Source organism: Simochromis diagramma, unplaced genomic scaffold (genome assembly GCF_900408965.1).
Source record: "Simochromis diagramma unplaced genomic scaffold, fSimDia1.1 OVJJ01000304.1, whole genome shotgun sequence".
NCBI classification, from domain to species: Eukaryota; Metazoa; Chordata; class Actinopteri; order Cichliformes; family Cichlidae; genus Simochromis; species Simochromis diagramma.
In genome coordinates this window covers 2,754,429-2,964,105 of record NW_024387030.1, presented here as the reverse complement: position 1 = coordinate 2,964,105, position 209,677 = coordinate 2,754,429, and the positions used below count along the sequence as shown (strand labels likewise).

Genomic DNA, 209,677 nt, shown 5'->3' with positions numbered 1-209,677 from the left:
TCGGGTAGACCCGATTTGTATGGTCCAACTTTGCACATGCGCAGTAAGGATTGGGGAGTCCTGATCCGTAACTGTCTTTTTATTTTTCGTTTTTGTCTACATTATATTGAAATGTTTCATTATTGCAAACGTTTCAAGACATACTTATTATTCTTAACATCTTAACAGATACTCTGACCCATAACTATCGTAAAATGCTTCGACCGGAAGTGGACACCTTTTGCACATGCGTGGTATGGATCGGGTTTCCGGTACGGATCAGGTGGTGACATGTTACTTAGCACTAATTAGCAGGTATCTGTGTAGCGTCTCTTGCTAAACAAGCTAGCTAGCTTTAGCTAAAAGCATAGCACTTCACCATTTCATCCAAATATGGTCACTTCTGATTTCAAAGCAAAAATAACAACAATAACAAACCAAACAAACAAAAAACAAAACAGCGCTAACATTTACAGTAAACACAGGGCTTAATAAACCACTTACACACTACTTTTATCTTTTATTTATAGTCAGAGCTTTAGGGCTACTGTTGTTGCGTGCCACTCCTCACGCAATAACCTGTGGGCTGTCACTGTTACCCCTGGCAAACCATGTCATGTTATGTCAGAGAGTCCATGGTGATATTGTAGCTGCCAAACACATTCTGCTTTTTTTTTTTTTTTTTAAAGCCCAAAACAAAACAAGGCAACAGAATAAATAGTTGGATCACACTGAAAACCATAAAGGGTTTTAAAATGTTTTACCATGCAAATAAAATTATATTTGCTTTGTGTCATTTGACCATTTGGTTACATAATGCTTTAAAATCCACAAGCAGGACTGGGGACAGTTGGTCACAACAATGGATTTGTGCATTGATTGGCAGCAATGTGTCACCATTAATCAGACCAAAGTAAAGAGATTAGAGAGTGTGGAGTGGGATGCTGCTTTACAGCAAGACAAACTCAGTTTCTTCTCTAGTTGTCATCAGGAATCATTATTTTGCCCAAATCAGTGTTCATGTAATGGCACTGCAGTGATATTTTTTTCTTGAAACCCACGCATTAAAGCATGCACACAGTGTTCCACCATAAACAGGAGAAGATAATAGCTCTACGGCTCTGCAGCCAAAGACAGAGAAACGCAAAGAGGCTTTGATGACAGTCAGGAAATGAAAGGGAATGTATCACACGAGGCAAAAATAGAACAGAGTGCTATCTTATTGATTCTCAGACTCTGTAGTCATCACAATAAATGAAGCAAGAGAAAGAAGAGAGGATAATCTAAAAGAAAGGGTGATGGAAAGCACATCCAGATGACTTTGCATCCTTCCACGTTGAAAGCTAATACGAGAGGTTGGTTGGAGAGCTAATTGAGCTGCACTTTTTGCTTCTGTCTTTCACCCTTCATCAGAGATGGAAAAACAGATACTCTGCATGTCTGTGCCTACAGTCTACGTCATATCAGCAGTCAGAATCTATCAGAGCATGCAGTTCAGTCGAAGAGAGCCGGGCCTCTGTTTTAATGAGTGACTCATCTGAGTCATGTCAGGTGAGGAGTAACAGGAAGGCGTGAGAAGGCGTCCTTCAGGTGTAAGCCGCATGCTTTCTCTTTTTTTTCCTTTTTGACCTTTTATTTAACATCCACTTAATCACTAGTGACCCATTTAGGATTAGAGTTTGCTTAGTAGACAATATAATAACAGTAGATAATATAACAACAACAACAACAACAACAACAATAATAATAATAATAATAATTTAAGAATATTAAACTTTACTTTACTTTAAACTCAGAGTACTGTGTTATGATGCATAGATCTTATAGTTTTTTTCTTTTTCATCTCATCATTGTGCTATCAGCACTGGTGATAGATAACTTTTATGTGGCATTGATGTTTTTAAATCTGACTCTGTCTCAAAAAATAACTGTTTTTATTCTGAAAAGTAGAAAATAGATGTATTTCTGTTAAAATGTGGGGAGTAAAAGCAAAAAGTTTGCAAAAAGCAAACTCTCAAAGTTCTCAAAAATTCTACTCAAGTACAGTATTGATGTATTTGTACATGGCGGTTGATAAATGCTATTGTTGAGGCTTTAAAGTGTCCAAAACCAGGCAGCCAGCCAGCAAGGAAAGAAAATGCAGACAGTGTCTTTTTATGAACTCATCAGCATCACAGTCTGTCTTTAAGTTCTGTTGGTTTTTTATTTCATTTGTTTAATTTGTTGTGTTCTTATAGTGTGTAAGGCAGTTATGATGATCCCTGGTTTTTTTCCTTGGTTTAGATGGGTTTTTTTTAGGTTTGAATTCTTTGTTAATATTTTTATATCTTGGTTTATGTTTGATGTTTGGCAAATTTTTTAATTCTTCTTTTGATGTCTTTAATCTTTTAGTTTAATGTGACTCTTAGTTCTTATAATCTTGAGTCATTTGATTCCTACTTCCTACTTTATGGTTATTTTTTTACTTTATGGTAATGAGTTTCATTTTTGCAATCCTGTGTTTTGTTTGAAGTCTTGATTTAATTTAGAGGTAATCACAGTTTTCTCAGCGTTTCCCGGTCGGTTCGTTTCTCTGGAACTGATCGGGAAGCGCTGGTCTCATCTGTTCCAGACTCTTTGTTTTTGTTGGGTCTGATGTGAGTTTTTTTGTATTTTACTTTGACATTTAGATTTTGTTTGTATTCTTTGTTAGTTTTAATTGCTGGGTGTGTCTTCCCATCACATGCTGATTTTTCTGACTCCTCACTAAACCTGCAGGGTATAAATTGTCCCCGATTTTCCTCTTTGGATTTGAACATGAAAATCCCTCAGACTTCTGTGTAAGTTAAGTTTTTCTGAAGTTTTTAAGAGCATCTAAAGTGTTTGTGTTTCCCAGATGAGCATCAGTAATAAAAAAAAAGATTCTCTCACAGAACATCCTTCTTTCATTTTTCCCTCCTGTTATCTGCAAACAAATTTTTACAGAAATGTAATTGTTCTTTAAGCGTTAATATATGATTGTAAAACATGTCACTTATTTGTGCTTTTTACTGTTCTACTATGTTATTTTCTATATATTGACTTTATTGCACATTTGCAATGATAAAAAAGATATTCTCTTCTGTTCCATGTTGAGCTTGCTTATAGTAGAGGCACCTGCTCTGAAAGCCAGGTGTGCTTCATTGACTGTAAGAAGGGAACCACATTCAAAACACTGTAACAGGTTATCCCTGATTAAGTCTGAAGTGAGCCTGTAATCCTGCTTTGTAGTACAAACCTCAGGAAAAAAAACACACACAGATGTTGTTAAATTTCAACATGTCAGCAAGTAAAATGCAACAGTCAGTTTGGTCTGGACTGACTTTTTCAGAACAGAACAAGCTGCTGGTTTTGATAAAAAGTCAGAACTGACTCATACCTTTAAAATTAGCTCTTTGGTAAGATCTCATACCTAAATACTTACTCTGGCAAACAAAAGGTTGCAACTTGGTTGTATATTTGTTGGCCAGTGAATCATAACATGTGGCATTTTAACACATTTCATCCCTGAGTCTGGCAATGTGCGCCACATGTTTATCTTTGAACGCTTTGAATCTTTTGAATCCTGGAGGCAGGTCTCCTTGGAAAACTGACGTTAGCATGACCGTGGGGGTAGATGGTCCCAGAAATACTGAGATTTAGATGCTAATGTGTCATTTGGGATGCATGAAGTCATTCTCCTCGTAGCGGCTCCCTTTTATTTTCCATCATCACTCACTCAGCTGAGTAGTGGAGTCATTTTTACCACTTAAACTGAACGTTTCCATCATTTATTCAGTTGGTTTGTTATTGAGGCAGTTTGAGGTAAGTGCCCCTGTTCATTTTTATACCAGGAGGTATAAGTGATAAGAATGTATCCGTCTTTATGCAAATAGTATTTGACTGGTATTTGGTTTTTGATTTTGTAAGTTTGTGACATCAGCTGCAGGTGGGACAGCTCACACATGAAAGGAACCAAACACAATTTACCAGGAACAAGCAAAAGCCTAGAATCTGAATCTTTTTCTGCCAGGCTTGAGGACACATACACAAGTAACAAACAAGATGTGGAACAGACAAAGACAAGCAAACACTGGAAAGACTAACAAAAAGGATTTTAGCAAAGGTTGTTGAGGGAAAATTCAAGTTAATTGCCTATTAGTCTTAGGCTAATGTTATGTGTGATAACAAACAACTCTTTAATATTAAGTGTTGCTCATATTTTGTTTACATAATTTATTGGTGCACTCTGAACAGGTATCGCAACAGTTATAGTTTAGCATTTTCTTTATGAAGTTGACTGACATTAAGACAACGGCAACAGAAGCAAAAAAATATATATAAAAAATACAACAACAAAAAAGATCCATATTCTGGTAATTCTGCAACATATGTTAAAATTAAATAAAAGCTTGCAAAACTCAGCCTGCGAAGAGTCCACAGTTTTTAAGCACTGATGACAGTCAGTTTCTAAGACAATAGTCTAGAAACATAAAGATGAAGGATCCCTTTTTATTTATATCCATTTCTGAAGAATTGATGAGATGTTCTCGTTCAATGGTGAACAATCTTTAAAAAAATTGCTGGTCTCAGGTTCGAATCAACAGGTCAATCACTTCCAACAGGCTCAGTTTTGCATTAGTCCTAGGCAGTCCTACTGTATGCCTGGTGTCACTGACATCAGGCTACATGCAGTTTTGGATTTTTATTTATTTATTTATTTTTTAACCTAACATTTTTATAGAAGTCTGGCCCTGTCTTTTAGATTCCTGCTAAGAAACACACAATTTAAAGCAACGTAACAACCTCCTTTGGGGAGGTGATCTCAATCAGCAAAACTGATTTTAATGAATAAAATCTATGGTTCTTAAAGGTTTTTAAATTAATAATCTGTGTGTGTTTACTTACTAAGTCGACATGTGTTTATTCAGTTAGCGCCATTCCTTCCCAGACACCCTTGAGATCTCGACGTGTTGACTGGACCTGTTGACATCTGCAGCCCTGTCAAACTACAAGCAGCCCGGCTCCCGTCTGACGGACAATCAGAATATCGTCCTGTAACTAAATCTGTTTCTCTTGGCTTTCTGCATCAGACTTCAGAGTTTCTTCTTATTTAAATGGTTTGACTTGTGCTTGAGTTGTCTGCCTGGACACTCAGGATTATGAAGTCCAGCGGTCGTCATGCCTTCCAAATTTATACTTAGGAGTATTTCAGCTCCACTTCAGCAGAGTCTGGATCTGTTCTCCACTCTGTTCTCCAGCTCTGAGCCTTGGACAGGTTTACTGGAAAAATACTTAATTTGTGGTGGCGTCACTTAAGATACTGTTTACTATGACATGGCGGGTTTATTATATTATATTAAATGTTGTACATTTATATTCCAAACAATAGGATTGTTAAGATAAGTCTGACCCACCACTAAACTTAGAAGCCAAACTCTACATGTCGCCAAATCCAGTTCACTAACTTTAGGGAGGTGGGGGATTGGGTTAAAAAGCTAAGGTTAAAGTTACTGACTGAGTATCATTATCTGCCATTAATCTCACTCTTCTATGATACTCTATCCTCAGTGGATTATAGATTTGACCACCTCCTCCCGTTTTGCCAAATTGAGGAGATTAATCAAAGCATTTTGCTTGCTTTTCTCCCACGGCCTGAATCACTCGCTCTCACTGGATAATGTCAACCCAGCTTTGACAGGCCAAGCCACTGAGCTACTGGGCAGCTCCACTCTGGCTTCCTCCTCCTGAAACACATACAGTATACCCTTGTTTCAGCAATAGCTGACACATTTTGCTCTAGACAGAAAGTGATGAGACATAGAGACAAGTACAAGCTATTTTAAAATTTTTAAGTCGCACAGTAAGAGAAAGAATCTGTCTCTTAATGTGTAACGAATGTTTAAGGGGATTTGTTTTTTCAATTAGGGCCCAATACCTCCATAGCAACAACTCAAAGCACTCAGTTGTTCCGTAACTCAATGTAAAATAGCATTGAGAGCTTAGGAAACTGGTTATAGTCTAATAGCATGACAGTATTTAAAGAATGCTAAATAATGCGGGTACCAGCTAAGTGTCTGCTTTCAGTTTGACACCTTATTTCCACAATGGTACTGGCTACAGGCTGATATATTTAGAAAATAAGTTCCTGGGCACTGTTTTTATTCTTTCAGTTATTTAAATTTTATTTTCGCATAAAGCATGAGAAGAACCATTCCCCACCTGCCCCCGTGTTAATTTTGTGATTAGACTGGCATCAGTGCAGTGCATCAGCATAAAATAGCATGTCTATCCTGATGATTGCTAGGGTATCTCTTACTCCTGTGCCACTGTGAAAACCTGAAAAAAAAAAAAGATGCAATACCGCATCTGACCACTTGAGGTTGGCTCCAGAAGTGAGTCAATCCCCATAGACATGTCAAAATGTCCAAATTCATCCTCTTATGTGAGATAGTTACAATTCAGCGATCCGCAGTGCCGGACTAACTAACAAACTAGTAACTTGGGGCTGAAAAATGAAGCCATTAGCGTATACTTTTTCTCTGAACTGTTTACAGCTTGGTACTAAAAAAAAGTTGTTTTTTCCCAAAAGAGCCCCACCTCTTTAAGTTATGATTAGGAATTTAACTTTATTAGGAGCATTGCTTCTTCTTCGACGTGTGGATGCTGACCAAGAAGTAACCTACAGACCTGAAAAATGGACCGAATGAGGAAGTTTACTAAACTGCATCTCGCAAACGGTTGATTCTGTTCATCTGGACGTAGTGTTTTCACCACGTTTTTAATCATCCAAGTGACTTCTTCAGTCTCAGCTGACTGCAGGTTTTCCCCAACATAAACAGTACATTTGCACAATAACTGAAATGCAGTTTTGCACAATAACTGAATCTCCTTTTAAGTCATTCTGTCGCAAGTTCCCTTAGTGACTCTCATGCTAAAATGATCAAATTTACTTTTACTTTTTTCAATCTTGTACAGAAAACCAATGTTTTATCTTTTCATCCTTCATAACAACTGGGCTCTGGAGTTTGGTTTGAGTTATGGGTGAGGTTACTTTGACTGTTGAACTTTCTAAAATAGACAGCTCTAGCTGTTTGCGCTTACATGGTGGTTGCCAAGAGGCAGAGTCAGTAAGGAAAACAAGAACAGGTAAACTTTAAAGCTTCCATCTATTATACAACCATGAATTCTAACACCCCCTATTGCATGTGGAGGAATTATCTCACATGCTGACATCACAGCAGGACTCGTTCTCACCATCAAACATATAAATTAGTGCTGATGTCCACGTTTGAGCCCAGGTCAAAGTGTATGCCCAGAATTCAAATTCAAATTCAAATTCAAATTTTATTTGTCACGTACACAGTCATACACAGTACGATATGCAGTGAAATGCTTGGACAACCGCTCGTGACCCAAAGAAAACAAAAAAAAGGAAAGGCTATGAATAAGATAGGAAATAAATATGAAAAATTAAAAAAAAAATTAAAAAGGGTAAATTTAACTAGGAAGGAATAAAATATAAATTAAGGTTAAAAATGAAATAACTGTACAACACAAATTAGAATGAAGGGTAAATTTAACTGGGAAGAATAAGATAAAATATATAAATTAAAGTTGAAAATAAAATAACTGTACAACAAAATACACAATACACAATATAGAACTATATAAGAATGTATGAAGAAATCTAAATATAAATAAATATATACACAATAACAGCAGCTGTACAAGTATTAACCGGAAATGAAGAATATAGTGACCAGTGTTGTGCAAAACCAAAGTCCAGAAAGTCCAGTGTGTGTGTAAGAACCATATGTGTGGGTCAGTACTGTGTGGTGGTGTGATTGAGAGACCGTATCGCCTGCGGGAAGAAGCTCCTCCTCAGTCTCTCTGTGTTGGTCTTCAGGGAGCGGAATCGCTTTCCTGACCTCAACAGAGAGAACAGTCTGTTGTTGGGATGGCTGAGGTCCTTCACGATCTTCCTGGCCTTGGTCCAGCACCGCCTGCTGTAGATTGAGTGCAGGTCAGGGAGCTCGGAACGGATGGTGCGCTCAGCTGACCGCACAACCCTCTGTAGAGCTCGTCTGTCCTGCATGGTGCTGTTCCCGAACCAGGTTAAGATGTTTCCCGCCAGGATGCTCTCTATGGTGCACGAGTAAAAGTTCCTGAGCACCTTGGAGGGCAGTTGGAAGTCTCTCAAGCGTCTGAGGTGGTAGAGACGCTGTCGGGCCTTTTTCACCACGGTGTTGATGTGACAGGACCATGACAGGTCCTGCGTGATGTGAACTCCGAGGTATTTGAAGCTGTCCACTCTCTCCACTGGGCACTCGTTGATGACGGGGGTCTGGTAGTTCCTCTCCTGCTTAGTGCTGAAGTCCACTATCAGCTCCTTTGTCTTACTGACGTTTAGAAGGAGGTTGTTCCTCTGGCACCAGTTCTCCAGATTCCTAATCTCCTTCAGGTAGGCCGTCTCGTTGTTATCAGAGATCAGGCCCACCACGACGGTGTCGTCAGCAAACTTGATGATGGTGGTGGAGCTGGTAGTGGCCACACAGTCATATGTGTACAAAGAGTACAGCAGGGGGCTCAGAACACACCCCTGGGGTGCTCCAGTGCTGAGAGTGGTGGAGGCTGAGACATGTCCGCCCATCCTTACTGCCTGTGGTCTGCCAGTTAGGAAGTTGGAGATCCACTGACACATAGATGAGCTGAGTCCCAGATGCTCCAGCTTGGTGGTGAGTGTGGAGGGAATTATGGTGTTAAATGCAGAGCTGTAGTCTATGAAGAGCATTTTAACATAATTCCCCCTTCTAGTGTCCAAGTGAGTGAGTGATGTGTGGAGGAGATGAGAGATGGCATCGTCTGTGGAACGATTAGGACGGTAAGCGAACTGTAGTGGGTCCAGTGTGTCTGGTAGTGAAGAAATGATGAAGTCTCTGACCAGGCGTTCAAAGCACTTCATCACTACTGAGGTGAGGGCTACAGGGCGATAGTCATTGAGAGAAGCAGGGTGGGGTTTCTTCGGGACAGGAACAATGATGGACTCTTTGAAGCATGTGGGGATCACCGACTGAGATAAAGAGATGTTGAATATCTCAGTGAACACAGGAGCTAGCTGGTATGCGCAGTCTCTTAGGATACGACCTGGGATGCCGTCTGGTCCTGCTGCTTTCCTGGTGTTCACTCTCTTGAAGGCTCTCCTTACTTCATGCTCGGAGATGACGAGCACGTTTCCGGTGCTGGCAGTATCTTCCTGTCTGCAGCCGTTAGCGCCGCTAACACTAGCATTGTTGGAGACCTTAGCTGCAGCCTCGAAGCGAGCATAGAAAGTGTTCAGCTCGTCTGCCAGAGTCACGGCCGCGTTCGTCATACCGGTTGTTGGTGCTTTATAGTCCGTTATTGTCCTTAGTCCCCGCCACAGGCTCCTAGAGTCACTCTGTTGGAGTTGTGACTCTAGTTTCCTCCCGTAGCGCTGCTTCGCCTCTTTCACCGCCCTCCGCACGTTATATGACGCGGCTTTGTACGGGTCCATGTCCCCCGTCATGAGTCCCGTGTTGTAGGCAGCGGTGCGGGATCTCAGAGCGTCGCGGATGGTTTTATCCACCCACGGCTTCTGGTTGGGAAACGTTGTGATAGTCTTTGTCTCCACGGTATCATCCGCTAGTTTCCCGATGAATCCCACAACCGCTTTTGCAATTAATGAAGGATTACAGGCTGTGAGGAGATCAAAACACAGCCAGTCATACTGTTTCTTCATATTTCAGAGGATTAAGTGCTTAGCAGCTGCTCCGGCAAGACCTTTGCTTTGTATTTGGGGAACTTTATTAGGCCTTAATTCACAGGAAAACAAGAAATTTGCAGTAAGTTTGAAGAACTTATCTTCTACAATAAATTTTAGGATTTGTGGTTATATGACATGAATGTTCTCTTCCTGCAGAGAGATATATTGGCTGTTTAGATGTTTATTGAGATCAATGACAGTGTGCAAATAATTATTCACTATTAACGAAATGAGTTGGCTTTACTTTAAAAAAAAAAAAAAAGAAGCAAACTTGCTGTCTAAATTTTGAGACAACAAAGTTACAGTTTCAGTGCTCCAGGAATACTACTTTTAATAATGTATGAATGACAACCGTGAACAAAAACACTGACTGCGATTCATTAATCGCTACAGAAGTCTTAGTCATGGTGGACTGTTAAAAGGTAAACCATTGTGCTATTCTTGGCCACACAAACATATTACACAGCCCCAAGAAGCAAAGTCTAAACACAACATAACTGATCGAAACGCTGCGAGAATAAGGATTTCATGTTAAACATTAGCAGGTCCATGACTCCTTGCGCTTGCATACAGAAGTGTTCTGTACTACCTGTTCTTCATTATTCTGCTTAGTATACTTTATACAGCCTTAATTTTGTTGTGTTCCATGACAAGAACACTGGTTTTAATAATGTAAGGACAACAACCCTGAACATGAACACCAACTCTGAGTGATTCATTGATAGTCGTATCAATTATTAAATAAGGATTTGGAGACAAACAATAAGAGTCCAGTGTCAGCATTGTGGACAGGGGTCCCAGACACCTGAGCATGCTGAAAAAGGTCACTGTACCCTCTCAACTGAACTCTGCTGACATAGTTTTATAAATATGAATAAAATTAATTTGTATGATAGGATTATAAACAGTTAAATGCCAAGATCAATAAAAAATCAAGCCCATGCTAATTAGAGCATCTGATCCAATCGTAGCAGCATGACTGAGGACAATCCTGGATTTTGGAGCGCATGGCCTAGACATGTCAGACCTTGGAAAGCTGGCTACCTCTTACGTCTCTGTTCGGAACTAATAAGAGGCAATCATCAGCTCTGTCAGTTGAAACTCACAAAACAAATTGGCAATGAGTGCACTGTGCATTTATGGTTATTATGTGTACTAGTTCATGATGTTGTTTCAGCTATGTTGCTTGAATTTGTTGTGCAGGCAGCATTTTTTAAAAACCGAAGTATCAAAGTCAGTTGAGCCTAATGCCCTCTCTCTGCCTGCCCTGTTCATCTGCTCTGTCACTGAGCCTGTAACAGTCCCATGAGTCTTTACCCTTCTACCATGGCAGACGTGTTCTTTGTGATTACTCAATACAGTGTTATTTAGTGTAACAAGTATGCATCACTATACTTCTCAGTATGACAGTATAAAGGACAGAGTGGTACTACATGGAGTAACCAATGGTGGATTGCAACTAAATACTGTTAAATACTTTACTCAAGTACTATTATAATTTACTGGTACTTCAAGTATTTCTTGTGTTAAATTCTACTTTTACTCCACTGAATATCACACTTGATATTCCTTGCTATTTATTGCAATGCGTTAGTTACTTCTTACTTTGCAGATTTGAAATGCAAAACCATCTGCTGCAACACAGCAAGAAGGTTGTGGCTTTGACTCCAGCTGCAGATCCTTTTTTGTAGTCTTTGCGAGTTCTCTCTGAGAACTCTGGCTTCTCTAAAAAGATGCGTGTTTTCGGTTAATTGGTGATTCTAATGGTTGTTTTTCTCTCTGTATTAGCCCTTCAGTTGGCTGGGTCTTGCCCTATGACAACCCCCGACCCTGAATTAGGCTAGCAGTTAAGATGAATGATAATCTAATCTATATTCTATTGTAAATCTACTCGGCAGAGCTGAAACATTAAAATGATATGCATAATGTCTACTTTTACGTTAAGGGCCTAAAGTATATTATCAGAGGCTTTTGTAGAGGAAAAGACTCCAATACACAGCCTTTTCCAGGCTCTTGCACAGCCTGTGTTAGTGTTCTTTATGAAGAGCTTCACAGGAGCATAGAAATGTTGTCGAGTTAGTATATATGGAGCAAAAAAAAAAAAGAATTATACGATGCTATTGCATTTGTATTATTTTCCTGTAATGAGCAAGCTATGATTTCATGCGGTCGTGTTCACCTCTCACACACGCACACACCCACTCGGATAGGCAGGCAGACAGGCAGGCAGAGTGCGGTGACTTTAAGACAGGAGGCGTGGTGCTGCTGTTTTGACCGACTTGTCAGTGCCTTCACTCTCCACTATCATTCAGCTGAATGAACCTCCTCGTACAGTCAGCACAGCTCAGCGGCTCTCTGTTTATCCAGCCCGCTGTGATTTCCCTCCCATATTCCCGTTGACAGCCACACGGGATTATTATTTCCGAGCAGCGACTGATTCTCCGCAACGCGTCTGCAAGGTAAGTTTACGTTTCCTCTGCCAGGCAGCCTGGGCTGAGCTGGAGGCTGGGATGGTTCTGCCTTCAGCAGCCGTAGAGGCAATCGGGGCCATCGGTTTGGATATATATTTGAACCCCTGGATGTGGGAAAGTGTCATTTTGATGCTACAGTCTCTGCTGATTAGGACAGATTAGAGTTTAATTTTAAATGTGATCAAAGAACCTTTGCTGTGGCTTTACCTGACTGCCCTTTTTTCCTGCTCAACATGCCAATTAGGATCCAGCACCTGATCTGAAGCCTGCTAGTTCGCCTGCATTAATATTAAAGGGAGAAAATGATTAATGGCTTCAGTTATAACACATCATTGGTGCCATTAGGTGTATATCAGTGCATTTATATACAGTTTTGCGCATGACAGCCACCCCCCACCGATTATCTTTGATCTGTTTGACGGTTTTCTCACAGTGATGTGATAATTTTGAGATAATAATGTCGCTTTGTGTTATAATGATGGACTGCAGTGAGTTTTGCACGATGCTCAATGCATTTGACCTCGATATTATCCACCTATGCGTTCACTGGGCCACACAGCGCTGATGTTAGTTCCTGTCTCCGCCTATAGAGGGCGCTGCGCCACCTCCACTGCTGTGTCATCACCCACACTGCAAAGAAATAGCTTCTCATAAGAAGATCGGTTCAAATCAAGTAATTAAAAAAAAAAAAGGAAAGGCATTTAGACTTGGGGCACAATTAAGGCCTCTGATTTTTTTCCACTTTATTATTATAATTAAATGAAATGGAAAATATTTTCTGCTTGTTGCACCAGATTCAGACTCTCAAACCTATTGGGGGACTCCTGTGGATCCATACTTCTTTGAGTGGATAGGAGTTCCCTTTCTCTTGGACTAAGTCTGGCTACACCAGCTGTTCAAGTTCATTAATTTATTCTCTGTTAAATGTATTTATTTTTAATTTTGTAACATTTCGCCCTGTTGATCACCCTAAACCTATTTTTTTCTATATTTCTTTCAACATTTCTTTTCTCATCCAGAGTTAAATACCATTCAAAGTATCATGTGATGGCCTCTTCACTTACTTCTTCACTGATATGATAGTGCAGAGATCAATATGCCTTTTATTTTTGGTCCATTTAATGGGATTTGTGAAGTAATGTGTTTAGTCTTGATTGCAGTTTTTTTTCTTTCTTATCTTTCATACTGTTTTACATCCAGATGTGTAAAAACTTGACAACCTCTCCGTCTCTAACCGAAATCAGGCCATTCAAATGACAGATATTAATGTTAAGGATCATGTATAAAAGGGAAGCTTTTGTGAATCTTGCATTGCTATTGGAAAAAGAAAACTGCACTTTAATAATCAGAAGATACAGGCATCCCTACTTAATGGCCACACTGCTTGTCAGAGGCATCAGGAGCTGTTTAATCCGTCTGAACATCTGGCAGTGATGCAGTGTCGGCTGCTCTTGGCCAGCGGTTGAGGCTTTACAAGCACAGCACCATGCTAAGCACAAAATGATCCCCTCCTTCTCGTCCTCCTCTGCCTCCTCTTTCTCCTCCTTACCCACATGGCTTAGCATCATTCCTTCTTCCGGATCAAGATTGTGCTGCATCAAATAAAGCCACAGTGATCCCCAACTTTTTGGCCGTGTGTGTGTGTGTGTGTGTGTGTGTGTGTGTGTGTGTGTGTGTGTGTGTAAAAAGGCCATTATTGGTGAAAGGATTGGGGTGGATTATGGCATAGAAATTACATTTTAATCATTGGTTAAGTAAGTGGCTTGGAGGATTTGTGCATGTAAAGCTGCTGAAGGATTTGTTTTAAACAATGTATAATGCACATACGTCATAGGCAGCAATAGGTTGCCCGCTGAACCAACAGACTTGTGTTAAAGGATGTCAGCGATGGATGGATTTATTCAAAAGTCCTGTTGCATATCTCTGAGCAGAGCTGAGCTTTTAATACATTATAAGCTCTTTCACAGGCATGCAAAAATTCACATATAAAGCAGGAATATTTGTCCCGTTTAACCTTAAATCAGACTAAGGAAGCAATTTTCCTGGAGTATTTTTGAGTCCACTGTTTTGACTGTAGTGCACAATCCTTGTCCAGCTACCTGTGTGTTTTTAGAGGAGGTAGGGAAGAAAAACACATGTGTAATCCAAGAGAAACAGGCCCGGTGGGCTGAGGTGCTCGGCTTCTGGCTGTGCCCCTGCTGACTGAGCAGAAGCTGGACTACTTTTGGATGTGTATGTTTGTTTCTGTGGCCAGAAGCATGAGTAGCAGCCTTGCTTAGCTTTGGGTGGTTGTGTGTGTTTTTACCTGGTATCTGAGTGGCCACAAAGCTGTGGACTGTGCCTGGTCTAAGCTAGGACTGTTTGCCAGCTGGGGAAAGACAGGACCATTGTTCCCGATGAGCAGTTGAGGGAGAAGTGTGCTCTCTTCTAACAGAGCCAGATGTTTTGGCTGGCTGTTGCTGCTCGTCCAGACTGTGAGGTGAGACTGTGGCAGTGAGGAGGGGGCAGGAGTGAGCCTGTACTTGGTCATGGGAGAGCATGTCGCTTCTCCTTTCTGCAGCCTGCTGACTGATGATGTGCTTTATCAGATGTTCAGACTCGATCCAAACTTTAAATAAATCACTGTGCAACAAGTGCTGATCATCTCATCATCTAGAAAGCAGCGACACCCCCTTGTGCACCCTTACAGTTCATCAACAAGTGTTCCAAGTCGATATATTTGTCCCTGTCTCCCCTCATAAAACTTTTCATTTTCCTTCTTTACTCGTCCCTCATCAATTACACACTGAGTGGCTGCAGTAGACCTTCTGCCAGTCTCTCTCTTTGTGTGGTGGAGAGGCAGCGTGCTGACTTACTGTATCTGTGCAGAGTTTCTGGCGCAGAGCTAAGGAGTCTGGGAGTAATTAGCTGTGAGGTTATAATCCAATACCAGACACAGTTTTGGGTCTGTTGGATGCCCACCCGCCCCCTTCCTCTCCTTCCAATCCTCAGGCACAAGTGGTTATGAGACCCCTCTTCACTCCTCATCCTCCCATTTCCTACTTTACTAGACCTTCATTTATGAGTACATGTGAAAAAAGTGGAAGTGGTTTGATTCTATGATTTGTTTTTACAGCAGGAGGTAACCAAATTTAATGCCATGAATACAGTACAGCCAAGGGTTTCTTCTTCTTCTTCTTTTTTGTTTTTTAGGTTAGAACTGTACATATGTTCAGAAACACTTTGAAATCCATGCAAGGACACATAAAATGTCCTCTTAGTAGAAAGTTGCACAGTATCTATCCTTTCTGGAATTTCACACCACTTCACTATTGGGTTATGAAGCCATCACTACCTGAGGCTCTGCCTATGGTTCCTCTTGGGTTGTCCATATTGTAATCTTGATTAATGTTGGTGGTGCAATCTAACCACATTCACTGCAGGTGTGTAGATGTTAGAAAAAGACACCACACTCTGATGTCTTCTTATTTGCAGACTAGTTGATTAGCCTAAATTGAATTTACTGGGACATGCATGCCTTTTTCCATAGTTTTTTTTTTTTTTTTTTTCCGCGAGGGACTTGATGACGGTGACACATGAGTGTGCTGATGATGTGCTGATATTGATGGCAAACTTGAACTTTGGAGTGTTTTCCTTCTTAGCCAAACCCTTTTAGGTGCAAACAGTGCACACAGGTTTATACATGTTGTGTGGTCACCTTCACCAACAAAACGAAACCCATGTTACACCCCAAAACTGTAAAACTGTAAATGGTTATGGATAGTTGATGGATCCTGACCACCCTGTGAATTTTCACTGGACAAGCAACATCTACATCATCTCCACAGAGATGTAGAGATGCAGAGTCTTTGCCATACCATACCACAGTAACTGCATTCATTTTACATTTAAATTATTACCAATATTATTTTACACATGCTTTTTGGGGGATTTTTGCCTTGTTGATAGTAGAGTAGTGAAGACAGACAGGAAAGTGGGGAGAGAGAAAGGGAAGATGCCCAGCAAAGGGCCACTGGTCAGACTCAAACCGATGCTGCTGCATTCTAGTCATGTGGCATATGGTCTTCTGCTCACCCACTGAGCTAAACCTGCTCCACTATTTTGCATTATCTGTTTAAGTAAGCACCTTCTTCAGTGCAATTCTTTACTTTTCTGTCCTAAGTTGTTTTTATATATTTTGCTCATGTAACACTGTTTTTATTTTAATCCCAGTCATTTTTATTTAACAGCTCACTGAGCTCAGCAGAAAACAAATGAGTGCATGAAAGGTGTCAGAATAAACTCAACTGGTGCATCATAACAAGATTCAGTACTTGACCAAGCATGCACATTATTACTCTGAAAGAACTTAAATAAGCATTGAAAAGTATAAGTAGATAAATGCATATGGATCTCTTGCACCATTTGAGATTCATTCTGTTTGAGAGACTCTTTAAGAGTACATGTCTCGTTGACTTCAGTCAAAAGCCTGATTTCAGCTTTTCTAGTGTAGCTCCTGGCCACAGAGGCCCAGTGTGCAGGACTTGTTGATGAGCGGTTGCAACAGGCTCTGGTCTGCTTCACCCATACAGTAGTGAGGTTGTTCTCTGCTGTTAAAAACCTAAGTTTTAAAGTAACTCCAGCATAGCAGGAATGCTCCCACTGTGCCAGAAACCATTGACATTCGACCAACATTGGTGTAACCCAACTGTAAAGGAGTGCTATGATATGATCTTAATACACGTCAGTAATTTACTTTCTCTTTCTCTTCTGTGGATCCTTCTTTTGTCCTCATTTAATTATTGTGGTTTGTATGTAAACCACTTGTATTTATAAGAGTTTACATACATACAAAAAAACCCAGCTTTGGGGGTGTCTTCACTGTCCAGTGGAATCAAACAGTGCAGGACACGTTTCTGCCTTCTGCTGTGCTTCTTCCTCCTTTTATGTCCTCCCCCTCAAGCTGCCACTAAAGTCTTAATTTCCTGTCATTCTCACTAGCAACAGTCACAAGGTAGAAATGTGGAGTTACACAATCATGTGTTTATTAAATATGGAGGAGACGCTTCGCTTTCTTGACCGTTTTTTTGCACATTGTGCCATTGCAAACTTGTTTTTGTGCACTAGTGCTGCTATAGTGTTTGTAGTGGAAACAGTAGCCTGCCGCCTTGACTACCTGATCAGACTTGCATGTTTCCACCACTGGTGTAAATTGAAGGCAATTTAAGTTTTGGTTTCACCATATGTTGTTGAACCTCTACAGAGGGGAGTTTGTCACCACAATAAAGGTGGTATTTTGGGTGATTACCTATTCCATCATATCAGGACAAAATTCAAAAGGAGCAGGTGCGCAGTGAAGATTGCCTCTTTAATGCTCTGAGGAATTATTTTGCCATGGGTGGGAGTGATTTAGCACTAGGGGTAATAGAGGTTGAGAATATCCCAATATTTCTTAACTTACTGACAGTTCCCTCCCCCAAATACCTCTCTCTCCTTGGTCTCAATCTCTGTCCACTTTACCCTGCCCCCCCCCCCCCCCCCCCACACACACACACACACACCCCTTTCTGCCATCTAACTCAATGCTGTGGTTGTTTTTGGTCCACTGTCTCCATGTAGTCACAGGCAATTAGATCCCGCCAAAATAGGCTGCAAGAAGGCGGACTGAGACTCGGGCACCCAGACCTTTTGCTCCTGCCACTTATACTTGGCTAATATTACCCTGACCTGCCGAGAAAAGGCCAAATAGGTTTTGTCAGTAGATGGAACAGAAAGAAGGGGGGGGGGTATGCACTTGGGACCTGTGCACGTGCTACCTCAGTGAACACAAAGCAGCTCTTTCACTAGGGATCTGGAGCACATATGGAATCATTTATCAAACCTCCAGTGCGTCAGCCCCACCATATTCTCTTGGCTGCAGGTCTCCCCTCACCTCTGCATCTCAGGTTCACTTTGCCTCTGAAATTATGTTGAAAAGTGGCGCCTGGAGATGTTCCTCCTTCGCTCTCCTTGGTAGTCCTTGGTAAACCATAAATACACTTTGATTTGCAGTGGCTTGCCATGTAAAGTCCTAAAAAGGTTGGCAAGCTAGTCTTGGCTTTCAAAGGCCAGAAAGAAAGCAAAAATGCTTAAAAAATGACACATGTGGAGTTTAATGTGGCGTTTGTGTTGAAATATTGCTGGACATTTTTCAGGATTATTGACTGGTGAACTCCAGTTTGAAGTTAACACTGGAAAGTTGCTGTTGGTGCTGTAGGAGAGTTGAATGAGACATTGTGGCAAGGATCTCAGGAGCAAGCACACCGTATTTGTGGAAAATTCACACAGAAATAATTCCAGAAAGAACAGAACTTTAGTTTTTTATACTGCAGTCTCATGATGACTTGGATCTGTCATCTGCACATCCATGACCCGAATCGCCACATCCCAAAATTGCTCTATTGGATTGCAATCTGTTGATTTTTTACAAGGCCACTTGAGTACAGTGAGCTCATTGTCATGTCAAAGAAACTGGTTTAAGATGATTTGAGATTTGTGACATGGCATGTAACAGTGCTGGATGCAGAAGATGAGTATATTGTAGTCATAAAGGGATGGATGTAGTTGGCAACAATACTCGCATGGTATGTGGTGTTTAAACAATGCTCAACTTGACCTAAAGGGCCCAAGGTGTGCTGAAAATGGATCTCCCACACCATAAGATTACCACCAACAGCCTGAAGTGTTAATTCCATGCAGGATAGATGGGGTCAACTTAACGATATCTGCATACCTGAATGCATGTGATTAGCTGATTAGATATTTGCAGTTGAGCCGATGTATCTAATAAAGTGGCTGCTGAGTGTATATAGATCTCTTTTAAAGTGATGCATTTGTTCATGCCAATCTTAACTGATAGTGATAATTTTATCTTTGGGTGTTTTTCATTCGGGTTAAGGTTGTATGAACTCAGTTCAAGGTCTGTGCTAACCTTGAGTTAGGTTCACACACAGGGTTTGTTGGCTACTACTTGAATGAATTAGTATCCACTCTAAATTATAAGGACAGTATTTTAACAGTAACCCAATGCCAAAGTGACATCATCTCCAAGGATTGGGCTCTAAACTGCACAGCTGGGTGTAGATAACGGAGCAGCTTGGATGTTTATTTTTTTCCCTTTCTGCATTCCAGCTTCTTATTTATAATGGCTTTGATATCCAGCTCTGGGGGCTACTTCTATAAAAGGAAGTTTGAAGACTTTTACCGACCCACTCGAAAGGAGGCTTGCATGCCACATTTTCGCAAGATGTAACCTTTAGATTTTCATTAGAAAGTAGACATGAATCACACAGGAAAAGAATGTCGTGTTTGGCTTTGGACAAAGCCAGAAACCTAAAGTTATCAGCTCCCTGAGTCGGTTTCTGCTTTTGTGTCATCCAAGAGTGTCTTCAAAGTATTTAAAGTTGTGAATGTTTGAAATTCGTGATTGTGATTGCGTCACCTCTTCATATCACAGGTCAAACTTATGGCTTTGTTGAAAATATACTCCGCAGAGTTTGATGATAGGTGACCTTTGACCTGTTACCTCATCCCAGTGCTTTGCTTGCCCTTCAAGAAATTGATTTTGTTTACAAAGGCCTAGCCGTTATGTGCTTTAGATTGAATTTTCCTGTTGCATTGGGTAGCTGAAGTTATCAATATCCAGGTCTGTAGCTTTGTTTTGACTGAACTGTAATGACAAAGTTCAACCCGTTCCTGTTTAAAATGGGAATATCCTCTGTTTGCAAACTGAGCAGATTTGATCTCAGTGGCCAAAATGATGCTAAATCTCTTGGTCTAGATTGTCAGTCTTGAGTTTTTATCTTCATGTTGTCTCAAGTTCAGACAGTGCCTAAATTAGCCTAAACTTTTCAACGATAGCAATCCAGATGTCTTCTGTGGCTTGACACCCTGTTTAATGCGTAGCAGATGTTATTTGTAGTGGTGGATTGTGCTGAAAACAGATTACCTTAATGAGGTCATTTACCAATGAACTGTGCAGAGGGGTATCCAAGGCCTCTGGGTTTCTGAAATTTACTGAAGGTTACCTACAGGTTAAACATCCTTGGAATACTGTTGAGACCTCACTTGGATCACTGAATATTCTTTACAAAGCAGTGCATTCTCTTTGAGGGGCCTCTTTACAAGAGATATGGCCTAGCATGTACTTCTATGGGTTGTGTTATTGTAACCATCAGCTCTTTCCCTCCCTCCCTCTGTCTCCTTGGTGGACAGGGGTCCTTCGCGCTGCCCTGTGCGGCTCTGTTTGTGTTTGATTGTGGGAAAATTTCTCAACTGTCCGTGAGAGTCCCCCGCTCTCTGGACCGGCTTTTCCCTTGGGGAGGTGAGGGGGGGTCCTCTGTGCTCAGAGATGCTGAGCCCCACTACTCCTCCAGGACCGTTCTTGCCTCAGCAGATCCTAGTGGTAGAAGTGGTGGCAGAAATCCTTTGCCCAGTTTTTAGATTCCCAAACTGGAGTTATTTGCATTATCGTCAGGCTCAGCAGTAGGATTTATCTTATCTGGTTGGTGGATCCTTCAAGCTCTTCAGCACAGTGATGAAGAAGCCTGGTAAAAGAACTCACAGCCAATAAATCACTTCAGATGGAGGCCTGAGATTGCGATGTGGGTCTTGATGTGACACAGAGTTTTGAGAATGGGCCAGACTGTGGCGGGTTTACTTTGGCTACCCATGCAAAATATGTTCTGGCTCCAGGGTTGGATATTGAACCTGAAATATGTAAAGTTTATAGCTTGGAGGTTGCTGGGTTTTTTATTTTATTTTATTTTTTTTTTTAAAGAGACTTTTCCTGGTTTGTGTACTGAATGTGTCATTTGGCTGGAGGAATTACCTCATTAAACAGAGTTTGTGGCTTTTTATATTTAGATTTTGAATTTCAGTTTTCATTTAATGCATTCAATTGTCGTTGGCAGTGATTTGTTTCCACTTTTGCATATGGATAGCGATGCAGTTTTATTTTCACATTTGCTTTACGGGAAATCCCAGAAACACAGGTTTTGTGTATTTAGTGTCATGGTGACATACTTGTTATGTGTTTCGTGTGTGTGTGTGTGTGTGTGTGTGTGTGTGTGTGGCACTTTATATTGACCAACAACAACAAGATATGACAGGCTGTCAGATAGCCAAGCCTCCTACCCTAATCCTCAATTCAATTTAGTCTACTGTAATTCACTTTGCTAGTGTGACAAATGAGCTTTATTGAAGTGATCTAAGGCTGGAGCATCTTAACAAGATTTAAGAAGTAGCTGAATCACATTTACCTCTCTTGTTTTCCCCCTTTGATCCATCTGAATAATTCTTATCCTATCCTCACCTGCAGCGTTTGGAAGCCATAAGCCTATAAATAGTCTGACCTGAGGAAAAAATATGGTTCAGACATGCAGTATCAGACCGAACCTCCCCTGTGATGTCACTTTGTTTAAAACTAAAGGCCATTACTAAACAGTAAAACGTTTTATAAGCTCAACGCCATCATAAATCTCGGGGAGAGTCTTGGATTACTAAATTTGGCTTCTGTATTTTCCCATGCATTTCTTTCTAATCATGTAACGACTTTATGGTGCACTTCAAAGCTCCTAAGCAGAATAGAAAGCTGTGACAGGCACTTTTACTGTGCTCTACAGCCTCTCTCCCAGGCCCTAATGCATCATCCAAGCTAACTGCCATCTTATTGTGTTTGAGCTCTGAGATAGATGAGCAGATGCAGTCGAGGATCCAAGAATGGTTCTGTCCCTTTGCTACTGAGTAACTAAACAGACAAACAGAATCCGAACAGTGGACCTGAGCCATAGATCCTTCATCCCTGGCGAGTTCTTTTCAAAAACTCTTTTTCGCCAAGTGACAAACCGCGTGGTTGGTAACAACTAAAGCATTCAGAGGAGGAATGAATGGGGTTCTGTCTCTGGAGAGGCCTGTTGAAATGGGGTCTTTTGCTTTTATCCCTCCGGAGAGCAGATTGATCTCGCGCAGGTTTGCGCTGGCACTGCACTTCAAATGGACTGTTGAAAGGCAGGAAGGCAGGACGTTTATTTGTGCTGCGTTATAAACTGTGTCCTTTTTCCAGATTTTAAGATTTTGTGGGTGTTCTCCATCGTCTGAAAACACTACCAGGCCATCGCTCGCTCCCCGCACTTGTGTTATTCTTAAATTCACCTGTAACTCTAACCCAGACTTTCCCTCTCAACCTGCTTGTTTTCCATGCGTGCTTGCCATAAGTGACAACAGCATCCTCTTCTCATCTACTCTGCTTCGTCCATACTGATGAAAAACACAGGTACTCGTGTAGACTCTGGGTCCTGTTTTATAGTTGTGCAGATGGAGAGGAAGCTTCTTAAAACAGATGTCATCCTCCTCTGATATACGCTCCATCACTCCCCCTGTGGTAAAGATCACATGTGGACATCAGGTGACCCTCTTTGTGCCGTTCACTCGGTGAGTAAGATACTCCCTTCCTCTTCATGCACCTCCTCGTCTTCCTCCTTTGCAGAGAGTGTGCTGGTTTTCTTCTCCTTCTACTTATGTAAACTAGGAGATTGTCTGCCATCAGCATTCAGGAAGTGTGGGGCTAAACAAACGACAGAAGCCAGTAGGAAAATCTCAGATGACCCAAGAATGTCTTAGCAAATCTGAAGAGGAGGTTATTTTTGGTTAGTGACTGATTCAGCCACAACATTAAAACCACTGTCAGGGGAAGTGAATAATATCAGTCATCCCATTATGATGAAATGTTCTGCTGGGAAACCTACAGTCCCAGCACTCATGTGGTTACTACTTTGCCATGTACTAACCACCTGAATGTTGTGACAGACCAAGCCAACTTGTTTGTGCACTTGTGCGATTGCATGGCTTGGAAAGATGACACTGTGATGTCCTGACATTAAACAATTAGTCATTATAACTATGTTTGAAGTTCTTTAGTCGTGTGGTTTTGTAGCTCTGGTGTTTTTGCTTTCCACACATCTGCTCCTACTGGTGGCCATTAGGGTTGAGAGACTTTTAGTATTATTTTCCTGTTCTTTTCCCCCCCACAGGTTATTTTGAATGTTTCTTGTTCTTTTGGCTTTTTTTTTTTAGTGGTTTGCCTCTTTGACAACTAATCTCTTCAGATAAATCCATTATAAAGGACAGTCACTGAAAAAAATATTCTGCTGAGCTACAGAAGAGCTAAACAGATATTAATGAAAATTTTCATCATGTATGTCTAGTGGATGTAGTGCTGTGGAGACCTGCCATTGTATATTAAGTACATTAAACAGTGGCAATGTGGAAGTCCCCATTTCCTTCTCTGACAAACTAAGTATCAACATTAAGTAACGTTAAGCATATGTTTGCTAGGTTAGCTAGCTGTATTTTTAGGTTTTTGACCAATGTAAGCACACATTACAGGCATCTTTCATTTTCTGAATTTTGGTCCATCAGCTTGCTAATGTAGGTTTGCCCGATTTTAGGGTGTTTTCTCACAGCTGTGCTGTGTCCATTTAAATTAAAAGTTAACTTTCCTACTTGGTGAAATTTGTTTGTGCACGTGTGAACATGATAATCGCACTCAGGTGTGGAACCAACCAGACAGAGACTCGCTAGTTTGTTTATGGTGAGATCTGACCTCATACTGACCAGGTGATGCTGCAAGTTTGAGCCGAATGCCTTCCTGTAGCCAGGTATGCTTTGCATTCTGGGATGCAGCAGAGTACCATAGACTAGCCCAAGCAGTTTTGGCTGATGTATTGCCCAGATAAATGCAAATGTTAGGGATATATCAATTAGGTCCTGTATTTGCTTTTGTCGCTCCAATGACAACACAAAACAGTTTTTTGTACCAGACAGTAAACACATACACTTGGACACTTTATAATGGGAGTCATGGAGCGCCACTCGGTTTTGGAGCCAGCTTCAAGTGGCCGTTAGAGGAACTGCACTGTATCATGACATTTTAATTCAGCCCTAGATATTTCAACAGCCTTCTGCCTTTATATTAGCAAGCGCTGATTATTAAATGTTTGTAAAATTTGAATGTAGTCCAACCATTGTGTCCGTAATGGTGCGCCTTTTTAAAAGCATTTTTGAAAACAAAAGAATTTATGTGAGAGAGATGCAGACCCAGGATGCTAAAAGCTCTTGCAAATGTACGCGTGTGTGTGTGCACACATGTGTTGAAGGGTCCAGGCTGTCAGCAGTGGAGTGATGGAGAGATAACCCATAAGCCAGTGCTCTGTGTGCCAAGCCATCTGACTCAGTGCAGGAGTTGGCCTGCATTAAAGCTACTGGAGGCTGATATATTTTCTCTCTGTCGCTCTCTCTTCCTGCAGAAGCTTAGATGGGCTGCCCATTTTCAAAGTCTTACAGCCTGTATTATTTCTTCAGGCAGGGATCCATCTAGCAAATGGCTTCTTAAAGTCCAGTCAGCTTCATCCTCTTCTTTACCTCCTCACTGGTCACATGGTCCAGGAGCCACAGGGATTAACTGTGCCCTGTAAAGAGGAGACTCATATTGTGATTATCAGAAGGAGAGAGGGAGCTGAAAAAGGGGAATAGGGATGCTACTGGACTGTAACCATGCCCTTGACTCTATCTTTTGGGGCTGATACTAGTAGCAGGGGGTGGATTAAAGGTATTACTCTGACAACCTGGACCATTGGAACAGACATAAATGCTGCCATATCAACCCATGCACACATCACTGCCTTCATAACCCCCAGCACCCACCCTGCTGTGCTGACAGACAAAATCCCCAAAGTGCACAACTAACTGCGAGTGACCATGACTATTTCAGCAGTACGGAGATTAGCTTTAAAGAATAAAGATGCAACATTTGTAAGTTGATTTTTAGTGGCTGTGGGAGGAAGGATATCTTAGACAAAACTTGCACTGCGTTTGTTGAAGTATTTCCAGGATAATGATTCACATTCAATTAGTGAGAATTAAATGGGATTTTCCAGTTGACCTGAGGGAGGTGGGTGGGTTTTGAACCTCCTAATTGAAAAAAAATAGGTGATGTTCCTGTAATTGTGAATAGTCTGTAGTGCAGGAAAAGTGTGCTGTCTCAACTTCATGCTCAAAGATGAAACCATCGGAATAATAAATATAATTTATGTTGATACTTTTGTTATTTTTCACCTAATTTTCTCCCTCGCTCACTTTTTCCAGTCTTTGGATGCCTGCCTCTCTTGTGCTCTGCCCTCATTTGCTGCCAGGTTTCCTTGACAACAAGCTGCAATACATAAACTGGGCTGCGTTCAGGGAACGTAGCACTGCAAAACAGAAAGTCGTTCTCGTTATCTCTCATCCCTTGCATGGTGCTCCCATGGTCCTCGGCTAGGAGCAGGAATCTCACAAGCAAATGGATTGTTTTTCAGTGTTCATCATTTTAAATCAGAGAAGAACAAAATCTTCATTCACTAATTTTTTTTTTCTTTCAGTAGGATGATGCACTTGAACATAGTTTTAGTACAGAGCATTAAACTGATGGGCTGCATACAGAGTTTAATTTTATTGCTAATTTTCAATCCTTATCCCCAGTTGGGCATTATATCCACATTTTATGGTCTTCAAACTCATAAAAAAGAACACACTCTGGATAGAAAACTTCTATAAATGCAAAACAACAAAATTACAATGAATAATGTCTGAACAACAATTTCTGCAAATGCTGAGGAGAGGGTGTAAGGTAAAAAATAAGGGAGGGAAAAACAGTAGTGTATTACATATTAATTTTTAATTTAAACAAAAGAACTAATACATCACTAACGTTACTTAATTACTCGAGTAACTTGCTACATTACATTTGCATTACTCCACAACATAATATAACACTATAAAACTTAGGATACAGTCTCACACATGAAGACATGCTCAAGATTTTTTTCTTCACACTTCACACCTGATGGCTCATCACTTCCTTTGTTACCTGTTGAAGGCCCTGGCTCTTAGCTGGGGTGAGCATACGCTCAGCTTTAACATCAATCTGGGTTCTTCAGTAGCTTTGTGTTTGCATGATGTCTTTGCACATGAGTTCTGGCTGGGCACGGTTTGCACTTTGTCGTCACTTTCTTTCCTGCAATAAAAATGACAGCAATATTTATATCTCCACTCTGCAAGAGTTGTGCAGCAGACTGCTCGAATACTCTCCTCCTTCCTGCACACGAACTGAATCAGGTGATTGTAGTGCAAGCTTGCAGGAAAAAAGGTGTGTTTGAATTTTTCTTTCTATTCACCCATATTGATGCAAGTAACAGCATAATTGCTTACTGTAATATGATTACTAAACTTTATACAGCAATGTGTTAAACTGCAAACTCTTTTGCAACTTGCAAAAGAAAGCTTTACTGTAAAGTAGAGCTTGAAAGTTTTGGACACTTAGAAATGCCCCTGTCAGATTTCTGGTAATTTATAAGAGCAAGAGTTCTTTTATGTTTCAGTAGAATTTTGTTTGTTCCAATATAATTTTCCCACTGATAAATTCATATTAGTAAAAACAACATGCTACTGAAAAATATGATTTATACTTGCTGAAAATGCTAATGGAACTGCATTAAAACCATAAAGTGACCCAAACGGCTGAGCGGTAGTGTTCGTGAATGAACACACACACACATACACCCACCCTACCTGACGTGACCTTGCTTTCCTGACATTCTTTCCAAGATCTGGGGAAGAGGAAAGGTATCTGCTGATTGGAGGTTTGGCCCATGAAACAGAATGGATGGAAGAAGCCCTGCTGTGATTCATTTGCACACACAAACTGTCTTAGAGCGCCACTGACAAAGTATTAAAACAGGCGGTGAACATAAATCTGTCTGAATTCGTTTGGCTACTGGTCAGTGCTGTGCAGTACATTTCCCAGACTTGCCTTCTCTTCCTTTTAATCTTCATTAGAAGCAAACCTTCAGACATGATGGTGCATCGGTTATTTTTACTGTAGTGCATTTCTAGCTGTGGTGTTCGACATTGCAAACACCTCTCTGGCTTGGGCTCCCTTTTTCACAATTGTCAAAACTCTTTAAGCTCCCCCGCAGAAAAGGCCTTCAAACAGGAAGCTGTTGACAGGTGAGGTCATTTGAATCCCACCCCCCCCTTTTTTTCCCCATTGATCTACTGCATCCTTCCTTTCATTACATTCACAACAATCAATGCTCATAATTATTGAAATGGCTCCTTTGGACTGTGTTTTAAAAGGTTACCGAGTTCTCTTATATCACACCCTGCATCGCAACTTGGGGTCTCAGTGCTCCACAGTGACCACCGTAATAATGCCAGTTCTCACTGCACGTCCTGCTGCCGTGGAAAGAAAAAGAAAACTCGGACTCATTGTTCTGTGAAGGAAACTCAGATGCAAGGAGAGGAAAGGCTGCAGGGGAAGAAGTACTGACCCACATTTTTGTTACAGCGTGCAATGGGATTCGAGGCCCAACCTGACCATTTAACTTTAATAGCATGTAATCGGAACAATGTGTGTTGATTGTATGCCGCCGGAGCAGATTAACCTAGATTTGTAGTGCAGGGGTCAAGGGTTTAGTTTTTTTTGTTTTTTCCCAGTAGGTTTTCATCCCATGGGTGCCTGTGAGTCAGACACCTGTATATTGTGTGAGAGCTTCTCTTTACTTATAACTTGAACCCATATATCTGCAGTGATATACACTAAGACATGAGTGAAGAAACATCTGCTTTGAATTTAAATAAATACAGTGACTTGGTGATGACTATAGTTTTTCAGTGTTGGTGGATGCTACATATGACTAAAGTGAGGATGGGCCTGACGCTCAGGGAGCTTACATCTGCTGAACACTTCTGATTGTGTTAAACATTTCTGTAACTGAATGTATTTTACGTAACAGTGAAGGAAAAATACCCAAAAGAACGTATCAAAACTGGAATAGTGCTTGCAGCATTGGTGGTGTATTGGAGAATCTGCCATCAATATCTGGGAGTGCATGTGTGTCCACTGCAAGGTCAGAGGTGCAGAGAGACCTTGGACTGCATGATTTCCTTTTGGTATCTCAGCATTAAGACCTGTCGTAGGTGACACCAGTTGCTAGGGATTGTTGGGAAAAACTGTATTTCCACACTGGTTGGTAAGTAGCTGTTGGGTGATGTTGGCAGTTGCTAGGAGAAACTGGACACAAAGAAGTATCTGGTACTGCTCAGCAAACCTTGTAATTGGGTGACCTCAGAAATCTAAAAACCATTGTTTGCATGGAAGATGATGACTTGTGTGCAAGCACTCATTAAGTACTAAAGTAAAAGTTGTGCCCTTTGAAACATGTTGGTTGTACCAGTTGTACCAGTAAGCCACTTGGAAAGTTATCAGACTTTTTTGAAGTTATTAACATTTTGAAACAAATTATAAATTGTGAAAAGCTTGAAACAATTTGAACACTTGCCAAATGCAGTGCAGAGAATTTGGACATTCAAGTTGTCCTTGATACAGCATATGGCTTCAAAAAGCTGGTAAGATAGTGTAACTTTGAGTTAGTGTAAACATTGAAACATGAACGCTCTATCCCAACCAACTTTAACATGAAAATAGCTGGTTGTAGGCTTGTAATTCCAACATGGATTAAAAGGGTTTGCGAGGTGATCCATCAAGCATGTATTTAGAATCATCCTGATCCCTTTATCTGGGATTTACACCAAATAAAAGTCCCTGGTGACGATTTGTTGTTGAACATACAGGGGAAACAATATAGTTTACAAAAAAATTAAACGCTAAAGCCATCATATATTTGTTCTGTCGAACATGGAACCTGTTAGAATAGAAGAACTGCCTCTATTGAAATGTATGAAAGGACTGCACATTCTTCAGAGTGAACGTGGCCTCCTTTTTTTTTTTTTCTTCTTCTTCTTTTTTTTTTCAAGAAAAAGGAATGAATTTAATCACTGGAAAGTCCTAATCAGCATCTATGTGTAGAGTGGGCAGATTACAGCTGATGAGCATTGTAGAGAAAGACTTGTTTGTTAGCTTGATTTCATAAGCATGGCGGGTGTTTGGGTGTGTGTTTGTGTACACTTTTAGCTGCAGAACATAAAGCACGCAGCGCTCGATGGTAAGCATGTGTTACTGAGTGACCAGATGGATTTCATGGGCACATGGGGCTGTGCGTGTGTCTTCTGCTACAGGAGCTACCCCGGGCTCAGCTGGCTTTAATCAACACAATCATTTAGCCCTCGTGCGGGCAGTCGGTGCACACTGGAGCCCCTCAGCAACACTCCCTTTCACCACTGCTCTCTCAACATCCCTCTGCACCACATGGTGTGATAGCATATATATTTACATTGTCTCTCTTGTGCACACAGCAGTAACAAGATACACATGCGCGATTCTACACTCATTCTCACTCTGTTCATTCACTCAATCCAAACACCTACACGGCTTGTAGACTATACTCAGCTCCAGGGATAATCAGAGGTTATTATAACTTTAAGAAATCACTTATAATTTCTGCATGTTGTAACCATTTAGGAAAAAATGCTGAATTATTATGAAGTTAGAGTAAAAGTGAGTGCATCCTGTAAGACAAGTAAAGCCATAATATTATTGCTATTATACTCCTAAAGCTTGCACACATACCACATTATGTGACCGCACACTATTAAGATGTATCCATAATTTAGTTATTATGCTGCTACGCCTTGTTAACTCCTGACCATAAGTTATTGATCCTGTAATTTTTTCCACCCACCAGATGATAGCCGTGACGCACCAAGATCAAATGTCGGTGTCTCAGGATAACTAATAATAATTAATATTGATGTGTAATAAACAATTTTGGATTGCTGTTTCCTATTTAATGGGCTATTTGGGATTTTTGTGGTTGAACACTGATTTGGAGGTTGAATACTGGCTGGAGTTTTGAAGCTTCAGGATGTTGCTCAATCAGGCTTAATAGTAGACTCAGTGATTCATTACTACAGAAACAAATGACTAATTCAACTGTTTATAGGTTTCAGCTTGTACCAGATTGAATTTGAATGTTTTAGGCTGTAGTGAGAGGGTATGTAGGGTGAGAAGTTTATTCTGCAGCCACAAAATGTCTTTGTCCGCTGTGACATAGATGGGAAATAGACTGGATTGAGAAATTAAGATTGGGTTCCTATCATTTTAGCCTGGGTGTAATCTCCTCTCACTTGTTTGTATATGTCTCATAGCTTCCTGCGGACAGGGCTGAGTGTTGCTTATCAGCCGAAGCACCAGGACAGTCCCGACCCAGCCCTGAATGTATGCATCTTAAGGACCCTTTGCCTCGGTATCTAAACCGCTAAAGGATGTAACCCACTGGACAACAGTGTAATCCATGTGACCGTACGCTGCAGGATAGCTTTTACGGCGCCCCCTCTCAGCTGGGGGACAGGATGTTGCAAAGGAAGAGCTGCTTGATTTAGCGGGGGAAGTAAATCAGTGTTACAACATGTCCGACCCTTCCCACCATATAAGAGGCAGCTGGACAGGGAGAGTCACTGTGTGGTTGGATGGAGCACGAGGCACGTGTGGTTCACTGACGCTATATAGTTCTCCACATAGACCTGTTGGATGCTTGTGGAGAAAAATCCTTAAAATCTGGTCCGTGCTTGCTAACTTTTATCCTCATCTGCCCATGAATGTGTTGACAGGTGTTCTGCTGCCTCTTAAATTTGCTGTTGCTTCTTGTTTTCTGAAACATTAAGATGTGATAACCACTGTTATTTGTGTTGGAATGAACAGTGGCTCAGAACAGACTGTTCTAACTTACTGTAGTGATAAACAGGAAGTGTTTGTTATTGCTCTCTTATCCCGGGAGAGCTCGGAAGATGGTTTCACTGTGGTATAGTGCAACACCCAGCTGGGGCGTCATTCCAAGCATTACATTAAGCAAGACTGAGAGAAAAAGTTTTAAAAATGTCATTTATTCTCAGCTGCGGATCTCGCCGTAAACTGTAGCTTTGTTGGAGCCGTCGTGGCGAGCCCAGACCAAAGGCTTTGAGAGTAAAATTGGTGGGCTATTTTTAGGCAACCCACTTCCTCTGGTTTGTGATTAAAATCTTTAGAGAGAGGATGCTTGCTTGGTCACTTTGGCTTCAAAGTTTTGGTCAGTTGTTGCTTTTGCTGTCACAGCATGATGCAAGTACATAATTACAGCGGTATTTGATTTATGTGTGCACCAATCATTGCAGCTCCTTGGGCACAACCTATCATTAGCTAATTAAAACATGGGAGCATGCTTTCTGTTTGTTTGAAGCGCTAACGTGATCACTGCACTGTCCCTTGCAACGTGACCTTGGCTGATCAGACAGCACTGTCTGTGACCAGTGCTGCCAGTGGGTTCAAAGAGTTTCCCAGCCTTAACTAGAGGTGAAGGGTCAAGGAAAAAGGGTATGAGGCCTTGGATGCAGACGCGCACCTGTTCACAGGGGGCCTCTGTTAGCGGAACAGATGACTCCCAGATGTTTTTATCTAGACACTATGACAGTCGTGACCATGTATGTCTGTGGGGTCAACCCCTTAAACTGCACTGTTTAGAATTGGACTTATGGTTACATTCACATAACTCTGACATTCACCGCCATACATGGGCCTGTGTTTGAAGGGTGTAAAAGCCTTGATTTATGTTGCTTTGAATGGATACTAAGAAGTGACATTAAGGCACCTGGAACAGCTCAGGTGAAGGTGAAGTTTTGGGTTCAGTGAGTGGTCAGATTTGTGCTTTTTTTTTATTTTTATTTTTTATGAATGGCAGGATAAGGAATTTTGATAAATTGTAATGTCATACAGCCACAGGAGGAGAGCCCCATGTTGCCAATATAACAGCAAGAGGAATATATAAAATTAGATTTTAAATGGAAGCATCTGGAAAAAGAGCAAAGGCCTTTCTTGTCTTCTTTTGTCATTATTTTTTACTGACAGCCTCTATTCTCACTTTTACAGTTCACACACCTGGACTCATTTTGGCAAAAAAGAGCTGTGAGAAGTGAAGCCGCCTTAAAAGCATGACCTTTTATACATCTTTGTATTTTCCATCTCATATTTCTAAAATTGAAGAGATTTGCTTGTACTGCTATAGACTCGTATAAGCTGATGTTTGGCACCAAATACTTTAAAAAAGATTTTAAAAGAAGCAGAAGAAGATGGCAAAAAAAAAAAACAACCCATAATACTATAAGCAAGTTGCTTAGATGGACTGTACATCTTTCCAGGTAAGAGAGGGGGTAGAAGTTTTTTCTGATTTCTGCTAACATATACTTGAAATATAGTCACATAAAAGCACATTGGGGTTAGCAGATGTGTTTTTTAAACTAAATCTTTCCGTAGTGAACTGTATTTCACTCATACAGTGTGTGTTACTCAGAGACTTCCAATGTTAACTTGGAAACTTTGCAAGCTTGTTATATAAAGATGTCATAAGATGTGCGACTTATTGCAATATCTGATACATGCCTTCAGCAGTCTTCAGGCTATTGATTGTAGCGTGAAACCAATCATTTGCTTTTGGGGGGGACAAAGTGTTGCTTGCACACTGACGTCAGTGTGAGAGTGGCTATCGCCAGAAATTCACAAATGGTTTGCAAATAGATGTCTCCCATGTTGTTTACCCAAACTTCAATATCTAAAGTCTTGGTCACACCTAGAAACAAGTTTTCAACACCAGATGGTAAGGGGGGGGGAAGTGCATTTGCAGAGAGGTTGGTAAGTGGTTGCTGGAAGTTGCAAAAATTATAGACTGCCAGGGGGTAACTGGCTGGTCTCAATCTGTGAGACTGGGGCTTAACGTCCTACCCATCTTAGGAATTGGATAAAGTAGAAATGGCAAAGCTAATGATCTCACTACTCAAAAAGTGCATCCATCTGGTAATCAGCATGTCCGTGGCTCCAAGAATTCTACTTCTCCTCTGGTCCAGTTAGCAGTGTCCTTTCTATCCTTGGTTAGTTTGAGCTAAATTTGAGACAACACAAATAGAATTATACAAAACAAACAAAATAATAATTAAAAATGAAAAAAGGAAAAAACATTAAATGCAAAAAGTGAATTAACCTACCAGCTTAAATTCTCATATTTCCAGAGTAAACAGCTGAAATTGTTAACCAGTCAAGAAGAAGAAACGCCATTGGCGCATTTCATTATGGTTACACTATGACATAATTTATAAGTTATTCAAAGTCCAATAGCGACGGCCTTCATGCCCAGAGATCAAGGTATTACATCACTGGTTAACATGATGAAGCTGTCATGAGTCAGTCAGTGGAAAGCTAGACCATTGTCTAAACATGACAGCATGTAGCTGGCACATATCCAAGCAGACACTAGAGCCACTGTGGAAGCAGGCAGTTGGTTGACCTTTGACCCTGCCCAGTCTGCCTTTTAAACAAAAGAGCCATTCAGATACAGACTGCTTTTGCAGAACACTGAGGGGGGAAAAAAGCACTTGGTACAAATGAGAGGTAATTGTGTTGAAAAGCGTGTTTACTCTCATTTGAAGTTGGTAAAAGCAGGTGGATTGTCAAACATTTGTGATGGAAAGCCACAAAGAGTCGAGCTAGAAGAAGAAAGCATGAATTCATGCAACAGGGATATAAATAATAAGAGCAGGAAAAAATGTCACCATAAAAACAAAGTGACTTAAGTTAGATTTATGGTTGACTGCTTTGCTGTGATTAGGTTGCTTTTGTGCAGAGGCTTTTGAAAGATGGATAGTATACCGTTCCCCTGCATCATGATTTATAGCTAACATACAATTACACCATGTATAAAAATGTGCACTCATATTTATGCTGTCAAGAGTTCAGGGTTTTGAACAGCAGAAGTATTTTCTCAGGGGCAATTTATTTCTGCGTGGGTGTGAAAGAAAGTGCAAAGTGCTGTCACAAGGAATTCCTCGCCTAAACAAAATACAGTTAAATGAGAGCTGCCTGGTCTAAAGAAGCCCTAAATAATACATTAAGGAACAACACATCGTAAAGCATGACCGTTTGCCATGTTAGCTCTGGCAGCTGCTGGCTTGGAGCACTGCACCAGCCACTTCTCTTCAGTGACAACCCTGGAAAGAGTCCTCCTGATGCCAATATCTGTAATTTCAAATGCCTCTTTACAGGCTTTTCTCTGGCTGTTATCAGGTTTGACTGCTGCTGCACGTTAGAGGGGTCTGCAGGAGAAAGTGTGGTTTATGAGCCTGGAGAAGACCACCTTGGGTGACCCACTTCTTCTCGTCCAATATTCCATTCACCTTTCGTCCAGCGTAACACCAAGTGCCAAGTTCCCTTTTTTTTTTCTTTCTGACTAAATTTAGCACTTGTTAGCCAGGCTGTGACTGTTTCTGTAATATGATGGTGAATTCTTTCTTAAAATATTACTTCATGAATGCTCCATATAGCGGGCACAGAAGGGTTTAGACCAATGTCTTATGATTTTAATTGTTAGACAGACTTTTGACAAATGATTTCAACTACTCTGTTCCTTTTTTGAATCAACCTTCACTCATTTCAATCTCTATAAATTCCTCAGTATGCAAATTTCTTCATTTCCTTTAGTTATAATTATCTTGAATGAGCTAAAATCTCATTTTTAATTCAGTTGATTTCCTTCAATACTTGAGATAATTTGTCCATTAGCTCCTGGTCATGCATTACCACTCCCTGGGGTACTCCTAGCTGGGAATCACTGATTTGGAAAGCAGCTCAGGAAGTTTCGCCCAACTGACTGACAAGTGACAGGCAGATTTTGGGGGTAGCTGTGTGTCTTTTGGCAGCACACAGCTCAGCGGAGGAGAAAGCTCCCCGCCTCTCTCTTTGCAGCTGGTTTATCAGTCATGACATTTGCCATTCACTGTGGGTAAAGCCTAACCCTGCTTGAGTTGATATGAATATCCCAGGGTGAGGTTTACTGAAGCCAAGTTAGTAGAAGCTATGATCTGGAGTCATTTGTAAATGTGGAGGTACACATGAGTGTCTAAGCTCCTCTTTTCTTTCTTCCTGTAACATGCGTGCTATTCAGGGGTAATGAAAATCAGCAAACCCTCAAAGAAAAGGAGAACAGATGGAATAGAGAGCTTGTTGGATCGTTCACCCTCTCTCTTTTTTAGAGACCATGATTTTTATCACATGCATGCCAGGCCCATTCCATTTGCGTCAATTATCAGGCTGTGATGGATGATACAAGGGTTACTGGTACACTCAGCAATACTGGAGCCTGTGCTTACCCCAAATAACCCCGGAGGAATAGGCTATCTTCCCTCATTTTGGTGATGGAGAAGTTACCCTCTAGAGAGAGAGAGAGAGCGAAAGAGAGAGACGGAATGGAGAAGTGATGCAAACTAATGTCACTTTGACACTAGTGAACATCATGGAAACAAGCTGGTTCTGGCGCTCAGCTGGGTTAATGGATGTGTCCCCAGGGCTTCTTCAGGAATGCACCCAAGCATTACCGCCAGCAATTTGGTGTCATCTGTCTTCTGTCCCTAGAGAAAGATGATAAATGTTATTGTGACTGCCCCTTTCTCCACTCTTTAGAATATCAGTGGCTCCAGTTTGAGTGTGTGAATGTCTAAACAATAGTTTCAATGGGTGGTGGTTCTGTCACAGAGAGTATAATAAACATAATAAATGAATCTAAATAAATATAAAAGTATAATACCAAAAGTATAAAAAGCAAATGTGCTGGATTTTAAATGTGCTGATTGCCAAAAATGTATCTAAGGGTTTAGTCCTGTAGGCCTAGAGACAGGATGGCGAACCCTTTGCAACCACAGGTCGCAAGGGAATAGACAAATGGTTGCTGACTATACAAAAGAACTCCTTTTGATTGCTTTGGTCTCTAGATACAACCTACATATTTCAAACTATGTTTGACTACAGCAATCTGCTAGTGACCAAAGCAATGACAAGGAGGTTTTAGTGCAGCACCATATACCTTTTTTCAACCATTTTCACACAGTAATTGCCAGCAACCACTAGGCAACTGTTTGGAGGTGTAATGGATACATTACACCTCTCCCGATTGACCTGTGGTTGCCAGGGGTTGCTGACTGGTCTCTAGGCCAGCCCTTTATCACTAAATCTAAATATGTGATTTTTTTTTTTTTCTAAATCAAACAATGAAAAAATAGATTGGGGGGGAAAAAGTATTTGGTATACTCTAATGGCCCCCAAGTAACAGTCCTTGTTTAGAATGTGGTCACTTGCTCTCATTTACAGTATATGCATGCATTTATACTGAAGTCAATATTAGAGACAAGCCAATACTTTTTCCAACTTGGTCAGCAGACAGGCAGTCCCATGAAAGATAAGATGACGGCATATGACCTCAGTCTGCATGACCCATGCCTTTAAAGTTACATCAATAGTATTGATGAGTCAGTTGTGGTCAGGAAGCTGTCGATGTCTAAAGATCACGATTGACATGTCAATGTTTTTTCAGACATATTGATCACTTTAGAATGCTCATACTCAGACTTGTCAGTGATGATGAAGCATACCATACTTTATCATATAATTATCTCTACAAGCGATGATAGTTTACTAAATGGATATCATGCTGCATACAATACAGATGTTTTGTTGATGTAATATTATTTTATTTATTGATTTATTTTTTTTGCAATTAGAAGAGTGGCCCCCTGCTGATAAATTAATGAAACTTGGATTTTTGTGGTCTTTGACTTTATTTTCTGGTGTTAATCTGGTGCTAGAAGCATTGGAAGCACAGTTGGTGATGGGAAAGGGCGGGGCGGGGGGCCATAAACTCTGATAAACTGCTGCATAGGTGTTTTATTTTGTCTGGCTGAAGATTTGGGTTTAAGGAGGGGTGGAGATGAGGAGATGATGGTTTCTGTCTTTCACAGGAAGTCTCCGGTGTCTTGAAGTTTTTGTTCGCACTCTCTTGCCACTCATGTTATCACAAGTAACATACTTGAACTCCAATTCTCTGAACCCTCTGTGGTGTGGCCCTCCAGCTGATTTCCTCCCCACCCCTCAGCTCCTCTCCAACCTTCCACACATTACATTTGGCTGAGCTTATACTGAAAACTTGACCAAGCCAAGAGATCTTTGTGTATCAAGGTTTCTGACTCACCTTTTTCTCAATGAACACTGATGACTAAATCACAGGGAAATCCTTTTCCTGTCTGTGTCAAAGGGGTAATTCCTAATGGACAACGCCATATTTGGCACATCAGTTTATGGGCGTGTGTGCTTTTATGCATGTGTTAAAGATGAGAGGACGGGGCAGGAAAGAGGTTTCCTTTGGGTACTGTGTGTGATATCCCTACATCGACTGCTCATTTAGACCTAAATGTGTTGGGTGGAGTTGGAATTGCGGGCAGGCATAGGAAGCACAGGCCGTTGAGGGTCATTTCCTTTTAGCTTGCCCTCTCCCATGGCCTCTCATAACAGACACACACAGATACTATAGTATAAGGTAAATGCATGTATGGTATATTCACTGAAAATCCATAACATTTTAGCTGACATCCACATGGATGCTGTCATATGCTGGAGCTGGAATCCAGAAGGGGAGGGGAAGGTAGATTAGTAATCCAAAGACAGAGAGACTGCGAGAGAGCGAGAGAGAGACAGAGCAGGAGAGGGAGGGGAGAGAGAGAGAGAGAGAGAGAGCGGGGACAATGTCAACAGCTCAGCTCCCAGCACAGTCAGCTGAAATCTAGAGCTCAGCTCAGAAGCTCGGAGAGGTGAAGCAGACGAAACTAAACGGCGTCTGTCAAACTCTGCAAACCCATGGAATTTGGTCATGAAGCTCCAAAAAGCAAAAACGGTTGCGTAGAAGCAGAAGATGCGGGATTGCTTTAAATTTTTCTTCTAACTTTTTTTTTCTTTTGTGGAGTGCTTTTTTTTTTCATTTGCTAGTGAGGCAACACAGAGACGGTTCATCTCTTAGTGCAACCGGTCTGAAGTGGGTAAGTAGGCGATACTTGATCTGGATACTGATACTCTTAACCCTTCCCGGTCATTGTGAGTATTAGCTATTCGGTAGCCTTGTTCACCCATGACAGGCTACAGATGCTCATGCTGCTTAGTCCAGGCAGGAAAATTGAAGATTTCTGCAGGCAATAAAATAAACATCAGGTAGGAGTTCTCATAGAGAGGAAGGAGGGGGGGGGAAGACCTGGTGGGCAACAAGGGCTGCTGTTCCCCTGTGATAAAGTTTCCACATTTTGTGCTGTTGTGATTGGAGGGAAGGGCAGTATTTTACAATCGTTTTTCACTACAGTGGCTTTATAGCTCATAAACAGGAGCAAAAGTTGGGTTGTGAAATGAATGTGGTCTTGATGTTTGGGCTCGTTCTCCAACGGTGCTGACAGGACATCTTGCTGTACCCACATGTGTGCTGTTGCACTGTGTAAGGAACAGTTTTGGCTTAATAGTGATGCTTTTGGGTTCAGTTTGACATGAGATTCTAGAAGTTTTTGGGAGTTTCATGATTTCATGGATGATCGGAGGTTCGGTGTTATTGCTGCTGCAGATGTGAATTGGAAGACATCAACATTTAGTTTCAACCAAATCACATTACAAGATGTCTAATGCACATTTCAGGGGAATTGTTCACATTTAAAAGACTGAAGGGTGATGGGATAGTATCATATGTAAAATGGATGCTATTTTGGGACCTAGATGATGAGTGATCACACATCTTCATCAATCACACAATCATCTTCCATTCCATATTCCTCCCATGCAACCCATTATAGACACTGGGGGCTGAGTATGTATGGAAGACAGTTCTTTTTAACTGACAGTCCTTTCAAAGCTTCCTTAAGGGATGCCAGTACATGGCTACATGGCCCCTCAGAGCGGTGAAAACACCCAGCTTTACTCTTTTGGCTCGTCTGTCAGCTGTAAATCCTTTGCATGCTTTGAAAGCATGGTCATGTGAGTTCATTCACCAGCCGTCCAAATTTCCAACTAAGAAATTGATTAGGGATCCCTTCTTAGTCTCTTAACATCCCTCAAGGTTAAGGTTAGGACTAGGCATAGGTGTGGGATTTGGTGAAGGTTTACCCCTTTTTAAAAAAAAAAAAAAAAAAATTTCATAGAAAACTCAAAATGAAAACCTTGCAAGAAACAACTTGTCCCAGAACATGTAAGATGTCATTTGAAACCGGCTATTTGGCATGTGGCTAAAACAAACTTGACCCTAACCTTAGATGGATTGTTGGTGACATGATGGACGTAAAGAGGGTTAGGGTTTACTGAGGCATAAGTTTTATTTATGGAAAATCTTCCAACTAGATAATATAGCATTTTAGAGTGATGTTTTCTTTTCTGGAGACTTTTATACAGCTAATGCAGCAGTAAAAGCAATATGAAAAAACACGAGACACATGTTATTTCTGTAACACTCATGTAATTCATCCCTTTTGGTGTTTTGCATTTTAAGGCCACTGAACCAGAGGCAAAACTCATTTATATAGTCAAAGGGCCGTGTGTGTTTTTCTTTGATGTCTTTTTGCAGTGTGGACAAGATAGTATTTATTTCCACCACATTAAAAGCTTACTCTGCAGTCTGCTGGAAGACCTCCTACATCCATGTGCGCTGGGGGGCAAACAGAGCGACAGTACTAAAAGATTCAGCGTGCCGGGAGAGCATTAACGAAAGTGTACATATACACCCTCTGCTGCCGTCAGCGCTCTCGGGGCTTTTCATATTTTATCGACCATTACGGATGCATGAACTGCTCTCTCAGGCTTAGAGGGAGTGTGAGGGGGAGTTATTAAGCAAGGGTTGGCCTTTTATCGCTTCAGCCCTGCTGCTGACTGGCAGCTCAATGGCCTGCTCATTAGGATAGGGACAGAGAGAAAAAAGAGATGAGCTCTGTAAAGTTGCTTGGACGTCAACTATCTGATCTTTTGGCCAGGATCATCTTCATGTTGCGTTCACATTAGAGTAGTTACAGTGTCTGGGAGGCAGAACCCTGGAAGATTTTAGGAAAAATGCTGCTGGTTCTCTCTCCCCTTCACTGGAAGTCCCCACACAGTGTGTGTCAAATGCTGCTATTGTATTTGTGCCAGTGACACACTTTCTGGGGCTTATGATGTGTAAGCATATCTCCTCTTTACAGTGCTTCAGTTCAGTACAGTATTACCGCAGGCTATTTTAAAAAGTGCTCGTCACTTTGGAGAGCTGTTCCTGTCTTCTTTGCTATAACTGTCTCGGCGGAGCATTCCAGACATTACCCAGAAGCCCTATGTCCTTTATGCTGCAGCTGTTGACCTCTCACCCAGGCAAGATTAGTAGCCATTCACATTGTAGTGCAAAGCATGAGAAGTCAGATCATGGCAAGGTGACAAAGGCACATCTACTTAATCGGAGAGCGCAGTTGTGAGCTGTATGAAAACAAACTGGTTCAAGAGAACAATCTCTCTCAGTTTTACTGATGGAGATCGCTCATCCTCTCAAGAAGACAAGACTGCAGGGTGTTTGAGGAGCACAGTCTCTGAGAATTTCTACATCTTTTCCCTCTTGAGAGTCATGGTAACTAGCTCTAAGATTTTACTAGTGCCAACTTTGTTCCCACTTATAATAACACGTCTTTAGCTAGACTGGGAGCTCGTGACTCTGGAACGTTCCTCCCAGATGAAATCAGAAAGCGATTTGACACGGCAGGATGGCGTTTTGGAGTTTGAAGGGAAGGGATGCCAAGTATTGGATTTCATTCTGAGCCCTGTTAATATGTGGGAATGTCGAGTCCTTTGGAATGTGGCGTGGCTGACTTTCTTCTCATTCCCAGTATTAATAGCATAGATATCCCAGTGATCCGGTCTATTTGACGAGCAGAGATGTGCCCATTGGCTTTTTGTAGAAATGGGTCAACAGCATGGCTGTATTTTCTATTGCTGGCCTCTGTGCTTGATAGAACCTTCACCCGGAGCCAACATTAACATCTGCATTGTTTGAGTCCCACAAAACAACTGGCAGACTGACTTTTCCTTGTGCAACGTGGATGTCTTGCAGAATACAGTTACTAATCAGGGTTGAGCGACTGGATAAATGTATCTATGAATGTGTCAGTGCATTGCTGTTTTTATTTTTTTCCTTGATATTTTTCCATTAATTTTGATCATTTTTTGGTTTTGTCTTCCTGAGGGTGGGAAAAAGCAAACTGTAAAAATGTCTTTGAAAAGGATGCACTCTTCCAGTATATACGTTTGTGGTGCTAAACTAAAGTGTTGCAATTCTAGTACAGAACACCCAACAGTAAAAAAAGACATGACTTTTGGGTTACCTGATGTACCTGATGTAGTTTTGCATCTTTGTTGACATGGTTGATCATTTTGTAAGTGCTGTCCTTTTGGTATTAAACACTGAGCGGAAAAAGTCTTTTACTCTACCAAATCTCCAAAACGTGCAGACAGGCTTTCAAAGTCGTGTTAATCCCTTGTTAACGTGGCCCAAGATGTCTGTTGCTGGATGGCTTCTTATTTCAGCTTTTGTTTTTCTTTTTTCTTTTTCATGTAACCCGTGTCTGTGGTTCGTGGCTTCTGTGAAGGGGTTTACCATGTTTCTAATAATTTGCTTCAAACTGGAACTGTACATGGTTGGGTACTTAAAGGGCGCCCTGCACTGCTCTATGGAGCTGCTAGATTTGTTTTGGTTAAAGCAACAATTTAAAAGCACACTTGTAACAACCCCCTGGCAATTTATGTGGCCTGCACTGTTATAAATGTTCCTTGCATCAGGAAATTGCATTTTTTTTAATGAATCAGACTAAATGAAATGGCTATTAATGACATCCCTGGAGGATTGGAAAAATCTCCTACCCCCTCCCCTTTTTCCAGTGGTTGAGTTGAGGCATTTCCGCTTAATGGGTGAGATGGGTTACTGTGCCTCATGGCCTTGTTAAAACCAACTATGCTTATATGTTTGTTTTCAATGAGGCTAGAAGCTAATAGGACCTCTGAGAGAAAGAGATTAAAATTTACAATGTGATGGACTGATTGATCGGTAAAATGGCACAATGAGGACACCATGGGAAAGTCTGACGATTCTATTGTCTAGAATAACCAATTAACAGCATCCGAGTCCTCAGTTGACATATAGATGTAAAACGTAGGCTGCTCTAAGATGGTCTGTCAAGTTCATATACATAACCAGTAAAGACTCTATAACCATGGGCCAAATCCATATAATTACCCCATCCTTGCATTGGCTGTCTGACAGAGCTGTTTGTAAACAAAATAAAATGAAAAATGCCTCTGTCTAAATTTGATTGCTTTTGCCTTGGAGACAGTCTGGAAATATTTAAGCAACACTATTAACCACAAACCATTAAAGTAATTAATAATAATTGTGGTTGTGGGCAGTTTAAGTGGAGGTACTTTGTTTTCTTGGGGGGGGGGGGTTACTGTATGGAAGCTACTTAAAAATGCCTGCTTTGTGTTATTCTGTGTTGTTCCATCTTTGTTAGTTTGTTGCGTCCATTGTGAGAAATGTGAGGGCGGCCATGAAATTCTTTGTACTTGTGGGTCATGTGTTTCAGAAGTGTTAATTCGCTACGAATTTTCCCAGTGAGTCAGTCTTGAGCCACACTACAGTCATGTGAGAAACGAAGTCTTTTGAGGCAGTGGGCCAAAAATGACCAAAGTGGAGATGTTTGGTCATAATGCAAACATCACAACACAGCACATCATACTAGCTGTCAAGCACAGTGGTGGAAGGTTGACAGTTTGGGCTTGTTGTGCAGACACAGGACATGTTCATCTTGCATTCATTGACTTGATCATGCATTCTACTGAATACCAAAGTATTCTAGAGTCAAATTTGAGGCAATCTGTTTGACAGCTAAAGCTTTGTTGAAATTGGGTCATGCAAAAAGACAATGATCCCAAACACAAATACAGCAGAAAAGAAATAATAAAGCAGAGTAATTGATAAATAAATGAATCAAGGTCTTGCAGTAGATTCCAGAAATTCCAGATCTGTCCAGTTCAAATGCTGTGGCAGGACCTTAAGAGAGCTATGCATAAACAAATGTGTGCAAACCTCAGTGATTGCTGCTTAAGGTGGGTCTACATGCCACTGAATCATGGGGTTGTAGTTCACTTTTTACATAACTGCATAGAATCCTTTCTTTTTCACACGACTGTATGTCCTGGCTGAAGACATAACATCTTTGAATCAGTCATCAGCTGTCTTGCAGCTTCCCTTATCTGATCGCAGGACAGAAAGGAAGTGACTAAAGGGAGGACTTAGCAAAGAAATCAAGAAGGTTGTGAAGGAATTAGTTAAATTAGTAGGGGGTGAAGGGAAGGGTGGGTTTCCTATCTTCCGATTCTGAAGTCCTTTCCTGAAAGATGCACGTAGGCATACCAGCACAGACAACCCTAATCTGTAATGACCTTAAACTCTTGATGGCCATGTGTAGATCAAGGCTTGACTGTAACATTGTAGAGTCCATGAATCTGGCTTCAGTATTGTGTGAGTGAAAATATAGGAAGACTGTGTTGTCATCAAAAGTCACTCTTTATTTCCCTGTGCCCTCTGATAGTCAGATTGGACTTCACTTTTATACAAAGCCAGAATTTTTTTTTTTTAAAAAGGAAAAAGGTGGTCAAAAGGTGACCAAAATCATGGACTTCCTGCTAAGTTCTGAAAATATCCAACTGTGAATTAAATCAGCTGGTGGGTGTACTCTGTTGTTGGTTTCAGAATAAACTAGTCATTCTGTTGCTTCTAGCTTTCTCTCTGAGTGAATATTTTCTGTAGCCAAAAATACAGCACAATCTCCATCTTTAAATTCCATGGTGGTATGTCTTTGGTTATCTCTGTCAGGTGACTTCTTCAGGAGCCCAAAACATGCTAATTATGGACAACCGTCCTAATAGAAAAGGCCATTAATACTGGACAGGGAGAGCATGGTGTCATAGCTAAAAATAACTGTCCCCTTGAAGATCAGATGCACATTCACTTGCAGTGTTCTGACGGAGACTGCGCTAACCTACCCCATTGGGCCCCAGCAGAATTGTTCCAACCAAATCTGACCCATTGTCCAGGTCCACATGAGAAAGCCACTCGGTGTACAGACTCTCATGAAAGCGCTGTTGGCCTTCCAACATGAAATCCCTCGCAGAATGTGTGCTTTCAGAACAAGCACAGGAATGCAGCGCATGCAAATGTGCCGTGAAATAATGGCAGCTCCTCCGCTGTCAGCTCTGGTCATTTGTCAACTGAGGCTCTGCTAACCATGGAGCTCTAAACTGGATTTAGATGGGTGATGTCATGCTTTGGGAATGCATGTCACAATGTGTGTGGTGTACTGTGTATTTCTAATTTACAGTTTACGTTATTTAGATCACCAGTGGATCCTGTCTGTTATTCAAGCCAGTTGTTTCAGATTAATCATTATTTATTTCTATAATCTGACCACCCATGGTGCTAAACTGCCTGTAATTGAGGAAGTGATGCATTAATAAGATGACTTTAATCTCTGTTGGCAGAAAGAACAAACTTACATTTACGTGTTTGCATGTATGTCTCTTGTAATGGGGGTGGGGGGGTTCTTGCTTATATGTCACTGTTAAGTAAATGATTACAGCATAACCACTCACTCTAACAGAATAAGATGTATGTGGTGTACATGCCCTCCCCGGGGCAGGAGCATGGGCCATGGGTGGGCCACATCCTTGAGAAAGTGAATTTTCAGTGTCCCAGGTGATTTGGTTTGCAGCCAGTGGTTTTAGTGTGGGGAGAAAGGAATCAAAGGCTCGGCCCATTAGTCATAGGACAAACAGGCAGACGGTAAAAGGGCATGCTGCAGAGGGCATGTCTGGGGCAACAACAGCCAAGGCTTAATTGTCTTCAGCGGCTGGGGTGAATCGCTACTTCCTGTTAAATTAATCAACATGAATAGTTCGCATCCATATACAAGGACAGATGCAAGTTTTATGTATGAAAATATGACTACCAACAAATATGGAGACATGCAGCCAGGACAAGATTTCTGTTGCATTATCACACTTTGTGTTTGCATGTCCAGTTGACTTTTGTCAAACATTTGCTCTTCATTGTCATGAAATCCAGTGTAAGGATTTCTTAATTTCTGCTTATCTAGCCAAGTCTTTTCTTTTTTTTTTTTAGAAAGATGGAATTTTAGGATTTTCTATGTTCAGCCGTCCCATTTGGTGATTGTTCTTGGAGCTAACCTCAAGTGGTTTCTTTCTTTACTATGATCAGTAATCAAGATGAGGTTGATTGAGCCATGTTTACTACCTCCCAGTAGATGATGCATGTCATTTCCAACACCAATTGGGAAACTCTATAATTAAAATTGTAATTAGAGTGCCACTGGAATTGAATTGAATCGTGGCAGTTCCTAAGCATTTATTGGTGTCACTACATCAAGTAGGACATAAAGTGAAAAAACCCCCAACCTAATCCCACCTTTGCCATCTCTGTCCCTGCAGCTTGCTTCAACAATGCCACTTTTTCAGTCAATGGTTCATCTTGTTCCTGTCTGTGCCAGCGTGGCACTGCTCTCCCATCCCTGGTACTGGCTTACATAAGCCCGCCTCCTGCATGGCCCAGCACCCCAAAGGAATGGTCCTCATTTGTGGGACCCAGAAACAATATGTGTGCAGCATAAATGTGCACCACACGCTTCCCTCTGATCTTTTATTCATTGCCTCTGTAAAACATAGTCAATGGCCTATCCTGCTTGTTATTTGTCTCGACTAGTTTTATTGTCGCTTTTTTTCTCCTCCACCAAAACGCATTTGACTTCCATTCTTTCTCTCTAAGTATCTGAACTAGAATTCATGCATCCAATGCATCCATCAATGTGTTCACAAGCAAATGACAAAGATACTTGCAGATGCAGATGTAAAGGTGGATAGAGAAAAAAAAAAGAATGACAGGGGAATGAAAGAGTTGCAGGAACTCACTGTAGCATCTTTAAGGAGCGTGTATTGTGCAGAGTAAAAATGACCTCTCGGAGTAAGTGGATAATTCAGCTTGGAAGAGGAATGGGTGAAAAACAGATCTTGATTTCGATCTCATTTTGCATTTGGTTCGAACAGCTTTGTGTTGTTTGGCAGATGTTGTGGAGAGGGTTGAAATTATGCAGGCACAGATGTTTGATCTCTGCACAGATAGCCAGTGCTTCTCTTCTTCGGTCTTCTGCACACACACAAAATCCTGCAGCAGCAGCAGCAGCATGTCTCTCCTCACTGCATTCCCCTCCTCCTCGTCCTCCTCTTCCACTGACCTACTTCCTAACACTGTGGATGAAGGATGAGGTAGCAGGCTCAATGAGAAGTGGCAGCAATAGTATCTCCGTTCTTCCTCCCTTCTTCCTGTCTTTCCTTCCCTTGTCTCCTTCCCAGCTCTCTCTTTCTGCTCAGACCCTTCAGAGATAAGGGAGCAGGTTTCTCACTCTCCTTGACATCTCTTGGTTTAAAGTGTCTGCTTACATTTGAATCTTATATTTGATTTTATTACATGAGTGTCTGGCTATATAAATGGCATGCAGCAGAATATGTCTGTTTTCATGACTTTTACAGACATGGCTGTGTGCGTACAGAAATTCTCTATCTTGACAAGCAGTGACAAATCTCTGCGCAACTATTCCCATTTCGACACAGATGTTTTGAGTCCGTAGAGGTCCACAAACCATTTGCTCTTCAGTGAAAGCTTCCTTTTCCATACATGCATCTGTTTCCCAGAGATGAGCAAAGGCGTGTTAGGAAGTCTCCGTGTGATTTAGGGTCGGCATTTTGGGTACAGCTTCACCTGTTTCCAAGAGAAGAATATGGACTCTCATAATCTTCTTAATAGTAAAAGTTTATCATTATAGTATTTCAAGTTTTTGGTTATTCTAAGTTTATTTTTATCCATTCTTTCCGCTCAGGTTTCAATTGTTCAGTTGTAATTGCAGGGACAGCGATGTGGCTTTAAGCGACATGCCCATAAGTCCAGGGCATCCATGTTGGTACTTCACTGATAGGTGTTTATGTGGATGTATAGGAGCTGGTATAAAAATAGGGAGCACAGCAAAAGAAAATAAATGTTAGATGATAATGTTTCTTTTTAGCCAACCATGCATTTAAATAGATAATTCACTCCAAAAAGTTCATATTTTTCTGTTTCACATATTCCTTTCTTCCCAGTTGTGCTACATATTGGCTGCCTTCTCCTACCAAGCTACTCAAACCAAAACCAACAAACAGACTGAGAGCAAGAGAGAAGCAGCCTCATTCTTACCAGCTCCTCTAAAACTGTGTTGTTTGCGTTTCCTTTCAGCTATACATTAATAAGCTAAGCAATAAGCTAAACATTTCCCGACTGTTGCCCAGAAAGAAAGCAAAGTGTACATATTGAGATATGCTCCCAGGCAGAAGTAACAGCTTGTCAAGGATGGAAAGCATTTAAATGGAAGGAACAGAACAGCAGAAAATGGGGATTAAAGATGGATGGAGTAGATGGTGAGCAGTGGCAAGGACAAATGACAGATGTTACTGTCAGAGGGGGGTTGATGAAAGGACTCCGTTCACCCTGAAAGAGAGGAATAATAGGAGATGACAGGGAGTGAAGAAATGAAAAGCTGGGGGATGAAGAGGGGCTCTCAGGTCACATATGGCAGTGGACACGTTCAATTTGGATTGTTTGTGTGGTGACTCCTTCATACAAAGCATAGTAAAGGTTACACAAATAGTCATGGGTATAGTCTTGGTTCTTTGTATTTGCCATACAGTATATACAGTATTTTTTTCTGTGTATATAATGTTTGGATTCCTTGGCCCACTTTCCCGGGGCACAGGCTGGAAGCAGGCCAGCAGACCTGGTGCTGAGTGAAGACTGGCTGCACGTGGGGCTCAGTGGGAGAGTGAAGATGGAAATGCACACAGAGACACTGGACAGTGCATTTTGCTGAATGGCTTTAAAACCCCTGTAGAGCGGCCTCTTTTCCATTAGGCTCGGCCAGCTGTCGGCAGCAGCTATAACTAACTCCATACAATAAAGCTTTGGCACGGTGCTTATATCTTATACTAATAAAATGATAACAAGCTGTCACTGTTACAGTCTGAGGTAAACCAATCTCCTTGATTTATCTCCCTGATGGGGCCTTTATTCAAATTTTGCCACCTTGCCTTTTTAAAGTGCTGTTCTCTCTCATTTTTCCTCCTAACTCGCCACTATGAATTCTCATCTAAGTCCATATAAGGCGTGATCAAAAAGTGCTTGTAAAGATCATCATCTTGTGCAGCTCTGGACCATTTTCTGTACAGCTACTATTCTTCTAGCCTTTACATGTCCAGTTGTGTTTGGGCTTCTCCGATATGTCAAAATGTGATCATTCAATTTTATTTTCATTTTCAGGAAGTTGCGGGGAGGAAAATATGGCTAATAGGGCAGGTGGTGAACAAAGATTGTGTTGATGTGGGTAGAAAATAGGTTTCAGTGCACTCACAGCTGGCACCACCACATTTCAGGACATTTTCTGTGAGTGCTCCCCCTCAGACGTTGCAGTAGAACTCCACATTGACGGTTTCCCCCTTTACAGTACACAATGCTGTGATGAGCATGCTCCTGGCTCACATCATGTGTTGCCTTCAGGCTTAAAAAAACTCTGGACTCTTCAGGTTGAAACAGAAGTTGCTTTTTCCTCTCAGTGAACTTGCAGAGTGCTCAGTGTAAGTGGTTTGAACAGGGCTTCCAAGGAGCAATCTAAAAAAATGGCAGTGGAGCTGAAAGCTGTACAGACATGACACAAATTGCACAACAAATGGAAATATTTTGAGGATATTCCTGTTCCACTGTGTGGTGACTAAAACATCTCTTCTGTTTTGTACACTTTACTGGCAGAGTATTACAGGTATTGTTTGCATGTTTAGAACTGTGGCTTTCTTTGTAATTATACATATCATTCCATGATGTCCTTCAAAGTAGGTTGTTTATCCTTGAATTATGTGTTGTGTAGCGTGTTGAAGTATCCCTCGTATATAAAATATATGGAATCGGCTATTTTAAATATTTTTCCTATTGTGCATCTTAGTTATGTTCACATGGTGTGTGTAAGTGCAAGTGGAATGTCATGCATAATAACTGGAGAAAGCTTGAAAAAGTGCATTTTGGGTAAACCTTAAATTTGAAACACGGTAATTGGACTGGTTCTTATATAATGCTTTCCTACTCTACTGGAGCATGCAAAGCATTTTATACAGCGCGCCTCATTCACCCATTCTCGCCCATTTATACGAGCACTTTTTTTCTCTGTTTTTTGTCCAACATTCATTCTCTGATAAGCATAAAGCAACTTGGGGTTCAGGATCTTGCCCAAGAATACTTTGACATGCAGACTGGAGCAGCCAGGGACTGAACCAGCAACCTTTCAAATGAATGGATGGACTTTTTTTTTAATGTAGTCATATTTTACCATTCTTGAATTTGGTATACAATGTACATAATATGTATAGATTGGATATATCACATCACTAAGGGGATTTTGGCTTGGATTGTGACTCTTAGAGTGGGTGTAAAAAGGATTTGGTTGTTATATAGGATGATCCAAACTGATCTAGAATAATGAATGGGAGATATCAGAGGTGAATAGGTGCACATAGCTCATTTTTAACCTTGAGCCAAGTTCAGTCCCCGTCTGATTTGAGCGGCGGCGGACTCTGGGATTGTCACCTCGGCTATCATAACACACATGCCGCTGTAGAGTTAAATATACTGCACACACAGGCACAAGATGCCACACATGCTGGAATTCACATTTGAAGCGCTGATGCAATGACTACCAAACAGTCCAAGTACTGGAAGGTGAATTACATGGAATAATTCCGAAAATAAGCCCACTGTTGGACACACAAGCATTTCCATGTTCAACAAACCAAAGAAAACTTTAAGTTGCTTTTTATTTAAAATAGCCTCCGGCTCATTCGTAGGTCTGCTCCTTCTGCCCTGAGAAGGATGACAGGTTCAAGGAGGCGGAAAAAACAAATGAGCAAAAAAGATGAAAAGGGCAAAATGGAAATGTAGTGTTTTCTCTGTTCATTTTTTCCCCTTTAAGCGCTTGTCATGGGTCCAGGGCATTCATAAAGAATTTACCATGTGGCTAATTTTAGACCGTGTGGTGAGAACTCCTTCACTGAGCAAATCTGCATGTGAGAGAGTCATGATGTAGTAGATTGTGGCTTCTTCTGGAAACTGAGGTCATAAAGTTTCACTGCCATCTTGAACAGATGTGTGCAGAGCTCCAGATATTATTTAATGCTTGTCAGGATATGTGAGAATATCAATAGAAGCATAACACATGGGAGTAGTTGCTTAAAAAAATCTGGTCCTGCTTCTCCTTTCCAAACATCTTGGACACTTTTTGTAGTTCCCATAAATGGCTCCCAAATTGATTTCTTGGTCAAATGTTTCTGCTAGATTTGCATGCCTAAGGGTTTTGCACAACAGGCCCGAGGTCCTTTCATTCACAAATGCAGTTAACTGTTACATAAAGAAGCGCTCTGCCAACTGTGTGTGCATCTGATAGGACATAATACAGTGTAAAGAGTGTGTTATTCACGCAGTGAAGACCACCCGGATTCTTTTCGTAGCATCAAGGAAATCCTCCAGGATGTTTTACACCATTCGATCCTCGCTCATGTTGGTAGAGGGTGTCACTCACTGTTGTCTAAGGGGGGAAGGCACTGCCAGGGCACAAAGACACACATGCACACAGGCAACAAATACTGCACAGTCGCTATTGTACTCATGGACAAGAGCTTTCTTTGTTGTGGCATAAGAGCAACTAATGTCAAGACTCCTGTTGCCACACAGCGAGAATATCTCTACAGTCCTTGGGACATGTTTTTAAGGACACAGTAAAGGCAATCTGGATAAAGAATAGGCTTGGATAAACTGTAAGTTAATGTGCATTTCCAGTCATTCTAGCAGTTTCTGTACATGGAACTGTATTGTTTATTTATGTGGTGGCTGTTGCTGCTCATATCTTCCTGTATTTATGCCAAACAAACAGGGCTCTGGGAAACATAAATGGCTTAACTTCCTGTGCACTACAAATAATTTCTTTGCAAGGAAACATCGACAGGAGACACAGGGCGTGTAGACCATCATAAGGCATTAAAGATCTGGGAACATCATGAATCCTGTGCTGTATTTGACTGAGAATCAAATCAATAATTTATTGTGCGGGGAAAATGTCATGCTCACTTGTCTTAGCGTGTTATAAATCTTGGACTGTAGGAGAGCAGCTTTACATGATTCACAGCACAGAATAACGTTTTTTTTTTTTTTTTTTTTTTTTGTCTTATAAGATTTAGCATCTTGGTTCCTTCTTTGACTTAGACAAGCTGCTTTAGCTCCCTCAGCCTTCACCTGTAGTTTGAGCCAACTCTATTCTGATTGGCTGCATCTTTAAAACAGAAGGTTTGAACAACTGGTTGGTGGTGTTGTTGTGGTCACATTTGAGGACTGAGATGGAAGAAAGTGCAATCACTGTGTTGCAGATGTTGTAGGGGTACCAGAGAGTTAGGAGATTTTTGGGGTTAGGGATTAGGATTAGGGATTGATTTAAAAAATGTTTCCATTTTTCTCTGTTTCAATCCAAAAGTCGAATAGTTTGGAATAAATTATTATAGATTAAAGGCACTGCACGGGCCAGTGCACATCACTTATAACTTCCCAGATGCTGTGTTGCTCACCAGAGGTCACATGCTGTCCATCATTAAACTCTTGAAATGTGTTTGTTAAAGATCCAGGAAACTTTAAATCCACTTTAAAGTAACTGAGAGCCATTTGCTTGGTCTTCTCTCTCTCTTTTCCAGATGATGCAACCTAGATAGCAGCCTCTTCCTCCGCTCCACTCCCCCTCCCTGCCCCTTGGCCCCTTCCTCTATCTTCCTGGACCTGCACCGCCACTGCCACCTGTGTTACCACAGCCATCATGCCCCCCAGGAAGAGGACACGACAGGGCCTGGGCTTCCTGTGCTGCTTCGGCAGCAGCGAGCCCCCGGAGATCAACCTGAAGGACACCGTGCCACTGCAGCTGCTGGAGTTCAGTGCGCCCATGCCGCCTGCTGAGGAGCTGCATGCGCGTTTCTCCGAACTGGTGGTGAGTAAAGATAGATTCAACTTGATGAATGATTAAGTAAGCTGTTTTCACACTCACACAGGGCTGCCCTGAACTTTTCTAGGACTTCGTTTTGGATGTTAGTTTTTGTGATGCTGAATTGCGTTGATTTGTGAAGCAAGTAGGCATCACGTGCAGGCTCTATCAAGCCAGCATCCTTATCTAAACCAATATATAGAGTTGCAGGAGTACATCCTGATGATCAAGTGCAATCAAGGAGGGTTTTTCCTCTGGATGCTGCAATGCATTAGTCTTGCAAGCATTAAACGTCCAGGGGCTTCAGCATGGGAGGAAAATTTATGAAAGTTTTTCACCTCTAAGCAGTTTGGAACTGAAGAAGCTTTTTGGATCGGAAATGAAACATCTTTAGAAAACTTAACAAAGTCTATTGTCCTTCTTATCAAGCTCTTAAGACTACCATAACCTGGATGACTGAGAACCTACACAGACAACATTTATCCTGCTTTCAGACTGCTGTGCTTCCCATGTTTGTTTTTTGGTGGAGTGGAATTGGCTTTTAAAATCCCATGTAAAAACTGGAAAAACAGAGTGAAACACTGCTGCAGACAGTTCATGCACCAAATAGTAACAGAAACTTATATATTAGTCTCTATGAAAGAGATTTGTGTGCTATTTAGTGGTTTCTCAGTCTCATGGTTGTTGAACAGAAGCCTTGCCCTTCTCCAAACATTTTACAAACTGGATAGTTTAAAGTGAAATCACATCTGTCATAAGAATTAATCCAGGATTTGTCCAGCCCAGTTCTTTTTCTTTTCCTGCTGCTCATTATACCAAACAATACGAGATCAATGTCTCGAATTAGAAGGGGATTTCTTACAGAGGATGCCTTGATGGTTGGGTGAGGCCATGTCTCAGTCGCCACTACAAATTCAGAAGCTCATCCTCTCCAGTATGCAGCCCACTCTTGCACTACAGTCCCTATCGTTGTTGGCAGAGGTTGATGATCTGGTCTCTGTGCCAGACTAGGATAACTGTACTTGCATGTGCCCATGGTGTGGACATGGATCAGGTCACAACTGCGTCAATGGAGAAGGCTGCTGTTCGTTTCAGCTGCCCTGCAAACAGGTCATGGCTTTACAGCTTTGCTGTTTCTGTCTCTCCATTTGCTCACTTCCAGTCTCTTGGTTGGTTTTGTTCCTGTCTGTCTCCATCACTCTCCTCAGATTTCCTGCTTCTCTCTGTCTCCCAACAATGTGTTGACTGGTGTGGCCACAGGACTGCTTCTGGCACTGCTGAGTGTTTGGGAATGCTAAACTTTACTGCCTGCAGGATATATCACTCCACTGTTAAATTCAATTCAGGGGATCAATGGAACTTCCGTTTATGATAAGAAAATTATTCAAGCTTATCAAAGCAGATGTTTCCCCAGTAGTGATTTTTTTTCAAGCTAACTCACAGAATTATGCCCTGAATTTGTTCTTTAATAATGCATGAGCCATTAAAGCTTAGCTGCCTGTAGCTGCAGCATATTTATTGGCTTGATTGACGAAAATTCAAGCTTAAAAGAAATCAAGACACTGATTATCTCAATCAGGAGAGAGAAAAGCCTTTCATATTATACAGCTGTGAGGTCAACACAGTAATTTCTGAGGGATTAACAGGTTGCCCTTTGATATGTTGTACATGGCCGTACAAAAAAGTACTTTAACAAATTAGGCTTTGACATTAACGAAACCTCTTTAATGCCAGCAGAGACCAGTATTTCTGGGGTAAATTAAAAACATGCCGTCATATGGGAGCACTTAGCCAAATCATGGCAGTTTTTATGGTTGATAGGACTAAGTGACCCACAGCTTATTGTGCGGTAAATATTTCAGCTAAAAATGAAACTTCCAGATTGATGTGCTGAATGAGAAGTAGGGAGGAAAGATTCGTCCCTGAGTTTAAAACCACTTGACTAGTTCAGAAAGATGATTCAGGGTTTTCTCATCGGACCACTTTTAAAAAAAAAAACAAAAAAAAACTGTAGTTCAGATAGTTGTTAGAGGGCTACTTTTGATGGCCTGTTTGCTGAGAACTTGGGTTTGTGCCTCACTGTAGGTTTCCATAACTAGATGCAACACTTAAAAATGCTTTGTGCAACAATGCAAATTACATTTTTTATGTTAGACACTTTTAAATTGGCAACATTGGCGCATTACTTGGGGCTACAACCCCAATTTGAGGCAAGTGAAGTTATAGCATCTTTGAACAAAAGGCTGTTATATGTTAATAAAATAAAAATGTATTTAACCGACTAGCATTTCTGATACCACCTATAAAGAGCAGCAATATTTGAATGCAAGTCGACTACTGTGCAGATCTCTAATTGAGAAAAGGTGCTGGATGATGAACAGAAACTTTACATCCTAGGATTTTCCAGGAACATCTAGCCTATAAAAGTGTCCGCAGGAAATTCTTAGGTAGACAGTCAGGGAACACATTTTTATTTTTTTTTTTAAAGTTACTCTTCACATATTAGCAGTAAAGAAACTTGTGTTGTAGTTGTGCACACAGTAGCTTTAATATTTAGAATGTCTTAAAATTCAATAAAGAAAAATGATGCTCCAAAATAATGATCCCTCAGCCTGTAATAGCTGGATTCATGTCTAGTCTGACCAATGTACGACTGATTCTACCTAATAATGTTCATCTGGGTGAGCTATTGGTTCTGCACATCTGTTTTACTGATCCAGGAACCGACATGCTGACACAGATTTAACTGGGCATCCAAAAGTCTGTAGTACCAGACCTCTTGGAGTCAGCCAGCCCGGACACACTGATTGTTACTCAGGCAGAGAACTGATGTGGAGAGAGGTGGACCTATGTTGCATGGTAGGAAATAAAGAAAAATGAAGAAAAACATAACATAGTATGTTTCTGTGGCAACGGGCAATGGGGATTATTGTTAAATGAAAGCCTTTCCTGAGAAGGAGAATGAGACTCAATGGAGCCTCTGGAGTGGGAGCGACAGATCTGGGCCAAACGGAGGAGTAAACCACCTCCATGTGTCCTCACATTCATAATGGAGTCTTCTGCTGTGTCGAGAGACACGCGGTGCACACTCGGCTTACTCTGTGTGTGTGTGTGTGTGTGTGTGTGTGTGTGTGTGTGTGTGTGTGTGTGTGTGTGGTGTGGGAAGGAAAAACTTCAGCTGACTTTTGGACTGCTGTCCAGTTTTGGATGACAGTGGACTAGAATAGATATAACAGACGTATAACTGTGGTGATGAACCCTATTACCTCTTATGACATGTACAGTATTTTGGCCACTGTTGAAAGAAACAATATGAATTTGTGGCATTTCAAACCTACAGTATCCATGCCTACTTTCAGCAGCAGAATGATATAAAAATATAGCAAATTATGCACAGTTTAATACTGTACATGCTGACATCTCTAAGGAAATATAATGAGAAAATATTACTAAAGGGCAACTGTACTTATTTTTGTAATATGAGACTGTATTTTTCCTTTGAGTGCAGAGACTTGTGATAATAAAATACAGTAAATTTTTCAAGTTGTTATTAATATTTTTTCTCATGTACAATATTTAACTGTGTTTACAAAAAATATACAAGAAGCTCCTCTACAGTTTTATTTTATTTTATTTTTTTATAAACATATGAGAATAACAACTCATGGAAGTAGAGTTTAGTTTTTGTAAATCCAACAATGTGCTTGGAAACATTCCTCAGAGATTTTGGTCCATAGTGAAATGATAACATCACATAGTTGCTGCAGGATTGTCGGCTGCACATCCATGATGAAAATTTCCTCTTTCACCACATCCTATAGGTGCTCAAAGTCTTTGTCATTGTCAGTAAACCAGCTGATATGATATGACCTTTGTGACATGGTGCGTTATTCTGCTAGAAACGGCCATCAGAAGATCTCATGAGATGAGCATTGTTGTTGACCACATCCATCCCTTTATCACCTCAGTATACCCAAGTACAGTAAGAAGTGATGCTGTGATGCAGGCAAGGGTTCATCAACTCTCCCAAAGCCATGTTCAAAGTCACTTACATTACTTTTTTTCACCATTCTGATGCTCAGTTGAAACTTTAGCAAGTGATCTTGACCATGTCTATATGACTGAATTCACTGTGTTGCTCACATGTGTTTGGCTGGTTAGATATTTACATTAACCAGCAGTTGAACTGGTGAGTATGGCATGTATTGGATGATTATGTCACTTGTTTTGTGTTAAGACTTTGATGTTGTGTTTGTGGGACTGCCTGCCAAACAACAAATAATCAAGTGAGACAAGGGTTCATAAACCCTGGCAAATCTGACTGGGACGTTTCTTACAGTCTTTTTTTTAAATATTTTTTATGTACTTTATTAGAAGCCTCTGCCAACATTCCTGCTGTTTCATGATAAACGCAGGTGCTTGGTAATGTAGAAAAACAGAGAAGACATATTGTCTCCGGTTTATAGCTCACTAAGCTAATTTTTGCAGAATAAGCACATGTGGGATCCATCCTTGGTTACCTTGAGTAAACACGGACTCTCCTTTTTGAAATGTGGAACATCTCAACCCGGAGAAAGCCTGTAGGAAAAAAAACGTTTCCAAGTCTCTCATGGAGCCTCCTGTTCATGATGAAAAACTCAGCAAACTCATGCAAATGAACCTGGAAGCAATCCCCATGGATTCTGACACAATAAGTAAAGACCACATCTGAAGGGACTAATGGATCACATCAGTTAAAGTACACATTTGCAGCTGGCTGCACAGTTTCCTGATAGCAAATGCGCTGCAGTTCTGGGTTCTGTTTTTTGGATCTGGGTGCATTTTAAATTGCTTTTTTTCACCAGTGCTTCAGGACTCTCACGCATAGTTGATATGTAGGCCATGTGGATTGTCTGGCTGCGCACCAAAAACATTGGCAGCTTTATTTTTGTTTATCAGGGCAATTCTCCGCTAACAACTTTTTATCAACAAACTTGAAATTACTCTCGTATTTGGGTAATTGAAAATGAGCTCTCCCTAATCATGTTGGGCACATTTCTCAGTGGTGGCAGTTCACTAAATCAAAATGAAAGTTTGGTTTCTACAAAGAGAAACCAAGTGTGAGGTTGTTTGGGGACAGCTAGACTTGGATTTACAAGTGTCAGCTAATAACAACAAACATTTGCCGTGGAAAGGTCGGCATATGGTGACAATGTGTGGACACATATGCAGCTACAGAGCTCTACTGAACCACGCCAAAGAAAAAAAATTGAGAAAATAGAGAAAATGCCACTTCATCATCGACATAGTACTATTTATTTTTGCATACAAGTTGCAAAAAACTTGCATGCCACTCGGTGTGCTGTTATCCATGTGTTTTGAGTTGAGATGAGAGAGGATATTTATACAAATTGGTGCAACTGGATCAGGTCTACTAGTCGGACATCTGGCGAGTGCAGTTCTGGCAGGGTCAGATTAGTGTGCGTCTCTCTGCCCTCTTTTGCTTTGTGTTTGTCTCTCTGTGTGTGGGAGCCTCGTTCCTTCTTTCTCTGTCCTGAGATTTGGGACAGTTTTAATCCAAACCGCACTGATCAGTCGTCCAGCTGTCCGCTGTCAGTCAATACATCTGGATGAACCAGCCTCTATTATCATCCTCTCCATGTGACTCTCAATTGCTGATTTTAGAAACAAGTAAATTTTGCAATGGCAAATTTGTGTTTCCAGGAATAGCAGACTCGATAAAACATAAATGCTCTCTCCAGTGTGGCTTTTGAGCCCGGACACAGATCAGAAATGGATTGCGTAACAGGAGGGAATGGAAATGTTCTTGTCCCTCTGGGCCACTGGGAGTGTGTTTCCTTCCCAGTGCATGCCCTGGATGCACCCTCTTTCCTCTCCTTCCTCCCTTCCTTCTTCCTATGCATTTCTCTGTGGAGCGATCTACCCATTTCTGATGCTCTCTGTTGTGAAGCCAGTGCTCACTGTCCTGTGCCAGTCTCATTATAAAAGTGGTCAAGCCCTGTTTGTACGAGGGGAGAAGCTGTAGGCTACTAACAGCTACTGACTGACTCATCAAAGCAAGGATACTCTGACTCATCTCAATGCTGCTAAGTGGAGCGAGCCCAATATGTGATGGTTTGTAGAGATGAATGATGTGACCAAATTAATTTCTCACCACGTCTTAAGACTAAAAAAGTCAATCTTTGATCTTTTCTTTGTTGTTGTTAATAACAGTACTGGTCTTTAGGAGTAATCAAGAGGCTGCGTCTGGTATATGAGGCTGACATACACACACAGGCAAACTCACTGAATCTTGTTTGGTCAATAATGGCAGCTATAGCTTCCTGTGGGTCCCCTTGAGGCCTCATATGACTTCCTGCCATCTTGCACGTCTTTCTTCTGCCTTCCTGTCTCGCCCAGAGATTGCTGGAGGATATATACGCACTGTACGCATGTGTGTGTGTGCGTGTGTGTGTTACACCAGACTAATCCTCTGAGCCAGCACTGTAAGACTTCACATGAGGTAAAGACATTCATATCCACTCTGGAAATGCCACCTCATAGACGCACATGCATTGGAGAGGATGTCATTATTGGATTCCACATTTCCCATTTAGGTGGAACCCCACACATTTTCAGTCACAAAGACACACCCACTCCCACTCCAGTGCCAGTCATTCACACATTGTAACTCACTGACCTCTCATTCTTCCTGCACATTTTGCTTCCCTCCGGTTTCAGTGTCACGCCTATACTCCACATGTACACTGGTCTTTTTTTTTTTTTTAAAGCAGAAGAGGTCTGCTTTAATGTTTTTTTTTTTTTTTATCTCTTATTTGCTATTCATGTTAAATAGACCAAAGTTTCTAATAATGAGGTGAGCGTATGTATAGTACAAGTAATGAGCCAAAAGCTCAGACTTCAGATTGCAGGGGTGGGGAAATCCAAGCCTCAAGGGCAGGTGTCCTGCAGGTTTTAGATATCACCCTTACTAAGCCTCTGGAGAACTTTAAGACATGTTGAGGAGGTAATTTAGCCATTTAAACCAGCTGTGTTGGATCAAGGACACATCCAAAACTTGCAGGAGTTCTAACCCCCCCTTTATTCTGTATCATGGGGCTCCACCCACCTGCTCTCCAAGCATTCTGTTTGCGAGGTAAAGCAGAAGATGGTTGGCTTAAAGTGGGAGGAGCTACAATGTCTTGGATCCACTGAGGGGCTTCACCAAGAGCCAGAATTAGATAAATAGGGATAATTTTGACCTCTGAATAATGCCACGGTACTCTAGAGTTCAAGAATAAAAATATGGAGCTGGAAATGAGCGGACTGGGTCCACTTCAAAGTAGGCATTTCCTCCTCTGTTCTTTGTCCACACGGCACCATGTCGACATGTATACTCAAGCATTAAGAACGTGCCAAACCAACAGGCTTTGATGTAGCCCTAACCCCAAAACCATGTCGGCCTATTAGTTAAAGCACTGACACTATGACTACACAAGGAATATTTTTAAAAGGTCAGTTGTTAGTTAAAAAATGTCTTTCCTTACCTTTTTCGCTCCCATTCTCTGGTCTGCACCCTCTGCCTCCACTCCCACACTTAATTTCTCTTCACTTAACGTTCTCCTGCAGCGGTACGGCTTTTATAGTTTCATACACAGCTTAGACTTCAATCGCATGACTCATCCCTCTGTCCTATTTTACATTCTTCCCATATGGTGGAGATAAATAATTCAAAGTCCCTGCAGACGTGTTTGAATCATCTGACGTGTGTTATTTCATACAAATTAATTTTATGTTGCTGTAGAAGTCTCAATATGTTCAAAATGTTTAACGATATCTTCATCATTACGATTGCTGGCAGTATTGGAAAACCTTCTGCATCTATTTGCTTTAGGCTCGCTTAAGTTTGTGCATCACTCTTAATCTGTTTTTTTTTTTTTTTTTTTTTTTTTTTTTTTTTTTTTAAAGGAATAGTTGTGTTGTTGTCAGTTTAAGGTTAGGACGATTTAAATAATACCTTTTAATTAAGTTCATTTGTTCCATTACATAACTGGCATGGAAACTGAGTAGACAGGAAGTTTGGGTGTTTGCAATCCCCATAAAACACTGAAATCTACTTTACATCCATTTTACACATTACATTTTACATATTTTCTGGAGACTCTCTCCTCTCATACTGATGTCATAAAATAAAATACTGCTATATTCTAATTCATATCTGGATGTTTAAATAATGCTGCCACTGGGGAAATGAAATGATTATTAAAGCAAAGGTCATTGCCTTCATTAGCTATGATTAGTTAGCTAAAAGCTAATGCACACCTTGCCTAAAAAGACCAGGCTACTTTTATATTTACAGAGTAGATCACTGCAACACATAGGCATGGTTCAGGCGCTCTTTCCAGTCCTGAAAAGTGTGGAAGTGCCTGAAAACCTGCACTCTTGCATTTTGTCCCATGGTCACCTTTAAAGGAGGCTACACAGGGTGAGCATTCAGTGTCCCTCGATAACAGTCAGTTCTGCCCTGCTGTCGTGGTATCTGGATTCAAAGCACCATGATGATGATAGCAAAAACTGTTAGTTAGACTTCGCTAACTTATGGGTCACAGCAGCTGTGATCCAGATGTCATGTCACCTGACATCTGTGATGAAGGAACTGTTCGTTCATTGCACCTTACTCTGTCCTTTTTATGCCTTGTTTCTACATTTGTTCTCATTGTGCAGCTCTAAAAAATCCAGTTTTCTTCATTTGTATGCTGAATATGGAAATAGTTTTGCTTTGAATAACTGTCTGGGAACTTCCACTCCTTTTCATTTTATCTCAGGACATTTGAGAAGCCCAACAGTCTTTAGAAACAGGAAATTGAGTGACAGAGCTATCTGTCTGCATGCCTGCATGACACTCGGAGATTGCAACTGTAGCACTTCTTAAAAAATAAATAAATTTGTCATATTATTAGATGGGGAGCTCGGGGTGAAATATGAAAGAAGGGCTTGGGAGGCCTTAGGTATGTATTTTCCCCTCTCAGACAGCAGGTGTAACAATATTAGCTTTGCTTTTATTGAATTTCCAACTGGAGCTTGCTGGAGTGAGAAGACTGGGGTACTTCATGAAGTGGAAAGTAGTTTGGTTTTGTTTTGGAAAAATGAGAAAGGGACCGCATGCTCTTTGGGTGTTGTACTGGTCAGGAGATGCCATGTGATGTGGATGTGGTATTGGAGCACATTTTAAAGGTGATGGAGGGGGGGAACACGATGGGAAATTGCATAACTGGAAAGTGAAAAGTCCTCCTTACAGCTGGCATGACATGAACATTCCTACACCCAGTCGATGTCCTCATTTTCAACTTCATCTCTTTTTCCCTTTTCCTCGATTCTGACGCAGAACAGCACCGGCAGAGCCTGAGAAGTCAACATTATCCTGTTCATAAAGTCTTATGTAATCAATGAATTATATTTAAATGGAATACTATTGTAATCTATGCTCTTCTCACATAATTTCTTTCCATATAAGACCTTAAACTGAGAGGCCTGAGGAGTCTATACGGAGAACACAAAATAGCACAGAGATCAGCTATGAACTGAGACAGGCTCTACTGCCATCTGGTTCAAATCCACGGGTCTCATTCTCGTGATTTCCCCACCGGCTCTCTGCATTAGCTCCTCCAAAGACCAACAGCTTGGACAGCAGGGCTTTGACCCGGCGAGCAGGCAGCAGGCCAGAATGAGCTGCTTTCTTGTAGCCCATGGTTTCTTCCTTTCCACACTTGTTTTTGTGTCTGCTTAACGAATAAAGACCCAAATGGTGACAGAAATATCAATTTATGTCCCATTTTACAAATGAAAAAATATTTTTTCTTTTTAATGTATGTAATAGCAAATTAACACTTTTATTGTGTTTATTTATTTAAATGTGAGTTATGTTTTTTGATTTTAGCTGGGACTCTTTCTGTTTAGAGTTTGTAGTCTCCCTGTACCTGCACGGCACAAGGACGTGCATTTTGGTGATTCAAAATTGCTTGTAAGTGTGAATGTGACTGTCAGGTCTCCACACTTGTCACTCTGTGACATTGTTCACAAGGTAGGTGCAATTAATCACCAAATAAATAAATAAAATAAAATAAAAATACATACGGGTAGAGTGTGCTACAGACCAGAGGACAAATATGTAAATCAGATTTTGGGGTGAGCTTCCCCCTTGATACAGCCGGCCCTGTAGACCCACGATGATGAGCTCTGGGTGTGAATCATGCTGCTGAGATGAAAGCCACTTGAACTAAAGATTCTAAGGCTTCATTGTGGTTTCTACTTGTAATAGACCCTCTTGAAATTCACACCCATCGGATTTTCCCCTTTTTTTTTTTCTTTTTTTTTTTTTCCCCCTCTCAAACCCACAATAATGCTACTGCTGGTTAGCCCATTGAAAGGACGAGAGATGATGTCACCCTTCATAGTGTCCGATTCTTGGAATGCGGGCCACCTCAGCCCGTCCTGCTGAAAAGCGATGAAAGCAAACCCTGCGAATCTGCCGGTCGGCTTTAAAGAGGCCCCACCTCTGCCACTGGTGGTCATCTCCATTCCAGGGGGCCCCAGGAGGCTTGCCCTCTTCTCGTTTACGTCATCATAGCAAAACTATTATTGTGAGATTAGCCTGAGCCGGAGCACAAAGCCCTGGTGATGTAGCTTCTAGTTGTCTCTTCTGTGCCAGCCCATTTCCAGAGCCACATAGCCTCCGAGTCTCTAACCCGAATGCATTTCTCTTTCTGCGTCCTTCCTTCATCTGACTCCCCTTCCTTTAAACTTTTCCTCCCCTGGCACACAGAGACTCATTTCCTGGGCTCATATGCATTTCAAAAGGTGCAGGAGGCTCCTTGTACTGAGCTGAAGAATTGAGTAGAGCAGCAGGATGAATATTAAAACACTTGTCTGTGGGAAGGAGATTTAAATGTGGCTGTGTAAACTCGACTCATTGCTTAAATGTCTGTATTGTTATAGGGATAAGGAAACAACAGGGCTTCTAGGAATGTGTCCTGAGGGACGGGTTGATTATATTATGTCAGTCTTTAAATGCTACTGGGCTGTTATGTTTGTTTATTCTTAATCACTGTTTTTCTGCACATTTATTCTTGATGAGCTGCAATAAAAACACGAGCCTGTTTTGAAATGTTGGGATGTGTGCTGTGGTGAATGTTAAAAAAAAAGGAACGCAATAGTTTGCAAATCATTTGAAAGTTCTTGTTTTATTTCTTCAAGAACATCAAATGTTGACACTGGAAAAAAAAATTGCTGCCATATTTTGGAAAGTATTTTTAAATGTGATACTAGAACAAAACAACAAGGCAATAAAGGCTGGAAATGTCTGTATTGCAAACCATCACATTTTATCACTACATCCGCAAATGCAATGTCAACCTCTAGCATGGAAGCTTATTTGAGGCTCGTTTCGGGCCTGAGCTCATTTGAGGTGGAGGCCAAGTGGAAAACTGTCCTCTAGTCTGACCAACCAGAATCTTAAATTCTATTTGACAGTCAAAGATGCTGAAGAGAAGCAGAGCCTTGTTATTAGCTTACAATTCAAAGTGTACATTATGATTGTATGGGGTGGGGTGGGTGTTTATGCACATTGAACGAGTAACTTGTAAATGTGCGAAGGCACCATTAATGCTACATGGCTGCCCATTCAGGTGATGTGTTTTTAAGGGATGACATTGTGTATTTGAGACATTCTGAATTTCAGCAAGACAATACAAAACCTTCTGCTTGTATTCCAACATGCATGGCTCTTCATTAAAGGAGTTCGAGTTCTAAACTACTTGCAATCCATACTTGCTTGTAAAAAGTCTGGCTAAAAAAAACTGTGATAAAAAGAAGCAGCTGAAATACTATGTCAAATTGAATGGGGGGAAATTTGGTTAAAGAACTTCAGCAAATAGTCTCCTCAGTTACCACTCATAGGGTATTATTATAAGAAGATGTGATGACATGTAGTGGGAAGCATGCCACTGTCCCTGTTACTGAAATATATCAGTAGCATCAAATTCAAAACAAAAACAAACTTTTTTCCTTCTTTTTTGGTTGTTGTTTTTTGCAGGATGAGCTGGATTTGACAGACAAGAACCGGGAGGCCATGTTTGCTCTCCCTGATGAGAAGAAATGGCAGATCTACTGCAGCAAGAAGAAGGTGAGTTGGCCTCTGCCGTCCTTTTTCGTACATGGGCTCTGATCTTTGGCTGGCCCTATATTGACTGGCTGCCTGAACCCACAGTTTAGGGCTAAACTGTCAGCAGTGAATGTTATTGAAGGCAGCCTTTTAACAATTTTCAATCAGCTCAGCCACACAGGCCACCTCTTTTCCAGCTTCTCATTTCTGCATTGACGTAAACATATGGACATATTATGCCAGCTATAGATTGCACAATATTTTCTGCAGGTTGTGGTTACATGCCACAACCTTTTTAAGGCCCTAATTCTCTATACGCAAGCAAGCAATTTCCTCATGCTGCCTATGAATTGTCCTCATACCGTAGAGCACAAGAAAAAAATGGTTAGCCCTCTCTTTCACCCCTTTCCCCTCGCCAAAACAACGCTCGTTTTCTTCATACCCTTCAGCGTGTCTCTCCACAACAACTCTGGTCTCACTTTGTGGTCAAACATCCACCAGGAAATTACATTGTGCTTTAGGAGAATTCAGCCCCATCTCCATCCCTCAATTGCAAATTGAATAAATAGTTGTAAACCCTCTCCTGTGTTTTTTTTTTTTTTTTTTTTTTTTTTTTTTTTTTTTCTTTGCTGATTTGTTTTGTTGGCTGAGCGTTTGGTGTTGGAAGCAGAACTAGACCACTCCTTCCACTTTCCTGGGCATGCAAGCTTGACTTTGCTGATGTGATATGCTCTGACAACCTTTTTTAAAAGGGGTAAACACACTGCTTTGTGTGTGTACGTGTGTGCGTCTGTGCGCACCTGCGTGTGTAAAAGTCTCTGCTTGTATAGAGTTACTAGGAAAAAGAAGAGTAGTGGAACTGTGGTGTGTTCAGAGGGATGTCAAGGCGAGGATGGAAACTGGAGCACCGCGACAGTTTACAATGAAATGAAATGAAATGAAATGCCAGTTAAATTAATAGCAGAAGAAGTTGTAATCTTTTTATTTTTGTTATTATTGTTAAACCCTTATAAAACGATATTAAAGTCTTTATTTATTCATCTATCTATAGATGGAAGAGGCATATACAATACATTTGTATGTGTTATCATTAGGTTTATTTTTGTGTTCACATTAGTAAGGGCCAGTCATGAACTAGATCTGTGGCGTCTGTCGCTTCGGTCCTGAAGGGTGATAATCGGGGAATAACCTGGTTTGCCCACATCATCAGTGTAATTCCCCCTTCTTATTTCATCCAGTTGAAGGACCGATGAGCTGATGCCATGGCAAAGCATCTGTCATCTGTCCGTTCTGTCACAGTTCACAATAAAACTTGCACACACTGATCCCCTAATGGGTCTTCATCCAAACTGTGCTCTTGGTCAAGGTTACATCTCTCTTTTTACGGGGACATTTCCATTTTTTTTTCACAAGAATCAATACTTCTCCTACAGTATTGGTCAAATTTTACTGAAACTTCCACATAATTATCATCAGAAGAATAAAATCATGCTCATAAGTGTGTTCACTAAGCTGGGAAAGTATTAGATAAGAACATTTGAAAAAGTGATACAGAAAAGGAGATGTACATATGATTCCTGGTACATGTGTATAAATTCAGAGTTGAGGGCCATCAAGAAGCCATTCTTTAAGGAAAGGAAGCCAAACTACACAAGAACAAAATGAAAGCAGCAGGTTTGACGGAGTGCTAAATACAAATGTGAAATTTTTGGTTTGTCGGAGTACGGAGGATGTAAGGAGAGAGGTACCACAGTGAGTGTGTACAGCCATCTGTAAAACATGGTGGAGTCTGTGTCGTGGTTTGGGGCTGCATTTAAGTCAGTGGCATTTGAAATTTTTTCAAAACTGATGGAATTATGACAATCAGATTTTAAGCTTCATTTTTCAGCATGACGACGATTCCAAACACACTGCCAATGCAGTAAAAAGCATATCTGAATAGAAAAAACAAAGGATTAACACTATCGTTGCTCAACCGGGCTCCCCAGAGCTCAGATCTCAAAGGTATTGGAACACTGTGGGATCATCTTGACAGAGAACAGAACAAAAGGCAGCGGACATTCAATAAGCTTTGACTGTTCTTCAAGAACCTTGAAGAACTAGGAAAGGAAAGGAAACACCCAGTGACATATATTTAAAATGCCATCTGAGTAAAACTGTAAAGATATGGGTGGTAGAGATAGTACATGTAGATCTGAGACCTGCCTGTATTCTTATTAGGTAGATCTACAGCAGTTGCTGTGCTATGATATCATATAAGATCTCTGATATAACCTTAGTATGCTTTGCACTTTAAATACCCTGCGTAGTAAGGAAAGATTTGAATTTCTGGCAGAATGTGAACCCACATAAAAGTTTTGTAATCCTCCGTATCAGTTATTGAATATCTCACAGAATAGCCACAGACATTTATAAGGATTCACTGTACAGTTGTAGAAGGCAGTGGAAACAAAGTTTTGGCAGCAGCCTGGGCATATTGGAACTCAAATGGTTTGCACTGTGCGGGTTCAGATGTAGGATATATTAGTTTGTCATTCCTCCCCCATCTCTGCTAGTCAGAAATAATTTCCTTTGTGAAGCTAAGGTAAAAAAAAAAAGAAAGAAAGAAAAAGAAATCAGCTGTGTACCCAGGCCAGGAAACAGAGAGCAAAACCAGGGTAACACTGAACAGCGGAAAGCCGGAGGAAAATCCAAACAAACCCTTTATTCATGGATGGAGGCGGCATAATGGAGAATGAGGGGGAAAAAACAACTGGTGTGCAATATCAGAATAATGACGTGTGTGTGTGTGTGTGTGTGTGTGTTGCCCTCACATGCACGCAATCGCACAAACATGAACCACTATATAGGAAAGAAAAATTGCATGTTATTCAAACACAAGTACAACATACAGCGTTGCCCTCTGCTGCAGAGAATTACAGCATGACAGTGATTTAAACAGAGAGCAGAATTTCCCCTCAGTCTCCCCTCTGAGACAAACACTACTCCCCTTGTTTCCTCCGGCCAACTGTCGGATCCAGTTGTTGTGGTTAGATAACACTTGGAGGCAGCCACCGAGGGCACAACAGACTAACTTTGTTCACCTGCAAAACAAACCGGTTAACACATTTGCAGCAAACTGTAATTAACAGTTCCATTTTGGCGCAGTCTTTTACTTCAGCTGAAGAACTGAAAGCTTCTTTGTGGGACAACAAATACGACTACGGGTCTAATAACAACAACAGATAGCCATGGATCACTTTACTGGGATCTCCTGTACTACAGCTTTCTCATGCAGTTATCTAATTGGGCAATCATGCGGCAGCGGGGCAATGCCTGTAATCATGGAGATGCAAGTCAGGAGCTTCAGATAATTACTGTTATTGCCAAATATCAGAATGAGGAAAAACATAGTGTTGTGGATAAATTTGACCTCTCCAGGGCCCTATTTCAGGAAGCCGGTTTAGTGCAAACTCTGAGTAAGTATACCCTGAGTGAACGAAAACTCTGGGTCTTCGGTTTCACAAAGCGAGTTCAGATGAAGCCTGAGTGAGTCACCATGACAACACACTCCGTGAAGCTAACCTGCCCCCTAGCAGGTTTACTGCAACTAACCCTGACCTTCTCCGCCTCTTTGTCGGAAACCTGACTGTAGGAAGTGTCAGACATGGCGTGCCCCTTCCTTGAAGAGCCAGTAGATGTTGAAGCCCAAATTCTCCGCAGAGCTCTCCGCCGGGAGAGAGTGATTAGAGCGCGTTTGGACATTTTATCATTTCCTGATGATTTCCTGTGTGAACGTTACCGTTTTTCAGCACAATCTATAATTCATTTGAATAACATCCTCAGGCCTAATATTGCTCATGTGACACATCGCGGACATTCTCTCAGTTCTGTACATATTATTTGTATTGCACTTCGGTTCTTTGCAAACGGGAGCTTTCTGTATAATATTGGTGACGCTGAGCACGTTTCCAAGGCTACCGTCTGTCGGGCAGTCAGGAATGTTACAGTTGCACTGAAACGTCTCCTGTACTCGTTTGTGGTGTTCCCCGGTCACAGACCCACAAGATTGATCAAAGAGGGATTCCACAAAATTGCAGGTATCAGGATGAACAAAACTCAATTCATGATGTGGTGATATTTGAACTACTACTTAAATTTTACATTTATTCTCACGGTTCCCAGGCATGATTGGCTGTAGAGATGGCACTCACATTCCAATCATTGCTCCTTCAGTAAATGAAGGAGACTATGTGAACAGGAAGTCTTTCCACAGCATTAATGTACAGGTACATAGTTCCCTGTAGCATTTCAAACTAACAAATTATTTCATTATAGTAATGGATGCTAATTTGTGTTCTCTGCACTGTGAAGATCATATGTGATGCTGCCAACATTATCACAAATGTGGAAGCCAAGTGGCCAGGCTCTGTTCATGACTCACGAATTTTTTGTGAATGTACACTGAGCACAAAATTTGGACATGGTGAGTTGAAAATACTTTAAAATATATAAAGACCAATTGCTACAGGGACATTTGAACTGAAGTGTATCCTTCTGTCTTAGGAGAGTTCACTGGCTACTTGCTTGGTGATAGGGGGTATCCATGTTTACCCTATTTGCTTACCCCTTACCCTGACCCTGAACCGGGCCCACAGCAGCAATATAATCTGGCTCATTGCAGGACAAGAGCCAGAGTTGAAATGACTATCGGAATGCTTAAGGCCCGGTTCCAGTGCCTTCAAAGACTCGGGGTCACCCCAGAAAGGGCATGTGACATTATTGTGGCATGTGTGATTCTTCACAACATTTGCCACAATTAGAGGAGAACACTGTCCTTCTGAACCAAACATCAGCAGTGATCCAAACCATGAACATCCTGACCCTCCCACGGACATACAAGATGGAAGAGCAGTCAGAGACACCATATGTCACAATCATTTCCTTTGACCCATCACCTCAACATGTTGAAAGAAGAATAAACAAATTTTTTGTTCAACTGGCTTTATTGGTCGCCTGTATTTCCTGTACACAAAGTATTAATAAGTATATTATTATGTTGTTCAAACACTGAAATAATTCGTCCATCTCTGACCACTTCACCCACCCTTAACTGATGTTCCAGCAGTAAAATCTCAATCTTGGTCTTTTGGATCTGCTGTTTGAAGTGTTCCATATCCAAGTCGCATTTTTTTATTTTCTTGATCAAATATGTCTTGTACAGCTGCTTTACAGGGAGCTATTGAAACACAGAAAATAGCATTGGCATTTATAGTACATGCCTACTTAGGTTGGTTGTAAATCAGTGCTGAACATCTTACTGAGGAAAGGTTTGTTGGAGAAGTGGCTGGACCCTCTTCCTCTTCATTTCCATCATCACTCTGTTAGAGACATAGAAAGTCCATGGTTTTATTATAGTACCACATTTTATTCAATTGTTATATTTTCCATTGTAAGATGTGAACCTCATGAAGTGTCTCTGTTGCTTCCTCCTCTGTAACAGCTGTCAATGTTTCTTCATTATTTTCCTGCAGTAAAGAAATTAACAACATTGCTGTTCTACTGTAAACTCATATAATCTGTGGAGTATTAAGAGTACTCACAACTGCATGTTGGTCTGGCTCAACAGGAGGCTGCACCAGATGCAGTACACCATCACCATCAACTGATAGAATATGAGGTTTATACAGGTCACTTATAACTTACAAGGGACCAAATGGCAATTAACAAACATATACCAATCACCTTACACTTCATTGTCATTATGCTCTCAAAGACAACCAAGACTGAGGGAAGGCAAAATCAGTAGGAAAATAACTTCACTACAAAATAATTCATTATGGTAAAGAGTTTATCAAATGAATGAGTAGCACTGCAAAGGTGACTGTGAAGAAAGGATGTATGCACATCATGTATTATTTTGAATTTACCTCTTATGTAGGCACTTGTGTCTTGCGGGGTTATTGACTCAGAGGATGTCCCCACAGAGATGCCTTCAGCCACAGGGCGCCCACTGTTTTGGCTGAGGGCCAACTGCTCAGCCTCTGTGAGTGGTGGTGGTGGAGGACCCCCACCTGTTTTTTTTCTGTTGGCTATAACGGGTCACATTTGAGCATACAGAGTAAGCAAATATGTACTTGTAATGTGCTCAGATAATTTCAATAAGTGCTTACAGAAAGAAAATTAATGTAGCCTCTAACTGCAATTGATTTACATAGGACAAACAGACCAAGCACTATGGCTCATAATACAATTACACCTTACCTGTTTGGACTATATTTTTATATTTCATTTTTACTTGCTGCCAGGAACGTTTGGGGCCTGTTGGGTTGCACCTGCGCTCACATCACATCACGAAATAAAATGTATAAAATATAAAATAAAATAAACTATAATAAAATAACGTGTTAAATGGGTGGAAATCCCTAGATCAATGTTTAAATTAACACTCACGCATTGACTCTGTCGGCTATGTTTTGCCATGCATGCTCCCTTTGTTTTGCAGCTGAGGCTGTGTTACTTTTTTTCCGCAAAATTTGCATGTTATCGGCATATGCTGCCATCAGAATTTCGGCCTCAAGCGCTGTAAGATACATTGACCGCGCCTTCTTTCCCTCCGTCTCCATGGTGACTCGCTTAATCTGTGCTCCACTAATCAGGGCTTTATGTATCCTCGTGCGCGCGCTTAACTTGGGGTTAAAGCAACTCCGTGTTGATTGAACTAATTGTTATCAGCCTTTCTGAAACCGAATATTCCGAGTTGGACAGTTTGGGGTTACTCAACCCTGAGTATCGTTTTTCACTCTGAGTTTTCTAAACCGGCTTCCTGAAATAGGGCCCTGATGGCAGAAGCTCAGCCTGGTATCAACCTCTTGGCCTGTAGTTCATCTAATGGCCACTCAAGGCTAGCTCCAAAAGTGAGTCACTCCTAGGCTGTAGGCGTCATGGGTGGTGTGGCACTCGGTGCTATTTTGACATGAGAAAACACATTTTCTCAGCAGCAGTGTTGGAACTGATGGCCTTAACGTGACCCTGTGAAATAACATCATTGTTTGTTGGTAAATTTAGGGCTATTCATTTAAAGATAAACTCAGTTTGTTATCACAGATTTCATCATAAATGCTCCTGCTGTGTAAACAGAGAGCTGAACGAGATCATAAAACAGACAGCGCCAAACTTTTTATGGACTTGAACACTTGCGGTGAAATAATGAGATATATAAATAATGGAATTCAAAACATTATAGCACAAAAATTTAGATTAATGCAACCTTAGTATTAATGTTAGGTGGTTAGACACTTCTCCTGTAACAGGAACGTGCAAACTTTCATGAGTAGTGATCTAGGAGAATTGGACGTAATTATGGTCTAGTGAAGAGTTCATCAGGCTTTACACTGATATCTCTGCTTCTGATCTCAGCCACCCAGTTGGCCACAGCTGGAGGTGCTGGGCGTTTATCGGTGTGGTTATCTGCAAAACATGGAGAGAGGGATTTGTTTTTGGTGCTGAGTACAAGTGAAACAGAAATGGCATGTGTAAATCCTTGAATAAGAGTACTGCATTCCTTGCTTGTAGTCGGGTTTGTGTGTGTGTGTATGCTTGTTTTTGCAAGCCTGACTTGTATCCTGCAGCCCTCAGGTACAGAACACGATGTAATATCCAGTAGCTCCTGATAAGTGTTCAGTGCTGGGAGCCAAACAGGGTCTCCTGACTCCTATTAGTTGCGCTGCACTGACACACAAACACACACACTCACTCATGCTGTTTTCAGCTCATGATCACACAACATGTCCCTTTATCCGGGAGAAAACTAACAAAAGTAGTTACAAAACTGCTTTTGTTAACAAAACTGCCCTAAATTTCCATTAAAATAGGCTTTTCTGTTTGTTCCCCCAAATCACCCAGCTGGATGGTGTGCTATGATCTCCTGAAATGGCTTTCCCGTCTGTCTCCAATTATTAGCCACATGTGTTGTATCCCCATCACTTAATGTGACCCCAGGCAAAGAATTCTGCTTACTCTTAACATTTGCTACCTGCAGAAGTGTTACATAATCTTTCAGAATTCAATATCCTGTCCATTTCCTGCCTCCTTAGGTGAGACTTTATATCGCGGCTTCCTCAGATAAATATTCCCCTCGGACTTACCGGTTCACTGGAATGTCGAATGATCCTCTCTCATTCCACGGGCGGTAACATATTGTCGTGACAGCTGGAGGAGAAAATATGGAGAAAATATTGACTCAAATAATTGCTGTGGATAGACATGTAGGCATTAAGAAACTGCCATTGTAGTTACTGGGCAGCCCATCGCTTATGTCCTCTACTGTACATTACAGGAGCTACATGGAGAAATTCAGTGCATGCACTTATTTAATAACACTTCCTGCACAAATTCTGCCCCCCCCCCCAAAAAAAAATAAATAAAAAATGATGATGCACTAGATGAAATGGTGAAATAGAGATATAAATGTATATTTGATTCAGTGGATATGTCTTCGAAGCTTGACAACCCCCACCCACCCCCTGCAAAAAACCCAAAATGTTGCAAAGAAAAATGAATATGAGATGGAACCAGTTTGACATACTACTGAACACTTGAATCGACTGAGCTCAGCAAATTAACGTTTTTGCTGATGTTTTGTTGCAAAAAACACGTTTTGAAATCAGTCTTCTGCAGTGTGCTCCTTTTTGCTTATAAAGTTGTCTTTGAAAAAAAGGGTATTTCACTCAGCACAGAGCTGCCTGCTGGTGCTGTCGGGATTTTGGATGGCTCATGAGAGTCCCCACATTATAGCCAGGGTCCCCCAGGGCCTCTCTGAGCAAATGGGAACAGAGTGTGAGGCGCCTCACAAGCAGGCCAATCGCCAGAGAAACTAGAGACCGCGTGGAAACATGTTAGCATGTCTCTGTGAGCCAATATATAGATTCTGGCCCTGTGTCAGAACCAGAACAGTTGGACGGCATTTAAGTGAGTGACTGTGCCAAGATGGTTGCCAAAGCCAGGAGAAAATAGTTGGAAAATGTGAACATGCAAATGTGCTGTTGTCAGATGTGTGTTGGGCAAAACATGCGAACACGAGTGATGCTATCGGTTTGTCTTAGTTTGTAGCATGGTGTTATTTCTTTGTACCTTCCTCCCACACTCCTGCTTATCTTTAAAATTAAGAGCATTTGGTATAAGGTTGCCATTACACTTCAAAGTGCTTTGTTTTTAACTGTGGCCAATTGAGTATTTTGAATTCCACCCCCTGTTGTACGTGAAGTTCTGACTTGAAAGGTATATGTGCATATAAATCAGTGAGCTCAATTATCATTGTCAGTGAAACTTTTTTAAGAGGTTTGAAATCTTAAAGACGGCTCGCTACATGACAGCAGGGAGGCTGAAATATGTAATTTCATCCTCTCTTTCAACAGGTGCCTCTGCAAACAGTACAGCCTGCCAAACAGACAGGGAAATAATCCTGAACGCTGGTTTTAGGCGGGTATTAGGGCCTTCAGAGAAACGATATATACCTCAACAGATGGTTGTAACAAGAGGAAAGGTTTACAGATACATACCTGATACACTGTTGGGGATTCCTGTCCTCCTATGCTTCAACCTGGAGTGTAAATCATAGTTAGTGTCACCAGACGTGGGTGATGTGTAAGTGTGTAACTGTTGCAGCAGAGTGATGGAGTTGACCTTGAACTGCTGTGACTGAGTACACGGCTGGAATGTTTTTACCAAGGAGGGGACCAGAAGATCACTTGCATACAAAGATGTGCACTTACTCTCAGGGATTTGGGGTCACTTAGGAATGTTGTTGTTGAAAGAAAAACATCAAACTTGCATGTTTTTTGGCTGGGGAGACCTAAAGGAAACCACTGCCGTCACAGGGAGAACATCTGGTTCAAATGCAGAACGTTCTCAATATGAGGGAACAGTGCTAATAAATCATTTTAATGACATATGTAGGTAGATGTAAATATTAAAAGTCCAGATGCATATTAGGCTCCCTTACATCATTAGAAAAGCTGAATTCTTTGCTTATCATCTCAAATTATATTACCTTAAAAGTCACGAGACTATTCTTTTTCTAAGAAATGAAACTATTCCTTTGCTTTGTTAACACAATGTGCACTACTCACTTTACAGAACAGCATAAACTGGCCCTTACTGATACAACAAAAAAGGCTAAGTGAACATTAGGAAAACCTAAAACTGCTTATCTATTTTTCTCCACACAATCATCTCTGGACTTTACAGAGGATGGTCCAAAGCAAAGTGAGTGACAGTCCTCGGGTCCTACTAACTGTACCAGCCTGGGTATTGTTAATAATCATGCCCATCCCTTTATGACCACGCCGTGCCCATCTTCTGATGGCTGCTTCCAGCAGGATAACAAGTCACAATGCTCATGTCATTTCAAATGGCTCACTAGACTGCAATTCAGTAGAGCACCGTTGGGATGTGGAGAAACAGGAAATTTATATCATGTTTGTGCAGCCAATGGAAAAAATCTTGGGGGAACGTTTTCAGTATCTTGTTGAATCGATATCATTAAGAATTACTGCAGTTCCGAAAGCAAAAAGGGAGTTTGACTTGGTACTAGTGTGATGTGTCTGTGAGATCAGTCAAGATTATTTAATTTGGGCTGGTCTATAGCTGAACCCTCAAAGATGCTCTATATGCCCAACAGTTTCCAGCTTTTTTTAAAAACAAAGCATAAGAGTAATTTTAACGTGTATTAAGCAAACTTGCATTAGTAAAGACAGCATGTCACTGGCGCCCATTAGTAATGCATCCTAAAATTGGGCTTATGGGAGTTTTACATAAACGATTTATGATGAATGACTTTATTAAACATTAACAGCAGGTTTGATGATTTCTTGCTGTATTTGTTTCAAAGCAAAGACATTTAAAAGTGACCATTTAAACATTTGCATGTAATGTGCAATAAGCACATTCATGCAAATGTTTACTCATGAAGACAAACACAATCTTCTCTTTCATATCCAGAGCCTGCTGTTCGCACCATTCAATTGTAATGAGCACTAATCTAGGAAGTCTGGCTTCTTATCACAAGGTTTTAAACAGTCATCAAGTGTGATTAACTTCCAGAATGATTTGATCAAGCAAGCAGAGCACAAGAACAAACTTACCATCACTTCACCTCTTAGAAATGTCGTGAAAGGGGCAGAAAATTGAGGAAGTGTGTGCACTGATATGACTAGACTGGCCGAAACAAACCTCATGCTGTCACTATTTTTCATTTGTCCAAAAACACGACGTAAATTATAGTACTTTACTTTAAGCTCATGAAACTGCCAAAGTAAATGTTACATTGGACCGTTTTTGAGGGTGTGTCGACGACTGTTACTCGGCTCGAGGGTCAGAAGGAGGCAGTTAAGTTGTTAATCTCAGCGTCAGGATCTGTCTGGCATCGCGTCCTGAATGTGTCAGCAGAACACTGGAAAACACAGTCTGAGTAGCACACTGAGTGCTATTGTTTTTGTTTTAGCCTAGCTTTAAATTCATGTTGGCAAAGAATGCTGGGGATCAGAAACAATGGTTATTATGAGGCCTGAAATCCACTTTAACCAAACTTAGACATAAGTATAGCTGCTAGAGCGTATGCGATTCATAAATAAGTGGAAATGCTGATTCTGCAGCTCTTTTTTTATGCCCACATTTGAGCTTCAATTAGTTTCTGTAGATAATAAGAGGATTTTATATCTGGTGCTGGTCCCAGAAAAGAGTTTTTTGTGGCTTAATCAACAGAAATGGGGTCACCATGCAAATATTGAAGCAGCATTTTAAATTATGGAGGGAATGGGTACTATAAAATATAGATTTTTTTTTTTTCACATCAGGAAGGAACACAGAGACAACTGACTGCTTTCTACTGCAAGAATTCCTTTGAAGTTAATAAAGTTAGAGCGAAAACAGACAAAGCATTAACTTTTTAAAAAAAAAAATAGAATTTATTCTTAAACTGATTTACGGCCTTGTAAAGTTGTATTCTTTTGTATTTGATTTATGCAGGTTTAATACCTTCATGTGCAGAAAATCTGCCTATGTGAACCTCTCTAATGCAGTGTTTGACCCTGCATAAAAAATCATTAAAAACATTTTTCCTGAAATTTGCAGAAGAAAAAAAATTCTAATATTTATGTAGATATTTAAAATATACTTTAAGCTTTGGCAAAAACGTTATCATGCAAAGCTGTTCAAATTTGAGTTAATTTGGCACACTTTAACTTTCCAACTATTGTTGGCATACACACAGTAACAAAAACAACAATAATGCTCCACCAGTACACTGGGCTTAAGCTAAATAAGACCAGATGTGAATGAGGAACGTGGTCTCTGTACTCCCCCTTGTTTTGTTTGTTTGTGGCATCATGCATCCTCGAATTGGCCAGGACAAATTGATCTCAGGCAGAGCTATTTGAAAACAATTGTGCTGCACACTTCATTCCTCTGGGCAGTTCTTCTTTTGAATGAAGAATCTGAAATGTTGTGACCTAATTATTATAGACTGGCATGCCTGATCTATTTAGTCTTCATGTGGATGTTGACCTTTGGGGCCGAGGTAGAAAACAAAAGGGAGGGGCGGGCACAAACAGGAAACATATGGTCCAAAATAGAAAAGTCTGGTCCCCAGTGTGATGATGTCTTCTGTGGAAAGAGCACATGATTGACAGAAGCAAAAATATTCACTCAGATTATTAGTATTATTTTTTTTAATATTTTCAAAAACTCATAATCTCATATCGCATACCCTACCCAAGAGGCTTTAGCTTGCCCACAGTTGCTGGGGATATGCAAGCCACTTTACAACCCACCTCCACCACAGCAGTTTCTCTCTTAATTAATGCCATGTCTGTTGTGTTTAATGTCAGCTTTAGCTGCTCAGTTGGCAGCATTAATCAGTGGAAATAATATCTCACTACACAGAGTATCTGTCCTACTGATAATAACTTCCTTTCCTGACTGATGGAAAATAATATTGATATAATAGATGTGTTTCTTCATCATGCTTGGCTTAATAATCCAAATGTGGATCTAATAAATAAACTGAACTTTAAAACCAGCTGACTCTGGTTAAGTTTACTTCTGCACCCTAACTACCAGTATCAAGCTTTACTCATAGCTGTTTAGACTTGTTGCTGAATATGAGGCGTTTTCAGACGTTTTGTGCTAATTTAGCAGAGCCAACATGCTTAAATGAAATGCATTTGATTAGTGATTGTAACGTCTGTTCAGAAAATGATGGTTTGTGTTGGTAATTGTCATAACCAGTCATTACCATTAGTGAGTTGGCTGCTGCATTTCTAAACACCAGCTGCAATTGTCAAAGTAACAAAGGGTCTGTCTCCTATGGTAACTGGAAAGAAGATTTCAATTCAATTCAGATTTATTTATACAGCCTAAATCACAACATTTGCCTCAAGATGCTTTATATTGTAAAGTAAATAATAAATAAACAATAAATGGAAAAGTGCTTTTACATCACAATATGATGCAAAGTGGATGAATAAAATGAATAAAACATCTGAAATCTTGATAAAAGGAGCAAGAACCCACATGCTTAATTTTTGATTCTTAAAAAGAAATGGAATTTCTAACTGTGATCAGCATTTTAGCTTTGTGGAAAAGCGAATATTTTTTGACTTGGTATTAAAGCACTTTCTTTGTGTCCATGTGCAGGAGCAAGAGGACCCCAACAAGCTGGCCACCAGCTGGCCCGACTACTACATCGACCGCATTAACTCCATGGCGGCTGTAAGTTAAACTGATTCTCCACTATTTTTAAAAAAGATAAGAGAAGACATATTCTGCTTTTGCTTAGTTTGCATCATATATGTACCAGGTACTCTCTTTAAACATCTGTCATAAAATGCCATAGAAATGGTTGTATGATGGTCGTCTCAGGAATGCATATTACCCTAATAACTACCATTCAAGCACTGTGTTTGTGAGGGGCCAAATCTGCTTGTTTCCGACCACGCATGAAAAATATCAAGGGCCTGTTAAGGGAACATAATAAGTCCCCTTTACAACAGCTTTAGGAGCATTGATGGTACTGAACTCTAGTTAATGCAGACCCCACAGAGGTCACTGTTCGCTCAGCCGTTCTCTCTTAGATATCTTGGCTGGCGTTTTATCATCTCCCTGCTGACTGCTTGTTATATTCACACGAGCACATTCCTTCGCTGTGACCCCAGCATTCACACACACTGCGATGACAAACAGGCCATTTCAGCGCTCAGCAGTTCAGTCAGTGGGAAATACTGTCAGACACATGGAGCAAAGCCAGGATGACAATATTCGTTAGTTCTAGACCGTGTGTCTGCCAATAAAAACGGTGTGATACCATCGCAGAGTTCGCTTCTGCTGTGATCCCCGTGTCGCTTTAGACAGAAGTGTTGTTATATGATGTTGTATTATATCAAACCGACTGGTTCGTGCCAGCAGCCTCTCACCCCGAGTCCTTCTGTGAACGACAAGCTGCCTCCCAAATGTTTTGAGATCTTAAAACATGACATTTTAAGCGAGTCTCTTGAAAGGTGACACATAAGCACAAAATGTAGAGACTAGCCAAACCGTCCGACATGTTTACATTCATAAATCTTTCCAGTGTGAGGTAGAACAAACGGTTGAACCTTAGCATACCATAAACACCGAGCTGAAACGTAACGGCATTTAATATCTGTTTATTGCCTTGCAGTTTGTCGAGCGTAGCTGTCGTCGGTTGCAATTTTTGCAGCTGTTTTTGTTTACTGCCTCCACTCCAGAGATGAGAACTGCTTCTGAACAGCACACTGCTACCTGAGCTGAGCGTAGAGGTCTGGAGAAACGATTTTTCAGTCTCTTGAAGGCTCAGACGCTTGACAGCACACACACACACACTCACACAAACCGTATTTTAAGTAGAGCAGGGAGAAAGTGCTGATTTGTGAGTTGCCAAGAATTTGAAATCCACCAGGGCTGTAGTGGAGCCACTGTGCTATTAGGTGTCAGACGCTCTGTCAGAGTTATGTTTCAGATGTTCTTTTCCTGTTTTTCCTGCAAAACACGGTGATTTTAAAAAGTCTACTGTACAGTACCAGAAGTTTTAAAAAGTTGACATCTATTGAAAATGCGGCCGCCCTTGCTTGAGACTTTTACAAAAAATGTGTCTGGAATAACATCAGGGAGAAACCTGGTTTCAAGCACAGTAGCATCAGCTAATATTACATCAGTGGGTGACATGCATGAAAAAGATTTTACAACTTGTAGCAGTCTCCTTTTTGCACAAGCAGACCTACTTTAAGCTCCATTATTCACCGTTCCTCAGACTGATTTCCTCCCCTTCCTCTCCGACTGCATTTGGTCCACCACGGAGCTCCAAACGATCTTCAACATCATTTTAAAATTTGGAGGCGCTCCACTCCTACCCCGTGACTTCATGTTTTGGCTCCGGCGCGATCTCACCGGGGTCGGCCCCTACACAGTAGCTGAGTTATTGGATGATCTCATTTTGCCGCCCGGAGAGATTACTGTACAACCCGCATCTTGATGTTCATTCATAAAATTGTGTCAGAGCCCTGAGGTTGTTCGTGGGCCACCGCGTGATAACTCAAACGCCCTTGTGACTCTGACAGGAGTTTCTGTAGCCCCGCTGTGCCCGAGTTGTGTGCAGAGCTTCAGATCTCCCAGCTGGATCGTTTTTTCTGCAGAAATAAAGAAAAAGGAAAATGCATGAAGGTCTCAAACTTCTGGAAGTAATCACAAGACTGATTAATGGGATGAGATGAACTTTGATATGAACTGAGGTTCTGTGCTTTTTAGCAGGTTGATTAGGTGACACATTTTACAATGTACAGGATTAATTGTATTGCAAATAAACTGCATCGTGTTTTCATAATGTCTCGATTGGAAGCTGTATATCTTTGGAGCCATTCAGAATGATCTGTTAGCTAAATCTCTTTTATTACATTTATTTCTGGATATGATTTCATTAAGTTATTTTTTTAATTAGTTTCCTCTGACCTGTAGTGCTATTTTCCAAATACTGTATTAATGTGAGTTGCTCAGTTTTAGAGATCTTTTTTACAAAACAGTCTAGCTCTGAAAAGCGGAGCCAAAGCAGAAGTATTTTAAACTTGCATGCTTTCTAGTGACCAGCAGGGGGGGCTATTCTAGTCCGCTTTCAAAGAAGCGTATGAGAAAATGACCCTGCTGCTCGCATTGCCGGTGACTACGGCAAATGCTTACACAATGAGTTTATGGTCTCAGTTGCTAGTGCCAAGTCTGAATATGTTTATTTTATAAATTATGGTTCTGTTTACATCAAATACAATGATAAAGTTCGGGATTAGGTGACTGACAAGTTGCTACCATATGAGCGTGCAGTGTCCCTGACGTCTGATGTTAGGTATTAAAAGAAAAACAGTCACTTCACTGCTTAAATACAGGCTATGATAAATTACAAGAAAATTTTTTTAGTCTGACGAGATATGAAACGTAAACATATACGTTTACTTTTAATGCAACTTGACGTAAGCCTTCCAAATATCTTCTGATGGTGGAAGATACGATGGCAGCTGGATTTCACTAAATTATTTTGTTTTAGTTAACAAAATTTAGTTTGTCTTGGTTTAGATTAAACTCACCCCTTCTTTTTTTTCCTTTTCTTTTTTTTTCTTGGTTGATGCGTCAATGATCCACATGGCCCACATTAAGACTTCGATTAGTAGCATTCATCTTTGTTAACGACGCTCTTATGACTAGCTTAAAGGCATAGTTCTGGCTGGGGGGAGGGCATTTCCCATCATAAGGATTTAGGGAAGTACCGTCTGCTGGTTTACCAACTGGCTCTAATGATATCCTTATGTGCATGTTGGCCACAGGTACGGGTGAGCTTACTAATAGCAGATGTAGGAAGGAGCCATTTGGCTAGACTCACTGACACGGTGAACTGGCTCACAGCACGACCCAATCATTCACTCAGCCCAACACTTGTTGTGTCCAACTTCCCATTGACTATGAACACGCTCATTTAGAGCAACAGGAGCCAGAGCGTTTGGCACAGGGCTCCTGAACCATCTGTACTTGAGGCTAAGTCGACACGATGGATGTTTTGAGTATACCGTTTCTATATTAAACACTCTCGCACACTGGACAGATCTGAGCTCTTGTTGGAAAATCAAACATTGGGTCAGGATTCAGTTAGATATGTCATGGTAGCTAGTTGGCAGTCTATAAAATAATTCTACAAAGGGCGGGTGGGGGGTTGTGTGTTACTTTTTAAAGGGACAGTGCACCCCCAAATCAAATTTACCTATTCTTCCTCCGGTCTTTTATTTTTGCCTTGGTCTAAGTTGTCCAATGGCATTTGTCTATGACTCCTCAAAGCAACAAAAAGCTGCCTTAGTCGAACCAAACAGCAGTGTCTCTTTCCAAGGTCCACAAACCTTGTTATTCTGCGCTTTTAAACGCTTTCACACACACTCACACATCTGGGACGATTTGAGGTTAAGCACTTGTGCAAGCACCACTTGCAGACTGCAGGGGCTGGGTATTGAACCATCAAGCTAACTTTTAGGTTGATGGTTTTATTTGTTTTGTTTTTTTGTAGTGGCTTGATCATCACAAGACAAGACTTATTTAGAAATGAATGAGCGAGCTGCACCAAAATTTTAAGGTTTAAAGTTTGAAAGCAATCGCAAACAAGTATCTTTTGAGGGAAATGAATGGGCAGCACTGTGACTGGCTGAAACATGCACTGTTTGGCCTCGGTGCTTGGTAGTGAGCTACCATGGAAAAAGCCTGGAGATGCTAAGCAGAAGGCCCATGGCACTGACTAATGAGAGCATGACTGCTCTCTGATACTGCAGACAAAATCAGTGAAGTGATGCAGAAATGCATTATCACTATTACTATTCTTTTTAGGTTGATTAGAGCTGATTGTCTGCATAACTTATTTTGGTATGTTGTGTAGCTTCAAACACAATCTGTTTGAGTTGTGGTGCCAGAAGCATAAGTCTGCTAATGAGTCTCTGATTGTTCCAATTAGTCCTAGTATCATATATAATCACACTAAAGACACTAAATGTGTGGTTGCAGTCATATTGCTGCCAAATTACAATTAATATTCTTGTGTTAAAGATAAGCTCCGAAAAGATCTGACACGGTGTCTGTGGATAACGTGAACCCTTAAAGTCTTTAAATATCTTAAATCAATCTGATCTTAAAATTTTAACAGACATAAAAAATTAACATTGCACAGAGCAAGAGGCAAAACACACTCTGATCATAAAATGGAAAGTTTTGTAAATATTGGAAACATACATTTAAAAAAAGAACCTTTGTTTTTTGTATCATCAAGATCAGGAAAGCAGCCTGACTGAAACTGGTTCTTTTAGGAATCATCTCGTCTCATGGGAGCCGTCTTCATAATGTCTCCAGTCAGATATTAAATAGCTTTCATCTAAATATCTACATTAAAAGGGAAAAAATAAAGAACCATACATATACAGTAATCACTGCATGTACAATAAAACTGCATGTAATTTCGCACAGCACTGACACTATATAGAAAATGTTTGCAATAAACAGAGCTGCAGTGTGATAGCAAATACATCTACTCATTAATCTAGTTAAGATGTAGGATTAATTTTGTTCTTTTAGTTTTTCTTAGCATTGTCCCTGAGAATAGACAGAGGCATTGAATATTTTTGATCAAGTCTAGTAGAAATCTAAATTGCAGTGGGGGGGAAAAAAAATAAACATACTTTTAGAAGGAAAACATTTTAAAAATTGCAGTCATCTCCCACAACGCCTCAGAGTTGTTTCCTGTCATAAGATTTTCTGCCCAGATACAGAGATGTGATTGGATGACGGAGAGTGTTGTACATTTTGCTTCACGTGTATTTCTCGCCTTGCAAATTGTGATTGTAAATGTGTTGATGTTACTGTCATTCTATTGGCTCAAATGATTCAAGAGAAGGGTCAGTCATGCAAAATGGCCAATAGAAGCCAAAGTTATTGGCCATCAAAAAGTCCTAAAGACTATTTTCGCTGTGCAAATTACGTTCACGCGGGGACCATTATGCCTGTGTGTGTGGGGGGGTAATTCTTCCAAAAATATTCAAAAACAAGCATTTTGTAGGCTTGTAAAGAAAGATTTAGAGTCATTTCTGCTCTTCAATACTTAAGAAAATTCAACTCTCACAGACTGTGGCAAAATGTAACAAATTGCAAAATGCCTGGCTAAGCCTTCATTAAAATCTCTGTAACTTTGCTGTGTTTCACTTCAGCAGCATCAGTCTTTGTACAGATAATGTCAATATGTTGATTCATGATGTTGTGGAGTTTATTGTGTACCGCAGGATATGTCCAAAGGCTTTATATGCTATAAAATACAGGGAAAAGAACAGAAATTAGGCAAGGAAAAAAAATCTTATTTTTCTATTTTTAATCCTCAGCTGCTTTGACAAACTAGCATCTGCTGTAATATTTACAATGCTGATGAAGTCTCACAAGTGTTAGCTTTATTTTGATAGCAGGATTGTTTATACAGAGTTTGTAATTGCAGAGAAATAGTTAATTCATTTTGGGCATGTCGTTTTCGAGCAGGAACCTCAGAATAGGTGCTTGAGTTCAAGGCAACTGGACTTCTTTTTTAGGTTCTTGAAGAAGCCCTACATATTTAACCTCTCGTGAAGTTGTCACCTTAGACCAACTTCATCATCCACATCATCTTTTAGAACGAAAGAAGCCTTTTGCATGAGAAGTAAAATGTCTTAAAAACCTCAGAAAGAAATGCAGCTGCCTTCAGCTCAAGGACATAAGATCAGTCATTTGTTTTGTTGATTGGCTCTTTGCATTCAAGGTTGGGAGAACCACATCCTTACAGAATTTGAGTTGTTTAAGTCCATATTTCTCTGTTGTAATGTCTCATGTCAGGTAACATACAAGTCATGGTGTATTTCTTGCAGAAAACATATGCACAATGGTAATTGAGAGTGAAATCTCGTGCAGTGTTCCCAAAATTGCCATGTGGTTGCGTGCATTTGGTCTGTATCAACAGCCTACATAAATTAGCTTGTTGGACGAGAGATTCGACTGAACCACAAAAACCAAACAACCCCAATCAGTTGATGTTGTTTGTCTGCAGTTTTTGGTTTGTGTGAAATTGATTTTAAATTTTATTCTGAGCGGCATTAAAAAAGTCTTAAACCCAACTTTCCTGGGGCTGTAGGAGCCCTGCTCTAATTAAAAATGGAAAGTATCAAATTAATACCAGCAGGTAACATTCTCACTTGATGTAGAGTTGGAATTGAACTCTATGAATCTGTTATTTTTCCAGTGAAATCTCCATTTCTCTTCTTATCTGCAGATGCAGACTTTGTTTGCCTTTGACGAGGAGGAAATGGAAATGAGGAACAAGGTGGTGGAAGATCTGAAGACGGCACTTCGGACTCAGCCGATGAGGTGAGTGAAACTTAACTCTTCCATGTGACCTTCCCTTGGGCTGCACACAGCGCTGAGCTCTTTGCTCCATTCCTACAATTTAACTTGTTGAGGTTATACCACACACCGTAATCTGATTTAATAATGGATCTCGTGCTGCAGCGCAGTCTGTCTCTTGTCATGCTAAATGAGCCTATTCTTTACTTCAAACTGAAAAGTGATTAATTAAAGAAATTTTCAGTCGTCCACATTTACGCTGTGGTCATTAGCGGCTTTTGGCCTCACTCGTCACCACAAAGAAATATTCAAGGTCACTGGGCATCCCCCCAACACAAACCGCCTACGTCTCCCAGTCAGCACCTCCTTTGGAGCTGTCCATCAGCCCGTGCCAGTCTTATGAAGCAGTGGTCTGCCCCAAAATGGGGGGTGTTGAGTGTTCTCAAGGACGGCTATAAAATGACAGGCCTCATGTGCAGAGTGACAAAAACTCAGGGCAGCTCTCACGTCTGGGTCGCGTCTGGGTTGTGTGGGTGTATTTGTAGGCCAAGTGTGTGTGGTTGTGTTTGCTCCATGTGCCGACATGTGGGGATCCAAAACAGAACAAAGCTGGTGAGAAGCAGACTCAGAGGTCTAGACAGAAGACAGGAAATCGTTTGAAACTTTCTGTTTTAGACTTTCTGGCCTTGAATGTGAATCTTTATTGGAATATTATAAGGATACCAGAAATTATTGTCAGTTCCAATAGCAGTGAAATCCCACTACTGATGATATCATGTTTCAATTAAACAAGTCAGTCCAATTTAACTTTAACAGATCTAGACCTCTGACTTTGAGCTGCTTAGATAAGTCTAATGTCTATTTTTTGTCTGATATAATCCTAATTATGAGGCACAGATGGAACAGTGGAGCTATGCTGGTAAGCTGGCACCAAATCAAGATAAACGGGGTTTACAAAGAATGATTTAATCTATGGTATTTCCTTATTAGTTAATGTAAGTTGACAGATAGCAGCTGAACAGGTAAAACATTACAACTAACTGTTTTATCATTTGCAGTTTAAATTTTGTATTTAAAAGAAATCTTCTGCTTAAGTCAGATGGGTCCTAAACATTTTTTTTCTTGTTTATCGTCATTAACATATAGCCTAATCAGTATTTATGTGCAAACAAACAAACCAAATGCAAGTCTCAAAGAGTCACTGTAGATGAATATGGTGTTTTTAACATAATGTAAAAACAAAAAAACAGTAACATTAAAAATATATTTATAAAATGGACAACAACATGCTATATTTAAGTAATTAGTGGAATTTGCAGGTACTGGCAAAATTCTGGTAATAAAAATCACTGAGGTTTGAACGTGTGATATGGTGATTGAAATAATTTGTTGGCAACTAAACAGGACAAATATATTTGTTGTGCTGCTGAATGAACAAATACAGATATATAGTAAACACTCTGTGACTTCTAACTCTTACTTACTGACCACACGAAAAAGAAAGTAATATGAATACAAAGGTGCGCTCGAAGGTTCTGGATAAGTAAGGATTTATAATATATTTAAGGTCAGAGTTACACTTTTTTTCAAAGCTAATTAAATAAGATCAGCCCTGTTCATGTGGTAGACCTCCTAAGCTGTATGTAGCTGACAGGGATGGGCTTTGAGTGTGCTCATTAAAGCTGATTTACAGCCTAAACCTGCTCTGATGATCTCACACTCATCCCACATGGGGACTGCCGATGCTCTCTGTGTGCTCAGTGAAACTGAACTTTGAACACAGTTTCAGACACTGATAACCAGGAAAGAAAATCCTAATTAGTGGAAAAACTTCTTGCTGAGCTATATGTACTTTATGCCATTACCTGCTGTTGCGGCAAACAACATATCTGAATATATCGTCACAGTTTTCCTCCTTTGACATATTCAGGGAAGTAGGAATACTTATCCGAGTCTGAGGTAACAGGATTTGCACATTTGTGAAAATGCCATTTTAGTGCCTTGGGCTAATTTATTGAAGAAATTTTAAAGGGTTAGATGATGCAGTGCATTATGAAAGGAATAGGTTTTCAGGAGGGGTTTGCACAGTTCAAACTGTATTTGCAGTACATGATGAAAAAATGTTGTAATTGTAGCAGGAAAGCAGGACGACTACTTGTAAACTTCAATTTACTTCAACATAAGCATCACTTTGGTGAGATGGCTATCTAGTCTCGCAAACAATTAATAACGTTTACCCAGTGTTTATTTGGGAAGTACAGTTAAACTTCTGCAATTTTACTACCATAGTTTCTCTAAAGGCCAAATCCCAAAGTATTTGGCACTTGCAGAGCAACTCAATCCTTGAGAGGCCAAGTTAGGTTGTGATCTCTCTGCCATCATTACCACAGTGTTGGTGCTGAGTTATTTCAGGTCTAAACTGACCCCCTGCTGGGCCTAAGCATCAGGGAGGTTGTTACGATGTTTTTAGAAACGAGCTACAACTAGCTAATGAATGTAATTAGCTTGGTGTTACCGTAAACTGTTTTTTACACACATGAAGCAGCCTGAAAGAATTAGAACAACAAAGTAGAAAAAAGAAGACCAGGTAAATGTTATGACTTGACACTTTAATTTGCTCAGTCCACTTTTCCATGATAGCGGTAGGCTAAATGATTCCCTGCTTGCTCCCTTTCTCCTATGCTAGGCAACTGTTGTGACTTTGCCACATAGTATGTTACATAAAATAAATGTAGATTTCTTTTAAATACATATATTCAAGTGACATCCCACCTGATACCCCAGCGCAGTTCCACATTCTCCTGTTTTTATTGTACCTAATTTATAGTTTAAGGCGTTTTTTTTTTTTATATGTCTCTTTTTCTCTATTCATTTCCTCGTAGTGTTGTATTCACTTATTTTACCTCATCAAAGGTGACTTTGCCAACACTATTCAGAGTCCACCTGCTCCCATGCTGTTCACAGAGTGAGTTATTGCTCATTAGCACGCAGATGTTTTAAAGTAGTGGAACAGCGATGCGGGCAGCAGGTGTGTCGCACAGAATATGGGTGTTCAGGGAAATGTCCAGCCAAGCGTGGGCTTTGTGATGAACGGGCAGTTAAAGCGAAATGATGACTTTGTGCTTTGCTGTCTGGGATACATAAAGCAGAGCCTCACCTGCGTTACGTGTCATTCCCTTGTCCCGTCGTGAATGTATAGAGTTTTTACGGCCTCATCTTGTGAGACACGGTGGTGTCTGTGTGTATTCAGCTTTGACTCATGCCCAGCTTTGGATGCCTGCCTGAAACTGCCTTGCTCCCTCCCTCCTTCACTTTGGAGAGGCAGCTGAGCCTGGTTGTGAAGAGGTGCCCTTGTTGCTACTCATGCTGCTCTGCAGGGCCACGGGACCCAAACACATTGTAGACATGCAGGGTGCCAGGCAGAGCACATCATCAGTAGGCCACCCACTTTCACTCACAGGCTGTTTTGCTGGTGACATGTTTCAATCAAGTGTTTGTTTGTGTGTGTGAACGTTATTTTAAGATTTGCACATTCTTTCTTCCTGACATTGCTACTTCAAGAGGACAGAATAATCTGGAAGGATCTTTTTGATCCTGGTTGATTTGGCTGTAGTTTCAGTTCCTGGAACAACAAACATGGATTTAATACTACAGGCCACAGAATTTGAGAGCAACAAAACAAACTGTTGTCGTTTTAATAATGAACTCAGCCTAACCGCAGCCGTAATCTGATTTCACAGTCTGGAAATACATCAGCTCGTCTGCTCACTTAAGGCTCTTGGGGCACCAGACAATTTTTCGGGGTCTCTGTTGCAGCCAGCAGGTATCCATGCCAACATTTCTGGCTTTTGCACCAGTCATTGTTTACCAAGACAGATAATTTGAAAATGCCAGTAATCACTTAACTCATCATTAGAGAATAGTTGATCACTATCCAGTGCATTTCAGAAAATGCCATCCCTGCTTTGCTCTTCATGCAAACTGATTTTCTACAAGAAAATGCAATGCAGAAATCTTCTGCTGCTTAAAGTCTTTGGTCTCTTGCCTACAGACTTTACGTAAAATACACAAAATATGTTTAGATCACAGAGTTCAGTGGATGGAGTTTGTTAAATGGGTAAGAAGTTGGTGTAGACTCTATCTCTTGTTTGTCTCTTGTTCCTGAAAGAGCTCAAAGTGATCTGCTGTCTTAAATTTTATAGATGATCAATAATGACCAGTAGTGGTAAACTCATTAACCAATATGTTGTGTAGCTACAGAAGAAGGAAGTATATTTTTTGGACAAAAGCTGCTAGAGACACACTAGCTGATTATAATATACGAATATATGTAAATAACCCAAGGTTTCTGGGATGAAAGTGCTGGAAATAGAGGAAGTATGAGATGATGGTCTAGTAGTTGTGGTTGCTAGAGCTTGGTGGAGGTTTGTGGCTTTTGCTAGACGTCGTTCTAGATCTCATTAAGCACCAATTTCCGTTGGACAACATGCACTTAAATAAATTCCTAAATGTGAATTTTGGACTTGTTTAATTCCACAAACCCTAATCTATCAAACTAGTGGAAAGATGAGACCCAAAATCTAAAAGAAAAAACGACCCATGCATAAGTTTGTCCATGCCTTAAAATGTCAAAGGCTTAGTGTTTATTAAACTGAAGTTGGTAGGCTGGTGCAAGAAAAATGAAATCACTCAATAACAAAACAATTGGACTGTATCGATGCCTCCCTGTAAGAGGAGACCACAGGCGAAATATTCTTTCCCCTGTGAGTGATGCTGCACTTAATTTGCCATTTACCAGAAACCTTTTTTTGATGGTTGGAAACTAATTTAATGGCCCAGATGTCTTCATTCAAATATAAATGTGATTATTTCTAAGCAGCCATAAAAAAGGAGGCATTTTGAAAATGATTTCTTCCCCTCGAGTTAGCAGCTTATCACGCGTCCATGCCGGTAGTTATTGTTTTGTTTACCAGCTGTCAAATGGAGCTTGAAGCATCACACTGCGGTTGTGTATTTACTCACGTAAAGCTGAATCTCAACTCAAGTGGGCATGTGAGGGTAGATAGGCAAACACAAACTGCTGCAGCTATGTAGTTAAATGAAATATACACATTCTGGTGTACATTTCCAGTTAGCGTCCAAATATTTGAATGTTTACTTGTGGTATTTTAACTATGCAGTTGGATATACTTTCATAATCACTGTTGATTTGTTGAGTCATCTGCACATCTGCACTGATGTTTATGTTCATGTTGATGAGCGTGCTTTGCGCTTCTAAGACGTGACCCTCCTCCATCATTGTCATTTCCGTTGCGACATAACTGCACGAGGACAGGAAACTGAGTTATCGTGGAGGTCACTGAGGCCATTCTGGCCCACAATGCATTGCACTCCCAGGCTCATGTCAGCAGAGCACTGTAGTGCTTCCCAAGGCGGCTCTCTGTGGACATTGTTTCTGCAAATCTGTTCCAGCAAGAATATTTACTCGAGTCGACTGCAGCCTTTCACCCTGCTCTTGTGTCAACAGCTCTTTGGATGTTTCGCTGCCATCACATACAAATATTATCCTTCAAAACATTTTGTCGACAGATCTCTCAAAGGTTCCGCTCAACAGAGGGTGAACTTTATATCTGTTTTCACATATTACCAAATACATTAGTGGGGGAGTAGAGTCTCACACCTTCAAAGAGTCTCAGATGGAGTGTTTGCTTCTCTTAGAGCGCTGATTTCTCTCCCTTTGGTACTTAGTAGTTCAACAGGAAATGGAAAGAAACGAGTGATGGCCAGGTGGACCATGCAGGCAGGTTTGAACAGATGGAGAGTGGGGAAAAAGTGGAGTTGAGCACAGGGGTTATACTTCACTTTCACTTTAATCCCAAACGGCAACCTCATGGGTTAAAGCCAAAATGAAAAGACAAGAACTGAACACGTTTCTGCTCTTAGTGCCTATTTTTAATATAGTTATGGTTTGCTGTCCAGTGAAATGTACAAGCAAACCATGCAAGAAGTCTGTACTCTAGTTTTGGTAAGTGAAATTTTAGTATTTTATGTCCATGAAAAAGAAAAAGTAGTTGAGATCATCTTTTTTGCAAGCAGAAACCACATCCTCAATTAGATTTGACAGCATTTTTTGTAAGATAATAGCAGATGGAATCAGCATGGATGTGAGGCTAGGGTCTGGGAAATGCCTCAGTGAGGACTGGTGGCAGCTCTTGGGTTGGGCCGATCCCCATGTACTAAAAAGGGGCGTGAGGGAGGGCGAGTGAGAGTGAGTCACGAAAGAGAACAAGTCTTCCACAGTGCAGGAAAGCATACATAGCTGGAGAACCAGAAGAGGAGTGTATGAGGTATGGTCCCAGTCCTGAAATTGAGATAAATTATCTTTAATACTTATACTTTATAGTTAATTTCCATTAGGTTTCCATTGAATTACCCTCTTTTGACCTACAAATACAAAGCTAATGTCTGTTAAAGAGAAACACAACTAATTTTACTTTTAGAAACCTGTTTGTAAGTATTGTATAAAACCTTTCTTTCCCCTGGGCAATGCTGGGTCTAGTCCATTAAATTACCCCACATGATGCCATTTGAGACATCATCATTAGTTGGGAAATAAAGGCTTCAACTCTGTGGGTGAATTAGAAAAAAAGTGATCTTATCTGATCGCCCTAGAACACTGCTGTGGTGTGGTCACATGATTTGTACTTCATATGAATTGAGTGTAAGGAGACAGTTGCCTTTTCTCACATGTGGCATAAAGCAGGAGATAGTCAGGTACATTTTCACAACTGGAAATACTCCTGCTTCATGTAGGCTTGCTGTGGTGCCCTGGTAGATTTAGCAGGAGGTGAGACACATGATGCCAACTCAGTCATACACTAAAAATCTTCGAACAGATCAGAAACATCACACTGACTTTGTACAAGGAATCTTTGATCTGTATAATTTGTAGAAATGTTTGTGTGTGGAAAAAGTCACACACATATACACATGCACGCACAACCAGTAAACCATGATATACTATATATGTACAAATCACAGGTGTGCACCTCAGATAGGGTTTGTATTGTAACTTCTATCTACATATGTGACAGTTTTATGCTCAACCCTTCATTTACCACATCGAGTAAAATGAGAGTAATGTTGATTATCGTATAACTTCTCCTAAAAGCCCTGCAGACACCTTGGTCACGGTTTAATCAGCACCTCTGGAGAACCTCCCGGGCTCTCGTTGTCTTTGGAGACCTTTTATAGTCGAACATGACGTGTGAAAATGCGTCTGGATATAGATGAGTGGGTGTCTGAAGGAGATGGTGAGTGTGCGTGTGATTAAGTGAGGGGTAAACGAGAGTTAGAAAGGCACATGATCACTTGAGTTTGTGTGTGTGGAAGTGTTGGCCTTTGATAAGTTTGTGTGGTTAGGCTTTGAGGCGAGAGCGAACTGTCGGCCAACTGTCTGCCACACACGGGTCATCCACAGTTCAAAAAGGCAGAATGTCTTGCAGCGAAAAATACGTTTGGTTGGAATGAAATTTAAATTTGAGCATCTGGATTAGCTTCCCACACCATCCTCTGCCTCTGGCTGAGGGGTTTTTATGCTTTTTAGATCAATACAGATACAAATTACAATGTTGTTTTAAAGATAGCAGCACTGAAACTCATTTAATAATGTAAGATAAAGCAAATATCTTAGGGCTTTTTTCAAATTTTAATCCGAGACTTTACCTTTGACCATCGCAGGCCTTGACTTTTTCCTGCTCCTCTGTCGCTTTTGTTTAGCCTCATTCTGTTCCAAGTTTTATTTCTTGCTTCTTTCTTTCTTTCATCTGTGTGAAGACCTATTTGTGTGTGTATGTGTGTGTTTGGCTCGGCGTCAGTATTGTTCAGCAGCTCTGCCTGTGCTCATATTGTATGCAGTTGTTGAGCTTTCACTGCGGGTTTTGAAGTATGCAGCGGTTGTTCCAAGAGCAAAGGGGGGAGGACAGAAACCCGTGCGCGCCAGTCGGCTGAGCGTGAATGTCAGTTGAGAGGAGAAGACAAGAGGGGACTACAAAGTCAGAGGATATGGGATCCATTGATTCAAGTGCTCACTGGAGAGAAAATAAAGTGAAGAGGAGGAGAGAATTGTTGAATGTCAGCTTACTAGGTTTAGTAACGGTCCAGAGGATTAGTCACTGTTGAATGTTTTAAAGAGACATGCATGTATATTTTTACATGTATCTGCTTAAGCGCCCGCACGGGCATCGGGTTATGCTGCAAAGGTTATGTCGGTGCATACTGGGGAGCGAAGTGAAGCTGGCAGTGAGCGAAGTCTTGAATCTCGTCCACTCTTTTGAACCCAAACTCCAAGAACAACATCTGTCACCCTCAGCTTTCCATACATTAATCACAGCGATGTTCAGCTTAATTTCTCTTCCACTATGAAAGCTCTTTCTCTGAGGTGGGCTCTCGATTCGTGGACAGGCGCGTGGCCGGCCAAAGGCTTGTCACTGATATAATGTGGAACTTAAAACAGTTGGCTTTGTTCTGACTTCACTGCTTCCACTGTCTGTGCTACATCTGACTCAATTCATATCTCATACGTTGGATTTCTTTTTCGTCACCGTGGTGCTGAGTGGAGACTGCAGCGTCTTCGCTCAAACAGGAAAGTCTGCTGAAAGGTTGCATGAGTGTTCTGAATGCATTGCCAAGAGAGGCTGACTGTATGCATGCGTGCATACTGTATGAGCCTGCTGGAGATCAGAGGATGATATCTCTTTAAGAGATTTACTGGACGTGCCAGGTTGAGTTTCTGTGAGTGCATCTGCTGGAAATCTGGGATTAATCATGTGTGAGCAGAGGAAGAGCTCTGGCCTCGTCATAAAGGATAATAAATAGATTTTTCTGCATTATATTTTTTCACATTTCTTTGTGCCAAGACAGCAGTGGGAGGGGGATGGTCTGCATACTTCTAAAAGCGTCAAAACAATGTATTTGCTACAATGAATGGTAATAAATCTCAGCTCTCAGCACCCTCTTGTCAGACTCTCGCTCTCTTTCCTCTCTGTCCCTTTGTCTTCTTGACTCCATGCTTCTTTCCTCTTCCTCTTCCTCTCCCCTTTCTTTTCTCCTTACAATCCCTTGTTTGTTTGAAGTAATTTATGAGGCCTATCAGGAATCTTAGCGAGTGGGAAGGTCATTTACAGTCCAGCCCCCACTGTGCTCGCTGGATGTGACATCCCTCACTGTTTACATGTCCTGCCTGCCAATCAACCAGTCTGCTTCTCATCCACAGAGGTCAATAGCTCACTGCTCTCTAATTAGTTCAACCACTTGATGGTCAGCAGGAGAGAAGTGTCAAAATTGAGGATTTTTTTCCCCTTCAAATGAGATAAATGGAAAAGTGAAGTCCATAAAGATATTTCCATAGTGAATCCCCAACGTTTTTCATCCATCTGTGAGCACAGAGGCACAAACACTTTCACTTTCATTATATTTGTCAAGTGCAAGTTCACCACTACTGGCCTCTAACAGAGTTTTATATCCTATGGCTACACTAGAGGGAGAAGAACAACAAAAGATATGATCCCCTGTGAGCAACACTTGAGAGTTTGCTGTGAAAAAGAAGAGAGAAAAGTGGAGCACAGGAAAACTGTGATTAACAAACAGAAGGCAAAAACACAAACTGCAGGAGAGAAGACATGGGAAGGGGTCTGGAGGAGAAAGGCCCAGTGTATCACCGGGAACTATGGAAGCAGAATTTCACTGTGTTGTTAAAATATGGGTTAGGTTACAGTTTTAGTATGAACCTTTGTCTTTATATTGTGCGTTGGTTGTAAACTAGCACACTGGCTCAGTCTTTACCCTGCGCTTTTCCTCCTTTCCTCCATTAGGTTTGTTACGCGTTTCATCGAGTTGGACGGCCTCACCTGCCTCCTCAACTTCCTGCGCAGCATGGACTACGAGACGTCGGAGAGCCGCGTCCACACCTCCGTCATCGGGTGCATCAAGGCACTGATGAACAACTCGCAGGGCCGTGCGCATGTCCTGGCCCACCCGCAGAGCATCAATACCATCTCACAGAGCCTCCGGACAGAGAACTTCAAGACCAAAGTGGCAGTACTGGAGATTCTTGGGGCGGTGTGCCTGGTGCCAGATGGACACAAGAAGGTGCTTCAAGCCATGGCACATTACCAGAAATATGCTGCTGAGAGGACTCGCTTCCAGGTAAGAGAAGCTTCTTTTGTTAGTATCTGAGGTTAACGCAGGGGCATGTCACGTGGCACATTCAGGCTTGAGGAGCCTTTGCTGACAGTGTGAGGCAGACATAGATTATGGGTAAAGGCAGACAAATATTTCTGGAAAATGCTAAAATAAATCAAGCTGCGGTCATTTTGATAAGTTGGAGAATTGTGCTTCAGTGCCTCAGACGGCTGGCCTTGGGTTACGTCAACACACGTGCGTTATTAAAGGCAGGTGAGGACATCTTAAGTTATGGAGGTCACAGTATGTGTAGTGGTTTAGTGACTAGCAGGACTGAATCAACAAACCACATCTCATACATCCCCTGGGGTGTGCGGTAAATCATGCCACCTTGGCTAAGCTAACACCACAGGAGCTGAGTGATTCAAACTTACGAGGGCTTTTAATGTTTCTTTGAATTATGATTAAGATACTAAAGAGTGCCAAAGGTCAGTTTAAGAGGCAAAGAAGGGGGCAAGAACTGAGAACAGCAGCCCTGTGCTGCTTGCCTGTTAAATTAAATATAGATTGAAATTACTATCCAATTCTTTTTTTTTTTTTTTTTTCGATCAAACGCACTTGCTGACTAACTTTGCCGTCTCCTCTGATCTTCCAGACGCTGCTGAATGAGCTGGACAAAAGTACAGGACGCTACAGAGACGAGGTCAACTTAAAGACCGCCATCATGTCTTTCATTAACGCTGTGCTCAACGCTGGGGCTGGAGAGGTCTGCATTCACAGCCTCATTCCTGTTAAACACACTCTAAATAACTGTATACAAAACTTAATGAGTGTAACTCTCATGGAAAGAGATTTCTTAAATACTTGTAAGAATAGTCACTAAAGCATCAGGAGAGGTGGTTCACAAATAATAAAGTTTGTTTCATTCTGAGCTTAAAGGTAAATTGAGTGAAATATACGATCAAGTGCAGCCATGCTTTGACTATAGATGCAGTGGCATGGCTTTTGTTTGTGGATCATCATGAACAACATAGATGGTGTTTTCCTCTAAGAACTGTTGACTTTTTAGTTAAAGATTTTGTACCGAGTAAACAAAAATAAAAGACAGGACCTGTTAGAGAATTTTAGAGATAGCAGTGGGTTTTGGAATCAAAGTATTCTTTTTGTAATTATGCTAAAAGGCTGCTTAAAGATGATACATACCAAGATACATGCAACACTTTTAAGATTCTGAGGTATCTGATGTCCCATTAAATATGACATATGGATTTATTACAGCTTCGTGTCCTCTCTTATTGTTTGATCCTTTATGTTCAGGACAACCTGGAGTTTCGCCTCCATCTAAGGTACGAGTTCCTGATGTTGGGCATACAGCCGGTCATCGAAAAGCTCAGAGAGCACGAAAACGCCACTTTGGATAGGTGAGTCACTGATGAAGAAATGGAAACTTAAATCTTTGATGTGTTTTTAAAAATAACAAAACATCCCACCCTTTTCATTTAATTTTCCTAAAATGGAGTATCACTGCGGTACTGTTGTCTCAAACAGGGTTTATATGTTTATATGCTTGATTAAGATAATAGACGGGAGATCCAATCAAGACCAAATCAGATATAGTGAATCATGCTACCCTAGTACAGTCTAGGAATAGAAATAAGGAGCTGGAAATGAGGAGAGTAAGCCCTCTTTAACATTTGAAACTCTACAAAGAAATGCATTGTCCCCCAATGTTTACAAGCAGTTATTATTAACAAGTAATAAAATTCTAAAGGTAATTAAATAAATACAGAAGTTTGGGATCAAATGAAGGAACATTTTTTATCTCTCTGTTTAGGCATTTGGATTTCTTTGAGATGGTGCGAAACGAGGACGACTCTGAGCTGGCCAAAAGATTTGATATGGTGAGTTTTCCCTGGTTTGACATTAGTGTGTTCCTTTTAGATTGTAGGTAATTAAACAGCTGTGTGGTACCGATTCCTTCTGTTTACTCAACAGACCCATGTAGATACTAAAAGTGCTGGTGCCATGTTTGAGCTGATCAAGAAGAAGCTGAGCCACACTGATTCCTACCCACACCTCCTCTCCATCCTGCAACACTGTCTGCAGATGCCCTGTGAGTACTCACATTTACCTGGGGAGAAAAGACATCAAGTATTTCTAGGCTATACTTTGCTTCAGTGTTCATCTTTTTATATTGAGCTTATTGAGCTTTTTATTCATGAAAAACCCCCCTAAAAAACAGATAAGCGTAGTGGTGGCACCCTGCAGCACTGGCAGCTCTTAGACCGGATCCTCCAGCAGATCGTCATGCAGGACGACAAGGGAGAGGACCCTGATATCTCCCCTCTGGACAACTTCAATGTAAAGAACATCATTCGCATGTGAGTGAAATCTCTCATTGATCAACAGTGGACATGTGATCGCTAATGAAGCTTTTTACTATAGTAATGTATTTATATGACAGGATCTTGATTGATACCCTGCCAGGGCTGCTTGTACCTCATGCCCACTGGGAAAAGGTTGGAAATGATTGTTGCAAGTGATGATTCAAGTCAATCAACCACTCAATGCCTTTTTCAAAAGCTTCTCCTCATCCCCCAGTACTGTAAACACTCCAACTTTCTGAGAAAATCTTGTAGTTAATGCATTTAATCAGCATCACTAGCAACAGAGATCAAAGCCCTGATATCATGTGTTTCTTCTATATCAAAGATTGGGAGAGATAAACACTGGAATATGGTGTTTTAGTACAGAGGAGCATATACATATACAATAAACCACAGGGTTTTGCAGGCTATTGCAGAGGAGCACGTGGTAAAAGGGAGCAGGGAATGTAATTTTACAGGAAGCTGAGGTGATGTGAAGGTGGCAGCAGGGGGTCTTGGACTGAATCGGAGGAAACCTTGCTCTGTGCGTGAACTGGCATGGAAGTGGAAGCCAGAGATCAAAAGGAAATTGTTCTAATCGCATTAGGAGGGCTGTTGGGCCAAGTCAGCCATGTTCAGGTGCAGCGAGGCAGACAAGGGGGAAGCGTTATGGCTTGGAAGGAGAAGGTTTGCACAGCCAAATGATCATTGCTAAGTCAGGGTCTCGGTACATGACAAGTGCACACAGACTGAATTTAGAGCTCTGTCTTTGCCGTAACTTGGTGTTGTCATTCTTCTCTTCAGTTCTCCTCATTTTTGTTATTTTTAAAAGCAAGCTTACCATAACAGATGAATGTGTTTAGTCTTTGTGGTGAAAGCACCATAAAACATGTAGCTTGGTAAAGTATTCACCCACTGTTGTTAGTGCAATCAGCATGCTTGAGCAGAATTCTTTCCAGTAGCGATCAGAATGCAAACTTGGATGCTGCATCTGAGCCTGGATGCCCATTGCTATCAACTGAAGATGCATCAGAATGGTTGAAACCTTCCCCTCACTTTACATTTGCTGCCAGCCTCTTCTTGTTTCCATAAACTCACTTCAAATAAATGTTGCCTGGAAAAAGCGTGCATAAGCTGAGATTTCCTTACCGGATCGGCTGCACGCAGGAGGTCCTGACGGTTAACGGGTAAAAACGTATGACTAGTGCCATGTTAGCTCAGATGGTGGAGCGCATGTTAAAACAACTGTTAAAACAGCCGGGAGACAAAGTCATTCATCATCTGTGGTCACTATGACGACGGCTCTGAATACTCACACGTGTGCCCGACCCCAGAATTGACGCTCTTGTACAAATCACATTTTTCCACAGTCATGCAAAAATGTTTATTTGACCAGTCAAGAAAAACTGATTGTGTCTTTTTGTTTTAATCAGTTGGATCCTTTTAACATTGCTTCAACTATAAATAGAGCAGTATTGACTCTGTAATCAACTTCTTAAACACGACCACTTTAAAGGCCCCGAAACTGACTAATGCCCAGTTTGCTTTCCTGGTGCGAATTGATGCCTTTAAGTGTGAACCATCATCACAGTGGTATTATTGTCCTCTGTGGCAGCCAGGATATGGAGGACCAAAAGTGCCAAAACTATCCAAAACTTCCAAAACTATGAAAACCAAATAAATAAATATATGAATAAATTACAATTTATATTTACAATCTAAATCTTTACCTGTTGTTTTTTGGTTTAAATTGTTGAATAGATTATAAAAAATAATGAAAAATAAATGAAAGCAATATTTTAATTATTGTAACTATTGTATTTTAATATAATCATAGTTACATCTATTTTCTTAATGTATTATTTAACAAGTTAAGTTTAAAAAAAAACAAAAAACAAAATTTAAGTGGGTAAACTGATAAATTCACGCAAATAAATCAAAACACAGCAATTAATGCAAAAATAAATTTCTTCTTTTAAAAAATAATGTTTTGAATTATATTATTTATTATTACAATCCTATTTTTGGTGCATTGATTGTCTAATATTTTATGTATTTAGGCTCCTTGTTAAGAACAGCTTTCCTGTGAGTAGTGATGATGCAACATGTTTTTCTCTCAACTCTAGCCAAAGCTACCAGTGGAGCTCAAGGTTTCACTTTCCACTATTTCTCCTACAATTAAAAAAAAATCCCACTAAATACAATATATTTATTAACTTACACTTATATCTCATATTTGTGTTTTTTGTTTACATGTACAATAATCGGCAATGCGCATTCCTTACCTCCTTTAACCTTAATTTTAAAACTAAACATAACCTCAATCTGAGCCAAGAACCAGGAGTTAGAACTCATAACAGATAACTGACAGGTTTTATTTGAGCACTAATGCTGTATAACGATGCTTAAAAGAGGAAACTGCAACAAACCGGTCAATGCAGGAAATAAATCTCAATCCCTTTCGCAAAGATGAAGTAAAGCAGAAGTAACCCTGATCAATGGGTTTCTCAAATGTCCTGTATTGACATGTTTGGACTGAAGTTTCCTCTTATATGCAAGAATTCTTTGCAGACCAGTGTCTACTTTCTCTGTGCTTATTCTTGTCTGTCTGCCTCACAGGTTGGTCAATGAAAATGAGGTGAAACAATGGCGAGAACAAGCAGAGAAATTCAGAAAAGGTAAAGCTAAAGTTCACCAGAATTCATCATGGTTTTATCTTTCTTCTTGCCTGTATTCACTGTTATCCAAATCTGCTAATACCGTGACAACCCATTGCCCCACCACTGTTTGATTTTAGAGCATGCAGAGCTGCTAGCTAAACTGGAGCGGAAAGAGCGGGAGTGTGAGACCAAAACGCAGGAAAAAGAGGACATGATGAAAACTTTGAACAAGATGAAGGATAAACTACAGCGTGAAGGTGTGGAGCTGCGCTCGGCCCGGGAACAAGTGCTGGACCTGTCGTCGCGCATCAATGACATCGCTGTGAGCTGCTAATGTTTATGTTTAATTTATTCATCAATTTAAAGTAATTTGTAATCCCTTTTTTACGGTTTATTTAGTAACTGATCTTTCATTTGACCTCCAGCAGGGCGGAAATGTATCCTTCCCACCTCCCCCTCCTCCTCCTGGCGGCCCTATGCCTCCGCCTCCACTACCTATGACATGCGGCTTTCCTCCACCCCCACCTCCTCTACCATTCAGTTGCCCGCCTCCCCCACCTCCACCTCCTCCACCTGGGGCACCACCTCCTCCACCAGGAGCCCCACCTATTTTTGGAGCTCCGCCTCCTCCCATTCCCTCATCGTTTAACTCGATGAGCAGCATGCACTCCAAGTCCATCCCTCAGCCTTCACATCCTTTGAAGTCCTTCAACTGGGCCAAACTAGGAGAGGTGAGTGAACATGGAAAACTGCATTGTTAAACTAATGGGTGGGGGTCATTCAAGCCATGGTTTTCCCAAAATTACATAAAAGGGTTGAACTATCATTTGTGTATAAAAGGTGAACATGCCCGGCCATTAATTTTCTGACATATATATGTCTGTATATTGTTGTCAAAATAAGAAAATTTTCCTCTTTAGTACTTCTAGTATTACTTCTACTACTCTGAAATAGCAAAAATAAATATGAAGTGGATATGAATTATAATAAAACTCAAATCAGCGCTTAAAGTGGACGTATTCTGCTTTCGCTGTCTACATTATCATTTTTGGACTCTTCTGGGCATAGACTGTATATAAAAGATGGAAAGATGGAGTCTCATTTTGAAGCCTCAACTTTGGCGTTCTGGTAACTTGCATATCTGCTTTGTGGAAATGTATTTTTTGGAACTTCTACATTTGCTTTTTCAGCCTCAGAGGTTTTCTTTTCTCCTGTTTTATGTAACACTGCATCTTCATTTCAGTTCACCTTCAGTTCATCATATTCTAGGTCCCATCTACCACTTCACTCAGCTTCTGTGCTCACAGCCAAAGCTGTCTGCCTCAGCAACCATGTAAGGATGTCCCCACTCTGTGACATCCCACAGAGGAGAGGATGAAAAAACATCCTGAAGTGGAGTGTTTAGAGCAGTCTGAAGCCTGAAAATTTTGGCGCGCGGGGATTGTTTGTACATATGCTGACTTCATATTTTGAACTGTAACAGTTTTAAAATGAGCAGTTGTGAATGAATCCATGTATACACATGAACCTCTTATGTCACTCCACCCTGTTTTTAGAACATGGTCAATGGCACCATCTGGAGCGACATTGATGATCTGAGAGCTTTCAAGATCCTCGACCTGAAAGACATAGAGAAGATGTTTTCAGCATATCAGAGACAACAGGTTTGAATTTGTTTGGAAGTGGCTTGTAGTTTTATGACTTGGAAGTGAGTGTGAGAGTGTGTGCGTATAAGCAATTGTTTTGTGTGTGTGGAGTACCATATTGGCCTAGATTCTTGAACTGTGTGTATTAGTGAAAGTGTGTGTGACAGGCTAAAGGGTGGGTTGTGTAAAAAGGAACTCTTGAGAGCGCCAAGGTCCAGCTCCGGGCTAACATGAGCAGCTGTTCACTGCTGAATGCCTTATTGTAGAGATGCCACAGAGCTGCTGCTTTGCACTAGTGTCTGCAGAGCATTTGTGTGAGACCTTGACTGGTTCTTCATGGGCTCATGAATCAGGGCGACATGTAGGAAACCGCTGAAGTCACGAGGAGTCACGATACAGGAAACTTTTTACCAAAGCTAAAATAAAGAGGGCATTCACTAAATCATGGCACTAACTAATAGGATAATTGTGTTGGTGGCAACACCATACAGTGCGGCGCAATTACACCCCTCTGTGCCACAAACTAATTGCACACCACTTGTCATGTGGTAATACTGGGTGGAATTACACCAACTGATATATTACACAGATTTAAATATGTTTAAGTGGAATGTTAATTTGCTCTAATTAGTTGGCTCAATGCAAAGTCTCTTTTGAAGCATTAAAATTGTTGAATTCCTTTGTAATGTATTTTACAGTGTCGCTTAAAAGCCTTCTGACAGCCTTAAGCCCATCCTCTCTTTGCAGGCTTTTATTAAAGAGGAATGGGTCACTTGAGGTTGTTTCTGACAGTGATCTACTGTGGGTATTTATTTATACAGAGCAGGTTTTTATTGGCACAGGCCAACGGTTAAATTCAGATCTCTATGGACGTAGCCACATAAAACCCAACATCTTCCTGGCTTTGACAACTCGATTCCATTTGGCTAGATTTGATTCAGCTGGACAGTATTGCAGTGTTTATTCATGGCATAATTACTTATTTTAAGCTTGTCACTGGTCCTTCTACTTTAAAAATGGGCTTTTGTTTACATTTGCCCTCGGTAGGATTAGTTACCGCAGTCATTTTTCATGGTTGTGTTTTTCCACGTCAGGGCAGATGTAGATGCAATCAAAAAAATTCATTATAACAATCACGACCTCTTTGAGAAGACAGAAACCAAATTTATGCAGTACAGAGAGGTTTAGATTCATGAGCCCCTGATGACTCGGACGGTAGATGATTTTTCTCACAGAGGGCTTCCCGGCTTCAGCTTGTAGTGTGCGTAGTTATATTTCTTTGCTCTAGCCACCACCTTTTTTCTGCTTGATGTGCTAATCTTTGCATGTGTTTTCAATTTTTTTTTGTGTCTCTCTGCACTCTTCGACTGCCTGGGCAGGACCTGCTCACTAACCAATCCTTCAAACAGGTGAGTTTAAATCCTCTAGCTTCTCAACCATCTTTATTTCTCTGTTATTTTCTCTTCTGCAACAAAGAAGCAGCCAGCCAGCTAGAATAGTGTAATGAATGGGTTTGAATGTATGAACTTTGATCGGCATACCTTAGCATCAAGATTTTGAATATTAATGATAAGTCATACAGTGTAAAAGTTATGACATAAAATTATCCTGTGCAGTTTCCTAATGCCAAAGCATTCTCATAGCTTAACGACAGAACACATGCACTGCAGCCCTGAACGTTTCTCAACATTATTATACCTAAATATGTTAGAACAAAAACATCAGTCAAATCAAATATCTCTCTAGCATTGTGTGGAGTTGATATGCAAAAACCATAGACTGTATATCAAAGATGGATGTGGCCATAGTGATATCACCTTTTGGCTTTGGGGACATTGTAAAGCTGTAAGATTAGCATTACCATTACCACCATGCTGGCTTTTTGGAGCCAGAAGTTACTATATTTAGATGACAGTGGACTAATATGTTAGCAGCAAATGCGAGCTAGCTTGACAGCTAGCTAGACAGACCCACATATCTGCTAATTTTGCTAACAGACTAAGGAAACATTAAAACCAACCAGAACTGCTGTATGGTCCATACAATTGCACATCCAACAATCATATTAATTCCTAGATATTTATATTAGTAATTATCCAGAAGGCACCAATTTCACAAACGTAGTGTAGCAAGACAGCTACAAGCATCCATTACCTATGTGGGCATATACCTCTCTAACAAAGCCGCCAATATCCAGGTGGAGAAGTTATTAAAAAAAGAAAAGAAATTAGGCACTGTAAAATTTTTATGAACCATTTTTTTTACCAAGCTGTACACATGTTTATGTTTGCTGTAAACTTAAATGGTTTAACATGCAAGTTTTTGCGGTTTGACACACTGTGGGAGCTAGCAACCACTAGTGGCCACTAGAGGCCACTAGAGGAACTGCAATTTTTTGTGTTGGCTTTGTTTTCAGCTTAATTCTAGGCTCTAGTACTACAAAGGCAGTAAAGAGAGGCAGAGGGCGTGGTGTTGGTCCAAATCAGATAAATGACTTTTAACCAGGAAACACAAGTTTGTGTGCCATTCGAGATCTTATCTTAATTACTTTTTTTCCATTCTCTGTTTGGTCAGTTTAGGCACCAAAGTGGTCACCTAGAATAAAAACCTATTGTTTTTGTGTTTTGTTTTGTTTTTGCTGAAACAGGCTTACCGTTTCTTTAAGATAATTGTTTTGGTTTTATGGCCCATGGTTTTGCAGTTTCCGTTCAATCTCACTGCCCTCGTTAGCACCATTTCCAGCCAAAGCTTTCTTCACCAAAAGAGTCTCGGTGAGTGGAGTAAAACCAAATTTAGCAACAACATTAACCAGTGAGCATGGTGGAGAATTTGGGGGGGAAAAAATCCTCAGAAAAATTAACTAAAAGTGCAGTTTTTTGGGTTTTTTTTGTTTTTTTTAAATTTTGAAGCCAGTTGGTCTCAGGTTTCTCCTGGCATCTCTCTAGAAGTGCAGAAAACTTCCAGCAAACTATCTTATGTCATACACGCTTCATAAATCAGATTATTTTCCACTGCTTTAAACTAAGGTTAATAATTCTCCAGTGTTAAAGATATGATTTTCATCACTGGATAATATAATGGTGCCAATACAAATGAGTAGAGGGTCCACATTAATCCCAATCATCACTGCCTTATTACTCCTTATCTTGCCTGTTTGTTATTGTGTTGATTACCATAATTACAATAATCATCTTTAATTTCTTTAATTATTCATTATAATCTCAGCTGGAAAAAGCCTGAATATGCAATTGTAAACGCCACATTTCCATCACTGTTACTTCATAGCTGTTAGAAAAGATAAAGTCTCCAGTTACACTTGGTTAAGTTGGCACAATAGCTTTCACCGCTTGTGCAGAGAGGGCTTTGGCAGTTTTCAGTGAATGGGAGTTGTCCCCCTAACCCGGTGCCAACCTCAGTCGGCTGCCAGGCACCTTGGGTCAGCACGGGCATGGAAAAACGACACTTTCTTTACAAGCCACATCTGTTTTACAAATGTCATACTCAACGACCTCAGGAAGAACGTTTTCTGGCAGGGAGGAAAGCAGATCGGACCATAAATAGAATGCGTTTAACATGCAGTCCTCTCAGACATGTGTTCTTTCCCCTGGTGCATTTTAATACTACATTTGTGCAGAGCTTACAGAAATATCTGACTGGCTTGCATCAAGCTATCAGCCATGTTTCCTGTTGCTCTGCAAAGTTTATAGGTTTGCCTGCATTGGATTTGCAATGGTGACTCACCAAAAAAATGTCCTCGCCCAAGACCTGCTGTAGAGTTTATTTATTTTTTTGTTCCACAGCTTGTGTCACATGTTTTCATGCCCCTTCCCATCCTGAGTCAAGGAGTTTATAATGTTTAATGAGATGTGCGTTATGGCCTCAGAAAACTGCAAAAACAGGTCTGGGGAATGACTAAAGTGTTTGGCCAGAATGCAGCCTTTTAGTCTGAGTTTGATAAATGATTAAACAACTGCAACAAACTGTCTTTGGTAGTTTAAAGTTTCGTGAATCTGTTCTAAATTATCACATTGTTAAACGCTCAGAAGGGGTCGTCTCTCAACCAGCTAAAGATGTCATGCAGATGCGAGGAAAAGACGTTACAGTGTGCACGCTTTGCATTTTATGCGAGCAAAACGTAATCTGTTTTTCTGTCTTTCTGCAGAAAGAGACTGGCTCGATGGATGACATATACGTCAGCACGCGGAAGGTCAAAGAGCTGTCAGTCATTGATGGCAGACGTGCACAGAATTGTGTCATCCTGCTTTCAAAGTAAGGGGCTTCGGCTTGAATGATTAATCATAGTGTATCGCATCATCAGTAAACAGCTGATTAGCATCTGCTGTGAGATCTCGATGCGCTGCAACTTGCAAGGCTGCCTTTTGAGTTACTCTTATACAGATTACACTAACGTATGACATACATGTCAGTCTTCTGTAAATGCTGTAACAAATTGTAATTGTTATGCTAAAAAAGTCCGGCTTTATTTTTTTAATTTTTCTCTTGAATTAGACTTATAGATCAGGTTATTTCAAAGCTAAAGGTTTGTTTGTCCTCTCACGTATACATGCATCGCTGACACCGGACTCTTCTCAGCATGCAAATCTCATATGAAGAATGTTGGCTTCATATTTGATTATTTTCTTCAATGAGACGGCTTTTATTTCTTTATTTATTTTAACGAGCTTGAGAAGGTCTTTCGTGCTTTTATTACATCCAGTCTCCACTACAGTCTGGAGAGATTATTGGTTTTATTTTGAAGTGTGCAGGCTTATTTCCTGATAGTTGAGAAGTAAATGTAGGAATATTTTTGCCTATGGTGACAGTGTTATATTGGATACCTCCTCATTAAATTAAGCAATAATTTTATAAAAAATATTTAAAATATTATAAACAAGTGAAACATATAGCCTCAGGTTATTTCTCAGACCTGGAACACTCTTAAGCCTGGTTCGCTTAGGTCATTAAACCAGTAGCTTTTTAGTCCTGATTTCTAGATTCATGCCTCGTGTAACTCTAACAGGACCTTTTCACTTAGGCCTTTTTAATCTTTTCTTTTTACTCATATTCAGATCTTCTCTGGAAACCTATCTTTTCCAGCTAATTCCTTCATCTTAGGTCCAACATGACTGTTTCCAAGACTTTCCCAGCTTTTTTTTTCCTGGACTACTTGCAGCATGTTTGTTGTTTTTATTTTATTTTATTTTATGTTTTTGCTTTGTTGTATTTGCAGTGGTTGGAGCTCACTCAGCCACAGTAATTATCTGCTAATTAGTTTTATAGTGCTGAAGAAATGGCCTCAGTGCAGACCACTGATAAATAAGTAACATTAGGTCAGGGGTTAGAGCACTAACTCTGTGTGGGAGCTGCTTGGAATGATGGCTTCATGCATCTAGAGCCAGAAATGTGTTTTTAATGGACACCTAGGCCATCTGTGAGTGTAACTCAATCCATACATCTTTATCTGAAAGCATTATATAGCTAAAGCAACATCTTGGAAAGTAATGTTCTGATTTCTACTGTGAAAATCCGGTCTATTATTACACATTCAGCTACAAGCAGACTCTACATTGAGTCGCTTACATTATATTAACTCGCATTTATTCAACCCTAGTCCCCCACCCAAGGGCTTTTGAATCCCTCTGCATCTGTACCCGAATCAATTGTCATCATTTAAGATCCACTTGGCAATATGGCTCCTATTTGTCTGTCTCCTAATAGCGCTGGTCCGAAGCCCTTTTGAGAATTTAAGCTCTACCCCCTCTACAGATCAATACATATGCTTTCTGAGCTCTTTGTGTGTCTGACAAAACATCAGCGTGGTCCCTGAACTCCTTTTCGAGTCAATAGCAAATGACCCTGGGCTACAGACTAGACCCAAATGAGGTCAGCAGTTGGTCAATAAGGGTTTGCTGCACAGACTAACAATGCTGTTATTGATTGCAACCCGGCTCAGTGATCAGATGCACTGAAAACAGCTGGCAGTGTTCCCGGGGTTTGTCACTGGTCCAGGCTGGTATTATGAGCAATGAGCTAGTCCACTAGTAGTTCTTTTACTGTAATAAAGTTGTTTTTTTAACCCTTTAGATTAAAAATGAGCAATGAAGAAATCAAGAGGGCAATCCTGGAGATGGATGAGAGAGAAGAGCTTGCTAAAGATATGCTGGAGCAGGTATGGTCCAGTGAAAATAAGCTTTTCAGGTTTTTTGCGACTGGTTGGGTCAAAACAATGTCCCTATACTTGCTTTATTATGGGAAGAAAATGTAATTATTGATGATAATCAAGCTTCAAAGGAATCTGAGGCAATGTAAAAAAAAAAAGTGAATAAAAGCAGAATGCAATAGTTAGTAAATCTTAATAATATATTTATTTGGGATTGGTGCATTATTGTAAAGTAAAATAACAAGGTGAAACATTTCGCAAAGAGTAAAAGTAAAAAAATGAGATGTTGTTCACTGCATGGAGTTTAACAATAATGTGTCTAAATGTAAAATAAAGAAGAATTTGCAGATTACCTACAGTTGCTAATTTCATGATTAGATTAAGAGCAGCCTGTGAAATCTTTGTACACAAGGCACAAAGCTACAATCTCTTGTTAAATATTGTTGCTCCACGGCATTAAAACAGACCCAATTCTGTCGTTTAAAATGCTGCCAACAGTCTTCTGTGTGAACTTTTGGATTCTTGTTGTCTTTCTAGCTTTTGAAGTTTGTCCCAGAGAAAAGTGATATTGACCTGTTGGAGGAGCACAAACATGAGCTGGAGCGGATGGCCCGAGCTGATCGCTTCCTCTTTGAGATGAGCAGGTAAACATAGTGTGATACTCAGCTTCAGGTAACAACATCCATGCTAGGTTAGGCGTATAATTCATATGTTTCACTGCAGTTTTAATTTACTAATTTTAAAGGAACTTAATTTCTAAGAAGCTGCAACAGATTTAATGCAAAATGAAAAGATCATCCAGTCAGGGAATGGGTGCTAAATTGATAGCTTTCAATGCACGGAGACAAGGGTGGAATCCCAAACAAGCCTCAAGCTTGGGTGTGATTCATTTTTTTAGCTGAAGAAACTAGTCTTGTTTTGACAACTGTAGTAACACCAATGCCTAAATCAATGCCTTTTTCCTGGATGCTGTTCTTGTTCTCAGAACTCGTTTTTTCCTGACAGACAAATCTATTTGTTTCCTTTTAATGAAATATCACCTTTCTGCTTTGTTTCCTCTGCTACTACCCTTTTGACCACATATCCGCTGGTCTGAGGAACACATCTGGGAATTAGTTAGTTCCTTTTTTTTGCAATTTAATATCCTGAGTCACTCTTTGAAATCCCCCCCACCCCCTCCTTTGGTGAACTTTTGAGCAAGTTTAACAAATCCATTTGTCAACTCTCCATTTTGATAGGCGCTTATTGGATGATAATGCAGTGAAAACTGAGAGAGGGAGTTTTGCACAGTTGAGTGACTTCTAGCTTTGAACTTGGACTCCCCTGGAGACAGATGTAACTCACCTCCCCCCTTTCCCCCCCTCTGTCACTCTTTTCTCCTCAACAGAATTGACCATTACCAGCAGAGACTGCAGGCTCTGTTCTTTAAGAAGAAGTTTGCAGAGCGTCTTGCTGAAACAAAGCCTAAGGTTGAAGGTAAGAACAAACACCTCCGAGGCCACTGTAAGGTTATGTAAACATGAACTTTGTTTCTTGGATCCCCATTTTTGTATAAAACACATCAGTGACAGTTTCACTCGTCCAAACTGGAATTCACCTCCATTTGTGTTGCCCTGCTCAAACTTGTGCCAATGCCCCGTCATTGCATTGGCTTTCTATGTGCATGAAAATTTTGCTTCATGTTTTCATCGAGGCTTTTCTTGCTACTTCTCTCTGCACCATAGCTGCACATGTGTGCTGACGTGAGGAAACCAAATCCAGCAGGGATTTAAATTTTGTGGCAGCTAAAGGAAAAGAGAAATATGGTTAAAAAAATGTTTAATTATATGAACAGTGAAAAGCAAACAGTGAAAAATTAACTAGATTATTTGGCTTTTAAAACAGAACTGTAATGCCAGTGCCCCTCAGTGCTGCTGCTGAGTAATGAGAGGAAAAACAAAAACACACACACACACACACACACACACACAGTTGCCATAAAATGGAGTTATGTATTTGTGACCTATTTTTACAGATTATGTTGAGCAAGAATGGAGCTTGCAGCTGATTGCTTCAGATGGGGTGGAGACAGTCATAAAATATTGCATAATGGCAGCTTTTCCTTAGAAAGCCAGAAATATTAGTTGACCTTAGATTCGATTCATGCATCAGAACTGTCGTCAAACAGTCTTTTGACGCAGTTTGACAGAAAAATGGAAAAGAAGATTACATTTTCGAGCACTTATTTTCTTTTTAGGGCACACAGTTACACACCCAGAAACAAAACAACGTTTCCCACACTAGAAATGTCATCAGCCGCGAACACCAAGACCAAAGCTTTTTCACAATCCTACCTTTGTGTTAAATTTGTGTGTGTGTGTGTGCATGATGCGAGAGGACGGTCAACTATGTATGGGTTTTTTCCCCCCCATCAAGCCAGCTTTCAGGTTACCAGGGAGGCTGTTTTGGAAAGCTGGCCTATGTTAAGAGGGGAGAGCGTCTCTTGTAAATGCTGCAGCTAACTTCAAAGGGTGAGGGAAAAGGCTTCCAGTGAGGTTCATAGCCATGTGTGCATGCATGTGCATGCACAGGGTGTGTTGTGACTGAGTCTCTTTGAGCCAGATCTACTTTAAAGACACTGCTCTGCTGGCCTGAATGTTTTTTTCTGGCCTTCGATGAGCATCACATCACTTATGAGAGCAACGTTTTATTTGCTGACTGGTAGTTCAGCTTGTGTGTGCAGTGAGACATTTGTCAGATTGTCTGGGAACAAGTAAAATGTTACAGCTAATCACCAGTGATTGAAGTAGGAGCCAAAAAGCACAAAAAATCCTCATCCTCCTAGTGGTGAAAATCAATTGTCAACTGTCTTTAATGTCTTGCACAGCTTGCAGAGATTGTGTTGTATGTAGCATTAACACACATAATGAATATGGGCAAAATGCTTTTATTAACCACACATACAGCGCGTGTGTAACACTGTTACTGTTACTTAAGTGACATTTTGCATGTCATGTCCACAGTATTTATTCACTTTGGTCACATTCTAAAAATGTCACCGGTGTAGTAAAACATGCTTTTTAGTCATAAACAGCAGCTTCACTTCCGGTCCAGATCTCTCTGGATACAGACTTTATTTGTTTGCTTTTTTTGGATCCCCTCTTTTAAAATGAATTCGGCGCCTCTGCTTCTGATCCCTCGATGGACTGGAAATAAAGTACAGGCATCCTGTGAGTTGGTGGATCCACTCAGACCTCCAGAATCCCAAAATATTTGCAAACCACAGTTTGTGGATGACCGTAATAAAGTGTTCATCCCCTTTTATTATTCATGTTGCTTTGTCATATACTCTGCATGAGTCTATATTTCCCTGGACCACCCAGCAGGTTCAATAGAAGCCTTTCAGAAGACAGCGCGGTGTTCAGCCAGCAGAACCCTGACAGCAGAGCCAGAAGACTGGTTCCCATGCTGCATCACAGCACAAAGAACTGTAACAATAACAAGATGAAACTTGTTAATGATTTTCACATTCACACTGAGGTTTCCTCTGTGGAGACAGGGAACCACCTGCACTTTGCCAGACCTTGCAGCTCTCTGGAGGAAAGAGGCTGACACTACAGAGTTATGTTTGGAATATTCCCTCCCTCTACTGTTTTATGGATGGATGGAAGGACTCGATGGGTTTCCCCACCGAGCTGCCCAGTTGTTTTGGGAAATATTGATCACTCATCATGAAGGATGTTAGAAATGAAGAAAAGGATGGTGATTTTTAGGTTGTATGCGTGTCTGTGGGTTTGAGTAGAGTAACAGAATGGAAGGAGATGGTGAAAGCCCAGAGTGTTATGTAATATGAAAAGCTGAGAGTGCACACATATCAGTCACCAGCTAAATGATGTCTCCAGCTGCAACCCTCTCTCTCTCTCTTTCTCTCTTTCTCCCTCTTCATTTTCCTACAGCCATCCTGAACGCGTCCAAGGAGGTGGTCCGGAGCAAACGTTTGACTCAGGTCCTGGAGGTGGTGCTGGCCTTCGGCAACTTCATGAACAAAGGCCAGAGAGGCAACGCCTTCGGGTTTAAGATCTCCAGCCTCAACAAGATCGCTGACACCAAGTCCAGCATAGACAGGTGGGCTGTCTTCAGTTAACCCACTTTGTTACAAGTGTTGACTTGCGCTGCGGGCCTGCTTGTTTATTGGAGTGACTACATTTGGATAAGTGCTTTAGTTTATTTGGATAGGTTAGTTGACAGTTTTAGCAATCTCGGTTAGCAAGTTGCATTTATAGGACTTATGGGTGCATAAAACGGATAGAATGCTGATAAATCCAAGAATATTTCACTTTCTAAAAGCTGACAACAGACTTCTTAGATGGTCTGTCAGTACAATTACCCGCATAGCAAGCATTAAAAGTTGTAGGTGCATTAAAAATTATCTAAAGAACACCAGCAGCACAAACATGCTCCCGAGATCTAGTTCAATGATCTAACAGGCTGAGCTAAATCCTAGCCGGCAGCTAGCAACCACAGCTGGCTGTGTTTCCATCTACCTGTCAGTCAAAGAGCCCACGGCCCTAATAATTCAAACCTTAAGCCCTAATACAACTGAAACAAGTACATTTGTTTCCTTTTGTTAGTTTACTTTACACCTTTGCCTTAGGATTAAGTATCTCAGCTCTGTCTCATGTTCATGTTGCAATTGCTCATCTTTAAATGGTAAAAAAAAACCTCTCAGATACTGATGTTGATTGTGCAGTTATACTAAATCCTAACTCAAGAGAGCTACTGCTTGCATCAGTTGCATGCACAGAACTGTGCCATGCTCAGCGGGTGCACTCACTGAGCACATCTATCAGTAAATATCATGTACTGCAACTCTTGTGCCAGTGCAATTTCTGTATATGTTGATGTATCTTATAGTTAGTATGGAAATAATAGCAAAGACCTGTGTTTTAAATAAAGTGAGCAAAAATAAAGGAGGCTATTCCTTATCCTTCCATAAATTACTTTGGTTAATTCTGTTTTGCTCGATTCTATTTTTCTTTTTATTTATTATTCATTAGGAACATAACCATGTTGCACTACTTGATCATGATCTTTGAGAAGAACTACCCAGACACGCTTCACATCCAGCAGGACCTCGGCAGCGTACCAGAAGCTGCCAAAGTCAAGTAAGTGTGCAATATTTCACTTGAGGGAAAAGAGCATTTCTCCCTCTGACTGCATGTGGTTACAGTAGGACCGTGTCAGCTGTTACTTGAGTAAAATTGTTTATGATTTTTAATATGTTGAGGAAATTCTTGATAAAAAGCAACAGACAATGTGAGTTGTGACACACATAAATAAACAGCTAACAAATGTTGTCTTCATATTTGTCTTTCCTTCTTCTGCAGTTTGTCAGAGTTGGAAAAAGAAGTGCATAGTATCAGAAGTGGACTGAAGGCACTGGAGGCGGTAAGTTGTTGTGCGTTTGTGTCACGCTCCCTCCCATCGGTTCTTCTCCTGTCTGTAATTATGTTTTCGAGCAGTGCGGAGATGGGCAGCAGGGCGAGGTGTTTAAATGCTGGTAATGTTCCACGCTCTGCGACACAGAAAGCGACATGTCATGTTTTCTGCCACACGCAAACACGAGCGCTACAGCACAAATACGCACATCCGAGTTCCAAGAAAGCTTAAGTGAAACTAATTGTAATGAAGCATGCTTCAGCCTCAGAGACCGACCAATCACACGCCTCTCGTCTCGTTTTACCCGCATCAGGAGCTGCACTACCAGCAGAGCAGGACGAGGGAACGAGGGGATAAGTTTGTGGCCGTGATTGGTGACTTCATCACGGTGGCTGGCTTCAGCTTCTCTGAACTGGAGGACCAGCTGAGTGAAGCCAAGGACAAGGTAACCAAATATTTAACCGCTCATATTTGGGTCGTACTGTAAGTGTAAGTTCATATGAGCGTGTGGGTGGCGAGGCAACTTGCCAAGCTTTCATGTCAGAAAGACAGAATAGCAGGAAAGTTGAAAATTACAGAAACTGATGGGGGGAAAAAGAAACTTCTGAGCATCCCTCTTTGTCCAGCGGGATGACTTTAGGCAGGTCGGGGAAACCCAGCATTGAAAGATTACCCCGTACTCCCCCTACGTCTTCTCTTTGTTTCTGTCTCTGAATGTTAGTGTTTTAAATTCACACACTTTTCTTTTTTACCACTGGGACAAATGCCCTTTGAACCATGCTGTCTCATGTATTGATGTATAGCAGGAGGTATGTAAGTTGAAGATATCAGTGGGACTTTGAGAATCCCAAAGTGTTGAAAAGATTTATGTGAACGCGTTATTTAATTTCCGGGCCTTGGGAGATCTGCTGCACATTTAGCATGTCGATTCTGGCACGCTGAAACCTTATGAATCTTAGTATTAGCACATTTTATCATCAGAATTGTCTTCAAAAAGCCAACAAGTGGCATCACATTGTCCATTTGCATATTTTACATACAGTCTATGCCATGAACCAATTGAAAGGAGGACGTGTGTTTCAGGTTGAGCCTCGTCTTTGCTTAATTATTTGTTGAAGGAGGAGGTCAGTAAAAAAAAAAAAAAAAAAATGGAGGGAAAATGTTCTAGTTGGAACGTCACTGGAAGAGAAGGGGAGGATTTGGGCACCGCTGTAAAACAAAAAGACCTGTGTTCACCAGCCCAGACTGTGCCTGTGTGGTTGTTAAGTGGGGAGTCTGACACACTGATTCAGTGCTTGTCGAGGCCCTCTGACGCCCTGTTAAGTTTCCAGAGGAATAAAAAGATGGAAGTGTGGGCGTACGCTTCATCCTCAACAAGGTAAAAAACGACTAAATGGAGCAGGCAGCCTGCTGAGGCTCACACAGCACCCATGGCAACAAGCATGTCTGCATGCATGTCAGTGATGGAGATACACACAGTGGAAAAATCACTAGAAAGGATTACGGTTGTTCTTGTGAGTTATAGAGAGAGACGTTTCAAGAGGAGGGAATGGAATTATTTCAAAAAAGCCAGGATTGGTTTATATTAGCAGTCAAAGATTTTATATAAAGATAAGCATATTTACCCCGTTTCACCCTTCTTTCTAACTCTAATATGGTCATTAATTTACAAAACAAACATCATGTTGTGTTTAGTAAGACTTGAAACTAGCAGTGGAGACCTTTTTAACTGTTCAATGATCTTACAGAACAAGATTCATTTTCCTAAAGGCTTCTACACGATCACATTTTTACAACCAGACGAGACACCCCCTGCTGGCTGTTAGAAAGAATGCTTGTTTAAAAAACTCAGCACTGGCTTACATTTTCAGACCCATAAGTTAAGAATCAAAGCTTCATGTTTTGTCAAAAAAAAGTCAGAGAGAAAGCCAAGTGAATGAAAAATCAAAAGATTAAAAGAATTATGAGCAATAGTGGTAAAGGTGGCCTGTTGAAAAAGTTCAAGAACTAATGTGAATTTGGCCACCAAAAAGAACATTGCAGACTGTTCCTGTGTCATCAATCTACCTTCATAGCAGAGCTTTTCAAGTCACACTTTCATTGTTCATACAACCAAACCAGAGTCCCTGGATGTCTGGGTCCATTTATTTTAAATGACGTTTTTTCTTTATACTGCTGCTAAACCTTCTCCAAAGCTTTCTGAACTGTAGTTTTAATACAGTGCCTGTTTTGCCACCTTACAGGTACTTATTAACTCTGTCTATTAAGTCTTTAAAGATCAACATAATGACCACCCTGTAGAGACTTGATCAAATTAATCCATCACAGCATTTTTCACGTTTGCCTGTTGTTGTTGTTGTCATTATTATTATTATTATTATTATTATTATCAATCCTCTATCGCGTATCCTTTTCAGGGTCGCGGGGGGGCTGTAACCTATCCCACCTGTCTTAGGGCGAGAGGCAGGGGTACACCCTGGACAGGTCGCCAGTCTGTCGCAGGGCTAACACATAGACACAGACAAATTATTCGCGCTCACATTCACACCCACAGGCAATTCAGAGTTTCAAATTAACATATCCCCACTAACTGCATGTCTTTAGACTGTGGGAGGAAGCCGGAGTACCCAGAGAGAACCCAGGCACGGGGAGAACATACAAACTCCACACAGAAAGACCCCGACCTGATGATGGAATTGAACTCAGGACCTTCATGCTGTGAGGCAACAGTGTTAACCACCGTTATTGTTGTTGTCGTTGTTATTGTTAAAGTTAAAGGGTCTGCTTAAGCTTAACTTACCAGCTAGTAGACATATTTTGCTCTATGCAGTTCTGTTAGAGCCTCTGACTGTTTTAAGAAGTAAACAATTGCTAAATTATTTTGAGACTGACTGGTTGCAGATATGGTAGACTCAAAATCAGAAGCATTGCTCAGATTGTAAGCATATATACCAAAATGACTGAAAGTTGTCTAGAACCTTTACTCATCTGGAAATACACCAGAAGATGTAACACTGATCGTCTTGCTACAAGTTTAAACTGGGAACCTTTAGGTTTCATTGAGCTGTTTTGGTGCCTACATGATCTTAGGCCAGCAGGTTGTTGTGGCTGATCAGTACTTGGATTTTGGAGTATCTGATGTTTAAGCATTGGAGGATGCTTGAGTCAGAGCCAGCACTCTTTTTGAGTAGCCAGAGTTTTTCTCAGAAGCAATGTTTACTTTCTAAGTGCCTCTTTAGCTTGCTTGGCAGCATGTTCGTATTAGCCAATGCCTCCAGACAAATGACTTGGTGAGGCTGACTGTGCATGTGCATCCTCCTCTCTGTCAGTTGGGGCCTTTTAGTGTGTCATGCTGTAATAAATGCCTCCATTCAGCAACTGTACTTACCCTAGGATTTCCTTTGACTATTTTTGTAATTAATTAATTTATTTTAAGGTGCATAAATTGCCTCTAAAAGATGAGTACTGACAGCATTTATCACTTTTTGTGAAGCTGTATCATCTGCTTCTTTCAGCTGCTACCTTTAGGGTAGGGTATCTCTCTGATGTGCTCATTTCTAATGTTGTCCAATCTGGTCTCCAGACTCTCCTCCCTAGAGATCATAATGTCATCTGCAAACATCAGAGTCTACAGAGACTTCTGCCCGACATCATCTGTCAACCTGTCCATCACTGTTGCAAACAAGAAGGAGCTTAGATCCCCAATGTAATCACATTCCCACTTTGAACCCATCTGTCACTCCTAGCATACACTTGTCCTTATACATGTCATACCCCAGTCTCACCTAACTTTCTCATAGAGCACAACAATTTCTCCCCTGGTACCCTAGCTCTAGATCCACAAAGACACAAAGCAACTGTTTCTGTTCTTCTCCATCAACATCTCATCTTCCAAAGCAAAAATTACATCTACGGTGCTTTTTCTAAGCATGAAACCACACCGCTGCTCACTGATCATCACAGGAGGACCGATCATCTCGTACAGGGTTTTCATGTTGGATAAAATATGATTTACCTAATGTGTAAACAGATCAGTCATACAGGTTTTCATTGAGTGTTTTTGAACAACAGAGTTTTATTTTATTTTATTTTTTTTAAAGAAAAAGTCATAATTTAAACTCTATTATTAATAAAAATAAGGCACAATAAATAATCAGAGAATGCAAAGAGATAATTGGCTCTCTCACAGAGCTTGCCTGTGTTTATTTTAGTGGTTGTGTGAAATGAGCTGCACAGTGTTGTAACTTCACATTCTTCATTTTATTGTGTGTGCAGGAGTACGTGTGTGTGTGCATGCGCGCGCGTGTGTGTGTTTACTCATTTAGCTCAGACCCAAGGGGACGAGAGGAAACAGATTTGACCAGACACATAATTACTAGGAGAGAGAGAGTGATGACGGTGGGGTTGCCATGGAGACTAGTACCATAATGACAGGATGGTTTTATCACAACACGAGGACCAATTTTCAGTATGATGCTAACCTCATATAAACTAGAGTCATGTTTACTGTCACTGAACTCTCCCTGAAGATGAGACAGAGGATAATAGCACAGTGCAGAAGAGAATAACAGAGGCTGTTTTTACCTAAAGGGTTTAACATGTACCATTTATTGTTTATTGTATTGAAATAAATCAACCAAAAGAGTAAATATATGAAGATTCTTTGTTAGTGATCTGAGATGAGATATATTTTATTTACCCTAAAAGCTGGGGAATTTTGACTTTAAATATGACTCTGTGAGAATAGGAAGGAGTGAAACAAAAATGAATATGAAAGCAGTGATGAGGATGAAACTTTAATTTAGTGATGAAACTTTTATTAGAAGCTGGATCAGATGACCCTGAACCATCCCTAAGTTATGCTGTATATAGGCTCAGACAATTGGATGCTCCTCTTGATGCACACTCTCCTCTTTTCATTCTCTTTGTCTTCAGCATGGCATATATTTTCAACATTTGCCTGCTCCCATAGTTTGATTTCATTCTTTGTTGTTTTTGTTTTCTCTTCTCTTTTTCCCGCATTTCCCACCATTCAAGTACTTACAATAAAAAGCACCATGAGATGGTTTGGTGCTGTATAAATAAAATAAAGTTCAACTGAAATTTAATTAACGAATGAGAGAGAACGCTAATAACTAAGCTGAACTAAGCTTATTCTTATTTTTATTTTTATATCTATTTAAGCGTTTATGACAGTATGTTTGCACTAAGCACCGCAGAAATTTCCTAATGTTGTAAACCTGCTCAACATTCGGCAATAAAACCCTTTCTGATTCTTTTTCTTTCTGAACTGGATTTTGAGAAATCACATGCATTTTCTTCAGCTGAGATTTCCATGGTGCCTTTAGCGATATCTAGGAAGTCAGAGTATGGATAAATACTCATGGTTTGGGTTTGGAGTTTTTCCAGGAGATCTTGTTTTTCTCCAATGTTAAAAATGCATTGGGTTCATTCCCCCGTGCCCTTGACCTGGGCACAGGAGAATGAACCCTGAAAGGCCACCTGGGGGCTTTTGAGGACTTGCTTCTCCTAACACTTGGGATGTTTTACATTTTCCCAATGGAGATAAATAAAGAATAACTACCCAGCTTGTTCTGTTCCAACCAAATGGCCAAAAAAAACCAGCTTCAAATGCGCTTTGCAGATTGTGCTTGAATGTAGCCTCACCCTGAGTGTATTTTGAAACTTTATTTTTGCAAAATTTATAAAAGTGCCCAAATGTTTGGTTGTTTTTTTTTTCAGATGATAGAATGAACAGCTGCTACCCTTTTTTAAGAATACTGACTCACACTTTCACTCTTTCAATGTGGCCTGTTTATCGTCTTAAACCAAATACATGTGTGACAGTTACGCTTTATGAAATCCAAATTTTTCCACAAATAACCTGTCTTGCTAGTATCTGCCTCAAACCATGGCCTCTGCGCAGTACGGATTGTATCTTGTTGTGTTTTAGGACTGTGACTGGGCCTGTGTGTATGTGTGTGCGTGTAGTGGTCTGTAGTACTGCAGCACAAAGCTCAGTGTGGGAATGTAGAGCATGTTTGGCTGCAGGCTTTGTCCTGGCGCAGAGCACCGAACAGCTTGAACAGAACTGGGTGGACATACGGTGGTCAAATCATGCAGTCATTTCTTACTCGTGTATGTGTGTGTGTGTTAATTTCCAGCATGAATGGCAGTAGATGAATTTGAAGAGCAGGCTCATATGCTCATGTCCAGCCTGTATAATGACGCATTTTGTTTCAATGTGTTTAAAATTGTTTATTAATGACGGTATATGTGCTTTGTGCAGTTTGCCAAATCTCTGAAGCACTTTGGGGAGGAAGAAGGGAGAATGCAGCCGGATGAGTTTTTCGGGATCTTCGACACCTTCTTGCAGTCGTTCACCGAAGCACGACAGGACCTCGAGAACATGCAGCGACGCAAGGATGAGGAGGAGCGGAGGGCCCGGATGGAGGCGATGGTGAGACACAGAAGCAGAGAATACACCTGAGGCAGTGATGACAGTTAATATTTTTTTTTCCAATAACTCTGTATTCTATTCCTAACCAGCTTAAGGATCAACGGGAGCGGGAACGACGGGCCAAAAAGAGCGGCACCACGGAAGAAGTCGGCGGGGAGTTTGACGACCTGGTTTCAGCTTTGCGCTCCGGCGAGGTCTTCGACAAAGACCTGAACAAGTTCAAGCGAAATCGCAAACGCTCTGTCAATCAGCTGGCGGAGGGTGGCGGCCGGGAAAGAACCGTCACCAAGGTTAACTACTAGGTCAGGGAACAGGAATAAAAAAAACCACCTTAAATCTGCCATTGCGTTGAGCTTTTAACACCTTTAGTCCAGGTTGTGGGACAGTGACCGCTGACATTGGAGAGGATGTAAATAACGGCTGGATTGGACTTGCAAGAACGGCCGAGCCGTGTTGAAGGATGCAGCGCTCTCCTCTGATTGGTCTTGTAAAGCTATTTCCACTCCGTCTGTTCTGGATGTTACCAGGATGGACAAGTGGACACACCACTGTGACACATTAGCCCATGTCATTTGACCATATCCTTTAACACTGTGCTCAAGGCTCTCACTGTCTATCACCCCAGTCTTTTTCACTTTTCTCCCCCATTCACACATCCTCTGCAAGCTCTCCGGTGCTGAAAAAGCCCTGTCATTTAACTACTGGGCTTTAAAGCACACAGGACATTGGGATCGGACAGTCACACTGTATATAGTCACGAGGCAAAGACAAAGGATTGGTAAAAGGACTATGAAGCGTCTCCAGGCAGATTTCGGGAAAAAAGAAGCTGAAGGGAACTAAAAAATAACCTCGACCATCAGGTGTTCCCCAGAAAAGAGACTTCTCAACCACAGAAAGTCAAGGAGTCGACACGTCCCAGAATGATTTGTAGGCTTCTGAAGGAGTGAAGAAGGATCCAGATTCATACCAACATTCTCCGGGAAGGACGTGTCTATCCCGATGTGCTCAGCTCTTCTCAAGGAAACTTCTCAGCCTGATCCACCTGATTTAAAACATGACTGTGCCACATGGGTCAGGCCTCACCTTCACTCTGACCAACATCGTTCTGGCATTAACAGTGCCAAAGGAAAGAGAAAACTAATGTAAATGTATTAATACAAAACATACTGCAATTAGGCATTGATATATATTTATATTTAGATGCAGACAAGCTAATTGCAAAGAGGTCTTTTTTTATGTTTTGGGATTTTTGTACACGCAATGCATTATTTGTTGGTGTTGCAAGTTGGCGTTGAAGTGAATTTCTATACATTTTGCGCTTTATGTAAAAAAAGAAAAAAAAAGAGGTAATCGCTCACACTTTTCACATCTGTACGTCTTGTTTGCACTGCAGCTTTTTTATAAACTTTACACTCAGAATTCCACAAGCCAATGACAGCGTCCTGTATGTTGTCAGATTATCTGTAACTAACATAATGAAGGAATGCCATGAAATTCATTTAAAGGCACAAGCTGCAGTTCCTTTACTGCAGTAAGGTTAAATTCTCACTCTATTCAGTATCTTTCTGCTTTCTTTTTTAATTTTCAGCTTTTTCCGTGGTAGAGTCACACCGCACCATGTGATGAATCTCTCATTGTCATGTCAGGGTACAACAAAACACTTAAAGAGGGTAGGTGGGACACACACAGGAAAAAAACATCAGAGCACGTCATAGAAAAGAATTTGTACTTTCATCTTTTTTTCCAGCTTGTCAATCAAGTCAGTCAAATCAGGCCCACAAAGGGAAGCCAACCTCCTTTTTATAAGGTATTTGAAGTATTCAGAGCAGTAGGAGTGAGGCTGTAGTGTAATCAGTATTAACATCTGATTCTTTTTGAAAACAAAAATATATATATAGCAGTGCACATAGACTGTATTAAAAGATGGATGTAGCATCTATGATGTCACTCATTGGTTTTTGAAGTCCCATTATAAAGCCATCTTGTTTTTTTGCTTGTTTTTTGTTTTTCATTTTGTTTTGTTCTTTTAGGGGTTTTTTTGTTTTGTTTTTTATTTTTTGGACCAGAAGTGACCATATTTGGATGAGAGGGTGGAGTGCTAATTTTTTAGCTAACATTTGCTTTAATTAGCAGTTATCTGTGTCTGCTAAGTAACATACAGATGAAGTACTAGAATTTAACTAGTTGTGAAAACTGGAGCACAGATAGTCTGTATGCAATTAACCAGACACCAATCAATGTCTCCAGTTTCCGGAGATGAAGCCTGCCAGATATCTGTCAGTAAAAGGGGCTACGGACCTGATAATAATTATATGTTTAACTTTAATAATGTTTAAATGGGGGAGTTACACAAACAAAATTGTTATAAAGTAGGAAAGTGGCTAAAAAGACCAAAACTATGTTTATTTTTGCTTTAAGCTGGTCATTTTAACATAGGAGTCTTATGGAGATTGACTCACTTTTGGAGCAAGCCTCCAGTGGTCATTAAAGGAATTGCAGTTTTGGGCACTGCGTTGGTTTGGTTTTGTCTTCAGCTTCGCTGCAGAATGTGTTCACACAGAGATGGCTCTAATCGTGGGGTGTAAAGTCAACATCAAGCATACATTTACATGTTAACCATCACATTCATTCAGAGTCAGAAGAGAGGTCTCGACCCACCATGTTTGTATTTCTAACAGCGACTTCCCCAGTTTGTCCTTTCTGGAGTTTCTTCTGTTCTTCGTTGTGTAAACGTTCAGTTTTAAGTGCCTCTCATCCTGTTTTCACGTTTGTATTTGTGGCTTCCAAAGCAAACTTACAGAATTTGGTAGGGATATGGCGCCATCTTGTGGCCGATTATAGTGCACTTCACTGACCTCACAACCTGTCAAAAACAGCTCTACCCAGTATCTCCCAAATAACTTCAGCGGGTGCACTTAAATGTTTCCTCAGAAAGGTTTGGGGTTATGTGTTACCTGTGCACAGCTAAACTCACTCACTTCCTTTTATGAGTTCTTCCACACTTTTAGTTCATTTTCTTCATTTCCCCTCTGAAGCAGAGAGAAGCTGCTGTGAGGTTAAAAAAAAAAACATAACGTGAGACAGAAATTGTATCCCAGAGATTAACCAGTGAACCAAAATCACTTAAAACTTTCAGACACTTTTAAAATTTAAAAAGAGGATATTACTTGATTTTCTCTTAATAAACCAGCATCTTGTGTATATTTTAGTCCTTTTGTTTTCTAGCCTCTGATCCTTTTTGAGTTATACTTCATCAGATTCTTTAAACCCTTCATTCAGAGCTTTAACCCGTGTTGTAGTGCAGACTATTTCCTGAGGGGTATTGTCAGTATTAAAACCTTTGTGTTGCTACATGGTTGGATGTCTATTTGGCCATTGACTGGCTGATGATTTTTGATTTTTTTTTTTTTTTTTTTGAGTGTAAAGATGGAAATAAGTAGCTTGTTTCAATGCACTTTGTTGATGGGACATTTCCATTTGCAGCGAGGGCTGAGGTCCCTCAAGAAACTAGAAGGGTGCAACGAAAGAGTGGTGCAAAATAAAAATAAAAAATTTAAAAGAAGAAGAAATTAAAGATGGTGTTTATAGGAAAGGGAGGAAAGTGAGGCTGAGTATCCGGCTGGGCCGCTTGGAACACTTTAAGAGTCTGTTGAATGGCAGAGATGGGATTTGTGGGGAAACTAAGAGGTGACTGTGGTACAGAGCAGGTCCTGTCTCCTGGTTTGGTGAGTCTGGAGAAAAAAAATTAAAAAGAGGGATTGGGGGGCGGTTGTGGGTGGGGTATTTTATGTCAATACCACATTTCTGTCATTACATGGTGTCGAGCTGCATGCCTAAAGATGGGTGCACAAAGTGTGAATTGTTTCTCCTTTCGTAGAAAACTGCTTGCAAACTGAAACACACCTGTTAAACCACAGCCTGTACTGCCTGAGAAAAGTTGCACCCGTTCTTCGAGCTTGTATAATTGTGAGGAGTCAGTATTTTCATGTTTGGAAGAAAAAGAAAAACGTATCCTCCACCTGAAAGATATACAGTTGGAGAAATAAAAAAAAAAAAAGCATTTTGTACACGTTTGTTGATGTTTGAGTTAAGATTAAAAAAAGATGAAAACGTGAGGAATGTTCCATTTTTCCTGTAAATTGTACCTCTATTTATTTGCCTTATTTAGTTTGCTATATTTTGTATGTACACAACGCATTACGACAAATGTTATATTAAAAATCAGAATCATTAAACTGTGGTCTGTGTATGATGGATAGTTCTGACACTTGTATGAGAACGAGAAGCTTTTCTTTTGGTTTGTTTTTCATTTATTTTGTTTCGGTTTTGTGTTTTTTTTCTCTCACCCTGTGTCTTTTGTAGGGTTACAATAAACTTTTGTCCCTTACAACAAATTGTTTTTTCTTTCCTTCACTCTCGTTGTTTATGTCAAGTGTTTGGATCATGAGGAGGATGGGGAGATGCTTGTATTCATTTTGAGTTTAGTGGCAGCCATTCAAATCAAATTTCTGAAAAATGTCAGTGGTTTTCAAATTAACTTGTTCCAATGAGCTTAATTTCCTGATGGGATGTAGGAATAAAGTGGTCAAGTGTCTTAAGAAGATGGATGGATGATTTAAATCCTAAATTGTGAGCTTTATGAATACTCTCTGTGCATCTACATCATCCTGAGGAAAGTATTTGGCTTCAGTGATGAAGAAATAAAGTGGCTCCATCCAGGAAATGGTTATTTGTATGTTACTTTATTTATGCACACGTCACAGCCTGCCTAAATCTTCCTTAACTGGAGCCAGGTTACGAGAGCCTATTGGACTGCAACTAAACTACAACCAAAACATTTTCCAAAGCACCCTACAAACCCCAGTTTGTGCCTCTCATTATGAAAAAGTGAAATTATTCAAGGTAACAAATGGTCCATGTTTAACCGCTGATGCTGATGAATGTTTGGTTTTTACCCTGATTGATCTTCGTTCTTAGTTTCAGCTTTGGTTACTGGTGCTGGATTTAAATTGTAAAAACATTCTGCATAATCTGCGAGTTTGAACCAATATTCAACCCATTTCTCGAGTTATTTCAGAGCAGAGCAGAACGTGTTGTATAAAATGACGGCATGGTGAATTACATTTCAGAAAGACTGATGATCACCTCTCACTGAAACAGATGACAGGTACAAATTTTGGGGGGAAACGTGTGAGGTTTGCTCTTATATTAATCATTCTGATATGGTTGTTTTTGACGAGTTATTTAATGCTAACGAAAGGGCGTGTGTTACCAAGACTTACAGAAACATAAAGTCATCACAGAGGCATCTGGAGTCCTCATTGCATTCACACACATGGATGAAAATTCCATCATCCTATTCACGTAGCAGCTCGCTATTTTCGTCTCTGGTTCCTCAACACCTGACGTGGACCTTATTAGAGTTCTCTCTCTGCGTTAAGCTTGGTTAGCAAGGACCTTTACTGGATACAAACACTACAGGTTTGAATCAAACCTGCAACTCCTATTCCAAAGGGATGGAGTCTTACCGCTACACTATCCAGCTGCTTTTATTCCTGCTTTTATTTCTGTTTATTCATATATACATATATATATATTGTAACTAGAGATGGACCGATCCGATATTACGTATCGGTATCGGTCCGATACTGACCTAAATTACTGGATCGGATATCGGAGAAAAATGAAAAATGTAATCCGATCCATTAAATATCACGAAAGCACCTCACAAAACTTGCAACACGCCATAACTCACCTCAGAATGTTAGCACGTCGGAGCAGTATGCATCACGTGATAGAGCGGCTGTGGCATGTGGGACCTGTCGGTGGTCTGGATAGCATTTGGAGCTTCACTAGCAACCCGGCATTTCATCTCCGACAAAGTTATCCCGAGAGAAGTAAAGCAAGTGTGTAAGTCCATCTCTGAATGTTTGTAAAGCATTCCTGCGTTAAGCTTAACAAGCGACTGCCTCTTCTCGCTGCTACTTCAATCATGAAACCGATCAATGATCAGCTGATCGGCTTTTCTGTCGCGAGTCCGTCTCTGTTGTTTGTTTTTGGCCCACTTTGCACCAGAAAGAGGAAACCAGCGGCTGAACAACAGCAGCACGTTTAAGCTTGATCAGCTGTTGTTAGAATTTATTTAATATTACTTTCTACTCGAGGATCTTTTTCTACGTAGCTGACGCTGGTAACTGTGCAGGGGCGGATCTAGCAAAGTTTAGCCAGGGGGGCCGATAGGGCATTAACAGGGAAAAGGGGGCACAAAGACATACTTTTCTTTCTTATTCTCATTTAAAATGTCTAGCTTTTAATAAATAATTATCTGACACCCAAAGTTTTAATTTGATGTAAAAGGAATAGAAGTCAATTACTGTATATAGTGACTGTTAGCTAGTTTATTGTTATGTTGCTCTTTGTTTTCTCTTCTGGTTCTCCATAAAGGTGATCCAGGTGTTTTGTTTGTTTTTCTTTTTTTTTTCTTCCCCCCTTTCCCACCATCTCTTCTCCCCTCTATTTTTCTTTCTCTCCCTCTTTCTTTCATTCTTTCTCCCTGTCCTATCCCCCAGTCATGTGTGTCACGTCTTTAAAAACGAAAATAAAATAAATACATAATTATAATAAAGGTCAATCAAATGGACCAATATGGCAAGGCCATGATGATCCACTTGGTAAAGTAAATTCACTTGGCGTCTTTCTTGGCCTTCAGACAACAATTATGATGGCTAAAGATCCAAATGGGACAGGCAAAAAAAGAAAAAAGGGGTCCTTGCTAACCAAGGAGAGAGAGAAGTACAACACGGTCCATGTCAGGTGTTGAGGAACCGGGGACTTGATAGGCAAGAGAGGAAAATGGTAAGCTGCTACTATGCAAGTAATCCCAAATTACATAAATAGGGTGATGGCATTTTAGTGATGGCAAAACAGCGACAGTAGCTCAGTGTTCCAACATTTGGAAGAAGGAAATGAACTGCTAGAGATTGAAGAGCTACAACATACATGCTATGGCAAGGGGGAGCCAACACGACAAGTCAGGGGGGGAGATATCATCACCCGAGCCAAGCCATGTACAAGATCAGCTTGTACATGAGCTTCAATATCTACTATATATGCAGTCAGATTCAGTATTACCGCTGTAAATAACTGATAACCAGATTCATTTATTTTAGTTAGTCTTGCTAAGCCTGTAATTATAGCTAATAAGTATTAAGTGATAAGGTATTAATTTTACAGCAAAAGTACCAAGACTGTTAGTGTTTCTTTAATAACCTGAAGAACATAGTGGAACATGGTGTGTGTTGTAAGCAGAGTGGAACCACCCTGTGCAGTCACACATTGCTCAACATTTATATCTTTATGATATAACCGGAGAATACTGCCATTTTTCTGAGGGGGAAATGAAGATAAAACATGCCATACTTCATTTAAAAAAAAAGAAAAAAAAAAGAAAAAAAAAAGATGTGGGATGATGTGAAGTGAATGCACAGTTAATGCAACCAATGAAAATCATAATAATCTTCAAAAACAAAAGAAAACGGCTGGTACAGACACCACACAAGTGGAGGGAAGTTACAGGAACACAGACTTAAACAACATACTGAGCAATAATGGGTTAACGTACTGTGTAACGGGTTATTTGTGTTATCAGTCATTTGATAAGTTTATTTTACTACCATCCTCTACTTTCATGTAGTACAAATCTAGTTTGCAGTGTACTACAGAGGTAGGTAGAAAAACATCAAAACTAAAATTTCATATCCTAATTATCTAAAAAAAAAAAAATGCAAGGTTAGAACAATCATAGTGGTAGTGTTAGTCACTGCAATAAAAAGCAAGTTAAGAAAAAGAGCAAGCGAGTATGGGACTGACTGGAATATGCACTGAAACGTTTGCTGCTCTGTTCTTTTGTTCGTGTTCAGTTTTCAAGTTCCATAAATTAAATTCTTTCAAATTTAAAAGCACATTATCAGTGCCATCTGCAATCAGTTTCTTCTTCACTCCAAAAACCTCCAGGGAGGACTATCAATGTAATACTTGTGCACCCTCTGGAGGGAAAAGCAGGAATTATGACACTGAAAATATTGATAAAACTTCAGTAAACTACATATTAGACAAAATGATTCAGACTAGGAGAGATAACTGCCCAACAGGATGTGTTTTTCATTGATGGCACAAAGTTTAATTTGTGGAAAACCATAGTGCAGTCTTTGATCTCATTTTTCCTGTTTTGAATGACGATGAAAGTCCTTTTTACCGCCTGTCTTACTAATCAGTTTTATATCCGTGATGATGATGTCATGGCTCACCGCCTTGCACATATCGTAGACGGTGAGCGCTGTTACAGAAGCAGCGGTCAGAGCCTCCATCTCCACTCCCGTCCTGCCCGTGGTGCAACATGTTGCTGTGATGACGACGGCATTAAGAAGCTCATCCAGGTGAAATGTGACAGAGGTGTGGTCTAAGGGTAAAGGGTGGCAGAGGGGGATGAGGGTGGAGGTCTGCTTTGAAGCCGTGATGCCAGCCATCTGCGCCACAGTCAAGGCGTCGCCCTTGGCCAGCTGGTTATCTCGAAGCAGGCGGAAGGCGGTGGGGCCTAAGCTAACGGTGGCGCAGGCAATGGCTGTTCGACATGTGGGAAGTTTCCCCCCGACATCCACCATGGTGGCGCGGCCCTGGGCGTCTGTATGTGTCAGCTGAGCTTTGAGATCTGTTGTCTGGTTGCTCTCAGACTGTTTACAACTGGCAACCTTGTTGGAATTTTGACTGTGGCAGAATCTAACAGGGTGGTTTCTCTGATTTATTTTGGCATCTATCAGCAGTGTGCAAAAAACAGCTGCTCCTGTGGCCCTGGACACGTGGCTCGTCAAAACATTAGGACTCAGGGCTTGTGCGTTCCTGAGACAGACTTCATTAACATAGCTTGTGACATTTGTGCGTGTTCTGAAACATTCAGTCTTAGTGTGACAACTAATGTGATCATTATCAATCTCTGCAGAGGGAAGGGATGCTACTTCATTGTGGTTAGGTTTTTCTGTGTTGATATGCATCTTAACATGGGTACCCCCACCCATTAAGGTTCCAGAGCAGCAAACACTGGCTTCCTGTGTTAAGTTAGTGGAGTCTGAAAGGCACAAACAATCCTCTCTATTCAAGACTTTCCTGCTGCCCAAACGATGAGTTGTTGCTGGAGAGAGGAACGTGTCATTTTTAAGCTGGGAACTAATGGGGAAAGCCCTCTTGCTGTCTTGTAGCTTTGGCAGGAACGTCTGAGATGTGGTACCTGCTGGAAAACATTTGGAAAAAATAAAAATAAATGAGTCAAGAATACTGACATAAGTATTTTGCTGGGCTGCCTACTAGTGTTTTAGAAGTGGTTGCAGCCAGCGTGAAGTTCAGCCATAGCTGAACTTTTTGATTCAACATTCTCTGATCTTTAAGAAGGAAAGTGCATGGATGTGGATTTGCTCCAATCCTAATACAAAACATTAAAGAAACACGAATGAGGTCTTTGTACGTACAGCTGTGTCACCCACCAATGAGGATCATAGGCCTGTTCTTCATCTGAGAGATACTGAACATGCCTGAAGAGAGAAAGAGGGATAAATTACAAATATTACAACAATCTGTGCACATAATCCTAAAATTGTATGATGTATTGATTTCTACCTGCATGCTGTTTCTTCTTCCGGCCCACAGCGGCACCAATAATTTGCAGCAGCTCTTCATCGGACGCGCCAGAGCGTAAGACATCTCTGAGGGAGACCTCTGAGTTACCAAACAAACACACCTGAGAGAGGAGACGGACGGGAAAGAGGGAAAAGCTGTTTTCACAAATGCAATGCAGTCCAAATCCAAGATTACACACCAAACAGATATTAACTAAATGGCTCCCTGGAGTCTGTAAAAAGTTCACATTAATATTAAAAATTGCTTAAGAACTTAATAATAGATCAGTAGAGATAGTGGGAGAATAACCCACTTTTTATATTAAGCTAACAGCAGCAATAGCGTGCTTTATTCTGTAAGGTAAAGACTCGACAGGATTCTTAGAGAAAATCCCAACAATCAAGTGATCTGTTATGAACAAGCACTTTTGAGATGACGGGAAGGTAAAACTTCCTTTTAAACAGGGTCAGGGAGAGGCAGCCATCTGCTGCTGTGACCGGTTCTGGGGTAAGGGGAAAGAGAGAAGAAGAAAGAGAAGACAAAACAGAAAGAGAGCAGAAATAAAGCAGGACAAAACAGACTAAGGGAGAGATTAGACACAATTCAATGACATGCTGTAGTGGTATGTAACACGTGGGGATATAAAAGAGGTGAGAGGTGAAGAAATACTCAGTCTATGACATTGGTCTCGATACAAACCCAAACAAATGTTGTATAATTTAATGAATTCAAATGCATCATAATAAACATTTCCTCTACTTTGCTCTGCAGCTCACTGTGGCCAATAAAAGACCTTCTGCCATATTCAGCTGAAGGCAGAGATGGCCTGTAGCGGACCTTACCAGTAGAAAGAGATGCCATCTTCCTATTGGGTAGACAGGCAGTCGTCATAGTTCACAGTGGTCAAAGTTACATTCTGCTGAACTTTGACCGTAGCGCCTGCAACAGCTCTGTAGTTGTGCTTGTATCCTGTTGCTTGGTGCAAACCACTGAAATCAGTGTTTCAGAGTGAAGTGTATGCAGCCTCCTCTACACCTTCAGTGTATGTTGATGCTAATTAGTTAAAAGTTTTGTCTCAAAAACAAAGGGAATGACCAGAAGGAGAATCAAAGGACCTTAATGGTGAAGAAAAAGGGACACTGATACATGAAGGTGAAGAAAAATGTATAAAAACAATATGATTCTCATCAAAATTACGAAAAACTCAAGTAACAGCAAAAGATTCTGTCACTTATTAACAAATCACAAACCACCCTTTTTGCTCCACAACCTGCCGCCCACAAGCTCCGCCCATCTATAATTGCACACATGCATACATGAACATTTGTGCCATAGGACAATAACAGACCTCACGAACAGCTTTAAAGCTTTATCGGCTTTACCTTTAGGTTGCCGTCTGCAGTGATGCGTAAACGATTGCAGGAGCCACAGAAATGGTCGGACATGGAGGTGATGAAGCCCAGCTGACCTTTGAAGCCTGGCACTTTAAATGTCTGTTTCAAAACAGGGAAAAAAGTGAGAAATATACTTTCAAATGTTACAACCAGTGACAAAAAGTGCTTGATTGGACTCCGACACCTGAAACTTTGTTCACTGTGATGTTTTAGTTTAATGTGTTTAATTGGGTTGTCTTCTTTTTTGCTTTTTAGGACTTGTGCTATAATCAAATGATGTTTTAAGCAGAAATACAGGAAAATCCTGCAGGTCTATTTGATCAGAGGGACTCGGATGTGTCGGAGAAAATGCACAGAGGAACACAAGAAACATGACTTTTTATTTTTCAGTATAAATATAATAATTAATCAACCATCTTTGTCAGGGTTTCATCTCCAAAGTAATTTAGTACAGTTGGAGACACTGACCTTGGCTGTGTCTGTCTGTCCAGCTTGAAGCTTCTCCAGGTCGGGCCACTTCTGCCTGATGCGGTCCAGCATCTCCTGGTAGCTCACCATCTTCTTAAAGTTCCACTTGTTGCCTGCAGAGAGGAGACAAACCAGGCAGTGTGGGTTTAAACAATGGATTTTTAAAACGTTTGCACGAGCATTTTAAACTCTTCAGGGGACGTGAGTACTTACCATCGAAGGGCATGTACTCTATAAAGCGCACCTCCAGAGGCTTCTTCTCTGTCAGTGCTGCAAAATCAAGCAGCTCATCCTCATTCAGGCCTCGCATGACCACGCAGTTGATCTACAGAGAGAAGTGAACAACAATAGGCCTCTGATTACTGAGCCATTATTTTCCTAACAAGCTGGGTATGTAACAACCGACAGAAAATGACTTACTGAAGATGTGTGGGCCAATATTTAATTATATAACACAATAATAACAGCCTTATAAGACTTTGATGAAAAATACATGACAATTCATCCAGTGATGTTAATGACTGGATGAATTCACCACATTTTTGAAAATTTATGAAAGCAGAAAAAATAAAGACAAGTTGAATAAAGCACAGCGAAAGTAATTTAGGGGAAACCTTAACACGACAGAACAGCTGCAGAAGTGGCAGAACCGAACCATGTGAGGGACTGCACTGAAAATAAGCAGAGTATTTGTCTGTGTTCTAAAGAAGAAAAAGATGCAATGCATTATGCACTAATCGCATGGTTTATGTGAGTTTTTTGCAGCAGTTTGCTACTTCCGTTATGTATTGTTTTAACTTCTGTTGCGTTTTCTTCTACTTTCTTATGCTTTTGCAACATTTCTGTTGGCTTAGGTTGCCGTGCGTTTGACTTCTCAGGTCAGTAAAAATGCTGGTCCCCAAGGATCCATCCTCGGCCCCTTGTTGCTCTCCAGTTCCAGGCTTTCACTCTGACACATTATTCAAAAACACCATATGAAAGTCATCACAGGGAATTCACCTTTCCTAACCATGATTTTATTGTTTTCTCTCACTGATATTAGCTGATTATCTCAGAGTTTTTGGGCACTCTGCATTTTAATTTGCTACATTTCTGCAACTGTGAAACACTTGTGCAATTAAATCTTACCCATTTTAATACTTATATATAAACGGCAAAAATGTTAAACAGTAACAAAAAGGAAGACACTGAATTGTAGTGGGGATATTTTCCATAACAGAGACTTAATAATGAATGAAAATGAACAAATACCTTCACAGGACTGTAGCCCAATTCAATGGCCTTTTCAATGCCCTCCATTACTTTGTGAAACCCTGGAAAAGGCAAGTAGAAAATGAAATGTGACTAAGATTAACATTTTACATTAGGTGCATTAGTAATGCTACTAATAAATAATAATAGTAAAGTTTCTTTAAATTGTATGTTATTAAAATACGACTAAAGTTGAGAATGGTGTGTGATTGGAGGCAGGTTTTGAGAAATAAAAATGCACTGAATCATACAACAAAAACAAAGATCAGAACTAAGCTTTATGGTTTCTGAAATGAGTGGTGCTTCCACACGAAAAGCTCAGCCTTGTCTGTTCTCCTCCACCTTTTAATGTCCGTAATTCACCACAAACCACTTATATAGAAACATGTAATCCCTCCACAGCAGCTCAAGCTTTTGAAAAGCAGACTGTCAAGGTCAGAGTCATTATTTGTTTTCACTTGCTCAAAACAATTAAATCAAAGCAGGATCTTTATGTAGGATGAGGCTTATGTTTTATGTACAGTTTGCATAACTGCAATTTGTCCTGAATAAAGAAAAGAAACAAGATTTCAACAGTAACTTCTATTACAAACACAAGAAGGCAGGTGCTGTAAATCCAGTTTTCTTTTCTCCGCTCTTCTTCATGTCCTAATCTCAGTTAGTCCATCTGTGTCTGCCTTTCACGAGCCAACCACCCATAGCTCTGCCCTGCTGTCACCTGCAGTGTTTACAGCTACAGCCTTCTTCCCTAAGCTTGTGGGATGGACCCACAACAAAAACTACACTGATTTATGCCTATCATACACTAGAAGAAAAAGCTGAACTAGGGAAACACTAAAAAAAAAAAAAAAGGAACAGTTTCATACATAAAGACAGTGAGAGTTTTTAGCCACACACGAAGAATATTAAATATGTTTAATTTCATCTGAAGTCAGTCAATCAGCCAATTATCTGGGGACGCTTTGGGCCAGTTAGCACCAAATGAGCATTATTTAAACACTACAGCCTGTCCGAGTACGGTTGCTCAGTACCCATCACTTTATCACCACAGTGACAGTGATATCTCCCATCTTCTGACCGCTGCTTCCAGCAGGATAACACACCACGTCACAAAGCTCAAATCATGTAAAACTGGCATCTTAAACATCACAATGAGTTCATTATACTCAAATGGCCTCCACCATCACCAGATCACAATCTCCTTCATATTTTCTAAAGACGTAGGGATTTAGAAAATATCTCACTGACCATCTGACACTTTTGTGGTTATACACTCCTAAACTACAGCGTCAATCAGCTACAGCCTCGTGATGTCGCTTTTTTCCCCTCCTCAATCCACGCACACTATTGGTGTTCTGGTCATATGTCTCACACAGCTGACATTGATACACTGACGACGCTTCCATACCTTTCCGTCTGACAATAAACTCAAATTTGGCAGGAACTAATGAATCCAGGCTGATGTTGATCAGGTCCAATCCGGCGTCTTTAAGGTTTGGCAAAAGCCGAGCCAAGTTCATGCCATTGGTTGTCATGGCGATAGTCTTGAGGCCCTCCAACTTTCTGAGCTCAGCTGCAGAGTAGAAATGGAAAGGCAAGACAGAATGAGAGAAAACTGATGAATGCAACGAGTGAACTTTTACCTTTAAGGTTGAAATATTATATAACAGATGGGTTTATCCATACATAAATCAATCATTACAGCATGATAACAGAACAAAATCTTTAGCCATGTAAAGTGGATATCTTTATCTGTTACTATGCAGCATATTGTGCCACCGGGAAATTATGTTTCCTTGCTTGAATGCCTATCAATGAAAAAACTTCTTTAAATAAATTTATGGGTTATTAAAGTCTTTATTATCCATAACTAGTACAGTTACTCCGATCATTTTGACATTAGGCAAAGATAATGCAGAATGAACTCACAAACACACACAGCACCACAATGCAACTAAATCCATCCAGTAAACCTAGCCAACTACCATTACTTGTAACCAGTAGATCTTTGTGGATCCTGTTTATAACTGTACACGCCACATCAGCGGTTCTGTGAGCCAACAAAAACAACACAACCAGCTTCACTGCAGCTTTTTCACCCTCCTCCTGTGAGACATTCAGCCTCTGTTCCTTGAGCTTTAAATCTCAGTGCAGTCGTTTCAGACTCTCATTCATGTGTTCTGCCTCCTCCTCATCTCCACCTTTATTCTGGATGCTCAATGTGCCTCATCAGAGTCTCCAACTCTAATCTCCATCAGCAATACTGTTGTGTATTTCTTCCTACCAATGTCGGCAAATCATTTATTAGTCAAACTCCGCACTTCAATAAATTATATTCCGTTATTTCAAGTGATCCTCTTGCTTCCTGAAATAACTAGTGCAACCAAATCCAAGTTATGCATGAAGTCTCATGAGCCTCACACACAGCTAGTGGCAATCAATGGTCCTCTTTCCAAAAAGACCTGACCCACTAGTCCTGCCACACACCCTCATTCATTCACGACAGGCTTTTTCTTGCTGCAGAGGCTTCACTTACAAAGTTTAATTTAAAATCAGGCTGTAAAATTCAAATGATGCAATAATACATCATTAGACCAAAAACACAACTGTGGTGTAACAAATCATTTCCCCTTCCACAGAAACCCTTAAACTGAAGGCATGCATGCAAAATTGATTCTCTTCACTTCAGCTGCAGTCAAGTCAGCAGAGTTAGCACATGAATCATCGGTCGCCTGGTTGCCAAAGCTGACTTGCTCCTCTGAAAACAGTGTCACTACATCATTTTAGTCATACGGTAAACTGAAGAAAGCAAGTTTATGTTTGCTACAAGCTGATCAAAAGTGTTAAAAAAGTGTGAAATGACTCAAAACAGCTTCCAAGTTGTTTTATTATTGAAAAGAAAAAAAAAAAAAAGCCTGCACAAACTATTTTCTCCTTGTTTCTTACTGATAATATGGAGCACATCAGGTCTGATGAGCGGCTCCCCTCCAGTGAGGCGGATCTTGTCCACCCCCTCTTGGACGAAGAGGCGAGCCAGGGTCAGCACCTCAGAGGTGGATAGCAGCTGGCCCCGTGGTGTGAGCTTCACCCCCTCCTCTGGCATGCAGTACTGACCTAGAAATGAGAAAGATGAAAGATGTATTTTAGCCTACATTAGCGAGAATTCCTTCTTTTACTACGATAAATACGGAAGTAACACAACGAAATAGAAGGGAACAAAGGGACAAACCAAAAACTCTACTGTGCAGGAAAGAAAAACCTTTTCTTTCTCCAGTAGGTCAGCAGAATTTGGGCATTTTAGTGCACTTCTGTGAAAGGTTTACTAATTACGATGGTTAACTTGGTCTAATAATGTTGCTCCACTAGTGGGCTGGGAATGTAACAATGGTTTCTTGATAAGATCCACAGAAAATAAACATTTACTCACAGCGGAAGTTGCATTTCTCTGTGAGGGAGATTCGTAGGTAGTTGTGCCTGCGGCCAAAGTTGTCAGTCAAGAACGCTGAAAAGGGGAGTATGCTGTCGTCCCTGAGCCTCTTCTGGGGAGGAAAAGAACCGGGAAAAGACACCGATCAAACTATAAACCCTGGCATCACTGCGGTCTTATTTTGAATCAAACACAACAGCCCCTCTGAGTCCCATCATGCCAGAGACACAATAATGTCAGCTGAAGCCAAATCTGTGTCCCAGCTCCTGACCTTTGCCCATCACTCATGAGCACCTGCAGTTATGTCAAAAGTTACCAGTGTAAAAGCAAACCAGTGACTCAGCAGTTGCTCGGAAACACTCTGTTAATCATTTAACTGCACTGATCTTTTTTAGACCTTCCCAAGTCCCTTCATTGTTTCTTAAGGTAAAAAGCTTCATATAAAAGCCACTTATGCACACTTTAGTCAATTTTTCCCTATTATTGCCCTATCATAATTATTATAGTCACTGATGTAATATACACCTGCAACCCAGAGAGACACAGCAAGAAGATGAACAATGAATGCTACTCTGTTATTTGACTACTGGACATTCAGGAGCATGCTTGCTCTGTCAATCATCTCTGATTATCAAGCACATGGATAGAATATGTATGTATGTATGAGGTAGAAACAATATTTTAAAGAAGTAGACCATCTCAATAACACCCTCTTAAACTGTTTATACTTTGGGCCTCCAAACGGTCCAAAAGATTCAAAATCTGTATCATCTAAAGCACAACTTCAATCCAAATAGAAAAAATTACTTTTAATCTCAACAAACTTTATTAGTTTATAACAATTCTTTTCCTACTTGCAACATGCTGGCTATCACATCTATCTTATCACATGATATCAAGTATGTAAAACTACAAAGCAGTGACAAACGTAAGGCAGGTGAGGTGTTGTTTCCCCCCCCCTCTGATTGGTTCTCACAATCACGCCAAAAATACACCCCATGACCCCCTTTTATATCACAGCCACGCTGTCATAATGGATAACCATTTGGTTTAATATTTATTCCTTAGTTTAGTGTTTTCTGGGCCCAGCTTATAACCTGTTCAGGTTATAAGCTTCTCACCTTTACTCCTTAAAGGTTTCACTCAGCCTGCGACTCAACACAGACAGGACAATCTTAGCTGCAGGCCCGGCTTGTGTTACTGTTTTGGAGGTTGACTTACCTGTGTTGCCCTGGTTTTGAAGTTGGAACCAGCTATAGTCGAGTCTGTGAGTTCAAGTTCATTTTCCTCGTGCGTAACACCGGAACAGCTCCGCGCGATGCTTCTGTTCACGCGCCGTGCAAACAGTTTCTTAACACGTGTCAAAGCGCCGTTTCTGTCAAACAGACGGCAGCACATGCTAACAGGAGCAGCCATAGTTCAACCATTTGACAACTCCGAGGTCCTCTGTTTGCTCTTTCTCTCCGACCTGCAGTTCAACAACGTCTCTAACCAACCTGGACCAATCACAGTAACGGACGCATACCATGGTGCACTATGGGTAGTGTAGTCAAGGGTAATCAAAGATTTTTTTATTTTTTTTTTTACATAGAAACCGCCAATGGAGGGTAGCACTGAGACAGGTTATTTCAAGGAACTAAAAGCAAATTAAAACTAGGAGTGAAAATAAAATAAAAAATAAAAAGTCGATTTTAGACAAATATGAAACCTAGCTTAAACGCGCTGTGAGTTAACACAGCAAAGTTGTATTACCTCTTATGAAGTTCTTAAATCAGCCAAAAAAAACCCAAAACAACATATTTTTTAGTAAAACCTAAACTAAGAAAAGAAAAACTAAAAACTAAAAATATTGTGTACTTGGACACAACTCGGATCTTGGAAAGGTAATACTGACAGATTATGTTCCCAAACAAAATAAGCAAAAGCAGCCTGTTGTAAGACACTTTTCTTCCTCATGGGTGCTGGTGTTCAGTGATCCAAACTGAATAACTCTTAAGGTGACAGTTCCCATGCTTGATCCTCTGAACCACACAAAACTTTAATTTAACATGAGTGCCATCTAACTTATAAATAAGCTTTCTCCTTTAGGAAGGAAAAGAGTCTTGAAGGAAGTCAGGCTCGGGGCATGGTCCCTCCAAATCAGGTCTGGAAGAACCTCAGAGCTCTACAGTAATGATCTAAACTCAAAATAATCCCTATTACTTAAAGTACTTAGTCTGACCATGGTTTGTGACTTAGTATTTCTTAGTATTTCTAGTGCCCCGATCTTTGATGGATTCTCAGATATACTTTACATCTCAGGGTCTACTTGAATGTTATTATTCCTATTTTTTCCCCATCTTACATGCATATCTTTTATTTGTTTGTTTTAAATAAAGCTTAAGTTGCACATAGATGAAAACAAAATAAGTAACGTCTTTATGTGTGTTGACTTGGCAATTACATTATTTAGCAAGAAATATTGAGAGTAATTAGTTGAAAGCAAATTATAATACTTAATAGCTGCAGATGATATGCTGAACTCTTGCTTGGTGCACAGTTTTGGTGTTTTTCATAACATCCTGTAGCAATGTGCATAGGCATTTGACTTTTTCACCAGCAAAATTCACCCAAAAAATTAATTTAGTGCATAAAAATTACCAGAACTCTCAGCTCAGTGCATGAAAATGATGTGCTGGAATAGTCCAAACTTGACTAAACTAAAAGTAATATTTAACTGAATATGCAACAAACTGAAATAAATATTGAACGTACTGTTTTGCATTTTTTTATGTTTTTTTTTTTTTTTTTAACTACTGCAAAGTAAGAAAAAATGGGAAGCATCCTGCGGGAGTCTTCACTACTGGAATCAGTCAGCAGTTCACACCTTGCCCACTAGATGGAGATGCAATCACATGCGGAGCATTTAGGTGTTTAAACGTGAACCTGTTGGCTTAATCAGATGAATTAAATAGAAAAGGGAACATTTTGTGATTGGATTCATCTTTCAGACCTGCTCTCAGTATAATCTGCACAACTCATACACATCAAAATAACAGACTGTGACTGGTAAATATTTAGTGTAGCAGGGGATATCAAGGTGACTTTTCTGGCTCTGAATACCTGTAAATCAACACCTTTTAGCAAATACAACTGCAAAACGTTTATGTGAATTTTAAGCTCTCAGGCAATCCACAGCATAACTGTGAAAAAAAATAACTCCCTCCCAGAGCTATAAATAGTAAGGCCAGCTGTTGGATCTGCAGACTTTCTGTTTCCCTGATGAGGGCTATTGTATTGCAATCAAGACACCTCGTTTGGACTAAAAAGCTCTTTGTCTGTGAAGTATATTTCTCAGCACCCCTGCTGAGTTCAACCCTGCCAGTAAATATGTATTTCCACAATACAAGTATATCTTGAAATAGGTGTGAACATACTGCGTGTTTAACGCTCTGTTCCTATAAAACACAGTTATACACCATGCAGTGCAATACAAGGAGAACCTGCAATAACATAAATACACACACATATGTGTGTGTGTATATATATATATGAGACTCTGCAGAGTGTCATTTTGTTTAAATCACGCCAGTGAGATGACACAAAATCAAACCTACCTGTCTAGTGTTCACAATGTCATACCCCTTAGATTTCCTTCTCAACAAATTTTCACTAGCTCAGTGCACACAGTGACAGTGAATCCATGCAGGTCATCAAGGGGTGATTTCAGGTATTAGTGTTTTGGGTCAGTGCACACAATTTTGCCTTTAATAGATTCACATTTTCATCAAAGCTTCATTTCATTTGACTTCGAAATACTACAGGAATATAGCAACTTGCAACTCAAGCACGTATACTTTCCACCACCCTGAAGATGCAGACTGCCGCCTGGGGTCTATTTGAGCTCTGCAGTGAGCAGATCCTCAACCAATCTAAAGGTTGTGAATTTCTTTTGTGTTTGTTGCTCTGATAGAGGCATAGAAAACCCTTACTTGTTCGATTCAGATCTTTAGGGTCCACGGTGGGAAAGTATTCTTGCACTAAGCATGAAAACATGTTTTAGCTTCTCTCTCTGAACCTAAATGTTTTGCAGATTTAATTATCTCTGTTTTTCTCCCATGTTTTAACATTTTCCAGTGGTGAAAATTAACTCAGTTAGTCAATGACTGTGCTTCAGTACAGTTTTGAGGTATTTAAATTAAAATTTTGTACAACTTTATCCTTCTGTCCTTTTATTTTTATTTAACAGCTCTATTACTATTCACTATATTATTCAGTCCAAGATTTTGCACCACAAACTTGATTTGGTTTATAATATTTTTAATAGTACAGTCCCATGAAAAAGTATTTGACCCCCTGCTAATTTAATTCCCCCGCTCCCCTTTTGCTTATTTGTAAATTTGTCACAGTTAGATGTATCAGATCAACAGATCAAAATGTATCTGAATGAACTTTGTCCCCAATTCACTGAATACTGTGGGGAAATGTAGCAGGAATATTTCCTGAATTAAAGATCGTAACTCCTTATACACTATGGAAAAGAAATACTAGGCCATGAACACATTCCACCAGGAGCTGCTCAGCTATGGAAACCCACGCCGTGAACCTCCAGCACCCAGTTTTTGTGCTGATGTTAATGCCAGAGCTCTTAGAGCTCTGCAGTCATCGAGTCAGCAGAGGTTGGCAACTTTTAAACACTAAGCACCTCAGCAAACCCCACGCTGTAACTTTATGTGGTCTACCTCCATGTGGCTGAGCTGCTGTGGTTCCTAAGCACTTCCACTTTGTAATACCACTTATAGTTGATCGTGGAATATTTAAGAGGGAATACATTTCACAAGGTGACTCGTTGCAACTGTGGCATCCTGTTACAGTGCCATGCTCAGTTTCAGTTGTTTTACAAATGCTTGTAAAGGTAGTCTGCATGGCTAGGTGTTTGATTTTATACACCCGTGGCAACGGGACAGAAAACACCTGAATTCAAAGAGTTAAAAGTTGTGGCTTAATAATTTTGTTCGTATAATATAAATATATAAACAGACCAAGAGCAAATTTTAACTAAACACGTGAAAAAAATTAGTATAGAGACAGGATGGCCATCTATGTCAAGAATTGGTAGTCAGATATTTCATCTGTTTAATATCTATCCAGTGCATGTAAACGTTGTGGGAATGGAAGCACGCTTAACATCACAATAATGAAAGTGGATTAAAAGGAAATAGATCTGAAACCAGCTAACAGGGGTTCATTGTAAAGGTCTGATATTCATTGCAGTCTTGGTTTACCACTGTTGATGAATATTTACCTTTGCATAAAAATAGGCAGACCTTACACTGAAAATTCAGTGTTATGAAAGGTTTTTATCTCCATTTATCTCCTTATTTTAGTGATCAGCACATTTCTACATTGGCTATTACACAGGTTTCTCATCTCTCTTAGCACCTGAAATGCATCCAGTTTCACAGACCTCTTCAGCTGGGCAGAAATCGCAGCCAACCAACAATCCTGTGAAACATGCTGATTTCTTCAGTACTCAAGAATATCACTAAAATGTACCTCTCTTTTTTTCCCAAACTCCTTCTTTTTTTCTTTTTTAGCTCTTTCTTTACCCAACAGGTGACCATGCATGATTTTATGTTTTTTGTGTCTCTGGATTTTTAGTTTTTGGAAACATCAGTCAAAGCTCAAGGTTGGAAGAATTTGACAGGATCTGTATTTAAAATGCAGGTTTTGCACACTGCATTCATAATGTGAGCAAAAATGTGCAACAAAACCCATGATAAATGCATCAGTGTATTTATTAAACACAGCTAAAGGCTGAATGACTCTAGACAAATAATTATTCATCAAATTTCAAATGATGGCATCACAGAAAAGCTGTGAAATGCCGCTTTTTAGCAGATGCACAGAGACTTGTCAGAACCCTTAAACATCTGACACATGGCTTGTGTTACTGCCGTGGTCTGGCTAGGTGTGAGGAGTGCATTAGCACTCAACCAAAGCTGGAAGGGATGCACGTTGAAGCAATACCTTTCCCTCTCTTTGAATGTCTATGCCACTATTCTATCTTTTTAGTTAATGTTCATATTTCCATCGCTATTTTTCCACCAAACAGCAACCACAATTCCCAACAGAATCGTGGCAACACACCGAATAGTGTTGTGCGGTCTGCAGGCCTGTTGATGCCCTTGATTAGTTGGTAATTATCCTGTCATGACACAGCAATTAAATGGTGGTATTTAAAGCCAGCGCACAACGTGAAAGAGATTCCTCAAATAATAGGCTCACTTCCCACTCCCGTCCAGCAGCAATTCTCCTGCTCCGTGTGGGTGTGAGTTACTATTGAAATAAAGGGAACATGAATTTGCATATGGCTAACACCAAGTGGTTTAAAAGCTAATCTCAGGAGTTGTTTTTCCTGAGCGCTGTGTAAGAGTTTAATGTACTCGCCTTTTCGTTTAATTTATTTATGAACTGAAAGAAATAAAACCTACCTACTACACCAACTATTTGTGTGTAGTGGAATAAATATATATTTGCTTTAAATATAAATATATTATAAAATCTTAACTGACATATCTCTTTATAATGTGAATACAGTGTAGACGATAGTCAAGCCATAATTTCTTTCTAGGAACTTTCTAAACAGACCTGAAAGATGGATAAATGCAGCCAAACAAACAATACCTCAGCATGATGATATCACTGCCATGCATCATGTTGTGTGTTTGACTGTGTTAATTGTCTTTCCTTCATTTATTATAATTTGGTGCCCTCTTGGTCACATTAGGTATTCTGGGAGGTTTGTAATACCCAGCTAAGGCTAACAGCTAGCTAATACAATTGCATAGAGGTACAGTTTTAACCAAGTGAAATCTTGGCCCAGGCAAGCCTCTGCTATCACCTTGCTATTTGACTCAGTATGATTTGAGTATATTAAGTTAAGTTACTCAGTTAATAAGCTGTGTAGCTATGAATTATTTGTATGTTTAATACTAGCAAGTATAAATTAGCATGTGTATGCTAATGCGTTATCAGGAATAATGCTACTTCACTGAATGTTATTTTGAATTTATTTAGGCTACTTTGGGATTTATATTATTGCTATTTATGACAATGACACTCAGTCTCAGCGATAATGTTTATGCATGCTCAGTCAATGAAAAAAAAAAGTTCCCCTCACTCCCAAGGCGTAATATACCGATGATTTGTCAAGTCCCGAGACGTTCCTGAGGAACACGAAAGGTGACCTTCCGCGTTCTTATGCTACACACCGGGTTATGGATGAAATACATGTTCCAGCCATGTATTCCAGCGCTAACCATAATCTTATCCCTAACCAGCACTTTAATGACGTTAGTGTTTTCCAAAGCGATTTAAGTAAAAAATAAACATAAATGTGTAGATTCATTCAAAATTCAAAATTTTAGTTATCATGCTTCCCCTGTGATTGCCAAGCTTTCATTTGCAATTCTGTGTTTAGTTACTTATAGTTTTATTTTATTAGCCTTTTGTTCCATGTGCACTGTGTCTAGTTTAACTTTCCTTGTCTCATTATTGCTGATTGTTCCTGCTGTGTGTCCCACCTGTTTCCCCCCTCGCCTCATTACCTTCTGTATGTCTGCATCCTCTCCTCATCCTTTGTCGCATCCTCCCTCCTTGCCGTGTGTTCCCTTGGTCCATGTTTCCCAAAGTTATGTGCTCTGTTGCTCAGTGGTTTCCTCAGGTATCAGCTGAGATTAAAGCGAGACAGTTATTAGAAAATACTGATATTATCTAACATTTTTTTAAAAAAGCATAAGCGGTGCAGAAAACCTCCCTCAAGTCAAAAACTCATGTTTTCTTTTATTTCTTTATTTTTTTCAATAATGGAAGCAAACTGCTTTGATTTGCCAGGTTGCAGTCACCTCACAGACACAAGTGATAGACAGAATTTGAGATTTTAGCTCACGATCAACAAACATCTAACATATAAAGAGGCATTTCTGTGAATTTGTATCATATCACATAAAATCAACATTCAGCTTTTGAGAAGGTGAGAGATTCTGCTTTATCAGCTACTATGACACAAGGACAGATGTGAGGATATTGCTCGAAAAATCGTGATACTTAAGGTGGCATCTGTGGTGTGATGGTTAATCCAGCCTTGCAAATTAAAGCAAAAGGGTGGCATGACAAAATGAACACATTATTCCTTCATAACTGCTCCACTTCAAGAAAATATCTATTTTCCTTGTAGAAGGTTTTTCTTAGAATAGAGCCTCAAGTATATATTTTTTTCTGTCCACATTGGCCTTAATATGCTATTACATTCTCTGTACAAGCTTCAGGAGAAAATAACTACTTATTTAGCTGCTGAAGGCTGCACTATGTACTCCAGTCTAGTTGCAAGCTTTGTGTTTGACATTTGCTGCTGGGCTGACAGCATGCTGCACGGTCTGAGGTTTTATTGTGGATTGAAAAAATGGAACAGGTAGAAAATCTTTATCAACAACTCTGATAGAATAGTTATTACGTTATTAAGAAATACTCATTAAAGCAGGTTTAACTTTTGTTTCTTTATTTGTTATCGTTTCCTTTTATTTAACTATTCCCTGCCAAATCTTTTGTCGCGTTCATAATCATTCATGTGTCTCTCCCAGTTTTCAATTTGAATGTAGTCAGCGAGTCCAGTAGCCATCAGAGCTCATCAGAAAAAAACCTCCTGAAACTCAAATTCTGAAAGTATTAGTAAACGAGTTATTTTTATATGGTGATGAATGACTGGTGAGCGGCTTAAATGCAGAGGCAGAGTATAGACCAGCAGCAACCACAGCAAGGAAAAGGGGCAGCCTTTTTAGGAAAGGTTAATCTCACCTTGCTTGTGTCTTAACAGGGATGCTTGCATATTCACCAAAAGGTGACTAAGCCATGTATCATATTTGCATATAATATGTATACCATAAAAAGCTACACAAAAACCAGTCAAATATCTAAAATCCACAAGCAACTTGGTGAGACTCCGTTTCTCAAGGAACCTTCAAAGGCTGTTCAAAGCTCTGTAGTCAAAGGACCAAACAAGTGAAGAAGCACTCCACCCAATTCAGTCAACACTGCACTTAAACCAACAGCCCTACACACAATAAGTTGAACCACACGATCTGTTTCATTCCCTACGGCTAATATAGTCGCTTACAGGATCTGTCAACCATACACAGAATAGCTGCTCAAGTGCGTGGAAGACAGAAGCATACACAAATCATTAGAATGTTTAATAGATAACCAATACATATTTCAGAGTTCTCGTGTGCAAGTTGATGCATTTTAATGTGCAAGTCTTTTTTCTTACAGTGCAGAGTGTTCGCTGAAGTGCAAATGTGCCTAATGTTCTCTAAGAGAGAATAGATTTTATTCAGGATCAGTAGCAAAATACTTCTTCACTACACACATGAAACTTCTTTTTCGAGGTTTTGTTTTTGGCACAGCTCTGCTGAAACTCACGTCTCCTACAGAACAGGTGGATTTCCAACAACTTGCTGCAGGGTGGCAGTTAAAATCATTCTGCCCTCAAGCAAGATCTCTTTGTGTTTCTGGCACCAGTGATCAGTAAGCAGGTGGTGCAGGTCTATGAGGCTATTTAATCATTAGTCATCAGCGTTTGTCATGCCATTTGGGATGCATGGAGCCTCCACAATTTTTGCTTTTATGGTGCAGGAAGTCGGGCATCCTCCTGTTCCCCACTGATTGGAACCTGCCAGGTTTGGAGCTTTGATGCATACATCTCACTGAATGCCAGCCCACAAGGAAAATGAGATTTTTAATGGTGTAAAATAATGATAATAAGAATAAATCTGCTCTTTCTAAAGCATAATGACTCCAGGCGTAGTTTTGGTTTTGGTCCTTTAAAGAAGCTCTTTCACCCAGCCACATTGAATCACCTTCATCTATTTGTGTGTAATTACCTGCTTTTAGCCTCTCAATGTAAAACCATATAATATATCATTCTCCTTGGCCTGGAGTTTAAATGAATGGCAGAAATGGCAGAAAAAGGAGCTGTGTCTTTCTACAAGCTGCTCACGCATGGCAAATTACTTACTGAAATATTTCAGGCCCTTTAATGAGGAAAGGATTTTGTTGAAGATTGTGGGAGGCCAGTTATTAACATGTCACAGTTCAGGCTTTTTTGTCATCTGCCAAGAACACCAGGACAAAAACATGACAGCTGAGATGTTATGATGGAAGATGACTAGAGACAATCTGATGTTTTTCAGACTCCATCAATCTGAGTAATGGCACATGGCATTGTCAACTCATCACCCATTACATGCCCACAAAGTACCTTAAATTATTGAGCGTGTTGCTTTTTAACGCTGGCGATGGCAGCGATGACAATCAATCTGCAAGTCAGGTAACGAGACATATGCACTTCAATTTTGGGGAGGCCGACAGTGCTTTCCCCGTATATAAAAAGGAGGGAGGACAGATTAAGACGACCATTTCCAAACCTGTATCACCAATGAAGCATCCACCAGTAGATGCTAAGGTCACTGGGACAACCACTGGAGACATATAAATAGCTTCTGAAATATTGTGGCCTATGGCGAGATGCGATCATGCATTTTATAATACTATATGAATGCCATATAACAGTTTATCACTACAGAATGGCAGGAAGGTGACTTTCTCGTTTATGCTCCTAACAGCACCACCAGTCTGGTCTCAGAAGGAAAGACTGCTGAGATAAAAGTGCAGTAAACTGGTTTTTTTCCCTGCCAGAGAACACCACAGCTTTTTAAATATTCTCCCTTTTTTACAGTTTCATAAAATTGGGAAAACGGTTAATTACAAAAATACAACATACATAATAAATAAGTACACTTTGCTCATACAGCACGTGTGGTTGTCTATATATGTATTGGCATGGACGGCCTAGTTAAGAATTTGATTGAACAATTCGACGTCATTCACACATTAGGACTATGCAATATGGCGAAATATATCAGATGATGATCATCCATTGTCCATTGTTTCCTATTATACTCTAGCATATATTCCTTGCTGTCCCAAAATACAGTTTGCTGCAGGGGTCTCAAACTCCAGTCCTCGAGGGCCGGTGTCCTGAAACTTTTCCATGTGTCCCTGTTGCAACACACCTGAAGACAATTAGTAGGTCATTAGCAAGAGTATAGAACTTGACTGCATGCTCAAGTGGCAACCCATAACCATACTCAAGTAAATTTAAGTAAATGTTTGGAAAAATGTTCTTCTAAAAGTATTTTTATTGCACCACCTTCATTCACTCATGAGCTGCTGTAGCATTAATCAAATGGCTGAATTGCCATCTCAGCATGCAGCCAAGTTCTATAGAGTCTTGCTAATGACCTACTAATTGTATTCAGGTGTGCTGCAACAGGGACACATGGAAAAGTTGCAGGACACCGGCCCTCGAGGACTGGAGTTTAAGACCCCTGCTTTACTGCAATGCTTCTTAGTTTATTTAAATGAGGCTTGCAGTAGTCACCATGGCGCCACAGAAGGACCATCAAAATAAATTGAGGTCCTCATTCAGAAATGAGGGGCTATCTCTGTAGGTTATGAAATGTTATGAAAATTATGGCACAAACTGCTCCCCACCACAGACACCAACACAATTAACCTCTTGTGCTATCTATGCAAGAATTATGTGAAAGAGTGTGGAGAGAGTTTACGAATGAGAAGCAAAAAGAGCCATCAGCTGCAGAGTCAAATGTTTGAACAAGCTTTTGCTGGCATATCATATAATTATGATATCATATCATAAGGATAATAGCGACAACTTCTATCAATAGATATATGGTGTTGTGCACTGACCAAAACGCTCGACTCCAGGTATACAATGACCAATCGAAAACATTTCTTACAAGTCAATTTGCCTTGTTTATATTACGACTGTTAGGCCAAAGTAGTGAAGGAAATCTACAGCATAGCGTACTATGCTGCAACAAAAGATAAGTGAATGAGTTTAATGGTGCACTTTATCAGAGACTGGACACTCTGCAGTCATTGTCAGTCGGAAAACCCAGACTATACTGTAATTTAGAAGAAAGCGGACTGAACATTGCACATACATGAGAAAAGAATGACGAAAACACAACAAAGACCAAAGGGAGATTCAGACAATGTACAGGGCAGAGGGGACACACCTGAGGAACGTGGCTGAAAGGAATCTAGCTGACAGGAGACAGGAAGTAAAGCAGCACGTAACATGCATGGGTTAAAAGACTGTCAAAACAGGAAACACAACACACCGAGAGCCAGACATACAAACTAGACATAGGGAGAGAGTAACAGAACACAGACACATGACAGGGACCACAGATGAACATAACCAAATATACCAACAGAGAGATATGACAGAATACAAACAGACCCACAGACTAAGCCTGACATGGGACTGTAAACCACACTCGGCCCAAAGGTAAACAAGCACTGAGACCTGACAGGCGCAGAAACACAGACTGACACAGAGACGGAAAAGTAATCAAACATGGACACATGACTGATTTCTGCAGAGGGTGCATGGAGGTGAGACTAGGACAGAAGACATGGGGACACAGCTGGAGGGACAGGCAAGAATACAATGCAAGCAAAACTACGGACTATGTAGTAAAACTTCACAGCATCCACCAATAGATATTAAACCCTGTGTACATTAATATACTTTATATTATTTTGTAAATTTTAGTTGTCACATGAACAGGACAGACCATGTGCACATGTTTTTGATGAGTTGTAGGATGACATATGCAAAGATATACTTACATATGGACATGTGCTGTTTCCTTGTAAAAGAGCTTAACTGACAAAAATGTTTTGGCTACTAATAGTCTGTCTCTGCACCATCGACCTTGACACAACTGAGCTGGAAAATGAGTCTTTCTTTATAATTATTAGCTTTGTAGGTCAGGGGGAAGATATCTCTATTGACAAGGGATAAACACACCAATCAATATCATCCAGAGCCGCTGTTCTTTTGACTCAGGGACACCCCATTGTTCTGTTTTTTACTTAAAGCTCTAGCTCTGGGACGCGAGGCCTCCTGGAACATGCACTGCGTCTCTGAAGTTAATCCCCAAGCTGTTTATCGGTTCTCATCCAGAGTGGGTGTTAGCCACAAGAGATCCCTTTGGAAAATGCTGGGACATAAAGATGTTCAGAGGCAGGCAGCAGGACAGCTGTAAAATCATCATTTGTCAGACATCAGATGACAAGAGTGGTTTGGGATGGAGGATTTGCCTTATGATGCAGTGCTGCAAATGCACATTGATTACAGATACTGATTCTGTAATCACATGGTTCCCACTCCCAGGCAGTGGAGAGGTTAAGACGATCATGCTGACTGAGCATTGCAGTCATTAAACTTTTATATTGTTTTCCGTTGTATTCAGCATGAATTGTAAATTTAATTTCCCGAGATACTGCATAAGAAAATGTCTTGTACAACACTGTAGACATATTCTTTTGAAATATAGTTAAATGGCTAGTACTGCTTTTACGGTATTGATTGACTGATTGATTGAAATGTGTGGACAGATGCGAAACATTAAACAAGACCTATGATCATTTTCCTTATTCGCTCATATACAGTATGTTCTATATATTCATATATATTCTTTTGGTAGTGAATACTCATATTAAACACATAATGAGGTCAGATTATCTACAAGAAATGCCAATCAGGAAGGTGTTTCAGAAACTAAGTGAGGGGATAACCCATATGGTCATTTTAAAAAACTGGCATGGTTGTGCCGGTCCATTTGGATGACCATGCAGAGTTTTGCAGACCATTGTCTATATGTTATAGGTTATCACTCGGGTGGAGTGATAAAATATGTAGAAAAAAATAGTAATGTGGGCTTTTGCTTAGCCTCTAGCTTCAAGGTTAAGGGTATACTCACTGAGTTATGGCCCACTGATCCTCAGCATGCTGCTTCGTCCCTTTCCCATCCTTTTGCATCTTTACAGGAACTATTATTAACTTCTGCAGAGGTGAAGCACTTTCTAGTTCTCAGAGATTAATGAAAAGGTAGTCAGCACGTGAATAATTTAGGTTTGCCCTCTTCATTCATTGCTGAACTCAGTTTTGGACATATTTAACCCCAGAGTTTCTCCTCCTTTGATCTGAGAGCGCTACAGGAATTTTTTTATTTTAATTTTAGTGTGCAATTTTAGAATCAGAAGCTGTAAACAAATGAATAAATTATGAGTAAAAACAGATAAATATGGTAATCGGAGAGAAATGTAATTTCTATGAATGACTGAACTTTAAAACTGCCAAGCCTCAGCAGCTAAGCTCCGCTAAAAGCTGCAGAGGAAACCATTATTTGACAGTTGACTGTCAAATTTCTGCTTCAAAACACCACTAAATATAATTTCTAGAAATGCTTGGAATGCAATTATGGAAATATTTGCAAGCAGTTCAAACATCATGCTTTAACTTCAGCACTGAGAATATTCTTTGGGTCTTACCTATTAGAAACTTTAGTGTACAGCCATCAGTTTCTAGAGTTTTCCCAGTTCTTAAAGTTAGAGCAAGCATATACACATCATCTCAAGTGACAGGAAACGTCATGGTTTTGGATTTTGATGTAGTTTTGCTTTTTATTAAAAAAATTGTGGCTAACCAGTCAGTTTTTTGGATACTAAATGAGGGAAATGACTCTGCATGGCAACCATAATGAGCTGCTCTAACTCTTTAAATACTAAGAAAAGGTGTTTCCTTTATTACACATGTAAACAGAGAAGGCTTCTGGAAGAAGATAATGCTGCCCCATTATTCATGCAACACCATTTCAACGCACCATTTGCACAAACAAATGCTCAAAATATCTTTTATGTGATGCTTAAAATGTAAAGATTAATTTGTAACCTGCATATATATTCTGAGCCTTCAGCTACAGGCTGTTAAGCTCATCGCCAAACTCTGAACATTATGCTGCTGTGATAAAAATCTTCTTCTTATGAAGTTGCATAACATACCACACGTGATGCCAATTCATCTGAGTTGACTAATTTTCTGTCTCTGTGAGCACCTCTGAAGTGGGCTGGAAATGTTTAGCCAAGGGTGAAGAAAATGTTTTTGGGGTCATGGTGTCAAAGGACACGTTTTCTTTTAGATTTAACATTTACTTATAATCAGACTTTAACACTATTAAGATATTGTAATGGAAAGAGTGCAAACTGTGTTTGAAGCCCACACAGAATTTTCTCCTATACAGCCTGTTCCTAAACACGACAAGCAGCTGTTTCCCACAAATAAGCCACAAAATCAGCTTACAGCTTGATATTAATACTTAATGCATTGGGCGAGTGTGTGTAATGTGGATGTTCACATTCACATATTAGAATGTGGATGTGTTTAACCCAGTGCGTGATGCAAAATGTGCAGGGAACAGCAGGAAAGCTGCATTGTAGATTAGAGAAGAGATTTTGACTTGCTATACAAAGAGCGGAAAGACTGTGGGTCCAGATGACATACCTGTGTAGGTATCTGTAGGAGAGAGGGCACTGGACATTTTAACCAGATTATTTAACGCTATCCTGGAGTGTGAAAGGATGATTTTCACTTCACAAATAGGGGTGATGTGCAGAGCTGTTGAGTACAGGGGGATAAAGCTGATGAACCATACCATGGAGATATGGGCAAAAAGTATTAAAACGAGCTTAAGAAGAGAGGTAATGATCAGTGAGCAGCAGTGTGGCTTCCTGCTGAGAAAAGCACTACAGATGTCATTTTTATCTTTGAGAGTGTTGATGGAGAAAGATAGAAGACGTCAGAAGGAGTTGCACTGTGTCATTGTAGATCTAAATAAACAATATGATAGGCTGCCATGAGAGGAACTGTGGTACTGCTTGAGGATGGTGCAGGAGATGTATGAGGACTGTGTGACAGTAGTGTGGTGGTCAGCAGGAGTAAAAGGTGGGTTCACGTTGGGGGTGGAATTACATCAAGAATCAGCTCTGAGCCCCTGCTTGCAAGACTTCTTCTTCCATGATGGATGAATAGCCACTAAATCTTGATAAAAAATTGAACTCTGTCATTACCATTCTCCAACAAGGTGTTAAGTTAAGGTGGATATTTAGAAATGGTTTGATTAAAATGTAAAAATTTGCAAACGTGGTGGAACTCCCCAACCCTGTGCATTACATCAGTTACCCATGAAGTGTAGAAAAGGCACTGAGGCACATCACATTTAAGGAAACATGTCTTTGAGATGACCGGTTATCATAGAGAATACTGGTATTTTACCGGTGATTAAAAAACAGATTTTCTTCAGCTTTTTAAAAGTTTAATTTTATCATTCAGTGACGAAGGTGTTCTGATAGTTTGCTCATCATGTTGTTCGGTGTCTTTGTTTTTACACTTTGCCGTTCCTTAAAGAAATGTGGCTTCTAGGTTCAGAAACAAACCACTTGTTTTAAAAGCCATGTAATAAATCTTTGCAAATGAGAATGCCCCTCTAGTTTATACTGGTGCTTTTTTCTACTATAGCATGTGAAAATGTTATACAAATGTGCAGCATGCAGGCTCCAGCTCTGAGGTTGCCTGGGCAACTTTTGCACCTCATGTGAAATGTACTCATTTCACAATAATAAAATATGAGAATATATAAACGAACCCACGAACCAGAAGGATGTGGGAACTTTCTGCACACTCTTTTTTTTCTGTTTCAGGATTTAGCAAAGCTGGAAGGAGGATATGTTAATGTAAAATGTGAATATAGAGGTGGTATCTCAGCAGGAGAAAGCTTCATCTGCCCTCAAGGAAAGAACAAGCTCTATCTCAAACCGTCCCCTTTTAGTTGTTTGTCCCCTGGTGTTCAGAGCGCTGGAAATGCACCGATGTACATACAGCCCAAAGTACAGCATGGAATAAAATATTCCCATCCTTCCCTGAAGGAAACATTTTGCATGGTCACAGCAGCTCTGCAGCTTTGACATTTTAAAGAGCAATTTGCAAGAAACGGATGTGAATAAGAAGTGAGCTCAACCATGTGATTGAGTTTCCCTCCTGTCCCCAACGATATTTAGAAAAGCTCAGTGCCCAGAACAGTAGAGCTCAGAACACATTATCCTCAGTCGGGTTTTCTCAAGAATCACAAAGTTGTGTGTTTGCCATGGCTGAGGGAATTCTAATTTCTTATAGGATGATTAACAAACGCACAAACAGATGATAGCTCCTTAACAGCTTTACTTGACTGAGGATCACCAGCCAAAAAAATTGTCATCGTATGAGAACAAAAGGCAGGGGGAACCTTTAAGATGTTATATCTCCTTCATGGGAGGAAGACACAGGAGCAATGACAACTAAAAAAGCTTTCAGTGCAACTTTTTAAAGTGTGGCTTTGTCCTAATGGCAGAAAACCTTTTTCTATCACTTACTTCTTTTTGTATCGTGCATCAGCTTCTAATTTGTCCACATTCTGAGAATGGCACATCTTCTGTTTACAGCATTATTTTTATTTTTTGCATTTTCAAGTTCTTCTAGTTCCTCTTCTTCTTCTCATTTTAGGCGTCACCTCAGCATCATCTGCCTCCCAAACATCCACAGCATGTTTTCCCTCACTATATCCTTCTCTGAAAGTCTTGAGCCACTGCCATTGAAAAACTTCACCCTTTCAGCTCTGCTACCTCCAGCTCACCTCCTCTCTTTATGGTAGTCCCACCATTTCCAAACCATAAATGTAAACTCTTGCTGCTAACCTTCTGTCACAAGTCACCCCAACATTCGTCTCCACCCACTCCATCTCTCTTCTTCGTCTCTCTTTAATGCCAGGAATGACATTAAATGTGTATTAAGGGTGAGAGAGAGAAAGAATCCCAACACAACCAGCACAAAAGCAGCTAAAACTGGTCAACTGAAACAGCTTGAGTTTTATTGCTCTTTAAAATTGGATACTTATCTCACGGTATCTGACAGAAGAGCAGCATTTAACACCTTGGCATGAAAGCGTTTTGAGAGGTTGTCTGATTATACCAGCTGCCACTTTATGCACACTTCTTGTCTTGCTCACCTGGCAAAAACAGACTTTGCAGAATCCTCTATGTCAGAAAAATGACAACAAAGCCTTGGTGCATTAAAATGTGATGCAAAGGGGCCCTCACCCATGTGACAAGTTGACAGTAAGAATAAGTTGGACAAGTAGTTTTAAGGGTTTGTCAGAGCTCTGCCAGGGTGTGCCGAATATTAGAACATTACACGTGTCAGTCCACAGCCACACAGCACAGCGGACAACCTCGCAACCCCTGCCAGCAGTGGCATTTCCAGAGAGAACATGCATTATTGACCAAGAAGTGCTTTGCAAAACTAAAAAAGAGAGGCACAGAGAGTCTCCAGCGTCGGCACTTGAAAACATTCTCTGAAAGAGGCGAGCTGCCCTAAAAAGTAGACGGGGTCACCAGCTGTGAGCAAGTGGGGTCCAACGAAGAGTACAAAGCAGTTATTGAGTGGGTAAGGCTGAGTGCTCTCAATCTGTCTGAAAGGTCACCATCCTGCCGCTTTCGCCGATTAAAATTCTAAAAATCAATAATTTAGCTGTCAGAAGGAGTTTTGAATCAAAGCAGTCTCCACCTCAAAGTTACATTTTCCCCTTTAGACTGAAGCGGTTGTTGAGTTCACCCTGAAAGATTCTGAAACTGAATAAAAGGAACACGTGATTCTGTTTCAGTATGCCGGCAATAAAAGGAGAGGCTGGTAAGGTGCACGCACACACGCACAAACACAGCAGCAGCAAAGACTCAAATTAAACTCACAAAATAACACACTTGCACAATTTGTGTTTCCCTGAAAGACACCGCCAGAAATACATTAACAGCTTGAGTCACTCCACAAGTAATCCAACACTGGTGAGTCTCCCTCTGTCGCCTCGAAGCACATCTAACGTCTAGCAGTACTCTCCAGTGACACCAGCGTGCTACCTGTTGTTTGTTAAGGTTGACTGACACAATTAAAACCTAAGTGCTTGGTGTTAATCTTTAAAATGATCAAAACTACAACAGGCGCCTTAAATCTTTCATCAGATCAAATGCCACTGGGCTGTAATACTATTATTCTTATAGCACCAGTGGATGAGTAGGACCACTTGCAGAATATAACTTAATACATATATTAAGGTACTTTACAGAAGAACAGACTGAGTGCAATTGTACGTTATTCATAATTTATATTTATTTAAGTATTTATATGTTAAGCTGCTACTTTCTGCTTCGTCTCTGCTGTTTTGAGGCGAATTTGTTTAATTTTTAAATATTAAGATATTTGCACATTTTTTAATATAAATGTATTAATATTTTTAAAGCTACTAATAATCATATTGATGTTATCAGAAAGAATTTAAGAGAGACATTAGGGCACACATAGAATCCTAAAAATATAACTTCCTAATAGGAAAAAAATCCTGTTTTGAGGAAAAGTGAACGTTTTTAAACTTTTTTGTGACCATGGAAATTTAATTTAATATAAAAATAAAATGCTGCCTAGATACGTGTCTGCAGCTGTCTCAAAATCAGAGTTGTGAGACTTGCTTCTAGTAGGATCTTGATATTACACTGTGATACAAAACTAGCCTAGAAAAGCCTAGAAATATGGTATCTAACCAGATTCTTACTCTGGATGGCATTACCTTGGCCTCCAGTAACGCTGTGGGGAACCTTGGAGTCATTTTTGACCAGGACATGTCCTTCAATGCACATATTAAACAAATATGTAAGACTGCGTTCTTCCATTTGCGCAACATCTCTAAAATTAGAAATATCCTGTCTCAGAGTGACACTGAAAAACTAGTTCATGCATTTATTACTTCCAGGCTGGACTACTGTAATTCATTATTATCAGGATGTCCAAAAAACTCACTGAAAAGCCTTCAGCTAATCCAAAATGCTGCAGCAAGAGTACTGACAGGGACTAGAAAGAGAGAGCATATTTCTCCTGTTTTGGCTTCCCTTCATTGGCTTCCTGTTAAATCCAGAATTGAATTCAAAATCCTGCTCCTCACATACAAGGTCTTAAATAATCAGGCCCCATCTTATCTCAATGACCTTGTAGTACCATATCACCCTATTAGAGCACTTCGCTCTTGCTCTGCAGGCCTACTTGTTGTTCCTAGAGTATTTAAAAGTAGAATGGGAGGCAGAGCCTTCAGTTTTCAGGCCCCTCTTCTGTGGAACCAGCTTCCAGTTTGGATTCAGGAGACAGACACTATCTCTACTTTTAAGATTAGGCTTAAAACTTTCCTTTTTGCTAAAGCATATAGTTAGGGCTGGACCAGGTGACCCTGAATCCTCCCTTAGTTATGCTGCAATAGATGTAGGCTGCTGGGGGATTCCCATGATGCATTGAGTTTTTCCTTTCCAGTCACCTTTCTCACTCACTATGTATTAACAGACCTCTCTGCATTGAATCATATCTGTTATTAACCTCTGTCTCTCTTCCACAGCATGTCTTTTATCCTGTCTTCCTTCTCTCACCCCAACCGGTCGCAGCAGATGGCCGCCCCTCCCTGAGCCTGGTTCTGCCGGAGGTTTCTTCCTGTTAAAAGGGAGTTTTTCCTTCCCACTGTTGCCAAAGTGCTTGCTCATAGGGGGGTCATATGATTGTTGGGTTTTTTTCTCTGTATCTATGAAGCGCCTTGAGGCGACTTATGTTGTGATTTGGCGCTATATAAATAAAATTGAATTGAATTGAATTGAATTGATATTATGAATAACTCTACTCAGCAGTATGCAAGTAGCTACAGTCATCTTCAGTAAATTCACTCCAAGGTCAGACAGTGTAGTAAAAAGTCTGACATCTCATACAGAGAATTTGCAAACAAATTCAAGAGCTACATTTCAGACTCTATGGGCCTCAGTTAATATGTTTAATGTTAAAATTTAAAAAAGTACAGTTAGGATGTTTGACCACAATGCACAGCGCCATGTATGGAGAAAACTCGACAAAGCACAAACTCCTCATACCAGCTGTCAAGCACGGTGATGGAGAGGTGATGATTTGGGCTTGTTTCTAGCCACAAGACCCTGAAACTGAATGAAAGGGATTTGGAGTCAACAAACAAACTCAAAACATCCAGGATTTATTGAACAGGCAACAAGAATTATTTGAGAGGAGGTAAGAGGAGTAAAAACTGACTGCTGGTACACGGGCATCCAGACAGGTGAGTTGGACGCAACAGGGCAGGCAGGTGAAGTTAACTGGAGATTTCAGCAGAGCTCCTCTGAAATGCAAACAAGTGAGAAACCAGAACTGCAGGAAGGACATGGACAGGCAACTAAGAGGCAGATGGAGAAATGAGGTTAATGAATGTATGTAAATGGAATATTAGGTTAACAAAGACAGAGCATAATTACCACCATGGTTAGCATAACGATCAGGTAGAGATCATCAGCTGTGGTAAAGATCATAGCTGATGAAGAGGCTTGGAACAGACGTAAAAGGACATCTGAAAGAGATTAAACTGAGAATGGCCTTGAAAAATGAGCGAGAGAGAAATAGAGAAACTAAAACTCCCAGCCAGCCTTGATCTGCATATCTGTATTCTACAGTCACATGTGTGACCATCTGTTCAACTTCAGCTAAAACTTTCCACAGCATGTCTTTCATCCTGTTTTCCTTCTCTCACCCCAACCAGTCGCAGCAGATGGCCCCGCCCCTCCCTGAGCCTGGTTCTGCTGGAGGTTTCTTCCTGTTAAAAGGGAGTTTTTCCTTCCCACTGTCGCCAAAGTGCTTGCTCATAGGGGGTCATATGATTGTTGGGTTTTTCTCTGTACCTATGAAGCGCCTTGAGGCGTTGTGATTTGGTGCTATGTAAATAAAATTGAATTGAATTGAACTGAGTTAGCTGAATTGAGTCATGCAGTGGAACAACGACCCCATGCTCATGAGGAACTCTGCAACAGCAAAGACTGAAGGTGTTGCAATGGCCCAGTCAAAGTCCAGACCTCAGCTGTGCTGGGACCTTAGAAGAGCTGTGCATAAACAATGGATCACAAATCTCAATGAATGGAAGAGACGTTGTAACAGTGCAACAGATTAGGTGAAATTGTTCAAGATGTGAAAAAAACATATATTTCAAGTATTTAAATATTACTGTGTTAATTTTTTAAGCAGTCAAAACCTCATATAGCATCACAAATAGCACACCAGTTCCCCACCCTGGTCAAAATCAGCATTTTTGGCAGTAATTTTGAAATCAACACAACACAATCAACAGTGCTCAGACTGCAGTTTGTTGGTTTTATATATTATGCATAAAATGTTTGTAATGTGAGGAATAGTGCATTGTTTATACTGTGTAGGTGAGAAAAGGAACCTTTATCGAGTGCAGTTAATCTTTTAACATTCACCAAATCACTGGTGCAGCTGTGTTTTAGCTTTCAGCCCCTAGTTTTCAGATTTTACCTTTTCAAATACCCTCTAAGATGAACCTAAACCCAAGTGGAAGCTTCTTTCATTTTTTTGCATTTAAAAAAAAAGGTTCTAATTGCATCCAAAAGTATGAATAATCTTATTAGCCAAACTGGGCTCATTTAAACACCTGTGTTTCTCTTCCCCATCAAGTATAAAACACTGAGCACAGGTGTAGCAGCCAGGATCCTTGACATTAGTTTAACACATAGATAACACAGATCCAGATCATGCTATGCATTTACTGCTTGTGCACTTAAAAATCCTGGTGGGAATTTGAATAAAAGTGTGAAATAATCATTGCTCTTCAGATGGTAACCTGTCTCCCAGTGCAGTGCTGATATCTGATCAAGTGGAAGGAATCTTATTACACAGAGACTTGCTTAGATTTCAAGTAATACAACCCTGTTTCCTATTTTCATCTCCAGCTCAGTAGCACCTTAAAAATATCTGCAATGATTCATTCCTCTGACGTGCATTAGATGGGGGTAAAAAACCCACCTTGTTGCTCTATTAAATCTATTACAATAAACTGCGGAGTGCATTCAATGTGGGAGTCCAGTCTGAAAGCAAAAAGCTTCGATGAGGCAGAATAATAAGAGCAAGACTGTTATTTAAAGACTGGAGCCATGACAACAGAAGACCACTGCTGGCGAAGGAAATTAGTTGTCCTTTTTTGAGAGTGAATTAAGAGCAGATGGGTACGTGATGCTCTAATGTTATGCATGATATTCACTAAAGGACATAAGGTTTACTTTTAAATTGAGTACAATGAACTCGACTGACACCAACACTTTTCTCTGTTTTGTCTCACTAGACAGCAAAATCAAAGAGCTGCATGTTTAAATCGAACAACCCTTTAAATCTGACACATCGGAGTCATATTTGCAGGAACAAACCCCGAGGCAGAAGTGTTGCTGCAGACTGGTGAGAGGGTCTAGGATCTAAGATGCAAGAGTTGGCTTTGTTGAGCTGATGTTCTATTATTATAATGTCAAACCCAGAAAAAGACACGCACACTGCAGAGCCTAACAGGAAAATCTAAGATTTGCATAGTTGGGATTGGTTGTTTTCCTTGCAGTTTTTGTTTTCCCACATACAGAATGGAAAAGAGAATAATTTCTTTTGTTGGATCAGTGTGTGATGATGTTGAAAATACACATCTTTTCTTAATACTATAGTTTCAGTTAGTTTCCACACACCCCTAAAAATGAACTGTTCAAAGTAGTAATACAGATGTTATAGCAGTTGTTTTAAGTAGTGGTATACTTCCAAGAGTTCAGGCTTTATTAACAGAAGAAAGGCTCAATCATCTGGATTTTAAGAGAATGTAGGAAGAAAGAAAAATGTCTGGAATACAGAATAGAATAGAATAGTCAGAAAAACACTGGAATAGGATAAGATGATAAGAATAAAAATAAGATACTACCCAAATTGATCTAGTTTTTATAGGTGTGTACTCACTAAATTTTAAAAAAGCCAAACAACAAACTCCATAGCTGAAAAATGAAGCCCACGCTGAAGTGACAAAGACTGCAGTTCTTCTAATGTCCACTTGAGGCAGAAGTCAGTCAACACAAACTTCTCTCTTCAAATCCTGACTTTACAGCAAAAATAAATATGTTTACAGCCTGTTAAGGGGCGGGGATTTCTGACTTCATATACACACAAAGTTTGCGCTATTACTTCCACAAACATGTTATGTTTTTGGTAGGGTTTACGTTTATGTGATTCTTCCTAAAATCAAAACTGCTCAAGAGGCAACCACATAGAAGCATTAAATTAGGTAGATTTTTTTTTTAGGTTCTGGTGAGTTTAGTGTAAGATTGGAAAGGACTCCTTCAGTTTTTTTTCTAGGCTAACAATATATTGTGTTCGGAGAAATCAACAGATGATAGTCATGTGCACAGCTGTGAACTCAAGCAAAGGAAACTCCAGTGCACACCAGGGATGTCTAGATCATCTCCATTTATCCATAATGTGTTTAGCAAGAACAAAAAAAGAAACACATACAGGCCCTTTTGTTTTCCTCTAAGATCTAGTTGCCACGTGAGCCTCATTTTGCTGCATTATATTTCTTTAAAAGTACCTGAAAAAAATGAGCATGGGAGAATTCAGCTACCTAAACCCACTCCTACATGCATGCATTACTAGATTACTGTTACCAATGGAGCTAATTAAAAATAGCAACTTTACCATCAAGATCCACATGGTGACTCTGAGGTTGGGGATTGTGGGAGATATCTGGTGTGAAGCATCAAAGCTCCCTGGGGCAATCCAGGTTCGATAAGGAGGCTCTTGAGTCTCTGATGTTTGTTTACAGGTTGCCAATGATCAAACATATCTGAGGGGAAATAGATGAATTATATCCTCCTGTTTAGAGCAGATTTTCTGATCCACCTTTGAAGGTCGCTGCAGACTCTGGTCAGCAACTTGTAAATCAAACCTGAATGTGTCCCTGCCATGCGGTGGGAGTGAGACTGAGTCATCTGTAATGGTTGCTGATGCATAACATATTAAGTGCTATATTTGGCTGAAGTCAGCTAAGAAATATCAATTTCCCTTCATCCTTACACACACACACTATGTGATGAACAGTTAAAAATTTACCTCCAAAGTCCAGCACACATTTAGAAAAAATCTGAAGGTGCAAACTTTTGAGTCACACGCCCTGAAAACATGACAGCACAAACATTTTACATAGTGCTCTCTGAGCCAGTGAAGCTGACAGATCATCATCTGAGACGGAGGATGAGGAGGTGGAGGCAGGACAGTGGAGTGAGAAGGAGACGGAGAGGAACAGCGGGTGGGGTGGGGTGATTTTCCGCACTCAGTGTGTGTGTGTGGGTGTATGTAGCTTTACTTTGAAGTGTTTTCCCAGCGGGGATGGCAGTTTCTAACAGACCACTGCACTGTTTCGTGTCAAATGCAATGCACAAGGAGAGATAAGCACGGAAAACTTAAAGACCAGCATGAAGATGAAGATCCAGACAGGCAGCTAGATGTACACAAAGGCACACACACAGCTAGACAGACACACACACAGGATCAACAGTTTCATTGATTTATATCACAGAAAATGCTGACCCGTTCCTGCACATATCCTGCACCCACTCTCAGTGGTAAAGCATTTTTCGGGTCTGGCTAATCAAGCAGTTATTGTTATATTTCCTGTGCATGCCTGCAGGAAGAAACAAACAATGGGAGCTTAAAAGCAGCAGCTGTAGGATTGTTTAGAAATCAGCAGAAAAATTTGTCAAGGTCTCAGAGGCGTGCATTTTTAGAACCTTAATTTTGCAATTTTGTTCTGTTAAACTTTCTTTACTTCATCATTCTTGGCATCTCTGCTACTCTGTGTGTAATCTGTGTGAATGGATGTGCCAGTTTGCCGAGCTAACCCTGTTGTGGTTCAAATGCACAGAAACTATGTGATATACTTTTACTGAATATGTTTCACTTGGGAGCCTTTCAATGCTTATACACTTGGAGCCATGTCACCAAAAGATGTCAGTATGAATGTTGAAACATATTTTGTGTGGATTTTTTAAGGATTAAACCTTTCCTCTGTTTTTCCAACACATTATTTGTTTGGTCTGACTTCTTTGAACTGTGCACTTGCACAAAGAGTGCAAGTGCACAAAGGCATGATGGCCTTTGTGCACTTGCACTCTTTGTGTTCCCTTTGCTCTTTTGTGTATTTGTGTACTTTTGGATTTCTGTTTTTCTTGACTCAGTCCTGTGGACTTTGTGTGCCAGGTAGTAAGCTTCCATCAGCTATCAAAACGTCCTTTTTATTGTGTTTGTATGCCTCATGTGTCCTGCATTTCAGTCCTCACTCTTAAAAATCAAAACAGACGCACTAAACACATAAATAAAAATTGTACATAAATGATGGACATAGTCACCACCCACATCATGATTTTCCTTGATTTTGATTCTAACAGTCTCTATCTAGGGAAAGTTTGAGGGACTAAGGGGCACTGCACACTCAGGCAGTAGCACTCAGCTGCAAGGTAGCCACACCCCAAAGCAAACCCTGCTTTTTGATTCTAATATGGCTATTGTAATGGAGGAGGTCACTTTAAGAGGGATGGACTTGACCTCCTGACTATGACTGATGTAGATGATAAGGTGCTGACTCTATGAATCCAGCTATGATTAATAAAATAAAAAACATGTTGCATTGAAAAAGAGTTAAAAGCAAGAAAATGTTAACTGAGGTCATAGGCCAAGTAAGGCCCATCTATCTATCTATCTATCTATGTTGGATAGATGGATCTATCTATAGATAGATAAATACAGTTTGACATACTGGACATGAAAAATAATTTAACTTTAAGCCATTTTTCACACCCAAAAACTGAGTCTGTATATTTCATATACAATCTGTCAGTACTTTACACACCATCTTTTGTTTATACTCTTGTTTCCAGTTCTTGTATCTGGGCCAAGCTACAAGAATTTATTCATCTACAATCACTTTATCCAACACTGCAAGCATGCTACCAGACAGAAATATCATGCATATCATCTTTAAACCAGGACTGTTTCTCCCGCAGAACTGAATCATTTTACCCGTGAGTTGGGCAGACCTAGTTTGCATGAAAATTAATTAAAAGCCTCCCTTTCCATCCTGTCAGCCCCTGCAACGTGACAAGGCCATATGTGTAATTACAACACAGCCTTCATTGAGTGAAGAGGCAGCCCACTACGATTGAAATGGATGCAGCATTTGTTGTGCTTCATTTCTGTTGCATCAAATCTGGACATTTCGAGTTGCTGTTGAGAATTTTTAGAACAGGCTCTGTAACATCAGTCTTTACTGACTCATTGTTAAAGGGATGTTATTTACTGGAGCTTTTCAAGTCTCACTCTAGCCTGGTGATCGAACAGAGGGAGAAATTTTATTTCAAAATTCTCCCGAGTATCTCTGATCTGTGGAGCCTGCGGTTGTTTGGTTTTGCAGCAAAGTTGTTGAGCTGTTAGTGACAGAATGTAGGAACGTTTGCTTCAGGCGAAACCTTAAAAAATATTGTATAGGGCTTAAAAATTATTTGCACTATGAATTCAATTTTTCATCCAGAAAAGGAGATTCATGTCCCTGCGAAGTGAGTAAAACAAGCAATTTTATACATCTAATCAACTACATAAATAAAGTCATGTAAGATTGACAAACACAACACACAGAACTGATCCAGTCTTAACTAAAAGTCTCACTATTGTAAACCTCCTCTTTCCCTCTTGCTGCTATCCTTCTGTCACAAATCACCCCTGACACTCGTCTCCACCCACTACACTCTGTCTGCACTCTCTTCTCCACCTTTCTTCTTCACTACTCAGTTGACTCCAGTTATTTAAACTAATCCACCGTCACTATCTCTGGTCTTCCCAGCCTCACTATTACATGCGTCTCCCTGTCATTCACACACAAGCACACAGTCTTGCTACTACTGACATATAATGGAATATAATGGAACTAAATAATCCTTCCCTTTTACTGCTCGAGACATCAAAGAAACACGTTTTGAAAAACCCAGAAATTTCTCTTTTCAGAAATCATGACCTGACTCATGAAAACCAAGTTCTATTTTTATTCTAGTTATTTAAAAATATATTTAAAAGGTCACCTGAGCACCAGTATCAAATGTAAAGTAATGTATAATTTCTAATGTGTTTTCCATTCTTTTTTTTTTGTTCTTTTGGGGTGGCTGGAGGTCAGGAGGTAGAGTGGTTCTATTCCTGGTTGTGTCCTTGGGACTGAACCTCAAGCTGTTTTCCGTATGTGTGTGAGATTAGATAGAAAGTGCTTAGGTGTAGAAAAACAAATGCTTGTATGAAAGGATGAATAACGTATGTTGTATAAAAAGCTTTGAGTTCTCAAGTAAAGTAGAAAAGCACTATATTAAAACCATATGTCCCCAAAGCTGTGACACGAACACTAAAAGCACAGGCCAGAGGAAAATATGCGAATTTGACTTTTGGTGATAAACTGTCCATTTAAAACAGGTGTCAAACCTACAGTCATAAATAGCCCATCATTTCAGGCCACTGAATAGTTTAGCAAATGGCAAAAATTGCAGAGAACCAGGCAGCAATTTTGGACTTCTGCTGTATTTTGCATCAAGGAGCATTGTGTTGCAGGTCCTGAAAAATCGATCCATCGTGAGAGTGATCATCCAATTTTGATCTGAGTCAGAGGTCTGAGTCATTGTCAGTTTTCGATCCTTCTCGCTGGCGAAGATTTTAACCATTACTTGCCATTCAGCACTGAGGTGAGATCACCGCTCCAATGGGCTGTGCCATGCCTCGGTAAACTGACTAAACGTGGAAAAGCTCAGATTTATTGCTTTATCTTTCTTCCCTATTTTTTTCCTATCACACTCTTTATCAGGTGTTTGATGGCTCTTGAAATGTGAATGTTTTCAAAATGTACTTCTTTACAGTAAAAGAAAGGGGGAGAATTGGAGGTTTTTGAGGTTGTTAAAATGAAATTACACTGTGCTGGATGCAGCCCATGAACTAAAATGACTTCTATTAAAGAACAGGTTCACATTTTAACTTTGATTTGCACACATTGCAAACAGCTGTAGAAATCAGTATACTAATGTGATTATATTTTCTGATGATATGGTCATTCTTAGTCTATTGACCAAAGATTCAAATATTGCTATTTAAAAAATTAGATTGAAAGGATTGGTGTAAGAAGCACAGCCTGATGTTTAAATGAATAGAAAACCGAGAAAGGTATCTTTGTTCCCAGATCTGTTAGAGATCACAGTCTGACTTTAATTAGCAAAGAAAAGGCTGAACAGGTGACAGCATTTAAGTATCTAGCTGTACACTTTGATTGTCAGTTACAGTGGGTTGTATGTGTGTGCATGAATTAGTCAGCGCTTGCATTTATTGAGAAGACTCAGGGTCCATAGCATGGATAAATGCATTGTGTTACTATTTTATAGGGCAACTGTTGAATATATTGTATTTTATAGCATTACTACAGGCTTTGGTAACCTTTCTACCAAGCTCAGATCCCAAATTCAAAATTGGATTAAAAGGGTTGGAAAGATAATTGAACTGCTCCCTCCAGGAGATATTTGAAGGGTCAGTGATAAAGCAGAGTCTGAAAGTCACTAAGGATAAAAATCACATCCTTTGTAAAGAACATGAGTTGATGCCCTCAGGAAAAATGTACAAGGTACCAAACTGTAAGATAAATAGGTACAAATTTTCTATGGTCCTTTTATAAATCTAATTATTCTCCCAGAGACAAAGACTAATCTTATTGTTTGTCATGCTGGTATTTAACTAAACTTAGTGTATGACGAACTGATTTGCCTTTATTCTCATTCATATTGATGTAATGATTTTCTGAGGACATGCACAATATTTTTTCACATGCAGAAGCTTTAATTCTGTGACAACAATCTTCACAATGACAAAAGGAGATAAACGGGCCACAAGCAAAAGCAACACATTGAAAATGGCCCAAACAAAGCGACAGAGGACTAAAGACAATTATGTTACTCTGTATAGGCGTTGAGTTCATAAAAAAGAATTATCTGGGGGCCTTTGATATATTTACTAAATATAACGAATTAATTATTTTTTTCTTTAATCTTTTGTTTCGGTCACACCTCAGTTAATAAATTCCTGTTTCAGTCTTTCTTTCTTTTTTCTTCTCAGAGTTTTCCTTTCTCCTAATAGCTATTTCTCCTGCGCGTCTCCTTGCCGGACTTTAGCTCCATCAGCTCCACTTCATGCTTCGCCGCTGTCTCCAGAACTTTCTGCTTGTTGTAGAAGATGACAAAGTTGTTAATGATGGGGTGGATGGGCAGCGCGATGGCTATCACCCCGCACAGAAAGCTCACGGCTGCGTTGCACTTGCCCAGAGTGGTTTTGGGGTAGATATCGCCATAGCCCACTGTGGTCATTGTGATGATGGCCCACCAAAAAGATTGCGGGATGCTCCGGAATAAAGTCTCCGGGTGGCTTTGCTCCATAGTGTAGGCCAGCGCTGAGAACACGAAGATGCCCACGCCCATATACATAAGCAGCAGCCCCAGCTCTTTGAGGCTGTTCTTCAGCGCGTAAGTCAGAGTTTGCAGTCCAGAGGAGTGGCGTGCCAACTTGAAAATACGCGCGATGCGCATGATGCGGAGGGCCTGGACAGCTTGCTGTACGTTTGCCAGCTCCATGATGGATGTGGTGCCGAGGTAAGTCAGGGCCAGGACCACGTAGAAAGGCATGATAGCCATAAAGTCTATGATATTCATGATGGAGAGCGCAAAGCGCAGCTTGTTTGGTGACGAGGCAAGGCGCAGAAAGAATTCCGTGGTGAACCACAACATGCACACCGTCTCGATCGCCTCCAGAGTCGGATGCTCCACCAGTTTCCCTTCAGCGTCCATCACCTGGAGCTCCGGGATGGTCCCCACACACATCACCACTGCCGAGACCAAGATGAAAAGGAAGGATGCGATAGCAATGATGCGCGCCGGCAAAGAGGAATCCGGCTTCTCCATCAGCCTCCAAAGGAACCTCTGGCAACGCTGGGTGCGCGTGATGCACTGATCCACCTCCATATCCTCCAAAATGACTTTAACTTTGTTTGCAATTTCTTTCAGCTCTTCCTCCTTCTCACTTAAGTAACTTTTACAGCATTCATCTAAAACATTTTGGTCTATTTTCCAAAACTCCATCTCTTTGATGAAGCAGATGGGGCAAATGCCGCGTTTGATGTGGATTTCATCAAAGTAATAAACGTCGATGATGCACTTGAACGCATCGGGATCTCGATCAAAGTAAAACTCCTTTCTGCCCGGATCGAAGTCATCGCAAAGTGTCGAGATAAGTTCGGAATTCTGAGTTGAGCAATTCACCAACTCAGCCAGTCTGCTCTCCGGGTAGCGGTTCAAAACATCCCCGAAAAGCACCACTCTGACTCCGCCGATGTTCACAGCAATCTCCCCTTCGGCGCACAAACCAGCTCTGTAGTTTGGCTTCGGAATTGTCCACATTTTATCAACTGATCGATACTTGTTGATCCTAAAATGCAAAAATGAAGCTTACTAACCGGAGTTAATGCCCATGATGGCTTGCGCGTAAAATGCTTCTCTTCCAGACTGCTTGGCGCACTGAATGGCAGAGTTAGAGCAGCCAGCTTTTTCTAACGCTCTCTCTCTCTCCCTCGCTCTCTTTTTTTTTCCACACACACGGACTAAGAGAGAACAACCTCAACACCTATCATCTCTATCGCAGGCCTCCCTTTTATCACTGCAGTAATTCAGTAAAGCTTTTGGCCCTAAATAAAGCTCAGAAACAATTAAACAATACAATTCACTATTAAACACACAAACTGTGCATAATGGCTTTATATCCTTATTCTTCACTTGATACTTTTCTAAATTTAACATTTCCACACTGTGCATCATAGAGTGGGATTAATCCACCAATCAGCTCCTGTACTGTCTCCAAAGGTAATCTTACAGCAGGAAACATGTGGATCAGATATTATTTATATCAGACATCAGATAAAATGGTTCATGCACACAGCAGAGACAGTGCACTCTCTGGTGACCATGTACTGAATAACAATTCAACTGTAGAAAGTAACTGAATACATTTACTCAAGTATTTCATTTAAACACAATTATTATTTTTTTGTATCACTTTCACTTGACTATTTACAATTTATGCTACTTTAAGGAAGCACTAGCTATATTTTTTCATGATCCTAATGTTTTTGTCTTTGTGATTGACTGCAAAAACTGATCAATTAATTAATCAATAACAAAAAACAGTATCTTCCATAGGTGAGGTCTGCTAGTGGACTCGTATCCATTCGAGTAACTTTGCGGTTGAGTTTTTTCCTTTTCCTTAGTATAAGTTACACTGTGCACGTAAACTCAAAATCTCAGTTTCAGAAGCTGGTAAGTCCTTACTCTGATTACAAGGTGCCAACATGAGCTGAGGTTACTGCAGGTGATTCTTGGTTTCTGTTGTATGTGTATAGGTTTTACCTTCCCTGTGCTCATGAGTGTTTTCCTTTTACAGGTGTAAACCAAAAGCAGGAGACTTCTCTATTTCAAATTTTAGCTCCTTGTGTGGTGTTTTGTATTTTTACTTCTCTTCACTGTTCTTTTTTCATCCTTGATATTGTTTCAGTTGAGTTTACCCACACCTTATTATCCCACTTCCTGGCGTGTACGTATACATATAGACTGTGTGTTCTCTTTCAGTAAGGATGTCATCTAATCTTTCTCCCTTTCCAATCTTTCCTGTGTTTAGTTTATTTGGTTAGTTTATTGGAGTTTTTATTCCCTCCAACTGTGCAGTGCTTTTGGCTTTCTATATTTTCTCATTGCAGATTTTTCTTTGGTGTAATCTGACTCAAGCCTCACACTGGTCCACATAAAACACCATATAAGAATCCAAGGCCAAACAAGAATTAGTCATAAGTTCAACAGTAAAAAAAAGTAAGCATTTGACAAAACTATATTTTCTTCTTTGGTGTGCTGTTAATCATCTTACAAAACCTGAAATGCAGCTTGTGACCCTTGTGAGCTCATGTTAGGAACCCCTGAAGTAAACTAGTACTGCTATATACTACTAGTGGTACAAAGAGTATTTTCATCCAGTTAGCAACATGTTTAGATGATATTTTTTTCTTCTTATTAACACATTAAATACATGCAAAGGTCCTCTTTATTATCACTACTGCAGAGGTGCATGCTGCTGTAGTATGCATACAATTATGACAAACTTCATATTTAATCCACACTGTGAATGTTTACCTTCTCATACCTGTTGCAGCACAAAATTTACCTTCTGCATCACAGACGATACTGAGTCCCCAAACGTAATCTTGTAATAGGCAACACATGGATCAGATATTATTTATATCAGAGGAAAAACTTGTGGGCGTGCATACTGCTAAATGCAACCAGATGCATTAGGATATCTTGGCATCTTAGCAATTGCTGGCATATTGCATTTCACATATTTGCTACTGGGGCATATGAAATCTTAGTAAACCATACAAAGTCAATCAACATACTAAACAGAATGATAGTATTGGAAAATGCACCACTGGTCTCCAGCTGTTGAGCAGAGTTGGCTGCAGATGTCTGTTAAGCACTTGATCACAGCCCACCTTAAAGCCTAAGAAAATCGAATTAGTGTTTTTCCACACGCTGCATGTCGTTATTGCAAAAATGTCAGTACTGCTTTAATTGGCAACACCACCTGGTGATTGTACAGACTATAAAAAAAAAAAAAAAAATACTGATTAGAAATATTACTCTGAATATTGACCGCTCTACCTACTGAGCTATCCCTGCCCGTGGGTTGTTACAACATGGTGACTACTTTCAAAGTGAACCTGTTTTGCTTTTCTTTATTGTTTTTAGATACATGTACAGTTCCAATAGTGGATATTCATAGTGAATGGCAAAAGGAGCTCTTTTCTCACCCTTGTATTTGTGTGATATCACTGAGGGGAAATTCCAAATATGGTCATTTCAGGCACACAGATCTGGCTCTGAACACAGCAGCCTCACTCACCTGCTCTCAAAGTTTCTATTTATGAAAGGCAACGAGTGAGAAAAAAGATGGTTTAAAAAGGGGGAGTTGTAAAGGGGGGAGGATCTAAGAAGCTGCACCAAGGCCTGATATAGCATAGGTGTGAACTGTGAATCATGCAAAAGTACTTTATTTCACTAGCTGGGCCCACGTCGTCATTTTAGGTTTGACAGCGTTTTAGTAGGTAAAGGTGAACGCTTGGACATGAATTGAGCTGCGGTTTGGGGAAGGCCTTAAAGGGGACTGGCGACGGCTCCCGGGCCTGGCAGATCCCCAAAGAAGGCATCCCCTAGAAGCAGTAATAACTGTGCGATACGAAGGTTGAAGACATCAGCGGAATAATTAGATTTTTCGATTCGACTTATTTATACAGCACCGAGCCACAGTGACAGACGCCTCGAGACCCCGCAATGATGTCTAGAGGAAAACCCAACAATCATATGACCCCCTATGAGCAAGCACTTTTGGCGACAGTGGGAAGGAAAAACTCCCTTTTAACAGGAAGATACCTCTGGCAGAACCAGGCTCAGGGAGGAGTGGCTATCTGCCGCAACCGGTTGGGGAGAGAGAAGGAGAAGAGGACAAAGACGAGCACACAGAGAGCGAACGTCGTTCCGTGGTGTGGAGTGGATGAGCTAGGACAATTCGGAAGGAATGGCAGGAGAAGAGATCAAAGGAAGTTGCAAACAACGGAAATCTTAATTGATGAATGAGGGGAACCTTCGATCGGGTAGCGACGTGGCTTGACTTTGAGCTGAAGCTCTGACAGAGAAGAATGCTGGATTTGAGATTTGAGGTAGGGCTTGGTGGCTCGAAAAGCTTGTGAGCTTGTCTTTGAGTAGAAGATGGAGAGGGGGTGCTTAGCTGGTTAATTACTTCAGATAAGTTGGCAATAACGACTGAGCTGATTTCTGAATTAACAGAAGTGACAGCACCAGCTCAGGAAGAGTTGATGAATTGAAAGACTGATTAGAGGAAAATAATCCGTATAATAATAACCCCCAAAATCGTCCGAGAGCAGAGTGCGAGTCCACTGGACTTCGTGGGAGATGATAAGCCGTTCAGACGCAGTCAGAACTGTGAGTCGACTTAGAGCAGTCTCGAATGATTGTGTCGAGGGTGAATACCTGATGATGCTAGTGAAAGCACATGAGAAGTGAAGGGACGCCATGAAGAATTATGTGCACGACGCAGTTTGGATGTCTTAAAAGGAGCGATAGAGGACAGAACCTGGCATCTCGGTACCACGAAGGTTCACCTTTCCTTTGCTAAGGCAGGAAAGATGGCAGCGAAACTGGCATTGCGGTGCAGAAAGCATGCTGCTGCATTTGCGAATGAGGGATAAAGAACCTGGCATCTCGGTGCCAGAAGGGTTTACTACTGCTTTGCAATAACGGATGCAGAGAAACTGGCAACGTGGTGGAAGAAGATTGCTGCTGTGATTACGAATGATGGATATAGAAGGAACCAGCTTGAAGGATTCTCTAGCCATGATGGATGGACAGGAACTGGCAACTCAGGGGTAAGAAGCTTGTCACTGCAGTTTGCACATGGCAGATATAGCAAGAACCTAACACCACTGTGCTAGAAGGGTTTGCTGCTGCTTGCAATGATAGAAGCGGAGAAACTGGCAGTTCGGTAGTAGGGAAGCTAGATGCTGCATGCAAATGGGGGATGAAGAAAAACCTGGCAACCTGGTGCCTTTTTATTTATTTGTCTATGCAGACAACTGCCAATCCGATGGTAGAAAAGCTGCTGCTGCTTTCGCGAATGAGGGATAAAGGAACCTGGCAACCCGGTGCCGACATTTGCTATGGAGTTTAGCCGAGGAGGGAAGAGGCAGTGAACCTGTAAACTCTGTGCCCGAAGCATGCTGCATTTGCTACAGAGGGAAGGAGTACTGGCAACTCTGTGCCCTCCCCCCCCCCCCCTTAACTATGCTGAGAAACTGGCAACCCGATAGTCGAAAAGCTTGCTGCTGCTTTTGCGAACGAAGGAGAAAGGAACTTGGCAACCCGGTGCAGAAATTTGCGAAGGATAGATGGGTGGCTGAGAACCTGGCAACCCGGTGCCAAGGTTTGTTGCAGAGTTTTGCAGGTGAGAAGTTGGGAACCTGGCAACTCAGTGCTGACGTTTGCTGCAGAGTTTAGGTTGGGAACCTGGCAACTCTGTGCCAGGTTTGTTGCAGAATTTTGCGGAGGAGGGATGAGTGGCTGAGAGGCTGGCAACCCAGTGCGATGTTTGCTGCAGAGTTTAGCAGAAGAGGGTTGAGTGGCAGAGAACCTGTAGCAGAGGAGGGATGAGTGGCCGAGAACCTGGCAACTCTGTGCCAACATTTGCTGCAGAGTTCAGCAGATGAGAGTTTGGGAACCTGGCAACTCGGTGCCAAGGTTTGCTGCGGAGTGTGTGTGTGTTCTTTCCTGAGAAACTGGCAGTTAAGTGGTAGGGAGCTTGCTGCTGCGTTTGCGAATGGCGGATAGGGAAGAACTGGGCAACCCAGTGCCAACTTGGATGAGCATTTAGCAAAAGGAGGGATGGAAACATCACGACGATGGAGAACAGTTGAGAGTATGGCGCTAGCGACAGATTTCCAGCTTGCATTAAATGGTGTTAGTGGGAACGAGAACAGAGCTGAGCTGAGCTGAGCTTCCCCCTGCTACCTGGCGCTGGCGGGTGGGTGGAGCTGCGATTTGTTTGGAAGCGTGGGTTCGGCGCTGGCGGCTAACTCGCCCGGCCTGTGACCCGTTTCGGAGCAACATGAGAGGAGCTGTGAGTTCTGCTGGCGGGCGACTTCGCTGGTTTTCGCTGAAGTGGCGGGCGGCCGGAGTTACTTCACGACTGGATTTAGCAGAGATAAACCGACTGGATGGATGGATGTAGCAGACCGTATGTAGGGTGGCGAGAAAACTGCTAGAAGGTCCTCAGCATTCGGTTTTTTGGAAGCGCCGCCGGAGGAAAAGCGATGGATGCAGAGCTTGAGTAGTTATTAACGTAAAATTACGTTACTCCTAAGAGATGAGCTGTTTTTAAAGGTATTCGCCGAGAATGGACCCTGTTTGCACGTAAACGACAATGAACAGTTTGCTGAACTGGGGGGGAACCTATATAGATGACAACCGGAAGGAGCGTGTTTGGAGGCGTGGTCCCGCTCCTGAAATTCCGATACATAATCTCCAGAATCCAGAAAAACACCATGGAGTTGAAAATGAGCAGAACGGCCCCACTTTAAGATTTTGAGACTTGCAACACATGAACATTCTGATCTAAATTGGGTCACAAGTGATGTTTTTATACAGGTTCATGAATCCATTCTCTGGATAATGCATTTCTAAATGTACTAGGCTGTCTTGCAGAATAACAGGCAATGGTGAATGAAGAAATCCATTTTATTTGTGCAAGCTGTAAGATTTCTAGAAATAATGTGCTCACCTAAAATGTTTGAAACCGACATTAATATTTACAGTACATATACTTTTAAAACGAATCCCTGAAAAAAAAAATCCCTCTGATATTACACATATTTTAAGGTTTTCCACAATTCCATGTGCAGCACATGACAAACACAGGACACGTGCAGTTTGCTTTGTGGTGAAGACGACCCAAGGATTATTTACACCTTCCTCTATTTACACCTTACATCTTTCTCCTTTAAGGGAAATGTTGAAAACAATATATTTATATTCTCCGGTTTTATTTTAGCGATAGGGGTCTTTATGTTTCTGGCTGTGAGTGACTGAATGGGAACCAGCCACAGCTTGTGGGTGCTTGCTCTTTCAGTCTTGCTGTTGACAGCTAGCTGATGTCCAACACGTTGGTGCTGATATGAAAGCAGATGTAGGAGAAATACTCCTGCTGACAGAGTCCTGGGATGTCACAGCTCACCTGTTTGCAGATCAGACACAGAAAACAGTCACGCACACACTGAACCAGCAGCAGTGTTTCACTAAATTCAGCTTGAGTTTGTATGTTTTTATTATTTCCTTTTTCTCTCTGTTGTCTCGAAGGTCACGAGTGAACTTGACTGAGAGATATGTTATTTCCTGTTGACTGCTGACAGGTTCTTTCTCACTCAGACATCAACAATCTGGGAAAGCACTTCACTTGTTGGTCTGTCACTGGTCTTATATAACAATACAATTTTTACCCAATAAACTATTTGCAATAATTCTGTCATGTTCTTGGGTCTTTTGCTGTTTTTTGGTCATTTGGGTTCTGCTGTTGTTAAATATCTTCAGTTTATTTCTTAGTTTGTTCCCATGTTTAGTTACTTCCTGTTTTATTTTATTACTTATTTGTCTTTTGTGCTTTGTATTAAGTTTCACATCCCTTGTCTCGTTGCCTCAGTTGGGTTCAGCTGTCCTCCCAGGTGTCTCTTGTTTGCATTAATCACCTTGTATCCATATTCCTTCAATTTGTGTGGGGTCTTCGTTTTGTTCTCCCTCATGGTTCTGTGTGTGGCCCTGCTCTGTTTCACTAGTTATTGGATTTCTCATTCCTGTCCAGCTTTTATTTTCTATTTTGTATAAGTGCAGCATTAAACCTGTGTTTGACTTTATTCCTGTCTCCTGTGTTTCTGCATTTGCACCCAAATCCTGCCTGCAGCAGATGCACATCATGCACAATTAATTTGTGAAAACATTTAGCTCTAAGTTATTTGTTGTTGCTTGAGTCTTGATTTCAAAATGTTTAATATTTTTAACCTAAAAAAAAAAAAAAAACAGGCTACATGAAAAGGTTCAGGTAAAAATTAGCATTTTACATCACCAAGCAGCAAAATAACTGTGCACATTGAGGAAAGTGCTTACAGTCAAACCCAGAGACGTAAAAGCTGTTACAACAGTTAAAAGGGGTCCAAGAGTACACTACGAATGTTCCACTGTTCAAAAATGAAATCTCATACTTCTGTCTGTGCTACTTTTGTAGAAACACTCTTATTTAAAAAGTAAACTACAGCAAGTTTCCAATCAAATTAAATAGCAAATAATTCAACTGTTATGAGATTGCATATTGTTGAAAAAAAATAAGGTTTGAAATTTTTAAATAATGTCTACCTGCAAAAAGCTCATTTTTAGTTTATCAGGATTAGTTCAGGCAGGCCATCAAGTCGAGCACTCCCAGCAAATGAGCTCATCTGTAACACCGTGCAGATCAGATTCTCCTACATATCTATTTGATAAGCTGATTTAACCTGGCCACAGTTGTTGTGAGCCACCTTGCAGCCTAACTCTACCCAAACTCATAATTTTGAGGCTCTGTTTGATTTACTGAGTCACACAAAAGCTTCATTTGGATACACCATGTTTCCCATTAGTATTAACAGTTTTTTTTAAAGAACAACATTAAGGTGGACATTTCATCTTTTACTAAGGAAAGTATCATGGGTATGTTTGCAAAAGACAACACAATGAATACCGTACAAAATGGCCCAGATCATTCCTTCCACTAATTTTCAGATATCTGTGTCTGTGTGATAAACCTATGTAGCACACAACTGACGAGGCCAGCATTAGATGACAACTTCATGCTTTCATCCATATATGGTCCCTCCCAGCTTCAACAAACAAGATGTTGTCAGTTAAATCCCTCAATTTGTGGCTTTTCCAACTAATGTTGGTGCATCCATCTTCTGTATGTCTGTGCTTTACATTAATATAATGACAACATTATAACACTATGGCTCCTTACATCAGTAATGCTGGCGGTGGGGTCCAGATGCACAAACAGTGAAGCGAGTTCTTCTTTGAGTTTCTTCGAGTGCTTCCTGTCAGTCTGCAGTAGAAGAGCCTGATAATTCACAGGTAACCCATACCTGAAAGGAAATATCATCACATGAATCAATCGCGAGCCTTCTTCACGAAAAAAAAATCATCACTGTCATCAGGTGCCGACCTCAGGACTGATTCCACAAACACCCTCAATGCTTTCAAGTGAATCCAGGCAACAAACACTTCACTGAAATTCACCTTCAGCCAGCGTACAAAGATTCCCTGTGAAAGAGAGAAGCGCATTAATAAAACACCGCAACATTAAAAAAAAACCTTCAGAGAGTGTGTGTAATGTTTGACTCACATATTGCTCCTTTTTGTGAAAACTAAGCTGCATAATCTCCCGCTGTTTCTGCTCCTCCAGATCAAAGCTGTAGTCCCGCACGAAGAACCTGTGTGGACCAGAGGCTACACTTTGGTAATTCAAACAGACAACACAGATTTGACTATATTGGGTGTTTTCTGTCACACCGTCCTGCTTACTTGCTTTCCTGGGCTTTGGCTTTGAATTCACACACAGCTCTTTTGAAAAGTGTCACTGAGAAGACTCCCCCCTCTCCGTTCTCATACAGCTTCCTGACAGTCACATAAGACAACAATAGAAAAGATGTAGCAACAAGGTAAAAGACAACAAGGAGTAAGTCAAGTAGTGTTTGTTACTTGCATTTGAACTTATTGCTGCAGGTTCATTTCAAGTCTGTGTTTATTGAGCCAATATAAAGCGCCTTGAAGCAACTGTTGGCGCTATATAAATAACGCTGAATTGAATTGGGCAAAATCAGGTTCACTGTAAGAAAAACACTCATCGGCCACTTTGTTAGGTAAACCAAGTAGTAGGGTCAGAATTTGGCATAAACAACATGAAAGCATGGATCCATCTTGCATTGTCATCAGGCTTGTGGTGGTGGTGTAATGGTGTGGGGGATATTATCTTGGCAAACTAACTGAGTATCATCTGAACACCTGTTGCTGACCATGTCCATTGCTTTATGACCACAGTGTACCCATCTGCTGATGGCTGCTTCCAGTGCTTGCATGACAGTGAGGTCACTGTACTCAAATGGCCTCCACAGTCACCAGATCTCAATCAAATAGAGCACCTTTGGGATGCGGTGGAATGAGGTTTTGCATCATGGATGTTAGCTGACAAATCTGACGCATGTGCGTGATGCTGTCCTGTCAATATGGACCAAAATCTCTGAGAAATGTTTCCAGCATTTTGCTGAATCTACACCAGTACAACAAGTTGTACCTAATATAGTGGCCAGTAAGTGTATGAATGTTACAAAAACTAAGATGGAATGTGGAGTATTATTTTCTAGAAGTTAAACAATTATCAATTTAGCTGTCTAGGCCTTATACTGACAAAAGAGTGTCTTACAAGTGATAAGTAGATTTCTTGGATCAGGGGTGCCTCCAAGGGGGGCAAAGGGGGCACTGGCCACCTCCCAAAATTTGCTGGCCCCCCCAGTGGCTCTTCCTGGCAAGATTGTCCTATGTTGGTAACAATTTTAACAAACATGAGCACAAGTGATAGGAAGACACCCTACATTGAGTTGAAACATTAACTTGCTATTTATTTATGCATATACAATTTTTGTCATTGGTATTGTGTCACTTGGTATGACCCTCACAATTTCCCCTTCCTGTTTTGGATGAAATTTTTTTTTTTTAATAGAAATTGGATTATTTCCAGCACATCAGCTATGACAAAGTTATTTTTTTCATGTCAACTTTAACATTTTACTTGTCAAAAAAGACATTTTCTTTTCACTGCTGCAGATCCAGGCCAAAAGACTCTTACTTTCTGCCGGTAATGAAACACCTGCGGTTACTTAGCCTGACCTTTTGGATGCTGAGAGCAGCTACCGGTGCACTTGTACTTGGATCGAGTAGAATTGTTTGTCTCATGGCCAAGAGTGCATAAAGACAGCTCACCTGCTCGACCGCGGAACCACAAATTTTGACAACGACTCGTAACTCCTCTCCCATTGCGAGTAGCTCCCTCTGTGACCAGAAAATATGCAGAAACAAACATTTTAATATTAAGACTATCCCAGAAAAACATAGTCATGTTGTGTCACTGACCGGGCCACCACTACCAGCAGAGTGGTGAGGTACTCTGAGACCACCAGGTCTTCTTTCCTCACGACATCATTCAGACTGCAAGTTTGTAAATTGCCACTGCAAAGACAGAAATTCCACTTTAGTATGTAGATATGTATACATGCATATCTATAGATAATGTAGGGATTTATTTCTATTTAATATAACTAATGTTTCTCACTCTAGTTTGTGCTCGAGGTTTTGCAAGCTCGCTTTCACACTGTTGTACGCTGCAGAACGTGATTTTAACTCTGCCTCCACCTGCGAAACTTCCTGAAACACATGCAGGTGTTAAAACTTGGGTAGGCAACATGTTTCTGCCATCTGAGAGGGAACTAGAATCATGTAGCTGCTTCAGAATTTGTTTTCAGCCTTTGGAAAAGCTAGCCTGAAATGCGAGGTTTTTGCCAAATGTCTTTTCAGAGTTTATAATTAGAATAAAGTGTAGGAAATGGTTAAAAACAGAGGACTTTGAAGTGGAGGAACAAAGTCTGAATTAAGTGTGATGTCAAAAATCAGCAGTGACTTATTCTGGTGGACAGAGCTTAAACAGGAGAAGCTGTAAAAGTAGTGCTCACTTTCAATTTTAGGAGTATTTTTTTTCTCCCTCATAGTATTTAGCTTTAACAGCACACACATCAAATATGTAATGCATTTACTAAATACAGAAACAATTTTGAGCCAATGTAACCTGCAAGTTTATCTTTATTCTACTGATGTCAGTGTTAATCTGGTTAAAATGACGTTAATGCCATAACCCCATTAACATGGCAAGTCTCCGTTAGCGCATATCGCCCTGTGCGTGGAGCTGCATGGCGTCAACGCATTAGTGTGGTTAGCTCATTAACGTGTTAGCTAACAGCACTACTTTATTCATTTTAAATGTAACTGAATTTAGTGAAATTACAATCTAGTAGTACAATCTAGTTTACTCTGCCATTAGTAGGATTTCTGTGACACACTGTGTAAAGAGTTGTTCAATGTCTAGTGTAACTCTGGCCTGAAAATATGAAAATGTAAGAGTTTGTTGTGATGATCGTTAGCTGTGGTTTATTTATAGCCTCGTGTTGGGATTTTACTTCTAATGATTGCTTTTATGCTTCAAATATCAGAAAAAGTGAGTCAGTTCATTAAGATTATGAATAAAATATGTAAGTAACTTTTAATGTAAACATTTTATAACATCGCCCAGTCATATAAAACTGCATATGAAGGTATGCTAACAGGTAAATATGTTAGCATGTGAACTGTGACTTTGCTGTGTTTTTTGTGTCTTGACAAGAGTTTAGTTATAAATTGCTGTCATATTTATGTCATTAATTATCATCCCCACTTTTTTATGATGTTGTACCTTGTTGATGATTTCTGCCAGACTGGAGAGAGTTAGAGATGTAGGATATTTTGCTTTGTCCCACTGAAACTTGACCATGAAGTTCATCAAGTCAACTAAGAGAGAGAGGAAAAAACACAAGTTGTGTATCCAAATGACACAACTTTAAACACACCGAGGGTTTGGTATGTCTTTAAAAAAAAATCAAGCAGATACTACAGATGTGGTTTATAATAGGAGTCACACAGAACTGCACTCCAGCTCAAAGAGCAGATAAAATACCCCTCAGAGACTTGAGGTAAGCTTTCAGGGGTGACAGGGCTGCTCTCTGGTTCTTGCTGTGGTCTGATGGGGGGAGAGTAATCAGACATGCTGGTTAGCCTGGTCTGCTGTTGTTCTCTCCTACAGCCTGCAAGCATTAGTCTACAGTAAAAGCATCAGGCCTTTAATGGAGTTTTTCAGTAGCTGTTAGTCTTAATAGCAGTGTGTATGTGGCCTGTATCCAGTTTCTCTATGAGATAATTAACACTCTCAGCGTGTGTGTTTGTGTGTGACTCACCTCCATTGGCCAAAGCATTTTCCAGCACTTTGTCACTAGACTCCAGCACCTCCTTCATACACTGGCATGTTTTTTTGATCACACTGACCAGGCGACAGGAGAAACACCATCATTACACAGTGTTTATATGTTTTGCATAAAGTTCCTGCACAATGAACTGCTGATGTAGAAACATCTCAGACTGAAGAAAAAGTAAGGAATAAACTAAAGAAATCTTTTTGCATTAAAGACTTCCCCTGATGCTCTTCTTGCTTGCTTGCCTAACTTGTCTCTGTCCAGATCTCTACACTGTCCAGAGCTCCTCAAGTGTGACGTAACTGTTTTCTGTCCTTGGTTCGCCTGTTGCCTGATTTCAAGCCTCTTATATAGTTTCGCAAGTGTACCAGTTGCTCGAGTGAGCTCGGTTTTAGCAATGATTTTGCTCACTTAGCTTAGTTTTTCATAAATCTTGCTGAGGTGTTTGAAGGACACCCGCTTGCTTGCCTATACGTCATATTTCTATACTTCAGTAAGTCAGAAACAGACCGTCACAGAGAAGTGTTCCTGTTAGATTCTATTATAGATGGCCGTAGTTTCCAGGTCTGGAAAATTAAGCCAAAACGGAAGTGCCTCGCACCTGCATTCTTTCAAATGGCCAGCAGGGCCTGAGTCCACTGGCTGCCAAAAGACTTCTGGTAGTATAAACATCTATGGGAAAACAGTCCACAACTCTCATCTAAACACTTTCCTGATCACTTGATGGGCTTAATGGCTAGTTTAAAGTCTTTATTTGGTACATAACTGTAATTATTTGAATCAGATAGGAGGGTTATTTATGTTATGAATTCACTGCAAGCAGTAATACACATACAATCACATCCAGATTCTTCCAATGCTTGTGCAACTGTTTAATTAAATGGCAAAATTATGATATCAAAAAAGTCTGAGCTCCACGCTTCATATTAAGACTTCAGTGGATGACATCACCAGGGTCTGTCCATCCCTCCATCCATCCTCAGGGTTTTCAGGGTTGCAGATGGCTGCATTTACCAGCAACATAAGTTATGCTTAGTTATGCTTAATGCAACTAGTCTAAAGTATCTGCTGTCATAATTAAAGTTTTGTTATGATTTTCACTTTTCCTAGCATTTAAATCTGTTTTTCTGGCCCATGTCCTGCTTTTCCCAGTTTGTTTCCTTATGTTTTTCAGTCGCATAAGTAAATTTAAGTAAAGCTCTGATTAACTTTAGTTGGATTTATGGGGTTCTTTGTGTTTAAGTTCTTACCTTTAATACTCATTTTACTTTAGGGTGAACTGTCTCTTTAAAGTCTGCACTGTGTCAGCTCAAATGCACCAGCAGTGAATTTAAAAGCAGGAGGGAAAACTAACCGATAGCTGCCCCTGACCATCAATTAATCATGGCACAGACTGCACAGGAGCTCAGAATCATTGGGTCTTAATGAGGAACAAAGCCGCACATGAAAATGCAAACATGCGATGATTAATGAGACAAACGTATTCATTAATCAGCAGGAACAGATTGAGAGCAGCGCATTCAGCTTTTTTACCTTTCAGCCAGCGTGTCGAGTTTGGAAAGATCATCTGACACGCTGAGCAGACTGTCCAGTACTCCCACCTGAGGTCACGGCACACACAGCACAGTTAATGTTACTGCAACCTGCGTTTAATAAATCTGACTTCATAAGACCCTGCATTTACAATCATTACATCTAAAGCTGCTTAATGTCTGAACTCTTGATGATACGGAAATGCGTTTCCTGGAAGACAAGATGCTCATTGATCACGTTGAGTGAAACGATTCAGATGGAAATTTTGCCTCAAACTGTAGAGAGCAACCTGAGCCTTTACCTCTTCATCAGAGAAAGACACCAAACACCATCACTCTCCTGTACTGCTACAAACACAGAGCTAACACTCACTCACGCCACTTACTCTTTGTTTTTGTTAGCGCTGAGACACAATATCATTTTTTTATCATTCAGATGATGCACATCCTCACCTTAAGATCTGGAATGGAGAACTTGCAGCAGGAGGAGGCCAGGTTGGTTTTGGCAATGGTGCGCTTGAGTTTCTCTACACTGGTTAAACTTGTTTTGTCCAGTGGAACAGAAATCAGCCAAAAGTCCGTCATGACTTCCCACAGGTACTGCCTTTGGCACCAAACTGTGATCCTTAGCAGACAAACTTGTAATAACATGAACTTTACCACTGAAATATGTAGAGTCTTATTCTAAGGCAGATTTGTAAAATGGCATGATTCACCTGTGCTCAGGATTTTGTTCTTTCAGCTCTTGCCTTGATAATGCAATAAAGGAAAGAGGAACCTCTTTTCAGAGCAGAGGCTTACCTTCAGGTTATCTTCATGGCCGTGCTGTGCCTGTCCCCGTGTGAGTGTTGGAGAGTCTGAGCAGCAGCTCCACCTGAGACTGGCTGACAGCCAGCCCACTGTCCTCTGCTGTCTGTCACCAGAAGCAGTTACATCACTCCAGATGATCTGAGCACAAAACAAAATAGTCGCCATTTTTGTGTGTGTTTGTGTGGATGGATCGATGAGCGCAAAGAACACAAGTCCAATTCGTAAAGATAAACATAAAGATCTGATTAAAATGAATCGGACGGTTCAAGAATGGTATGATCTTTTTGATGCCAACAAATAATCTCTGTATAATCTCTTGTACATATTTCTAATTTCACAACAGAAGTTTGGCTTATATATAGAGTGGAGGTAAAAAGCTGAAGTACTTACCAGAAACATAAACAACATCCTCCAAAATGAAGCCAACCGTTATTTACTGCATTACAATAAACCCCAAAACACTGAAGCAACATTCAAAGTTCCACCCATGATAAGATAAAAGAGGAAAAATATAAGGAAGAGGATATAAAGGCAAGTATTCAAGAGCCTCAGACAATAAACTCACAAATAAACCTCTTCAAGCTCATTTTTAATTTGGACAAAATGCCAATGTTATTAAAAACATTTAAATGATACGCTCCAATTGTATATGTGAAATAGCCCATTAGCCTGAACACTGGAGCGCTGTTAAATAAACGACCCGACCACTTCTGTTCAATGAACATATCACGTTTCATTTAGCAAAAATGATAATTTAGATATGTATAATTATAAATGAAAACTATAAGAAGAATAAGAAAAGAAGAATAAGAATAAAATAGGCTACAATATTCAACTGAAATGTGAAATGTATAGTGCTTAAACTCTTACAAAAACAAAGAGTCCACATGCTGGACTCTTTGCTCTACAGCTAGATTTTTATGAGATTGTACATTTTGGCATTAAAGGAAATGAAACTCCAGCTAAGGAGCCATAAAAAGCATTTTCATTGATTTCGTTTTCAGCTTCAGACAGAAGTCAAAAATATAATCAAGTAGAAATTGAAGGAAACATGGCAATAGCAAAGGGAAATACGTAAGAAAAGAATGATGGTTTCACAGAAATGGAAGGAAAGGAGAAACTGGGATGTATAAGAAGGAGTATAAAACAATAAACTATTATCAAGACTCGGATTTGAAGACATTGGATTAAACTTAACATAATTTATATTTATTTATAGCTTTTTTTTCCCCTCATCTCGACTCTAACTTTATCTCCAAAATAGTCGACCTAAGTTGTTCCGCTGATGTACTCATTTCCAATCTTTTTCATTCTGATCACTCTCAATGGAAACAGATCTGCCACCTCCTGTCTTTTTGTTAGTACCACCATCTCCAAACCTTACATCACAGCAGGTATCTTGGAAACTTTTTCTTTCACTCTTGCTGCTATTCTTCTGTCACAAATTACCCCTGACACTCATCTCCACCCACTCATCCCTGCCTGTCTCTCTTCTTTACCTCTCTCTTGCACTGTCCATTGCTTTGAATTGACCCCAGGTATTTCACTTGTACACCTTCTCTAGCCCTACTTATAGCAGCTTCTCCTTTTTACCTGTCTCCCTCTCATTCACACATATATTCTGTCTTGCTTTTACTGACTTTCATTCCTCTTCCAATCAAAGGATAACTGCAAATCTCCAGACTCTTTCCCACCTGCTCTCACTACAGATCACAATGTTGTCTTCTAACATCATAGTCCATGGAGACCCCTGCCTGACCTCATCTGTCAGCCTGTCCATCACCACCGCAAACAAGAATGGGCTCAGAGCCAATCCCTAATGTAATCCCACCTCCACCTTGAACCCATCTGTCACCCCGCACACCTAACCACAGTGTCACTGTCCTCATACATGTCCTGCATCGCCCTCACATACTTCTCTGACACTTCTGGCTTCCTCATGCAGTACCACAGTTCTACTCTTAGCATCCTATCATATTATTTATGTAGATTGACAAAGAAACAATGCAACTCCTTATGGCCTTTTCTATGCTTCTCCTTCAACACTCTCAAAGCAAACATTAAATCTGTAGTGATTTTATTCAGCAGGAAGCCATACTGCTGCTCATGGATCATCACCTCTCTTCTTTAGCTTGTTTCAGCAACTCTTTCCCATATATCCGTGGTATGGTTCATCAGCTTTATCCCCGTGTAGTACATGTAGTACATTTCCATCTCTGTCCTTAATCACTCCAACCTGTTGCACATTCTTTTCAAATTGGTCTTGCTGCCTTTAGCCAATCATTATAAATTGTCTCCTTCTTTAGTGTCCAACCTAACCTCACTATAAGCCATTTCCTTTGGCTTCACTACCTCTCTATTTGTTGTACCTAGGTTCCTAGTACACATGTCTTCTTTCTTCATCTTCTGGACATCCTTCCTTTGAATAATCTAAGGAGCTTGGAAAGAAAAACGACTGGACTTCCTTAAGTGTTTTCTTTCCAAGCTCCTTAGATTACCATGGCCTGGATGACTGAGAACCTACACAGACATCCTCCTTTGAATACTTTACTGAATACATTATTCATAACAGGGCAGCAAAATACAGGAGAATGTGACTGGGCTTTCTCTTTCTTTTGAATCCAGCAGTTTTGTTATTTACCAACAACAAACAGGAAGAACCCTTTCGCTATACGCTATTGTTTTATTTATTTAAAAGGGACAGTGAAGTTTAACATAGTCCAATTACAAAACACAAAACGGATGTAACGCACATAAGTTTATAGCTATTGCTAATTTTCAACCATTGTCCCTTGTTGGGCTTACAATCACAATACATACATTATACAATTATTTATAATGCTCTGTTTTTGTTTTGTTTTGTTGTCTATTTTTAACTAAAGTTAAACTACATTTTAAATTAAACACAGCTAGTTAAAACAGGTATATGATACATACAAAAAATAACTATATATGCGTATTAAATAGTGAAAAAAAAAAACGTAGCTAACTGGTCGTTTTTCAACCTCTCGGAACTTTGTGTAGTCTGTGCAGTTTCTACTCGGACCCAGTTTCTCTAAACTCACCTCCACTTCCTGTTTTTGCTCCTCTAGTAGCAACGTGGGTTCAGCACAGCTCACCGGTGTGTAGCAGCAGCATCAGTGTTATGCTCTCGTTCTACAATGCAGGTTTCCAGCGTGAATGATGTCAAAATTTACAATTTAAGCTACGGGAAGTCTCTTCCAGAGGTAAGAAGCACACTTCCTGCTTCTGATGTCCTTCATGTCATACCTGTGAAGTTACTGCTTACCTTCACCATAGCCGGCTAACCAAGCTAGCCGTAAGATGAGTGTTCTTAACACTGTATTAATGAAATGTCATAGCTGAATTCATACTTATTAACACCGCCATTTAATGAAATTATTCATATAAATAAATGGAAAAAATCTGCCGCTGCTTGGAAGAGGTTCACTGACGTAGATGAGGTCATACTCAGAAGATTTAATCAAAGTTTATCTGTATTTACAGCAGCGATAGTTGTTATTATTTGGATATTATCACGGATCAAAGGTCTAACATTTCAGATACTACATGAGAATTGGGTAAAACTTTAAAATGTCTATTTAGCAGTTACAAACTTTATTTATAGGCATCTTTCAGGCAGGTTAGTGCAGGTCAATGTGCTCCACAGACACAGTAAAATGTGGTAAAACTGAGCAAATGATAAATTAAAAAGACAAAAGATCATAATATAAAATAAAATGCTCATTAATTAAGGGAGCCTGTTGAAACGGTTAATGTATCTGATTAGGATGCTTTCTGCATACAATGAATAAAGTCCACCTTTAGTCTTCTTTTAAGTTTTCTTCTACACGTTGAGAACAAAATACAGCCGGACCACCTCAACCAGGAATCAGTAAGAGACAAGGAATACAACTGAGATGTTGGTGTTGTCTAAGTGGTGATGTCAAGCTCATTCGGAGAAAAACAGAATTTTGAGATAACTAACTGCTCTTTTTTTTTAAGGTGATTAAGTCCATACATATGCTTCTTTCCATATTCAAAACAGCCGCGTCCTTGTGTTTTCTTTTTTCAATTTCTGACAGTCTGCTCGCTGAGACAGATTCTCTATTAAAGGGTTACCGTTGATGTCACCTGACAGTTGCGGCTCCATTTGAGAGCTTTCTTACTGTTGACCCTGTTAACTATTTAGGTTACCTTTTTTACCTTCTATGTAGCTTTATTTTTGTGACCTGCCATCAAACTAAGAGAAGAGGAAGCAGTTGTGTTGTTGAATGTTATTCTTTATGCTAAATCCTGATCACCTTTGTGTTGTTAACACAGTGGCTGTCGGACAGGAAGAAGAGACAGTTGCAAAAGAAAGATGTCGGTGAGTTGACAGCTATAATTACAGTTTCACACACGGATTGATTTCCTTCTAAATGTTTGTCTTTACTCACACGCTTCTGTTCTTTGCATTACTCAGAAATTCAGCGCAGGATTGAACTCATCCAGGACTTTGAGATGCCCACAGTGTGCACCTCCATCAAAGTGTCCCGGGATGGTCAGTTCATCCTGGCAGCAGGTAAAAGATATAAAGCTATATTTCCACCTAAAAGTCTTTTATTCTCAAAACTCTGGAATAACTCTAGAAGTCCATGAATTTATCAGAGTCAATCAAAATCAGAATACTTAATTAATCTCTGAGGAAAGTATGTAGTTAAAAGCTTTCTTCAGACCGTTGTTAGTCTGCAGTTCTTAAACAATTCTTAGGCAAATTAATTGGCTTCATATAGAAAAATAAAACAAAAACAAAAGCTTCGGTCTTTACTAGTCATCCTTGTCTAAAGCTGTGTCTTGATTTCAGAGCTGTTGGAGCAGAGAGCATTAATTTCACATTCTGAAAAAGCTCAGCTGAGCTAGCGCACTTTAGGTAGCAGATTTCTCTGATATTGCAATAAACGTGACAGTGCTCTGCTCAAGTTGCAGTGCCATGATAGTAACGAGCAGTTTCTGCATCACACTGAAATTCCTGAATAAAGCATTTTTTGTTGCTAACTGACAGACATGCTCCTGTAGCAGAGGCACACATCCTGCAGAAACTGAGCAAGGAGCCTAAACCACTTGCACAAATAAGGAAAAAGGTGGCCAAAGTGATGGTTACGGTAAAAGGGCAAGGTTGGCAAACAGCACTCGATGACAAAGCTGATGTCAAATTGACATCACACCTGCCATTTCTGCATGTTGTGTACCTCTCGATTTTATAACCTGGTGTGTTGTGACATTGCTGTGAAAGCTGGCAGCGTCGTGAGTGTACGATTGTGTCAGTTTTTACTACCATTTTAATAATACATCAGTACAGATAGTCAGAGATTCGTACGTTTTGCAGGGGGAGATGTTGCAATTGTTAGAAAACATGGGACTTTGTGGAAACTGTATGTATGAGTCTTAATTTGAAATTTAACAATGTTAATTTTTAAAAAAGCCTATTTACCATGAGGCTAAAACAAAGCTGATAGGCAGGTTGAAAGTTAAAAAGTTAAAGTGATCATCTTGTCTTTTTAGTATCCTTATAACTATTGTCACAGCCAAAGGTGCCAGAGGATCATTACATCTCCCAAGTTCACGCAGCAGAACCATCACTTAGTGTCATCTTAAAGTAATACTGCCCGAGTCCAGGGATGCCTACAGAATCAAATCATTTTTTTTTGTTCTAGGCACTTACAAACCAAGGATTCGCTGCTATGACACCTACCAGCTGTCCCTGAAGTTTGAGCGCTGTCTAGATTCAGATGGTAAGTTTTTAGACTCCGGCTTTGCTCAGCTCCGATTACTGGACAGTGACTAAATTTCATTATTGTCTTTTCTTCCTCTGAAAGTCGTGGCCTTTGACATCCTGTCTGACGACTACTCCAAGGTGCGGGCGGCCCTTTTATTTTGAAATGTTGAGTTTTTTCAGCATTTTTAAATTCTGATAGTTCAAAACTCACTCTGCTTTTTTGTTTGTTTTTGTCATTCTTCTCTGTGCAGTTGGTGTTTCTGCACTGTGACCGCCATGTAGAATTTCACTCTCAACATGGACACTACTACAAGACTCGTATTCCCAAGTTTGGTCGGGACTTTTCCTACCACTATCCCTCCTGTGATCTCTACTTTGTGGGGGCGAGGTGAGAATACAGTCGGATTAAGAGTCCTCGGGTGCATGATTTAGCAGTCAGCTAGCAAAGTTAAAGCATTAATAGGGTTCAGCATTTGCAAAAATCCACTACTTTGTCTGTAAAAGAGAAATTTAACATATAATAGAAGGCAGGAAGTCCTCAGACATGCCAAGAATCCCCGAGTTAGTTTGTGCAGGAGAGTGGACAAAAGCACCTAGAAGGGGGTGAAGGTACGCATGTTACTTGTGAGTTTAAAGTGCCGAGTGCAATGTTTGTCTTCCCTGTTACACCAGAGCTCTTTGCTTTACAGTGATGATAAAAGATTTAGTGGTAAAAATGTATATCAAAATATAAATCTGGCAGTTTTATGGTATTTTTATTTATTTCTGTCTCTCTGTGGCTTTATAGTGACTTATTATATTACTGCCAGAATAAAAAGAACACAAGGTTCATTTTACTCAGTTCACTTTAATTTCTAAAGCATCAGCTCACAGTAAGTCATCTGAAGATACATTTATATTTTAAGGTAAAAACTGGACCGTGAGGAGCATGGTGACAGCAGGGAGAAAGAAACCTCTGACAGAGCGAGGCAAATTAGTCAAGCAAGCATTAATATTTTAAAGAGTAGTGTGCAATTAATTAGTGTGGTTGTTTTCACTTTCAGTTCAGAGGTTTTCAGACTGAACTTGGAGCAGGGACGTTTCCTTAACTCTCTTCAGACTGATGCTGTGTAAGTGTTTTCTGCTTCAGTGAAAAGGTTTTATGTGTGTCGGTACTAACGATATTAACTCCTCAGCCAATCTTTGTTTTTTCCCTGGACTTCTCAAACAGGGAGAACAACGTGTGCGATATCAACCCCATCCACCATTTGTTTGCCACAGGATCCTCTGAGGTAAGTGTGAAACGGTGACTGTCTCCTTTTAATGCTAATATAAGGTTATTATTTAGTTGTTTATATTGTTTTTGCACTTTACATAATCGGTTCTCATTGTGCCACCAGTGCTTGGGCTTACTTACATTATGTGTTTCTCTTTTCAAGAGGTCACTAGCTACAGTAGAAAAATTAGCTCCATGCTGAATAATGTATTTATTTTTTCCCTTTTGAATTTCTCAGCGGTAGATCTTTCTCTTCTCGCCTCTGCTCGGTATTGTTTGTTAAAAAGAATCACACACCAGCTGGGCTGACAAAAATAAGTGTTTCACATGATTTCTGGGTGTTAAAGTTCAAATCGTTGCCTCTCACATAAAATTTAGAGCTGCCTACGGAAGAACTTGCCTATTATAGCTTTTCAATAGTTTTAAAGTTGTTTAGTTAATTAGAAAAGCTCAGATTTTCACTTGTGCGACTCTCTGACTTTTCTTCTGCCGGCTCACCAGGGACGGGTCGAGTGCTGGGACCCCAGAGTCCGTAACCGTGTGGGCAAGCTGGACTGCGCCCTGAGTAGCCTCGCCGAAGGAACAGAGTAAGGAGCAAACTGTCACGCTCAGAAAGCTGATCTCAGCCTGACGACGCATATGCAGCCACATGGCACTTTTCACCACAGCCTGCATGAAAAACAAGCTGCAAGCTATGTGTCATTATGGCATAAAACACAAATATCCAGCTTCTTATCCTGTTTCTGTGTGTTTTACCCCATCTTTAAATGGTATTCTCTGGAACTGTCGACAGAGTTCAAGCTCTGCCGTCCATCAGTGCGCTGAAGTTTAACAGCTCCCTCACCATGGCGGTCGGCACTACCACTGGTCAGGTGAGCCTAAACATTCATGTTACCAGAAGGATAGCTTCTTTTTCTTTATCTATGTTATTGCTAATCTCAAAACAGCATTTTCTGTTGAACAGCAGTCAAAAAACACCTTACAGTTCTGTGGCTGCATTCTTCTCTGCTTCTTTTGTGTTTGTTTGTTGTTGTGAGCTGTCAGCTCCCCACAGGCTGCGAAGTTACTGTGACTAATCAGCTCACAATTAGGTGGCTGATGTCATGCAGTTTGCTAACAAGTTAACGCAAGTTCAGTTTTCAGTAAAAGGTCAAGGGATGAGCTTTTGGTTAATCATGTAGATGCTTTCTCATGCCTTTAATTGCACTTCTCTTTGTTTTGGTTTTTACATTTGGCAGACAGCTTCATCCAGGATTCTGACAGCTCTCTTTACCTTTCTGATCTCTTGCAGGTGCTGCTGTATGACCTGCGCTCCAGTCAGCCGCTTCTAGTCAAAGATCACCTATACAACCTGCCAATCAACTCCCTCAACTTCCACAATCAGCTGGACTTGGTTGTGTCTTCTGACTCCAAGATCATAAAAATCTGGAACAAAGACACTGTAAGTAACAGCCATCAGTTACAGATCATTGTGCTTTCACTATGTGGATCACAAGAAACTCATGCTCACTCTCATCTTTCATCCATCTTATATCTTTTCCACAGGGAAAGTTGTTCTCCTCCATACAGCCTCAGACCAACATCAACGGTGTTTGCGTCTACCCAAATTCAGGTGAGAATTACGTTGTGGAAGCTGGAAAGAAAGTTTGAGGAGAGCAGTCGCAGAACATCAAGAATGCATCTGCTTGACCACTACATGAACCAACACTGCAGATGTAGCACTGCAGAAATATTCAATAGGATGTTTCCCACATAGTTAGAGTCTAACTGTGGCTGCAGCTGTGAGCTGTGGAGGGTGGTCAATGTCAGTTCAGTTCAGGGTGCTTTATTAAGCTTCAGGATTTCCAATTAAGCAAGAATGATGCGATTATTTTAATATTTAATTTGATATAATGATTAATTATATGCGTGTGCTGCTTTCATATAGCGGTGAACTTGCTGTCCTCTGTGTCTCCATTTCTGTTCCCTCTTTGATCTCTTAAAGTTTTTTTTCTGGTTTGATCAAGCGTTCGGCATCTGAAAAAAATTACTTTTATCATTATCCACTTGCATGACCTGTTGATTTTTAACTAGCAGCTGTATACAGATCAACCTCATCGCCCCAGCTATATTTACTTTAATTTGAAGTTATCCTCCCTAACTCCACTCCTTGCATTCTTAATATTACAATATCAGATAACTGCACATAAATATGCAGCAGTGATACGTTCTTGAACTCCTGATCGATTGTTATCGGGAGTCGGGTTTAAGATGCTGTGCTTTTCATTAAATTAATACAAATGTAGAAAATTCACAGGTGGTGGTGGGTGGGTGGCTGCTGTGTTGGGCCCCCACTTAAGCTTTGGCTGTCTTTTAATATGCCTGCAGGTATATTAAAATACAGCCAAAGCTTAAACCCATCTAGAAACCCACTGAAGCAAAAACATTGTGGAAACTCTGCAGTGTGTTGAAGCGCAACCAGCAGCTTTTATGCATGACTAAATAGGCCTATGAATGAAACAGTAATGATTCCTGTAAGTTAAGCTGGTATTTAAAACGAGAGTTTTTTGTGCAGCTCCACCTCTGGATGGCGCCATCTTATTGTAGAGCTCCCACACTTTTACTGTGTGATAGGCAGTGTGTACAAGGGGAATAAAACCTCAGATTTTTCTATAACTTATAGTGATGTTCTCTAAAGCTGTTGAAAAGCAGCACCAGCTTCTTGAGTTTCTTCTGTTTTTGTTCATTTTGGCTGCCTGAATGTTTTTTTAACTCTTCATTATTAGAGCAGAAATGGGTTTTGCCATTACGATATGAAAATTCAGATCCCAGACAGTCTTTCATATACCAGTGCTGAAGGAACTTGACCTATAAATTACTAGATGAGGTTTTAACTGTTGCTCTGCTCTCTGGTTCATGAGCAGGTATGCTCTTCACTGCCAATGAAGATCCCAAGATGAACACATTCTACATCCCAGTGAGTACAGAGACATTTATATTCTCATACACCAGTCACATTTATATTTACAGTACACCAAAGAATGATTCATGTTGCAGCTTTTCACACAGCTTTGCAATGCAAAGTCACCTTTAGGAGCTGGCCAAAGAGTGCGCACGTGCCATTTGTTTTCTGTCACCGAGCGAGTCATTGTCAACCCTGTGGGGCGGGGATGAACTGCAGGTGTGACACACAATGATGTGAAAAATAAGAAGAAGCAAACACAAGTTTGTTGCTGGTGTTTTTGCTGGTTTATAAAAATCCTGATGTGAGGCCTGTTAACTTTTTCCCAGCTTCAATAGTGAAGCATGCCTGAAAAGCATGGGATCAGACTTCTCACGAGGCCTCTGCTTAATGAGTAATTGTTCCTATCAACAGTCTGTTCTGGAACTGATATGATCTTACCTCATGTGATATTGTCAGTGCATGCACGCGCATCTGTGCATGCGTGTGTGTGCATATGTGTGTACAGTCAACTAGGGTTTGCTTTGTGTAAATGGGTTCTTTCCAGCCCTGATTTCCATGCATGTGGTAAACTTTGGTCCTTTTGTCCTATGAGAAAAGGTGAGTCTGTCATTGTTTGAACATACAAGCCGAAAACCTTACCTGATTTAAAATTAGCCGACCTCCCATTCAGTATCATCTTCTAAGGCATGTCCTGACATTTTCCAGGACAGTTGCTGTTTTTAGACAGCACCATGGAAGTCCTGTTTTGACCTCTTATACTGAGCGCTCGGTGATTTCACCACGAATCCCAAACTTGGGCAGAGAGCAAAGATCAATGACGGTTTCAAACTGGCCCAAAGTTCATATCAAATATCATCCCTGGTAATGAGAGCTAGCTCTCTAGTCAAGGAAGAGTCTTTCTACTGCAACTCTGCAGTAGAAAGAGAGCACTCATTGGAAGCGATCAGTTTGTTTTGTTTTTTTGCCCACACCAACACAATCTTTGCTCACCACCTAACAATTTTGCCCCCTCAATATCATGATCCGCCTCATGGAAGTCAACAGAGGAGATATAATATGTACATAAATGCAGACATGCGAGAGGCTACTTGTGATCACACCTGTCAGCTGCTCAGGCCAGGGAAGTGATGCTGAAATCACTTGATTTCTTAAAGAGGTGGTATTGCAGAAAAGTTGGACCTGTAGCTGATTTGGAAGAAAATCTTAAAGTAGACTAAAACATAATTGAAAAAGATCATATTCCATGGGATTTTTGGTGTTGACATGTTTATGAAAAAGCAGATCTGAGTCACAGATTAGCAAAAAAATGAATTTGGGATACTGCCTGCAGCGTCAGTCAGGTCATTTCATGTTGACAGAAACTGTTACAACCTAAAACTGTATTACAATTTAAATGTTAGCAAAAGAACTGACGTGCAACATGTGCATCATGTCCTGATAATAGAATAAATATATCTACCCACCATGGATGCGCAGTAGCTTCAGATTTTAGGATTTTTGAAGGGCACACAAAGAAATATTTGAAGGTTTCAGTATTTCATCTCTCAGTTAATTAAGACAAGAATTATCAGATAAATAAAAATGTTACAAGTGGTAATAAGTTATATTTGCTACCCTGTCTGGATAAGTGGATCTGAAACAAATGGTTGTTTTCTTTAAAAGCTCATTTCATCACTTTTCCTATTTCCCAGGATTTAACAGTAGAATGCTGTTGGTGTGACTTCAGGGCATTTTCAACCAAACTGACATTTTCTGAACCAAAAAGGGTTCTCGTCTCCACATGTGACCCCTGATGATCTCTGTTAGCTTTGTTAGCTCAGGAGTGATGTGACTAAACAATGACAGGGACACTGGACTTTGACCTCAGTGGTGTGACATCATCGGACTTCGAATCAGTTACTCCTTACTCAGCATTTCGATCAGCGTTCTCCAGTCGAAATATTTGAACTTTGAGAAGTCGGTCACTACAAAGTGAAGAAGACGTGCCTTCAGTTTATTGAAGCAAGTCATGATATAAACAGATGACTGAGTTTGAAATGTACACATGACAAAAGCAGAAAATTAAAGTAAACATTTGGTATGATCATCCTTGTAATTCCACACAGCCTGCACACTCAGCTTTCTTCAGTTCTTTCTTGTAAATTCTTTAAGTAGTTTTCAGGAGGAGTTCTCCAGACTTCTTGAAGGATATTCAAAGCTCTTCTTTGGATGTTGGCTGTCTTTTGTTCTGCTCTCTGTCAAGATGATCTCACACTACTTTAATAATTTCGAGTTCTGGGCTCTGCGGTGAACAGTCTGTGACTGATAGCTTTCCCTTGTGTATTTTCCTATCCTGGTGTTGTTTTACTGCACTGGCAGTGTGTTTGGGATAGTTGTCATGATGAAGGTTGAAGCTGTTGCCAATCAGACACTTCTCAGATGGTTGCATGGTGGATTAAAATCTGATGGTACTTTTATTGTGTTCATAATTCCTTAAATTTTGATCAGATTTCTAACTGATAAAAAGTGGCTGATAAAAAGCCCCAAACCACAATCACCAAAGACGGTGACAATCACCAACTCCCACCTAACCGCCTCCATAGATATTGACAACTTTCTTTCTTTCTTTCTTCCTTTCTTTCTTTTAGATTTGTTACTTGTTTTGTCCTCAACTTGTCTGGTTTCATCATTCTTTTTAAGAAAATTACAAAAACTGTTATCTTTTTACATTTTTTGTAGATTCTACTAAAGACATGGAAACAAACAATGTGTTTTTACAACAGGCTGCTAAAAACCAAAGTACACAAACATAGAGTTTACTTTGGTTCTTTGTCTGTTATGTGTAGACACACCACTGAATCATCATTTGAGTTACATGCCTTTTTTATGCTTGAATGATTCATAGGTCAGTGTTAAGTAGCTTATAAATCAACAAAACACTCCTCTGAATATGATAAGTCACAAGGACTGCACTGAAAATCGGTGAAAAAAAAGCCTAAATTAAAAAAAAAAAAAGTCTGGCTCCCTGGAAGCAAAATGTAAAGAAATGAAGTGTGGCTCAGTTTTTTTGCACAGTAGTGAATGTCAGAGTCTGACAGATTTAAGTGTCTGCATTAGATGGTGAGCGTGGGGCTCTGGGCAGATATGTGCGCCTGCAAATATTCTTTTGTGATGTGTGGATTTTTCCTCAAAAGTGCTACAATACAGTGCATCACTATGCACTATACACTTTAAGCGGATCACAAAAAAAGCAGGACTGTGCATCTGCGGTATCTGCAGCTGTCCCTGTTGTATACTTTAAAAGCTGGTTCCTGTTGGGTGTTTTGCATGTTTGCCTAAAAATAACTGCAAAGAATAATCGGGTCTTATTTGTAAACCCTTACTGACCTGAAGCTCTTTAGGTTGTTCGTAATGTTAGTTGTCTACATTTGAGAAAAGTACAGAATAATGCCCAGTGAATTTTCGAGTGGTCACATGTGTTTGCTGGTCACCATCATGCTGTCCTGGCTGGAAGCAAATTTAACCTTAAGTTATATAATATCTTCAAGAAAACCTCAGTTTTCTCAACTCTGGTGTCACAGTTTCTATTTTATGTTATGGCTTATGAGCTGGTTCATAGTAAAAGAGTTCTGCAAGTTAGTGACAGTACTGCCAATTTCCACTTTTTGGATACCAGGAAGTTTTAACTAACAGGGGGCTGTCTGGTGTTTGGACCCTGAGACTTGTACTACAACCAACATATATGCTTTAACTAACATCAGCTTTAACTGATTGTCTTCAAAATCAATGTTTATGAAAACTTTACTGAAAAATGCTTGGAACAGAGGTTCTGTGGTGGAGACACATAAATCCATCTTCATGGGCGTCACAAGCTAGTCTACTTCTACTGCTGGTCCCAAACTCAAATAATTGACAAAGCTGTCTCCGTAAGGGCATCCAATGTAAAATTGGTGCCAAATCAATGTGTGTGTCCACACGCTGTGGCAACCCCTCGGGGTAAGAAGGAAGCAGCTGGTTCTTAGTGCTTTTCTATTCTAGTGGAGCACCGATTCATACACTTTTTTTTCCTATACCCAAGTCCTTTCTGTCTAACATTTAAACAAGTTCATATTCTGATGACCAACTTGGGTTTCTTGGGTGATTTTTTTCTTCTTCTTCTTTTTTTTTTTTACTTTTGTGAACACACAAAAGGATTGTTTTTAAAACTACACACTCAAAAAGCGATTTCTCGACCTTTTGCTACTCTGCATTTCCTGTATCACCAGTGTTGCATTGCAAGTCGTTACAATTCCCTGAAAACCCTTAAGGACATTTATTTTCCGCTGTAATGGAAACATGACCTGACTGAGTTGGGCTATTTTTTTCTAACAACAAACAGTACTCAACAGTCTAAATCTGAACCAAGCGGGTGGATGTGTTTTTGTGTGTGTTTAGGCTCTGGGCCCAGCACCTCGATGGTGCTCCTTCCTAGACAACCTAACAGAAGAGCTGGAGGAGAGCCCGGAGAGCACGGTGTATGATGACTACAAGTTTGTCACCCGGAAGGACCTGGAAAATCTGGGTGAGACCTCATTACCTTAATTGTACCTCATGAAACTGCAGAGCACTTGGAGTAAATCAGCCCAAATTTGAGCACTTTTAAATAAAAAAAAAAATCCTCAATCTAAGTGTGCAATTTTTGCTTTGGCTCTTTTGGTTAGAAAGCAAAGAGAGCTCAAGAGATCTTTACATAAAGAGTGACTTTAATACCAGCCCTGATAGTTATATCCAAAACTATGAATCAGTGTGAGCCACTTCGCCGCCTAGGGGGGTTAGTTTGAGTGGCTAGACTGTCTAAGTAGAGGCCACGGGAATGATTGAAATGCTTTAGGTAAGAGAAGTAGGGTGTAGGGGTAAGAGAGGGGGAGCACGAAGGGTCAAAGGAGTGGATATTGGATGGGTTGAATGAACACTGGAATGCAGGCTCAGCAGGAAAGAGATCAAATGACAAGAAGTAGAAAGATGATTGGCTGATGTGTGATAAAAGAAGAGGAGGGAGTAGGCAGGGGAACAGCACTGTTGGTATACAGGAGCCATGTAATGCGGCCCTGTTATGTAACATGTCCATATTGAGTACAGCACACTTGTGAAAGTTTCTGAGAAGAGCAAGTTTCTCATCATTCAGCTTGTAAGAGTGTGTCCTTGTCTACGCACGCTATTACACACTTCCTGTGATGGATGGGAGTATTTGTGCAACTTTTAAGATGAAGTCAGGCGTGGAAAGAAGGTCAATATTGACAATTTCCATATTCATTTACTCACACGTTCACTGGGGTCTGAAAAATTTATTGAGAAGTCTTGAAATGTGACAAAACCAAAGTTTTTAGATATATAATTTTATGAAGTAAAAAGATGTTAATGTTTAAAAAAGGACTAAAATGCAGATCTGTTGTAATCGTAATACAGAATAGTATAGAGGTAGGTCACAAAGATTTTTGCAGTTCATCCTGAAGGGAAGATGAATGTGTGAAATTCGATCCATTACCTGAGACATTTCACTGATCCACAAACAGTCGCCGCTCGTTAGGAGAAGGGGAAAGCACGAAAGCCCTCATCTTACTACATTTAGAGCCAGTCAGTGTTACAAATCTTAAGACGGATGGGGACGGGAGGAATAGATGTATATCTTAACCAGTGTTTGGGTAAACAGGTGTTGTTGTTGTAAACAAATTTAAATTTTCTGGTTTGTTTTTCTTTTTTCTTTTCTTCTCACGTTCAATAAAATCATTTGGGTTCATCTTCTGGGCACCATGAACGTGTATTTACTGAAAGATTTCATACTAAACCACAACGTTTCTCGTCTTGATGGTGACACAGGAAGTCAGTCAGGGACACACGTCATTAGAATTTATTCTCTGGTTACTGTCAATGTCTCAGTCGCATTATGTGGCAATCAGTATATGGAATATCGGTAGTCATATTTTTTAGCATTACATTTAGTAGATGTATAACTACAGCAGATTGTATTTGCAAAATATGTGTGTGTTTATTTTTTATTTTTTAATTTCATGGCCAGGTTTGACTCACCTGATCGGATCATCCCTCCTGAGAGCTTACATGCACGGTTTCTTCATGGACATAAGACTTTATCATAAGGTATCATCCTTTTTGTGTACATCTCAGACTTTTGTCAGGACTTGTTCAATTCAAACTGATCCTAACGTGACACACTAAACCTAAACTGCAAATGTTTATTTGCTTGGCCGTAGGTTAAAAGTATGGTCAATCCTTTTGCGTACGAGGAATATCGCAAGGATAAGATTCGCCAGAAGATCGAGGAGGCCCGAACACAGAGAGTTCAGGTTAAGGTGAGAGTTTAGTTTTTCTGCTAGTTGCTATGGAAATGTCAGGTCTCATTTTACTGGCTTTTTCATGTTCAGTACTGAAACAACATAGTTAGAAGATGAATCAACAATCAGCATTTGCTGTCTAAGAAACAGCTATAGCCTCTGAATTTCATTATGTTCGAGCAAACATTCAGATTTAAGTCCATTTAGTCCATATTTGACTGGTTTGGTGCAACAGCTGTAGCAGAATAAATATAATTCATCTGCTTCTTACAATGTCAGCGTGTGACTCCTGTGACAGTCTGTGTTTATCTTTTCCCTCCATGCCCTCATACAACACTTTTCTGTGTAGTATTTATTATGATCAATCTGTTTTTGAAAATATGACCTGAATAAATAAGATTCAGAGCTAAAAATCCCGATAACCTGTTGAATCAGCTACATAAACAGAATTCCACAGAGTTAAAATCCCCATTAAACTGGATTGTACTGGATTGAAGTTCAAAACTTTACTCACATCCTGTCACACTAAGTGCAAAAGCTAATAAATGGTAGGTTAATTTGAGGAATGTGTGATTCACTCTTCAAACTGATTGGATCATTTTCTCTCCATTCTCGTGTGTGCTAAGTACAATTTGTTCTCTCTGAAACAGAAACTGCCGAAGGTGAACAAGGAGTTGGCTCTTAAACTGATGGAGGAGGGTGATGACGAAGCAGAGGTGGTTTCCAGGAAAAAGAAGGGCAAGGTAGAAAAACAAGATTACAACATCAATGTTTTTGATTAATTGTGAATGTACACGGTGTATTCAGAGATCATAACGTTCTGGCAGGCAGCTTCGTAGAATTCATGACGTAATGTTCCTCTTTGTTGACTTTTTCCAAACCGCAGGCTCTCCCCAGCATCTTGGGAGACGACCGTTTCAAGGTGATGTTCGAAAACTCAGACTACCAGGTGGATGAGCAGAGCGAGGAGTTCCGCCTGCTCAACCCCATCGTCTCCAAAGTCGGCCAGAAAAGGAAGAAGAAGCTGCGGCTGCTAGCTCAGCAGGCTGCTGTTTCCGAGCAGGTAAAATGGTTTCCAAGCAGGTAAACGACACAGTGTTTTACTGCACGAGCAGGTAACACTGCATCGTTTTACTGAGATGGCCTGTTGTGTGTGGAGGCCACGGAATTCAAAGTTTTTTTGACCAGTTCTTATTTTAGTTTTTACCCCTCAGCCATAAAAGGCTGGCAATAGCCCATCAGTCAGGTGGGTGTGCAACACTGACACCCAAATTTGTGGATGCGATAACTTGAGAATGAAGCAACCTAGGAGTTTCAAGCACCACAGGTGCATCTACTAAAAATGGAAACGAGTCTGAGTCTCGGTGACCTTGACCTTAAGGTTAGCGGGCAGGTTTTTTTTTGCAAATTTTGTGAAAATGATGACTCGAGAACAAAGTGATGTAGGATTTCAAAATTCACAACTTAGGTACATTTACTAGGAGGCTGAGGGTACCACTGGCCACCGCCAGTATTTTCTAACTCTGGCTTACCAATTATTTATGTTCACAATAAAAGTTTAACTATTTAACAACATTATTTCTAAAATAGGTTAAAGGGCTTTTTTGCACAGTTACCAAGTGTTGATCTATAACTGTGTTAAATATATTCCTCACTTTAAGGATGTCAGCATTTGGCTCAACTTAAAAAACGGTGTCCTAATTTGTTAAAATAAAATATATGAAAAGGACCTTTTATTTATGATCAACTGGTTTCTCCCTGCCCTGCTCTCAGTCTCATTATGATTACATCTTAGTACTCATGGAGAGAAATAAGACAAAAACAGCTAAAGAGTTCATTGATTGGAGGATAACACATATACACACATATGTAACAGAAAACACAAAAGTGAGGGAGTGATTGCAGTTACATTTAAACCCCCCAAGCATCCAAAGAAGAACAATTGTTTGTTGTAGGTGTAAAATACCTGAAAAGCCCTGAACCTTTACTGTTAGCTTCCTCAATGCCATGTTGGCTCTCTTACTGATGACATGAGGCAATGTAAAGACACAACATAGACCTGCATGCATAATTAGAGCTTTTAGAGCAGCAATGGGACTGATATCAATTTCAACTACTCACTGGTCATATGCCATGTTTACACCGGTTTAGGTGGTTGTCATATCTCGTTTGTTTCAATCTGCACCACAGAAATGTGGTTCAAACTCTTACAGAAGTGCTTGAGAGCCGAAAGGATGGGCTAATCAGATGGGCACAAAATCAGATACAGCTATGGCTAATTTGGTGTGCAACAATGGACGATCAGCTGAAAAACCAGCTGATCCCAGTCACCAGCAGACTGGTGTATGTGCAGTGTTCAGGCCTTTTAGAAAGCAAGTATGTGCTGAAACTTTTGCACAAAAGAAAAAGGGGGGGTGTAACTAAACAGTGGCTTTTCAGATTTATTTCCATTATTAGAACCAGCGCATTATTAATCCCTCTGGACATGATCACATGTTTTTCTGTTGTTTACAAGCCTCACTGAGCCAGCTGTGTATACACGTGCTGTGTTTTCTTGATATATTGGAAGATGAGGGCCCAGGAAGCAGATCACATCAGTGATTTTTTTTTTTTGCTCTGCTTCATCTCCCTGCAGGTGCCTGAAGATAACGACGAGGAGCCAGAGGGGCGAGCCAGCTCCGAGGAGGAGAGCTCTGACGATGACAAAAGCTGGGTGGAGGAGGTGAGGGAGCAGCGGAGGTTGCTTCGGCAGGAGGACAGAGACCGCCGCCGGCAGGAGAGGAAGGACGCAGACCGCAACACTGTCCTTGTGGAGAGGGAGCAGAACGGAGGAGAAGAATCCTCAAATGTGGCTGAGAGCAAGAAGACGAGTCAGCCGCAGTTTTATCAGATCAAAGCTGGCGAGGAGTTCAGAAGTTTTAATGACATGGCCCGCAAGCAGAAACTACAGAAGTATGTCTTTGGAAATGTACCCTGTGTTACATGACTTATTGTTTGAGACACTCTTTGAAACCCAAATTGCTTCAGGGTTTGCAGCTGTTAAAGGCAGAGAATCACCCCACCTGTAAAGTATTAATAGTCTGTGTCCTAACGCTTTATGACAACGCTCTGTCTGTACTGTTTTGTATATTGTGCCTGACGATCATGCGTTCCTTCTTCTAGGACTTCTCTGGAGGAGCGGCTAAAGTTAGAGGAGCACTCCGAAACCAGTGGCACGGCTGACACCGCAGTGGGCAGCAAACAGCTGACCTTTACTCTCAAAAAGGTACACTGCTTACTTGATGCTTTGCCTCTAGTCTCTTTAAATCATCACAATCCCTCACAAAGCAGCAAATAATGGAGACACTTTTGATGTCTCCAGGATCCAGAACTTAAATCTGGAAAATGTTCATAAGAGCAATGAAGGTTTTTTAAAAAAAATGAGATTTAACCACTGACTCTATACATTTATCTCCCAGTGAGATAAATGTATAAACGTAAGGTTACTTTGATAATCCTTAAGAATAACTGCATCACTTTGCATCTTTACATAAACAATCCCTCTCCTCAATTGAGCATTACTTAATGTCAAATTCACCCATGTCTGGATGACATTTCGCTGGTCTGAAGTCATCTCATTGTCAGACAAAGCAAGCTAAAGCGCTTTTAGAGAAAATGCAGAGAGGGTTTGTTGGTATATGATTGGTTCTTCACCTTAAACAAGTCAGTAAATACATCATCAATCTGCAGGTATAATCGCAGCACTTGCATTTGTTTAACATCCGTCCTCCTCTGCAGTCGGAGCAGCAGAAGAAGCAGCAGCAAGCGGAGCGGGAGCACCACGAAGAGAGGAAGAAGCTGAGGCGCTCCGCCGGACACTTGAGCAGCAGCAGGGGCCGCGGGAGAGGCTGGGGCGGCAGAGGACGAGGCCGCCATTGACTGACGCCTAACTGGCAGAAACCTTGCCCTGAAGTCAGAGTTGAATAGTTTGTTCCATTAACTCAGCTCTGGCAGTCGTCTTCAAGAGTAGAAGTATTGTACTGACTTTAAGCTTTTAATCAGTGGTGGGAAGGCTGGAGACGTGCTGCAGAGACTGGTACTGCTGCACAGACGAGCCCGTCCCTCTCCTGGGTGGTCTGGGTCATGTGTTTACCTGCTCTCTGCTAATTCAGAGCATATTAAAAAAAGAGAGATTACCCATGTCGCTGTCTGTATGAATATAATGCCAGGCCATTATCCATAAGTACCCTGACTGCATATATTTTAGCAGGAGGGCCCAGGAGAAATTAAACACAGAGAGCTGAGAGGACTTGGCATGTAGCTGCTTTCTGTGGCGTCTAGTTTCTTAAAGTGGCTCCGTGGTGGAGCCTGTTTCAGCTAAAGAAGAATGGAATGTGTGGAATGAAAATGTAATTGTTTTATTATTAATGCAGAAACATTGTTAAGCCAACACTGAATTAGAAACATTTGTACTATATTATATTATATTTGGTACATTTGCCTGTATCCATTGTTTTTACTGTTGAAAATCAAAATATAAAATAATCTGCCAGAATATTGGAGCCTCCCTCCTTTGCAGCAGATCACTCCCTACTTGTGTGAGAGAAGAGGAGAACGAATGAATGAGGAGACCTTCTTCCCCTTCCCCAAATACAACTGCAGTTCTTGGAAACTGGAGGCCTTCCCATCAGTCCTTCCCATCCCCCAACCTGCTGATGGTGTGAACCCCCTCTGTTCCAGCAGTGGCTCTTTTCAAATGTGAAAGGGGGCTGTTTTCTGCACTCGGCGTGGTAACCCCAACCGTTTGATGTTACCACGCCTCTGCACCACAATCCATCAGGTTTGTGACAGCGTGGATAGTATCTCATGCAGGAGAAATCCATTTCAGACACATACTTCACCCTGAAAAGTTGCTGCAGAAGCCTCATAATCTGTACTCTGTATAGACGAATAGTTTAAAATGAACAAAATGTAAGTGAGAAAAAATACACCTAAACATTAATACTGTATTTACATGATTAAACGTAACATGGGGATTTTATTATTAAACAAAGATAACCTGAGTTATCTCAGTCCTTTATTTATCCAGGTAAAAAAAATCTCATTGAGATTAAAAATCTAATTTCCAAGAGAGACCTGGCATCATGGCAACAAAAGTCAAAATACAAATACCACATAAGTATATAACATCTAAAACAAATACAATATTATGTACAAATGTGAAAAATAAAATAACAGATCAAATTAAGAGTGACTTTAAGAACAATCACACTGAGTAAAAGAGTTATTTTCTTGTTCCTTTAAGATGGACTTAAACTCCCTCAAGGTAACCAATTCTGATCATTTCAGTTCCTTCTGCAGATTATTCCAGGAAGCAGGGGCAGCGTATTTAAAAGCCGTATTTAATACAATCAATTGTATGATATTGTGAGAACGAAGGCTGTATTGGTTGTGGTTTTTACACATATAAACACATAAATAAGATGGAACCAGCCCAAGGAGAGATTTATAGATAAAGATCAACCAATGGGAGAATCTTCGAATATGCAAAGATGGACATTTAGCAGCAGCATACAAAGAACAATGATGTACACGATTTCCATAACCAGTAATAAAACGTACAGCACAATGGTACACAGTATCCAACCTCTTTAGGTAGTGCGTGGATGCATTCATTAAAAGCAGGTCACCATAATCTAATAAAGGTAAAAAAGTTGCATGAATCAAATGTTTTCTTACTTGGAGGGAGAAACAGGATTGATTTCTAAAAACACAACTGCACAAAGTGCAGTTTTTAAATGAAGTTTTCATTTTCTAAGGGGAAAAAAAAACATCCAAACCTACCTGGCCCTGTGTGAAAAAAGTAACTGTCCTCTAAACCTAATAACTGGTTGTTTCACCGTTGGCAGCAAGAACTGCAATCAAGCATTTGCGATAAACTGGCACTGAGTCTTTCACATGGCTGTGGAGGAGTTTTGGCTCACTGTTGCATGACCTTAAACATCCTTTTTAAGGTCAAACCAAAGCACCTCAATCACTGGTCCTGCATAACTCAAGTGCACTTGAACTTTAGGGTAGGAGTTCTCAGGGATCATCAAGATGTTTTTGGCAAATATGACAGAAACTTTTGTGTCCTTTATGGTCAGCAGTGGTTTTCTCCTTGGAACTTTCCCATGGGTGCCATTTTCGACCGGTCTCTCTTTTCTTGTTGAATCGTGAACACTGACCTTAACTGAAGCACGTGAGGCCTGCCGTGCTTTAGATGTTGGTCTGGGTTCTTTTGTGATCTCCTGAATGAATCATCATTGTGGTCTTTGAGTGATTTCGGTTGGACGGCCACCCCTGGAAAGGTCCACCAAGCTTGAAAGTTTTCTCCATTTGTGGATCATGGTTCTCACTGTCGTTCACTTGAGTCGCAAAACCGTAGAAATGTCTTGGAAACCCTTTTCAGATCTTTTTTTGTGATTTAACAAGGCGGAGCCTTTACTTTTTCACACAAGGCCAGGTAGGTTTGGATAGCGGTTTCCCCTTAATAAATAAAATCATTATATTCACGAATGATATTTGTCTAATATTAAAATTTGTTTAGGTATGACAAATATAAAAGAAATTAGAAATAAGGAAGGTGATAAATACTTTTTCACAGCACTGTAGGCATGGACGTTGGGTCTCTAGTTGTCTACCACTAAGGTAGTGGTACAGGATGGGGTGTATGTGGATCAGGCTTGTTTAGACTCTGGGTCAACATCCAGCAATTTGATTCACTGACTTTTGCTGCAGACAGAAGCCCTGGTGAAGGAGGTTGAAACTCAATAAAAGACACATTTTTGTTTTATTTTTTTTTACTCTTTAGTCAAACTATATATGAATTGTTAATATGTCCAGAGGTGTTTTAAGGGTGTTTTAATGCCTTAGTATGGAGATGATTTTCTTTTCTCTACGCATATGACAAATTTTATCAGTGCTTTCACATCTACCTCCCACTCATACCTCCCCAAGATATCAAATTATGATTTTAATTTTAAATTTTCCCTTTACTCGAAATGAGGACGCGCTCCTTTAATCCTCTCAATTTGTAAATAGATCCAGGTGTAATATACTTTTAAAACCTTTCCAGGGTGAACGGGAAGCTTTAGGCTTGTGTAAGTGTGCAATAAAGGCTTGGTGACGAGACCCCTTTGTTTGGGGACACTGCTAACGTTTCTCGTTGAACAAATAAACATTTTTTTAAAATGTCATCTGGTGTAGTACCAGCCAGATTGGCCTCATTTTTGTTCACAATACTTTGGCTTCACCATGACTACTGGCAATTAGGCCACAAGAACTGGGTCAGCCAGTGCCAGCAGAGAGAAAAAAGAACCTGAATGTAAGATGAAAGATCATGCAGGTCATCATGAGGTGTGAATTTAATTTTGGGTTATGGAAGGTATTTTTACATCTGCTAGAAAAGTTTTGTGTGTGGTTAATTTTTTTGTTTCGCTGTATAGAAGATATAGAAGATATAGAAAATATCATAAACTAATCTGGGGACTTTATGCATGTTGGACTTAAAAGCCTCAGACTTCTCTGGTTTTTCCATGTAATGATCAATGAAAATCTTAGATTGGTTGTAGAATAGTGGCCCCTTGTTTGTTTCAGATTTAATTTTATGTTTTACATTTCTGATAAATATTTGTGCATCCAGTGGTTAAGGACAGCAATGGAAAGGTACTAATGAGTGAAGAGAGTGTTGAGAAGACGGAAGGAGTTCATGAAGAAAATAAGAAAGGAGGGTGGATCAGAATTACTAAAGAGGAACTGAGGACAGCTATTAAGAAAAGTGTGTGTTCATGCTAAAAGCCAGATTTACAGTCTGTATTGGTGGACAACTCAAGAACCTGTCAGTTTAGCTATTAAATGGTGTGAACAGGGGCATTTCTACAGCTGTCAATACTGAATATGTATATGTAGGATTTTCCCTCTCAGATTGCAAAACATTTTGTGGGATAAAGTTGAACCCACAACAAAGAAAACCATGTTATATTTTTCTCCTGACAGAACTGTATTATGATCGTTGAATTTATTAGTACTAGGATGCGGGACTGTTTAAAGCTGTGAGTGCTTTGCCAAAGACTATAGCTCTCTGTATCCTCACCACCATGTTTAGAGCAGAGCCCCAACATGTTTCTGGTCTCAGTACTACTTTTTATGAAACAATGTAGAAAGTAACAAAGAGCGATGGATGAAAAGGAAGAATATTTGCCCAAAACAAGATTCATAGTAGCCATGGATGCATTACATACCATAAACTTACCTTCCACGCTCAACAGAGGAGTTTGTAGTGTTTCAGGTTTTTAATTACATTTTTACAAACGGTAAATGTACTGGTTCTCATATTGTAGTCTTCTACTTTACCTGTGCATTCATACAAGCACTTTTTTCTATACGTAAGTGCTTTCTATCTAACATTCATACTCTGATGGATGTATCGGAGAGCAACTTTGGGTTAGTAACTTGCCCAAGGATATTTGACATGCAAACTGGAGCAGCCAGGGATCAAACCACCAACCTTCCGATTAGTAGATGACCTGCTCTACCGCTTCAGCTACAAATACCCAACAAAGACATTGCTCCACACTGAAATCTGCAGAGTACAAAAGCCCTTGCATGTTTTTAATCAGCAATAATTATCAATAATTTGCATTCCTCTTTGTATGAACTGTGTTGGTCATTATTGAAATGAAGTGGCTATGATAGTGGTCATAAATTTACACATTGTTACTAGATTACATGCAAAACCTTCTGCTCTCATCCAGCCAGGCATCTCAGTAATTTGAACTGCTTAGTAAATTTGGCCCTCAGTAGTACAGTGTGTGCAGTTAGGTATGAAATCCACTTCTAGATCCTGGTGCCAGTTGTCCATCTTCACCAAACAACCAAGGCTTCACAGCACCAACTGCAACTCTTACATGGTCAGCGGGGATGTGAAAATCAATTAGATGTACAATAGTGCCATTTTTCTTTAAATTTATTACATGCCAACTCGGTGTGATTCTGCAGGCCTCAGTAGGTGGCTTATTATTTATGCAACATTTTGTACTTTCATCCTAAGTTTCATAGACTAAATAGTAAAACTGTGATGCATGAAGTGTAAAGCTTTAAGCCTTCTCTTCAGTCTGGGACTTTTTCTGCGAAAGGATCAAAGGAGTGAAATGTGCTGATGCAGCAGCCTGTCCGCAGAGCTTCAGGCCAACCCAGGACGCATAAAAAAAATCTTGCAGTGACAATACCTACACTCTTTTTTTTTCTTTTTTGAGGTCTCAGTCCTCACACCACCATGCGAACAAACACCGAGCAACTCAACCCTGAAAGAAGAAAAATTGATGAGTCAGCAGAGAACAAGCTGAAACAACCCACTGACAAGTGGGCAAGTAGAGCATAAATATGTTCAAAGCCAAAGGCATGATAATAATGTTTTTATTATACTGGATTTTGAAATTAGATTTGAAATTATTTCTTAATTGGTTGTGGTAATTTTGTAAATTTGACATGTTTAAGATAAGAAACGTCCTTTTATTGCGACTTTTTGTATTCTGGAAATCATGAACAGCTCTCAGATTTTACCAGATTGTTCTCATTCCTTGTCCAAATAACAATGTTATGTCAAAGCTGACAGTGAGACTAAGTTAGGCACAAGTTATTGGGCTGCTGCGCATGATTCACTCAGCTATGCCAATAATGACACATCGCTATAACTGCCGACTTGTCTCAACAATGAAGCTTACTTTTATAAGGACATGTTTTACCCCAAACCACAGTCTTGCTGGTTGTCCGAAGCTAATCAGTGAATATAAGTGTAACCCTCCAAATATTTTGACTCACTGTGTTGTCTTCGTGCATAGTCATGTATTAATACATAAAACAAAAACATGTCGCACCTTCTGCATAATGGTCCATCCATCCATCCATCCATTTTCTTACACTTATCCGAGGCCAGGTCGCAGGTGCAGCAGCTCAAGCAGAGAAGCCCAGACCTTCCTCTCCCCAGCCACCTCCTCTAGCTCCTCTAACACCAAGGCGTTCCCAGGCCAACCAAGAGATATAATCTCTCCAGCGTACAGGTGCCCAGGAGGCATCCTTGTCTGATGCCTGAACCACCTCAACTGGCTCCTTTCAATGTGAAGGTGCAGCGGCTCTCTGAGCCCCTCCCCAATGGCTGAAATTCTCGCCCTATCTCTAAGGGAGAAGGCAGCCACCCTTCGGGGGAAGCCAATTTCCATCCTTGTATCCGTGATCTCGTTCTTTCGGTCACTACCCACAGCTCGTGACCATAGATGAGGGTAGGGATATAGATCGACCGGTAAATTGAGAGCTTCGCTTTTACACTCAGCTCTCTCTTCACCACAACAGACCGGTACAGCATCCGCATCATTGCACCGGCAGCACCAATCCGTCTGTCGATCTCCGGCTCACTCGTGAACGAGACCCCAAGATATTTACACTCCTCCACTTGGGGCAGGAACTCGTCCCTGACCCGGAGTGGGCACTCCACCCTTTTCCGGCTGAGGACCATGGCCTCAGATTTGGAGGTGCTGATTCTCATTCCCGCTGTTTCACACTTGGCTGCAAGGCGAGCTGGAGGCCATTACCTGATGAAGCCAACAGAACCACATCATCTGCAAAAAGCAGGGATGAGATCCTGAGACCACCCAAGTGAAAGCCTTCCACCACTTGGCAACGCCTAGCTCCAAAGTACGGTATGGACCAATACTTTATCCAAACATGGTAATTTCTGGCTCCAAAAATTTAACATGATGGAGACAAAAATGCTTATTTTGTGAGACTTCAAATACAGTGGACACTGTCATCTTTTATATACAGTCTTTGGCTGTGATGTGCCAATGTGACACCTCGATATGTCCTAGGTGGCAGACATTATTTCATGGGGACTCTGCAAAACCATCTTGCCCCTTGTGTGTCTTTCTCACATACTTCGAGGTTAGAGATCCACCTGTCCTTACTGGATTCCTACGAGCTAGAACTTCATGGAACCAGCAGCTCTGGAAAGACATAACAGTCTTCATCTTTCAGATCACTTTTTTCATGATACTTTTTTTACTTCTCCTCCATTTGAATAATTCCAAAATCAACCTGCAGCTACAAATTCATTGAGTGGTGTCCACTAAAAACGATTAAGATTTAATCTTGAGTACATTCATCTACGAGTTGACACAGCTTGCCTGGAATGCAGGAATAGGATCACATCAGTGATTCTTGTCAATGAACAGCCAGTCAGCAAGCACTCACAAGAACAAACCTTTAATTGCCTTTTTTTTTTTAATGTATTGTGGTAACACGCCTCACTTTAAAGTCAAACCTAAATTACAAGCCTTTCCATGCCTGTGGATTTAATGGAAATGCA

General features: G+C 40.5%; 5 protein-coding genes and 1 long non-coding RNA gene across 17 annotated transcripts; 2 read left to right on the top strand and 4 right to left on the bottom strand.

Annotated features, from left to right (window-relative positions):
* The first annotated feature begins 12,018 nt into the window (after nt 1-12,018).
* Nucleotides 12,019-123,824, top strand: daam2 (dishevelled associated activator of morphogenesis 2). Of its 9 annotated transcripts, none has more exons than XM_040042494.1 (27): nt 12,019-12,219; nt 51,998-52,284; nt 64,349-64,438; nt 78,092-78,166; nt 84,768-84,862; nt 94,711-95,044; nt 95,676-95,786; nt 96,338-96,441; nt 96,855-96,921; nt 97,016-97,133; nt 97,263-97,401; nt 99,513-99,536; nt 100,006-100,064; nt 100,184-100,368; nt 100,475-100,777; nt 101,603-101,710; nt 103,072-103,101; nt 105,855-105,961; nt 107,777-107,861; nt 108,390-108,496; nt 109,240-109,328; nt 111,788-111,956; nt 112,889-112,996; nt 113,219-113,279; nt 113,584-113,715; nt 119,560-119,730; nt 119,820-123,824. In XM_040042494.1, the coding sequence occupies exons 2-27, from the start codon at nt 52,117-52,119 to the stop codon at nt 120,030-120,032; spliced, it is 3,252 nt and encodes a 1,083-aa protein (XP_039898428.1). In that variant the 5' UTR covers nt 12,019-12,219; nt 51,998-52,116; the 3' UTR covers nt 120,033-123,824. The 9 variants fall into 9 exon arrangements, with proteins under 9 accessions (XP_039898428.1, XP_039898425.1, XP_039898432.1 ...); XM_040042491.1 differs by having other exon boundaries at nt 12,020-12,219; nt 100,472-100,777; XM_040042492.1 differs by lacking the exon at nt 12,019-12,219 and adding an exon at nt 22,028-38,121 and having other exon boundaries at nt 100,472-100,777; nt 119,820-123,725.
* A 2,885-nt stretch (nt 123,825-126,709) lies between these two features.
* On the bottom strand, nt 126,710-137,413 carry mocs1 (molybdenum cofactor synthesis 1). 4 transcript variants are annotated; one of them, XM_040042450.1, is made up of 11 exons: nt 137,158-137,413; nt 135,937-136,048; nt 135,456-135,623; nt 133,918-134,082; nt 132,510-132,571; nt 131,472-131,583; nt 131,259-131,371; nt 130,779-130,889; nt 129,397-129,517; nt 129,264-129,311; nt 126,710-129,013 (listed from the first exon to the last, which is right to left on the bottom strand). In XM_040042450.1, exons 1-11 carry the CDS (start codon nt 137,350-137,352, stop codon nt 127,944-127,946), a joined length of 2,277 nt encoding a protein of 758 aa, XP_039898384.1. In that variant the 5' UTR covers nt 137,353-137,413; the 3' UTR covers nt 126,710-127,943. The 4 variants fall into 4 exon arrangements, with proteins under 4 accessions (XP_039898384.1, XP_039898385.1, XP_039898387.1 ...); XM_040042451.1 differs by having other exon boundaries at nt 126,710-129,010; XM_040042453.1 differs by having other exon boundaries at nt 128,896-129,013; nt 129,249-129,311; nt 137,158-137,412.
* Nucleotides 137,414-166,016: 28,603 nt separating this feature from the next.
* Nucleotides 166,017-167,933, bottom strand: kcnf1b (potassium voltage-gated channel, subfamily F, member 1b). Its single transcript, XM_040042911.1, has one exon. The coding sequence runs from the start codon at nt 167,350-167,352 to the stop codon at nt 166,033-166,035; it is 1,320 nt and encodes a 439-aa protein (XP_039898845.1). The 5' UTR covers nt 167,353-167,933; the 3' UTR covers nt 166,017-166,032.
* Nucleotides 167,934-173,343: 5,410 nt separating this feature from the next.
* atp6v1c2 (ATPase H+ transporting V1 subunit C2) lies at nt 173,344-182,205 on the bottom strand. The gene is made up of 13 exons (XM_040042964.1): nt 181,676-182,205; nt 181,224-181,291; nt 179,676-179,758; nt 179,399-179,461; nt 179,138-179,232; nt 177,968-178,059; nt 177,769-177,864; nt 177,619-177,687; nt 176,164-176,256; nt 175,985-176,072; nt 175,805-175,902; nt 175,601-175,724; nt 173,344-173,797 (listed from the first exon to the last, which is right to left on the bottom strand). The coding sequence occupies exons 1-13, from the start codon at nt 181,871-181,873 to the stop codon at nt 173,708-173,710; spliced, it is 1,257 nt and encodes a 418-aa protein (XP_039898898.1). The 5' UTR covers nt 181,874-182,205; the 3' UTR covers nt 173,344-173,707.
* A 2,894-nt stretch (nt 182,206-185,099) lies between these two features.
* Nucleotides 185,100-203,339, top strand: nol10 (nucleolar protein 10). The gene is made up of 21 exons (XM_040042443.1): nt 185,100-185,259; nt 186,356-186,401; nt 186,498-186,596; nt 187,729-187,806; nt 187,891-187,928; nt 188,042-188,178; nt 188,834-188,899; nt 189,001-189,061; nt 189,547-189,632; nt 189,839-189,917; nt 190,337-190,486; nt 190,591-190,657; nt 191,949-192,001; nt 196,403-196,529; nt 198,024-198,103; nt 198,217-198,315; nt 198,948-199,040; nt 199,184-199,360; nt 200,933-201,249; nt 201,460-201,562; nt 202,075-203,339. Exons 1-21 carry the CDS (start codon nt 185,194-185,196, stop codon nt 202,213-202,215), a joined length of 2,163 nt encoding a protein of 720 aa, XP_039898377.1. The 5' UTR covers nt 185,100-185,193; the 3' UTR covers nt 202,216-203,339.
* Nucleotides 203,340-207,569: 4,230 nt separating this feature from the next.
* On the bottom strand, nt 207,570-208,371 carry LOC120739672. Its single transcript, XR_005697270.1, has 2 exons — nt 208,194-208,371; nt 207,570-207,620 (listed from the first exon to the last, which is right to left on the bottom strand). It is a non-coding gene; the product is annotated as an uncharacterized LOC120739672 (long non-coding RNA).
* Between the last annotated feature and the right edge of the window lie 1,306 nt (nt 208,372-209,677).

What these genes read in the sequence shown, in the direction of transcription:
- daam2 (XM_040042491.1), top strand. Translation starts at nt 52,117, where the DNA reads ATGCCCCCCAGGAAGAGGACACGACAGGGCCTGGGCTTCCTGTGCTGC. An exon ending in TCTACTGCAGCAAGAAGAAG is followed by an intron (nt 64,439 to 78,091) that starts GTGAGTTGGCCT and finishes GTCCATGTGCAG; the next exon opens with GAGCAAGAGGACCCCAACAA. An exon ending in GAAAACGCCACTTTGGATAG is followed by an intron (nt 96,442 to 96,854) that starts GTGAGTCACTGA and finishes CTCTCTGTTTAG; the next exon opens with GCATTTGGATTTCTTTGAGA.
- mocs1 (XM_040042450.1), bottom strand. Translation starts at nt 137,352, where the DNA reads ATGGCTGCTCCTGTTAGCATGTGCTGCCGTCTGTTTGACAGAAACGGC. An exon ending in TCAAAACCAGGGCAACACAG is followed by an intron (nt 136,049 to 137,157) that starts GTAAGTCAACCT and finishes TTTCCTCCCCAG; the next exon opens with AAGAGGCTCAGGGACGACAG. An exon ending in TGATGTGCTCCATATTATCA is followed by an intron (nt 134,083 to 135,455) that starts GTAAGAAACAAG and finishes TCTACTCTGCAG; the next exon opens with CTGAGCTCAGAAAGTTGGAG.
- kcnf1b (XM_040042911.1), bottom strand. Translation starts at nt 167,352, where the DNA reads ATGTGGACAATTCCGAAGCCAAACTACAGAGCTGGTTTGTGCGCCGAA.
- atp6v1c2 (XM_040042964.1), bottom strand. Translation starts at nt 181,873, where the DNA reads ATGTTATTACAAGTTTGTCTGCTAAGGATCACAGTTTGGTGCCAAAGG. An exon ending in AAATGCTTTGGCCAATGGAG is followed by an intron (nt 179,462 to 179,675) that starts GTGAGTCACACA and finishes TCCCCCCATCAG; the next exon opens with ACCACAGCAAGAACCAGAGA. An exon ending in TTACCTCAAGTCTCTGAGGG is followed by an intron (nt 179,233 to 179,398) that starts GTATTTTATCTG and finishes TCTCTCTCTTAG; the next exon opens with TTGACTTGATGAACTTCATG.
- nol10 (XM_040042443.1), top strand. Translation starts at nt 185,194, where the DNA reads ATGCAGGTTTCCAGCGTGAATGATGTCAAAATTTACAATTTAAGCTAC. An exon ending in TCTCTTCAGACTGATGCTGT is followed by an intron (nt 188,900 to 189,000) that starts GTAAGTGTTTTC and finishes CTTCTCAAACAG; the next exon opens with GGAGAACAACGTGTGCGATA. An exon ending in AGGCTGCTGTTTCCGAGCAG is followed by an intron (nt 199,361 to 200,932) that starts GTAAAATGGTTT and finishes ATCTCCCTGCAG; the next exon opens with GTGCCTGAAGATAACGACGA.